The 207,895-nt window shown below is 46.4% G+C and overlaps 3 protein-coding genes and 1 long non-coding RNA gene across 9 annotated transcripts; 1 reads left to right on the top strand and 3 right to left on the bottom strand.

Annotated features, from left to right (window-relative positions):
• Positions 1–343: 343 nt before the first annotated feature.
• Positions 344–18,505, bottom strand: SLC38A11 (solute carrier family 38 member 11). 4 transcript variants are annotated; one of them, XM_061557125.1, is made up of 14 exons: positions 18,489–18,505; positions 17,259–17,569; positions 16,625–16,752; positions 13,369–13,510; positions 12,280–12,354; positions 11,651–11,785; positions 9,508–9,573; positions 8,789–8,895; positions 7,905–7,984; positions 7,033–7,103; positions 6,225–6,386; positions 3,153–3,265; positions 1,912–2,046; positions 344–1,293 (listed from the first exon to the last, which is right to left on the bottom strand). In XM_061557125.1, exons 2-14 carry the CDS (start codon positions 17,449–17,451, stop codon positions 1,015–1,017), a joined length of 1,686 nt encoding a protein of 561 aa, XP_061413109.1. In that variant the 5' UTR covers positions 17,452–17,569; positions 18,489–18,505; the 3' UTR covers positions 344–1,014. The 4 variants fall into 4 exon arrangements, with proteins under 4 accessions (XP_061413109.1, XP_061413108.1, XP_061413112.1 ...); XM_061557124.1 differs by lacking the exon at positions 18,489–18,505 and having other exon boundaries at positions 17,259–18,281; XM_061557128.1 differs by lacking the exon at positions 18,489–18,505 and having other exon boundaries at positions 17,203–17,399.
• A 22,755-nt stretch (positions 18,506–41,260) lies between these two features.
• LOC133345963 (sodium channel protein type 2 subunit alpha-like) lies at positions 41,261–136,084 on the bottom strand. Of its 3 annotated transcripts, none has more exons than XM_061557122.1 (29): positions 135,172–136,084; positions 134,010–134,497; positions 125,496–125,806; positions 118,035–118,152; positions 116,675–116,765; positions 116,079–116,207; positions 113,943–114,034; positions 110,418–110,645; positions 108,748–108,811; positions 106,278–106,419; positions 105,106–105,318; positions 103,003–103,239; positions 96,629–97,030; positions 95,572–95,707; positions 94,866–95,104; positions 90,830–91,003; positions 86,163–86,519; positions 81,288–81,551; positions 78,360–78,593; positions 69,735–69,855; positions 66,807–66,961; positions 63,756–63,929; positions 58,482–58,604; positions 54,739–55,020; positions 53,054–53,107; positions 51,725–51,862; positions 50,546–50,650; positions 49,139–49,409; positions 41,261–46,484 (listed from the first exon to the last, which is right to left on the bottom strand). In XM_061557122.1, the coding sequence occupies exons 3-29, from the start codon at positions 125,751–125,753 to the stop codon at positions 45,262–45,264; spliced, it is 6,024 nt and encodes a 2,007-aa protein (XP_061413106.1). In that variant the 5' UTR covers positions 125,754–125,806; positions 134,010–134,497; positions 135,172–136,084; the 3' UTR covers positions 41,261–45,261. The 3 variants fall into 3 exon arrangements, with proteins under 3 accessions (XP_061413106.1, XP_061413105.1, XP_061413107.1); XM_061557121.1 differs by lacking the exon at positions 58,482–58,604 and adding an exon at positions 58,067–58,189 and having other exon boundaries at positions 135,172–136,082; XM_061557123.1 differs by lacking the exons at positions 58,482–58,604; positions 116,079–116,207; positions 116,675–116,765; ... (2 more) ...; positions 134,010–134,497; positions 135,172–136,084 and adding exons at positions 58,067–58,189; positions 113,712–113,751 and having other exon boundaries at positions 113,943–114,030.
• A 9,921-nt stretch (positions 136,085–146,005) lies between these two features.
• Positions 146,006–149,235, top strand: LOC133345965 (uncharacterized). The gene is made up of 2 exons (XR_009755493.1): positions 146,006–146,537; positions 147,126–149,235. It is a non-coding gene; the product is annotated as an uncharacterized LOC133345965 (long non-coding RNA).
• Positions 149,236–150,444: 1,209 nt separating this feature from the next.
• LOC133345962 (uncharacterized) lies at positions 150,445–174,095 on the bottom strand. The gene is made up of 13 exons (XM_061557120.1): positions 173,007–174,095; positions 168,503–169,783; positions 167,189–167,326; positions 165,983–166,112; positions 164,296–164,427; positions 163,130–163,228; positions 160,275–160,444; positions 159,411–159,561; positions 158,285–159,274; positions 155,752–155,858; positions 155,008–155,062; positions 153,609–153,712; positions 150,445–151,450 (listed from the first exon to the last, which is right to left on the bottom strand). Exons 1-13 carry the CDS (start codon positions 173,136–173,138, stop codon positions 151,262–151,264), a joined length of 3,678 nt encoding a protein of 1,225 aa, XP_061413104.1. The 5' UTR covers positions 173,139–174,095; the 3' UTR covers positions 150,445–151,261.
• Between the last annotated feature and the right edge of the window lie 33,800 nt (positions 174,096–207,895).

Genomic DNA, 207,895 nt, shown 5'->3' with positions numbered 1-207,895 from the left:
CACGGCCTACCCGTACCCGGCCGCACCAGGGTCGCAAACGGCTACCCGTACCCGGCCGGGTACGGGTTGTCGGGTATCGGGTAGGGTACGGTTATCGGGTACCCGATTGCGACCTCTGGGCTACAGTGACCCCAAATCCAACTCGGCTCCGGCTCCAATGAGGCCAGCTCGATTGATTTTGGCTTCGGAGCACAACATAGACAACTGCCATGCTCTGCTCTGGGGCCTCAAAATCTTCCTGAGCTCTGGAGCCGGAGCCTCACCAACCATAATTCAGACTATGTACAGGTGCAGTGGTACAGCATAAAATAAAAAGGCAGATGTTTTTTTCCTGAATGCAGTGTTTATTGTAACAGTATAATCTATTAATGCACTTACAAGTAGGGCCTCTTGAACGTGTACTATAGTTACCATATTCCTCAACATTGAAATGACTACATGTGCAATAATTGTGATTTAAAATATACGATTGTATTTGAGATATTTGGTTTTGACCATGAATAGAATCGCAATGGAATACTGCATCACTGAAGCAACACAAAGTACTGTACATAACGTGCAAAATAAATACATTATTAAATTACTTGAGTGGAATCCAACATACTCATACACCCACTTAATTATATTAACTGTTTTATGTTTACTGTTTTAATCATATCTCTACAAATTAGACACTGTCAGATGCTAGGAACCTTTTAAAACAAATCGATAAATTACATCACACTCATTTGAAATTGAATAAGTCATGTAAAGTTGGTGTAAAGTATTTCAATACTTTTCAGTTTAATGTTTTTGAAAATCAAAGATTTGCCTGGAACTCGATATTAAATCATAGCGCAAACAGTCCTGGAAATATACCGTTAAATATTATAGGCAGTACGTCAAAGCATAGCATACATTGTAATGGTCAAAAATACACCACTAACTACAACATTAGGTAGGAAAGAAAAAAAAGCGAGTACTTTTCTATTGAGGACTATAGCACTGTACACTAATTTATTGACGAAGCAATCCTCATGTCCACAACCCAGCCACAGTGCTGCTGGGGAAGGTGACATTGTGGCCGTGCAGGGTGGTGACGTTTAGCGATGTGCAGTAGAACATCTCCTGGCCATGTGTGCAGGTCTGTTGGTGCAGCAGGGCCATGACCAGCCCCACTCCCATGATAGCCATCCCGCATAGCAGCAGGACGGCTGACAGCAAGCGGTTTGGGTTGTACCACGGCTCGGATGAAAGGCGCAGGTAGCACGCCGCGGGCAGAATGAAGACCAGTGGCGAGGCACACAGCACGCCCTGTCCACGTGGGCAAATGTCAGGCGCTTGGTCATGGCGATATGCCGTACAGCTCCATATGCAAATGCAGGGCGTCCCAAACCCATGTCCTCATGACCCATCATGGTCTGGCTCTCTCGTTTAATAAAATATCCACTCAGATGCAATTAACGTATTACGTCATACCTGTCTAATTGTTGGCAAGTATGCAAATCTGGACCTCAGTAGCTTATGAAGAGTGCAGTTAGGGAAACCTTTAGTTAATGTGTATCAGTAAGTCATAGTTATGAAACTGGATTTTATGGTCTGCCATTTTATTGAAAAGTGTGTGGCCGAGTCCAATGTTGCACCAATTAGCTAAACTTTTAAATGTGCTTCTCGCCATGAATGGTCCCATTTTACAGTACTGTAAAACCACTTGTATCTATGACCCTATTACCCAAAACTCCTGTAAGCAGAGCTGTGTGGTCTGCAAAAACTATCTGTGCCACCATTCTTCAAAATATCCAGGTTTATCTGTGATTTGCTCATGTATAAGTGGAGTAATTTGTAGAGAACAGCCCAGATAATATGATCCGCAATGTTCATCCCCAACATAACTGAGTTTGTTTTCTGCGTATTGTATTTGTTAAACCTCACATTGAGCTCCAGCACAATGCCCAAGCAGTCTGTCGAGATGGAGGCAGCCATGGCCGCTGCCACAATCACCACCGTGACGATCGTGTGTCGTACGCGGCTCCACGGGGCCGATGCAAAGAACACGTTCTCAAACACCTGGGGAAAGTCACACATTATCCATCCCTGCCTGGCACTGCAGCACGAACTGCGAGTTCCAAAGTAGTGCATGTATCTGAGGCACCACTGGTGGTTACATGGTTCTCTTTTGAATACAATGTGAAGTCAAACAGTGCAAGTAATCTCCCAGCTCAATTCCCATGGTGGAAATTTCGCAAAGAGTATGTGTGGGTTGGTCAATCCATAGGACACAACCACTGTTGACTTCCCACAATGTGATACTTATTTCATTGACCTAATATGCAAGAAAGATGGTTGGCAAAATTGACTTCCAACCAACATTTGGATTCGCCACCGCCTGGTCGTGAGTAAAGTACTCTGTCGCAGCAGTGCCTGGGTTATGTATAACGTCATCATCTATACCTGTCTTAATATTGAGTTTCTGCAGAGAATCACATCTACACATAAACAGCACATTTTGTCAATCCTCTGCTGGGCGAGGGTCTCCCCAAGCCTTCTGGACAGTGAGGGTTATTTGGCCATAATTCACCACGCTGGTCAATGTGGGTTTGTGATGGTGGAGGGAGCGCAGCGCAATGGACGTTGCTACTGTGTCCTCCTGCTGACAGCATCTATTTACACGTCTTTTGATCATGGTCGTGCTTCTGAGATCTGACAAGATCATGTACATTATGAGTGATTTGACATAGGCTTAAATGTGTAAGTGATTTTATTTATAGCTAAGTAAGCAGAAGTGGGTTTGCTCACTTTCTATCAGCTTGTGTGACACTACAGAAGGCAAATTACTGGGCTAATTGACTATGGGGATCATATATATAAATATTTAGCATGAGCTTAAAAAAATATAGAACTTGAGGCTGGCTGTGCCCTGTGAATGCAATCAATCAATCTCCAGGCCATAATTTTCGGGCTCTGCTTTAAATCATCTTGATTTTGGATTTTTCTAGCTAAATACATTGACTTGACAACTGTTTATTTGTGCTACAGTCCATCTTTCCATTAATGTGAGAACACAATTAGAATTCACAAGAGGAACTCACCAAATCACGAATGTCTATATGTTTCAGATGCTGTACAACAGCAAGTGTGTTATGTGTGCAAAGATATGGATGTGAAAAGCTCACCTCTCTGGTAACAAAACACTCAATGGGAAATGTGAGTAGTATGCTCAGCGCGTAGCAGAAGCGGCCTGCTGTAACCAGGTCATCGTTTTTGCAGTAATTCTCGAAAATATCTCCTGTGGATGAAATGGGAGGGCAAAAGCATACAATTTAGTAACGGTTTTCCTCTGGGAATAAAAATCTATTCAAAATGCTGCCTATTGAATTCTCATTTCTGGCACTTGACGTATAAAATGATTTAAACTGAATTAGTTCTGGCAGAGGGTAAAAGCCTTTGTAAGGTTTGCTGTCCATGATAACGTCTTGATCATGTTTCATTAGTTAAACAACTATAAATAAATACTCTCAATGGATTATACCATTTAATAGTAATCATAGTATGCGGTACTCCATGCCGAATTTAACATGTAAAATACGTTACCATGTTTCCTAGTTGCATTTTGTATATGTTAAGTTATAAGATGAAATTAAATATCAATAAAACAATGTGTCTGTTATCCTGCCTCAACACAGCAGTCGTCTGCTTCTTAATTGCACCTTCGTGACTAATTTAATAAACAAAAAATTGTGTTTCTGAGCCAGCGGCTGTTGTAAATACCCAGCAGGAACATGTATCAATGTTGAAAGCTTTTAAGCAAAGTGTCTCTTTTGTGAAGCTCTGCCACTGAGTGCTTGGAATATAATTCTCTGTGTGGCCTACTTGCCCGCACCCATATCTTGTATTTCAAAAGAATAATTGAATGTAAAGTACAGAGCCCGAGAGTGGCACTAACACAACTGGTAGGTGTTCTCCAGTTTTCCGCCGTGTGCTGGTGATGATTTGCTGCGATATCACGTTTGCGGCCGTTATGTTCACAATATCACCATTATCGTGATTAGTTTCCACAACTAAATAATTGTATTTCACAATTTTCGGATTGTTGTGCTTTGCCGTGCGTCCAGTCCTTCAACTGCAGTTCACACAACATAAGCCTGCCTGCCATACGAGCTGTAATCAGAGACTTTACTTTATATGCATTATGTCTAGAACGCACATGCTGTTATTTACACAGAATTGCGAAACAATTAATTTAACTATGACGTCATATAACGACCGTGCCGCCAATTGCACCCAAACATATTTAGCAAAACAATGGGTCATATTTATGTATTTATTTACTGTGCTTTTATTTTTGTAACAGGATTTCAAAAATACACCTGTAAGTTAATCAAATATGAAAACGGAAATAATTCAACGATAATAATCACGATGTCACGCTAATTTGTAAAGCGGACAATACGGTTTTGTGGACCTTATACGGTATATTGTAGAATCTCTAGAGCTCCCCTCCCTCCACTGGAGGCCCTTCCATCAGCAGTTTGCGTGAGTAAGGAATTGCAGTGCTGCACATTTACATGTCACCTTTTAAAATTCACATTTCCGATTTAGATTGACTATAATAACAATAAAAATGGTATAATAATGTTGTTTTGCTTGAGACCACGTAAATATAGTTCGATATACAGTATATGGATGATATTAACACGTAGGCATTCGCGACCAATATCCATAATACAGTTTTTTTGGGTTAGATCACGTAAATATATAAATGTGTCGTTAAACCCGCCACCACCCGACACAGCCAATTAGTAAGGTTTGCCACGTAAACAGAACACGCCAAATCGTTACCAGTACAGCACACCGGTGTGTTGGAGAGAAAAGTAATTACAACTATCTTCATCAGGCGACAGCCATATCTGGCTGTCACATGATTAAGCTAGTTGGATATTGGTCACTAAATCTGGCTGTCGCCTGATGAAGCTATTTGTAATTACTGGCGAAACGTCGTATTAAGATTGTAAATGTTGCGGCTTTGCTCTCCAACACACCGGTGTGCTATGGTATAAACATAAAAATAGACAAAATACTGTAAAAAGTTACTGGATTTACTGTGCCGTACTTACCACTCCAAATCTCAAAGACTATGCATAGGGTGATGTACGTACTACGCTCTTATTTAAACAACTTGATGTGTTTGACTGGTGCTTGGGCGAATGCAGAATTACACGAATTTTTAGCCGGATCTCACTTTATATTTTCTGTTTTTATTACTGTAGTTATTAGTCATGAAAAATGTATATAGTGCTGTATTTTCATGAAGTTGTATGTAGTGTATATTGTACTCTATATATTTAACACTGAATCAAGCATAGCTACTTTTATCACGCACATTGTGCCGATCACCAGACTGGTTACAGCCTTTGGAGCGGTTTTACCGGTTTCGCCAGATTGGTTTGGGACTGCCCGATAATATTGGAAGCAACCGGATGATCGCGCGCTGGATAATCGATGATCAACTGTAGCTCTTTTCAGAAGCGACCTGGCCACAAATGATAGCAACAGTGGCTTATCATGTGCAAATTTATAACACCCAAATACTCTAAAAGGCTTGTTTCTAAATGTGGAGGGAAAACCCGAAAAACCCGGAGAAAAATCCAGACGACCACGAGGACAACATGTAACTCCAATATACAGGCATCAGGGTCGGGGGTGCCAAAGTGGTGAGGTGCCGCCACAGTGGCGAGATATTAACGACCTCGCCTGGTATACAGGAGGCCGTGGGTTCGATCCCGACCCTGATTTGGAGTTTGCATGTTTTTCCTGTGGTCGTGTGGATTTTTCTTCGGGTCCTCCAGTTTTTCCCGCCACATTTAGAAACATGCGGTTAGAGTATTTGGCTGCTATACATTTCCACATGATCAGCCACTTTGTTCAGCTATCATTTGTGGTCAGGTTACTTTTGAAAAAGAGCTATACAGCTCAGTGGGCTTTAACTGATAACATGAAAATAGTTTCATTACATTTTTATCTAAAACGTAGTCCAATTATAGACAATGTGTGTTGAGTTTTGTGTTAAATGTGCTGCCAACGCAGCAGCATCACCAAATTATTTATTAGACCGAATCCTGAACTTGGAGGTATAAATGAATGAAGTTCACGCAGGAACCATGGTCGTAGCAACAGAAGAGTGATACACGATAGTATGGCTGTTTCGAGGCAACCCGAGCTGATGAGCGAGGTTAATTGCACAGTACCTTGTGTGAATCCCGTGAACGTGGCATAGCCACACGCCGCGAGGATAAGGCTGATGATGAGAGCGCTCAGCACCGACACGTGCGTCACGCGGGACCAGTTGCTGAGTGAGGGCTGCTCCAGCGAGCCGTAGATGATGAAAGTGTTGTGGTGGCAAATGAAAGCTAAGTAGGGAATACCATGGAGAATACCACACGGTCATTACTTTCGCCTCTCCCAAGCACATAGCACGGGCAGCAGGTGAAGCGTTGAATGGAATAATGTGCCGTAAAAAGCTATCTCAAAGGGACCAATTCAATAAAGTGCTACCCAAATACTGTAATGCTCTGTACAGGCAATTATTATACTCTCATATACATAGATGGAATTCTTGGGACAATTAAATTCATATGTGCATTATACAGCCCTTTTGTCATTCCACTGCTGGATGAGGGCCTCCCCATGCCGTGTGGGTCGTGGGGTTATTATACCATACTTCACCACGTTGGTCAGTGTAGGCAGGCAGTATAGACATGGAAGCACATAGTTGCAGTACAACATTGTATTCTACGGCACTAATATAGCATCGCAAACATCTATAACACCTGTTTAATGCAGTGGTTACCCATAAAATTACTAAACAAGCTCAAAGCCTGCTTAGCTTCCAAGATATCACGAGATTGGGTGTTTTGTGGGTGATTTGGTCATATGCTCAATGGAGTCCTGTGTAGTGCAATTGTAATTGATATTTTATTATGCTCACAAAATGGACCACGAAGATGATACATTGCATATGTTTTTCAGCTCATATCAAAGTTTACTTGTACTCACCAAAAGCCATGATGCCCACTGCCTGCACCACATTTGGCTGCGCAAAAGTCCAAGCATTCATGGAAGCAGGACTTTAAAAAAAGGCACAGAAACAGCTAGAACTTGCAACTGAGATTGGTAACAAGTCTCGTAATGCACATCACACAGCCAGTAGCAGGGCATGGCACTTGCATTTCTCTTTAGGTTAAATCCATTTCCAACCCACGCATAAATTAATCTGGCACTGCCGCTGTGCACAGCTGTGAACAAATATGCAGTACAGGAAAAGCATTTATGCTGTCAGCATGAATCATTGCATATTATTTTATTTAATGCCATGGCTTACAATTGGGGATGTGGTATTGTGTACAATCTCAACAAAGAGGCGTTTTTGTATAATTATGGTTTTGGAAAAAATCCAGCAATGGTTTTCCATTTACCTTAGCTCGGAGAGATGACAGAAATTGACAATGTACCTCCCAATTTACTTAATAAGCCTAATGGCTTTGTATGCTCTGTTTCGAAGCTATATTCTTTCACTCAACAATCTCGGGATGACGTCAATGTACTTTTTGAGAACACCTCATGTTGACCACAAAATTCACTTATAAAAGCATGGCAAACAATTGATATTTATTGAGCATTCGACTACAACAGGATCTCATAAATCTATATAAATAAAAATGTATGTTCTTTAAGACAGCATGTAATGTAAGTACATTTGCAATTTGCAACTTGAAAATACAGTAATCAAGACTGTCATTGAAGTTAAAACGTTGTCGTATTCGGTGAGTCGTATAGCTTTAAAAACAGAAACGCCTTTTTGAGTGCATTTGGCAATTATGTGTATGAAACAGTAACATGAAAATGTCAGTCACTGGTGCCAGACTTACATTTGTGGTCCCAGTGTGAATGCTCGCACAACCACCACAATTAGGATGAAAAGTGTGAAGAACACTGAAATCAGAGACACCTGTAGAAATATTACACCATTCATGCCCCGAAATATTTATCATCATGATATAAGACAAGTACAGTACTCCGTTATGGATGCATTATGGTGCATTTTATACATTCTGAGCAACAGTTCTGTTTTTATTGTCGTTTTATTGCGTTCTAATTTTTCATATTCAAAATGTGGGCCTATCAATTGATTTTTACGTTTGAGATTTTTGTACATGATTTAGATCACTGAAAATGCTAATACTATAGAAATGTCGTAAATCAAAGAGATTAAGTGTATAAAAACCGTAAATTAATATTTATCAGTTCCACACCATGAAGTAAACAAAGCTACTCCCAGCTCACAACAAACACTTGGATTCAGGGTAGTGTAGCAGAATTATTAATTCATATTTAGAAGACAGACAGGAGGGTGCATTTTTGCACCAGTATATTTATGCATAAATGGGATAAGTGTAAACGTTAACAAGAGAGACTTCAGAGGTGACATGAAAGTGCCTGGCAAGCATTGTGTGAAGGCTATGAGGATCTTGGTGCTGAGCCTGTGTAAGGGGGTAAGGTTGTTGTGAAGCAGTGTTGCAGAGTGCTGTGAGAATACTGGAAAGATGAGTTTGGACATACCCGCGTGAAAGCTCTGATGGCAAGAAATGTATAACATCGCCATGTTTTACAAAATTTTCATTGGATATAAATTAAAGTTAAAGTTTTCTCTTTCTTAAAGGACATTAGCCTGCTGAGAATTGGGCCACTAAAGTGCCATCCTGAGTTGCAAGTGTTGGCGAGTGTGATCAGCGTGGGTGAGTGTCGTTCATACCTTTCCCAACTTGGCCACATCGCGGAAAAGGGACAGTGGCAGGGTGCAAAACACCGAGGTGAGGAAGATTATGAAATATCTGTTTGCCAGGACATGCTCCGCACCCACTGATTCCACAAGAAAGAAAATCGTACATTGATTCAGCTGCATGCAAGAGCCTGCAAGGATTATTTTTCCAGCACACTCTGCAGACTGAAAGTCTGTAAATAACGTTAATTAATGTTATCATATGGAAAGCTACAGTCAAAACCTTGCTTGCATAGATCCGTTTGATTTTGGCAAGTAAACATGTGCTTCACGGTGCTCTGTAATAAATGGCAAAGATATTGATTCAAGCTGCTGTCAATCAAGCGGGCAGAATTGAGGGAATGTAAGCATTCTGCACGCAATAATGTAAGTGCTCTGCACTTAAAATACCACACATGCAGCTTTGGTAACCATAGTTTGCTCTTGTGAAAATTAATTGATCCTGAATGGACTATTGCTGTTAGAACTAAGGTCATTCAGTAATGGATTGACATAAGGACACTTATTTAGGAATACCAACAAGCACACACACACCATTGTTTTACAATGTTCTTAGTAGTAGCATGGCCCAGCTTGCTACACATGCCTATCAAGATGCTTCATGCAATAGATGAGTATGTATGGTCTAAGTGGCAATAATATAAAGCTGTGCTTGTGTATTTTGAAATAAATTAGTGAATCAGTGGCCTTACCTCCTGGAATCCGTTCAAACACCTTTGTTAGTGTATCACCAGTTATGACATTGTAGCTCACCATCGCTGAAAAACATCCATACCAGTTCCGCCTTGACCTCAATTGCATGCAATATCGGTAACAAAAATAAAGATGTACATTGGTAAGGAGTATATAGCCCTAAGGGAGCACAGAATGCTAAATAACACCATTACAACAATAACATTTAGCCAATTATGTTTTTTGCTTCACAGTTTTTATTTATTTTTAATGCATACATGTGGTGCGTGAAAATTATGTGAAAATTAAAAGAGGTACGTTAAATTGTTTCTTGCTGTGGTTGTCCCACCTGATGACGGACGCTTGTGTTGCGCCCGAAACGTCGTGATTTAATTTATTTTATTCCCACGTGACTTTACCGACAGAACCAAAGAGTATAGGTACATTAAATGTACATGAAGCGCGAGAGTATAACATTCTCCAGTAACCCTGTCGCCACTACTGGACTGTGAGCTAGGTTGAAATGTTGAGCAAGCATCTGCACAGGTATTTTGTAATGGAGACATGGGGACATTCTCTTTGGTTCTTTCGGTAAAGTCACGTCGGTAGAAGAAATAATAGATCACGACGTTTCGATCGCCACACAAGCAATCGTCTTCAGGTGGGAGAAAGAAACAGGCTGCTGAAACAAGTCCTTATATATTCTTAGGTTTTTTCGGTAAAGTCACGTAGGTAAAACATCAAAATTAATAAAAATAAAATAAAACAAAAATCACGACGTTTCGGAGGCAACACAAATCTCCGTCATCAGTTGGGACCGTCACAGCCGGATTAGCTGCATCAAGTGAGGCAATGATTCAAGATGTAATCCCTTAACAAGCAAGTTGAGGGGGAGGAGAGGGGGGAGCTAATCAGAATGTGGTAGCCAATGATGCGTTGTACGTTGGCACTCCGTGCCGTCTTTGAGCCCCGCCCCCCCTCCCTCCCGATACGTTCCATTCATTGGCTACCACATTCTGATTAGCTCCCCCCCCCCCTCTCCTCCCCCTCAACTTGCTTGTTAAGGGATTACATCTTGAATCATTGCCTCACTTGATGCAGTTAATCCGGCTGTGACGGTCCCACCTGATGACGGAGACTTGTGTTGCCTCCGAAACGTCGTGATTTTTGTTTTATTTTATTTTTTATTAATTTTGATGTTTTACCTACGTGACTTTACCGAAAAAACCTAAGAATATGAATCCTTGCAGTCACGAAAGCTTCAAATCTAGAAGTCCTTATATATAGAGCCGAGAGGGGGGTTGTCACTTCGGGCAAGAGGGTGGGGGCTAGAGATTGTGCCTCAGGGAGTGGGAAATCCAAAGATGGGAACCAAGATGGGGGGGGGGGGGGGGGGAAAGGGGGGGGGGGGAAAGGGGGGGGGGTTGTGGTTGATGTAAGAACTGAGGAGGTGGCCATTGTATTGTGAGAGATTCGCATGTCAATGTAAACGAGCCAACGCAACGGTGGCTGTGCTAGTGAGACATCCAGCTCGTTAGAAAACGAGGGAAACAAAACGAGGGAAAACACCACATCGAGGGAAGGAGAGAGAGACACACTCCAAGAGGCACACCCACACACGTTTCAGCAGCCTGTTTCTCTCTCCCACCTGAAGACGATTGCTTGTGTGGCGATCGAAACGTCGTGATCTATTATTTCTTCTACCTACGTGACTTTACCCCAAGAACCAAAGAATATGGATTCCTGCAGTCACGAAAGCTTCAAATCAACATGGGGACATGTTCACCAAAAATGTATAAAAACGGACACCCACCAACGTATCTTAGCTTGTGAGTTTTTTTCATCAAAATACAGAATCCCTATAATCCGTGGCAGCTGTAGGGTCTAGAAAAACTCCTATAATTTATGTTCTAGTCGCATTATCTGAAGCTTTTCCATCCAACTTCGTAAGATGGCTTTGTATCTTTGCGAATAAGAGAAGTCTGGCGGCAGATTCATCCTATTATCCATGTTTATCCGCAGAATAGGTGGAGTAAAATTGCAAGTAAAACTGTGGATAACAGGATCCGCAATATTGGTCCCTCGGATCTCCATGGATTAAAAGGAGTTCGGTGTAAGTTAAACAAGCAAGGAACCATACACGATGCAGAGGGGAGTCCTCACCAATGAACGGGTAGGTGAACTGCAGTAGGGACAGCACTATGTAGCCGAAGTAACCAAACGTGCTGTGAACGAGCGATTGGTACGTGGTGGTGCCAGAGAGAGAGCCGGACTTGATGAGCAAGATGATGGAGTAATCTGTACAGAACGGGGGGGGGGGGGGGGGGGGGGGGCACGCGCTTGAGCTGCACATTAAGACACTGACCGTTCCAACGTGCATCACATGATGCATTCTTTGAATTTCAACACAATGGCACGTTGTGTTGCTTTTAACCACTCAGTACAATACAGTTTACTGTTTATAAATATAAAGTGTGTATTATGACCAAGTAACCCACAATGCACCAAATCTTGACAGATCTCAGAAGCTAAGTAAGTTTCAGCCTAGGTCGATAGGGGGATCACCATGCACCAAACAGGGTGTTGCAACCTGTGGGGCCACACAGTCGGCAACATGTATGTTTGTATGTATAACTTATTTTTGTTTGTATGTAGAACCTATTTTGCATGGTATGTAGCCAACCGTGCTAATCAGAGGTATGGGAAAGAAAGGGAAGTCCCGTAGGTGCGGACAGCAGACAGCAGTACAACTTATATATGGCGGTATGTGTGTACATGACCACGCGTTGCACCTGTGACATAGGCCACCACCACGAGAAGCAATAGACCCAGAGGGAATCCCGCCTGCTTCAAGGCATAGGGCAATCCTGCGCACTCAGACGGAACGTGTTGTGTTAATCAATATTGTTATTATTACGATCAAACATGAAATTGGGCCGCAATTTACAGTTCTCTGTTCCGTGACATCTCAGTCTTAATTTAGGCACCAGAGAGTCGCATAGCTAAACAAGTGTTTATTTATATGTATGACGATATATTAAATTATGTTTCAGATAATTTTTTATAGTTTTTAAATTATGTCAATGTAAACTTGAAATCAAAAGTACAGCGTATGCAGCATAATATGTTTGTACTTTAAAGCTCTTTGTCAATGCAATTCTGGATGAAGCCTGCCCATGCTATGTCAGTCATGGGGATTTGTTTGACCTAACTTCACCATGTTGGTCAGAGTGGGTGGGTGAAGGAAGGCTATATTGCTCGCCACTAATGTTGGCGGTGGCCAATAATCCAATGCAGGTCACCAAATTTATAGAACAGTGCACCGACCTGAGTGCCAGTGTAATTAAATAAGTCATGTTCTACCCACTGCTGGATGAACATTTCTCCAGTTCGTTGCCATCCCTCACACATTTTTTTGAGATCTTGGTTTATTAGAGCCTGGGTGACTGCATCAATTTCCTAGTCGATCGCTTTCGATGATCTGCAAAAGCTAAGCATTGAAGTAATTGATATTCATTTCTGTTTTGAAGCATATGACAGTATGTATGTGGACGATGGTAGAACATTTTCCTAAATATAGCTTGCTCCTATGGTTTGTTGGCCTCTAAATAGTTCATTATTCTGTTCCCAACAATCTTTGTAAACAATGAATTTACTTGAGAATGAATGGTTTGCAATTATTCAAGTCAGTCTTCCTTATTTAACATAAAAATGATTGAAACATCTCCCAGGATTGAGGTATTATTTCATGTGAGCTTTTCGTAAAAGGTCCACCAATTTTCTTCCAACAACCAATTCCACTTTTTTGATGATGTTCACATTAGCTTTCTCTTTTTTTCTCGGTGTCATAAAGTGCACAGAGTGTTTGGAACACCACTCACCTATTATACCTGCCCCTATGATGGAGTTAAGGACATTCAGGCTGGCGGAGGGCAGATCACTTGTCCCCCCTCTCGAGTCCTCACCCTCGACCTCTCGAGGGAACAAGGCCTCCCTGTCACTGGCATTGACATCCTGTGGAGACTGAGATATGGCCGTGAGCCCCACACCAGCGTATCAAGGAAATGTAACCGAATGACACATTCTGCACAATTGTACCACAACACTAAATGAAAACTTGACTGATTTAGACATGTCAAGAAAACATATTTGAATGTAGTAGTTTTAACTTAAAATTTCGTAAAGATATAATCAACGTGATTGCCAGTAGAAATGCAGCGGATGTTTTATGTCACACTATGACAAACGGCTTATTTTGTACCCTAATAGCTAAATGATTAAAAAAGCTTTCAAATAATTTTTATACTCTTCATGGGTAATAAATCAACAGTGACAACACAATTGAAATATTGTATTTACTCATGCATTTAGACTTTAATGGTGGCTGTTCAGACCAAGTTAAAACGAAATATACAAATGTCATGATTTGAGTTATACTTTGGAGTCCAATGTCAACTGTATTTTCAGAACCACACCTTCTTGACGAATGGTTTATTTTGAACCATAATAATGATTTTATTTAAAAAAGCTTTCAGGTTTCTTTTTTAGACTTTCAGTGTGCACTAAAGGCACAGTGACAAAGCAATGAAAACAGCGACATTTACTTCTGCGTTTTGAATATTTTATAGCACCCTTTCAGAACAAATCTTTATAAAAATTGCAAAGGTCAGGATTTCAACAACTACAAATATATTGTCTATAAAATGCCACTGCATTTCAAGACTTTTGAAAAATGAAACAAAAAATAGACATTTTCTCTGGCTATTGCGTATCACAAGAAACTGCGTTGTGCATGTTTTTACGAACGAAACGCAGATTTTAAAACGCGTTGAAACTTTGCTTGCATTTTATTTCTTGCCAGTTAAAAGGCCAGTGATAATAACTAATGAGACAAATTACCAATGTTACGTCTGCCGTTTTACAGCACACGGCAGCCCTTCCCTTAAGTCTCTGGGCTCACTATAGCCATGGCAGTCAATGAATGAGCTAATGTAAACAGGCACACGCAGCTGGTCAAACATCCCCATGATTGCATGTCACGCGGCCAGTACTGGTAACCTTTTTGAACAATAACGCAACAAAAGCAGCCGTTCATTTGGCGCAGAGCCGCTAATGCAGGTTACGACAAAACAACTGCATCTGTTTTTGACGCTGGGGGTACTTGTGCCACATTGACAGACCAATTAGGGGGGTTCACAAAATGCATTCATGATCTTGATTTAAAATGGCTATGATGCAACAAAAAAATTGCACAAATGCAGTCAACTCTAAGCATACAAATTTAAATATACAACAACTGGAATTTTAAAATGTAGACCCTCAAATGATGTCCCAGAGTGATAGGTGTCATTCATTAGGCAGCAGCCTAAAGTTCTAAATTGCTTTAAGTCTCCTGTTAGCTCTTAAACGTTTTGTTCACCATAATCAATGTCCCCAATTAATGTCTCCCACAGAGTTTGACGCTGAAAAGGAACACATCCTACTAAGGGTTACCAGCAAATAGAGAGTTCAACATCATGGTATGCAAGGAGCTGTGGATGTGCATCGTGCAATCCTGCAGCTGACATATCAGAGAGTGCTCGACTACTTTAGTTTATCCCTAGATAAAAGTAATATTAAAAAAAAAACTTATTAAAAAACACGCTTTAATGAAATGTACCGTGCTCGTAATGGCAGAACTCCCCGACTCCAGGAAGTGGCCCCGAAGCTTGCCATAACGTAAGGGGACCGTGGTGATTTACAGCCAACGTCGGTTGAACGTGGACAATTAGACCCAAGCCGAAACATAACATATAAAAATGAATGTTTAAAAATACTTTTTTATTATAGAATATGGTATTGTCATCAGTATGACATAAGTATACCAAGTTTGCAGTCGATACCACGTTGGGAAGTGGGTTAAAATTGAGTTATAAAATTTGAGAATACGACAACAACAGAGTGAGTTCATAGAAAGCGTGTGAAAAGATTGTTTAAAAAAAATGTGTTTATTTTTTATGATAGAATATGGTATTGTCACCAGTATGACATAAGTATACCAAGTTTGCAGTCGATACCACATTCGGAAGTGGGTTAAAATTGATTTACAAGATTTGAGGATACAACAGACAGAATGAGTTAAATAAAAGCGTGTAAACAAATGGAACACGAACTGCAGTACGGCACTGCTGGCTTCAAGCATTTTCCGGCATTTCAGATATTAGGGCTATTCCTGAAGCCGTTCACTGACTTACTAATATAGACATGCACATTTAAATGTTACTGATAAACTTTCCACTGAAGAATAAGAATGCAAAATAATACTTAAAATTCTCCATCAAAATAATATGTAAGCTTAAGACATATATACTGTATACACACACTAACTACTGTATACAAAAATCATAGTTGAAAACTAGATTATCTGTACTTAGCTGCTAGCTGTACTTAATTGCCATGCATTTAAATCAGAGTTGTGTCTATAATCCATCCATGTTTTGTCTTATTCATTGCTTCCCGAAACCAAGGGTTCACGTGATTTCTGAATTGAGCTTGGAGCTTAGCTCTTGAGCCAAAATTCCAGGCAGGAAGTACGTGGCATATGGATACAATGCAGAAAATACAGCTGGAATTTAGGACTCTTCAGTTTACAACAGAATATTTAGAGTTTAAAACACTCCACGCTAATCAAAGAGAACCACAACGCAACAAATGTCCACCCCCCCCCCCCCCATCGCATGAGGCTACAACCAACATAAATTAACCCCAACATGCCCATCACTCGGATTCGCCGTTCATGATTAATGCTGGCATCAGGATTTACACATGCCACATTTACTCCACTGCATTTTGTTATTCCATGTAAAATTGTCCAAACGCAAAAATTATACCGTGAACCCACTCATGCATGCACGACTGGGAAATCGGAACCACGGTCAGTCGCAATGTCTCAGGGCAACATTTCTTTTGACACATGCCACATTTAAACAACGTCCATCTGGGAAGGAGTAGCAACACATTCTCTCGTTATTGCGATGTGCATATTTGCTCGAAGCTCGTGGCGGATGTGATCGTGGTAACATAGACAGCGAGACGTAATGCTCACTGACACGTGCGTGTGTGTGGTGATGGTGGTGGAGAGGAGAGCTGACGGGTTACCGATTTGGCTCCCTCCGAGGTGTCCCGGTCGCGTTCTTGGTTTTCATCCATGCTCACGGAACTCCTTGCTTGTTTGTAATAGTCAGCGAGACTATTACTAATACAGCCAACACCACCACCACTATGTCCTGTATCGCGCAGTCGAATGAGCATCCACGCGCGCAAATACTATATTATGTTTAAACAATGCAATTGTCAGCTTCTGCGCAGCAAATGCCAGACTCAAACTAAATAACACTTTTGTTTTCAGTTCACCCAATTGGCACTCTTCTATTTGCCTCGTTGTGCCATTGTTCCCGATTATCTTGCGATTTGGTTCGGTGAGGAGGTCGATGTGGTTTCGGTGCTGTTATTACAGAAACATATGCAGCTCACAGATTTCATCTGTAGCTCACAGATACATCTGTAGCTCACAGATACATCACAGATTTCATCTGTAGCTCACAGAAACATCTGTAGCACACAGAAACATCTGTAGCTCACGGAAAAATCTGCAGCTCACAGCTGCTGCCGGTTTAAAACCCAACGGTCAGGACTCAAAGCTCGCCCACCAGATGCCCTCTGATTTTATTTATTACCAATATTGCTTTTGCCAGAGGCGCCTATTATAGACGCCACAAGTAATCGGCATTACTCTCTTCGCGTTCTGGCAGCAGCAGCAGCAGACGACGACGACGATGATGATGATGTAGACCCCGTACACAGCAGGCTGGAGAAGAGCTGCAATACCGGCGTAGAGAAAGACAGAGACAGAGCAGCAAGCCAGCGATGTGTGCAGTCGAGCACTTAGTGGCAACAGAGGCTGTGGTGAGAGAGAGTGTGTGCATGTGTGTGTGTGTATAAATAGCTGCTTGTGTGAAATGTCCCCACTGTCACGGTGCTAATGGTTCAGTCCGAGCGGTGCTCGCCTTGTTCAGGAGGCTCTCGGTCAGAGATTTCGTGATGCTTTGTCGTTGATTTGCATACCAGGGAGAGAAAAAACATCAAGTTTAAATTTCTCAAGCTCAGCTGGGTTTGAGGCTTGATAGTCGTAGGATGGGAGGCTGCCTAGGAATATACCATGTGGTGTTGTTGTTGTAGGCTTGTCGAGATCTTGGACTGCGAGGTGGCCAGAGGGCGATACTAATATTGATTATTATTAAATCTATCCGTGCGGATATTTAAGTCCTCTTTAAATGTTCACCACATTGTATGTATGGGTTTGCTCGTGGTATACTGAGTTTTCCTTCCATATGAAGACAAACACTCATTAACAGAATTGGCCAAACAGCCTCACGCATTAGTGACCATTTTACTGGGGAATAAAGGGCGTTTTTACGTCTTTATTACTTTAGCAGCTTTATATAAATTACTTACTTGGAAGCTATTACCCTATACACTGCGTTTTCCACGTTTGCCAGAAATCGTGTTTACAATTACAATAAGTAATTTAGCTGCAAGACAAAAACCTAATTAGTCGAATAATAAAACTCAAATGAGTCAAGCAACGTATCACGTCTGAGTTGTTTGACCAATAATTGTTGGTATGGAGTAACACGCGGTATGAATAAAATAAAATACAGTATACAGTAGTTTAACCATTTGCATTAACAGAGGCTCAAACGTCTTTCTCAGGTGGCATTAAAAGTGCGTTATGTAACAGGTCCTTAAAAAAGATATCCATCCACACTATCACCGCCCTTCTGTAAGACATGGGGACCAATGGCTTCACGATATTCAATGCCACTGTGGGAAGAAAGTCAGAGATGCTCATTATAAATCAATGGGGGTGGCAGAGTTGCATAAATTCGCACCCTCATTCATAAGCGCTGCATATGAATGATCTCGCTTGCTCAATGGCTTCGTTTCATTTCGAGATGCTCACCGTGCACAGTGATTCCTCGCTTCCCTGACGATGTTCATCACCGACTGCCACCGACAGTCCCAAGGGGGCCCCGCGGTTGTTCATAAGGGGGCCCATACAGCTGGCATCTGCCTAAAATCCAAACAATTCCCCAGTGCCGTCCATCGCAGAATCACTTCATTAATATGTATCAACTGCGAGCTTGTATCATGTACAATGTGCGTGTGGTCACTCGGCTGTAGGACGTATGCACATTTATAAAGGAAACCACTGAAAAGGATTAAAGTTAATTTAGTTTACAACGTTAACAGCACTGAAGTAGACTTAATTTCACGAAACTGGGACGGCACGTACAACGCAGGCCGAATGTACAACGCTGAGAAATTTAATTACGCAATTAATCAAAGTAGATTTTTGGTTGGGTTAGATCGCGTAATTAAAATGTGTTGTCGTCAACCCTCCACCACCCGACCACCACCAGCATTGTGAGGACCTCCTGCGCTCCTGGGCCTTATATAGGGTTAGGGTGATGTCATCAACCTGCGTACACCAGGGAAGCACGGAGTGGCTGGAAGAGACACGGATACATGAATATATTTGCATAATTTACGCGTATTTGCATTGATTATGCTAATACGCATCGAATTAAATTATGTTACTGTTGCTTACGCTGAATTATGCTAAGCATGGTATTGGGTTGGTCCTCCCCCACCAAATCACGAACCCACGCTGACCAGCACGGTGAAATATGATCAAACTAAATTATTTTATTTCTATTATAATTTGTATCATTTTAGATTTTTTATTTATTTATTTTTATTTTTACCTACGTGACTTTACCGAAAAAACCTAAGAGTAAGATCAAACAGCACCCATTACTCATATTGAACGGGCAGACCTTCAGTCAGCAGCGTAGCGACAAAGGGTTGTAAGTCCCTAATGTTTCATGAGTGGAGTTCAAAATAACTCAAAAACACGTTGTGAAAAACCCAACGCAGAATATCCCTGGGTTTGATCTTCCACGAAACTTATGGGCCACCTTAAACCGCATCTGTACAAACCGTGGCAGATGCAGACATCTGATGTACACGTGGAAAATTTAAAATTCTCCAATATTCGACTGTAGTCACCCCCAACAGACCATAAAACATTACGATGCAATTCCGGATCCACAAATAGGAAGTAGATATTGCAGCGATACACTCCGCTGCTCCTAACGCAGTTATCTGGCTTGACCACCTCAATGTGAATTGTAGTTGTTGCTCTGTATACATTGTTTTTGCTCTGTATGCATTGTCGATGCTTCCGATGCATACGCATGGCAATCATTGCACTGAGCAATAGAAAGTGGAACAACACAGATCAAGTAGCAAACACAAACTAGAGACATTATTAAGGCATTTAGGTGGGAATTGGCAGGGTACAGTATACTCTTATTTCTTTCGGTAATTAAAATTAATAAATAAAATAATAAACTCACGACGTTTCGGAGGCAACACAAGTCTCCGTCATCAGGTGGGACTGTCACAGCCAGATTTGCTGCATCAAGTGAGTCAGGGATTCAAGATGCCTCCGAAACGTCGTGAGTTTATTATTATTTTTTTTATTAATTTTAATTTCATTTTTTTACCTACGTGACTTTACCGAAAGAACTAAGAGTATGAATCCTTGCAGTCACGAAAGCTTCAAATCTAGGGTACAGTATGTAACTATAAGGAGCATGCCCGAGAGGACGACCATCAATTAGATGGTTTAATTAGATCCTTAGATGTATTGTGGTATCACATGATCGTGAGGAATGGCAAACACATAGAGATGCATTCATGCAGCAGTGGATCATTCCTGATGAGGATGAATGTGTTCACTGCAGATATGTTTTTATTTCTCTCCCCATCTTGAGATCACGTTCACGCGTGGGACAGGAAATGGAGGGTTGGGGAGGGTGGTTCTGTCTCAGCTCACTGCTTTGTCCGACTCGGATGAATGGATAGGATTCATTTCCTATTCGTTTTCCACACAAAACGAATTAACGTGGATCTAATCTGCACGAGTGGGTGGGGAATGCGCGCACACATACACAGTAACCCCTTAACACGCGCACACAAAGCATGGATACGTGTGCAACGTGAATATAAATGTTTTATTTTACCATGCCACAAATGCTAGCTCAACGAAGTGGATTTTCAGGTGGACATTTACAGCAGCCGAATACCCCAAACGAATGTTGTCTGTAAATGTGGAGGGAAATACAGGAGGGCCCGGAGAAAAATCCACGCGACCACGAGGAGAGAGACATGCAAACTCCAAATACCGGGTGCTTAAAAAAATGTGTTAACGCTTTTGAGAATTTGCAACAATACCACAAGAAATGCACCTCCGGGCTCTGGAGACCACCTGGAGAAGATTCCAGGCATGTGTTGACAATGATGGCGAACAAGTGGTCACTTTTTGAAGATATTAACATATATTTATTATCATGTTACAGAGTATCATCCGTTCTTTTTTCCATTAAAAACAATAGTCTCATATAAGTTTTAACATTTTTTTTGCAGCACCCTGTATACAGCAGAAGGCATTAAGGGTCGGGATCGAACCCACGATCTCCTCTGCACAACAGGGAGGCAGTTCACATCTCGCCACCGTGGCACCCCAAGTTTTATGAACACTGGCTGACACATAGAGATGTCACATTTCGCCTGGGTCTATTTCCTCCCGAGAATATCATATATGAAGTATGTACTAAAATAATGTTTTTTAACTATAATGTATTTACTGTGTATCTACAAGTGTACTTGGAACTGTAGAGGCGATGTATCAATAAGAAAGCAATATCATTAGACCTCCTTTACCAGTACCAAAATATAATAACAGGGTTTTCCCCCTTTTTTCTGGTAACAAAACTGAAACCTTTTTACAAGGATTCATGTCTGCATTAACCACAATACTTGCAGTCAAAATGCAAAAAAACACACGATGATAATATATGCATTACCCAATCAGTTTCAAGGACAATGCATATATTATCATAGTGTGCTTTTTGTTTGCATTTTGACTGCAAGTATTGTGGTTAATGCAGACATGAATCCTTCGAAAAAGGTTTCAGTTTTGTTGCCAGAAAAGGGGGAAACCCTGTAATTATTATTAAGAAAGCAATACACTAAGCGTAATCACTTATAGGCCTACCCCACGTATACCCTTTCATATGAATGTATATTCATATTGGTCAAAACAATTGTCGCCTTAAAATGAAAACAATATATAATAGGAGACGTTTTGGGCAATGGCCTTTCTTCATAGCATATACTGTATTCAATTTTAAGACACTGTTATGGACGAATGTGGATGCTTTTATAATTCGTGCGTATGCACCACTCCCACCAACACAGAATCACCAAATGTTGTCCAAACCATATTGGGCGACTTCAGCTTTATACTACTGCGTCTTCATCATAATCTGATTCATATACTGTACAGTACAGAATACTTTATAATCGAAAACATTAGAACATCTGCAATGGTAAATTCTCCGTGTGTGGAGTATGGTAGCCTATCTATAAATAGTGATCCATTTTTAGAAACCAGGCTGCTTAAATAATATGGAGACATCACGCAATCACTTTCGTGATTGACAGCTGTTCTGCACGGAAATGTGTACACAAAACGCACCTTTTGGACTTGTTTTTTTTTACTGAGGTTTAACATTAAAAACAATTTTCAATAGCATAAATTCAAATTCACCCTCGAATCAACGATAAGTGTGCGCCTTTGTATGGGGAGCGATTTCGCAGTGGTTAGCGCTACGCTGCGCTACGAACGATTGTCTGAACCGGCCCTGGGCCAGCCCTAGGTCGACTCAGCCTCAAATGAGTACCTGGTGCGGTGTGTAAACATCGCCACGGGGGAGACAAAGGCGGCCGGGCGTGCCGGCCTTCATAGGTGCCACTCGCTAACAACAATTGCCCCAACAGTCTGCTACAGCATTGGAACCTCATTTGCTTTTTTATCTGGCAACAAAACTAACACCTACCCCGAGCTCTCATACTCTGATGGTGAATTGTCTTTGAGTTTTGCGCCTTTTGGCGTCATCTGGTCCAACACCATGTGAGACTAGGCTCTAAGGAAAGCTGTCTCGGGTGTGGACCAATCAACTTCAAGGACAGTGCATATATTATCAGAGTTGTGTTTGTTTTTTGCATTATGACTGCAGGTATTGTGGTCTATGCAAACATGACTCCTCGTAAAAATGGTGTCAGTTTTGTTGCCAGATAAAAGGGTAAAAAAACTATTATCAGTATGTTACACGCTACACGGGGGGATCTTTCATGTGTGCACGTAGCCCACATGCCCAGCCACCTATGCCCAAGCAGCTTCTGTTTGGCCGGCTAGAAGGGGCTCAATAGAGAAGAGATGGGCTGATTCTAGATTTGAAGTTTTCGTGACTGCAAGGATTCATACTCTTTGGTTTTTTCGGTAAAGTCACGTAGGTAATTTTTTTTTAAATAAATTAAATCACGACGTTTCGGGCGCAACACAAGCGTCCTTCTTCAGGTCGGGACAACTTAGCGAAAGTGTGTCGATACACTTAAGCGGTGTGCTTTCAATTTCGATTTAAAGCTTTCGTGACTGCAGGGATTTATCTTCTTGGTTCTTTCGGTAAAGTCACGTAGAAGGGAAATAATAAAATAATAAAAAGAAAACATTATCATTTTATTATGTTTTATTTTTATTATAATAAAATAATGAAAATAAAACAGAATAATAAAATAATAAAAATAAAACATTATAATTCTATTATTATTCTATTATAATTTTAGTAATAATAAAATAATAAAAATAAAACTGAATAATAAATCTATTATGTATTTTTATTTTTTTATTATTTCCCTTCTACGTGACTTTACCGAAAAAAACTAAGAGATGGGCTGATGTGGTTAATGAAGGATGTGGAGCTGATTGACCGATAACAGTGCCAGCAGTGTCAAGATCGGGGTCTGTGGAGGAGGTTCTTCGCGTGAATGACTCTGCTGGGAAGTTGGAGGCAGTGGCGCTCCAGAGGCAACGGAGGGCGAGATGACTGACGCTCAACAACAACAACGAGCGGAGCTCCGGACGACTAAAACGCCCAGTGGGGAGCAGATTTGGTGCATCTGGCAGTCAGTCATCTCAGCCAGCCAACCCACACGGCACCTGGAGTCTGTTGTTGTTATTAGACGCTTTCATTTAACTCACTCTGTCTATTGTTGTCGTTGTTGTTGTCGTTGTTGTTGTCGTTGTTGTTGTATCCTCAAATCTTGTAACTCAATTTTAACTCACTTCCCAATGTGGTATCGACTGCAAACTTGGTATACGTATGTCATACTGATGACAATACTATATTCTATCATAAAAATATATATTTTTAAACATTACTTTTTATATGTTATGTTTCGGCTTGGGTCTAATTGTCCACGGTCAACTGACGTTGGCTGTAATTGGCCACGGTTCCTTACGTTATGGCAAGCTTCGGGGCCACTTTCTGGAGTCGTGGAGTTCTTCCATTACTAGTACATTTTATAAAAGCGTGTTTTTTTTTACGTTTTTTTTTATATTACTTATTTGCCTCGGTTTGCTTTGCGCTGAGATTAAACACGCGCAGCGACCACTCTCCGGCGGGTTTTCGTAAAATCCCAAACAGTATTACCACTATTACTCGATCGGCCTCCTGTAATTGTCCAATAGTACAGACTCGTGCACTAGAATTCATTCATGTACTGCCATCACAATCTCACCACGTGGTCAATAGAGAAGCATACCGTTTTGGATCAGATGTATAGTATTTTCACATTGTTATAAAAAAAATACAGTATGCGAGTTATATGCCGCAGGCTTCACTCGCTCTCTTATCGGCTGTGGTGTCATTCTACAGGAGAGTGAATGACTTGATTCACTGATGATGGGGATCCTGTACATTTGTAGGTGTTTAGCCTTAAAGCAAAATATAACCTTGGGCTAAGCCTGTCCTATGAGTGGAACCAATCAATCACCAGGCCATAACCATGGTGGGTCCAATCTGGAAAATTTTACTTTTACATTTTTATATTGTCATTTACCTAATCTTCTTTGAGCAAAATTCGAGTTTTCTACCCATTCTAAGGATACCATTACAATGTACATCAGTCGCTCATTCACAATCGTCTATACGTATTAGATGTAGCCTATTGCTTCCTAAACGGGCTGGATATCTTAGAAGACATAGCTTTTGTTGGGCAGCCTCCTGTTAAAATATGAATGCCTGGATGAAGAGACAGTGCAAATATCCTTTACTGGTGGCCATGCATAGACGTTAGACACATATACAAATAAAACAATGGATTGATTCTCTCATGCACACCACCATCAATAAAAAAAACATCATCCACCACCAACATTAAACGTCACCACTAATTAAATACCTAAACTGTGGACGAAGAATAGCAAAACTACACAAACTCCATCCTGAAACCCTCTCATCGTGGCTAGCAGACCTCGACGTCGACATTAATCTCCTTAACATATTGCCACTTTCAAGAATAGAACCACTATCGTGTATCGTGAGCGTGGGCATTAATATTAATGAATCGATGCATGGTTTCACCTCTATTGCCCTGAATGCTAAGTCGGGACATTGAGAAGACTCGTAAATGTTGGTGAGTCAGAGACAACAACGGATAGCTCCACCTGCAGGCAGCGTCCCTTGTATGGGGGTGTGTGAATGTGTGACGCTGTCCTTAGAGCCAGTGCAGTGGAAGAGATCGAAAGAGCTGGAGAAGTTGCGACATTACGGTTGGAATTAAGAATAAAGGACCCCATTTATGAATCTTATTGCGATCTGTGATGCGAGAAGATAATTAATAGCAAAGAACATCATCATCCAATAACATAATCATCATCGAACCGCAACACTTTCATATTAATCATGAGCACTGTAAATATGATCATCAATCAGAAGCATCATCATGAGCAGCAGCAGCAAGCGCAATCATCATAACCATGATCATCAACAAGAAACATGATTGTCATTATCATCATGCACCACTGTCAGCTACAAACATCATCCACCATCAACCATACACATCATCACTATCATCAAAATCAATTACCACCACCGTCATCATCACCATCATTACCATCAAAGTCTTATATTAGCAATGTGAAAAAGAAATGCTAAAATGTACGAGGCTAGGTCTGCTATCTTCATTACAAAAACACATTCACGACACTCTCACCTGTCAGCTGAGATCAGGCTGAAATTAACACATGCTGCAGTGTAATGATATAAATAGACGAATGACACGGACAAATTTGACTATTTTAGTTAACAAACCCTGTCTTTTGTCGTTTCATTGGAAAAACACACTGAAACAAATATCCAAAATCACGAGCAATTACGCATATCGCTATTCATAGCGCTCCCGTTTTGATTGGAAAAAAATTTGCAGACTTATTTTACTAAGTCATATAACGATACCTCAATCATTATTTCATATTAGAAAGAGGTGTTTTAAGTTTAAACCAATTGAAGAATTGCAGATCCATTAGCCTCTTGTCGCACGTACATAAATAAACAATTCACTAAGATAATAGGGAACAGAATAATAACATTTAGAGGCAAACAAACCGAGCGAGTAAGGTGGGTGTAGGAAAGGTTTCTCTTCCATCGATCATATACATACTATTAATCAGACTCTGGAAAGGAGTAATGCCGACCAAATACCATCATGCCTTATCTTTATAGACTGTGAAAGGGCATTTGAGCCCAATGTAAATGTATGCAGTCATCCAAGCTGTCTTATTTTTATTATTATGAATAACAATGCATACTAATGATTAGGAATAATAATCACTGAGAAAAACCGAATAGGCACGCTGCTATTAAATGAAGAAAGTACCAAAAATAAAATAAATGTGGAGTCAAAGTTATTCCTTGCAACATTTGAATATACCGTACAGAATTTTGTGAAAATTGTATTGAAGAAACAAAGCCATATATTAATGCTGAAAACATTAACCATATCGGATGTTCTGACAACATAGTCATTATACCATCAAATGAGAATAACCTACATTAAATTATTCAACTTAATAAAGAAGATAAATTAAATAATATAATATGAAGTTTCGATTGCAACACAAGCAACCGTCATCAGGTAGAACTAAATTTGAGAGAGAGAGACAAAACACAGACACGGAGACACACAGACCCACAAGCAGAGAGAGACACAACATTCTTTTTTACTTTACCGAAAGAACCAAAGAGTAATTCCTGCAGTTACGAAAGCTTCAAATCAAGTTTTAATAAAAAAAAAAAATTAACTCATTTATTTTTTTACCGACGGGACTTTACCGAAAAAAACAAAGAGTATGAATCCTTGCAGTCACGAAAACTTGAAATCTAGAATGAAGTTTCAATAAAGGTTACAATATTGTACCCAAGATAAGAGCAAGACAGACGATTGGACACCTGTATTAGGGAACATAGGCACGTTAGATAATTAATATTGACTTCAGAAAGGTAAGTGGGCTTGGGCATGACATGTCACGAGAAGCGATGATTGCCTGGTTCAAGGATATTGACAGAGCAGAAGCCAAGGGAGTGGACGTGCAAGAGAGAGCGTCCACCGTGAAGATGGAGTGATGTAATCAGCTCGTGTACAGGTACAAGATGGATGGTCAGATCACAGGACAATAAGAGGTGGCAATTTCTTGCAGAGATATTCATCTAGCAGTGGATTGATCAGGGATGATCATGAGGATAACTATTGATTAGTGTGTAGAATCAACGTTAAACACTTTGAAAAAAATTTAAGATATCCAAGCTACACTAAGCCTCACTTCAAAAACGATGTCAGGTAGGGGGGGGGCAACCCCTCCAGCAATGAAAAATGATAGAGGAGTTGTTAGTAAGTAAGGACTTGTCCCTTGCTTTTTATTCGACGCGTGTGCGGCGATGGCGCAGCCATCGATCGAGGGTCGAATTCGAACCACGTTGTGTGATCGGCATCGCGCTCGCTGAAGGTGAATGCCTTCAGGGAAGTCGTGAACTATATACACAACTGCGCACAGTCACTTATAACCGCTTTGCCGTTACTTATTGCCAATTATGGACTCAGACTATTGTCCTATCATCTCATAGAGTCCCTGGCACGTAATAATATGCTACACAGTGGCAGTGGGGGTAGCAAAATGCCCATTAATTGCTAATAAACCCCAATGATCCGATCGAAATGGGGGACTTCGGGGCACGTGCCACCCCACCCCGCACTGGCTCCACCAGTGATGTCTGGGATCTCCCGTGCGCTGGGTGGGTCTTGTAGTTCACCACGTGTTCACCACGTGGTCACCCTCGAGCCGAGCGTTGGGCGTGCAATGCCGTTGCATTATAGCAGTGTCTCCTATGCTGTTTGACGTATTGTGATACAGCCGATTGTGATAAGGGCTATTGTCAAAAAAATGTGCCACTTGTTCTCATATCCTGTTGGTTATTACATTCTACCTCCAGGGCCATGTGTCGCCTCGGCTGACGTAGAGAGTGGAGGTATTGGGGTAAACAATCGCTAACATTTTACACGCGGAGATATCATTCCCCTCCACCCCCGCACTATACTATCTCATGCCAAGTATAAGCCACTCTATTGTGGACCCCCACCCTGTCCAGCATTAATATTGCATGGGGCTTTTAGGCGGAATGAATCATTGATCACAACGTCACGCACGGAAGGCACCAACACTTCATGCTTAAAGCGCATTCCAGCAACACAATTAGCGTTTACGATTACGATCACATTCTGTGGGTGGTGTATTTGCAGACATCGCCCAAGTACCCACAGACTTGCGGTCATCACCGAATCTGATAATCAAACGGTGAAAGGGTGAATGACCAGAGGTGAGGCTAGACCGGTGGAAGGGTGATAACTTTTGGTTGGTTACAGTTGGTTTTAGTTAACCATCGAACAAAGGCGGTTACTGCATCGCGCGCTTTCAGATGTGTTTTTGTGGCCGTCTGGAACGCCGTTCCGATATTGGGAAGCCACTGGAGCTATACACTTTTAAATCTATATTGAAAATGCATGTTTTAGAACTGCTTTTTGTGTTTAGTCCTTCACCTACGATTATCATGGTTGGCTACGTACGGTGCGAAAGAAGTTCAACATACATACGTACGTAGGGTCAGTGCGATTGTGGGCTTGTGACCATGCAACCAAAACTGATGACCATATCATAAACCACTGTGGTCTATGCGCATTTAGCAGTGAAATAGCAAAGCTACACGAAGTCTATCCTGCAGCCCTCTCGTGGCTAACCGACTCCGACATTAGAATTTCGCTCCTCAACATATTACCATACGCAAGAGAGAGTGTGGCCAATGTAGTACAAGTACTAGTAGCTGGTTGACTCCTGTAGCTGGTTTGGGGCATGGCTGACGCGTGGTTGGCTCGTGTCTTTTGCTGAAAGACTGTTTGCCCCTCCTTCCTATTTTAATGCGTGGCTTTTTCAGTTTTGGCAACTTTCCTGGTGTTCAAAGTGCCCTCTCTTCTCGGTTTGATTTTTATTGAATCACTTTCCAAATTATCCTTTGAGCTTGAGTGAAATGTAGTCACATAGTTGCCAAACCTGCACATGTAATTTTGAGGCTGTCGGTGTTTAAATAATTTTATTGCATACCGATTTTCAAAGCTTATCATGCGGCTTCATAAAAAAGATGTGAAAATTTAAATATACCCATTTTATTGCTGTGAAATTGAGATGCCACTTAAATCAGTTGGGTTGCCAAGTATGTAGTAGGCCTATAACTTGAGTGGCATGATTTCTGTAATCATGATCTACAGCCAATGAAAATTAATTTGTTTATCGCATCCAAAAATAGCTATGTTTGGCCGCTACTGACGAGTGAATGATTCTGTCTGCTGTGATCCCATGGGATATAATGACGGCAACACCTAATAATGGAACTGGACATTTGGTCCCACATTTCCTGAGATGAATGAGTCTCTACTTTCAGTCTAAACCTTTGCTCCAATAAGGCTCAATTTCCGTGCAGCTGGTAGACTGAAGTAGGCTCGTGACTCGTAGTTGTATACTGAATGTGGTGTGCTGGGTGTGGAAATATTGCAGGTCGCTGACCTGGACGAATCTGGATGAAAGTAAGCCGTGGCTATCGACTAAACGCTTCCACTTAAATTAAGACAAGACCCCAAAAAGGAGCTCTTACCTTGCCTCACACGATTCTGAATCTTTGTTCATGAAAAAAAAGACTTTAAGGTTAGAGTGAAGCATGCCATTATAGTGCTCTCATGATATCACTTTCACGTCACTCCCCATACATTTGAATGCTTTTTCAAAACAGTGACATTACTAGAGCACGATGGTGGCACAATTAATCATTGTAGTTGATTACATGAAGTATAAATGTGTGTGGCACAGTGGATCGGTGGCACAGTAGATGGCACACTTCACTATTAAGTGTGCCATATTAATTTCCATTCATGTTAGCCCACAGCTAACATGAATGGAAATTAATATGTGAACCAGTAATGAACCTCCTCCCATCCACTCCCCTCCACTTCACCATCCACACTGAATTTAAACAAGCGATGGCAATGGTCAGAGAAAGGAAGGAGTGGTAGAGGTTTTTATCGAGCCTCATCATCAGTTGCCATGGAAGAGAGAAGAGCGAATCGTTTAGAATCAAAATCAGCTTCGGAGGGGAGGCTTTTATGCGTAATTGGGATGCAGAGTTATTACATAAGAGTGGTCTGATAAATGGGAATCATTTATTTCCCAAAACTGGTATTAACTCTTGGAATATAGCATTGTAACGTTGTGGAAGGTCTTATTATTACTACATGTTTAGTTTACATTACCAGATGAGATTGCATTTTCCCTGAGTCAAGGATCTTAACACTGTATGCCCAGTGGCCCCGTGGGCATACAGTCAGATGGAACTGCGAGTGAAATGGAAATACATATTTTCACACATAACCTCATTAACATTTATGTTAATTTCTTAGTAATTTTAAATTAATTTTCTATTTACGTGACTTTACTGAAAGAAGCAAGAATATTTATCAACAGATGCACTTCTTCAATTGCTTGCAAAACATCAGAAAATTGGCACTGCAAACAACCGAGAAGAGAAAGACTCAAGACGGTCACAAGTTGCAATGGTGAGGAGTGGCAAATCAATCAACTGCTGGCACAAGTCCCCTCAATAACCCTAACTCAAACCATTCTATCCAACCAAACGTTAGGCAATTCGTGGCTACAAGTTGAGGAGGCAATAACGTCCATCTCGAGTTTTTCAGACTCAGGTAATGAGTGCAGTTGGATTCATCGAGTAACTAGAACAATGCGCTGACAGTGGCTGTTCAGATAGAGATCGTTGAGAAACTCAAATGGGCTGGTGTGGCTTTATCATCATCATCACCACCGATTTCTCAACCAGACGGGAACACGCAGCCCGTGCATCTTCTGATGAGAACTGTAAGATGGGAACCCAGGACAATGCACCGTCACACGTTGTGTTCCAGTTATAAATGAGTCCTCTCCACGTGTTATCACCTGAGAGTGAAACAACGGAGGTGGCCTTTGTTGCCACCTTAATCGGGAACCGTCACTGTTCAGTCCTTCTCCTAATTAGCCAGCCAGCCACTGGTGCTAGTCCTTTCGTTGACCCTAACTTGAACCCTGGCAGTGTTTTCCTCTGTGCTCATTTTCAGTTTTAGTGCTCAACAACAGCAAGCAAAAAAAAAGAGAGACGGCTCGGCATTGTCCAACGAAAAGACAATACCAAACAAAGATAGGCACCGCTTAATTCCTAGCGTGGCTAGACAGCCACGCGGTGAAGCATTTCCCTCCACAGAGGGGCTTTGCGCTGGCAGCCGGGAATTAGCAAAGGTGCAATGTGACGAGCCGTGCTGTTGGGAGTCGGAGCTGAGGGCCGATGGGGCATGAGGGCGTGTTGAGGTGACGGGGGGGGGGGGGGTTATCTCATGCGTCGGTGACCACGGGGATACGGAGCTGCACTCTAAAGTGTCAGCCAGAGGGAGCACTTGGGCAGGAGAAGGAGGTAGCCAGTGGGAAGCCACCTATCCAGCCATTTTAGGGCGCGCAAGCCGCTCTGTGCAGAGATACGCTGTTGTGTGTGGTTCTCTGTTGCCTTGCTGTTGTGGCATTGCTGCTGTGATGTTGTGCTCTGTGCCTTGCTGTGGTGTCATTGATGTTGTGTCATTGCTGGTGTGCTCCGTTGCTGTGCTGTTGTTTCATGGCTGCTGTGATGTTGTGCTCGTTGCTACGCTGTGGTGTCATTGATGTTGTGTCATTGCTGTTGTGTTGCTGAGTTGCTTTGTCATTTTTTGCACGCACAATTTTGAGGTGTGCGATTTGAATGTGTTTGTAACCAGGTATGTTACAGAGCAGCTAAATAATTTACAATGGACCTATTGTGGCCCTTTTGTGTAAAATAAGAACAAAAATCCCTATTGCTAAAGAGCGATGACAAAACCGCTACAACAATGTATGAAATGGATGTAACAGACCCAATCAAATTATTGTCATTTTCGTAAAAAATGGTAAATGTTACATTTAAGTGAATGCATATGATTTAAAGAAAAAAAAAACTTTGGAAATAAATTACGCTTTTGATATAAATATTCGAACTCATTTTGTTTTTGAAATGATCAAACTATACGCAATATCTTGCTCATTTGATGTGATGAGAACAGTAAATGTGCTGAATATATATAAAAAACGTACAGTAACCCTAATTAAGAACATAGTACAGGAAGCATAAATAGTAATACAATTTTTTTGCCATTGACAGCATTGTAATTGGTTATGTGACCCGTACTTGATGATCTCAATGATGTGCAGTAGGGGGGGGGGGATGGCTGTTGTAGGGGGTGAATGGGCTGGTGGTGTTGTGTAGGACTGCTTTGCAGATACCGTATATTGCTTTGTGTTTTAAGGTTGTACAGAACGGATGTTGTTTAAGGATATATAAGGTGTGTGTGTGTTTGTCGGCGTAATTCCAGCGGGCGCTGTATGTGTGTAGAAAAATGTGTATTGTTGGGATGTATTGGATGGATGGGTGGTGATGGAGCGTTGAATGGGTAGGATGCTGTGTCGCGTTAAACTGTTGGGACAAATGCTGTTAGCGACTACCTATTGAGGCTGGGACGGGCACAATGGGATGGTGTGGCCAGCACGACTACCCTTGTGTGCCCAGTACTGATATTGACACACCACACCAGGGTACTGCTCATTTAATACTGGGTCGACAGCGATGAGGACCAGGACTGAAATCACTCACCACTTGTGTCATCCGTGACCAGGCATCAAACTCAGGCCACCAGGTTCGTGGGACGGTGAACAAATCACTGCACCACCGTTCCCCACAAACAAACACAAAAGGGGCAAGTGCTGTTAGCGAGCACCTATTAAGGCCAAAACGGTACACGAGGGGGTGGGTGGCCAGGACCACGCCCGACCGCCTTTGTCTCCCCAGTGACGATGTTTACACATCGCACCGGGTACTCATTTGAGGCTGAGTCGACCTAGGGTAGGTCCTGGACCGGTTTAAATAATCGTCACTGGTGTTGGCCGTGAGAATCGAACCCGGGTCGCCGGGTTCATAGCGTAGCGCGCTAACCGCTGCACCACCGCTCCCCACAAACACACAAAGATAAAGATCCCCCGTATAGCCTTAACAGACTGTAGGGGCAAGTGCTGTTAGCGAGTAGCACCTATGAAGGCTAAAACGGTACACGAGGGGGTGGGTGGCCAGCACCACGCCCGACCGCCTTTGTCTCCCCAGTGGCGATGTTTACGCACCGCACCGGGTACTCATTTGAGACTGAGTCGACCTAGGGGAGGCCCTGGACCGGTTTAAATAATCGTCACTGGTGTTGGCCGTGAGCGGGAATCGAACCCGAGTCGCCGGGTTCATAGCGCAGCGCGCTAACCGCTGCACCACCGCTCCCCACAAACACACGCGCACACACAGAGAGACACACGCGCACGCAAATGCCAGTCGCGCTTCCGACAGCCGTCAAGCAAGAGAGCCTGAAATGCCTCCACGTGCATTTATAGCAACTTGACGCGGCAGCGCGTACCCTTATCGCGTTTACATGCGGCGCACGCGGCGGACCTGAGGCATTCGCCCCAGCACTGGGCTCTTGCAAGAGCGCGCACGCCAAGGTGGGGGGGGGGGGGGGGGACCCATCGGTCCGTGGCGACTCATTCTGAACGCCGGGCCACGCGCACCGACGAAGACTCGTGCGGTGATTCATCTTCTTGGTTCTTTCGGTAAAGTCACGTAGAATGGAAATAATAAAATAATGAAAAATTTACATAATAAAATAATTCTCACGACGTATTTATTATGTTTTATTTTAATTATTTTATTGTTTCCATTCTACGTGACTTTACCGAAAGAACCAAGAAGATGAATCCCTGCAGTCACGAAAGCTTTAAATCGAAACTCGTGCGGTGCTTGAGCACAACATTCGTTACGTCTTGGTGGACTGATCATCTTCGCCAACCATCATCGTGAGCAATTGCAGAGCCACTGCTGGATGAAGGCTTCCTTATGCCACTAGCTTCCCTCATATGGAAAGCGATGCCACAATCCTGCGAATTAAACTGATCCTTTCGCTCCATCTCCACAGTGGTTGTCCTCTCTTGGGTAGGTTATCTCCTTTAGTTTGGCTGCCATTCCAGCACCAGTCTTGTTCATTGGCCGTCATCCCTTCTGGTATTGTGTCCTGCTAAGACCCACTTACTTTAACATTCAATACGATGAGTTGCATCTTGACCAAGTCACCAGAATGTCACCAGAATGTGCTAATCATACACAGGTGATATGCTAATGTTATTGTTATGCTAACTGAGCGAACACATATCTACAAATGAGGCAGAATAATTGAGAAAATACAAGCGAAATGGAAAGATTTACACAAAAAATATATAATTCATTACTATCAAATCACTTGGAGATTAATCATTATATGCCTACTTATCTCAATTACAATGTTAACTCCACAAATGCATGTGTAGTGACATCGGGGATGTCTCTGTATGGTGCCGGTCTGGAAGGGCCGTGCCGTTCGATGTTCCTACATCGTGGACAGCGCCGTGTGGGAGGCTGTGTGTGACACCAGCCCTAGCAGGGCTTGGTGAGCACTGGGATAGTTTGGGCACCATGCACAGCGTGTGGTGGGGGCTCCCACGAGGAGGAGTGGGTGAGCGTCAGCCCAGGGGCAGGGTTGCCCCAGGCCATGGCACTCTGGTTGACCCCGTAGACACGTGATCTGGAGAGTCCACACAAGGGGCCCCAGGTGGGGGGGGGGCTAGTGGGTGATCACGTGTCCGGAGAGAGCTCTTGAGAAGGATCGAGAGGGAATGAGAATGCTGAGAAGGTGGGCGGGCCGAGGGCGGAGCGGCCCCGACCGTAGGGGGATATAAGGCGGGTCCCTGAGAGGGACCGTGGTCGCTGCATTCTACAAGCTGGAAGCTCAACATCTACAAGCTGGAAGCTCAACATCTGGAATCGGGAAGCTCTACGTCTCAAGCTGAAGCTTTTTGTCCTACGAGGCAAACACGTGGTCGGAGACCCGAGTGAGGGTCTGACCCTTCATAGCAGTAATTCTTCTGTATAGGGTAGTTAGCTGGGTGGCCACCACCCTAAGCTGTATCTGGTAAAGGGGCAGTTACCCCTTTGTGTTACCGTGTTACAATAATGTGTTCTCTAAAAGGAACGTCTGCGACTCATTTGGACTCATTACACATGTATAGACCACCAAAGGCTTGCCGAATTTTATCCCTCTTGGAAGAATAAAGATAGGCTAAATAAACTCTAACCAGGATTTGAACTTGCACCCTTTACACATTCCTGCGGAGGGAGCTGGTAGGAACGTTGGGTTGCTCGGTCAATGGCCAGGGTCAACGGCGGCGTGGTGTATTCCGCAAATATGGCCGACTGTGAGGACGGGAACAAGCCGGCGTGAGTAGGTTAAACGTTGAGTTTTATAAGGGCACCACGGGGTGACCAGCCCCTCCCCACCCGGCCCCACCCCTCCCACCCAGCCCACCCTCCCCACCCAGCCCTTCCCCACCCTCCCCACCCAGCCCCTCCCCACCCTCCCCACCCAGCCCCTCCCCACCCTCCCCACCCAGCCTCTCCCCACCCTCCCCTCCCCACCCAGCCCCACCCTCCCCACCCAGCCCCACCCACCCAGCCCCTCCCTCCCTACCCACCCAGCCACTCCCCACCCTCCCCTCTCCACCCAGCCCCACCCCTCCCATTTTTAGATGCACGACGGACGGACGGACACAATAATCCCCTGTGGGCTGGTGTAACCAGGAGGTTCCTACCAGTAAAAGTCATAAGCCTACTCCTCTGTGTTAACTGAGCTCTGCAGGTCATCATCCCACTGCATATAGCTTGCATTTTTTTTTCAATATTTAGTATCCAATTACAGCTATTTAACAGGAAACATACTATAGGTCAACTTATAATCAAAATATTTTTTTTGGCAGCATGATAGTGTGAATGTATCGTGAATGTATATATGTATAAGAAGACATGAAATCGGATCGCTCGATATAGAGAAATGAAACAGGTTATAAATGTGGCACATGGGACAGCTGACATCAGTGGGGGCAGCAGACACAGCGGCTGTGCCCGCAAAGTGAAGGCTTCTAAATTTACTGGGGCTCGGTCCTCTGGGAGCGGAAGGCATTGTTGGGGGAGCACCAATACACCTGTCACACAGCAGATCCACAACCGGTCTCAACGTGCACGACAGGTGGCTCGGACACCGCCCTGCCCACGTGTACCATTCAACCCTCGAATCAACCCATCATTCGTCAAGAGTTGATAAAAAATATGTACCTTTTTTTCTTAGGAAGTCAATAGGAATGATGAATTCCCACCACTGGGTTAAGACCACTGTGCTCGTTTGAGCAGAGCAACACTCTGACTCTGTATCGAAACTCAAGTTATAGATGTCTGGCTTTTCGTGGGAAACACGAGAATATGATTTGAAGCAGCTATGTTGAGCCAAATGGAGCTGTCATGGGTAGTTCCGTATCATGATCATGATGAGGGGCAGCCACTTGCTATCCACTGCTGGGTAAAGGCCTCCCCACGCTGTTGCTATCCCTCACGGTTCTGCGATGCCATGTTTCGTGTCCTGCATATGAGCTGATATCTCTTCACTCCATTTCCACGGTGGTTGTCCATTAAGGTGCATTCTCTCCTTTGGCTTCCATTTAGTCATTAGTCTTGTCCGTCGATCATCATCCATTCTAGAAATGTATCGTGCTCCTCTTTGTGTCTCTGTAATTGAAAGCAACTTGCAATTATTTTTTGTGCCCTATTCAGCTTTTGTTCCATTTTCTTGGTCACTGTCCTTCTTTATAATCGGCAACATGCAATGATTTAAATATATGCTATTAAAGAATATTGCTTTCCTGCTTGTCATTGTAAAATTCAGTTTAAACAACAACAAAAAACTCCATCCTGCTATTGTGCGTCTCATTTAAATAAAATAAAAAATCTAGATCTGACTTCAATCTATCTTGAATAATTGACGTTTATTGTTGTTTAATTTTTCTGCCCCTCCAATATATATTTTTCCTCTTGATTAGAATGCCCAGTAGCATGCACCAGGATCTATATGATCGGCTACCATTGATTATATTATATACTTGTGAAAACGTATTGATAACTTCAGCCGCTATGCATTCATTAGTAAAACAAAATATTAAAAGTGGGAAGAGTGTATGACTTGCATATGCATCAGAATCAGAATATGTATTTACACTGGAGGGATCCGATGAGCGATAAAGCTCTTTTTCACAAACGTTCAGTCGATGTCATGATATATATATAAAACTTATTTTGTGTTGCTGCTCTGGTCATTAAACAATAGTAATATATATATAAATATACTTTTAAATAGCAATACCTCTAATAGGGTTTTGTTGCTGAGAACAATAAATACATTTATTGTTTTGGAAAGTGATAATTAGATTTTCTAGTCTGTACAGCGACTCTCATTCGACTTGTACTTTAAAGAGCAGATGCTGTTCAGGTGAACACGCTTTTTAATTTTAAGCATTGACCAAAAGGCCCTTTGTAGCAACTATGGTGTTATTCGGACAAAGCAATGAATTATGTTTGAAATATTATCGTGTAAAACATCACCTTTTTTTCACATACACATGCATGATTATCGTAGCAGCAAGCACCTTTATATGTGAATATAGACACGGAGTACACACGTGACATACATATACAGTGTACTGTAATCCACATGAGCAATGGTATCAGTGGCAGAACCAAGAGAGCAGGGAGTGATGGGGGGGGGGGGATTCCACTCCCCACCAAGACTTGCGGCCCAAAACATTTTTTAAAATAGATTTTCGACCAGAGAAAATGTTTTGTCTATACTGTACTAATGGAGGGCCCGATTTAAAAACATTGAAAATTTGGAATTGCATCTGCACCACCTCCTCTTGGGAAGTTTAGAGATAACATTACTGTATCTTTAAAAGAACGTATTTGACAAACCATGTATTTCTTCTCTGCTTCCGTAAAAATAAAAAAACGTTGCATGTCTTTCTTCCCGTTGTACATATCTCACATATTTAATTGTCGCGTGTTTGTATAATAAAATCCGCTGTCAAATAAAGGACTTGAAATGCCCCGTGGTCACACAGTGAAACCTAAAACCGGGAGCCATGTGGCAGGACTTTATGGCTTGGATGAGCTTCAAAATGCAGTGATCATTCCAGATAACGCACGCTATTACATTATTTTAATGATTGCAGTGGAACTCATTTAATATCACCGTGATACCTATCATCCTTTGGTAACTGCCCGTATAATGCCTTCAGTGACAGATTCACTCACTGTCGTAAATTATTTGCCTTATCACCAGCGCCTTGGTTGTAGACGGACCGAACGAGAGGAGTTGATGTGGGCACCGAAGCAAAGTAACATTCATACAACTCGCGCTGACCTTGGCAAGGGGAAGCCGTCATCCAACGGTGGATTGACAGAGGGCTGTAAATGATCGTTCATAAAACTATTGGCGTGTCACCTCTGCGTCTCGTAGTAAGAGTTCTAGAGAAGGGCCACAGCTGCGTTCGGTGAGATGTGCAAGGGCGATGATATTCACCCCCCTTTGTGGCATCTTTATCCGAGGCACACGACGCGTACATGGGAGGAGATCCTGCTCACGCCAGCCGCACTGATTCGACTCAGCGCAAACTCATGACCCTTTGTGAGCAGTTCTTTCGTACGGCTACACATTCTTACATTCTAATCCCTTGTGCGTGTATGTGTATATGTAATTGTGTGCACATGCACACACTTCTGCGGCCAGCTTGCCAGACAAAACTAAAGCAATGTATAGTATCGTGCGCGTGGGAGTAAACAGGAGCACAGAGGAAGACCGTGCATATGAAGAGATAACACTTCGACTTGTTATCTGTTCGTATGTATGTTGAACTTCTGTCGCACCTTACGTAGCCAGCCGTGCTAATCAGAGGTGCGATAGCCAATACTTCCGTAGGCAGAATTATCATAGGCAATATCATAGCCAGGTTGGCTATGCGTGTCACAACACCCGGTGATTTTTGCACAATTCTCCTGCACCCACATCCAAAGCGCTGCTCTGCAGGTCCATGTCAGCATGCCGGGTATGGTGCTGTTTGTTGAGAGCTCCCTAATGGCCTGTTAGGCACAGTGGACACAGTATTCACATCAAAGCTTACACCACACGGGCTGGACATTAATTATACAAGAGGCACCTAATTGGGGTAGCACAGGTTCGTTTCAGCCTCACAGCTATCTGAATGCTTTTGCAATGCAGTCAGATATGACTTGAGGAAGAAAACAGATTAATTAAAATTAAATGTGCGCTTGCAATGATCACTTATTTTCCGATGGTGCCCCTTAAACAATCAAACGTGATAATTTTACGAACATAACAATGTATACATATATCTCTTACTCACCAATGTCCATTGCTCTTTTTCGAGTTCAATGGTGGAATTGTAAACATTGTTACAATTTTGACTTAAAGCTTTCGTGACTGAAGGAACTCATATTGTTTGGGTCTTTCGGTAAAGCCACGTAGATAGAAAAATAATAAAATGTAATAAAATAAAATAATATAAAATAATATAATACTATTTGATTAATTTAGATAAATATTAAATAGAAAAATAAGAACATAGTGCTATAATTTTATTTCATTTATCATTTTTCTATCTACGTGGCATTACCGAAAGACCCAAAGAACAATATTACATTTTCCTATTTTTCTCAGCCCACCCCCCACCCCCTGTCACGTCTGTGCCCATCGGATTCTTCCAGTATAAATAAATATTGCTTGTAAAGTCCCACCTCCGAGAATAAAATCGGTCGAACCCTCCGTGCCCTGTCTCTGCTCCAAAGAGGTGCCCGTTGTGTTTCACAAGGCAGCGTCAATGACGAACTTGGTGATTTTTGTTGTTGTTTGTGTTGTCGACTTCAACATGGCCTGTCGCTGCACCGTGTCCAATCAATGGGTGTTTCTCCGACACGTTCATTGTGCCGGCGGTATCCTCCATCCGTTGAGGGCTCTCTACCAGGGCTCTCATGTGGACCCTCCCGTAATGTCAAACACAGTGCCTTGAGCCTCGGGGTCCGGGGGAGCCTTGTTTTAAAATGGGAATACGACGCATTCAGATCGGATGCTGGGCACCGCAATCCACTGCCAGTGACCCAGACCCCGGTGCCACCCCGCGCAGCGTGATGAGCAACTCCTCCCGCACGCACTGCGGGATTCTCTGCGGGATCGCATAACAGGACGGGGACAGGACCGGCTGTGGTTTAATTGTGCATACCATGTGCATTAATATCTTGACGGGAGGGCGAGTGTTACAAATAGTGATGGAGAGCGCACAGAAGCCAGCTGCTGATTTAAATAGGAAGCTAATGGAAGACAGGGATGACAGTCAGAAGGCTGGCTGGAGGGCGGGGGGCATTGGCCGCAATTACGCACTGTACACCCAACAATGTCATGACCCCGCTTGGAAATGAGATATCATGAGCGCATGGTGGAGATACCATTTGCCACGTATCATCACACGTGTGCCACACGCGTGCGCCTGAGAAATGTGTCGGGATGTTTGCAAAGTTCGCTTCGAGAATGATTCAGGCAGCACGCGCTTGCTCCGTAAAAGGCGCCTAATTTTGGGTGCTCTTGTTCCGTCACACTGCGTCCATTTGAAAGGAGGTATCGAAATGAACTGAACACATGGAAAATCGAAATCCAGCAGCTGAGCTCCGGCCCTCTGTATTACCCGTGCTGGTGTCTCACAAGGCCGTGTGGTGGCCTGGAGCGAGGAAGAAGCAGCAGCAGCAGAACAGCGCCTTGAATGCAATTAGCATGGAAATGGGAGGCATTGCTGCAACCTCGATGCTAGACAGGGCACACAGGGGGAGTGGGGGGGTTGTCTTGTCCGTGTGTGTTTTGACCAAAGCCCCATTGAGATTAAACAGCATCCGCCAAACTCTCTCGTATATGTGTACGTGTGGTACATTACTGTGGATTTGTGGACGCTTATTTCAGTCAGAACATTCAACGGTATTTCGTGTACCGATGGAAATAGATATTTAATATACATTTGGGCAATTGACATAGCTTTTAAGGTTTTTTTGGGTTGATATATTAACAAAAATGTATAAATTTGTTAATGGAAATTATGTGTACAGTACCATAGACCTTACCACAATAAATTTTTATTTGTAATAAAAAACATACATGTGCAACATCTATAAATTCTGCATTTATCACGCCTATTTTAAATGTCTTTTAGTCATTAAAATACAGTAGAAGCTGTCGATAATGCAATTAAAATAACAAGTACTGTTATTAAGTAGCACGAGGTCAGAATTATACACTTGTGTGTGTGTGAGATTATGAATCAATTGGTATATAATGTATCTGTATTTAAGCTTTTCGTTAATACCGCATTTTGGCTGAGCCCAGTAAAGTGTCGTCAATGTGCTTCTACAAAACTTCGTGAGACATTCACCAGCAGTGCAAGCAAGGACCGTGAGCTGTTCACGTTGCTTTAAAACGTCTTAATTTATCCCCATAAACAACACCATCACAACCGAGTAGCTATAATGCTGTGTTGCGTCATTACTACTCTATGTCTGGAATGCGTGCTTAGGAGGGTAGCTTCAACCCTTGACTAACAACTCATGCGTGACTCGATCACTGTGCAGCCTTTAGCCGTGAGAGGCAGCCAAACACATACTCCTAATTCTATGTTTCTACAAGCCCGAGCCCAGCTACTTGTTTTTCTTTTCCTCCAGGATAAAGCGTCAACACACCCGTAAGCCTTCCCGCTGGACTGGCGGTCTTGTCGACTGACAGCACGCTCCTTGCTGCTGCTACTGCTGCTGCAGCTGCGCTTTCGTTTTCTGCAGCCTTATTAGCTCTGGATTTCAGTCTATAGCCAGCCACCTTGGAACCTCGTTAGAAGATGACAAAACCTGGCAAGGCGCAGTGTTTTGTATTTGTGCATGACATGACGATTCGATCAACGAGTGGGCTATACTGGAGCTTGGGTGGATGGAATTGCATTGACGTGGGCTGGTATTTTTTGATTAGTGACTATGCCAGGATGGTAATCCAAAAATGTTTCGAGAGTGTTTGACTACGTATCACGTTACCGCGTGGGTATCTTCCCAAAGGGCTGCTGTTTTCCAAAAATCAAGGTCACATTCACATCCCTTCATTGGCTCACGTACAAGGGTAATGGGGCCTAAATCTTGTGCACTTAGTAACATTACCACACCGTGCTTTTTGACTTCATGTAAGGAAGTGCCAGCCAGCATTAACATGTCCCAGGGGGTGCGAGAGGAGGTGGGAGGGCAGGGCAGGAGGGAGGACAGAGTGATAGCCTGGCAGGGAAGCTTTGCGTGCTGCGTTTGTGGCAAGCGCCGACATAGTAGATGTGAAATTGCCCTGAACGCCTCCCCTCGGTTCCTACACTGTGGCGTCCTGGCCACGGCGCCTGTGCAGCACGCATGGTGGTTCTCGTGACCAATGCGTTTGTGCCTTAATAACGTGTGGAGTTCTCATGTGACTGACGATGACACGTGCTTAGCCTTGCAGGGATTTATGGCACGTCTCGCTCTCTCCGGAATCATCAACGGGTGCACTTTAGTATCTGGGGTGTTCATCATTCCGATCCCACTGGACATGAAGCACAATGATTTACATATTGATCTTTTTTAGGGTTACCCTCACGTGAAAACAAAAATATTAAAATAGACTAACATCTGTGCATGATGTAATGCACTACAAAATGTAAAATCCATCCCTGCTGTCATTTAAAAAATAAATGTCAAAAAATGCATCCTCATCCTCAATTGAAGGCTGGATGGTGTTCATCTCCTTTGGTGCTCCTGGGCCGGAAGTAAAAATTCGATATTCCACTGACAGGGACCAAATGCAATCTAAAGTAAGCACATGCTTCAGGGTGCTCCTCCATAAACTCACAAGGGAGTGAACGGCAGCGTGCTGGCGTTTTGAACGTGGAATGTTGCTTAACGGTATCTCACTGCATGGAGCTGCTTACCAATACAAAAAGCAGCGTCCGTAGTGGCCCTCCAGGGGCCCATGCTGGCCGGGTGAGCAGTTCGCATGTGGTGGAGGCCTACAGTGATCATCTCTTTGGTGTCGTAAAATAAAATATATAAATTTTGCATCGGTGGGAGATGAACTGTAACTGCCATTGTAGAAAGGTATAGCTCTGCATGCAGCTCACAAACACATCAACAATTATCAGGTAAAATTTATGAAACATGTTTTTGTTTTATATCTCCACACTGAACACATCTGAGTTCCAAGCCGAACTTGGCAGACCAGCCCAAGCGCATGCTGGCCCTGCTTGCGTACGCACCCTGGGTTGACTGCACATCACAGGTTTAGCAGCAGCAGAGCTCAAACGAAAAGCGGCGAAAAATGTTCATCGCACGGCGGTGGAACACAATTGTCCTCAGAGAACCGCTTCTCACGAGCATAACTTTTGCATTATTTAAAAATCCAACGTTTTTTAAAGGCCATACACATTAGAACATCGAGACATATTGATGGAGCGTTCCAATAGCTTTAATAGATATGCTTCTGTATTTACAAATTAAATGCTGACACATTTAAAATTATATTTTACATTATTTATAATGTACTGGTAAAAAGACCTATGCATAAAATAAAACTGTAGATAAAAATGTACAATTTTACTAAACCAGTGTAAAATAATGACACGTGTTCTGTCAATATTCCGCAGAATTGGCGTGTGCACGTAAAATGCACATTGCTCGGCTGTCAATAACGTATGGCTTCAATGTGCAAAAAATAGATACATCAGCGAAAGCATGCATCAAAAGTAGGTCGCACCTATTGAAACATCGAAATGGAAATATACCATAACAAAATTCACCTTTTTTAATCTTTAATTTTTTTTAATAACCCACTGAGAACAGCTGTGACAGAGCACAAAAATCTCACTGCCTGATCGTGACATGCCGATGACTGATGGAGTATACGAACCATTGCATTTTTATACAAAATAATAAACCAAAATATTTGCACAATAGCGTCGCTTGATGGTTGACACTTTGCAAGGACGGGGGGGGGGGAAGCTTCCGATTTCCTGAAACTGAAAAAAAAGGTTCCTATTGAGACAGCGGCACAGGACGGGGTACGTGTGCAGAGAAACAGCACACCGACAAGCACTGAGCTGCACTTCACAGCCGTGCACATTCAAGCTTTTTTTGTTTTTCTCAATGCAGAACTGCTTAAGGTGAACTAACAGCTCAAGGCCTTTGCAACATGCAGAACTCACGGTACCTCTAAACACAACTACTGCATCTCACACGACGTGTGGGGCTGGGGAGTCAAAGGCAAAGCACTTTTCAGGAGCACTGCTGTGTGTGTGTGAATTCAGCTTTGTGGCTTCTCTCCCACGTTCCGTTCGTACGGCAGATAGTGAACCGGCAAGACTTCCGTAAATCGTCACAAACCGATGCAGTAAAGACACTCAAACCGCTTCGAGGAACCGAAATGGAATTCCCATCACCCAGCCCAATTGGTGACAATAAATAAAAAATATACACGGAACTAAGAAGCTGGATTTGAAAGTGCAACTTAAATACGTTTATAACGTAAACACCAACACTTGATAACATAAAGTCAAGTTTAACCTGAAAACATAAAACCAAACAGGAACATTGCAGTGTACACAACATTACTTTAGCATGCTTGCGTTTGTTCGTGCTAAAGTTCTGATGAATGAACTACAATGTTGGTGACAATAAACGCATCGTGTATTTCTTTCCGCAGAAATGCATTTGATGACGTATGCATTCACTTTCCTTCATCAGAATGAATACAGGCTGAGGGGCTCCCCTCCCTCCATCTCGTGGACGTGTGTTCTTCCAGGGAGCACCACGGCACTGCTGGGTTGGGCCTCCTCTCCCGGCGGCAGTCTTCTTGACGGGCTGTTTCACCACCACTAGTTCCTCCGTGTTGAGGCGGGATGTCTGTCATGGGGTCTGCTCGACCCGTGCCCCGACAGGTCTGTTTGGCATTTGTTCTGCGGTGTGTCTATGATGCACGAAGTACATGTTGAACCTTCAGTTCACGAGCGTAGGATCCCGACGGTGTAAACCTTCACTAGCTGCTTGGGTGACCGATTAAGTTCACTATACTATCGATTCACGAATGTCCTTCCCTTCGATGTCCCTCTCCTTGGGGTCCTCATCGTTGTATCCACCGTGCTTGTTTGTGTTATCCATTATTTCCAAGCTTTCAAATGAAGGCGGGGGAGTAATGGTGGAGGAGTCACCGTTCTCGCAGTCGGTGGAGAAGTTGGCGCGCATGTTCCTTGCGATGAGCCCGTCCTTCTCGGGCGCTTCCTCCTCCAGGATGTTTCCGTCGCTCTTCCGGTGCCGGTAGATGTAGGAGGCCTGCTTGAGGGACCGGTGCAAGATGTGGCGCCTGTACGCGCGCTGTATCACGCGCACAGCCACCTCCTCCTGCTTGCGCCGCAGTGTGGTGGTGATGGGCTCGTACGAAGTCTTGGAGGGGTTGGCCGCCATGAAGCGGTCCTCCATCTGGGTCTTGAGCGCATCCATGCCGGCGCCCTCACCCAGCACACGTTTCGTGAACGCGAACAAGATGTCCAGGCAGTGGATCCTGTCGTTAATCACCATGGGCAGATCCATCGCAATCAGCTTGATCTTGTTTGGTTTGGGAACTCTGAGCGGCTCCTCTAAGGCATCGGCAAAGTCTGGCAACCTCTCCCAGGCGATGAACTGGGTGGCATCAGGGTCGAACTTCTCCCAGATTTCATAGAACATCTCGAAGTCGTCTTCGCTCAATGGCTCTGAACTCTCCTCCGTGGCAACGCTGAAGTTCTCGAGGATGATGGCGATGTACATGTTGACCACAACCAGGAAAGAGATGATGATGTAGCTGACGAAAAATACAATCCCGACCATGGGGTTCCCACAGTCGCCCTTAACCAGGCTGCCTGGGTGCTCAATTTCAGGGTCACAGTCCGGGACACCGCTGTTCAGGATCGGGGCGAGGAGACCATCCCAGCCAGCTGAAGTGGTGATTTGAAATAGGCAGATCATGCTGTTGCCAAATGTCTCAAAGTTAAACATGTCGTCAATGCCGGACTCCTTTTTCACATAGGCGAAGTTGGACATGCCGAAGATAGAGTAGATGAACATGACGAGAAATAGCAAGAGGCCAATGTTGAAGAGGGCGGGGAGGGACATCATGAGGGCAAAGAGCAGCGTACGGATTCCCTTGGCACCTCGGATGAGACGTAGGATTCGTCCAATCCGGGCTAAGCGGATAACTCGGAAAAGTGTTGGCGACACAAAATATTTCTGGATCATGTCTGCCAGCATGATGCCTGCATTGCACGCACAACACAAAGATCACGTTTGTTCATAAAAGTCACCGGTTTAATATTAATGCTAGGCATTGCATTTCCATAATTACGAGGCAGATGGACAGCTGAGTGGTCAGCATTTAAAGTGGATACGAAAGCCCCCATGGTATAATTCGCAACAGTGGGCTATAATGTGTGCTGGTGAAATTTATCTGCAATTAAAATAAAGAAAATAATAAGTACAGTGAAATTATTCATTTTATGATCACCTAAATCGCAATATGAATGGGCTCTCTCAAATTCCTAAGTGAAAGCAGTGAGTTGAAACTGCATTACACGAATACAATTTGGATTTGAAATCGAATCTAATTTATATTTATAGAGCACCTTCACTCAAGGCGCTCGACATAGCTTGCAAAACGATGACAGACTGGGATGAATGGGATGATGTAGTTGACATGGGCGTACAAGGATTGAGGAATGAGTGACGGCGATTTCGGGTACTCAGGGATCGCAAAAAGGATGAGGAGGGACAGGAAGGAGTGGAGTAGCAAGGGGACAGATGAGGAAGAGAATGGGCGATAGAGGTGAGCTTTAAGTGAGGAATGGAAGGAGGTTAAAGAGGGGGACTGCTTACTGTTCAAAGGGAACTTTATTCCAGTGGAGGGGTGAAAGGAGGGAGAAAGACCGAAATGGGATTTGGCACGAGGAGGAGGGACAGAGAGAGAGATAGGGAGAAGATTGGAAACGGAGAGGATGAGAGGGGCACATGGAAGGAGATTAGAGAGGCACAATAAGGTGGGGTTAAGGCCGTGAAGAGATTTAAAGATGAGCGTCAGGTAAAGACAGCGGTAGTAAATGTGAAGCAAGTGAAGGTGAAGGACGAAAGGCGAAGCGTGATAATTAAAGGTGACATCGAAAGTAACTTCGTACAGAAGCATTTTTTATTTGTTGGAGGGGACTGAGAGCAGAGGTAGGGAGACCAAGAAGAGGAGAATTACAGTAGTCCAAGTGGGTAAAGATCAGGGAATGAACCAGGAGATTAGTGGCAGACATTGAACTGAGAGGGCAGATTTTCCTGATGTTGAGCAGATGGAAGCAGCAGATGCAAGTAGTAGGAGTGGAGATGTGGGTGGAAAACGTGAGGGAAGGGTCAAAGGTGACATCAAGGTTGAGGGGAGAGGCAACAGGAGTGGGGAGAGAGAGAGAGAGGAGGGAAAGAGATGGTTGGGATAAAATGATTGATGTTTCGGAGAGATTGAGAGAGAGAGGGAGTGAAGCGCCATCCAGGGTTTGATGGCCATCAGACAGGAGGGGAGGACAAGTCACAGGAGTAAGTTAAGGGAAGGAGAAGGATATCTGGGTATGGTCTGCAAAGAAATGACGAGGGAAGAAGAGAAAATTCACTGGTCAACACACTTTTTCTGGCATAAGGTTTTAAGGTAATTTTGGGGTGCTGATTCCAAATCTGGCATCAGGTTTTTTGAGATATCACATCAGGTTTTTGAGATATCAAATATTGCATTTTCAATAAAAACTGCAGAAGAAAAATATTAAATAAATGTGGATATCTACATAAAAGGATATTATAAACACACTATCCTAAAAATACAGCACCCATATTTTAACACTAAAGCAGTCACTGATTCGCAACAACTTGCAATCATAAGTGACAGAGTTAATTTCGGGTAAAATCAATGAAAATGGGGTATGCCGATAGCATAAAATGAGATGTGATAGAGCAAATCTGAGATCAGATTTGGAATCAGCACCCTGAAATTAGTCTAAAACAGTGCAGGCCAGAAATTATTTTGTTTTTTTTGTTGACCAGTGAAATAGATTCAAGGGGTGAAATATAAAGAGAGAATAGAAAGAAGGGTGATGCACACCAGGGAAAGGGGTGGTGGAAATGAGCAAGTTTTTCGCAGTGATAACGAAAGGCTGAGGAGGTCTTGAGGCCTACACATAAAGAAGGTGAGGGAATCCGCAGTGCAATCATAAATGAAAACAACACAAATGGTACAACCACTGATGATACATTCACACTGGCTCCTGCGATGCATGTTCTTTAATGCTCGTGAGCCATGTATGTAGTAGGTATGTAATGATTCCCCATCCCTAGCGATTTGGTGATTTGTCACAATTTGGGATCAAACTTTTAATAGAATATTCGTTCTTTGTGTAGTTTTTTTGGCCGTCTCGTTTGCATTGTTGCTGTTTTCTGCCTCGTACCATTTCAGTTGCTCTCTTGGCCTAAATGTAACGTTGTAATTTGCATTAATCATAAATGAGCAAACTTCACGCACGCTATTCAACAACTGCATTCTGTTATTACATGTAGGGCATTCAATTAATCGTTTCCGGGTAACTGGTAAGACTGGAGTAGGGCACTTGACTCGTAGCCACTTCTTTAGAACTGCTCTTTGTGCTTAGTTTGTTGTTCTTCCTCCGTTCCTCCGATTAGCCCAGTTGGCTACATAAGGTGCAAAAGAAGTTCAACATACATACACTGCCATGACAAGAGGCATATACTGGATGTGGTGTGCCAGGTGTGGAAATATTCGAGGGCCTTGCCCAAATGTAACGACAGCGGTCGCAGCAAAAGCGAGTGCAGCGTGGGATAATTTCGCTGCCTGAGCGCGCCCGTACGCACGCACACGCACACAACTACATACCGACTATGGAGAGGATGACAACCACAAAGTCGAAGATGTTCCATCCGATAGTGAAGTAGTACTGCCGAAGAGCGAGCATCTTGAGCACGCACTCCCCTGTGAAGACGACGATGAAGACGAGGTTGACACTGAAGAGGATATTCTCCATCTCGATGCTCTGGTTGTCGGTTTCCACCATCATGGTCACCATGTTCAGGCAGATGAGGATCATGATGAGGATGTCAAATACTTGCTTCGTCACAAAGTCGAAGACCATTCCCTGGAGTTTGTTCTGCACAATGAAACATAGGAGTGCTTATCACAAAAGAGAGTATGGATTGTCATCATCATCATCAGCCGTTGTCGATAACTGTTGAATGAAGGCCTCGTAATGTTGTCACCACTCCCCAGTCATACGATGCCACAGTCCACATGAGCTGATTCATGGTTCCGTTACCACCGAGCACGTCCTCTTGGAAACATTTTATACTTGAGCTGCCATGTCATCCTTGCATCTTTGGCCACTGGCCATCAGCCCTTCTAACGATGTGTCCTGCCCAAGGCCACGTATTTTCCCGAGCAGTCAATAGGGTGTCTAACTTACATATGTTTTCTGATCAATGTGTTCTTCGTTTTGTCGCTCAGTGTAATTGCAAGCATGCATCTCTCCATGCTTCTTGGTGGGCATTTTTAGCTGTTCCATTTTTTTGTGGCAATTTTCTATGTTTCTGTTCCATATGGTATAGCATGTAATATAGACCGATTTAAAATGTTTCTTCTGAAGGCATAGTGGTACAATAGATTTCATTTTTAAGTTCACTTTTCCAAAAGCACTCCAACCTGCTCTCACTTGTATCTCTTTATATCATAATTTTGATTGTTTCATTTCCAGCGTATCGTTTAAAGTGAGAAAAGTTGCCGTGTGATATATATTGATTTAATCCAATTATTTAAACATTATACGTGAAAAAAATGCAACAGTTTACATACTATGAAAAAACAAGAATAGATTTCACCCTTCCTGGCAATAGAACAGGTGTTAAGATGTTCAAACACCAAATATAAACATTTTGCAAGGAATCAAGTCTGTATTAACCACACATACTTGCGGTGAACATGCAAACAAAGATGCTCTGATAATTATCATGCTCTGGTAATTGATTCCTTGGCGTGAACATTCAAGCTTATTGTATTCATGTTTAACAGTGGCAGCCACAGTGGGGCATGGCCAATTAACTGGGTCCCACCTCAAAATCCAGAAAGCCCACCGGGTGAATATTTGCCATTGACATGGTGGCCATGAACACTGCTTGTGGTGTAATATACTGAGACTCGTCGAGAACAAATTCCACAAATTAGCTGCTTCTAAAGGCACACGGGGGGGGGGAAGGGAGACCATGGAGTGTTGCGATGTTGCGGTGTTCTCACCCCAGGTCTCGGAATGGGCTTCTGTGGTTTTTTCGAGCCTAGCTTCTTCATGGCATTGTGGAACTTCTTCTGCTCTTCTGTCATGAAGATGTCCTCCCCTCCAAAGTAAAGTGGCAAATACAAAACTGGTTACAACCTCGCTCTCTGCTTCTCATCCTGTTGTGCAGCCCAAAATACCACCAATGAATAATCTAAACAGTCATGTAAAAGAAAACGCAGTACAGCAATAAGGATAAATCAATGCATCTGTATAGATTTTTAAAAGTATTTTTCCTTTCACATGCATGGATTTCCTCTGGGTACTCCAGTTCCGTCACACTTTCCATCAGTCTTTAATATAATTATCTACACAGCCCAATAAGTCCGAGGGCCATGTTAGAATTGGGTACTACCTAAGATACCACAACTTTAGGAGTACCTTTTATTTATATGGCTTATACGTGAGTAATTTAATAACCCACCCATTTCAAATCATTATAAGATAATTCACTGTTACTTGCCACAGTTAGAAATGCGATCTCTTGTGGAATCCACAAGTGAAAAATCTGGTCTGGGCTCATGGACTAAATGCTGATTTTTGCTGCAAATGAGTCTTACGAATGAATCACGCAACTACTCAAGAATATACTGTGAAGATTAAAAACGTTTACCTTGATTTATAAAAATCACAGTAATGTGAAAGAAAAAATCGTAGACAGGAAGCATGATTTAAAATCTCAAATACTGCACAACAAAGTATGAGACAATTCATTTTATGTTGAACTCATCACATTCCAACAACCACATTTCAACATCCACTTTTTGTGTTTACAACGATGACATTGCATTTGCTAAATTAAAGGTTCATTATATGATGGGGCATATAATACTCACACATTTTCTCATACGATTTTGGCAACCATAAGTAGCCAACCGATTAACACGTTTAGCTATGTACGGTGCGAAAGAAGTTGAACAGATATTCATACAAATGCGTCACATTTAAACCAAGCAACTTATCCTGAGATTTATTTAAATTTCAGTCCATTTCCTAATTAGTGGAATGCACACATGACACTTCGGTTATATTTTTACTTAAACAAACGTATCGGTCTCTCTGTGATGGACACAGGCAACGTGTACCGATGATAAAGCAACGTGGTGAGCAACTCTCGCTACGCGGCACTGCGTGGCACTTATCTTTTTCTTTTGCTGGTTGAAGTTGTCGATGATGACACCGATGAAGAGATTGAGAGTGAAAAATGAGCCGAAGATAATAAAGATGACGAAGTAGAGGTACATGTAAAGGTTGATCTCGTAGGACGGCTGATCCTTTACCTGTTCATCATAGAGATACACAACGGCACATTACAAACAGTGGTGATGTTAACCACATTGCGCCAGGCACTCATTGTTTGACCGACACCTCAGGGTCGGTACTAAAACTGGGATCCTGGACCCAGGATCCCTGATTTTAGAACCCAAGGCCCCAGGACTCAAAAAGTGGTACCCCATGACCCCTAGACCTTTTGGGGCACTCATCAGAGAGATTTTCCATGGTGAATGCTCTGACGGATGCTCTGTTGCAGACACTCCAATTTACTACCCCATGTTTGGCACGAGTCCTCCACCACCTGTATTAGCATTGGAACTTCCTTGTTCATGTTTAAACATTTTTTGAAAAAGGTACCTGTATTGACTGTCTTTGCACCCTTTGAGATGTGCTTTGCTTGTTTAGCTGCAGTATGAAATGTGAAATGATTATGAATATGCTCAACTGTTTTTTTTTCTCCTCACAAATAAGGCTCATGTCAGGTTGAGATACCAAATGCCACTTGTGTTGTCTACCACCGGGTATTGAATGTGGGCCATCCACAATGTGATGCAGTGTGTGCGAGCCTTCAAGCCACGAATGGCAGTTGCACAATACAGTCATATCTTTAATCGCATGGTACCAATGTACTGACTCTATCAATTATAATTTACAGCCCTTTGTGGGTTCACTGCTTGATGAAGGCCTCTTCACACTGCTTTGGGGGTTATTTGACCATACTTCATCATGCCGAACAGTGCAGGTTTGGTGAAGGGGGGGGGGGGTGGCTTGGAGGCAAGGACTGGGTTCAGATGTCACTCGCCACCAAAGTTAGCCATGGCCAGGAACAATATTCAGGTTAGCGGGTTCATACGGTGGTGTGCGAACCACTGTGCCACCACTCCAAGGTGAATAATCATGCTTGTTCTTTACATTTGTTGCCTTTGATCGTTTGTATCCCTCTGCTTTTGCTAAACCCACACGTACTTATCATACTAAATGCATCTTTACGTTATCATGCCAGGATGACATTTTCTTATATAAGAGCAGCAGTTGAGTAATGAGGTACAACTATGACATTAACCCTTGTCTAGCAAAATATCGCTTTGTCTAAGTTACTGTCCGTGCTGCAATACGAGCAAGATGACTCGCTGAAGCTCATGTATTTCACAACAGATCTCCAGAGACGCAACAACGGACCGCACGCCATCACTCACATCACGTGAATCCACTGCTGCATACATGATATCCATCCAGCCCTTAAATGTGGCCTGCGGGGGGGGGGGGGGGGGGGGTGAAAACACAAATGTTGCATTAAACACGACGCACGTCGCATTTATAAAGTGGGAGTACCCCCCCCCCGCCACCCATTAGGCTCGTCCATGAGACGGCAGGAAATGGAACACGAGCTACGTTTTAAAAGTGAATTGTGCGGAGGTGAGCTTATTGTTCTGAGAGCATTGATCGGCGATCGGTAAGTCCCTCAACTGGCGCCAAGTCACGCGATTCTAAATCTGATTAATGTTGACTAGATGACAAATATCCTCTGTTTGGGTGCCGAGGCCCCCAGTGAGCATTCCCAATGGCTTATTCGAGGCTACAGGTTACCGAGGACAACATTTGAGGTCGTCAATAACATTCGCTGGACACATTGTGAGCATTCTCCATCAAGACGAACCTTCTACTTCGTGGTTCTTTAAGCCGGTTATGACGCGTACAGCCACGGTGATTTGTGATTGGCTTCTGCTGGTTCTTCTTATTTTGGATGATGCCATCTCAAAGTCAATTGGAGGAAATTTCATCGCGTGTCACTTCACCAAACGTGACCTCAACTGCACCATGATCTAAATGTGTTGTTTTTTTATTTCACTTGGCCGTGTCTCATGCGGTCAGTCAGGGATCCCATGTAAGCCCTGCCATGTGCGTCGTACAGTGAAGAGTTCGGGAGTGAGGGTGCTCACCACAGACTACTCTCATTTTGGTTTGACACGTGGCAGGCTTTCGCGACCAATATTACTCATAATCAACGTTTTTGGGTTTAGATCGCGTGATTTAAAAATGTGTCGTAACCCTCCACCACCCGACACGGCCAATCAGTAAAAAAGTGTCACGTTGACAAAAGACAAATAGTTCACTGCTTTAGCCCACCGGTGTGTTGAAGCGTGAAACCACAACATTTAAAATTTTTGAGTCGTACGACGTTTTGCTGATAATTGCATCCAGCATCATCGGGCAATTCGCCATTCGGGCAATTACAACGAAACGTCGTACTCAAAAATTGTAAATGTTGTGGTTTCACGCTTCAACACACCGGTGGGCTAAAGCAGTAAACTATTTGTCTTTTGTCAACGTGACACTTTTTTACTGATTGGCCGTGTCGGGTGGTGGAGGGTTGCGACACATTTATAAATAACGCGATCTAAACCCAAAAACGTTGATTATGAATACTCTCACTTTGCTCGCATATCACAGCTCTCAGCATGCCTTTACGTGCCGTACGTTGAATTTTATCCGGGTCCACGGGGTCACTGAAATAGTGACCGATTTATAATTTTTGCAAAATCTCGCGAGTTAAAATTCAGGCAAGTGGTTGACTAAAGTCATCATTCATTTAGTATCAATAAAATAACTATCAAGTTGTGTGATGTAAACTGTGCTCATCTTATAGAGAGACTGACCCCCACCATAGGAAAGTGGAATTTCTGCAACTGACTCTGGGCCACTGATCGAGATGAGTGCCTGCCCCACTGCTCATGTGAGCAGGGAGACGTTTTGACTTTGCCTGCTACGTGGCTTGGCACGGAACTCACGAAATCAGTTTTTCGAGGAAGAAGCGAAAACAATAAACAGCAGACAGAAAAACACTGCACAACCCATCGACAGACACGTCACGGGCACTTACGACTTGCAGCAGGGAGAGATAACCGATGCCAACGTTGTCGAAATTGACCTTAACGTTCTTCCACAGAGTCTCGTTGGTGGTGTCATTGAGCGCGATGCACATGCTGTAGTTGTCAACGATGGAGATGGGCAAGCGCTGGCCGTCCGTCTTGTTGAGGCAGTAGTAGTACTTCCCCGAGAACAGGTTGACGCCCATGATGCTGAAGATGAGCCAAAAGATGAGGCACACGAGCAGCACGTTCATGATGGAGGGGATGGCGCCCACGAGCGCGTTCACCACCACCTGCCGTGGGCAGGGGAGAGGTCGCGTTGGTGGAGGCCGTGCGGGTGGGACTCGCGCCGGCCACGCGCGCAAAGCCGCTAAAGCCCCTACGGCAGCCCGTAACCTTTTAGCGACCACCGCCACTTTAGTCCTACGAGCGAATGGGGTATGCGTCTACCAATCTAGGGTCTGACGAGCAACGGAAAAGAGCAAATAGTGAACCTATTACAGGCAGCGTAGGAAACGTCAATAAAATAGATGTAACGTAGAAATAGTACGCGGCAGCCCAAGCGATGGAAACATAAAGTATAAGTTGGAAATGTTTTAAACATTTATGGATATATGTGTTTGGGTGTATCTATCAAAAATAGGATTGAATATTATTGTTGTAACTTTCTGACCTGCCCCTACTGCATATCTGTGAAAAGCTTCATAACTCATTGGATTTCTCCAAGATAAATAACGATTCTGATATCTGTTGGTGTGAAGTAAAACAAAATGCTAATTTAAATATCTCCCACTTGGATGTAATTCCCCCCTCCCCCCCCCATAACCCACGAATGACTCTCTCAGCAAATGTATTTCCCAGTAAAGACTTGATGGTTTAAATATCTGGTTAACTTTTCCCAACGTACTGAGTAGACTTATTAATTATTATGCGTGTAGTCCTACGCTGATGGCAAAATACTCCGGCAGCTCGGTGACTACTTGGGAGTAAAATGTGAGTAAAATAAAACATTGCTGCGACTACGTCCTGCGTTTAAGAACGATTGTTTAACATTGTGCACCGTGCTCACGTGAAACAGCGCACACGCAGTTTCCGGAGAGAAAAGCCGTCGCGAAATGCAGGACGTGACATTTCAAGGCATGCAAGGAAAACAGATTTGGACAAACATTTTGCCAATGGACAAAACATTCCCACCGAAATGCAGTCGTACAAGTCAGTTGTTCCTTCGCGGACTTTCACTTAAATGGCTCAACCGCAGTGGGATGGACGAGTGCGGTGATAAACAAAAGTCCAAATAAAAGAAGGCACATCCCTCATCCAAGTACACATTCACTCGCGGTGTGGAGCTGGCAACAGATTCGTCGTTTTGTAGCATCACCAGCCACGGCACTCGCACGCACCGCACAAACGCTAACAACGCGCACGTAACCTACGAGTGATATGGCATGCTGTTTCCATTCTTTTTAAATATTCTATTTGGAACAGTTCATTGTCATGCCTTTAACCCTCTAGTGCATGAATTGTTACGTGCAAAACCAATTTATTTGGGGAGTTTCATGCAAGTATATTAGTTCGATGTCAACTTCACCGCCCCCCCCCCCCCCCCCCCATAAAAGTCGGTCATTATGCATGAGAGGGTTTAAAGGATTACAATTATAGAGCTGTGGATTATATAATGCATTTGATTCGTAATCGGATTTAGCATCTAATGAGCCATTTGCTTGTTAATTTGCCTGCAGCGCATTTACCAACTCGCCTTTAATCACAATTGTATCGGAACATATCGGGCAAAATGAATGTTCAAAGCGACCAGGTAAAACCCGATGGCCGAACCAACAACGTAGCTTTCCCTCCTCCTCCACTGTTATTGGGAAGAGCCAAATTGGCGCACCACGTGCGGAGCGCGTGCAGCGGACTGCGCTGCGGTCCGTCCGTGTGGGTGGTGGGACAGAGGCACGGCGATTACGACCGCCCTTGAGGGAGCTGCATACGAGAGAGTGCGACCATCATTCTATAAGCGTCACCCCCCCCAACACGCATGCCTTAAACGAATTGAATTCATTGATTTTTGACCTCCGTCCTTTTACTGTGTGTGGGGGGGGGGGGTGCCTGCACGTTGGCAACGGTGCTGAGGGTCGACGCCGCACGCGAGAGTTGTCTCTGATACCCCCTCCCCACGCCGCCACCACCGTCGCGTTTCCATGCAACGGGAAACCATTTTAGGTCATGTCCGCAACGGAGCCATTAAGCGAAGCTGCCGTTGAGATGTTAAGTCTGAAGGCACTGCGGTGGCACGGCATATTGACACGTGGTAACGAGTAGAGGATGATTAGCAGCAGGGAGCTAATTTCAAGGCAATTTCACCGCGCGCGGGCCAGCCCCTTGCCGGTGGTACACGTGTATCGATGCGTGAGGAATGTCACGTATCGATACGCGAATGTGTCACGCGATTGTGTTTGACTCAGCCAAAGTATCATGCAGCAGTAAATATTTCAAATGCCAGGGATATGGGGACCGAGGAAGGCATGCCAGCAACACCAAAACAACAGCATGCTTATGAAATTCCCTCCGACCTGAAACTGCAGCCATTCATATCAATTTCGAGTGGCATTTTTTTGGTTGGCATTAAACTTTGTATCAAAACATGAATTCTAAAATAATTTAAAAATAAAATGCGCCATTGTCCCATGCTGAGAAATGAGCATCCCAATTTGGGGAGAACACAAAAGATTGGAAGTTTTGGTTATCTTTACCTGAACCCAAATGCACACACTTCAAGTCCCATGCAAGGTCGAAGATACGTTTCATTTTAAAAAGCTCCCAGCCACCCCCCAACACACTGCACGCATCTAGGCACCCATGGTCTGTTCCACCCGAACCTCGCAACTAACTTCAGATATCAATCCCACCCTCCAGAACCAACCAATAAATAATGCGCTCACGCGGCGATGTTACGCCGCCAAAGGTGGTCTGTCATTTGGTTTCTGGAGAGTGAGATCAGAGCTAGTAGTCTTGAGTGTTGGGTTGGGGTGGAACAGCAGGGACGCTCAGGAGATTACCCATCCCCCTACCCCCACACATCCCTCTCGGGATGCCGGGAGGCAGAGAAGTCTAATTGAGGCTCAGCTCATTATGCAGTTTGGTTGGAGTTGGTGAAAATGTGATGGGGGAGTGGGGGCAGGATGGTCAGCAGAGCCAGCACTTCATTTATGATGCATCGAAAGAGAACGAGAGGTGGAGATGGAGGACTCGGCTTATATTTGGCGCTTGGAGACATCAATTTTTTCTGGCATGCCAAGTTGTGAGCATGCATGAAGGTTGTTTCCTATGCACTCTTACCCTCATCCCTTCAAATCGTGATAGGGCCCTCAAGGGCCTCAGTGCTCTTAGCGTCCTAAGGGACTTAATGGCGCCCAGTTCCGAGTAGCCCATGGCATTAGCTACGAGACTGACTAAAGAGACCTACATTGGGGAGGGGTGTGGGCGACAAAGCAAAAAGAGGCGCGCGCGCGTGTTAGGCCGCCCAAGTGCCACTGGCGCAACTGGGGGGGCCAGTGGGTCACCGCCGGCAGGATTTCAGGGGGGCAGCGGGGTTACGGACCCCCCCCCCCCAACCACCCACCCGCGTCGTGTGCCAGCCGGCCCTACGGGGAGAAGCGGACACGTCAAGACGCATTAGCAGGGCCTCGCGCACGCGGGGGGACGGGGGCAGCAGGAGGAGGAGGCGGTGGTCGTCGTCCGTGAACGCGCTTACCCTCATGCCTTCAAATCTGGAGAGCGCACGCAGAGGTCTCAGGGCACGCAGGGTCCTTAGGGACTTTATTGCGCTGAGCTGATCATAACCGAGGGCTGTTGCCATGAGGGAAACAATAGAGATCTGTCCAGAACGGATGGAACGACGGGGTTGGTTATTCACTCTTTAAAGTCGCAGGGTGTAAAATTGCCTTTTGTACAGGGCGAGGTCACATGTTGAATCAGCAAACAATCGATTATCGCGATTATACTTTTAATGCTACCGTTTAATGGTTGATAATTATACACATTTAAAAACAGCGAAAGGTATATTATAAAACGACAAGCAAGTGACAAGGACATTATATAGAGTGGCTAAAATAATACGGCAATCAAATAATTTGATCAAACTGGTCATTTAAAAAAAAACGTATGCAATGACATCAATGTATTATCCCAATTTTCACAAGCTTACATGTTCACCAAGATACCTGAATGTGTTTATGCTGCAATACTTTTTAGTCTCCCTAAACCATTTTCTAAATTCTATTACCTACACAGTGCAGTGATAATTCATTTATGGAAGTATCAATAATAAGGAGATAAAACGTCAGAGAATATTTCATGTTAAAACTATGGAAACATTGTCCTCGATCACTGTTGAAACTGACTTCTTGGTAATAATAAGAACAAAATAATTTGTAATGTAAGTACACAGCATATTTTTGCAGCTGCATGTGCTTTAACTATTTTCCAATGTAAACGTAGTTCTACATCATCGATAATGTATCCGTTTGCTTGAGAGTGTGGCACGAGGGTTACGAGCCGCTGAAGCACCCTGTATGTTTATCGCAATGCAACTACGCCATCAATCAACGTCAATCCTCTACGGTTATTCAGATGCCGTGGAAAACATAGCGAATTTGCAGATCAACTTGGTGCAAATGATTAAAACATGATATAATAACATAAACACAGCCGGCACATACTTACCTTTTACTACATTTAAATCATTCACTAGCCGACGTGCGGTATTATGGGAACGAGGCGCAAAATGTTCTCGTCAAAACCTGCTGGAGGAGCGTCAATGTCACCTGCGGCGTTTCCCGCAGCACCTGGCGGGGTGCCCCCTGCTCCTGGGGACACGCTGGAATATTCCATCACATCGCGGGGATGCTCGGCTCTTGAGGAGAACCTACTGTGTCGTGTGCAGCCCTTGGCTGATTCCACCTCCCACCGGTGCATTGTTCCCCGTCAGGAATTAGTTGGATCGAGCCGCTCTCTTCAATGACGTTCATTCGTTATCATCCCAATCGCAGCAGTGCGTTTTGGTGCAAACAGAAACAAAACTCGCCACCTTCGTCAGTAACACTGTCTTATAAACGAGTCAAATTGTAGGATTTAATGGCTCTGGAGATGCTCTGAAGGAACATAGTTTGCAAGAGATCCACCTTGTCCTAGTTTTCCCAGGATCGTCTCCTTGTTGAGGTAGCTGCTGTCCTGGGAAATGTGTAAGTCTCACCAGGACATTCAAATTCCCGGTTGTTTAGGTGCATGATAATGCACATTTCAAAACGATGCATTCACCAGTGTTTTGCACCTCAGAAGTTACAACCCTACCAGCAACGCTAGCCTGTTACATGTGTGCTTCTTATAAGGCAGATTTAAAGGTGACATTGGCAAAGGGGTTTCGATCTCTGATTATTATAATAATGATTCACCACTGCCAATAAAGCCCCCAATTGGGATTCTTATTTTAGTCTTGAAATGTAAATAATTGACTCAGGGTTTAAGGTTAGGTTTCCCAGAGGACATCCACTGCTGGCATCACGTAAAGTAGCACTAATTTTATTTACCCCGTAGGGGTGTATGTATGTTGAACTTTTTTCGCACCGTACATAGCCAACTGTGCTAATCGGGGGGTGATGGGACTTAAATCTATGTACAAAAAACCAAGACATATCATTGGAAGAAGAATGTCTCATAGTACCGGGAGAGTGGAGAACCACACATAAATGCATTATCGTGAGCGGCGTATTACTATGCAAGTGACAAAAACCGGGACTATTAATGTCCTCGAAAGACTTCCCGTGAGAGCTATATCAAAAAGCAAATGATCCTGGAAAACAAGGGCTGGTGACGTCACCTGGCCATACAAATAATTTGCGATGAAAATGTGCGCCGCTGCCATGAATGAGCACGCGAGCATCAAATATTCATGGACGGGGGTGCCGTGTGACAGGAGAGGTGCCGCTTGTGTAACGCAGACCGCAGATGCGCGGCCGTCACTAATGCTCAGCGTTCTCATTTAACCACATTTGCGTCACGCTTTGCAAGCACCGCATGACGGTGCCGTGCGAAGCCCACGCTGGCAGCCACCATCCCAGCGTCCATGGCGGCAATCGGCTCGCACATACTCCACCACGCCGCCCTCCTCCATCTACCCCACCCGCCAACTCACAGAGCAAGCCTCACTTGCGCTGGCTTGCAGGATGGGTATCACTTTTGCTGGCTTTCGGCGAAAGGCTCACTCGTGCTGACTTGCAAGATGGGAATCACTTGTACTGGCTCACACCACAATGCTCACTAGTTCTGGCTTGCAAGATGGGCATCACGTGCACTGGTTTTCAGCGCAAGGCTTGCTAGTGGTGGCTTACAGGATGGGATGCACTCGTGCTAGCAAACAGCACAGAGCTTAATCACTCTAGATGCCCAAGGTAATGTTTCAATTAAGTTAAACCACTACAGAACTCTCTTTGGGGCCATGGGTTTTTATTCGAGTTGAAGGGGAGGAGATCATTAAGAACCGTCATTACAATCTTTATGCTCATGCTAACATCAAAGAATAATTTATGGCAACATGCCAGCTACAAAAATTAATGATGTTGTCTTTTATTGGCAACACGAGTTCGGGTCTCTGGAAATGCTTTTGATTTAAATGGGTGTGGCGGCATGGACGCTAATTGGCCTCACTTTCATAATTATCTGCTTGATTTCGGGTCCAATTGTGAAAAAAATTAAATTATGTTTTTGTTAAATAGTTTACACATTATACTGACACCTGCATTTCCTTTATTATGAATCCTCACAAGGCGTGATCATTCCATTACTGTATGAATGCTTACCCATGCCAATGCATTTCTTGGTCTTGCAACGTCACAAGACTGTATATCTCGAGGCAGATTTAATCTATCCTCTTCAGGGGTTGTCGTACTCATGGGCGTGTATATGTCTTCGTCTTTCCATCTCTCAGCGCTCGTTCCAAATTGTAACAAAAGCTAAAAAGTGCACACTATAGTGCGCTCCTCTCCACGTTTCTCTGTGCACTTTCAGCGTTTATTTAATGTTCTTTGTCGATGTCCATGTTTCTGATCCATCTGTTATAGTTGGTAATATGCCTGTGATTTCAAATTGTATTCTTTGAGTACAAGGTGTGTTGATGAACCATGATCAAATGCAGCGGTCCAAAAACACTCCAACCTGTTCTCTCTTGATCTAATTTCGATCACAACATGACTTCAATCATCACCCTGGACATAAATATTATCTTGTATTTTCAATTAATGTTCATCCATCAGTCATTTTTATGTGTGAACTTGCACGTTCATATTTACATTAGCCCGACTTTACAGCCTACTTTGTTAAGTTCTTCGGTCATTTCCTGTGTTTCACTTTGATTGGTTGTAATGACTGCTGTCAACAAATCTAAGATGGTTAAAAATTACATTCTCCATTTATGTTTATGCTTTTTTTTCTCCCAATAATTTTTCTGAATATATCTCCTCATGCTGCTGTAAATAGCATTGGTGAGAATGTATCTCCTTGCCCAACCGCTTTTCTGATTTGTATTTTTTATTTTTCTTTATTCGTTTCAATGCAGCAGCTCCCTACCAATTCCAATAACCATCGCTGGTCAAAAAAAAATATATGTTAGATTGATTAAATACTACGACTCTTCAGTTTTCAAGTAAAACATTAATTACATTATGTTTATGAAAGCAAGGGACACGACGATGACCTACAATGCATTTTAAAGGTTGGGTTAAAACAACAATATCAATTAAGCCTTTAATATAAACATTGGCACGCAGATTACGCAAGACTCACGCAGGCTGCTGTGTGGCCATTTTGAGGGTTATTAATCACGTTCATTGCTATTCATCTCACGAGCATACAAAGGCCATGGTTTAGGGGAACAGGTCCATAATAAGCTCCGTCAGCATTTATGAACAAAGGCTAAATGATACGTTTCCAGCAGAGTGGTGTATTTAATTGCCTTTTGTTAGGGTGTTTTTGGGGGTGGAGACCCCACAGAATGAGAGAAAACCATGGTTTTCATATTTCAGAAACCAGGTGCAGCCAGCTCTCCTGAGCAAAGCAGCTGGCAAAGGAAATATGAAACCTCCACGGTGTTTTTTGTGTGTTCTTCTCTCATCTGCCAGATTTAGGTAATCCACTGCCGTCCTTATAAAACGTATGCTCCTGATTAAGGCTGATGATTTTTCGTGGCTTCTGAACTTACACGTGCGTGGTGGCCGATGTTTGTAAAACAGTAAAACAGCACCTTGGAAAAAGAGATTGTGGTGGACTGCAAAAGATTTCGTGCATCCACCTGTGTGGGGCAGCAAATCACCTATACGAGTTTGTGCAGCAAGTAGGTCCGTAGGTAATGTTGTGCAGTTTGAGTCGGTGTGGAATTTCTCTAGGAATCCTGGTATTTCTCGATCAGTCTAAAACATTCAAAATGGAATTAGCTGGACTTTGCTGGATACAAAAATATATTGTTTCATGCTTAAGCTTCTTGGTACTAAAATTCTAAACTAAAATTCAGGCGTCCTGACCTCTGAACAATGCACAGAGAAGACACTGATCAAATGCAGCGTTCCAGAGATGAAATGCAACACAGGAAATCAGTAATGGCTCATTGGACCAACATTTACTTGTAATCGTTTTTTTTTTTACCGAATTGTAAAGGTTGCCACCTGTACTGGTTTTCTCAGGATCATTTACCCTGAGGTATCTGTCCTGGAACATCTGAAAGTCTTCCCGGGACGTAAAAACATCTTGTTCTTGTCAGTTGCGTAATAATACACCGCTCAAGACAACACATTTGCATGAAGTGTTCCCTTCTGGTGGTTTTGCGAGATATTATTATATATATTTTTTTCCTGTGATACGTCCTGGTATTTTAAGCCCTGGAGGTTACAACCTGACATGTCATCTGAAGACATGGCCTGAGCAGGGAATGACGAGGGGACATGACGATGATGAGCAGTGGCGAGGGGAAGGTACTCACATCAACGATGAGAAAGTCAAGCCAGCACCACGCGTTGGTGAAGTACTTCTGGAAGCCATAGGCCACCCACTTGAGCAGCATCTCCAGGATGAAGACGTAGGTGAAGACCTTGTCAGCGTACTCCAGCACTGTCTTGATCGTCTTCCTCTGCTCGATGTAAATGTCCTCAAAGGCCTGCGTTAGCAACAGCAAGAAAGAGCAAATGTGGTGACTTATCGTGGGCATCAATTTGTTTTAATTAATTTCTAAATAATAAAAAATATGTCTTTCTAGCTATCTCCGAGGCGTTTTCGAGTTGCACCGCATGTCATTCAGAGTGATGTCCGACGTTTTGCTCCATGTGCTAGGATCTTCTTCAGGAACTGAGTTATTTAGGAACTCTGAGGAAGCTCCCATCATGTAGAGGGAAACGTTGGCTATCATTGCGAACAACTCGCAAGGACAATCCGAAGGAGAGCTAAAGAGCACAACGGTGAAAACCTCTGAAAGCAGGTTTATTCACAAATAATCAAGGAACCATATTTTGGCACGCGACGAATTGACTTTCATTGTGGATCACGATTGTCCGCACTATAGGTACTGCTTCTTCATACACAAAACAGTTCATACTGTCTGCCTGCTCAAACAAGCCTTGGGTGGTGCCTATCCCCACTGGCAATCACGAGCCAGTGATTTAAATTCTGAATTCCATATGCAGCACCGTTTTTATCTTAATTCATATACTTTACATATTCAGTTATATGTTACTGTTAAAAATGCTAAAGGTACGGACTGAAAATGCTAAACAAATTAAGGAGGAAAATACCGCTGTGATCGAGTGATTAAGTTGTTTAGGAGCAATTGTCCGTGCCTCTCTGTGCAAAATCCAGCCATGGATTGCTGCCCAGCATAGCTGCCTTCAATGCCGCAACACAGCTAACAAGCACAGAATCCTGCCGCTCCACTCACTTTCTGTTACAATTGTAACGTTCTATTTTTACTTGTGTATGTGTGGAGGTAATTTTCCATCGAGAGGACATCTCTAGAGCTCTCTCACGTGAAGGCCTTTCTGCCAGTGCTGGTGTGAGCCGGTCCTTGCAGGACTGTCATTTCAGATTTTTTGTTTAATGGATGATGAAAATGTAAACGTGTGACTCGCCGCACAGTGTTCGCTCGTTCTCGAACAGAGAGAAAGAGAACGACTCACGAGGTCCAAGGAACCACAGGATGAGTGGGAAAGGCAGCAGCCACATGGTGAGCCAGCAGGCATCAAATTCCTCCTCCCCAACCACAACCACCAAGCTATGTGGTCCCCTCTATATGAAAATGCTATCAGCCAATTAATGTGTGTTTACATTTTTTATGCGTTTATTCATTCGAAAACATATTCTCACAGTTGTAATCTGTTCAGAGATCATTGAAGCTGACACCCGACGCTTCGAGTAAGTTGTAAGAACAAAACCAATAATAATAATAATAGGGGTCATTCCGTTGGAAACCAAAACTGAACAACTTTGTAGGTATTCTTTGGGTCTTTCGGTAAAGTCACGTAGATAGGTTCAAAGAAAATAACAACCTATCGACGTGACGAAAGCTTTAAGTCAAAACTTTGTGGGTATTTGCTCAAACGAAAACCGTGCCCCGTGTTCTTCCACAAAGAGTGAGCGGACGCAGAGCGCGCCATCGAGACACTCTGCAGTACTGCACACACTCTCCTTCTAATCGCTCCGTGACCTTTGCGACGCGTTGCCGTGCTCTGAGATTATACGTTTTGTTTTCAGGCTATCCTATCCGTGGGATGCGGTATTTCAGCCGGGGCACGAATGCGAATACGTGGAGACGTTGTCCATTATCTGACCGTGATGGTTCTCTTGCGTGGCCGATGCAGCGCTCTCGAAGTAGGTTTAGTGGATCATGCAGACATCGTCGTGTGTGTCAAACACATCGCTGTAGGGCTAGCCCATCAACTTTGTGATGGCTGGTAAGATGAGTACTGCTCTGTAAGCGATGTTACACCGCTCACCGCGAGCGTTCACGATGACCATCCAGCGATCTCCCGGCATGGCAGTTAAAACAATGGGAGCTTCTTAAATCCCCCCACTTATTCTTTGGGTCTTTCGGTGAAGTCAAGTAGAAGACATTTTTTAACAAAAACTACGACGTTTCGATCGCAACACAAGCAATCGTCCTGATGATGATTGCAACACATCGATCTAAACGTCGTAGTTTTTTGTTAATTTTTTTGTTCTACGTGACTTTACCGAAAGAACCAAAGAATATGAATTCCTGCAGTCACGAAAGCTTTTAAGTCAACATGTATCCCCCCACTTATGTTCAGTCCAGCTGTGTAAATGAGTACACCACAGTTAAAATCCAGTGTCATTTTCAGGAATAGGCCATTGTGTGCTGGTATCATGGTCCAAATTCAAACAATAACCTACAAATAACTCAATTGAGGTTATGCCTAGCAATCATCGCCTCATTCTGCAAATGTTTTGTTTTGGCAGGACCCTCCTCATGAAGAGTCATGAGACTCAGTGAGGCTTCTGTGGGTAAACAAGGGCAGTAATAGTAATAATAAGAACAATAGTAAAAACTCTTAGGTTTTTTCGGTAAAGTCACGTAGGTAAAAAATACAATGAAAAATTAATAAAAGTAATAATAGAAATAAAATAAAATAATAAATCACGACGTTCGGAGGCAACGCAAGTCTCCGTCATCAGGTGGGACTGTCACAGCTTCACTTGATGCAGTAAATCTAGCTGTGACGGTCCCACCTGATGACGGAGACTTGTGTTACCTCCGAAACGTCGTGATTTATTATTTTATTTTATTTCTATTATTACTTTTATCAATTTTTCATTTTATTTTTTACCTACGTGACTATACCGAAAAAACCTAAGAGTATGAATCCTTGCAGTCACGAAAGCCTCAAATCTAGAAATAGTAAAAACCTTTACCACCTTTTGCAACTAATATTACTGTTACCATCGCGAGATACAAGAGAGGAGGGACAGGTAGTCGCGGGCACCGCACGGACGCGATCCCCTGTGACCGGTTTAAGAGGCTCACCAGGGCACCGCTGCTGAGCAGGATCATGAACACGATGACCGACTCGAACCAGTTGTGCTCCACGATGCGATAGCAGGCACGGCGCAGGTTCCACCAGGACCTCCCACGTTCCGTGCCCAGGTCCAGGCGGCAGTACGGGAAGCGGTGCAGGCAGCCTGGAGTGCGATGCGAGAGGGTGGTGGGGGGTAGGAGGTGTGGAGCGAGTGAGACATCAGCAGCAACACCCCCAGAACAGATGCTCGCTCTCCCCCAGGCAGACATTACGGATCGGGACACCCTCGTGCGGTACGAGTTTCAACAAGAAGGGGCGTGGAAGCTTTTAATTCACATTTTATTACGTATCTGTTTATCATTCCTATTGTTCGGCTGCGATAAAAGTTGTATTCATAAACTGGACGAATCAGCTTAGAGCTAAAGTTGTCTCTTTGTCTCGCTGCTGGATGTTAGTTGGTCACATTTTCTCCGTGAATTGATGATGAATTTAGATGACCACAATGCAGGTCTTCAGGAACTGGTGGTTTTCCATAATACGTAAGACTGAGCGCTTTTTTCTTACACACGGTGCCTGCACGAATGTTTGTCGTTGCGATTTTTCTCGTAAATTTACAGATTTGAATTAAAGCGAGCATAGCATCCCAAAGCAACATCTGACCAATTGCTCGTTACTTCAATTAAAGCAGCAAACGAAAAGCAGAATAACTCATCACCATATTTAATATCAGTTAAATATTTTATCCGCAATAAATAACTGTTATTGCTTTAAGAGTTATGGAGCTGTTTACATTATGGTCAAATGCACATACTTCATCGGACAGGCCAAACTGCTGCTCAGAGTCTGAATGACGCATTGAGTAGGTACATAATGATCCACCCCCGCCTTCCCAAGAGGTTCGATCATTCTCAGCATTTGGAATTGTGATTTAATTCAAGAATCGATCATTTGTTTTTATCAAAATGTTACTGTATTATATGTATTTTATTATTTGTTTCTGTCAGTTGTCTTTACTTCATTAGTGTAAGGACAATAATCATTAATCCTTTACATACATTGTAAATAAACAGATTCTTACATGAACGGTTTGATGCATGTGTCTTAAGCTAAATCAATTATTCTACTCGATGAATTCATGCCTATACATCTTAATAAACAAGCATATTAAATGCTTCCTTCCCATATCTAGCTTTCTACGTGAAAAAAGTAGTTTTTACACATCCCATCATAAATACAGGAACAAAACTCTGGGCTGCTTTTGACATTCAGCGTCTCATCAGTGGAGTCTGGCGAGCTGGAACAAATCCTAGCGAACTGCCAGACGTTGATAGGCTAAAGGACCTTCCTCTGTCAGACGCTAGTCCCAGTCTGACACAAAACCTCATAATACATAACACGAAATGACCATTATCAGCAATGTAGAGAGAATATAAGTAAACATGTAAATAAACTGACAATAGGCCTCCTAACGATTATTTTGTGTTGTGTTCTACAATCTGGGTCACAGCAAGAACCCGGTGTGTTAATTTGACTCGACACCACAGCCCCTGCAAATCCTGGCCATCGTGGATCCATGCGCACTACCCGCGCAATCCACCGTCAAAATGTCCATGCGTGCGGTGAACACAATCGAGCCTGTGAAGCTAAATCATCCTTGCAGCCACCCAGCTAGAATGTTGCAAGGTGGCATCTTTAACTCGCGGATTTATCCAGAGAAGAAAAATGTGGCTTTGGATAACTAAATTTCACGCTCATTTGCCACCCCATTCCAAACATCAAGACGTATTAGTTCTGCGTGGATGAATGGCAGTGTGAGAGGTTATGCAATCTGATGCCAGAATATGCAAAAAATATTAGCATTTCTGCTCCTATGAAATTAATGGGAGGGCACTTGGGTAGTGGAGGGTGGGCAGAGGTTGAGAGTCCTGGGACCAGCAGGCAAGGCAGTAAGCACATAATGATTCACCACCCCCTCCTAAGAGATTCAGTGAATTAATCGACGTCGTTATTTATATTCAGCGTTCGTACATTTGTGTCTATTTTTACCATTTCATGTGTATTGTTTCTCATTTGTTCCGTCTCAATTGTGCTATTTAGATTGCTCCGTTATCGTAGATGTAACATAATCATGTAATTTACATATCATTTGCACGAATCACAAGGAATCAATTATCATGCGTAGGATTCGATGCACATATTGTGAGAGGGCAGGTATCCATTTAATCGATGAATGGATGAATCACCTAAATTGAATATTGAATGCATCATTACATCATTAAATGCATAATCGTGAGGGTCTGTCCGTCCGCTTGGACGCGTGTGGGACCCCCTGGCACCACAGCAGAGCGATCTTTGGCTGCTAAGTGGGCAGATGGGCCTTGCAGATACCGAGTGCGAGCCGGGAGAGCCGCAACGCTGGGTACCTGCAGCTTTTGGCGAGCGGAGAGTCAAAGGCCGTCGGCAGTGGCGGTTAAATTGGCCAGCAGTAACGTGTAGGCTGCTTATGACAGCGGTTCACGGTGTGCACCCGGCAGGCTGCCCTGGTTATTACTGCGGCGTATTACTGTGGGTATATTTGGAGCACCTCCCACTAGCACCCTCTGCTTCACAGTGGACTTTATAGATCCCGTGAAGTTTTTGGAAAAGAGTAGGCCAAAGAGTATGAGCGTCGTGGTCCAAATTAGCCAATTTTTCTTAATTACCTGAAAATGATTCACTTGGCATCACACATAGCAACTGCACAAACCCTGCTGTGAAACTACTGCAGACTGTGCTTGCGACACATCGCGCCTTCCTGCGAGCCTTGGACTGTAAGGATGGCGCCAATACAAATCATAGGTAAGGCACGGTGGGAGTGATCGAGCACAGTGTGCGCATGTGTGGTCAGGACAGACGAGGTGAGCGGGGTGGTGCTGAGAGTTCTCAGGGAGCCATGCCTTCTGTGAAGCACTCCTCTGGCTCCATCATCTCCTCCACGAGCTCCACGGGGATCTCCACCTCTCCCTCCTTCTGGATGTCCACCGTGCTGCCCTCGGACGAGCTCACCGTGTCCAGCTTCTGCAGCGGCGCAGCAGGGGGCGTAAAGGTAGGGCACGCTTAAACACAGGTCAGACGGAGACGATGCCATCTGCAATAGGGTTTCGGCTCGCGAGGACGTACACGTGGACCGAAACGTCGGACATCGTGCTTAATGACGTGCGGTGCAGCCCAGCTGCGTAGCGCAATCGCAAACAACTACGCGGATGTGATCCCCTGCTAAATGATTCAGGCCAATCCACCGCATAATCAGCACGTGTGTTGGAGTTGACTTGACAGCCTCATCATTTGCACGCGGATTTTAAATGTTTTTCAGTAAAAAAGCAGTGAAATGGCCACTTCATCTTCTGCCTGTGGTACAACTCATTTTGAATGACCTGAGGTTATTTTGTTAGAGAGTCTAAAAGCCAAAGTATCGCTGTGATTACATGTGCACTCATAACCCTAAGCCAGTGGTGGCAATTCCACATTGCTTCGTGAGAACAACCTCTGAGGTGTTTCGGGGTTTTTACTGTGTGTGCAACCTGAAAACCTAACCCGGGGGCTCTCACAACACCTCGGATGAAGTGTTGCTCTCATACATTTAAGTATAACGCATATTTGGAATAACATTCAAAATTTGGAACCGCCCCAAAGTGGCGGAGTGCGTGTCAGCGTCAGTGTCACCAAACTCAACAAATCAGCGGAGCTCCAGCGCGGCGACGGGTGACCCACTGATGCTGGGAGGTGATAATAGTTCAGCTGTTTTCATCATCAGATTAAATTTGTTAAATGGCGCAATTCACAATTGGTTAGGAGAAGCTGGAAGGCAGAAATGTTGCTAATTAGGACTTCGACCAAAAGAACAGCTCAAGCACAATTAATTGGGGCCCGATGTAACGGACGAACGTGCTATTGCTCGCGATATGCAGACACACTTGTTTGTGGCCATGGCGACAGTTCGTGGTATTGTTGCGCACGGCTGAGCGGCACAAAGATAAAAATAACAAATGAGGGCACAGAGGTGATAATAAGGGCCAAAAATTTGAAGTCATCTTTAAAACATGCGAGCATTGCAAGTGGAAGACTTAAACCCCTGTCTCAACTCTCCGACAACACATTGTTTCAGCAATCGTATGATTCATCGGAAAATTGGATGGAAAAGGTCACGAGTCTTTGGGAGAACGATATAGCTCATTCTTTCAGGGCTTAATAACTCTGAAGTGCCTTGCAAATCCTTGCATACGATAAAACGTACATAGTGTGCATGGGCACACCTATATTTAGCCCACCGAGCCTTTATCCTTGCTCTGCCTTTTCCCTCGGGGGGTAACAAATACAAAAACACGTGAGCTGTGAACGGCGGGCGGGCAGGCAGGCGACACAACGTCCAAGTTCACTGCTCACTCTTGCCCACCCCGTGGTGCCCGACCACCATCGCGATGAATGAATAACCTCCGACTTCTCTCGTTTGCTTTTAATGAAGAGAAAATAAACAAGGTGGTGGAAATACTCTTAGGTTTTTTCGGTAAAGTCACCACGTAGGTAAAAAAATAAAATAAAAATTACTCAAAGTAATAATAGAAATAAAATCATAAATCACGACGTTTCGGAGGCAACACAAGTCTCCGTCATCAGGTGGGACCGTCACAGCTAGATTTGCTGTATCAAGTGAGGCAGAGATTCCAAGATACGAGTTCTTAAATACAAGTTAAGGGGGGAGGAGGGAGGGAGGGGCTTATCTGAATGTGGTGGTCAATGAAAGGAACGTATTGGGAGGGGGGGGGGGGCTAAAAGAGAGTGAATGTGGAACCGTTGGACCTGTTGGTGCACATGCTAGAAGAGAACGAAAATGCCCATGTTGTTTTACTCAGTGTTGGCTGACAATCAAATACAAGGTGGTGGAAGGAGACGTGTCACCGAGCGGGGCACTATTCTAAGCATTCCACACAACAGCAGCTGTTGTACATACGAAGAAAATGTTGCTTAAGGATTTCAGCGCTCACGTTTCTGTACACGGGATTCACAGAGGTGCGTGGAAAAGTCCCAGCGGCTTCGTACTTGAATTGACTCATTGGTGCCAGCAAATTTTGCGAACCTTTTTGCATAAATTCATTCCAATAATTTCATACCAATTGACAGCCCTATAAATCATCACGTGTGCGAACATTTTCTCTGATAAAACAAATCTTATCGAGCGATGGGACCCTCAGTCCGGTGATAAATCACGGGCTTCCTCGCCCGGCGGCGCAGCCCACGCCAGCATTACAGCTCGTCGCTCCGAGACCCTTTAACCCCCGAGAAGCCCGCTGCGGCAGTCTGCTGCGACAGCCTGCTGTGGCAGCGGAGAGAACCTCGCTGTGGCAGCCTGCTGCGACAGCCGACCACGGCAGCAGGCTCCTCTCCGCTTGGCTCTGCGTAAGCGCTGCGCTCCGTCCAGCAATGCTTCTTCGGCTGCCTGGAGAGTGCTGCTGGCTGTGGCGTTTGGACGGGCCGCTGTGTAGGTGGCTCGGGGTTAAAGCGCTGTGGCTCTCAGCAGGGCCACGGCTGTGGCACATTCCTGATACGGGGCAGGAGGGGAGGGCCCTTTCCCGACATGGCGGTGAGACGGAATTAACCTGTTAGGTTTTTTCGGTGAAGTCACGTAGGTAAAAAAATTAAATTAAAATTAATAAAAGTAATAATAGAAATAAAATAAAATAATAAATCACGACATTTCGGAGGCAACACAAGTCTCCGTCAACAGGTGGGATTGTCACAGCTAGATTTACTGTATCAAATGTTTTGCCTCACTTGAGACAGTAAATCTAGCTGTAACGGTCCCACCTGATGACGGAGACTTGTGTTGCCTCCGAAACGCCGTTATTTATTATTTAATTTTATTCCTATTATTACTTTTATTAATTTAAATTTTCTTTCTTTACCTACGTGACTTTACCGAAAAAACCTTCAGAGTATGAATCCTTGCAGTCACGAAAGCTTCAAATCTAGAAAGAATGAACCTGCATCGTAGCATCACCGCTCTCGCTCTGTACATACGAACATGACTTTACCGAAAAAACCTAAGAGTATGAATCCTTGCAGTCACGAAAGCTTCAAATCTAGAAAGAATGAACCTGCATCGTAGCATCACCGCTCTCGCTCTGTACATACGAACATGACTTTACCGAAAAAACCTAAGAGTATGAATCCTTGCAGTCACGAAAGCTTCAAATCTAGAAAGAATGAACCTGCATCGTAGCATCACCGCTCTCGCTGTGCGGCCGTTACCATTCTGCCGCTGTTGTCACAGACACAGCGTGCCGCCCTGCTCACGTGACGCGCACATTGTACAAGTCATAATAATTGTGATTGCGTTGGATTTTGTTCGTAATTGTTTCGATTGCAACGCATTTGTACTGCATAACGAAATACTGCTGCTTTACCTTGTTTTAAGTAACATGAAGAATTTGCTCCGCCGCTCATTAAAAATGTTTTTATCGATATTCTTTGGGTCTTTCGGTAAAGTCACGTAGATAGGTTCAAGTTAATAAAAATAAAATAAACCAAACAAAGCTACGACGTTTCGATCGCAACACAAGCGGTCGTCATCAGGCGGGGAGAGAGAGAGAGAAACGTCGTAGTTTTTTGTTCATTTAATTTTCATTAATTTGAACCTATCTATGTGACTTTACCGAAAGACCCAAAGAATATGAATTCCTGCAGTCACGAAAGCTTTAAGTCGAGGTGTTTTATCGAGTCGTAATTCAACATTTGCCAGAGTAATTTTATTGTATCACGCTCATTATGTTTCACTGCTCCATAATAAGTATGTACACGATCTTCTTGGTTCTTTCGGTAAAGTCACGTAGAATGGAAATAATAAAATAATAAAAAATAAAACATAATAAAATAATTCTCACGACGTCTCGGCCACAACGCAAGCAGCCGTCCTCAGGTGGAGAGCAGGTCTGCTTGCGTTGTGGCTGAAACGTCGTGAGAATTATTTTATTATGTTTTATTTTTTATTATTTTATTATTTCCATTCTACGTGACTTTACCGAAAGAACCAAGAAGATGAATCCCTGCAGTCACGAAAGCTTTAAATCGAAATATGTACACGATAATATTTGAGCACGATATATGATTATTAATATTATTGTGTGATAATTCTATTATTAGCACGTGAAAAAGACAATAATATTGAGTGTTTTCTAAAGATAACAGAGCATATTGTTAGCTTTAATTTAGTATGACGGCATAACAATACAGTAATTTGTTTTAAACTGTAAGGTATGAATTGTCAATGATTGAAACATCTGTCTTCAACTGAAACAACTTTCGTCAAATTAATAGTGAAACTGCACGAGTTACTTACGAGTGAATTAGAAGAAGAAAAAATATTCCAGGATAATTTCTGTACTCAAATTATGTTCTTAAACATTTATCAAGTGGAAATACTATAATTTCCAATTAGTCGCATACATAATGTATTCGAAATATGAATAATTCGTCAAGGACTAATGTGCGTTATAATGACATCCATTTGCATCCCAAGCCATCTCTGTGGAAGCAACTTATTATGGTGCGCAGTGATGATTTATTGAAAGTGCTTACACGGTCTGGTGTAAAAAGAGTTGGGCCAATCTAGTCAGAGATGGACTCCGCTGAGTTCTTAGTCACGTGCAGTTAAAACAAAATATAGTGCAATGGCCTTTCAGCACAAATCAAAAGTAACAAACAAGAACAGTCACGGGAAATTCTACGGAAGATCTTACGAAAACAAGTGGCGGAGAACAGAGAGACGATGTCTATCTTCTTGTTAGTACTTATTAGTTTGTGCCGCTTGTGTCAAAGGCAGTCATGGGTAATGCGCTGACATATCAGCACAACTCGCAAAGTGAAACGGGTCGTGCTGTTTCTTGCCATCAAGCGTCCAAAAACAACGGCAACCGATACAAATCAAGCATAATCAGAAGCAACTTCGAACAGGAGGTTACAATGCACCTCCAAAACAACAGAGGTCACAACAACATTACCACTCACCACCAAGAATCACCACTCACCACTAAGAAACACCGCTCACTACCAAGAAACACCGCTCACCAACAAGAAACACCACTCACCACTAAGAAACACCGCTCACTACCAAGAAACACCACTCAATAAACACCGTTCACTACCAAGAAACACCACTCACTACCCAGAAACACCACTCACTACCAAGAAATACCGCTCACATGTAGGATGAGAGGGTATCAATTCAGCTTTCTTCTCATGCAGAGCCAGTGGCACAACTTTCAAATGTTGCCTTCCGGCCTGGCATCTATAATTAGTGAGCCTAATGTTTAGCATCGGAATGAAAATGAGAGCACACATTGAGTTGACTGCGTGCAGGTTTTGTTTAGGCAACGTTGCGCGCTGTATATTGACGTCAGAAAGGCTTGGCGTGGTCGTGTTTGTCAATGTTCATTATGCCAACATTGGACATCTGCCAAAATATTACGCGTACTAAATAATTGAGCAATTACGTCGAGGAATTAGACATTGTATGTCGTGGCAGCGAGGTGTCGAAGGAGCAACAGCAAATATATTGTTGACCTATCTGCATGTTTTAGTATTATTTTGCAAACATGTAACCTTGTTTTTCGACACACTTTTCCGAATACATGAGACAACATTCTCGTTTAGATAATCCCAAGTGACACTCGGTGGAGGCCCTTCTGGCTAATGTAGAGATTGTTTATGCAATGTAAAAAAAACACATTTTCTCAGCTTTTCTCAGCACTTCACTCTTGCCAAAAATTAAGGCAGAGTTTAATTTTCTGCTGCATCATTCTATTGTACTGGACCATCAAAACATTTGCAGGGCAAAGTCACCCAGATATCCCACACAGATATTTCACATCAATACTCGATGTTATCAATTGCCGTCCGACATTGTACGGTCATCGATAGCTAGCAGAGGGTCGGATGGCCTTCCTCAGCAGGGTAAACATCTTTAAACAAGTCACCGTTTGTCCAAAAACAACCCTGTGATCTCATACAGAAATTTTTTTTTCTGGAGTTCTGCTATTGGTTTGGATCGCAACTGCATTTGCCTACACACACAATGTGGTGGTGTTGTTATGGACAGAAACAAAAAACAAACGGCCGATAACACCGGCACATGAGCACGTAAGCCCGAGACACACCCGCTATTCAATGCAATGTCACTTGCCCACAGGGCCACGCAACTTTTGTCAAACGTTTAAACATTTCTGCTGCAAGCTCCACTCATATGTACCACGAACGCAAAGCCATGATATTCTCATCTCTTTGAAATGGATCTCTGCCTGCCTGGATTGCAGCTAACCATGCTCACGCAATGCGTTATGTTCTTTGAAAATTGCTTTCAGAGCATCGTGATGAGTGTGGAATTGCTTACAGTCCAGCCTCAAGGGCACAGCGACTGAAACTGCTTCCATATAAAATTAATGGACTTGCTGCTCCGTTATTGTTATCGTGCACATTGCGGTGTTTCCACACTGTAGCTCATAGGCCTCGATATCCCACACCGCACGGCGTGCCGTAGAACGGGAGATCATTGCAGTGTTGAAACACTGCATATCATCCTTGCAGGGTGGGCACTATAAACCTGGAAACATAAGTTCGGTTCCTGGCTGAGGCTGTCAATGGTATATGAAGCATTCTTGGCTCTCTCCCCTTCCACCCATCACCAACCCACACTGACCAGTGTGGTGAAGTATGGTAAAACAAGCCCCCTCACTGACGTGCTGGCGCTCATTCAGCAGTGGCTCAACTAAGGTACGTAAAAGAATATCGTTATTCATTTTATATCACTCGGGAAAGGTTAATGGTTAGATTGACAACAGTCTGTTGACGTTACAGACTGTGGCAGTCGTGATCACACGTATAGGGCAGCACTAGTGTCTGTGTATTAGACTTGAATTATAGTATTTCCCCCACCTCTGATTAGTCCGCTTGGCTATTGTGCAGTGCAAGAAGGAAGTTCAACACACACACACACATACATCTAGAAAAACCTCAGACCAAACAGGGTAATACAAGTCAATAAATACTGTTCACTTTTGCCAATTTGCTTGTTACAGCTGCATCTCACCGTCTTCCTGTGGGTTGCGAGGTGGCCAGGAGATGGCAATACAGCAATGGATTCTTGAATCTATCTATGCGGAGCCGTTGAGTGTTTACAATGTGGGGTTTCTCTGACTATTCTGGTTCTGTCCCACATGGAAGCATTATGGAATTGGCCAAACGTACAAATTTCCATAAAACAAGTCTTAAGACATAGTAAGAATTTCCTGGATAAAATAAGGGGCATTATTATTTTATTGTGATAATTGTTAGGCGGAGCAGTGGTGCAATGGTTTGCACACTTGTGCTACAAACTCCACCTTCATCAAGCAGCACGCACTAGCGTGGTGAAGTATGATTAAACAAACCCCACAACCGATACGACATGCACAGGGCCATTATCCAGCAGTGGAATTGAAAACGGCTGCACGATAAATGATGATTATTATTGTTAATAGTCGGAGAAACCTCTCGCTTCTTGTCACCTCCTCACATTCCTCTTTCTGTACGTGAGAGCTTCTATCAGCTCCCCTATCCTTGAGGCCCTGGGCCTGTGCATCCTTTATTTGGGAAATTTCACTCAAGTATCTGAATTCCACCCAACTGGGGTGAAGGGGATCTATGTGACCAGGGCACATGGCTCGTAATCAGATGGTCGTGAGTTCAAATCCCGGTCGGGGATGCATCCTACAAAGTGGTCACTCATTCAAGGGAACGAGTGACCATATTCTTGGCTCTTTCGGTCAAGTCACGTAGATAGGTTCAAAGAAAATAACCAAAAATAACAAAAAAACTACGACGTTTCGATCGCAGCACAAGCGTTCGTCACCTTCCTGATGATGCTTGTGTTGCGATCGAAACGTCGTAGGTTTTTGTTATTTTCTTTGAACCTATCTACGTGACTTTACCGAAAGACCCAGGAATATGAATTCGTGCAGTCACGAAAGACTTTAAGTCGACGAGAGAGAGACCGCACCACGCCAGAGGTGAAGGTGCAGCCCTGTAACTGTTTTCTCAGGGCACTGCTGGATGAAGGCCCTCCACTCTCTCTACAGGATACATACAACGAGTACTTGGCTTACTCTTCCAAGCTGCCAGACATCCTGGAAGAGATGGGAGTGCCCACACTTTACCCCACCGCGCGTGGCCTGCCAATCAACTCTTTGTGGGGGACCCAATTATCCTGCTGCGTTTACAGAGGCGGGGGAGCATTCAAGAAACTTGCACCACTGTTGCAACTGTTGCGCCAGGGGTCCAGTTAAACCAGGGACCTTTGAATTGCAGGTCCAGCGCGCTAACAACAGCTACTCCAATGCAGCACTTCCATAGGAATGTGGAATTTCCACCAGAATCGTCTCAGATCCTTTAACGGACAGGTACACCGCCCCAAATGCTTTGACCGTATACCCGTCCATCTCGATCGAGTCTCCCCCACCCCCCCCTACACCCGCTCCCCCCCCCAGGGCACCCACCTCCTTGCTTCCATCCATGCCGGACTCCGTGGTCTGGTTGTCGTCGTCCTCGTCCTCCTCGTCACGGTTCTCGAAGTCGGACTCGCCCACGGCGATGGGAACGCGCACGCCCAGGTTGGGGTTGGTGAGGAAGCCGAGACGGTCGACGTCCAGCACGTGGTGGTTCTTCAAGCTGTTCCCCACGCTGGCGGCGCCGCTCGCCACGCCGTTCCCGTCCTTCACGATTGAATCTCCCTGGACGCACGCGCACACACAGAGATGCACCCCCCCACCTTGTAGTCGACAACAGGCTGTTGGGGCGAGTTAGCGAGTACCTTTGACGGTTGGCACTTCGCCCTACGGAAATGTGGTGTGGTCTACACCATGTTCGGCAAACCTTGCTTCCACAGCGCTAATTTTTAAGGCTGAGTAGACCTAGGACAGGCCCAGAACCGGTTCGGATATCACTCGCTCCTTGATGTCAGCCATGGCCGGGAATCACACTAAGCCGCCGGGCTCATAGAGCAGAATGTTAACCACTGCTAAAGACGTGCACAGCATGTACACAAGCAAATACACACAGCACATGCAACACACACACAGCACATGAAACATACATACTAACACACAGCATACATGCAACATGCGCACGCACACAGCAGAAACATAAGCACAGATGTAGGCACTCACAAACACACACCCACGACACATGCAGGACATATACATACAAGTGGGCACACGTGCACGCACTCACATATGTACACATGGACGCATAGTCGACTGCCAGTTGCAATCAGCATACTTACAGTTACATGGGTGGGCAGCTCTTGCCAGACTGATTCAATAAAGGATTTGCCAAAAGCACCGTAGCTCATTTTCCTTTCTGATTAGTGTTGTGTTACTTTTCTATTTGATTCAGCACTTTGATAGAATTCAGAAGAGAGAGTCAATGTGTGAACATGCCAAGTTTCTGGACTTACTTACCTAATAATCTGAATATGTCGTATTTATATAACAGAAGAGACACAAAATGCCCGCATTTCCAGTTGTTTACCAAGTGCGTTTGGAATTACGATGTTATTATTAGGTATTAAAGTGTGCATCGACGGTGTCAAATTCCTGTGGCATCTGTTTAGCTGCAATGCCTCTTTTGTAAAATCTACTTTGTCAAAACAAACTGTTGCCCGCTGATGCCATTTTTTTCTATGACAAAAAAATACCACGAAGCATTACCATGTCACAGTCCCTCTGTTTAGCATTGTACAAACTGGCTAAAACATACCTTAGTGGTAATGTAGTATCCAACAGAAGAATTTAACTTATTTTGGAAAATCTTGACTTAAAGCTTTCGTGACTGCAGGAATTCCTATTCTTTGGGTCTTTCGGTAAAGTCATGTAGATAGGTTCAAAGAAAATAACAAAAAACTACGACGTTTCCATCGCAACACAAGTGGTCGTCATCAGGAAAAGGGGGTTAGCTTCTAAAGGCAAACTGTTTATAAAGGTTTGAAATGGGCGTAGCCCAAATGTCAGCAGAATGGGCGGGGCAGCTAATGTTAATGTAAGTGGTGGGCAGCAACCACGACGGTGGTTGGTTTTTCCACCAATCACAGGGCTGCCAGGTGAAAATTAGCATGTTAATGCGCGCGCCTCCATGGCGCGCGCACTGAGGTGGCCATGTTAATGTGAGAGATTAGCATCTTAATGGGAGATCGCAGAACCGTAACCTCTAGGTCGGCACGCGAAGTGGCTGTGTGAGTGAGAACCTGTTAATGAACAACTAACATCGGAAGGTGGTAGAATGGGAACATCACAGCCAGTTATGACTTAAACTGGTTGATAACGTCCTTCCAATAATTGCTCAGTTTGTACCCATCTTCTCGGTTGAAATTGTGTCTGTATATATGGATGGCTTCATGAACGAATCTTTGTTGATAGCCAGTGGGATTGTAAAGTACCTTCGTCTAAGAAAAATACATTTCGTGTGAGCCAACCGCATTAAAACAATGATCAGCCACGGCCGAGGTATTGGTCCTACCGTGTTTCAGATCTGCCTTGTGTTCACGAACACGGTCCGAGACATGTCGCTTCGTTTCCCCAATGTAACTACTGCCGCAGACACAGCTTAGATTGTAGACGCCGGGGTATTGCATGTCAGGGATCACATCCTTCACAGATGGGATCAGATGACAAATTTTATGTACTGTGTTAAATCGAACCTGGATCTTTTGTTTGCTTATGATTTTGGAAATCTTTTTAGTGACCCCTGCTATGTATGGCAAGGTGATGGTTTTGATTGGGTCCTCAGATGGTTCTTTCCCAATGGTTGGGGTGATAGCTTTACGGATTGTGTAGTCTGAATATCCATTCATCCTGAGAGCTTGGTGTACGTGAATATCCATGAAATAAAAAAAAAATTGGTGATTATCTTACCCCATCACAACGATTCAGGGAGATGATACAAGTGATGTATCCGTACTTTATGGTTTAATTGAGATTTCATTATTTAGTTGATGTGTTATATTACACCGGTGTTACCTAGAATGGATGTGGTTCTCTTATCGCAGCACTAATCTCATCATTGGCCAATACGAATGAGGATGCTTGCAATCGAAGAGAAATGAATGCTCGCTGTGAAGTAGAATGTAGGTGTTTTGAAGGTTAACAAAGCTTAAATTCTTAAAACCAAGCGCCGAATGTCGATCCATCGACCTCATACCTCTTTTAAATGTCATAATTGAGCTGCGCCGTAGCCACGCTGCGTCGGCCCGGTACCGACATCACACGCAGGGAGCAACGCCATTAACCCTGCCCTTGGCCCACGTTTGGCCCCAAGCAAGATTCAGATGTTTCGTGAGCCCGGAACATCACAGTTTGACTCTGGCTCGGCTCCACGCTGCCTCGGCTCGCATGCGTCAGCGGAACCGGGGTGTCGGCGTCGCGTGGTACCTGCACGCCCGTGTGGTTCCCCACATAGATCTCCATCTTGTCGAGGCCTCCGAGGTCATCCAAGGCCTTCATCTCCTCGTTGTCACAGCTGCGTTTGAGCGCCTTGCGGAAGACGTCGCAGATGGAACGCTTGACGAAGGAGACGCCACGCTCGATGCGGCCGATGGCCACCTGCAGGTTGTTCATCTCCCCGTCGTCGTCCGTGGCTGACAAGTTGTCGCCGCTGAAGGAGCTCAGCAGCAGCGCCAGGAAGAGGTTGAGCACCTGCGTCGGTGGGGCAGATGGGCACAGCACTACGCTGGAACACCAAGGCGGCCAGCAGAGTGCGTGTCCCTCGCCGCATTGGCAACGCCACACGTGAACGGCGGCATTGCTAGATGGGCGCGCGTGTCAAGCATCTCTCATTACATTGGCATGGAGTACTTGAACACCACAACGTCACAATATGGGTGCAGAGCACACCAATGTCACTGCATAGACACACCACATGTGGACCACATTGTCCCAACTTTACAGGCACGCACAGTAAATGTCACTCCCTCAATGAGCACGCAACAGCACAAAGCCCTGGCTACACCAGCTTCAGATGTCACCGATGCTGGCCGTCACTGAAAATTACGCTCAGGTCGTGGGGTTCATAGTGAGGTGTCCGATCCATTAAAAAGTATAATACGATATTTCAATAAAGTCTGACTAGTACTGAGGTGTTGTTACAATGTATTTGTGCCACAAGACAATTTACAGCCACAAGCATACAAAATACACTACAATGACATTGTAGCAGAACACATCTGAGGAAATGTGAAATCGTGTTTTAGACATACTACAAAACAATAAGTTGCCCATCTGATACCGTTTCACGCTTGTACAACTATCTTTTTGTTAGTTTTGCTGGCTGGCTAGCTTGACCGCGCACATCTGCGCGATGACGTCACCCGCCCTCCATCCCGAGCGTGAATCCCATGCACGTGTGACAGAGAAGAGAGATAGGAGGAGGAGGGAGATAGCGTAGGGAGAAAAAGACGAAGAGGATAGGCGCGGGGAGAGAGTGAAGGGCGTGAAACGGAGAGCAAGAGAAAGCGACAAGCAGTGTGAGGGAGGATTAGAGAGAGAGAGGCAAGAGAGATTGAGACGGTTAAAGGGAGAGGTGGGAATGAGAGCGAGAGGTGAGATAAACCGGGAGAGAGATAGGGGGAGGGAAGTGGGTGAGATACAGTGGAGGGAAGAGAGGAAAATAGATGGAGCGGTAGAAGAGGGGACAGAGGAATAGAGAAACAGTTAAGCATTGAATTTAGACAAAGGGTTTTAGCCTTCACGATGAGGTTACAAATCAATATTGGCCTACAATACAACCTTGTTTTATTCTCTCATATTTTATAGGAAAAATAAATATATCGCTAATGCTCTGCTTTTGTTAAAATGTATGAAGGTTCCTTTCACGTAATTTGTGAACTCACTGAACACAAACCAATAGCACTGATTTGTACAGATTGGCTCAGTAAGTGGTTACATTATTGTGCCACAATCGGAATTCATATGAAATCAAGTAAAACCATAATGAAGCGACATTTTACATTTTCCACATATTAACTCGGCTCTCAATGAGCTGCATGAATGTAGTCACATGATTCTGATGATTTCTTAACCATCAATTACTGTTCAGTTAATGCGACTTGTTTAAAATGCCTACGAATGTGATTCTGGTCATAAACTTTTTTAAATTTCTTTTTTCCAAGAATTACTTTGTAATTCAATATGCTACCGTTAATTAACTTAAGATAATAAATGTTCGTGCTCACAGTAAGCAATTCATTATTGATAGCTTGTTATGAAACAATTTGTCGCAATAATTTCTGTCCCATTAACATGATAATTCTATTCGGATGCCTCTCTTTTAATTTGGGGGGGGGGGGGGATTTATATTTATTCAAGTGACCCCGTTTTCTTTGAGAAGTTTATCACGGCAGATCGCACCTCGATAATGATCTCTCGCACGAAGAACTGACCAGAGAATCACGCGGCAGAGCACCCACCCAGCCCCGAGAAATGTTATATTCCCACAGCGAGGTCCGCTTTAAATACGACCCCGTGTCGGCGTGTTGTGCGGAAGCCGAGTGCGCGAGCTGCAGCCGGGAATAAGAGCTGGAGATGGGAGCGATCGAGGCTACGATGCTGGCTGGGGGGGCACACACCAGCTTGCATCTTGTTTACAGAGACAGAGATGTCTGACTGCAACTGCGGTGCTAGCATCGTCCGACTGAGCAGAACAGAACGGACACGTTAAGAGTCAGGGAATGGCTTCACGTCTTTGATTAATCGCCCGAGACGCGTCGCCGCGACCATTTGCCCCATCTTTGGCGACGGAAACATCGCCGGACGTTTCCTTCAAAGCTCAGGCGTAGGGGGACGATCACCAACGATACGCGACTGGGACCCACAAGCATGGTTGGGCATGTTGTCGACCGCAATCACGGGAGCATCTCAGATGGTTGGCCACGTACAGGAGTCCAAGTCCAAACACCAAAATTTCACAAGGTGGACGATCACACCGAGGGAGGGAGGTGTGAACAGTGGGTGAGCGCTGGGAGCGAGGATGATGCTACGAAGAGATAGGAGAGAGGGGGACAGATGGACAGATGATGGATGGGAGGGCAGGAGGGAGAATCCCTCCATTCTGCCTTTCAGTCTTCGTTATTTATAAGCAAATCGAGGTGGATGTACCCATATATGTGAGGGAATTCTTCTTGTGAATGCATGCAGAAATGTGGCCTCAAAGTGCACCTGGTCTGGCACAGGCACCGTGGTGACATCACCGCCACTTAGTGTTCGAATGTCGGCTGTTGTTGCCCCTGAGTGTCTGAGGTATGAGTGTGTGGAGCACGGGCAGTGGTATGGTTGTTGTTTGTGCACGACGCTACAACTTTGACAATCTGGGTGACATTTTTTGCTCATGCAGATCAATGTGAAGTAGTAACCTTGCCTGGGTCTACCCTAGGTTCACTCAGCCTTCAATTCACACGTGGTACATTGAATATTATCGTGGGGAAAAGTAGTGGTCAGGAACGTGGACTGATGGCTGCATTACATGCTTGTTTACATGCATGCAGATCCGGCCCGAATAGGCGCTCGTTAGCAGCAATGGGTCCTCCATTATGCAGGAATACATTTCAGAGCTGTGTATTTGTCCTAGGCCATGCCCAGGGAGCAGAATATTTGTCAGGATAAATAAAGATTCTGATTCAGTTGTAAAATTCACAGTCGGTGCCTCTCTTCAGTGCGGGCTCAGCGGGAGTTGTTTAAGAGCCAAGCTGTGTACAGTTACAATAATGCCCATACATTTAAATGATAATTTGTTAGATTAACTAAATGTTAATTGATTGTTGATGAGTTGGATAGAGCTTAATAGGCTTATAATTAAATCTAACATTAAAGTTGATTTTGATAATTTAATCTAACAGCTGCGGCGACCTGTTTGCTCAATTCCATCTACAGGGGAATTGAACAGCGTGGCGTTGTCACTGTTGCTGGGACAAGATGTTTCTTTGAGTTTTTTTTTATGTTACGTAGTTTGCCATTATAGGTGCTACCGTGTTAAAACAGAATGACGTGGGATGCCTCGTTGTTGCATTTATTTAATATTCACGAGTTATCTTTGCTTTGGAAAATCGAAGAGTGATTAATACTATACGTTATTAATGGCAAGAGTAGAGGCCATTTCTTGGACAGTTCAATTCAATATTGAACTTATTCGGTGTTAATGGTTGAAACACAATGGTGGCCCCTACAGCTTCGCATCATTCAGGATTGAGTACTGTATAAGGTAATTTGGTATGAACAGATTTTGTTTGCTTATTGTGGTCGAGATTAATGTAATGGTTGATTCAGAGAGGAGACACTTATTTGTTTTGTGGTTGGTACAGTATTATTCGTCTCATATAATTCGATATTAAATGTTATTCATTTCTACAAGCAAATATTGTTTAATTTATGTACCACTAGCTTTACTACCCGGCTTCGCCCGAGACTTGGATTCTTGTCTTGGATTAATACACGGCCTACGCGGAGAGTTTTGGGGGGAATGCGTGACGTTAGCGTGACGCTGACGCATGCGGGTGACATCACAGATGTGACGTCACCGCTCACTTGCCATGCAAACTATATCCATTATTGCACCCCCCCCCCCAAAATACAAAAGTCTATTTTTATACTTTTGCATTGTGTACAGTCTGGAAGCTACCCACATGCCAAATTATTGCATGTTGGGAAGTATGCTAAACATTTTGAACAGACACATTTTCACAAATTTCCCGTTTATATATATATATTACAGTGGTTTTTAATAGGACACTTTGGCTGAAATATATTTTTTTAGGTCTTTTTGTTAAATATTCTTGTTGTGTTATATTGAGTGCCAGCTCAGTGGGCGAACGCGGGATTGAGTAGAGTGGTGTTTTTGTGGCGTGGGCTGATGTGTGTGTCTCTTAGTCACTTGCAGAGATACAAAAGCTACCCAGAAGAGCACTTCTGAATAAAGTGTTTCCCTTACAAAACCCACTCGCATTCCCTCTTTGTGAAGTTGTCCAGTCATCTCAACCATCCGCGTGATGCGACAGAGGACAAAAACACAACGCAGAATAACATCTGTAATCGTCCCAGAATGCGTTTTTTAGCTGGCCTGATCTCTCGTCACGATCGCAGTGGGAGACAAACAGTATGGGCTGGCTATACCAGCGTCGAAGAGTAGGCCAAATACCCTCCGGGAGGGACTCATTGGAGCACCTTCTATTGGAGGCTTTTCCGCCAGCAGTGGCATAAGCAAGCAATTGCAGGTCCGGGCCTGCACACGTACGTGACGGCGCGCGCACACTCGCTCACCACAAGGTTGCCGATGACCATGACCATCATGAAGACGATGAGGCACATGGCCTGGCCGGCCACCTCCATGCAGTCCCACATGGTCTCGATCCACTCGCCGCAGAGCACGCGGAACACGATGAGGAACGAGTGGAAGAAGTCGTGCATGTGCCAGCGAGGCAGGGTGCAATTCTCGCTGATCTTGCACACGCACTCCTTGTACATCTTGCCAAAGAGCTGCATCCCCACCACGGCAAAGATGAAGACGACGATGGCCAGCACCAGCGTTAGGTTGCCGAGGGCGCCCACCGAGTTGCCGATGATCTTGATGAGCATGTTGAGCGTGGGCCACGACTTGGCCAGCTTGAACACGCGGAGCTGAAAAGCAAACGCACCGCACAACCCGTGAACATCGCGGCAATCAACAACAGCGCCAGGCACTTGAACGACACAAAACAACCATTTGGGATGTATAAAGCGTCTAAATATACCAGCATTTGAAAACACTATGGATGTGCTCGGGGAAGAGAAAGGCCACAGTCTGACAGGAAGTCAACCACGAAATGTTGGAAGGGATGAATGCAATGGAAGTTGCAGTAACAGACACAAGTGGGCAGCCCACCGAAAGGGGATATTGGTGAAGGAAATGGTCATTTCCCAGTGGCTCAAAAAGCCATAGAACTAGAATAAGCTAAAGGAAATAGGACACGTGCATATATATGTTGATATTCGTTGGTTCTTTCGGCAAAGTCACGTAGATAGAAAAAAAACCACGACGTTTCGATCGCAACACGAGCGGTCTATTTTTTTTCCTTTCCTTCTCTCCGCCTGATGAAGACCGCTTGTGTTGCGATCGAAACGTCGTTGGTTTTTTCTTTTTAAATTGTATATCTACGTGACTTTACCGAAAGAACCAAAGAATATGAATTCCTGCAGTCACGAAAGTTTTAAGTAAAAATTTAAATATCTTGATGTTCAGGGAAGCTCATAACTTTCCACTATCTTTCCGCCGATGTTTCTGTGGATGTACGTGTGTAAGAATCCATTTCATGTAACGAATCAATGTTTCGTTACATGCCTGATATAAATATTTGGTGCGATAATTATCAGCGTTAATGTTCAAGAGTAAAAATGTACAGTCTTTTGTCAATCAACTGATGCATGAAGACCTTCCCATGCTGTGTTGGTCATGGGAATTGTCTGACCAAAATTGGCCACACTGGTCAGTGTGGATTGGCGAAAGCGATGGTATTACTCGTCACTTGATGTTAACCGTGGCGAAGGATTCAATTGCACCTCTCACCCCCCCTGCTCACCTGTCCAATCTATAGTCGAGTAATGGCTAATTTCTATGGCTCAGCTGGCCTCTGCTGATTTCCTTTCAACTCTCTCCTCGCACCGTTGTCGATTTCTTCCCCCCACTTGTTTAACCAAAATGAACTGGTGATGATGACAGCCCCCAGGTCATGAGTTACATTTCGAGAAATTTCCATGACCCGGGTCCCTGTCTGTTGGTGGGATCTCCGCATCTATACACACAAAGGCAGAAGGCTATTGTATACGTTTCAGAATTGATATTGCTCACATCGAGTTCGTCTCACTAATTAGCAATCTCCAATTATCACGGTAGGCTACGAACGGTGCGAAACAAGTTCAACATACATACAATTTTTTTTTATCTCACGACCCGCTTGAATTTCAGAGCCCCTATAATCTAGTAGATCGCGAGTCTCAACTGGACCCTGCTTTATAATTCGCGCTCACTCAGAGCCCTTCACTCGTGCCAAACACTGCCGCAAAGCCACTGAGGTTTCTTTTTTGTCTTGTAATGTTAGCGTCACGTGGAAGGTAATTGCTGTGGACATCTATGGAGTAGGAGGCTATAAATAAACACCGACCCTTACAATATTGAGCATTTCTATTGTGAGAAAAAAATATTGTTTCATAGCTAAAGAAAACATAAACAAGATTACGTCCCACAATTGACATGATATTTATATACAAAAACAATGTACAAAAAACGATTGTGATAGTGGATTGGTTGTGGTGCACAAGCACAAATAGCAAAAACAAACTCAACACGTTTCTCAATAACTGCCCTGAAAGGAAAATGTATGTACTGTACCAGTTTGTGTATACGCGAGGAATTGATGAACGTGTCGAGATTTCGAATTTACATCCTACAATTTAATTTTCCAATTGACCAACGCTGGCAACGTGGTTGGAACCGTTGCCCCAACGTTGGTTCTAACGGTTCCACGTCTGCGTCGGTGGGTCCAACCAGTTCAAACCACGTGTTGTTTTGGAAAATCGACTGGCCTGGCATATTAAGTAATGCTTTTGTTCGTTTATGAAAGAAAAGGGGGTGTGGAAAGCAGGCGGGGGAGGTTGCCGCACGATGAAACGTTCTGCCTATTACAGAGGCGCTCGGGGAATGGATGCCCGTTGGGCGAGCCTCGGTGGAAGCCCGGGCGCTTCGCCTCGGTTCGCAAGCCTCGTGCGTTCTCGTTAGACGAAGAGATGCAGCAGAGCAAACCGCACGCACAATGCACTGTGCACGCCGGGGCATCGCGGTGCCTTGGGGGAGATGGCTGCACAGTGCGCAATGCACATTAGAGCCGGCCGCATTCGAAAACGCTCCATTCCCACCTCTCGCAGTGTCAACAAGGCGGCAGCTTTGTGCTCGGGTAAAAACTGGGCAGATGTGCGTGGCAATAAAAGCACCAAAGCGTTGTGGGCGTGCGGGGTGGACGTGCCATGTGCGCGCATCCCTGTGCGTGTGCGTGCGGAGCGGTGGTGCAGTGGTGAGCGCACTGTGCTGCGTAACTGGCAACCCGAGTTCGATTCCCACACTCACGATAAAATAACAGCGGTGAATATGTTAACCTGATTTTTGGGTTTCCCCTAGGTCGACTCAACCTCAAATGATTAGCCGGTGCGATGTGTAAACATCGCCACTTGGGAGACAAAGGCGGCCGAGCGTGGTGCTGGCCACCCACTCCCTCGTGTGCCACAGTGCCGGCCTTCAGAGGCGCTCGCAAACAGCGCTTGCTGGAAAAAAAACGTGTGTTTAGGCTATCCGGGGATCTCTGTATGTGTACATATCCTTCCGAGTGTTTGTGCGAGAGTGTATATTGTACATTTTTCCGTGTTTGTCTTGGGGTTCGTTTCCATTAAAGCGGGGAGGGTCGCTGTGCTAACAGCGGCAGGCTCCACTGCTTCGCATCCTCCTCCTCCTCCACGCCGCGCGTTCAGCACAGTCATGCGAACCTCACTGCGGACGACCTCTATTAAATTAATTTCCACAAACGTGACAGGTCTGACAATTGCCCGGCCTCTCTTTGACAGCAGCTCTCTGTGTGTGTGTGTGTGCAGGGGCTGAGCGAGGCGGGGAGACGTGCGGGCTTGGAACAACAAACGGTACCGGCGGTGAAGAGCAGGTGATTCCTGTTTGTATTGTGCTGAAAGTGAAGAGCTTCATCAAACATTTTGTGACTGAAGTCACCGAGATTAAAGTGAGTTCAGCGGCAATAATAATTACAAAGAATTGCGGAAACAGCGTGACTCTTGTGTGGAATTGGCAATTAAAATATCTGTCCTTGTTTCTATTGTTTTGAATCTACGTGGGATGGAGCGGTGATGCAGTGGTTAGCGCACTGCACTATGAACTTGGCAACCTGAATTTTATTTGTGAGGAATGGATAACATCATTGGCGAGTGATTCGGAACCAGTCTGGACCCCCCCCCCCATCACTAACCCACACTAACCAGTGTGGTGAAATATGGTCAAACAACCCCCATGATCGACAGAGCAGTGGATTGACAGGCTTGTAAATTGTTCATTTGTACATTTTTTGCCACTTAAACATTTACCTCTAAAACATTTAAAAAATTGTTCGTGTCAGAATGAATATTATTGTATCTTGTCCCTGTACAATTGCAATGTTATGCTGAACATCGGTTTTTATAATATTTTTCCATGATATATTTAATAAATCCATAACCCACATTCTAAGTCTGGAGAGTGGGTCTGTAGGAGTGGGTGGGTGAGTCAAAACAAGAAAGAGAGCTGTGAGTGATTGGTTGAGTAATTGAGTGCATGAGTGTGCAAGTGTTTTGGTGTTTGAGGTTGCGTTTGTGTGCATACATATGTGAGCATGGATGCGTGTGGGTGTGTGTGTACGTTCTCAGTCCTGGGCTTTCCATAGGTCGACTCAGCCTCAAATGAATGCCTGGTGCGGTGTGTAAACATCGCCACTGGGGAGACAAAGGTGGCGGGCATGGTGCAGACCACGCACCCCCTCATGTGCCGTGCCGGCCTTCATAGGTGCTCGCTAACATCACTGCCCCTACAGTCTGTTAAGGCTATATGGGGGATCTTTGTTTTGGTTGTGTGAGCATGCAACCAGCACAGCGCACAAGGGGGTGGTGTGGCCAGCACCACGCCTGGTAGCTTTTGTCTCCCAGTGTTGATGTTCACACAACATCATCGTCACTGATGTTGATCGTGGCCGGGAATTGAACTCGCGGCATCTTTGTCTTGGCTACTATAAATTCCCCCACAATAAGCCACTTCGTTGGGCTGTTATTTGTGGCCAGGGCGCTTCTGAAAAAGAGCTACATAGCTCTGTGGCCCTTACCTTGTAGTAGTAAAATAGTAAATAGTTGAGGGTTGGGGGGGGACTTACGAGGCGGAAGGAGCGCAGCACAGATAGACCGTCCACGGAAGACAGGCCCAGCTCCATGAGCGAGAGGCTGACGATGATGCTGTCGAAGATGTTCCAGCCCTGCTGGAAGTAGTAGTAGGGATCTTGAGCCGCAATCTTCAGCACCATCTCCGCCGTGAATATGCCCGTGAACACCTGGGGTTGGGCAGCACGAACGGTTCATGTAACATGTGAGGATAGTGAAGTGTTACCCCCCCAACCCCCCCCCCCAACAGTGGTTGGATGAATTGTCACTATTTTGGGTTGCGATGCAACGTGCTAAATAGTTAAAGCTGCAACCTTCCCACTGCTGGTGGAAGGGCCTCCACGATAAGCAGATCTGCACGTGACTTTCCGAGCGAATGTGGTGTCCCCACTTGTATTGCTGGGTGGACATTGGCGAGGTATTTTAGAAACTTACCCAGTGTTTCAACTGGCGTGATTTAACGCATGTTATCGTGAGTAAAAAATTATTCGAAGCGATAAATTGACGCATCGTTACACACATACCGTATATGTACCACACGTATAGACCACGTGCCCAGCTTAGGTGGTTGAAACCTTTGACAACCATTTTCATCAGCCACAGTGAGTGGTTTAGTATGCAATCAGCCAATTGGCACACAAGTACATGGAACCATAATTCAGTGTGGAAGAGTAGGCCAAAGTCCCCATCGTTTAAATACACGAAACATTCCTCGAGCATTTTGTATTACAGACTACATGTGTCATGTGCATATCTATATCAATGGAATGCTCTAGTGGTGGAGTTTTGGCACAGCACCGACGATCACTGCTCTGTGAACCGGGGGACTTTGTTCGATTCACAGCCATGGCTCACATCAGAGAAGAGTGATATCTGAACCGGACCCGGGTCCCTTTTCCCTGTCATTGCCTCGCACTGATCAGCATGGTTAAGTACAGTCAAATAACCCCGATGTCGTTTTCAAGGTTTTCATCCAGCAGTGGAGTAAGAAAGGGCCATACATTATCGCTATATTTAAATTAACAGGAGAGACACCAATAACATATTGACAGTGAAATTTAGAGATGTGACTGCATGTATAAGTGCGATATTCATAAATATAGCGATAAAAAGTATGATAATGACGATGCATAATTTACGTAACATAGATCAATAAACCTTGCTGACAGCCCATCACGAATCAAATAAAAACAGAAATAAATCATGCAAGTTTCTACATTTTAAAATGTCTAGAGCTTTATTTAAGTTTTGCAAAGTGTACCATGAAATATGTATTGACCAGACCACAAACATGACTATGATGAGGCTTCTCAGTAGTCTGTCATACGTGATGATGACAAAGTAGCGGTAAGGTTAATATAATATCCTGAGCTCATAAATATTGTAATAAAATATGCAGGAGTCTATTCTTTCACAAAGACAAGTTCATAGTTACAAACGTTTCACCAATAAATTGAAACTCTTGACAGCCATGAAACTCTGATAATCTTAAATGATATTATTTAACACAAATACACCTTTCAGATGCAAAACCCGTTGTGTGCCCATATTAGTAAAGAAAATCATTTTAACTGCAGTGGGTTTACAAATGGATTTCAAGGCGATTTTACAAAATGAAGGATCTGTACATTAAATATATATTTTTTAGAGAATGGCATTTCATTTATTTGGTAAACACTGCATCATCATCGTCATCATCGCCATCATAACATTTCGAGTGGAATTATTTTCCCGACTTGGAATCTAGATTTGGAATAAAATATATACCGCAAATAATAAATAACTAAATAAATCGGCCTTTGTATTGACTCTGACTTTTTCTTGGCAGCGGCCTAGCCAACAGAGCAAGTTAGCCGACAGAGCAAGTAAGCCGAAGGACCTCACGCACACGGCCAAACACAATGACAGCGCCACAGAGCAGGAGGGAGCCCCGCTTTAAAGAGGCTCTGGAAAAAAACCGAGACCCAGAATTGAATGGGCATTCAATCTTCCATTTTACAGCCATTTACCTGCGGGCAGAACAGGTGTTTGAATAAGGCAGACACATCCTTTACAACAAACTATTTTTCCCTGCTAACAGACAATGCCTGTCGCTGAAAAGTTAATGAACAATTGGGGACACCCGTGAAGCTATTAATATGTATTCCCCATTTTGCTTTTGACATAAAGCTGTCAGCCATCGCTTGTTGTTCTACTTTTCCAAATCAAACAGTGTGAAGCAATTCATATCGGGTTCCATTTTCGCTGGAGCGTGGTGAATGTCTTGTTTTTAAGGGTGAGTCAGAGTGGCAGCAAAAGCAGCGGCAGCAACAGCAGCTGTGACAGCAGCAGTAGCAGTCGTGCAGCCTTCTTACTTCTCAGCTCAACATATACAAAACTTCGATTTAAAGCTTTCGTGACTGCAGGGATTCATCTTCTTGGTTCTTTCGGTAAAGTCACCTGAAGACGGCTGCTTGCGTTGTGGCCGAAACGTCGTGAGAATTATTTTATTATGTTTTATTTTTATTATTTTATTATTTTCCTTCTACGTGACTTTACCGAAAGAACCAAGAAGATATACGAAACTGTGAATAACGACTCACATCAGTGATACAGTGCTCAGAGCAGGGGAGTCAAAAAATATATGTGTGCAACTAAATAACTTTGATATAGATATGCTTTTGCTCACACAAGTTTGTGCGTGTATTTCGCTTTAAGGAGGAGTAGGAGCACAGTGGCGAGCTCACTGCACTCTTTACCTGGCGACCTGCATTTCATTCTCGACCTTGACTGATCTCAGTGGTGATGGATATCTGAACTGGTCCTGGGCCACCCCTTCGCGAACATGCATTGGATCAGTACGGTGAAGTATGGTCAAACAACCATCCAGCAGTGGATTGGTAAAGGACTGGAAATTCTGTATTCATTATTTTAATTTCACTTTCAGGAATTGCATTAAATACTGCTCTGAGAAGCAATACTTGTCAAGTGAATTAAAAAACTAAATTCTTACGTAAAAAATAACATAGTTCGAGGGGTGGCGCTTTACACATGTTATGTGTGTAGATTGACAAACCAAAACATTTCGATTTAAAGCTTTCGTGACTGCAGGGATTCATCTTCTTGTTTTAAACCAAAACATGATGTTATGACATTTTTTTATGTTTATAAATAGCAGTTTAAAAAAAAACAGGATAAAAAATATATGATTTATACTTCCCAATAATGATAGTCTTTCATAATATCTAAATGTAGCCACGTCTCAAGAAGAGCAACAAGCATGACGTGCCCATGACGCGCGGCCACCTAAAACATAGATTTATTTATTAAGTAGGAGTGGTGGCGCATTGCTTCAGTTCGATTCCCAACCATCGCTAAGGCACGTGCTTAGTGATCTAACCTGGGTCTCCACTTCACCAATCAGTGTGGACTAGCGCAGGGAAGTTTGGTTAAACGATCACCATGACCAAGACAGCAGGGGGAGGCCTTCGTCCAACAGCAACTTGACGAAGAGATATAATTACGACTATTATTATTTCGATTTAAAGCTTTCGTGACTGCAGGGATTCATCTTCTTGGTTCTTTCGGTAAAGTCACGTAGAAGGAAAATAATAAAGTAATAAAAATAAAACATAATAAAATAATTCTCACACGTAAAAGGAAAATAATAAAAGAATAAAAATAAAACATAATAAAATAATTCTCACTAATTATAATAAAAATAAAGCATAATAAAATAATTCTTACTACTTATTTTATTATGTTTTATTTTTATTATTTTATTATTTTCCTTCTACGTGACTTTACCGAAAGAACCAAGAAGACTATTATTATTATCATCATCATTATTGGAGAGGTCAGTTAAAGGCAGAAGAGGGAGTCTGCAGCACGGATGACTGGTGGGGATGTTCCAGGCTGCAGGGGGCAACAGCAGAAGAGTTCAAATACCCTTGCGATTTCCAAACATGTCAGTGTCACCTCCAGTTATGAGAAAGTGCACCTTGGAATTTGTGATGGGGGTTAAAATCCACGAACGGGTGTGAGTGAACTCACCAGATTTCCCACGGACAGGGCATTCTCAAACTCCGGGGTCATGGGGTAGTGCTCCAAGGCCATGAAGAGGGTGTTGAGGATGATGCATATGGTGATGGACAAGTCCACGAAGGGGTCCGTGACGATCATCTTGAGGATCTCCTTCACCTTCATCCAGAGTGAGCAGCACTCCCAGATGAGGTATTTGTTGGCAAACTTGTACCAGCACGGGGGGCAATTTTGCCTCGACTCCTCCAGCTCTGCAAATTAGCGGGCAAGCAAACCAGTGAGTGCATCTCAGGAGATGTCAGGACAAGGACAAAGATCCCCCAGGTTCGGCTTTAACAAATCCTTGGGACACATGCTGTCAGTGAGCACCTTTTTTAAGGGCTGGCACAGGACATGAAGGGGTGGTGTGGCTAGCACCATACCCGACCACCTTTGTCTTCCCAGTGCCGATATGTACACATCATGCTAAGTACTCATTTAAGTCTGAGTCTACACCACCGTAGACGATGTTGCCATGGCCCGGCTAGGCCAGATACACGTACGCGAGAATAATATTGCTGACGCACGCATACACGTGTGGGCAAGAGTGTGCTCAAACGACAAGGCACTGCACACCTGCTCGACAATGCTGCACAGGTGGCAGCCGCCTGTTGCCAGGTAGCGCAGGAGCATCTGAGACCCGTGGCAGGACAGGCGGGGTGGAGAGAGGGACGATTACCTTCCATGGTGTTGGTGAGCACGCTGATGGCGCTGTATGCCCTGTTCCTTATTATCACCGGCTCCTCCAGGAGGTCCATGGAGGTGTGCTGGGACCCACGCCTCCGCTTCTTTAGCAGCTCCGTTTCAGTTGTGACCTGGGTCAGAGTGCAACGGAAAATCACCCAATCTCAAATTCAGTTTTTCCCCCTCACGAAATGTATTCTGTTGTGTTGTTGGCATTGCGTGCCACGATTTAAAATGTTACGCATTTGGAACTCGCAGAGCAGTGCATCATTCCGCGTTGGAATTCCATGCATCATTCCAAGATTGGACTGCGGAATACGATATGACTGCTTCTGAGTTTCGCATACCTGGAAGTTTGTCAAATTAAGTGAAAACCTAATTTAACATGATGAATAATTTATGCAGTCATTGGTGACCGGGCTGACACCATCAATTCACTATGCTTAAAACCCGAGTTTAATTATGGGTCGCTGAGCCCAGTTGATGAAAAAAAGAATAGGCTTCACCCTTTCCGGTAATAATACAGGTGTTAAGATATTCAAACACCAGAGACCTATTGCAAAGGCATCAAGTCTGCACTAAGCACACATGCTCGTGGTAAAACATACAAACAAACATGCTAGGATAATCTATGCATTGTTTTTGAAACTGGCCTACACCAGAGACAACCTTCTGCGTGGCCTTCTCTCAACAGTGTGAGACCAGAGAACACCAAAAGGCGAACAGCACAAAGGCAATGCAAATATCAAAGCACTCAAAGCTTGGGTTGAATTTGTGTGGTTAATGCAGACTACATGCCTTGCAATAGGTGTCTATTTGGTGTTTGAATATCTAAACACCTCCTGTATTATTTCTGTAAAGGGTAAAGTCTATTTCTGTTCCATAACTTTTATACCGGCACAAAGGATCCCATAGATATTGAACACATTTGAATCATAAAGAATTTGGCCAAACAACGAAACCCATGACCGAACCGAGTGTTGAGTCTCAGCAAGGCTTTCCCGGAGCAAGTGAGGCACGCGATTATGATCAGACGTAAATACGAGCCTCACATTGTCATCCGTGACGGCCTTGTCGATGACCACCTCGGGCAGCAGCAGCCCCGGGGGCGAGTTGGGAACCGAAGTTCCGGCTGGCCGGTCGACGAGTGACACCACCCCGTTGCAGTCCACCGACACGTTCATCTTGCCGTTGAGCGGCGGCAGGATGGGCGGGTTCGGCCCGGCCCAAGATAGCTTGCTGCCCTGGCTGTTGCGCCTCTCGCCGTGGCCTCTCTGCGGCACGAACAGCGAGTTGCGACGGCTGCCGGCCTCCCCGGCCATGCTCTGCAGCTCCGACTGCTCGTCGTCGGCAAAGTCGTTGTCGGAGTTGTGCTCGCGCACCTTCTCCCGGAAGCTGAGCAGGCTCGTGCGGCTGCTCTTCCTCTTCGGCTTGTAGTACATGCTGATCAGGGACTGGCAGAGCAATGCAGGGGAGAGGGTGGGGAAGCAACGCGCGCATTCGTGTTATCGCTGCGGCAGCGAGATGTGAAATTGCTCACGCCACTACCGGCGGAAGTGACTCCACTAGAGGGACGTCTAGAGAGCCCCTTTCGAGGGTATTTTTGGCCTTACTCAAACAGAAACTGCACACGCATTCAACAAAGCTCCACACTTTATTATTTTTATTTTTTATTTTTACCTACGTGGCTTTACCGAAAAAACCTAAGAGTATAAAAGCTCCACACTCACAAGAAGTAGGCAATATATTGATAAATTATATTTCTTTCTCATGTAATTAGTGACAGGGCACTGAACTTAAGCACGTCTTAATCTCAGGAGGCTGCTTGGGCTTTTGATGGGAGAATCTCCGCAGCGATGGTTCACTGTGGTGGCATTGGCTGTGAAAGCCTCGGGCAATAAAACCCCGCTCGAAACAATGCACGCGACCTAACGCGCACACATTATGCTAGAGCATACGCGTCAAAGGAAGAAGCTCTTGACCGGCGCTGAACTCGTGTAACTGCCGATGCAAGGCAGCGACCTCACATATATGGGCATTAGGACAAGGGCATTCGCCGCACTGGTCTAGTAGGGGAAGTATTTGAAATAAAACAAATTGCTTGAGTGCAATGCAAAAAATTGACAGACAAACAAACAACTTGTTTACATTTTGATTTAAAGCTTTCGTGACTGCAGGGATTCATATTCTTGGTTCTTTCGGTAAAGTCACGTAGAAGGGAAATAATAAAATAATATAAATATAAAACAATAAAAATTCTCACGACGTTTCGACTGAGAATTTTTATTGTTTTATATTTATATGATTTTATTATTTCCCTTCTACATGACTTTACCGAAAGAACCAAGAAAATAACTTTTTTACATTTAAGATGAAGTTTATTTAGTTTAACCAGGTAATAACTCAAGAGACTAGGATAGTGTCATTTGCAAGCCTGACCTGGGGCATTCGTTTGCCAATAGGGGGCAATGATTGCTATGTATAATCCCAATTTTGTAATTTGTTGGTCATTTTCGAATTTGCCAAATTGGGATCCCGACGCCAGCACACGGCAGTGGTCTACACTTGTGAATGGCGTCAGGGGATCTCTGACGCCCATTGTGAAGCAGTTTTACTACATTGTGGTCATTACACCCCCAGTTATAATCAGGGTGGCTGCTGGATTTGAACTGTGAATCTCTGCAATAAGCAGTGAATGTACTCCTGTTAGGCCGTGTCACTGACCATAGTTCAAACTACATGGCGCTAAAGTAGGTATAACGCCGGGAAACACTTTTTACAACGTTTTTTTTAGGAATACATGAGCAAGATTTTGTTTATAGCAAGCTTTTGTTCGAATAAAAAAAGGAAAACTGTTTAAATATTTTAAAAATCCCAGATTTATAACTACATTAACGCCGTGCCGTTTCAACTAAACATGAAGTCTACGCCATGTCTAAGCCTTTTTGTTCAAACAAAAATGTGCTTCTCTTTTAGCAAAGTTTCCTCATTACTTTAATTTCACCAGCTTCACAAGGGCGCTGTGAATGCCCTACGCACAAGTGGACACTCCACGATGTGAATGTGGTGAACGACTTCAAATGAAAGAACATTGAAGGAATGGCCGTCCACTGTCACCCATTCCCTGGAAACTTGAATTTCACTCTCAAAGGTCTTGATTGGATAGCAAAATTAAACATCAAACTGTAAAATGTTGCTCTTCTGATGTGTGACATCATCATAATTTCACCAAATTTAGCATTGTGAACATTTTTATGAGCGTCTTCCTGGTGTTAAATGAACAAATAAGTCGCATTTTCATGACAGCATCGGCCATGGTCAATCCACCGCTGCGTAAAGGCCTCTGCCGAGCCGCTGCCATCTCTGGCGATTCTGCGTTGCAATTTCTCATTTCAAGTTACAGTTAATTTTCCATTCCGGCTCAGATGAGGTCTCCGTACGTCGTGCGCATCACACGGAGGAGCCCCCAGGCTCGTGTTGGGACAATACCTGTGCAGTGCTGTCCACACAAACACACTCCACGCTCACCCTGAATGGCACCTCGAAAAGCTTTTTTTTAATCGATTTTGACCGATCATAATCTAATGCTGGTAACTCCCAAATGCATGCCCAGGCAATATGAGGATTACATTGCTCTCTGAATAGAAACTTGAGAGCCAGGTTGCGTGGTTCACAATTCACGTAACGTCAACATGACTAATGTGATGCGTTTCAGTTTCTGAGACACTCAACCACATGATGTTCACGATAACTGCATTGCACCCACTCACTCTTAGAGCTCAGAAGCCGAGGCTTTTATTTTTAGCCTCACCTGCACCCATAGCCTCACTGTCCCTAAGTAACCTTTTGCCGTAATATAAAAATAAAATAGCACTAGGGGGTGCAGCAGTTCCAACACAATGCTCGCTGTTGGAAGATCACGTAGATCAAATTTTAGGCTTCACACCTACGAGGCCAATGGAATAACTGTACCACTCTGTGGAAGGTTAACGGCCATTGTCATTCGGCAAGTCTCTCTTCATCACAAACATTTCCAACGAGGGCGCAAGGCTGTAAGCAGAAAACCAAGGTCTAGGCATAATGCAATTTCGTATTTATTTGTCTTTTCTAGAATCTGATAAGAGTGCTGGAAGGGAGGCTCCGCCCAGTGGCCGAGCCTCAGATTCAGGAGGAACAATGTGGATCCTGTCATGGTCGTGGAACAATGGACCAGATCTTTTCGCTCTCACGGATATTTAAGGGGTCATGGGAGTATGGTTCTCCAGCCTTCCTCTGCTTTGTAGCATATGACCGTGTTCCCTGCAATGTCTTGTGGGAGATGCTGTGAGAGTATGATGTACCGTTTCCGCTTTTGTGCGCTGTCTCATTCCTCTATTCCCGGAGTGAGAGTTGTGTCTATATTTTTGGTGTTATATCAAAGTGGTTTACTTCTGTTCGTGATTTTCATGGACATGAAATGAAGGCGCAGCCGAGGTATGGACAGCATTCAGTACGGGGCATGGAGATGCCATCACTGCTTTTTGCGGACGATGTTGTCCTCTTTGCCTCATCAGTCTGTGACCTCCAGCGTGCACTTGAACGGTTTGATGCCGAGTGTGAAGCGGCGAGGATGAGGATCAGCACCTCCAAACCTTAGGTCATGGTCACTCCCGGGAGATGGTGGATTGTTCTCTCCAGGTGAGGGGGGAACAGCTGCCCTCAGGGTCTCTTTCGCGAGTGATGGTAAGTGGGAGCGGGAGATTGGCCGCAGATCGGTGTGGCATCCGCAGTGTTGCGGGCACGGGGGCTGAGTTCTCGAACAAAGCTCGCGGTTTACAAGTCAATCTACCCTCACGCATGGTCAAGAGCTTTGGGTGATGACCGATAGGATGAGATCGTTGGTACAAGGGGCCGAAATAAGGTTTCTCCACAGGGTTGCCGGGCTCACTCTCCGTCATTGGGTGAGGAGTTCGGTAATCCGGGGGAGCCTCAGAGTCGAGCCGATGCTCCTCCAGATCGAGAGGAACGAGTTGAGGTGGTTTGGGCACCTGGTAAGGATGCTCCCCAGTAGACTCCCCCTGGAACTCTACCGGGCACGTCCCACTGGGCGAAGACCCCGGGGCCGGCCCAGGACACGCTGGCGGGACTATGTTGCTCAGCTAGCCTGGGAACGCCTGGGAATTCCCCAGGAAGAGCTAGAGTCTGTGTATAGTAGTGTAATAGTGTATAGTTAGTGTATAATGTAGTAGTGTATAGTAGTATATAGTGTAGTGTATAGTAGTGTAGTGTATAGTCGTGTAGTAGTGCATAGTAATGTCGTGCTGGAGTCTGTCGCTAGGGAAAAGGGAGGTCTGGACCTCCCTACTCAACATGCTGCCACTGCAACCCTCACCAGGACAAGCGCAGACTGAGAAATTAACGAACAAAGAATCTGATACTCTTTGGTCATTTCGGTAAAGTCACGTAGAAAGAGAAAATAAGAAATTAAATAATATCATACGACGTTTCGATTGCAACACAAGCAATCATCATCAGGCACAAATGAAAGAGAAAACAAAACATAGTAAACTTAGAAATATAATGTAATACAACACAGGTAGTCGGCTAACATAACAGTCAACACCCAAAAGAATCTGATAAAGTCAAAGAATCTGATAGTATGTGCATGCTCAACAGTCGAACACCAGTGTTTGGCTTTCTCTCTCTGACGGACTAATTGGCAGTGTTCATCTCTTCAAGGTTGTTGTTATAATTAGATTTTCTGTTACATTTTCTTTTGTCAGAGCACAAGCTTCTGAGTCACGTGTCGTGGCCGATAATTTCCACCAAGTGAAAACTGTCGAGGCTCATTGTTATACGATGCTTTTCATAATCAGATTTAATTTCCCGAAAGCACTGCATCCTGCTATGACTCGCCTCTTAATTTTTATCCTGGTATGCCTTCAATAATCAACCTATATACTCTATGTATGTTTAACTTTTTTCACACCGTACGTAGCCAACCGTGGCGTCCAAGAGGGCACCTACCGTGGAAGAGCGATTGCATCAGCTCACATGCACGTGCTCAATGGGTTTCTGCATCGCAGCGCCATCAGAGATGGCGACGGCTTTATAATAATACATTATAACGGATGATTATATATTGTTTGGTTTAAAATTTTAAGTTATAAACTGAGCGAACAAAACTTTACAAACTAGACAGAGACGATACACGATTTAAACGAGTCGGGCCACGTAGGACAAACAATCCATTACAAGTCTATGTATCTATGTACTTGTACGTTGAACTTTTTTCACACCGTACGTAGCCGACCGCACTAATCGGAGGTGTTAGGGAAGGACAACAAGATAAAACGATGTCCATGATCCACTGTGTTTTCCAGTTGTATCCCTACAACTTCACACAAACTTGTTGTGTATTCTTTTTGTATGGCTCTGGGTTACCTTGAGCAGCTCAACTTTGCAGCCGTTTTTGTTAAGCTCTGAAATCATTTCCCATGGTTAATTTTCATTGGATGGTATAAAGACTGTGTCGTGAGTGAATCTGAGATGGTAAATACAGGACGATTAATTCTTAGTGTCATGCATAACACCTTGCATTTTTTTGTAATGTAACGTATTACGTTATCGTACATTAAATTTTATACTGTACTATTATGTTATGTATTGTTACAATATTATATGTTATACAGCGTATACATGTATTATACAATTGTTATGTTGTGTTATATTCTAATGTACTGTCATAATATAGTACATCATGTTAGCTGCGTGGATCTGTGTGGATCTGTGTGGAGCTGGGTGTAGCTGTTTGTAGCTGGGTAGAGCTGGGTGAATCTGTGTAGATCTGGGTGTAGCTGTGTGTAGCTGGGTGGATCTGTGTGGATCTGCGTGGAGTTTGGTGGAGCTGCGTGGAGCTGTGTGTAGCTGGGTGGAGCTGGGTGGATCTGTGTGGATCTGCGTGGATTTGTGTGGAGCTGGGTAGATCTGCGTGGAGTTGGGTGTAGCTGTGTGTAGCTGGGTGGATCTGTGTGGATCTGTGTGGAGTTTGGTGGAGCTGCGTGGAGCTGTGTGTAGCTGTGTGTAGCTGGGTGGATCTGTGTGGATCTGTGTGGAGCTGAGTAGATCTGCGTGGAGTTGGGTGTAGCTGTGTGTAGCTGGGTGAATCTGTGTGGATCTGCGTGGAGTTTGGTGGAACTGCGTGGAGCTGTGTGTAGCTGGGTGGAGCTGGGTGGATCTGTGTGGATCTGCGTGGAGCTGCGTGGATCTGCGTAGAGCTGGGTGGATCTGCGTGGAGTTTGGTGGAGCTGTGTGGAGCTGTTTGTAGCTGGGTGGAGCTGCGTGGATCTGTGTGGAGCTGCGTGGATCTGCGTAGAGCTGGGTGGATCTGCGTGGAGCTGGGTGGAGCTGTTTGTAGCTGGGTGGAGCTGTGTGGATCTTGCTTTACCTCTCGGTGCGTCGAGTACTTGCGGCTGCCGTGTAGACTGCCCGGCTTGCGGAGCATGCTTTCCTCCGACACCGACTTGGGGATCTTCTCGTCGTCTCTCTTTTCCTCCCCCTCGTCCGAGTCGCTCTTCTGCCTCTGCTTCTTTCTATGATTCCTGCTCTCATTGGCGCTCTTGGAGCTCAGGCGCGACGTCTCGGATGAGCTCCGGGACAGGGGCTCGCTGTCCCCTGTGCCCCCCTGGTGCGGCAAGCCACACCCAAGCGTGCACAACACAAGACACAACGCGGTGTGGATTTATATAGCGCCACACAATACACAACACAATGTGGATTTATATAGCGCTATGCAATACACAACACAGTGTGGATTTATATAGCGCTACACAATACACAACACAGTTTGGATTTACAAATCGTTACGCAATACACAACACAATTGCATTTTATGTAGCGCAATGCAATACACAACACAATTGGCTTTATATAGCGCAATGCAATACACAATAGAATGTGTATTTACATAGCATAACACAATACACAATACAATGTGGATTTATATAGTGTAACGCAATACACAGAACACAATGTGGATTTGTACAGCGTAACGCAATACACAGAACACAATGTGGATTTGTACAGTGTAACGCAATACACAGAACACAATGTGGATTTATATAGTGTAACGCAATACACAGAACACAATGTGGATTTGTACAGCGTAACGCAATACACAGAACACAATGTGGATTTGTACAGCGTAACGCAATACACAATACGAAGTGGATATATATTGCGCAATGCAATGCACGTAAAAAGGCAACCACATCTCAAAATATAATACAAGACAGTGAGACATGTGCATCACGGGGAAAAGAGACGACACTGATATTGTAGAGAACGCGTACAGGGTCCTCAAAGAATGTTGCACAATAAACAAATTAGGCATTTAACGGTCGTAAAAAAAACACGCAAATAAAAAACCGAGCAAACGTAACATCAGAGGAAGAGGCGTCGGAAACGGTTAGGTACGGGTGCAAGTAAGTTGTATATTTAGCCCAAAAAAAGACAAAGATACATGCAAATTGAAAAAAGAAATTTCAAATATGTAGCAAGAGGCGCCAGAAGAAGTTAGGTACATGTCCAAGTATTCTCTGTTTTTTTGTTTAATAGGGGAGTAAAGAGGTGGAGGGAAGGGAGGGGATGGAGCCATACATCTGTGGCAAGGGTTTTCCAGAAATGTGGAGCAGCAAGATGTTTACCAAACATGGTTTTAGCAAATGGATTTTTTTGTAGGAATAAGGAGGCACTTCTGAGGCTACGTTAGGGAGTTCGAGAAACGAAGTAGTGCTTGAGGTAATTGGTGAATTTGTTTAAGAGGAACTTTAGGATGCATACAACTCCATGATGATCCTTTCCGGATATCCAGGGGGAGAGATTTGAGTGAGTGTAGAGGTTGCAATAAGTTATATAGGGGAATTAAGGGGCAAAACGGAGAGCAGAGCAGTATCATGAAGTGAGATATTTTCGGGAAGATTAAGAAGCTAGGCGGTAGATGGTGTCACAATGATTAAATATGGGCAGGATGGTGGCACTAACTATATTCAGATGGAGTTGAAGCAGAATACAAAGTTTGTTTCTGTAGCATGAATCAACATTTGTTTTAGTTTGTTGCCTATATTGCCAATGTGGGTCTTGAAAGACAATTTCGAGCACAGGGGAATGCCTACATATTTAGAGTCCAGAGCCACAATAAAAGGAGAAGAAATATTGACCATGGCACGTTATTAAAGCAATGATGACAATCAAAATCAAGTTGATGTCACAGCCAAACCTCGCCAACTCTCCCTACCCTCCGCCAGATCCAGCAGCTGCTGCACAGTCAACACGCAACCCCCAAGATCTGCCCCGGCAGTATCCCTCCACCATCTCCTCTGAGGTATTCCTCCTTGGACTCCGGATCGGTGGGGAGCACACACTGAAACTGCACCCATTTCTCCCTGTAACCCCAATCATTGCCTCAGATGTTGGTCACAGGCATAACCCCCCGTAGGATATTTGAGGTCGATGGCCAACATGGACGCTCATCATCAGTCAAATCGCTCACCCCATTCCCCAGATCCTCCTGCTGCCTCTTGAGCTGCTCCATCATGGCCTGGAACTCACGGTCCTTCTTGTCGGCCTCCTGCATGGTGGCCTGGTTCTGCTCCTCGTAGGCCATGGCTACCACGGCCAGGATGAGGTTGATGAGGTAAAAGGAGCCCAGGAAGATGACCACCATGAAGAAGATCATGTACGGCTTGCCAGCTGCCCTCAGAGTCTGGGAGGGGACAGAATGCAAGGCGATATTCAGCTGTGCAAGGGGAAGAAGTGCCGAATGCTGAAGATACACCGTCACGTTGAGTAGCGTCGGTGAAACACGGCAACGTTTTACCCCTCAGTAGCAATTGTGCATCACCCCATTTGGCAAGCATCTCTGATCAATGTCATCGTCATCATCATCCCTATTGACGTCATCAATGTCATCAACATCACTGTCAGCACTACCATCATCACTGTTGTTGTTATTATCCTCACCACCACAATAATGATCCTTATAATCATCATCACCAGTCATCCTCAGAGAATATATTATTTTGATCATCACCACCATCATTATGTTCCAGGCATGGTGGTGGTGTTAGTGTACATCTGTCATCCAGTACAATAAGTCCTTGCTTAACGCGTGTTCACACAACGCGTTTTCACTATAACACGGTTCTTCCATGAGGGAACACTTTTCGCACAACACGGAATGCGCCCGTTATAAAGTGGTTTCTGAGTGTTCGATGACGAACTACTTTCCTGAGCTTCACAGCAGAGAATTTTATTTTGCTTAACGGGGCACTTTTCAGGAACGCACCTACCACGTTAAACGAGGAATTGATGTATTTATTTTTAGGTTCAGTGTCACACCAAATCTGCAATACTCTGAGGTGGCCAGCAGATGGAAGTACAGCAAGTAGGCTGCTGACCAACCTGTACGATTTTTTTCGTGTAATTTCCTCAAAATGCATGGGTTTTCTCCAAATATTCCCATTTCCTCTCCAATGCAGAATCTTAAATGCACAAAAATGGCAATCATTGTAACAGACAGCCTTGCTGATAACGAGTTCTACACTCGGCAAGGCAGTCCTGAACAGATAAATCCACAGCTGCCATAATTTGTTTACTATCTTCACCTCAAACCGTACCATAATTGGAACTACGTAAACAAAAAAAACGGGCAACTGCCTTTACCAGCTGGTAGAGGTTCTCCCAGTAGTCTTGCGTCATGAGGCGGAACAGCGACAGGAAGGCCCAGCTGAAGGTGTCGAAGCTCGTGTAGCCGTAGTTGGGGTTGCGGCCTCCCTTGATGCAGACGAACTTCTCTGGGCAGGAACTACACACGGGGGTGGGTCATGACGAGCGTTGGCGGGTGGGTCGAGGCCTCGACAAACTTTGCTAGACAGCTGCAACGGTGTTCTCAACAATGTTGTTGTGATAGAAAAATAATAAAATTATCAATTTTTTTTTTCTCTATCTACATGGCTCTACGGAAAGACCCAAAGAATATGAATTCTTGCAGTCACGGAAGCTTGAAGTCAATGTTGTAACATTTACTTGCACGGTCTATTTACATCGACAGTGCCGTACAATTTTGCGGATGGCGTTTATGCCCAGGCGTTAACCAACTCCATCTTTCCAGTGCTCTCACACCAGTCTACTCTATAGCTTCACAATGGCCACCTCTCCACATACCCTCTTACACCAAGATCTCTTGCTCCCTGGCACAACGGTCTCTTTAAGATATCTAAAATATTTCCCTCATGCATACGCATTCAAGACCTCCAAATGGATATGCATTCAAATCCCCCATTTTGCTTTCTGTCCATACTTTCCAACTTAGCCATTCATTCTTAATTAAGAAAGCTCTCTACATGAAATCTTATAGTCATGCCATAACAACCCACTTTAAGCATTTCTCCAGTAATATGACAGACTCCAACAACATTGCTTCTCTTAAAACTGCTTTCCTCCGCCTGATGAAGACCGCTTGAATTGCGATCGAAACGTCGTGGGTTTTTGCTTTTATTATTTAAAGCATTTTTTTATCGTATTTTCTATCTACGTGACTTACCGAAAGAACCAAGAATATGCTTTCCTCCAAATCGAGTTTCCCAATTGAAGGTAACGCATCCCTTGATTGGTGGGTCGGCAATCAGAGCTGAGAGCCACTGGCATCCGGCTGAGAAACTGGACACAGCTGCACAAATATGACTTCACCGAATGGATCCTACACTCATTGGAATCAGAAATATATGAAAAGCTACCCTAATTGAAGTACCCCAATGTATTTGCTATAAAAAGGAGTTTGAGACATTGGTAAGATGCATATGAGTTATTGATCAAAGATGGCTCTCAACGGTCCTCACCCCTCCTCACTCCAGCCTGGCTGAACGACTCTTCTCTCCAGAAGCACAGCCCTTACCTGTCCTGGGTTTTACTTCCAGGCAGCCACGAGTAGCTAGCAGGCTTCCAACCATAGGCATCTCCAACATTTGATCAAGATTTTCAAGATCAACAAGCTACCCAAACCATTTCTAGACTCCCTGAAAACTCGCTGGAGACAAGTTCACCGTGCAGCTTCTCAAGATCCAGTCTGGGAGAACCAGATATCAGAATCCCTTTGGACTTCAAATGAACCCTGAGAGATGCCCTATCAAGATGTTGTTTATGTCGAATGACTTAGGCTGTCTACAAGCACGTGGTCGATTTCCTTCACTGCCTTTCCAGCAGTGGACATCCAGGTCACGCATTAGAGGTCAGAACTCTTCAACCAGGAGTCAGTGATGCTCACATCGCAAGCTATCTAGAAGTGGTATTTCAGACGCCAGACCCATGGAGACCGATACTGATAGCCAACATTATCCGCACCATTAGAACCATTGAAGTCACTGGGTGTCGCATTGCCCACATATCAGTGGACATTCTAGACTCAGTGGCGCCCGTCTCCTCTCTGGGCTGCCGTACAGATGCCATTCTATGACTTGATCAAGTACCAGCCCTGTGTATTGCAGTATGACGCCATTTCTTGCCGTGCATGACTGTGGATCTGTGTGGCGATTCATCCGCCTGACTCGGCGCCATTCTCGCTCGCCAAGCGGGAACACTTGCAGGTGCTAATCCTCTGGTTCAGAGGGGACCTGAAGCTCACGAAAGGGAAGGTCCACTTCATAACCTGAGTAGGCCCACTATAACCACTACCTGGTCATGTTTAATGACGGTTAACCCATTTATATTGATCATGTTCTCATTTCTGCCCCCCCCCTTGTTTTACCAGACTTCTCAAGACAGCCGTGAGCCAGCGTTTGCTATGTCCACACAATTCCTATCTCGGGTTACACCAGCATTGTTAGTAGCTGCCCACTCCCCCCCACCCCAAAGGCTGACGACCGTTCCAATTAAACATATTCTTCTGTGCGTGTTGTAAAATGTGTAACTGCGTTTGTGTAAAAGTGCACGAGTGCACGATTGGACACATCAGGGTCAGCTTTCTGCATGGGCGTGGGCAACGTGCCACCGGGTGCCGATAAATTGCGTTAAATGCCTCGCCACTGCGCGGCTGTGCAGAGTTGGGATTTCAGTTATGAGAGGGTTCACTTGAGGCCAGAGTAAATAATTAGATTATTATCGATCGTTGAAGGATAGCATGTGCGTTTATACTCACCCAGCATCGGATCCATTTCCACACAGGAGAGCATCCTTACTCCCTTCCAGTTTGTACTGATTATCTGCAAGGGACAGTTTAACGGGAACAAGTCGGCACGATTAAGCTCATCCACGCCCACGAATGTCTCCGCCTGCCCTTCACATTCAAATATTTATCCTGTGGTGTCACATAGCTTAGATCCACGTCACAGCTTAATCCCGTATCCTGTGTCCGAGAAAACAAATGTTACGGATTCAAGGGGCAAACTCATTGGAAATGATATACGTAAATGAATACTGGCCCACATACTGCCATAGGGGGGGGGGGGGTGGCCAAACATCCCAATGCAGGGACCTTCCTGCAAACGTGTAGCTTGCCAAGGGTAAATATCTGGCAATATTTTATTATGAATATTATGTAACAGCACTGCACCAACGTCATTGCACTCAGTCGACCATTGTCTCTGGCTTGTGAGTCAAACATGAATGACACAATGCATGATTTAAGAGCACTTGCCAAAAGTACTGCAGCACCAATTAGCACAATACACAACAATTGAGTGGATATCAGAATTTCGTGCCAAGACGAGGGGGAGGGAGTGCTTTTCAAGCGACATGCGTGCGCCCGTGACTGAGGCTCCAGGCAGCGTCCTTGCCCAGAGGATTTCATGTGAAGATACAGCCACGGAAGCTTCTCTGTGCTAAGTCAGAGTGGGACCCAGCCTCTCTCTCTCTGGGTACAGTAGAGACATATACAAAGATCCCCCATGTCGACTTTAACAGACTGTTGGGGCAAGTGGTGTTAGCAAGCACCTATGAAGGCCGGCATGGCACACGAGGGGGTGGGTGGCCAACACCACCACGTGGAATACCCAGATTCTCAGTGAGCAATGCACGATAGAGCTGGGGAACAGAGGGGCAGCCACGTGTTTATGGTTCTGGTTGTACGAGCAGCTAATGGTTCCTGGTGGTTAATGGTTAGATTACAGATAGGATCCACAGAAGTGTTCTCTCCACTTCTTCCCAAACAAGAGAAGTGGTATGCTTGAATTACATTAAATCTACTCAACTACTGGCTACATGACTCGGTACTGGGCCTACTGTTCATGCGTTACTGTGTATTGGCATGATCAGCAATCATGTTACCTCGCTAAAATTACAAACATGCGGATTCAAATATGCAATGATTTCACTGTGTTACAAAAAAAATGTTCCTGGGTACTGTTATTTTCCAATTGCTTATGCCTCAAATGTACATAAAATTGCTAATAGTCCCCATAAACTTTGCTTTTGTGACCAGGAGAGAAAACGTGTGCATTTGTGTCATTCCTTCACGTAAAGTCCTGGTCACAAAAGCAAAATTTGTGGGGAAAAATAACCATTTTCTATACTTTTGAAGCATAAGCAATAAAAAAAAATAACACTTACTACCCAGGAACAAAAATCGTGTTACATAGTGAATTTTTCGTTGAGAATTTTGCTGAACACGACTAGCCACTCACAACGCCCACAGTCGCGGCGCCCCAGCAGGGTTGATGGACGATAGTGGGGGGGGGGGGGGGGGGGCAGCATCCGCTATCCTCCCTGGCCCCCTGGCACTTAGCGATATCAACGGTCTATGTTGTAATGGCCGCATCGACGATGTGGGATCGCGGAACCAAGAGCCCATCGCTCCGACAAGGGCCTTGCCTTCGTTGTTGACGTAGTTCTCCCAGTTGAAGGGCTCAACGGTCTCGTTGAACTCCGTGACGTTGGTCTGGTTGGCAATCGGCCAGAGGATGCACTTATGCCGCAGGTTCCCCATGAAGAGCTGCAGGCCGATGAGCGCGAACACGCTCAGGCAGAACACGGTGAGGATCATCACGTCCGACAGCTGCTTCACTGCCTGGATGAGGGCACCTACGATCGTCTTTAGACCTGAGGATGGTGGGGGGGGGGGGGGGGTGATGTGGGAGAGCGGGGAGATGATGGGAGCCGTCGAGGAAATGGGAGAGTTGGGACGTAGGGGATACATTAGGAGTGCCATGGCTGGCGTGCACCCTCATTGCCTCTGCACAGCCCCCGCTCGGCTTCCATGACCGGGCGTTGCCGGCGGTGGTCATGGCTGCTTGCATTGCAGTGAAAATGGGAGATGGGCGTTGGTGCTTTTGCGATCGAATCGTATATCGCGGTGCGTTCCCCCCAGGTTCAGCTACGTGGCGGAGACGGAGCCGCGTGATCGCGAGTGTGCAGTCCACAGCTCCCACATCCCAATTGGTGAAATCTGCTGCTGAAAATTTTCGTTGTTCAGGGGGTGCACGATTAACCCCGTGGAGGGCTGCACACAGCATGCCTCGCGTTGGTGACCCGCTGCATGATAACGGGCCGGCGGAGAGCGCAAGACGCGCACCGCACAGTTGCGCACCAGTGAAGGGCAGCATTTGCTTCGCCGGACCGCCAAACTGACGGTTTTACTTTGTAACCGGCGTCGCGCTCGGCGCCGTTGCGTCTGAACGCGGCGGCCATTTTCCCATTCGTGTGAGCACAATGGCATGATGCAGACAAGGCTCCGAACCTTAACGGGTCAGACTTGCAGCGTATTACCCACCGCGTTTACCAAAGGCAGATACAGCGTTGCATTTGCAGGGATTCGTCAAGCTCTCTGCGCTGCAGTTTAACGTGCTTCTCAGCCATGATGTCATGCGGCTCCGTACAAGTTTGAAGGTACATTGTACACACCTGTATAAGCATACGCGCTATACGAGGCTTAAGAGGCTTAGTGACTGAGTGGAGATGCTTCGCCGGGTGCCCGCGTTGCCACCCGGCGCAGGCACTGAACTGCGCATGGCGCGAGGGGGCTCGAACAAACAGAAGTGCTCGGTGATTTACGATAAACAAATAAAATCCTGCCGTCGCATGGGTAAAAAACGAGGCTCATCACATACAGTATTCGCAAGGTGTCAGACCACATTTGGGATCACAGTCCGAGGTTTAGATCGGCTATTGTCGGCTCTGCTTGAGAATAAACAATGGTGACCGGGGTAAGGGGAGCTACGGATCAATCAAGTGCGTGTGCCAAAATCACTAAAGATTTCTAAACCAATCGAAACCATGGAAATATCATCGCGTGCGTGCGCGTGTGTGTGTGTTAGGCATGAGCTGTGTCTGGGTTTTTTTAAGCGAAAGAGAAAATAAATATATTCAGCTTATTTGCATAAAAATGTATTCAAGTAACTTACCATGTTCCAAAATGTAATTGCTTCTCTTTAACGGCCTCTACTGACGTGTGCTGTGACTTAAGTGTCGTTTTAAAAGCAGTGTCCTCATGATAAATGATTGGATAGAATTGATCATACGTAGCTTTATTCACTTGAAAACTTATTTACTGCACCTTAAATGACAAAATCGTTATTCTGTCCTTAAAAAAACTTCTCGTCAAATACTCAACACTTATTTAAATAACAAAGTGAATTGCAGGCACGCTGTGTGTGGAAGTGCAATGATTGAGTGGTTTAGAATGCTCATGTGATTTAGGCACTCAATTCTGACCGGTCAAAAGACCTCCTAAGTTGATCAAGGTCAATAAGTCATCACTCGACGGCCATTGGTTACTTGCCAGGGTGATACGAACTGCCCCACCTGACACGCGCCCAGTTCTCCGTGTTAGCCGCCGACACCAACACAGCACGATAATGGGGGCATTCCCCTTTTTCAAAACATAATTTCTGCAGACCCGGCAAAGACACGAATCATCGATCGCATTGCCTCTCAGCCACTCGGTTTCACCGTGCCCACCCACAAAAGCGACACCTTTTGCAAATATGTAATCACGGCCGATGAAACAAAAAAAAGAAACGGGCAAGTGGCAGCGGGTGGGTGGGGGGGTTAAGGTTTAAGGAGGGTTGCGTTTGGCATCAGCTGCGCAGCGTACTCGTGTGAGTTCCATTTGCTTGCGAATGGGGATGGTGTGTGGGAAACATTCATCCCGGCCATGGGGAGGGGGTGGGGGGGCGGGAGGGGAGACCACCAAGCCTCCTCCACCACCACCACCACTCCACCGCCATCGCCCATTCCCAAGAGCTCCGTGTGCCGCATGAAGTTCATAAAAAAAAAATGGAAGCAGCCTATGAACGTCTGCATGCTCTGTCATGCCTGAGAATGGGCCCCTCCGTTTCAGGCAGAACCGTTACAGAAAAAAAAACAGTGCCTAATTTGATAAATGAACCAAATGAGGGCCGGTGCCTTCCAATTCAATCAAAGTGGGGTTTCTCTCCCCCTCCCCCCTTCAAATGTTAGTATTGTGGTTGAGCTCGAAATGGCCCGTTTTGTAAGTGGAGATCTCTGTTGTTCCAAATTCAGTTGTTACCCACGTAGTGGCGTGTGATACGCACTGATCACGTGACCGACGCGTTCATCCTATGTTCGTTCCGCGGAAAGTTACGTGCTCATTTTGACCACTGCATGCGCACGTATTGTGTGTCGCAGTAACCACGGTAGTGGTGACATGGGTATCTATATAGATTTGAATAACTCGTGTAAATTGAATCGTACGCTCGTGTGCACGTAATATAGTTGTTCGCTCACTCATTCGTTACGTTTACTTTACTTTTACCGGTTATGTTTCCAGGTTGAACCGTGTGCAATTCTGCACGACGTCCAATAACAACCGCCGGCGAAGAACACCGCAGTACGACCTGACAACTCATCGAAGAGCTACTTCTTTTGAAGCCTCCTCTTCTTGGGTGCGATTCATTGTTTGTGCGGTTATGTTCGCAACAGGTTATCATCTTGCACGTGCTCACACCAGTCCCGTGCTGCTTGGCTTGACGCCAGGGAGCATCACACGCCACTACCTCGCTTTTGTTGGCAGTCAGTACCAGCGATTTCCGATGCCCCTTAGTTTCTGCAAGGCCCCTGAGCATTCTCTCTCCACACGCGCACTGTCAATGTCCCATGCACAGTATACATACGTTAAACTCCAAGGCTGAATAAAAAGTACTAAACCTGTCCATTATTTGCCCTGACACACTTCCCATCCGGTCGCCTGACGCAGGGTGTAAACAAATAATGTCAGCTTTAGTAACAAGACGAGGACGACGAGGACAACAACAACAACAACGGCGACAATAGCTCCAGCGCAGCAGCAACAACGTCTGGGCCTTTTCTCAAGATAACTCTTCTTGGTCACATTTCCTTTCAGTCTGAGCAGCCGTGGGCATTTAACCCGACGCTCACCTGGAATAACGGAGATGGTTTTGAGGGCTCGGAGAACCCTGAACGTTCTCAAGGCCGAGACATTGCCCAAGTCGACAAATTCCGTGACGTATCTGCACCGGTCGGAAAGCGAACAACCACGCACGCGGTGTCAGCAGAACATTGCGATACGAATTTACAAAGTGTCCCAAACGCCACGGTAGCTCGAAACCTGCAACGTGGCAGGAGAGAGGCATGTTATGGGAAGGTGGACAGAAGAAAACTTAACTGCATCCCATGTATGTTGAACTCCTTTTGCACCGTACGTAGCGAACCGTGCTAATCGAAGGTGCGGGGGAAAGACAACAAACTAAACACAAAAAAGCAGTTCTAAAAAAATGAGTTTTCAAGCAATTATGGCAATGAATTACGGGAATTAGAGATGTTTCAGTCACAGCCGAAGCTGCAGACATCGTGCCGAAAAACAAGACACGGTACGACCCGAAAACATTGGAGAGCCACACAGCACAACGGATCAAACGTATGCAGTGGTATCACATCTTGTTGCCAGATACTTGTGCCCCACGGACGTTAGTTACTCTGCTTCGCACTTATGCTGCTGTTTGTGCATTACGCTTTAGACGGGGCTTGTGGAATGCCATGAGGAGTACCACACAACCATTATTAACACAGCGGCCCACAGGCAATGCTTCCAATGAATAGACATTGCCCTCATTTGCGATGATTCCTGTACAAAAATGTTACCCTCACTGATGTAGACATTTCTACATCAGCAGACTGGTCTGGCTTACGAATTCCACTTGTTTGTTGCGACTGAAGACTTTTGTTTATTTGTTGCGACATTTTTCTTGGATAGTTCACAAGTGAGCTATTTATTTGACCATCAACAATATTTACTCACCGTTTCATAATTAACGCAGAATTTGAAATCAGATTCAATCGTTCTCATAATTCATATGTCCATTGGCGGTACCACAAGCAACTGAACATTTCACATGAACGATTTCTAATATATTTTGGCATATCAATATTTAATCACAAGCAGAATTTGTTTCTGGGCAGCGTTGGACCAAGCATACGCGGTCACACGGTGGGGGGTGCGATTATGGGATTCCTGTTTGCAGAGCACCCAAACTAGACGACAGCATGAGCCGCCATTTCACATCGCACTACGCCACCAAGATAGATGGCGGCACAGTTAGTTTCTCGGTCCACCAAAATACAAAGTGATCGCTTAAGGCGGTAGCCACAGTCGCTCATTTCACTTCAAGAAAGTTGCAATCCAAAATAATTGGTTAATTCGGTGCACCTGTGCCATGAGTTTGGGAGACAGATCAAACTTATTCTTTCACAATCAAGGTTTGATCAATGTACACAACTTCATGTCAGCATATTTCTCATCAGTTACGCTGATAATAACACCTAAGCATTGGAGCAGTTAACAGCTTTCACATTAACCAATCATCTTACACGCACACACCCACCTGTATCAATTTTGCCAAGGTTGTGAAAGAATAAAAAAAATAAAAAGGTGTCAGTGGAAAAGTAAACGCCTCAATATAATTAATGCCAACCAATTAAATATCGCCACCTTACTCTCCCCGTCCGTACATAACACAGCAAAGGTAGGCTCCCTGGGCTAAACTGCAGTAAATACCTCACAGGCTGGCACCGTTGTAGGGCACCGATCTCAGGTTACGGGTTCAACTCATAGTCAAGCCATTTAATCATCCCTCTGCGGTCTCTTACCTCTTAGGAAGTAAAACATTGTTTTCTTTAATATTCAAGAATAGCCTCACTGAGTCTCAAGACAACATTTCAGGATACTGCAGTGGGATATTAGGCCAATTCCATTCAGGATCATTTGGCTGTATGTGGGAGGAAACCGGAATACCTGGAGAAAGTCCACAGATATGAATGGATAACAACCAAAGATCCATACGGATTGATTCAATCCGTCGCTGTATTTCCATTTCCAGGCCACCTTCGGAGGTCGATCTGTCGATAGACTGCTTCATGCCATGTGAATGTGGAATTTTTAGCACTCGCTCAAAACTGCGCATTTGGGCGAGAGGAGCAAGCGGTCGCAGCTGAGTCACGTGGTATTCCCCTTTGGCCTGGGAGTGTCCAACGGTGAGCGACGCGAGCCCAACTTACGCCATGACGATGACGCAGAAGTCGAGCCAGTTCCAAGGGTCACGCAGGAATGTAAAAGGGTGAAGGCAAAACCCACGAGCCAGGATTTTCACCATGGATTCGAAGGTATAGATTCCTGTGAACGTGTATCTGGAACATCGCACCACCGGTTAAAACAGCTTGTGCACACTCACTCGTAATCCACGGCGAAGTGAAACTGAGTTTGCGCAACGTAAAACTCGATGTTGTGTCACATTTTTAAACGAACAATAAACTTTTACTTCTTAAAGTAATACTAAAATGTCATGATTTCATACAGTGTCTAAAAATAAAACGTTTTTTTGTTATGAAATTCATTCTTGAGTGGTGGTTTTGGCCAATATGTTAAACGTTAAACTGCCAGGTGAATGTTGAAATCAATCCCTTATTCATTGCAATAATGTGCCATGTTTTGTACAGGTTTAACCAAACAAATGACAATTATCCACAAGGCTCAGCTTGCCTGTCAACATGTAACAGGCATGCACACACGGTCACTCGTGTCAATATAAAATACTTCATTGTATTAATAACGTGCAGGGAGCAGGTTACAGACCGAGTAGAATCCGATCACTTACTCCACATTCTTGGTCCAAGTGGGCGGCTCGCTCATGGTCATGAAGACACAGTTGGTTAGAATGGTGAACATTATGAATATACTGAAAAGCGTGCGTTGCCGTTAAAGAAAAACCCGTGCCTTCTGTCCAAATGCCAGCCGTCAGCCGGCAAATTACCAGTGGTGAGGAAAAATGACGCAGCTTAATTCCTGTTTAATGGTGATCTTTAGCAAAATTCATAACCAAATCTGACCTCAGCGGAGAGTTCTAGAATAAATCAAGGCCCGGGCTACATTAATGAGTCGCACTGCTGTCGTTACCGTCTGCAATACATCAGCCAGGTGCACAGACTTAACTCATTCCGTGTTCATTATTGATGGCGTTAGAGGAATTGCAGATTATGAATACTCTTGCCGGACCGGCATCGAGCATCGCTTCCTCAGAATGTCCAGATGAAATTTAGAAACAATAAAATGTTCTCTCAATGTCTTGATTTTCTCATGAGGTCACAACTACAAAGTGCACCGTGGTATTTTTGTTACAACTCTGAGGCTGAATGAGCAGCTGACCACATCCTCAAACAATGAGCCTCAGCTCCTCAAGATGTGAGAAGCATTACTTTTTCTCCCGAGTCTCCCTTGAAATAGATGGCCTCAGTGGGTTCTCACTTGTTTTTAAATATAAACACGAGCATGATCATCGTTTTAAATGTGTTTTTAAAGTGTCTATTAGTTCACCTCCTCAAAACTTTTGCCTTGAGGTTGAATATATTTTCATAATCACATCACCCATTGGCATTCATACATACATACCCAATTCTCACTTTGCAAATATGTGAAACGACGTATTAACTGGACTTGAATTTAATGTATTTCATAATTTATTAATATTAGCTATAGCGAAGTCCGTGACAGAAGACCTATCTTGCCTACTTGAGGGGTGGGGAACGTCCGGCCCGCGGGCCGTATAAGGCCCGCAAAATCATTTGATCTGACCTTGCCAAGGCAACTGCAGGTGGGACTCGAAATTCAATACATCTAGGAGCAAACCTGGAAAAGCAGTTGCGAGTAGCAACATCATCAATACCAGCCAACATCACACGCCTCGCCAAAGAGAAGCAATTCCAGCCATCACATTAGGGGCGAGTTAATAAAATGTTTGACCAAATATAACAGGCAAATCTTTAAGTTGATAATTTTGTACGGCGCGTGAATGATGTTATACATATCAAAATGGCCCTTGGCAAGAGAAAATGTTCCCCACCCCTGCTTTGAACTAATAGCAGGATTCAAAACAGCGCCTCTCTGTACACACTACATGAACTGTAAGTGCACCCCTCTCATTCTTAGGACGTACAATTTTTCCGCATGAAAAGGATATGAATGTGTTAAAATCTTGATAGCGTATCTTCTGACGGGGTTGAATGGAGTTAAAATATACAATGCAGGTGTGGCGCTGAATCGGAAGATGGCCTTCCCTGAATTCAGGACTATAAATGTCTGAAAAGGAAACAAACACACGAGCATTATCAAGACATGTATTTGACCAAAAGTTTGCCATTTCTGCAGTACTGCAGTATCTTAAACCACATTTAAACGGCATTGGCAGTAATTACACATCAAGGGGCAAAGCATCAGTTAAGCTGACTTGACACAAGCATTACCCAACTGTGCCAATTAAACAGCAAAAGTTGCGTGTAAGAAAACAAAGTTAAAACTTTGGGCACAATATTTTCTTTGAAGAGTGCCCAAGCCAAGTTAAAATAAGGTGTGAGATTTTAGGTTTTCTGATTCCGAGAAAGACTGCAAATAAAAAGAGCCAGAGTGAAATATTTGTACCGCAGAGGTGTTAAAAACCAGGCAGAGGCTGCCTGGTGTGCACGTTACCTGAGTGCATCAGTTTTGTAAATGCCACCACTTTTCGTCTGCCTGTCACAAATAGATATACAGTAATCCCTCGCCACTTCGCGGTTCAAGTTTCGCGGCCTCAGTGCATCGCGGATTTTTCGAACTGATTTAAAGGCCTCATTATACCTGTGCAGTAACACCATTATCATCATCATTCATCATCACATTCATCGAACTGCACAGGTCTGTCATCGTCGTCATTGTCATCGTCATTGTCATCGTCGTCGTCGTCATTACTGGAGTCAAGTCTCAAGATACTACTGTCATTGGTGAGTGTAGAACACCATAATTCGTATCATATGAGAGAGAGAAAGTGAATGTATAATATTAAGGTTTTATCATTAAATAGATTTAAGTAAAATATATATATAAAGTATAAATATACATATTTTAAACATTCTGGTACCCACACACACATATACGGAAATTCCTAGGGGGCCAATCCTACTTCGCGGATTTTCACCTATCGCGAGGGGTTCCGGTCCCCATTAACCGCGATAAACGAGGGATCACTATAAACAGATCATCCGCATCATCTTGCCATAGTCAATCCACTGTTGGATGAAGACGCCCTCACGCCATTGCCACCGCACACGGTCCCGCGATGCCACAATGGCCGCTCCATCTAGTGCATGAGCTGATCTTATCGCCCTCTCCCCATGGTGGTCGTCCTTTGGCTACCATTCCGTCACGGGTCTCATCCATCAGCCATCCTCCCCTCCTAGCCATGGTGTGTCATGTCCAAGCGCACTAATGTTTCTTAGCAGTGAAAAGGATGTCCATAACTTTCATATGTTCTCTACGCTGCGTGTTCCGCTTCTTGTCTCAAAGTGTTATTTCAAGTGGAAGCTTTTAATCTTTTTCTTTGTCAATGTCCATATTCTGAGTCACATGTAATAGCATGTAATATACAACGATTAAAAGGTTTCTGCCTTTTTGAACATGAAGGTTTTGTTCCATAGTCTTTGTCAAAAAATCGCGTTTTTTTAGGATGGTCCTATATTGGGACATCTGGTCAATTCCATTTAATGGGTGTAAGAGGAAACCAGAGAAAGTGCAGAAAACCAACCCTCCCATACTCCCTGGCCACTTTGCATCCTCATGCATCTAACACCTGGCAAGCCTTGCTGTTCACTCATTCAAGCACGATCCATGTTCAACCCAACTAAGCCTCCAAGTTGCGTTGAGATCGTATGCATTCAGGGTGACTTTCTCGTAACCTTGCAGTTTAAGCTGGAGTACGTGTCCACTGATTTTGTTTCCTACAGCATCGTCCAGCACTCAGGGCTGTGCCGCCAAATTTCCATGAAAGAAATGCACTTGGGTCCACATTACTGCTCATCCTTCCACTCAGGAATTGATGGACGTGCCTTTGCGTTTGTTGTACACATTGTACAGGTCACCACCAGGATGGGCTGGTGATCACTGAACAAAGAGTACTGCCTCGCGTTATGCAATAAAGGCCATTACAGTTTTGTGACAAAACATCCTTCACACGTGCATCTTTTCAGGGAGATTAGACGTGACCAGCCGCAGCACCCTTCCATAACCACCCCGTCAGCGAGGCATTTGACCGCGTGGAAAGCTCGTCGGTGAGTGTGACCCTGCTCGATGCCAACGAGAATGGAAGCTGCCAGAACGTCACGAGTCTCATGACTCGATCGACCGACGATATCGGAAACGCTGGCACTTGGCGAGCTCCACCAGCGATATGCTCTCACATTGAACGCACAAGCCACCGTTGAGGAACCACTATGAAGAGTAACTAGAAATTCCCCCTTAAAAAACTAGTAGCCTCCAAAGCCTGGTTCACATGCAGTGATTTTTAGGGAGCGACACCGAGCAAAGCAAAGTGATTTGCACGGAGTGTATATCTCAGTGTGTATCTATTTTCAACTGGGTAATTCAACACTGGCCATTTTGCGAAACATCTTGGCGAACCAAGAAGAGCGTCGAGTGAGAACAGAGCGATGTAATGTGACTTTCTGTGATGTCACTCTCTGATTAAATGGGTTTATGGAGGTGGCAGGGAAAGGACATCTTTCGGTCGCGTGTGGCACGACACAGAATGATGGCAGGGAGGCGGTCTCCACGGCAATCGCTCTCTTGTCACTCGGTCAAATATGAAACATGTCAGCATCGAGGGCCGAGAGCAGGGCGGAGTTGACGCGATATCATTCGCGAACATGTCCACTACACTCGCCTGACAGCAAGTAGCGCCATCCAACACTGGCGATCCGAAAGCAGACGTGCTAATGCAGACCCTTTGCCGTCGAGGCCATAACGATGACAAACAACTGGCGCAGTATACCTAAATTAGGCATGAAAGCCACTTCCATTGGTGGGAGCCCACTCGGCACCTTCAGATATAAGTGTCGCTGATAGGGACTCCAAAGGGAGGCGTGACTTTTGGATCTTGATTTGCGCCGCGGCCATCAGACTGCGAGGTTTGTGTTGGGAGAGGTGCACGCACACGGGGAGGCGATCGCAGGGTCTCGCTACAGGTCCGAGCGTCGTCAGCAAAACCCCAAGCTGCAAGCTGTCGCAGTGCCAGACGCTGCCACTGCTTCTTTTATTTACCGGAGAGTCATAACTCAGGTCGCATCCAGCCTCTATTCATCCCACATGCTGCCATCACACGCTCTCAAGGGCCTCCTTGCAGTGGCTCACCACCCACTACAAATTTCCCCAGCCAGCAGTGCCATTAGTCATGTCTTGTGCATTTCAGCTTGTGTATGCACGTGTATGAATGAGTGTGTTCATGTGTGTGTAGGTGGAGTGAAGGCGCATTGGCCAGTGCACTGCGCTACGAACCGGCTGACCCGAGTTCAATTACCGCTCACGACCGATAACAGCGGCAAATGTTGAACCTGTCACGGGCATCCCCGAGGTCGACTCAACCTCAAATAAGTACCTGGGGAGACGGCATCCCGGGTGTGGTGCTGGGGGACCCACCCCCTTCTGTGAGTTGCCAGCCTTCATAGGTGCTTGCTAACAGCACTTGCCCCAACAGTCTGTTGAAGGCTATACGGGGGATCTTTGTCTTTGTTGTAGGTGGAACCTGAGCCTCATGGCGACTGCAATGCGCGATGAACGATGTGGCCTGGGTTAAATTCCCAGCTACGGCAAACATCAGTGGCGAATTTCAGAACTGGCTTTGTACCTAAAATGAGAACCTCGTGTTGTAAGCATCAGCACTGGGGAGACAAAGGTGGCCAGGCGTGATGCTGGTCACATCACCACCCCTTTGTGTTTCGATTTAAAGCTTTCGTGACTGCAGGGATTCATCTTCTTGGTTCTTTCGGTAAAGTCACGTAGAAGGGAAAAAATAAAATAATAAAAATAAAACATAATAAAACAATTCTCACGACGTTTCGGCCACAACGCAAGCAGCCGTCCTCAGGTGGAGAGCAAGTCTGTCAGACGCTGTCTTTCCGACAGACCTGTTCTTCACCTGAGGACGGCTGCTTGCGTTGTGGCCGAAACGTCGTGAGAATGATTTATTATGTTTTATTTTTATTATTTTATTATTTCCCTTCTACGTGACTTTACCGAAAGAACCAAGTTGGCCTTCATAGGTACTGACTAATAGCACTTTAGCCTGTGTCTTTGTAGGTATGTACACATTTTATTTTGCGTATATATATATAGAGCCAAGTCTATGCTTATAAGTAGACAAAACAGAAAACCTAAATTATTGATATTGAACTCACAAAATTCCGGTGGGTGGTTAATTGGTTTCTCTCATAGCACAGGGTCGACCGAAAGTTCTAAATCGCTAAAAGTCTCCCATGTGACATTAACAAAATATATGACCCCCATCATCAGTAAACCAAGCAATTTGCCTGCCCCGTTGAGTTGAAGTCTTACAATGAAATCTGCAAAGTGTGTGATGGCTGTTACGGGTTCACTGGCATCGATTGCAGCGAGGAGGGAACACAGACGAACTGAAACCCCCCACCCACCGCCTACGCATTCCACAAGTAGCGACTAATCCCATATCTGCATTTCCCATAAATATGCTAAATTCCTATTGATATGCAAATTCCTTTGTCAAGGCGCTCTTCTCCCTCCAACCCAGCTTAAATATACGCTGCCAAGCGTGATGGTGTTCATTCAGACGCTGTCTTTCCGACAGACCTGTTCTTCACCTGGGGATGGCTGCTTGCATTGTGACCGAAACGTCGTGAGAATTATTTTATTATGTTTTATTTTTATTATTTTATTATTTCCCTTCTACGTGACTTTACCGAAAGAACCAAGAAGATGTTCCCACCAAGCTCCCCTTCATATTACACATTACGGGGAGGGGGGGGGGGGTGCCAGGGGAAGAATGCGTACACCGTAAGCATGACTTAACCTTGTGCACAGACGCGTGACGGTGAAGTTTTGCTTATTGAGGGGGTCAGCAACGTCCCTTCTGCAACCTCCCATCTTGGAACCCTCCTGCCCAGAAGCTCACCGTGCTGTGTATACGGACGTTGCCGGCGGCGTGTGTGACGGTTCGCGACCGCTAGACTTGCAATCTCCCAGCGCGGCAGTCGAAACGACGATTGCAATCCTCCCCCTCCACCACCACCGTCCACCAAGCGATGTAAATAGGTACACCGACAGTTAGTGGAACTGCCGGTCGTGTGTGGTGGGATCAAGTATGGCTCATCCCACCTCTTCCGAGAAGTCAGGCCAGTTTGTAAAAATAGACTAAATACCCTCTAGATTTGAAGCTTTCGTGACTGCAAGGATTCATACTCTTTGGTTTTTTCGGTAAAGTCACGTAGGTAAAACATTAAAATAAAATAAATGAAAGCACAGCCACTTAAGCGGTTGTGCTTTCGCTACGTTGTCCCCACCTGAAGAAGGACGCTTGTGTTGTGCCTGAAACGTCGTGATTGAATTGAGTTGTTTTCATTTATTTAATTTAATTTTTTTACCTACGTGACTTTACCGAAAAAAACAAATAGACTAAATACCCTCTAGAGGGGCTCTCTGAAGCTCCATCTCGTGGAAGGCCTTCCAACAGCAGTGTTCGTAAGCGACACATTGCAGGGCCGCACATTAACTGTACTCGGGGTACATACGGTCATGTTCACACTGTTATTTGCTTACTAAAGCAATCGTGATTTTAGAATTAAAATACAAAAAAGTGATTTACTTACTAATTCATCTTTGAATGTCCCTCCCCTGGCAAATCACAACAATGTGGGATGCCCCTTGCTATGAACAAGTGCCAGTCGCTGTCTAAACCTGGCCTGTGTCTGCTGTCGGATGGACTCAACCTTAAATCAATACCGGACATTGTGTGGGAACATCGGCGCTGTAGAGACAACAGCGATCGGACGTGATGCTGGCTCCAACTCGCTCTCGTGCGTCACAAGGGCCTTGAAAGGAATTCGCTCGCAGCACTTACCTCCACGATTAATGTTACAGCCGTTTGTCAATCCGCTGCTGCGTGAAGGCATCCCTAATGTCATCGCAGTCATGGGGGTTGTTTGGCTCGACTTCACCATGCTGGTCCAGTGCGGATTTGGTGAAGAACAGGCCAGGGTACCGGACCGGTTCACATATCCCTCGTCGCTGATGTTAGCCGTGGCCGGCAATAATGGAACTCGGGTTTCCAGATTCGAAACGCAGTGCGCTGACCCACTGAGCCACCGCTCCACCCGCTCTAGAGTTTATATGATTAATTGTTGAAATGTTTGTTGTTTGTGTGGTGTGCGTGCATGTTTGTTTGTGAACGCATGTGGGCAATGCGTACTGCAATACGAACCTGGTGACCCAAGTTCAATTCCCCACTCACGGCCAACACCGGCGACGAATATCTGAACTGGTCCTGGGCCTCACCCTAAAATGACTACCCGGTGCAGTGTGTCAACAGCAGCGCTGGTGAGACAAAGGCGGCTGCGAATGTTTCTAGCCTGTCCACCTCCTCGTGTGCTGTGGCGGCCTCAATCTGTGCTTGGTAACAGCACTTGCTACAAAAAGTCTGTTGAAGGCTACTCGGGGGGAGCTTTGTTTTGTGTGCATGTACTGATGCAACGTTATGAGAGCAGCACTGAGAGTAAGCCTCTGCAAAATTGGCTCGCCATCCTAACAGCACAATTTCCTGAAATAGCCCCTTCTGCAGGGACATTTATTCACATCGGTGTCCTCCGATGCACTCCACGAGGCACACATCATTACCAGCGACGCGTTGAGAACACTGGTGCGGAATGGGGATGGGTCGGTGAGGTGTGCGGCAGAAACGCTTCCTCTGAAAGTCAACGACATGGGCAAGCAAGCGGGCAATGGTAGTTCGACTCTCACTGTGCGCATCAGGTGATGCCTGGGTGACCCGATTCACTCTGTTGGTTGTACTACGTGCCCGAGTATCTCTCTCCAAGTACAATAGTTGAATTTACTTAACCAGGAAAGTCTCAACGAGTCTCAAATTGCTTTTGAGGAGGGCCATGCACTGGGATGTTTGGATAATTTTATTCAAAGGAAACGTCTTCCACGTGAACGGGAACCGGAGTAGCGGGAGAGTCCCGCACACGGCAGACCTGTTCACTGACCCACTCCGCTGTGCTGCCAACCACCTCTCAGTGGCAGTTTCACAAAGCGGCGTGAGCCACAAACCCATTTCCCCAAGTCGCAGGATACGCCATCATCGCCCTCACCTGTTTTTCACTATGCCATAGCGAGCACGAGCAGCTGGTGCTGTTGGTGGCGATGTAAGTGGTGGTGTTCGTAGTGGTGTCGTTGATGGTGCTCGTGGTAGTGACATTGGTGGTGCTGTTGGTGGTGCTGTTGGTGGTGGTGACGTTCGTAGAGGTGCAATAGGTGGTGCTAGTGGTGCTGTTAGTCGAGGTGCTGTTAGCGGTGCCGTTGGTGGTGGTGGTGGTGCTGTTCGCGGTGCTCGTGATGCTGTGGTCGGCATGAAGGTGGCGTCTTCTCACCTTCTGCGTGCTGTAGAAGGGATCCAGGTCTTCCAGCGGCTCGGCCACGCACTCGGACGGCATGTCGCCGTACATGAACGGCAGCGACTTGCCGACCTCCAGGTCGCTGCTGGGCTTGGGCTGGTCGTCCTCGCTCTCGAAGCCCTTGGCTTTCTTTGCCTGCTCGTGGGCCGCACGCTGCTCGATGGCGGCCAGGGACTCGGGTGTGAAGCGTCGCAGACTGTGCGGTCCAGGCGGTAACAGCACTGGGGCTGCCATCTTTTCATCCTGCGCGGATTCTCGGGCGCGCTCGCTTCCTCCGCCTGGAAATTCTGAGAACGGCGCAACGGCGAGGCGGCCACTTTAGCTTTAAGCGCCGCGTCCACTTTGCGACGCCGGCCCAGCTACGGTCATGCACGGAGTGTGACGCCTATCTATAGGCTCAGAACTGTCGGGGAGTTTCCACGCGCCTGCAAGTGTCGCGCTGGCGTGAACTTAGCGGCGGCGGCACCACGGCGATAGTAGCCGGTCACGTTTTTCGAGATAATGTTTTATTCCGCTTGCACAAAGCGTTTCTTTTTTTTTTTTATGGGTCGGAAAAAAAAGTACACGTGTTGCAGCGTTTCCACCATTTACCATTGGTTTGGTGGTATCAACTGCAACAGCCTGTGTGAAATTAGGCCAAGCATTGAAAAAGACATATAACTATGCCTCCAAAAGCACGTGCAGTTGATGTCAGATAAAAACAATATAGTAATAAAACTATTTATAATGCGTGTATATTTCGCAATGTTCGATCGAGAACTCACAGAGCCAGAGCTCGAAGTCCATCATAAGCCAACCTGAAGCAGGTGAGAGCCTGGATGGTTCAGGGTCTCAACGGGTGAGAGCCTAAACAGGTAAGAGACTTGACGGATGAGAGCCTGGAAGGGTGAGAGGCTGGACTAGTGACAGCCTGAACGAGCGAGAGGCTGAACGAGCGAGGGCCTGAACGAGTAACGCTGCTTGAATGTGCTTGGATGCGGATTCGGCGTGTGTGCAGTGGGAAAGAGTTCCAGACCGCTGGTAGCTATGCACCAGCCATTCGTGCACAATTACAGGGAATCAATAATAACAGTTACACCTTTGATTTAACCTCTTTTGTTTATATGTTAAAGTGTGTAATAGATCTGCAAGTGAACTAAAACAGAAATATGAAGACAGAGTAATATTGATACTGTTGAATATGGGGTTAATATAAACATCTAACTGCATTCAGCACCATATGAGTGAGATTTATGCCATTACCAATGGTCCCATACAAATCACTTCCCAAAGCTATATTTGGCTATATAATTAATCACATTTAGCTCAACATATGGGCACTGTATACATCACATTGCTCATTGATATTAATTCCTAACCAAACATCTAGAGATGTTTTTGATATTTGTAAAATATTCTAATTGTTCACGTCTGCTGCTTAACTCTGAAATCGATAATCATACAAAAACACTTATTACAATTTATATTAAATCGATAAATTAATTATAATTAGTATTACATCGATACTTTTATTACAATTAATATCACATAGATTATTTAATTACAATTAATATTACATCGATAATTTCAGTATCTAAAAATATCGTGCCACTTAAATGCCTAAAAAAGCTGTTTGCCATACCCTAAATGTTCTGAGCATTTCATGCCAAATGCATAGCCATCACTCAGCATCTGCTCTCAAACATCAGTTGCATGCAGGTGATGGGGCTCGTATCCCGTGCACCACTATTAATAAAAATCCATGTTTGACGCTGCCAATTTCTTCGTGCCCTCAAAGTAACAAATGGGTGTCACTTGGCCCTCCTGAGCCTGCATTTGCATCCTAGCGGTTATCAGAGTGCAATCTAAATTCTTATTGATCACTGACTGGGTAGCGGTGGCTGTTGGCGATGATGGAGCCGGTGATGGTAGTGGCGGAGGCGGTGATGGTAGTGGTGATGGTGGCTATGGTGGTGGCGGTGATGCTGGTGCTAATGGTGGTGGTGGCAGTGATGGTGATAGTGGCGGTTGTGGCGGTGATGGTGATAGTGGTGCAGTTGCAGGAACAATTCGAAGGTCAAACCATATTTATCAGTCTCCTAATTTACGTGTCCCAGGACATTTCAGGGACCCGAGGCCACACGGAGCTGGGAACAGCTGGGTGGCTGTTTGCAAATTATAGCATAGCCTGCATACACCCTAAGAGCCAGCTGTGTTTCACTTAACAGTATTCGTAGATATGGCACATGGTTTAACACAATACAATGGCAGGTGCCCGCTTTGCTACGCTATACAACTACAGTGGGCATATTTATTATATATATACAGAGGCAGTCAGTCATAGGCAGCACAGATTGGCTGGAGGAACGGAGTTCCAGACCATGGCAGCAGCAGCAGCCTCCAAGCCTCCTGCGTCTGCCCGTTGCCGTTGCGGTTGGTCGCCAGCCTCGCCGACCCGCCGTGCCAGCCTGGCGTGAGCTTTGCCTGCTCTGCCTGGGGCCTTGGCCGTCTCGTCGAGGCCAATCCTGACTGCGATGGCGCTCTGCGGTCTCCACCCGCTCGCGCCTGCCCACTGCAATGCCCCGCTGGTGGCGGTTTACGGCATTAGGCCTCCTGCTTCGGTTCTAACGGCCCTGTCGGTGCCTCTGTCGCCTCTGGCTGCCCGCTACTGCGCCTTTGATGTGTGCTTCTTCTTTACCCAATCTTTCCTTGCCATCATTGCTTCACTCAAACAAAAAAGTTGTCTGCTTTTGTCTGTTTCCCTCAGAAGTATAAACCTGGCTGCAGAGGTGGCAGGAGATGTCCAGCAACTCTTTCTCACTGCTTCCCCCACCACCGTTCCACAAAGCCACCATCTTTCTTCTTCACAAACGATTGCCACAACCCTGAACAACGGCATTTCTTTTGGCTGACGAAACACTCGCTCTGCCGTATGCAAGTGCAGCCCTCATTCACGACAGCGTCAAGGACCGTTCCCCTTGACCTCCTCTGCATCATCACAGAAACGTGGTTCACACCGAGCACCCTGCCGCCATGCCGAGGGACATTGGCCCACCTGACTTCAACGTCCTGCGACCTCTCCACGCGACTGCCTCCCGTGGTGGTGGGTTTGCCATGATCTCAAAACGTGCCTCTCGACAGTAAGAGTCGTCCACTGTCGACTTGACACACCTCCAATGAGCTCTGGTCTGCCAGCCTAGTCCCTTGCATCGACTCTCTTTCACGGTTCGTTATCTGCCGCCCTCCAGACGATGATGATAACCTTTTCCTCAACGAGTTCTCATTTATTCTTTCGCCTCACACTCTATACTCTCCTATCTCTCATCTATTACACCCCAACAGGTTCTTAATCTAATCCTACACTCTACAATTACAACGTCTTCCCTTGATCCCCTTCCAGCCAGTGCTTCAAGCATTATGCTCATAAATTTGCAACTATGGTTTCTGATGTTTTACCTCCATCACTTAAATTGGGCCAAGTAACCTCTACTTATGAAACCCAGCTCTGACCCTGATGACCCTTCCAACTACCACCCCATCACGAACGTATCAACTATCTCCAAACTTCTTGAGCATCTCGCACTTGTCAGATTCAAAGATCACATTAATTCATACCCCAATTTGTGTCTTCATGAGCCTGAGTACCTCCTAGCATACTCTACTGAGACCACACTCAAGATTATCAACAACATTTTAGCTTTCATTGATTCTGGTTCCATCGATGCTCTGGTCAGACTCAAAATACAGATGTCCTCCTGGACATCTGGGTGTTGAGGCTGGACATCTGTGGACATCCTTCTGAACATCTGTGAAAAAGAGCTTCATAGCTAATGGATTCATATTCTTGGTTCTTTCGGTAAAGTCACGTAGAAGGGAAACAATAAAATTATTGAAAAGGGAAACAATGAAACTATTAAAATTAATAAAAACAATTACTGTGGATTTCACACCTGATGATGATTGCTTGTATTGCAGTCGAAACGTCATGATAATTTTATTGTTTTATATTTTTATTATTTTATATTATTTTATTGTTTCCCTTCTACGTGATTTTACCGAAAGAACCAAGGAATATGAATCCCTGCAGTCACGAAAGCTTCAAATCAAAATTTAAAAGCTAATGGATTCTTGCAGTCTAACTAAATATTCTAATTGTGACATATCTGCCACCTTCGACACTTTAAATCACAAGGCTTTGATGAAATGCCTCGAGTGTTATTTCACCATCAGCGGCACAGCGCTTCAGTGGCTCGCATTGTATCTCTCCGACAAAAGGTCCCACATCAAGGTTGGCAAGTCGTCAACCAGTTGTCACATCCACTGCAGGTGTCTCCCAGGGATCCCTCCAGAAGTCCTAAACTTGTACCGGTCTATATCTGAAGAATTGCTCGCCTCATTAACAGTCACAGGATGAAGAATCACACTCTGACCTCTGACCATGGCCCACTCTATCTTGCACTGCTTTTGGTCTAATCACCTATTAAACCCTCATAAATCCGTAGCTCTTTTCCTCAGCACCAGGCAGCGTTGAGTCGCAGTGAGTCACTCCACTGAGTCACAATGAGTCACTCGACTCAAGTCACACTGAGTCACTCCCTCACCTCATCGCTGGCTCACATAATTGGTCTCTCAAATCATCTAAAAATCCTCGGTATTACCCGACAACCACACGCTCAACACTAAAAGGACACGTAATCACCACCGCAGGGCCTCATGGCACATCCACCCAATGTCGACTACAGCCACAGCAAACACACTGGCTTGTGGCATTGTCGGCTCTCACCTTGATTATTGCAACATCATCCTCACCTCGAACTTCAGGAAAACACCTCGACAAACTACAGTTGCTTCAACACAACATGTCTCGCGCTGTCCTCTTCGATAAACACCTTGCACTAGTTCCACTATCAAATCAAGGAAAGAGTGCAACATCGCTACACTGTTCCATAGAGATATTTTTCAAAGTCTCCCACCATGCCTCTCTAAACTTGCCACTCAGCTGACCTCAGCAAAACAATCACGTCCTATGGAGTTCATCTCACAAACAATCTCACCGTACTCAAGACCAGCACTGTCTTGCCTGTGCAGCGTTTCACCCCTTAGCTGCACCGGCCATCATCTGGAGCTCTCTCCCACTGCTCACAATGCACCATCCGAGCACCATCCACCCACCACCTTCAGGCTGCAGCTCAATGCTCACTGGTTTAGGTTGGCATATGGAGGATTTTGAGCTCGGGCGCCTCCGAGGATTTTGATTGAACATTGCGTCCGTGTGTATGAGACTCAGCGACCTCCCACTGAGCGAAGGTTGATTGGGGGCTCTCGGAAGACGTGTTGGTTCTTGCGCGCGTTATAGGAGTGGAAAGTGTATTGGAAATTGTCCTGTGCCTCCCCTTGGTCAACTCGGTGGTAAATGAGTACCTGGTGTGCAAGCATCAGATCAGCACGGAGAAGACAAAGGCGGCCACGCGTGGTGCAGATCACACCACCCACAGGGGATGTTTGTCTTTTTACGCACGATTTAAGAACATCTTTGTCCATGTGTGATGGGTGATTTTTAAACCTATTTGCTCTTACAATTCATGCGTGTGTGTGCGTAGGAGATAAGGGGATGTGCAATTACCCCCCCCCCCCCCGCTTCCCATGTTCGATTCCCGGTTAACGTGAGCAACACACGAGTGGTAATGTGAATACGAACCGACCCTCGGCACCCCCCACGCTTGGCTGATGGGCTGATGTAGACACGCGTGTGTGTGTGTGTGCGTGGGTGTGTGTGACTGTGTGGGGAGCGGTAGTGTAGCGGTTAGCGCGCTGCGTAACAAACCTGGCGACCCGGGTTCGATTCCCCCTGACGGCCAACACCAGTGAAGATGATCTGAACAGGTCCTGGGCCTCCCCTAGGTCGACTCGGCCTCAAATGAGTAACCTCGTGTGCCGTGCCGGCCTTCATAGGTGCTCGCTAACAGCACTTGCCCCTACAGTCTGTTAGGGCTACACGGGGGATATTTGTGTGACAGTGTGGTAAGTGTTAACAGAATTTGCCCTTAAGACTGAAACGTGCAGCTGCTGCGCCGGTGTGGTCACGAACATCAGAAGATCATCATTTTGGGAGACACAGCCAGTTGGTCGGGCTCGCGTGACAACCAGCGGGTCACACCACTCCTTTGTGATCAAGCGGCAGCCTTAGCAGGAGGCTCGCTAACGGAGGTCGTCGCACCCAACAATCCATACCGCTCGAGGGATGCACGGTGCTTTGTCTTTGTGTGAGATAAGGCACGCGCGCGCACGCACGCGCACGGCCGCACGCGCGTGCGCCCTGGGAGAGCGGACAGGCGAGTGCAAGGCAAACGCACGGGGGCTATAATTTATAGCCGAGTTGATGATGACTGTGAGTGGGTAGGCCCTGCGTAAGGTACAATAGCCTCGCGGCCAGAACGTTGGACTCTCCATCGGGTTTCAGGTTCCAATCCCCATTCGGTGCCTATTTTGGCTGTTATCCATACGGGGGGGGGGGGGGGGGAGGTTGATTTTGTATTTATTTTGTAATGAGTATCAATTCGTGTTACGTCTAACGGTGGCAGTTGCCATGATTGACGCTTTGTTTTTTGTTCATTTTGGTCTCGGATCGCGAGCTCGTGGCGCGCGAAATGCGCACAGAATGAAGATTGTCTGACGGGGGATTTCTTATTATCGTTAAAAAAAATCAACACCGCCATGAGCCCACGGGAAGCGTCTTCGTCTTAAACGCAACAACGGATCAATGTGCACATCAGGAAATTAATGAATCGACTGCGAAGTGACAATTAAGAGAGGATGAATATTTGATGAATGTGGTTGTGTGTGTGGATTTTTTTCCACGGTAGCCACGACAGCGCCGCTGTAAAACACAGCCGGGGCAGATTCATTGAGAGTAGCATTGAGAGCCGCTTGGAAATCATTTGAAAATCGGAAAATGGTTGAGGTGGGGGTGGTGGTGAGCCCTGTGCAAGGAAGGTGCTGTTATTAGCGTAGTCATTTCAATTTAATTTCGGGTGTTTTTCTCGTCCGAAATTGCGAATTGGCGCACGGCGTCCGTATGATGGCAACGGGCTCGCTGTACGTCCGCCTTATCCAGAACACACTCAACAAAATGTGCCGGTGCTCTATACGGATGGTGCCCATATTCCAACCTTCGACCCCAGAAGACGAGCGGAGGAAAAAACACGTTTTATATATATGTTTTTTTTTAAAGCTGTATATATTTTTTTTCTCGCAAGCAAACCACACGAGACGGCGCGCGATTCGCGTTGGCGTAGCCGGCGTGTCGGGCGGGCTTAGCAGAGGGCGTTTTGCATCGTAATGCGGGGATATAGGTACACGACCCAACCGCGTTTTATTGTGCTTCGAAAACACATCATTACAGAACTGCATAATAATTAATTGCGAGTTGGCAGCAACGGAGGTTGAGGCCCCGGAACCGCCCATTCACCCCCCCCCCCTCTCTCTCGCCATCTCCCCGCGCCCACCACGCCCTCTCGGAAACATGCTCCCTCTGCTGTCTGAAGCAGGTCCGTTACCCGAAACGTCGCGCACATCATCTTGCCCGTAAGAGCTCCGTGTTAATGATTAACGAGGCGGTGGCGGTGGTGGGTGGTACCTTTTCAAAAAACGAACAATGAGACAAATTTGCGCGCACTGCGTCCCGAGGTCAACCGGAGGGTTTTTGCTCCTGCATCCATTCATTCATGAATTCTCTCGCCAGAGGAACGTGGAGTGCGCGCTGGGTTCACGAGCGCAAACCCGCGCGTTTCGTGCGTTACGCACGAAGCTCGTCGTCAATGCGCGTTCCACAAAGCGTGGGGGCGTGGGGGGGGGAGCGCCTCGTTCCTCTCGCCTGCTACACCCGGTCTCACAGACGAACAACCAACACCACGCACGCACACGCACGCGCGCGCTCGCCCACACACCCTGCGCGCGTGTGTGCGTGGGCAGCGGTAGCGTAGCGGTTAACGCGCTACGGCATGAACCCGGCGACCCGAATTCAACTCCCGCCCTCATTGGCCAATATCAGTTGAATGTTCTAAATCGGTCCTGGGTCCCCCCCCCTAGGTCGACTCAGCCTCAAACGAGTACCTGGTTCCGTGTTGTAAACATCGCGACTGAGGACAGCAAAGGCGACCGGGCGTGGTGCTGGCTAACCCCCCCCCCCTTCGTGTGCCGTGCCGGCCTTCATAGGCGCTACTTGCCAACAGCACTTGCCCCAACAGTCCATTGAGGCTATACGGGGGCTCTTTGTCTTGAGCATCCTTGTGTATTCGCGTGCGCACGGAGAAATGCACGAAATAAAATCGCACCCGCGAATTGCGCGAATGAATACACTCACAGTGATCGCGTCGTTGTCAAAGCAGTGGCGATGAGTCGACGCCAAACGTGATGAATTATCACTCGAGCGGACGTACAGTACAACACTGTGGCTGTGATGGGAATGATTTTCGTGATGGTGGTGGTGGTGGTGTTGGGCGTTGTACTCACAATCTGCGCCTCGCTGGGTTATATGCAGCAGCAGCAGTCCTGTGCGCGCAATCTCCCGTTTGTAACAGAGGGGGACACCGCGGCGGTGGTGGTGGAGGGGATCTTCGAAGATAGACCCCTGGCACGTCCTCTCAGCTCCTCGCCTCTCCGGGGGGGTGGGGGTTGGTGGTGACACGGGAGGACGCGACGGCGCCTCTTACACAGCAGCTGAATATCTGGGAGGATTAGGTTGCTGGTTCGCCGAACGGATGCTCTTGGGCAATTGTTCGCGTCAGAGTCCACGTACCCAGATCTTCTTAAGCGGCCGCTGTCCTTGCCGCTGATTGCCCCCACGCTTAGCTGCTCGAAGCGAGTGCAGCTGAACGCAATGATGCTGCTGCTGCTGTTGATGCTGTGGTTGCTGTGGTTTCTGTTGTCGCCATGTTCTCTCGCCGACAGATCTCAGTGGAGCTCATTGCTGAGATGCTGCTGGCATCCTCGCGTCCCGTCTGCGCCGCGAGGTTGCGAGACGTGTTCCGTCGACGACGAAAAGAGAAAAGCAGAAGCAGAAGAACAATAACAATACCGCCCACGTTTCCCCTCCTTTCCGCGGGATCGTTTTCATGGTTTCCACCCATCACCACCCCCCTTCCCCACACGTAGTCCAGAGGACGCGCTCGAATGCCCCCACCGTGTTGTGATCCGCTCCCCGCCGCCGTTCGTTCGTGCTATTTTCCCCAGCGTATTCGTTTTTATTTTAATTTGCAAGGAATGCGAACAAATATCACGAACGCATCAAGCGCGCAAACAAAAAAACCGCACGGTGCACGGTGGAACATTGGCATTTGAAGCCGAAATCTAAATATCCCTTGACAGTCACGGACACATCGGCGAAATAAAAAAAAACGATAGCAAAAACCCAGTCCTTACCACACGGGGCGGCGGCGGGTGTAAAGCTGTCTAATTGAGGAGGGCTTAATGTAAACACCGACGTCGGTAACCCGCGCACCACTCCACGTCCACGCGGGCACCGCGCTGGGGATGCGCTTGGCGGTGTTCTCGAGAGGAGGAGCGGGGGGCAGCAGGAATAGCGGCGGCCGGGGGGGGGGGGGCTCCGTGCTGGCTCGCTCGCTCGGCGACAGCAAGGCAAAAGGGCGATAGATAAAAGAGCACACAGACCCACCTCTGGTAGCGGACGCACCGGGGCAGGTCTGGCGATTCGGCTTTTCCAGTGGCAATTGTCGCTGTTCCTGCCCTGCTCCTATACAGCTCCCAGCAGCAGGCGCGGGGCGCGTCACCGGGCCACCGCCGTGTCCATTTGTAGCCAAATTATTCGTTTTTCTCTCGCGTCTCCTCCTCCTCTTCCCCCCCACACACACAGCCGCCCCCCAAAAAAGAGACCCTCGGCACAAAGCAGCCCCACGGACAGCGCCACGTTCACAAATCCTTGACGAGCGGAGGAGGGGGGGGGGGAAGCTCCGAGCGTCAAGACACGATGCCTCTCCCGCGGGTATGAACGAAAGGTTCAAAAGAGAAATGTTGTACGAGAGAAAGCTTCGGCTGCGTGAACGGACGTTGCTTTCTTGAGAATCCCCCCCGACCTCCTTCGCCAAGCCGACACTGACTGCGCCTTGAGCCAAATGGACGTCGCGAAAGCTTCCCAGGCGGACGGGGGTGCTAACGCAGGCGGTTGGAAGAAGGGTGCGTCACGTTCCGCGATCCTTCTCGAAATTTCAAGGCGCCAAATCAGACGCTGCTCGAGCGTTTTTGCCGGAGCGAGAGACGACACCACCACCACCAACAACGCACCCACCCATCCACTCCCAACACGATTTCGGCGACGCAAAACCCTGCACCGCCGTGGCCGCGGCACCGCGAGACACCTGCAGCGAGACGACGCGAACCTGAGACCCTCCGGCGATAACGGGCGGCAGCATCAGCAGCAGCAGCGGCAGCAGCAGCAGCAGCGGCTAATCAGGTGCGAGCCGGGGAAGGGTTAAACGCAGGGGAAAAGGAGGAGGAGGAGGGGGGGGGGGTGCTGACACGTCCGGCCGCTTAAAATGGTCGCGCTCTATCGGAAGACCGTGTCTGCAGGTACGAGCACCGAATCGTCGACACACCGTTGAGCCGCTCTATCGCACGGAGTCGTCATCGGCAGTGTTGAGCGGGCAGCTTGGAGGGGTGGTGGGGGGGGGGGTCTGTCTGTCTGTCTGCAGTGGTGGTGACGGACTCACGGTTTGTGCTCGAGCCAGGCTTGGCGAGTCCCTTTCTCGGGTGGAATCACCTGTTGGTGGTGCCTCGCTTGGCAGAACGTGTCGCTTTGACGTGGCTGGCAACTAACTGCAAACCATCCCCACCGCCCCCTTTCCTCGCGTGCGCTACGGCGGCAGGGCAACGCGATATCGCGGGCTGAAACAGCAAGCCCCAACCAAGGTCACAGCGGATAAATGTGTATTCTTGTTTTTCCCTGTCAGTCGAGGGCATTTGTTGATTTTAATCGGGACACGCGAGCGACGATCGCGCCGCGACATCCGAGCCGCGGAGATCTCGGCGAGATCACCTTACAGGTGTGCGTGCGCTCTCGGCCACTCACTCGTCTGAGCGCTGGGCTAGCGTTGCACCGACTTGTTTGCCCGAGCGAGGATCACCGCTAATTTGATTTCCGTGCAGGTGATTAAAGATTTCGAATTAAACCAGTGCAAACGGGCCACCGGCTTTGCGCAGACAAACCTGACAGTGCATCTCCCCTCTTGTGAGCGCGACCGTGTATTTGCTAAATCATCAAGCCGTGCTCGTCAGAAATAACAGCATGACACAGTGACTCACCACGCACTTACTGTACGTCAGCTCCTGCAACTTCGCGCACGGCCACCTTACGCGTAGCAGCCTCGTTGAATCCCAGTTACTGGGATGTACCGCATCATTTAGGTGACAAATCGTGATCAAGAACATTTGGGAAACTCCAGAACTCGCCGGCCTGCGAGGTGGCCAAAAGATGGCATCACAGCAAGCGTATCGAGAAATCAATCTGTGCGGAGCTTCGAACGTTAACTTCTCGTGCGTGTTACGGGATATCTCAGGATTCCTCCCGGTTATTCCCGTATATAAAAAAACAACAACTGTCATGAATGGAATTGACAAAAATGTTCCAATTAATCACTGAGATTTTTGTGCGCAAAGGCCATCACTTGTCGAGTCTGTAACCGTGGGTCACTGAGACGCACAACGACGTGCAGTGTAGTCGGTACCAACCACTGAGTGCTCAGCCAGATAAGAAGTCCGCGAAGGCAAAGTAATTTTCTCTGGGTAGTAGAACAATAACAACAAAAACAACAACCACCCCGCCTGCACGAGTCTGTCTGTGGCTGAGATTATTATTGATGAAGGGCACCGAACGTGCCGAGTCGACACGCGCATGCCCCTAGCGCCCCCAAGCGGTGCCGAGATGAGACGACGAGGGACGATCCGCGAGGTACACGGTCATCAGAAACTGTATTCACGCAAACCAAGGCTACAAAATAAATAATCAATGTCTCCTTCATTTCCATGTCTCTTCACGTAAAAAAAATATCAAGGTATTATATTCACAATTTGTCGGCACCTCGGCCTTCTGGGAGTGTATAATTTTAGCAGCGTTCATTCAATACAAAGCAAAACAAATCTTGACCGGTTTCGACATATAGTGTCGCATCAGCAGTCAGGCTTGCTTGAAGCAATGGTGATGAACTGCCGGATGTAATAGTCAACGACCACCTCTTTAAGATATGCGTCCCTAGGTCTACGAAAATTGTATAATGCATAACACAACAATCACGAGCGTGGTTATGGAGAATACCAGACTACAGTTCGGTACAGTGCTACACACCTATTTTCATGTAACCATGCATCGTTACTGCTCGTAACCCAAGTGGAGCTGTCCGATCTCTATCATTTTGTCCAAATGTTGATTTGTTTAGGCCTTGGTTGATGAGATCTTGGAATGACTATCAATTTTAATTCAGTCAAATGTCTATTCGTAGTCTACAACGGCCGGGGGATCATGGTGGTTGTTCTTTTCCAAAACCCCGATTGTGTTTGTGTTTAAAATGGTTGAGACATATGTTCTAAATCAGGACTTCTCAGGTGGTTGTCAGAATAATGATTGTGTTCCCAATGTCCTTGGTGAGCACTTGCTATGGGTGTGATATGGAGCTAATGACTCTGTAAATATTCAACTAAATTATGTCTCCATTTTTTTAAAATTAAAATTTATATGAGGTATTTAATTTCTGATGTCCAGTAATACCATCAGGTCCAAGAGCTGCCCCTTGTCCTTATTTGGATAGATAAACAAGGATGCACACTCTTGCCAATGTTTCTTTTCACAGCTACATCCGAAGGTGTTTTCCAACAATTGGGTGAGAGAAATCATTACTGTACGTAAGCATAAATGGAGAAAATGTTAACCACATATTTCACGATGACGGTCATTATTTAAAAACCAATGAAAATGAAACAAATAAATTACTGGATAATTAGGGCTCACGATATGTGAGCAAAAATAAACTCCGAGAAAAATAATCTCGCTAAGCAATTGAAGATATATATTGGTGGTTCAGCAGTTTCACTGCTGGATTTTTTTTCCGCCTGAGGACGGCCGCTTGTGTTGAGATGGAAACGTCGTGGTGCTGTTTCATTCAGACGCTGTCGCCTCGACAGACCTGGTTTTCACCTGAGGACGGCTGCTTGCGTTGTGGCCGAAACGTCGTGAGAATTATTTTATTATGTTTTATTTTTATTATTTTATTACTTCCCTTCTCCGTGAAATTATTTTTTGTTTTATTTTATTTTTCTACCTACTGTGACTTTACCGAAATGGAGTTACACATCTGGAAAAAAAACTATTGTACGTATACGTGCAGCAGTTAAATTCAGGGCAGCCTGAGGTCAATATAATGAAGTAATGAGGCGGATGAACGCTGCTAGGTTGCAGTGCTTTTAGAAATCTACGAATAGTAGTGAATGGAAACATGGCAATTTGACGAAAGCAGAAAGTTGTATAACCATGGTAGTACCAGTACATATATATGACCTGCTGTGACGTAAACTAGAAACAAGGACACTGACAGAAAATAGAACAAAAGCTGAGAAAAGTGTGCAAAGAATTGCAGAGGTAAACGCATGGCATTAGACTGAAAAACAGAACGATGAACCCATGACTTGAAGAACAAGTTAGAGACACCATACATCCAGGGGACCCTGATCTGTGTCAATATTTGTATGAAAATGATGAAAAAAAATTGGCTTTAGCCTAACCGTCAATTATTATTTTTTTACAATAGAGACAACGGCGTTGAGAGTGTTAAGAAAGGCCGAGTGCACTTTGGCCGGACGCGTGCGCAAGAAGGAACGGGAAGGGGCAAAGTTCGGTGGTCAAAGACTAACGGAGGAGTGGCAACCAACGTGGTGAAGGCGTCCAAGAGGGCACCTGCCGTGGAAGAGCGATGGCATCAGCTCACATGCCCGTGCTCAATGGGCGTCTGCATCGCAGCGCCATCAAAGATGGCGACGGCTTTATAATCATCCATTCTAATGGATGATCATAAATATTTTTTGGTTTAACATTTTTAATTATAAACTGAGCGAACAAAACTTTACAAACGAGACAGAGACGATTTAAACGAGTCGGGCCACGTAGGACAAACAATCCATTACAAGTTTATGTATCTATGTACTGTACGTTGAACTTATACTGGTAGGAACCTCCTGGTTACACCAGCCCACAGGGGATTATTGTGTCCGTCCGTCCGTCGTGCAGGGAGGGGCTGGGTGGGGAGGGTGGGGAGGGGCTGGGTGGGGAGGGTGGAGCTGGGTGGGGGGTGGGAGGGGTGGGGCTGGGTGGGGAGGGTGAAGAGGGGCTGGGTGGGGAGGGGCTGGGTGGGGAGGGTGGGGAGGGGCTGGGTGGGGAGGTTGGGGCTGGGTGGGGAGGGGCTGGTCACCCCGTGGTGCCCTTATATAACCCAACGTTTAACCTACTCACGCCGGCTTGTGCCCGCCCTCACAGTCGGGCATATTTTCGGAATACACCACGCCGCCGTTGACCCTGGCCATTGACCGAGCAACCCAACGTTCCTACCAGCTCCCTCCGCAGCAGGAATGTGTTTTCCCACCGTACGAAGCCAACCGTGCTAATCGGAGGTTGCGGAATCACGGACGCAGGGTGCGTACGACTCTGATTAGTCAGTGCGCGCCAGCAAACGTAAGGCACCAGCGGCAGGCCTCATTCACCGGGTGGTTCATTTACCCTCGTTTCATCTTGTAGTTAAGGGAGGGTAATGTGGATCCCGGCATCGCTTGCTCACGCCACTTCTGCCCGAAGGGCCTCCACTAGCGGGAGCACGAGAGAGGCTGTTGCCGCATTGGGACAATTCTCGCTCGCTGAACGGACGTGTTTGGGGAAGAAGCGGGCTCTGTCCAGATGTCACTCTGCCATACGCAACCGGTCGATCGACAATTACTGTGCACTGTATAACATCAAAGCAGCAGTCTGCTGAATGCGAGAGTTCAATTAAATCAAGGGGGTGTGGGGGGAGCACGGCCAACTTTTTCGTGAAACCCAAGCGGAGGGTGATAAATTATACACTCGTGGCGAAGTGCACGGACAGGTGAGAAGCAAACCCAACGATTGTCATCCCCCATGACCCAAACGACACCACTCTCATGAAGATGATTACCATAATAATTATTATCATCATCATCATTATCATCACCCATGGTCATTAATCCATTGCGAGACGTAAGCCTCCCCAATACATATACGATCACACTGATCAACACGTGATGTAACCATGACGATGATGATTTATATAAACCAACAATAACCACGGGTCACCGTCAGCTATTCTTAATCGGGTAAATGGGCTTTCATACAAGGAATTTAAACAATTTTTATTTTATTTTACTTGGTAAGGCCCACTGAGCTATATAGCTATTTTTCAGAAGCGCTCTGGCCACAAATGATAGCTCAACGAAGTGGCTTATGATGTGAACATTTAGAGCAGCCAAATACTCTAAACGCACGTTTCTAAATGTGGAGGGAAAAGCCGCTCCAAATGTACAGCAGGATCGAACCCACGACCTCCTGTGTACCAAGCGAGGAAGTTAACATCTCCTAGCCACCGTGGCGCCCCTGCCGTGCATTTTAAATGAAGTCGCCACCCAGCTGTTCAATCCTCCACCTCCAGCCCACCCGGGACTGGAGGGGCTAATTACACCCCCCCCCCCCCGTACTCTCTGCAGTCACAGAAGAAGAGCAGAGAGCAGTGAACGAGCCGCATGCTGGCACGGTGGCGCCGGGGGGGGGGAGTGGAGGGGGTAGGAGGACGCGAATGATGGAGCGTTGACGAGGTTGTGAACTTCGTGTGAATGCACTGCGCGCACCGCGCTAAGCACATGACGTGACCGGACACATGCATCCGAATGTGCTCCCTCCGGTTTATCGCGTTCCGGATCTACAGGGGCTTTTTTTTGGTGATTTGGGGAAAATCGCCACGCAGCACGCGGCGACTGACAACGCGTGTCATGGCAGATCCCGCGATCTCACGACACATCAACAGGGACGTAGCTCTCCGATGTGGGATTTGACATTAAGTCCGACGTTTCGCTCCAGTTTCCTGGAAGCTTTCTTCTTCGGTTCCTGAAGCTCCCATCACGCGGAGCGAAACGTCGGACACCCCCCCCCTTCGCAGCACGTCGGACAATACCCAAAAACACGCGATAAAAAAGAGCTGCAACAGAATAGCTTATACAACACGACCGCGGATTGCTTCGCATGAGTAGTCCGGTATAATTGTGAGCTTCTCTGGAAACGCCTCCTGTAATCATAATTCATCGTCATCGTGAGCATCGTCATCAGCGAACGAAAATCAAAGTGCCCTCACTCGCAAATGAGCGTTTGTACAAAGTGAATCTGGCGTCAGCAAGTGGCAAGCCAGAGGTGTTGAACTTCGCGGTCGAGGCTCCAGTCTGTGCACAACAAGAGCGCACTGGGCGGGCGCGACTGCATTTCATTAATTTCGGAGAGATCACGGGTCTGAGTCGACGGTGGACGAGTGGGAAGCTTGTAACGTCAACGCGATTGAGAAGCTCTGTGCTGCTTGATCAGCGAAAGTATATCCAGGCGACGACCGTTAACCATGATCTTAATCGCATTAGCGCGGCTATGTTCGGGCGTATAGAAGTGTACGGTTACACGTGTACGCCTACACACACACACCTTCAACGTTTACGCACACACGCGCGCGTGCGTATAATAGCCTACACAATAACGTGTACACGAACAGCCCTTGTCTCGATCCTCTGCTGGATGAGTGCCTCCCAACGTCGTGAGAGACGGGAATGGGAGGCAGTTATGTGACTATACTTCACCACGCTGGTCAATGCGAATTGAAGTCACAAATAGCAAATGCATCGTCACCTTATGTTCAACATACCACAAAAGTGAGTATTGCATACACGCACAGGCCGAAAATAACCTTACCAGCAGCACCTCTTCATCATCAGCGCTGCACGCAATGCCTAAAACAAACGTAATCTGGGCCTTTTTAATCAAGCGGAATTTTCGGGAGTACAGAGGGAGGGAAGACGTAATGCGATTTAAAAGGACGCACTGTGACGACTCTGATATCGAGTGGCTGGAAACCCATTGTCTCGCCGGGCCACACGCATTGCTGATGAGACCAACACGACGACGGTGTTTCCTGCCTAAATTCTGCGAACAAAAACATAAAAGCACGCGGGTTCGCGAGGCTCGTGCTTAACCTAATTGACTAAAATGCTGCTTTATTGAAATTCCACGTGGCAAGACAGAATCTTGCTGATCGGGAGTTTATGAACTTCAGCTTACACTTAGGGCATTTGCAATGCGGCGCCTTGAGCACTTGCACGCATTGGGCTGAATTAATGTTTTTTTTTAAATAAACACCCCTAATTTGGCACGTATCAATATTGAAATGTCAGAACGTCCATTGACAGCTGGATCGACAGCCTGCGGGCGGAGCGCGTCTGGCACGGATCACTGAGCTCATACTCTGGGAAACTACGACTCAGACAGGGAACGATCAGTGGGACAATTCCTTTATCTGAAGGAAGATAAGAGTCCAACACAGAGAGTCAATGGGGCAAGGTACACAGAGGCGTGGAGTTTGGGGGTAGTCGCGTGACGCTGAGAACCTGAGTTCGAATCCAGATTTCAGCCGTCCATGTCTACACTGCAGAATTTGTTGAACAAGCCTGACTCTATATAATAATAGGTTTTACAATTTCTGGCATTAAAACAGGTGTTAATATGTTAAAACACCAAATAGAAACATTTTCAAGGAATCATGTCTGCATTAACCACACGTACTTGTGGTGAACGTGAAAATATAAACACGATCTGGTCATATATGCATTGTCTTTGAAACTGACTCTCGCAAGAATCAGCTCCCTTAAACAAATGCTGACGAATATTGGCCGGGAGAGCCAGTAGGCCGATGGACCAAAAACATTACGTGAATTTATATGTGGAGAGGCAGACCGGAGTTCAGCTTACAATTGATTTGTACCCACACAGCTTTGCAACAGCGAGTTCACGAGTACATTTTTTTTAAATGAAAGCGCGTTTCTCCGAGTGGAGCGAGTTGACTGTCTCAACCTGCTCACCAGTGACTGCGCATCACGTCTCAGTTTATTCGTTTTATTCTATTCAGGATCGTCTCCCAGTGCAGCTTCCCACGTGTGGGTTAACAATTGAAGATACGTCACACACGGTTCAGTGAGACCACCGACAAGTGCCGTTCTCTAACACAGGGTGATGCACTGCTTTCTGCAACAGCTCCAACTTGTAATTTACTCGTCTCACGACAACGTTATGCTGAGAGTGGGGAACTTCGCAGCCAGTGTCCCTGCACTTATCTCACAAGGTCAGGTTTACACCATTGGAACCTCATTTGCCAGTAAAAAATATGATAATTGTTTTTTTACCCTTTTATCTGGCAACAAAACCATGTGAGACTAGGCTCTAAGGAAAGCTGTCTCGGGTGTGGACCAATAAACTTCAAGGACAGTGCATACATTATCAGAGTTATGTTTTTTGTTTGCATTACGACTGCAGGTATTGTGGTCTATGCAAACATGACTCCTTGTTAAAAAGGTGTCAGTTTTGTTGCCAGATAAAAAGGGTAAAAATCCAATGATCAAGGTCAGGTTTGTTTAAATCCTTTTGGGCTCCGTCTTCATCGAGATGTATCTCCCGCTTGGTTCATGAGCGACGTCTTAGTGAGATTTGCAGAAACGTCAGGTCCACCCATCGGCGTTTTCCTGCTCCATTTGAGCTCTGAGCAGTGCCCGTAAGTGAGGAGGCAATTCTGCCTTACCCATGGCAGGGAGCAATTGCAATGTCGGGTCTTTGAGGAGGTCGACTTCACAGCAGATAGCGCACTTCGGTAATGACTTCAGGCTTATACCATCATCCAGCTAATCAATGTAAGGCGCGGTTGTGCATTCATTGGCCAACATACTTGAATTGAAAGCTCCTTACGATGCTCGTGTCAATGTCCGTTTTGCGTGTAGGTGAGTCACGGGTGGAACTCAACTCACTGAGAGAAAAAGTCACAATTCAGGTGCATCGACCAGTGGCGCAGTCGGGCGCACTGAGCACTACACCCGGCGACCTAGGTTCCACTCCGGGCCACGGCTACCATCCGTGGTCAGGGATATCTTGAACCGATCCTGGGCACCGCCTTAATCAAGCCACGCTACCCAGAGTGGTGAAGTATGGTCAAGCATCCCTCATGATTGACACAACGTGCGGAGGCCGTCATTGACAAAGTGCTGTGCGCCGTTATATGAGTACTGCACGGCATAGCATCAACGGCAGTTTACGTGACAATCAGCAGCGCAGACTTCTCGCAGCTTCGGAGGGAGAGAGGAGCGATGTTTACTGGAAGCCTCTCCGACGTAAAGGTCTAAGAGGCTTCCCCCAGCTCACACAGCCTCAATTAATGATGCGACCGCGTTTGGCTGCTTCAGTAATCAATTAATTAATCGCCCGTCACAGGGTGTGCACAGGTTCGGATTGATCAGCCCGGTATAGATATCGTCCCGGTGGTGCGTCACCCCTTTTTCCGATCCACTGCTGAACCGTGTTGGTCACCCGGATTGTTTGACCATACTTCACCGCCCTGGTTAGCGCGGGTTGACAGGGGGACGGGGCAGGACAGGTGCAAGACATCACTCGCCACGGATGTGAGCCGTGGCTGGGAATCGAACTCAAGGAATTCAGAGCGCAGCGTGCTAACCACTGCGCCACCGCTCGCCACAAGCGTGCGTACGAATTGTGATTCTATCATGCTCGCTGGTGGTTCGCGTGCTGTGCTGTGCACCAGCCACCTGCGTTGGATTCCTGGCAGCGCCGAGTTATATTTGAAGAGTTTCCAAGTCTCCCATTCACCCCCTCGCCACCATCCCTCCACCAACCTGCACTGATCAGAGTAGTGAAGTATGGTCAAGCAACCCCCCGAAAACTGAGAGCGTGGCGAGCCCTTCATCCAGCAGTGGATTGACAGAGAGCCGTATTTTATTCTCTTCCTGCATACGCTCACGCAGCGCGTGCTGATTATATTTAAACACACACACAAGTCGGCACGGTTGTGTTCTTTCATTCACAAGTAAACACAAACCCACCGGTCATTAAAGGTGTATCACCTGAGATGAATGTGAGTCACTCGTAAAATATGAGCTTAACACGCGTGTTTTTGCCGCTAATATTATTATTATTATCCATAGTTGATTAGGCCACGCAGCAATGATCTTGTGTCGTTAAGACCCCCCACCACCCGACACAGCGAAGTTGTCACCTTTACAAGGGTTTAACAGCGCGCCAGATGTTATTGTTTCAGGTCACTCATCGGTGAGTTTTATATTCTCACGACCCAATTTAGCGATTAGATATTCCGATTATCTTATTGATAATAATCGGTCCTGAGAATGAAGAAAATTGTTGTCCAACTCACCGGTGAGTGAGCTGAAACAATAACAATTGACGCGTTCTTAAACTCTTGCACAGATGACACTTTCATTTGTTTGGTTGTGTCGAGTGGTGCAGGGTATTGACGACACAACTTTAGCCAGATCGTTACTCGGCTTTACCATAAATCAAACCGTGAGTCGAATTGAATGTCCTGAGTTAAGCCGGTGTGCGCACGAAACACGCATTGAGCAATTTAAATGACAGCTGAGCCATGCATTGTTACTCGTTACACTAACCATCGTCGCCGCCGACAGCACGGTTATCGTTGATCTAAACTTTACACGTGCGACACAAAATCACGATGATCATTATGATGGTGACGATGCAGAGCGATGCAAAATACTAACCCTACCCCGTGTGTTCAGAAGACCTTGAGGGCAGATTCTCATCGTCCTATCACGGACTCGCCATGGGGCTGCCAGCCCGCTGGGCCGAGAGAAGCTGAGAGCCAGGGAAGGGCGAGCGGGCCGAGAGCGAGAGGAGGACTGGTGGGCGAAGTGGTGAGGAGGGGCAGGTTGGCTGAGCGCGCGCGGGGAGGGGACTGCTCTGCTCCGACACCAGCACTCACCATGCGCCTCGCTGTCACCCTAATACCGGTAGCTGACCACGTGTTGTCTCATTACAGCTCAAAACCCGAGCGGCGCTCGAACCCTAGCACGAACACAGACCCCACCACAGACCAGCGCATATATTTACAAACCTCAGTTTTGAATGCAGATTTCATCCCCCCCCCCCCTTGCATAAGTGGATGACATCATGGGACCTCCTTTGCCAGTACCAAAACATGAGAATAGGTTTTGCCTATTTGTTGCCAGAAAAAAAGGGGAAAATCTATTCTCATAAGTGGATTTTTTTTGTCGTAACTCCAAATGTAAACGTCAGCATTGGGCCAGCTGTGATGCGCCTCTCCCAATGCATAACTCCAGTTCTACAGCTCTAACGCCAGCCCCTTAACACCGCACGCAGTGTCGGTTCGATGTTGGTTGCAATGGTTGAGTGGCACACGTCAGATGTTGTGTTGGTTTCACCTGTCCTGTGACCCCACTAGCTATGAGGCTGAAGTCAAACGAATGCACTGCGGATTGCAGGGACGTGTCCCACCGACAGGCCGCGGTGTGGCGTTGACCTGCCGCGAGCACCGGGGCGACGACGAGGACACTCGGTGAACAACTCAGTGGACTGTTCATCGCGAACAGGCGACGATGAGGCCACGTTCACAAACGCGGGACACCGCGAGGAGCCGGGGACATTCCCTATGTGGGAACGTTGCTTGGTGCAGTGTCCGGATAAAAGCGGGGGCTTCATTTCTCATTGAATGTTTTCCACGTCACTGGTAGATTCCAGACGGCATGCGATGAGTAGTCACAGCGAGAGGTGTCGCGTGCCTTTTGGGATTTTCATTTTTGGACAGACCCAGCTGAAATGAAGCGTTGGGTAGAAATGTACTTCTGTAGGAGATTCACTCGGGTTGTCAGTTATCCTGGGTTTTCGAAGGATCGTACACCTTGAGAGGTAGCTGCCATCCTGGAAAATGTGTTCCAGTCTTCCAGAGTCAATGGTTACGTAATAATACGCTGCTCGCGATAACGATTGTTGACCCCTCTTACGGTATTGTGAGATGTTCTTCTTCTCGTGCGTTCCATGTTTTTGAATCCCAGGGAAGGGGGCGACCCCAACAGTCACGCACTGGTCACCCAGCCTCCATTACAGTAACAGGATATTCCTGGATAAGCGCGTTAATAATGCATGGAACCAAATGATCAGAATTAAACCTTTGTCGACCGTGCGCAGTCACTCACACCCTATGCCTATGAATTACAGGTGTGCGGGATGTTTTCCACCATCATATCCATTCCTCTAAGACGGGGGTGGGGAACCTTTTTCCTGGCTGAAGTTCAAATATGACTTTCAAACAATATTGGCAGGGTACACATTGACACGCACCACGGTCACTTGCGGCACGAGAAGAGGCCCTTTCCGTGGCACAAAGATTAGCAACACAGCATTGCCATGTCAAATAGATGCCCCTCTAGTACCCGATTAGTTAAACTCAGATGAATGAGTGACGGATGAATGTCGTTTGACGGCCGTTTCGAAGTGCTAGGCCTCATGTGGTCATGGGCCGTGTGAAATTAAGTCACAGGCCTTAGTTTCGCAACCCCTGATTGCTCTATGAGATACACATACACCTCTGTACTGTCCTTTTTTGAGAAGCAGGATAATACAATATCGTATTTGGCTTAAAAACCATGAAGCCCTTCCAGTTTATATGTTTTCCTGGTAAATTACTCCTGCTCTGGAGGAGGGGTTAACGGATCACTCAAGAGTGTCAAAAAAGTGATATTCACAATTAGCTGAGCCGCGCGGTGGCCACTATACGGTAGCACACAAAAGTGGTTTGCTGACCTGTTTTTTTACCTTTTACGCTCTGCACGTATGCTCCATATTATCTGGGTAGTGGAATCTGCCTCCCTCAAGCAAAACAACTCAAGAAATGTCGCCAAACATCCCAATGCAGGACCTGCCTGAAAATTGAGTCTCGAGACTCGGCGAGGCTTCCCTGGCTGAACGGACCGTACTGTCTGATAGCCCATGTAGAACAGCGCCACGCGCAGCGTTTCCCATGCTTTATTTTAGCACACTTAATAATTAATCGCAATGATCAACACAAATCGTGAAGCAAAGTGATTGCTCCAGATATGGTCCCCCGCAGCTGAGCTCATACGAATGAGGATGACATTGGAGAGCGGTGTAATTATTTCCAGGAACATGAGGAGTTAAGTGCCGGTCGTTGGTGTAACACAACGCCGCACGGGTAAAGGTGTCTCCATCAGAATTTAATTTCAATTTGATTATAAGCACCGCAACTGAAGGGACATTCCTCCTCCGTAGCTATGACACTGCAAAGGCGCCAGGTGATGCGGAGATGCTGGATCATTGCGGAAAGCTGAGGTGAATGCGCATGAGGCAGAGCCGCTATGAAGACGAAGACGCAAGGTGCATCTCTGAAATCGATTGCTCATGCCAATGCTGGTGAATATAAAAATGCGAGTCGTGAAAATGACACACAAATATTGTACATTTGTCAATCCACTCCCTGATGACGGCCTCCCCAGTCTTTATCAGTGAATCTGTGATTTTGTTTTAACCATTTCCAACTTTATTTTTCCAATAAAAATCTTCTGCCGTAGCTGCGAATACTGTTGCTACAAGTGGAGTCATTTTTCCGTACTCGTTCTTGGAAACCCGCTTTACGATCGCTTCAAAAGCCTCGGGAGGCTGCTGTGGACCGGCCTCGCTCTAAAACTGCGAGTTGTGCCGCGACCTGTTTAAACTTTCCCCGTGTCCACGTGGCCATTGGTGAGGCACGGCCTCGAGACTGATGGCTTCCTCTGTGGACGGCGCTGTGCACGGAGCGGCACTCACACTCACAGCTTTCCAGCCGGTGTTCATTTCAGCAGCACATCAGAGCTCAAGTGAAGATTTGTCTCTGCTCAAACGAGAAAGGCACTCATCTCCTTCGGTGAGTGCTGAGCCAGTGGTGGGAATTCCACGTTCCCAGAGGCTTATCCTTCCACGTGCCCAGAGGCTTATTCTTCCACAACCAATATTGACTTCTCACAGGGTGGTACATATTTTTGTCACACCAGAGCAACGCTAAACTGAGACGACCTCTGACCTAGAATCAACTTGTGCCACTCAACTTGGAAAAGTGCATGCACATGAAATGTTTTTTCATTTAATTTGGTTACATTCTAGCTCTAGTTCGACTGCTGTTACTACGAACGTATTTCTGGAGCAGGGTGTAAGTGAATGTGTGCCCCCAATGTGCAGATAGCAAAAGATCGCCTCATTTGATCTCATAAGTACCCCGATGGCTCTCTCCGCCAGCCATTCTCAAACGTGCACTGTGCCCTACGACAATTCCGAACGGACAGTTCGTCCCGTGACAGTACGACGATAGGGTGAATGTAATAAATTCCGGACAAGCAAAAATATGCCCACCGCAAAATATGAAGACACACAGCAAGCAGCCAGGCCACGCGGCTATGAATCTTCTCCCACAGCCGTCATAACGTCCGTCTGCACGTCATTTCAGGGGCCCCCACTTGACCACCCGCCCCCCCACCCCCCCAATATGCTTTCACGGATGACTGCCTCCCAGGTGTGTTCATTACAGGTAACCGAATACCACATGTAAACGTACTCCAGCAAAAACAAAGGCGTGCTCATCACTTGGTAGGCTTCGCCATGCATTTGGAAATTGTTAATGCAGAACAGGTCACTTGCTGTCTAGTGGGCGGTCTGGTAGTAACACTTGTGGCTCTGGTAAGAGTTGACATTATTGCAACTCCCGATTGCCTTAAATCTAATGAGCGATTCCCCAAAACACCATGCGACGCGCTGTTCCATTGATACCGTGATGGTCTTTATTAAGTGGCTGAAAAAGCATTGCGTGTGAAAGCGAGGATAGCAGTCATGGGCACAAAACAAGGATGAGTGTGATATACAAATTACAACTTCCAAACACACACCCAAAATATGTACAGCCCATTATAAAACGCACAACAGTAAAAAATGCAAACTAGCCCGATATTATGTTACGTATCGTAGCATTTTCAATTCAATGTTTTAGTGGCGTGCCAGTGAACTCTCAAATTGGCGACAGGATGTTTCACCACCACACATATTCACCCCACAGCAATTCTGCTATCATTCAGAGTCACAATGCAATTCAATTAACAATTGTCTGTCTCGTTTTGGCAATCTCATTTGTGTTTCTTTGCACAATCCGACTCATTTGCATATGAGGCTTAACGTCACATTAACACAATTCTAATCAGTGGTAAATAATTGATTATCATGCATATGATTGTGTGCATTTATCTTGAGCGTAAGAACTGATCTGACTTCAATCCGTGACTTAATGAACCACCGATTCTTCATATGCCGAGTCTTTACCAACATTACGTGGTTGGTCTTCACAGTAGATTGCCACTTTAGCCACCCCCTCCACAGACATTACCGGCGTCTACGTCAGAATCAAACCGTCGACTCCGTGGAAGCCGGCTCTGCGGCGGTGGCACGCGGCACGCGGCCTGGAGGCTACGCGTCTGCTCCCGCGGCCGTCCTCACGACCGTCCTCACGTCGATTCAGGGTCCGCTCCTGACCACGCCCCACGACAGGCAGACGCCCCCCCCCGCCCCCCGACCGCCAGCTGCATCACGATGTGGGCGAGATCCGAGGTGGTCGCTTCTCCAGGTGGCCTCCGTTCACCCTCCAGGTCCACGCCAGCCCCGGTGCGTCGCCCGCCGCCACGTAGCGCAGCGCGACGCTGGGCTCCCGCAGCTGGAACTGCTGCGCCATCTCGGTGCCGTCGGGCCACGTCAGCGTGAACGTGGGCAGGGCCACCTGCCAGGAAGCCACAGCGCAGGGGTCTTGATCGCACTGAGTCATGGGCAACGGGAATGACGACTGCTGTGAAATCAGGGGTGGGGGAATCTTCCCCTTACCAAGGGGCTAAAACAGGACTTTCAAATGCACGTCAGGTCAAACGTGAACACACAACTCGGTTACTTTTGTGACTGCAAAAGCCCCTTGCAGTGGGTGACAGAAACGATTGAGTGTGCTAAAATTAGACACACAGTGTTGCTATTTCAAAAATATTCCTCTCAGTTTGGTTGTGGGCTGGGGCAAAGCCGTAGGCCTCGTGTGGTGGCGGACCATGGTGCCCCAACCGTCGTGCTACATTGACCAAGCACACGCTTCGAATCAGAATTATAAAAAATAGCAAATTTCCTTATGAAATGCAATTACCTACGCCTAATTGATAAATCAGTCAAAAGATACAATTTGAATGTATAAAGCGTCTAAACATAATCTGCACAAGCCGGCTTATGCTACAGGGAATTGATTGTTTGGAAGTGATTTATGTTCCAATAGTTTAGATTTTTCATGTGAAAGTTGTTTTTGGTTTCTGTTTGCTTCATGGCTATACTTTACTTTATATATTTTTTTCTTTTGTAATTTCGTTGACCCAGGTCACTCTTGCAAATTCGACTATCCCGGTCTCTTGATTTCTCGCCTGGTTTAACAAAATAACCTCGAACATGTCTAAATATAACTATATAAAAACACTGGGTAAAAATTAAGACACGCTTGTTATGAGGCTGTGCGGGAAGATGAGGATTTTGTTTTTGGAAAGGTCAAGGAGGAAGCTGTGACAGCAGGGTGCTGGTACAGCGAGACACTTGGATTGATGGAAATAATTCCAGCCGAGCAATAATATAATTTTACTTATCCAGAAAATCTCACCAAGTCTCAAGACTCATTTTCATTAACATGTTCAGCCAATTCCATTGTAATGAGGGTTTTGTTTTAGTGTTGGATCGGGGTACTAGACAGCTTCTAATTTATGAAAATGTTAAACTTTTAAAAGAGTTTAAACGTTACTAAATCAACAATAATAAAATCACGGATGAGTACTGCATTTACGCAGTTACTGTTGGGGTGCTGTTGCCTTCCAAGAATTAAAACAACAGAGTTAAAGAAAGCAAAAGGGACAACACACGGAGAGAGACGGGGCTACACGGAGCCACACGCCAGCAGCAAACCACGCGGCCACCTCCTGTGCGCGTGCGTGCACTGCGAGACATGTGCTCTAGGCGTCGCTGCAGGCAGCACACTTTTGTACAGAGTTTGAAGCAAAATCTAAAAGTTTTAGCCCTTGTCAACATTCAAAAACAATTCACACCCATAGTGTGGGATGATACCGGAGCACCCAAAAAAAATCCCTACCAGATATGTGAGGGGATTTCACTCAACAGATCTACACAGATGGGTTCACAGACCCACTTGCAGGAATGCATTCTCCTGTCCATCTTGCAGCCCAACAGGTTTTAGCATTTTACGAAAATTGTATTTGATCCGAAAACCCTTTCCTTCAAAGCTCTGGATTACAGTAGCATAGCACCAGTCAGCCACATATACAATCAAATCAAATCAGCAGTGGCTACAATACACAAACTGAATGTATGTGGTATAATGACTTTAGTATCTAGGTTCATGCAGAATTGTATGTTTGTATGTTGAACTTGTATCGCGCCGTAATGACAATTATTCGTTAAATGTTTCCACTGGCACATGATGTGGTCCATTTCTTTATAACGTAAAGAAGAGTGCATGGATGTGTCGGTCGACCGTCACACAGCAGTGCTTATCCTTAAATTATTCTAACAAAGCACAGTTCAGATACTCTGCCCAGCTTAGAATGTTTTTTTTCATTTCTCGGACAGGATTGATAGCTGTGTCACTCGGCACGGATTCATTATACTTCCGATAAAAAAATATTCACACTCCGCTGGTCTTCGCACGTGCACTTACTCTCGCCACCAGAGCCACGAACGGAACATGACACTAATAGGGTTTTTCCAATTTTTTCTGGCAACAAAACTGACACCTTTTGCAAGGAATCATGTTTACATTAACCACAATACTTGCAGTCAAATGCAAAAAAAAACAATACTCTGATAATTTATGCATTGTCTTTGAAACTGATGCGAGCACTTACTCGCTCCTTGATGCCAATGGCCACTTCCTCCACCGTCACCCCGACCCGCTCCAACAGGGTGAACTCGTGTTCCCCTGCCAGACCGAGCACGTTCACTCGCACCGCTGCAACAAAGACAACGATACCCCGTATAGCCTTAATAGACTGTCGAGGCAAGTGCTGTTAGCGAGCACCTATGAAGGTCGACACGGCAGACGAGGGGGGTAGGTGACCAGCACCATGCCCGACCCCCCGCACCACACACACACACGTGCGGGCAAAGGTCTCGCTTACAGTCACACAGACTGCCGAGGTACATTGCTGTTAGCAGCTACGAAGGCTGGCATGGCGCGCGCAAGAGCATGGATAGTGTGGTCAACGCCTCGCCCAGTCATCTCTGTTCTCCTAGTGCTGATGTTTTATACACACCACACAAGGAACTCAATTAGGGCTGAGTCACCAAGGGCAGGCCCTGGACTGTTTCACATATTCGTCACCGATGTAAGCCATTACTGGGAATCAAACTCAAGTCACCGGGTTCAAAACAAGATGCGCTAACTACTCACATGCACAATGTTTACAAATGTTTACAGAAATACCTAATCAGGAAAACACAATAATCTAGGGATAGATTAACGTGTTAGCAGAAGCAGACCTGCTCTTGAGCAGAAACACTACAAAACTGGCGCCAAATGGGTGACATTTGTGAAAATGGCCAAAAATAGCCAAAGACGGTCGACACTGAGAGAGCAGCAAACAGCAACAGCAGAAATACGTAATGAACAACCGCAGCTCGTTCCCAGATCCCAGTCCCTTCGTTGACCAGCAGCTGTCCCACCTGGCGAGGGCATTGCGATCGCAGTGGGGAGAAGCTCCTGCTCGTGAGAGCGTGCGCAAGGCAAACTGCCGCACGTCTCTAACTTTCTACGAGAGTTGCCACTATTTTTATTTATTTTACCAGATGAGGCTCACGGAGCTGTATAGCTCTTTTTCAGAAGCGGCCTGGCCACAAACGATAGCTCAACGAAGTGGCTTATCACGTGGCCATTTGTAGCAGGCAAATACGTTAAACGCATTTTGATTCTAAATGTGGAGGAAAATACCCAAGGACCCGGATAAGAATCCACACGACAACAGGGAGAACATGCAAAGTCCAAATATACAGGCGTTAGGGTCGGGATCGAACCCACAACTTCCTGTAGGGAGTTAACATCTCGCCACCGTGTCGACTGATTCGCGGAGAACTAACGCACGGAGCCGAAGCCGTATGGCGGAGCGGGGGGCGGCGGGGCACAGGCTTACGCAAGAGAAATAGCAGGAACACAGAGCAAAGCGATTCTATTCGAAATTACAGAGCTTCAGCTTCAAGTGGAGAGCCAACTAATGAAACGCACAGGAAATATAATACGTAGTTGTTAACCTTGAAGGTGGACGGTGCTTGGGAGTTGAGGAGACTCAGGCAGGCTGTGGATGCTCTTAGTGGGACACAAAAAGAAAGCAAAGCATTAACGTCAATGGCCGCACCATACTAACATGCTATAATAATCTTGACTTACAGCTTATCATTTTTATAATTTTTCTATCTACGTGGCTTTACCGAAAGACCCCAAGGATATGAATTCCTACAGTCACGAAAGCTTTAAGTCAAGATTTGTTCGCCTCTACGGGGAGGATTTCCACACAACTTTTAGATATTTTCCTGCATCAGCAGCTCTCTCCTGATGACGATTGCTTGTGTTGCGATCGAAACGTCGTGATATTGTGATTATTTTTATTATTCTTCTATCTACGTGGCTTTACCGAAAGACCCAAAAAATATGCTATAATATTAATGCTAATGATCAACATGATCGGACATGGTTAGCAAACTGACCGATCAGCAGAAACGTTTGCCAAATGCCAAGTTTGGCGATCGTGCTTTCTGCGTCACTTGTCCCGAGGCAAGAAGCGGTCTACCCGCTCACAATTCATTAATTCACTGGCTCACATTAAAAACATATAATTGTTGCGGAAATCTAATTTGAAGACATAAAGCTCGACAGTGGTGGTTGTGGTGATAAACGTGTAGGAGCGGAACTTGGGGGCAGAGTATTGACTTCGCAAGAAGATCTGAGCAATCCTGCATTAAACAGTGAAATCTGGCCCCACGCCTGCCGGTGCTCACCTCCGCGTCGTCCTCGAATGGCATGAACTCGGGCTCGGCGATGAGCGAGTTAAGGAGGGCGTCGTGCAGCGCCGTCGGGTTCGGCACCGACAGCTGCTTCACGAGCTCTGCACGTCGGGGTTGGGACGGGCGGAGGGGGGTGGGCACATCCGCATGCATCGGCAACAACATGACGCGGCGAGTAGAATTTGCGTAGTGACGGGTTCTCGTAACCGCCCAACAGCCACTGAAGGTGCCGAATACGTCCTGTAAAAAAATGTATATATCCATTCCTGAATTGACCCGTGACCCCTGATCTCATGACAATCAGATCGCAGGACGAGGCGAATCATGGAAGGCCGAGTAGAATCAGCGGACTCGCCACATTGGTCAGACGTAGGGTGCTGGAATTGGTAGCACTGTTCCCAATTTCCTGGTTATTCATGCCCTAGCTGCAGAATTTTTGCTCAGGTAATGAACATTTTCAACGAATTCTTTCCTGCAACCAACTATTACTTAGGCCACTGTCAGACATGCGCTAAGGTGTGATTTATCAGCCTATTTCCACTTGGGTAATGCACATTCCCCGCATTTTAGAGTAATATACACTCGTAACCCTACATTACCGAGGTTATCACTAAAGGTGTAACGAAGCGAAGATTCCCGATTAAAATCAACTGCTACATTCTTGATATACACACTGTAATCACGTGCAGGAGTTCATCTTCTTGGTTCTTTCGGTAAAGTCACGTAGAAGGTAAATAATAAAATAATAAAAATAAAACATAATAAAATACAATTCTCATGACGTTTCGGCCACAACGCAAGACACTGTCTTTCCGACAGACCTGCTCTTCACCTGAGGACGGCTGCTTGCGTTGTGACCGAAACGTCGTGAGAATTGTATTTTATTATTTTTTATTTTTATTATTTTATTATTTCCCTTCTACGTGACTTTACCGAAAGAACCAAGAAGATGAATCCCTGCAGTCACGAAAGCTTTAAATCGAAATTTCACGTGCAGATTCCAAAGAACACAGGATGAGATGTTACTATCCTTTGTGCAAGCACTGTTGAGATTGGAACCTCATACACTGCTAGGGGCCACAACACCCGGGGTAGGAGACCAAACTGCAGACACCAGGCCTTTAACTTTCCAGGTAGCTGGGTGTTGTCGATGGACTGTAGGCTACTACTGATGTCTTTGCGCAGCTGTTGCACCTGGTCTTTGTCCTTCAGGAGATTAAATATACTTTCGATTCAAATTCCCCGTACGTAATGCGTATGCACGACCCCTCCTCCCTTCTAGAGGCCGCTACATTCACCAAAAGAAAACAAATGTGCTCGAATCGAATAGCGACCACCGAATCGGAGCAAGCAATCGTATCGCGAGCGGACAAATTGCCACGATTGCACGTGTCGCACGACGCGGAGGCCTCAGCGCCGTGTGCGCGCGCGCGAGGTGTAACACGTGGGAGCTGGATCGTCTCCCGAGTCCTCCTGTCGAGTTTCACGTTACGGCCGCGCTGGGGCTGGCCAGAGGCGTGCATGTCGACGCTCATGTCAACAATGTGCTGACCGGCTCTTCCCTTTGTACGCTCATTTTTGTTCCCCATTATGATTTTCTGATGTGTCAACGGAAATGTTAGAGGCACTCCGCTATACTTGCCATTAACACAAAGACACCGCGGGCGTGAATAAAAAAAACAACTCAGCGTGAGTACCGTAATTCAAAACGGAGATAACTTTCCATACAACTCTACGCTTCCGAGCTTACTCATTGGCATCAGCTCATGAGAAGAAGAAGAAATGCCCAGGTGGCAAGATATCACCCCGTGTACAACAACGGTCTCTGGAAGGTGATATCATAGAACTACTTCTGATATCCCTTCAGACAATCTCTTATCCACACAAGGAGTGCTGCGTTTCCCCACATGACCTGCTATAGAGAAATGCAAATTGCACGGCAGTCAAAACCAATGTTTAGTACTCAGAGCTGGAATATGGCAAATTAACTCAAAAGAGGAACCTTTCATATGATGGCAGTTTTTTTGTGCAGTCATCGGTGATCGGGCCAAGACCATCAACACTTGAGAATCCAGGGAGAAGCATGCTTTTAACGTCGCCTATAAACGTTACAGAGATCATCATCTGATGTGGTACTCCCAACCTCCTGGGTGACGTTATGTCTAGGAAAAGAGAGCACAGCACGGGGGTACACGACCCATCTCTGCCAGACACTCTGGGCAGCGTCATCCCCTCCAAGGGGTCAGTTTTTTTAGGTTTCCTTCCAAGTGAAGCCAAACTGCTCATGCATGGAAGTGGACAAATACCCCAATGCAGGACCCTCCTGAAAAGAGTCTTGAGACTCCGTGATTCTCTCCTGAACAAATAAAGGACAACAGAATTTGTGTCTAACACAGGTGGACGTGCTCATCAAGGGGCCCAGCGAAGTAGGGAATATGCAGCCGCGGCAGGGCATGGAAGCAAGAATACATCAGGCCTTTCAAAGAGACAATCTATGTTAACGTAAATAATATATATCATAAATTACCTCTCTGCATATCGTCCAAATCCGCCTGAGGGTCGGAGTGCCTACCCGGCATTCTCCTCAGCGGAAATCGGAGAGGCTCCTCCCTGAGCTCCGCTCCTCCCTCGAGCGTCTCTCCTGCCGCGGGCGTCACCGCCGCTGCCACGCACGAGCTCGTGGCACCGACCGCCACCGCCTTTCCCTGCCGCGCCGGTGCGGAGCGGCCCGAGAAGTGGCACGCGAGCTCGACGGGGGACTTCCTGCTCGGCAGCTTCTTGCTATTGTTGCCAGGCAAGGGACCCAGCGAAGTGGATCCAAGAATCGAGTTTTCCAACGCGTCGACGGAGATCAACGTTCGTGTTTGGTGCCTAGTGGCCCCTGCGCGGCTGGCTTTTTCTGCGGTCTCTTGACCGTCAACGGGGCCTCCTCCAGCCACACTGACGTCCGTCGCTGGCTGCGGGTGCATCACGCCCTCCGGCCTAGGTGAACCCCCATCGCCCTTGCCCTCCGCCTGCAACGACTGCGTCTCCTTTGCCGCCACCGCCGCCGCCAAACTATGATCGGACACTGTCTCTGGGCCCTGCGAGCTGCCCTGCTGGTCGCACTGTCGAGGCTGTAAAGACGGTAGAGTCACTTGCTCCTGCATTGCAAAGGTCTGCTTGACATCAGCCAGGGAACTCATTTGTGCCGATGCAGAGTTGTGCGTTGCTGGCGGCCCAGACTGTGGCGGTTGCAATAACGATGCAGGGTTTGCCTTTGGAACCTCAGGCTGCCACCGCGGCTGCGATTGTGGCAGTGGCTGCGGCGGTGGCGGCGCTTGTTCGTTTAACAGAGGCGCCGTGCTAGAAGAAGCGCGGAGCGAACGCTGACCAAGGCTGCCGAGCTGCGCGCTGCCCGCGTTAGCGGACGCTCGCCGGTTGATCAGGCTCACGAGGCGCCCCGTGAGGCTGCCGCTCACCAAGATGCTGCTGCTGGTACACTCCTGGAAGGAGAACGCCGTGTCCAAGCCTCCCACTGCACACGGACACAAGCGCACGCACGCACGAACACACACGCACGCACGAACACACACGCACGCATGTAGCAACGACAAGAGCAGCACAGGCTGGGCTTGGCACTGCACTTGGACGCGACGCGCGGAGGGGCTCACGTTCGTCGAGGGCGCTACGGGCCTGGCTCAGCAGCAGCGAGGCCGTGGGTCGGGCGGCCGCGTCCTTCTGCAGGCCGCTCCGCAGGACGTCGAGCACGCACGACGTGCACCACTCGGGGGCCTCGTTCACGGGAGCCTCCTGCTGCACAATCTGCATGCACCAGCCACAACAGCAGAGCTTGACGACCAACAGTCATTAACCAAGGAGGAGACAGAGGGTGACAAATCTCCCTCTTCTCTGTTGCGCGTGGCTGAGTGGTGAGAAACTTATTGGTAGATGTTCAGATTAATTATGTAAAATTTTTCAGAATTTCACAGCGGTTCTTCAATATGGTGGGTTCATTGGCTTTGCTCGGTGTTTCTGCACCCGTACGCCGGGGAATTCTTGAATCGCCGCTCGTGAAGGTCACAGGTGGAATCTTGCCACGAGACACGCGTAGTCACCCTTAACGTGCACCATTGTTTTCGAGGCAGATTAGATCATGGAGACTATTTCGTGACATTGGCATTCATGTGTTCGTGTTGGGATATTGATGACACATACACACAGGACAGAGAACAAAAGACTCCGTCCTGTGTGTATTTGTGAATGGTGGTGCGTGGACACCACGTACATACAATTCTCCCACATCGACATTTGATAAATCGTCACCTTTTGCGGTAACGAAAAAAAAATCGGTTACCGTTAATTTTCTCTTGTTTTTATGGCCTTGCTTTTTCTGACTCTTTTGCACAGCATTGATCCCCCTATCAATCTAAACGTTCCATCATGCACGCGAGAATCGACGCGTCGTTTGCATCAAGTCCATTGCCCGTGTGTTTCGTATGCGGCGACAGGTGACGGCACGTGCGTGCGCCACTCACCACGAAGTAGAGCACCTTCACGCCAGCGAAGCGCCCCATCCACGGGTGGCGCCCGTTCAGCATGTGCAGCAGCACGCAGCATGCGCTCCACACGTCCGCCTTGCAGTCGTGGCCGGCGCTCGCCGCCACCTCCGGGGCCATGTGCGTCTGCGTGCCGCGTGGCTGCTGGTCTGGGTGGTGCACAGCGACGTCGGTTTGGAATCACTACGTCAATTTCCTAAAATAACTGGAAACGCAGACGTGTTCGATAATTGTTTTTTTACCCTTCTATCTGGAAACAAAACTGACACCTTTTTTTTACAAGGAGTCATGCTTGCATAGGCCACAATACCTGCAGGTATTGTGGCCTATGAAGGTATTGTGGTCTATGCAAACATGACTCCTTGTAAAAAAAAGGTGTCAGTTTTGTTGCCAGATAGAAGGGTAAAAAACCAAATATCATATTTTTTACTGGCAAATGAGGTTCCAATGGTGTAAATGCTTACCCCGAGCTTTCATACTCTAATGGTGCATTGTCTTTGAGTTGTGCGCCTTTTGGCGTCATCTGGTCCAACCCATGTGAGACTAGGCTCTAAGGAAAGCTGTCTCGGGTGTGGACCAATCAACTTCAAGGACAGTGCATATATTATCAGAGTTATGTTTTTTGTTTGCATTATGACTGCAGGTATTGTGGTCTATGCAAACATGACTCCTTGTAAAAAAGGTGTCAGTTTTGTTGCCAGATAGAAGGGTAAAAAAACAATTATCATATTTTTTTACTGGCAAAAGAGGTTCCAATGGTGTAAATGCAGCCGTGTTCGTTCAACAAGCCTGACTTTGTTGATGAGACCGAGAAGGTTGGAACAGGTCCAGCGTTCGCTTGCTTAAACAAATGCCACTGGGTAATATTGGTCTGAATAACCAATCGGCCGACAGAATAAAAACATTAATTTATCCATAATAGACGTGTACGCGGGGACACAGAATGAAATTCTACTTAGATGTGCTTTTACCCACAATGCTCCACAGCAACGCATAATGAGTTTGTATCCTGCTCTCCGTCACACAGTGCCCACGGACCAATGGGGCAGCGAGGTGACATCGGTGGCCAGGGGCTCGGCGTCCGGAACGTTCCCTCCTGGGGCATCCGCCCAGCTGCCCGCACCCATCCTCTGCAAAATCTGCTGGGATGCTGACATGAGCTAAAGGGCAGTTTCACTGATCCCCATTGATTTCCCATGGCCTCATTATAGCGAGGCTGCTTGTGATGCAGAGACCTGCAATTCAAAGAGGAGCTTCTGAAGGTTTTCCAGATGGCGAGGAACGGGCTGTTACTGACGCAAGGTGGAAGCACGCCACTAATCACCTCTCAATGCCTGCCCAACGCTGCCTTTAATCTGAAGCCAAGAAGAATTTCCTTCGATGCTGGTTAATCAACGAATGCGGTCATGGAATGACCTTTAACAATTGTTTGTGGATTTTCTTTACCGGTGTAGATTCATGGTTTTACGAAAGTGTCATCACTGTGGGACTAAGAGACTTCATTCCCGAAATGTTGCGGCGAGCGGTGGAGCGTCAGACCGCGGTACAGTCGCTTCGTCCCCAAAAGTGGCGTGGCACTGCCCCAATGTAGTCCTTAATATTTAGTGAAGCGATTCGAGATGTGATTGCATTCCGATGCAATATAATTTGAAATCAATTCAAACCGTAAGTTGTCGAAGATAATTCTACAAGCGACATTTTTTTTTCTTTGGGTTAGGCCATGCCAAAAGCTAAATCGAAAGATGATGTCACTGAACTAATATTCGAAATAGCTTAACCTAACTAGAGGTTGCAAAGTCCGATGTCAATCCACTGCTGGATGAAGGCCTCACCCCTGGCTGTAGTTTAGGATGAATTTGCTTGTGCATTGATAGGGTTGAGACCATCGACTCTTTACATCAATAACCCTTGATTTGAAGCTTTCGTGACTGCATGAATCCATACTCTTTGGTCCTTTTGGTAAAGTGACGTAGGTAGAAAAATAAAATATCATATATATTATTTTTTGTTTTATTTTTATACCTACGTGACTTTACCGAAAAAAACAAAGAGTATCAATAACCCTTGATTTTAATCACCGATGGCCTGGACATTGTTGCGAACCCAGATACTCAGCAGTGCCAGTTTAATAAGTGTTATAAGCCTCGTGCATCACCAGCAACCTCGAAATGTATCACTCTCACCAAAATGATCTCAAGCAACAGCGCAATATCGTTACATGTGCAGGACACAGAGTGGTTATGGACTGACATGCGCATTCCTCCTGCTGAAAACACCACCCTTACCTCTGAGCATCACAGTTGCTACTGCTCACTCTGCTAATTGCTGCTGTTACTACGAGGCTAAAGTGAATGCTTAATAACACTGCTTCATCCCATGCAAAGCTCGCTAATGATGAGGAAATCTATGCGAATTAGCAAGGTGATATTGGTGGCTTATTTGCACATTTTATTTCACTGTGTGATCATTAGGTTGTCCCGCTTGGCACCCATTCACCCCCCTTGGGCACGAGACAGTCTGGATCTAACCCCTGTGAAAGGGCCGCAATTCTATTCCAGAATCAATTGTATTTTTAACATTGCGTGAATGAAGTGGCCTTCACTGGATTGTTTCCATTCCGTTCGTAGCGTCTCGTTTGTGTTGCCGCTTGTGCTTCTGCCTCGTTTGTAAAGTTACGTTCACTCTGTCGGCCCAAATATAGCAAAACGTAGAATTTGCATACACTTGACATAAATCAAAATTTAATTATTACACCGATGAATGGATGCATTGTCACAGCCCTAGTGGGCACGCTGTTGGGCAGTGGCTAGGGTTGACGGGGGGAGCTCCGTTACCTTTGGGGAGAACCTTGGAACCCGGAGGCAGCAGCTGAGAGAAGCCAAAGTCACAGAGCCAGACCTGGTTCCCATCGGCCGACATCAGGATGTTATCGGCTGCACACCCAGACGGACACTCGCAGGATTAACCAGGACAGGGAAACACCTCGCCACCAAGCGTTTGACACGGAAATCAACAGGGATTCACTTCAGCCGGGGCTGTCCGGGTCAGCGAACCAGATGATATTCTCGCGATAATTGTCGCGATTTGGGGGGTCGCAATTCAAATCACGGGATTATTTTGAGTAAAAACATTGTGGTGAATGTTGCGCCACTTGTTCCTGCAGGTATGACGTGAACCAATTATGACACACAAATGAAAAACAATCAATTCTTACACGTGTGATTCACTACGGTGTGTTGTGAGCGGAAAAATCCCGCTGGGGAAGAGGGTGACAGATGGGAACACTTGGGCAGTGGACTGCTCCCAGTTAGGTGACCAGACTCAAAAAATGCAGAGCACATAGACGAAGGAAAAATATACCCTTTCCACCGCATCAGCCAAGGCACTGTCTCTGACAGGCAGCCCACAGGCCTGGCTAAGCAATGTGCCTAAGAGGCCATGGGTTAAGCCCTGACATGACGGCGTAAATAAGCCCAATAGATGAACCAACTCAACACCGAGAACAGCACGCCATGTCTCAACTTTATAGTTGGTCCACAGGGACAGCAGTTGAGCACCTGGCCCTCAGGCCCCTGTCTCAAGCAGGAAGCCCATCATCCCTCAACCAATGGCCAGTCGATCATCCATACTGTGTTCAACCACCATACTTTATTATTCTTTCTTTTGCACTACTAAACACTGAAATTCCCTCCCATCATCTCTTTTCCCCAGTCCTTGTAACCTTTCACAATGAAAACAAAATGCATCGACACCTTCTCTACTACAACTTCAACGGTGCTGTTTTGCTGGGTGCTTGCCGTTTTGGGCCTTTGGGTCCATGCTCAGCTAACACTGATAAATAAAAAATCAATCACCTGAGTGCCCCGCTCAATTGTAAAGCTGCGTTTACCCCGGCAGCAATTAACCCAAGCCAGACGCTGAACCTGTGATGCGGTGGTGCCTGCTATACGCGTCGACAGCGCTGGGGGGACCGCTGCCACCACAAGAGCGGCGGCCGCACCTTTGACGTCGCCGTGCAGGACGTTGTTCTGGTGCAGATACTCCAGTGCCTCCAGCACCTGGCAGGTGTAGTGCATCGCCAGGTCCTGGGGCAGCTGCTTGTTGTCGGAGATCATGACGTCGAGCGTGCCCCCTGCGTGCGAAACGGTGCCCGTGACACGCGGCCACAGCTCAGCAGCAGCAGCAGCGTAGAGATATCACACAACGACTTCTGAGATCAACTTCAAGTGATGAACTGTGGGATATCACAGAGATACCTAGGCACACATGTATCTCTGTGATATCTGTCTCCACTTATATGTCTGTCTATATGTCTCTGGTTCTGTGTTTTATCTCTCAAATTTAGCATTCTCAGGAAGAACGTAATCAACCAGGTAGGGTGTTGACTGTTATGTTATCCGACTCTCTGTTGTATTACATTACATTTCTAAGTATACTAGATTTATGTTTCTATTTCATTTATACCTGATGATGATTGCTTGTGTTGCAATCGGAACGTCGTATGCTAGTATTTAATTTATTATTTTCTCTTTATACGTGACTTTACCGAAAGAACCAAAAAGTAATTCCTGCAGTCACGAAAGCTCCAAATTAAGTATGTAGGTATGCACTCTTCCATGTGCCCCACTACAGAAACAACTTCCACCGATGTCTATTTTGTCTTTTCTGTTGAGTTAAAATCAATTACACAAGCCAACACGGTACAGGAACAATGAGTCCGACCAAATAATAATTGCATTAAAATGACTTCAACAGGAAAGCCTCGCCTTGCCTCACCACTCTTTTTTTCAGGAGGACCCTGTTTCAGTTCCTCTTTGGGTATTTCTGAGTGTGACAGGAAACTGGTGGACCCGGAGGAAACCCACACGTACCACAGACAAGTCCACGCGGGAAGTTAAACAGCATTAAAATGCATATAAATTCTGCAAATAAAAAATGTACACCCTACGCTAATGTCTCGTTCTGGCAACTCTCGCACTGCGCGAGGGTGTTTGTGTGAGTGTGCATCCGTTAATGTGACCATGCATGTGCTTATGAGGGGTGGAGAGCGGTAGTGCAGCGGTTAGCGCATTGCGCTACAAACCAGGCGACCGAGGTTTGATTCCCGCTCACAGTCAACACCAGTGACGATGATCTTAACCGGTCCTGGGCCTCCTCTAGGTCTACTCAGCCTCAAATGAGCACCTGGTGCTGTGTGTAAACATCGCCACTCAAGAGACAAAGGGGGCCGGGTGTGGTGCTGGCCACCCACCCTCTCGTGTGCCGTGTTGGCCGTCATAGATGCTCGCTAACAGCATTCTCCCCAAAAAGTGTGTTCAGGCTATACGGGGGATCTTTGTATTTGTATATGAGGGTGTGGGGAATGGTAGTATAACGATTAGCGCACTGCTCTACAAACCTGGCTAACCGAGTTCGATTCCTGCTCACGACCAACACCAGTGACGAATATTTGAATCAGTCCTTGGCCTCATCTCGGTCAATTCAGCCTGTGCAAACATTAGACAAATTCGGCTGGCCGGGTGTGGTGTTGGCCACTCACACCTTCGTGTGCCAATGCCGGCCTTCATAGGTGCTCGCTAACAGGACTTGCCACGACAGTCTGTTAAAGACTGTACGTGTATGTATGGGTATGTGCCTATCTGTGTGTGTGAAGAGGAGGAGGAGAGTGAGGGTGGCGCTCCACTGACCCTCGGCGACCTGCATGAAGAGGGAGAGACGCGGGCCCTCGCGCACGGCACCGTAGAGCTGCACGAGGCGCAGCGAGTCGAGCCGGCTCCAGATGCTCAACTCGTTCTCCGAGAACTTGTCCACGCTCAGCTGCCACGCCGCGTGAACAAAGATAACGAATTGAACACACGCACACACGCCTCCCGCTCAGCTGTACACACTCCACCCGTGTGGAGCTCTTGTCGACCACGCTCCACAACATCGTCATCGACAACAACACACTGGGAGCAGTGGTGCACGCCTGTGATCGCACGTAGGAGGCAAAGGTCGGTGGTTCACGCAGAGATTTGGGGAAACTCCCAAACCCACTGTGCTGCCCTGTGGCCAGGAGGTGGCAGTACAGCAGCGTGTGAGTTTGTGAAGCAATCTGTCGAGACCACCGAGTGTTCGCTCCTTGTACGCACGGTGGGTTTTCTCTGGAAACTCCTTTCCTTCCACACTATGCTAAGTACTGATTAATGTAACTGGATATACATTCCAATGCAGGGCCATCTTAAACACAAGGCTCAGTGAGGCTTTCTTTGAAAATACAGCCCTTTGTCAATCCACTGCTGGATTGACAATCCACGCTATTCACATTGTTATTTAACCATACTTCACCATGCTGGTCAGTGCGAGTTGGTGAAGGGGGGACACAAATATATAGAAGCAAAGAAGTACACTACAACAGTGGATTTTACTGAACTTCTGCTACCCCACCCACAACATAGCTCCGCTACCTAAAACACCTGTTATGGATCGTGGTTACCCAAACAAACACTATTCAAGCTAAACTTTGCTTGGCTTCTGAGATGTGATGAGATTGGGCGCATTCCAGGTGATTTTGTCATTAGGGAAAATAAAGACCTTGCCAATTCATTTTTAAACTTTATTCGGGAATGAAATGTGCACGAGCGTGTGACTTCATCGCAGGTTGTTGTCCAAGCCTCCTTCCACCCAGTCTCTGTAGACCACAACAGCGAATGATGAGTCGGAGTGTAGATGACGGCGAATGCCTTTACGATCATTATTCACGTGCGCCACCCAGCACCACCCAGCGCCACCCCGCGCCACCCAGCGCCACCCAGCGCCACCCAGCCCACCCAGCACCACTCCGCGCCACCCAGCCCACCCTGCACCACCCAGCGCCACTCTGCGCCACCCAGCGCCACCCAGCACCACCCCACCTGTTTGACGGCAAAGTGGAAGCTCGTGCAGAGGTCTCGGCCGACGAACACATTTCCGAAGCGGCCACGTCCGAGTTGCCGGGGCGTCTTCTCCCACTGCTGCCCCTCCCGGTAGCTGCCCCCGATGGGGCTCAGCTCCTGTGCGATGACAAAACAAGAACACAATCGGTCGCCCTGCCATCGTGATATTTTTCACGAAAACGCGACACCGCCAAAATTGAGCAAACAATGTGACGAAAACAAGGGTTTCATCAAAATATGGATGATACCCTCGGTGTGAGTATTCAGTGCGGTTCACGCAGACATTTGATGAGGAAGTAAGAGTCATATTTACGACACAGGCAAACAACGCGGGACAAAACCCCTGTCGTGGTGAGTTGAAGTCAGATAAGAATGCAAAGCCAGTTTCTCTTAGCAACTCCCAAATGCAAATCATGTCTATTGCTTCTTTTCACAAGAACATTCAATAAAATGCCACTTGGTCGTCGAAAAACTCCTGAGGTTTGCAAAAAACATACAAAATAATACAGGTTACTTTCAATTATCTGGAGGCGGCTATCCGGTTGCGTATAAAATGAGCTTGTGGATAAAGAAATAAATGCATCCACGCTCACACTGCATTCATTATCAGCTGCTCTCTTCGCTTGTTGGGGGTCAGAGAACTTGGCGTCCACGTGACTGCAAACATGTCAGCAAGTAAACTGCCCACTTCAGGAAGCAATAAAAACAGACAACGCATTCTGTGCCTTCAGCCATTCTACGTGTGTAAACGAGCAACCTGATTTAAAGTTGCATTCTTGTGGGCTAGATCGTGTAGGTACAATGTCAATTAGGGTAATACATCCGATAAAGCGAAACATATCAGGTCATTAAGTCATGGAAAAATGTGCCAAATTATTTTGTTTGGTAATAATTCAGTTGGGTTGAAAAGTGAGAAAAGTGTTGACACTTTCCTACGACGTTTCACTAGAGATTAAACCCAGCATCATCAGGGGTCAGCAACAACTCAGACCTCGAGTGAATGCCCTTCTTGAGCTGAAAACAGAATTAATTGGTATATTTGGCCACGTCACAACCTGATCTGTTGGGTTTTTTAGGTGAATAATGTCGTAAAAGCCTGTGTGTGAAATTAAATTAGTTTCTATATCCTCATCTGTTTAGAATTATCCGTGTATTGTTTCATCCGGGGCACCCTTTGCCCCCATTACCCCGGATAATCAAGACTTGGGCCTCTGCCCCTCGTGAACAGCTGGCCAGCTCGTTGGTGAGCCACAAACATCATCGTGACATCCTTGTGAAGGGGCGGGAATTTACTTTGTTGAGTAGGATGCCCTCACAGACCGAGTCGCTGACCGGGCCCAGGCTTTCCCAGTGAACCGTCAGCTCCCTCAGCTCACGCGACTCTCCAACACAAACCCGGGCCCTCACGGACACGGGAACGGCAGACAGACACACGGAGCGAACTGCTCGTAGGCTGGTGTGAGAGCGAACGACAGCCTTCGTATAATTGGAAGTGCGTCGCTCCAGTGGTCTGCTCGGGGCCCGATTGGTCCTGCTTAGTGGCAGCGAGTCTGACTTGCGTAGTTTTAAACTGTCCGCCTTTGCAGTGCGGCCATCGCCGTTCGAGATCACGCGAGACGATGGTGACGACGGCCGTGCACCCTGTGGGGCACACGCAGCCTCCGTGTTGAGTTCCGTGTTTTCCGGCTGAATGACGTCGGGCAGTTGAACGCCCGAGTTGGAAAAGTCCTCGTTGATGTACATCAGCATGGCCTGGATGTTCTCTTGGTTCGCAAGGAGGCTGTCCTCAGAATTGGAGAACGTACTGCTGTTAAGTCCGAACATCAGCTGTTCCATGGGGCTTATCATCTCCACCGCCTCGCACAATGGTGGCAGAAAAATTGAGGCAATTCCCGACTGGGTTTGCGATGGTGCCGAGGACAGGGGACGCACATCGGAAGGGTGTGTGCGGCGCAACTCGGGGTCGGTGCTGTGCTGCGCACCGGCGATTTCTGGCTCCACACGACCCGACTCTTCCTTCAAAGTGCTTTGTGCCATTGCACCTCGGATCGAACCAAATTGTAACCGTTCTCCCGCTCCTTGCAGACCTGTGGCCACGGCAGCATTACTGTTCGCCCTCTGCTCGGGATCCGTCGCGTCGTTAATCTCCGCGTCAGCGACCAAATCGAACTCTATGCTGACTCGAGGCCTGAAAGCGCCGTCAGACAGGAGCGGCGCTACCTCCTCTCGCACGAACTCCAGGTCGCGGGAAACTTCCCAGCCGGGCACCTCCGCCAGGCCAAGGGCAGCGCGGCGCGCAAGGCGCTCGCTCAACCCCGGGCATGGCAGCACGGGGCACAGGGACCCGCGGGTGCAGCCCAGCGCGTGGCGCCGCATCAGCTGGCACAGCTCGTGGCATATGGTGCACTCGGTGGTCAGTCGGTGGCAGTTGTGGACGAGGTGCGAGAGAAGGCTGACGATGGTGGTGCAGGAGGCGCAGTCGCACGTGCGGCGTTCGGAGAGGTGAGAGAAGCTCTCGACGAGGATTTCCTCCAGCCGCGCCTCCGTGACGGGACCCCCGGCCGGCACCCAGCACTGCACGGCGATCAGAGATGGGGCATTGTGTTTAAATAAAAGACATTCAAAACAGAGATCGCCACATTTAGTTGTACCCTATTGATTAATCAAATTAATTCATAATGATACCACGTATTTTTTTTTGTTAAAAGGATGAAAAACTAGGTATTAAACGTTAAAAGCAAGAAAGGCGAAACCTGAATTTTACTTGGAAGGGAAACTGCTTCGAAACACCAGATGTTGGTGGTGGAATTTACACATTTACACGACAGGAGTTAGTATATCCATAACATGAACACTGTTGACTTCCCATAACATCAGTATGACCAACTCATCCAGAATGCACCGGATTTCCTCAGATTTCCAGAACTAAGCAAGAGATGAGCCTGTTTAACTTGAATGAGGGACTTAGCTGTGAGGTGACAGCAGTGGATGTATTCGTTCTGTGAACAGCTTAGAGTGCTATCCCCTGCTGCGAACAGGTTTTCTTTAGGTATTCCGGTTGCCTCCCACATGAAGCCGAATGCCAATTAATGGAATTGGTGAAACAAGGACTCTCCTGAAAAGGCCTGAGACTAAGTGAGAGGTTTAAAAAAAATCAAATTAAAGGCATTAAAAGTCCATAACTGTAAATGCAAAACAACCAAGCAGGAGGGCACTTTCTGTTTCTGTACAGACAGAACAATGCAGCTCACTCTACACGCACAGTACATATCCACGACAAAAAGACAATCTTCTCAGGCTGGGCATGCTGTATGCATATCTTACCGATGCGTTAGTAAACATCTTTGACGACCAGATAAATTGTTCCAACACACATGAAGACACGTGTTGTCACGCGAGTTCTTGCAAGTAAATGCTATTGAATTGCACACTGCGACAGCGTACGATGTGCAGACTTGTCGATGTCTCTAAGCTGTCAGCAAGAATCTGATAGGGCGAAGTTGATCTCGTCAAGGGCAGAACATGTCGAGACAACAACTCTTTGCAAGATTGCCGAACACCATCGTCAGGAGTTGAACTAAAATTCTAAACCAGCATGGCTTCTAAACACTGTGTGTGCATCAGCCATTGCAAACTCAGTGCAACAGCACAGTGAGATAGAACCCTAATGTGTACATTTCTCAAATAGACCTAATTTGCATGTTCGTTTGCATGGAAGCCCCGCGTCCCAAGGTTCTGTTTGCTCTTTATACTCGTATTCATTATTTCATTCGCTAGGCCCCTGTTCAAAACACAGAACTTTACACTTCCCCTATCTGCTTGAAACCACAGCAAAGCAACTTCCTTCTCCAACATCAACGACACTGGGAGGTCCTCCCCCTGTCAACTCGTGCACATTATACACCCGCCATCAGAGGTGCTCGCTAACAGCTCTGGCCCTGTCAATCTGTAATTCACACCAAGGCCGTAATTAGAATAGATATTGGGCGGGACACATCCCCCCCCCCAATATTAAAATATGCTCAAAATGTCACCCACAATATGTTGCTATAAAATAGATTTCTGTTTATATGATCGTGGTTATGGTTGTACTTGATTAATCCCGAATCTCTGCCATTACATACAATGAAATAATAAAAGGTAAAAAAGATAAATCAGAAATGTAATACAATATATTAGAAATTATTGTAAAAAAATAAATAAAAAGTTAATCCTATGTGTTAGTGAATTTTTTTAATATTTTAGGCAGGAAATTAGTTTTCTAATTTAGATTTTTTTCTGGGGGGGGACCCCAGACCCCCTGGAAGATTTGGTCCCCCCCAATGTTGACTCCATGGCTACGGCCTTGATTCACACCGAGCTCCAGTTTTGTACTGTTACACAAACGGCACATCGTATACAGAAAACAAATGCAGAAACAAAATTGCGCTACATTATATTTTATACTTGCCCAATAAAAGCCACATATACGAGTCGCAAGACTCACTTCCTAGGAGGGTCCTGCCTGGCGGGATGTTTGGCCAATGACTCACGGAGTGTGTTTGCCCGTGGGACGAAACCGGTGTTTCCGGAGAGTATCCTATACGCGGGAAGAGCTTCAATGTGCAATTGCCTTACGGTAAACCAACAAACTAGTTGATGTACCGCCTTCATTGAGGGCCAATTTGCAGCACGGTCCGTGGCAATGTCACGCACGTGCCGACTCCAATCCACGCGTGATCCGTCAACCCCCACATCCAAGACAAAAATCCACGCACTGACATCCTCATTCAGGGCGCGCTCCTGCAAAACGGGCATCGAGACTCGTCGATGTCTTCCTGGGTAAATGAAGCGACCTAATGCATAGCCGTCAACCCGTAAGGTTTACCCGTATTCCTGTACAGGGAAATTGAGTTTTCAGGTTCGTTTCAATAGGGGCAAAAAAACATGTTCTCTTGTGTCTATTTGTTTGTATTTATCCATTGTGATTCGACTTTGGAGGATGAACGTTGAGATTTATAAGGGCACGGGGTGACCAATAATGTCTGAATTGGTCTGCAATAAGGTCAGGGGTCACTGATAAGTGGGTTGTTGACAGGCGTGCGGATGGGTCACTTTGACCAAATCGTCTGGAATTCCTCGGGCTCCTTCAGCAGGCGTCGAGGTTGGACTGAGCCGCTGGGTAGGGGAGGGTGCAGACCACCCCCAATGTTGAATTTCGATAAAGCTTTCGTGACTGCAGGGATTCATCTTCTTGGTTCTTTCGGTAAAGTCACGTAGAAGGGAAATAATAAAATAATAAAACATAATAAAATACAATTCTCACGACGTTTCGGCCACAACGCAAGTATCCGTCCTCAGGTGAAGACCAGGTCTGTCGGAAAGACAGCGTCTGAATGAAAGACAGCTGTTCTTCACCTGAGGACGGCTGCTTGCGTTGTGGCCGAAACGTCGTGAGAATTGTATTTTATTATGTTTTTTTTTTCCTTTCTACGTGACTTTACCGAAAGAACCAAGATCATCCCCAATGTTGTAATGCACTTCTATGCTCCCGTGTCTACAGCCAAGCGAACTCGCACGGTCCAACAGAGAGGAACCCTCCCCCTGCGCATCCAGCAGTGGACTTGCGCACGATGCCCAACAATTCACCTGCGCAGCAGGAACACGGACGGCACAACAACAAAGATGAGCAAACAGTTCACGACGACCAAGCCGTCGTCGTCATCGTCAGCCACTGCTGGATGAAAGCCAACCACGCTCGAGTCGTATCCACGACCGGTGTAGAGGAGGAGGAGGAGGGTAAGAGAGGGGACCTCACCAGGCTGGGCAGCGTCTCCTCCTCCTCCTCCCAGCAGCAGCAGCAGGATGAGGAGGAGGAAGAGGAGGAGGCCGCAGGGATGTCCGGGTTCGTTGCGTCCCGGGCGGGGGCCGCACGTCTCGCCTGCATCATCCCCGCGACTCGCGACCTCGTGGGGGAGGTGGAGGGTGGATGTGGAGGGGTGTGTGGAGGTGGAGGGTGGAGGTGGATGTGGAGGGGTGTGTGGATGTGGAGGGTGGAGGTGGATGTGGAGGGGTGTGTGGAGGTGGAGGGTGAATGTGGAGGGTGGATGTGGAGGGGTGTGTGGAGGTGGAGGGTGGAGGTGGATGTGGAGGGGTGTGTGGAGGTGGAGGGTGGATGTGGAGGGGGGTGTGGAGGTGGAGGGTGGAGGTGGATGTGGAGGGGTGTGTGGAGGTGGAGGGTGGATGTGGAGGGGGTGTGGAGGTGGAGGTGGATGTGGAGGGGTCCTGGGACGGAGCCGTGGCCGGGGGCGCTCCTCGGGGTCTCCACGTCGTTAGCTCACCACCTCCTCCAACACCTCCTCCTCCTCCACATGCACCACCAACAACACCAACAACAACATCCTCCTACTCCTCCCTCGGGTCGAGCGGCTCACGTGTTTAACAAACTCCACATCGTCATCAGCGGTTTGTTGTTGTTTGTTGTTGCTGTTGACGATGCCCCCCCACCCCACCTTGGTGGACGTTGTCGACAACAACAACAACTATCGCTTCGCATCGACGCGGCCGAGTCCGACGAACGGGCAGACCGCTTCAGTTCATCGGTCTGACGACGCTCTTCGTGGTGGTGGAGTTGCCGCTGGTGACGACGCTGATTTCAATGTCGAATCGTCCTCCTCCTCCCCCACCACCACCGAACGAGAGACGCCTTCAAATCCACACCGCCACCACCACCACCACCACCAAACTCCGGGCCGCTGAAGTTACTCGTGCGGTGAGATCGCGAGTTGTTCGTGAAGAAGGGCTTGCGATGTGGAACGTCAGCTCCTCCACCACCACCATCACCCCCTAACCCTGAACCCCGCACACACAAACACACACGAACACCCGCCCGCCCGCTGCCGGCCTCCTCGTTTGCATCGCCGGGTTCGTCCCCCTGCTCGTCACGGCCACACGGAGCTGATTTCCCGTCACTTGCGTCAGCAGCGGCAGCAGTAGCAGCAGCAGCGTCTCGAGATCTGTCCCGCAGCCGCTAGGGGGCACGCGATGGGCCCTTGAGGCTGAAGGGCTCAAAATATTAAAGGCGAGCCCCAAGCGGTGCATGGACAATCTTGATTTGAAGCTTTCGTGACCGCAGGAATCCAGCCTATTTGGTTCTTTCGGTAAAGGCACGTGGGTAGAACAATTATAGATCACGACGTTCCGATTGCAACACGAGAAATCGTCATCAGGTGGGACAACCACAGCTTTTTCTGTGGTTGTCTCACCTGATGACGATTGCTTGTGTTGCAATCGAAACGTCGTGATCTATTTCATTTTCTACCTACGTGACTTTATCGAAAGAACCAAAGAGTATGGTTCTGGACAATTCAGACAAGATGTAACGCGTAGCAAGCTTTCGCGACCAATATCATCCATAATACAGGTTTTTTTGAAGGTTAGATCGCGTAAATATCTAAATGTTTCGTTGAAACCCGCCACCACCCGACACAGCCATTTAGTAAGGGTTGTCACGTAAACAGAAAGTGGACAATTCGTCACTAGTACAGCACCACACCGGTGTGTTGGAGAGCCAAGCCACAACATTTATAAACTGAGTATGACGTTTCGCCAGTAATTACAACTAGCTTCATCAGGCGCATGTTTTGTTTACGTGACAACCCTTACGAGTTGGCTGTGTGTCGGGTGGTGGCGGGTTTTAACGACACATTTATATATTTACGCAATCTAACCCAATAACCTCTTGTGAATTTAGACAAGAGTCAACACAACAACAAAAAAACCCAACACACACGCGCGTCTATGAACAAATTTTTTTCTTCCTGAATTCTATCCCCGACTCTGGCGACTTTCTGTGTGGAGTTGTGTATGTTCTCTCCCCGGTTCTACTTGGGGTTTCTTCTAAGTTCTCCGGTTTCCTCCCAATAGCAAAACATTCGCATTGCATAAATAGTACAGGATATGTAGAATGTAACCGGGACTGGCTAAACATCCCAATGTTGAAACATTACCTGCAAATGACTCAATTGGCATGACAAAAACATTGCCCAATAGTGCTAAAACTTGACAGGACCATCCTCAACAAGAGTCTTGAGGCTTTCCTGGGTAAACATGCTAAACAAACAAACAGACGCTGTGCGTTAATTTATCGCCATCAGCAGTCCTACGATGTCCGCGTACACAAAGGCTGACACAATGCACGCTGACCGAGTGCTTTTGCCACGTTTCAGCGTGTGCTGTTTGGAACGCATGCGTTACCAGCCCAGCACAATTATTCTGTGATGAGTGGGGTGATTTTACTCGTTTACATATTTGAGTTAAAATTTTACAAATAACGAGAAAAACCCATTATCGTAACAGAATAATAGTACGGGCTGGAAAATCATAGGTTTCAAACAACACACGCGTGTGTGCGTTATGGCACAGCGTGTGTGTGTGTGTGTATATGAGCATCATGGGACAGCTGATGGTGTTTGCATAACGCACACATGCTGAGTGTGGAGTTTGCCATCAAGGCATCCCAACGCGTGGCTTTCTGTATTGCAGCCAGTAATGCGCTGGCATTGCAATGCCATTTTCTTCTGGACGAGTTGAATAGCGCCCATAGCAACTGGCACCGTTTGAAGTTTAAACCGATGATGATGGGTCGTTCTTGACCAAAACTGCCTCCAGGCAATAATTGGTATAGAGACATGGGCCTCGTTTAAAAATAGAGAATGAATATTGACTTAAAGCTTTCGTGACTGCAGGAATTCATATTCTTTGGGTAAAGCCACGTAGATAGAACAAAAAAAATGCAAATATCACGACGTTTCGATCGCAACACAAGCAATCGTCATCAGGTGATCGAAACGTCGTGATATTGTTATTTTTTTTGGTAATATTACATGTTAAGAAAAGTGGGCTTATGCATGGTCGACACTTGCACATCACACCAATATCACGGGATGCATCTTTCAAGTCACCTCCATCATCATCGACCACCTGTGATTTTTTTCCAGCCCGTACTATTATTGTTATGATGAAGGGGTGTTTCTCGTTATGTGTAAAATTTGAACTCAAATATGTAAACGACGAATCAACTCACCCCAATCATCACACGACAGCCACCTGCACCTTCGTTCATTACACCATCAACACGGTAGCCCTCTGCCAGTAAACCCATGCATCGCTGTGCTCAAACATCGACACTCAATACACGCGAGACGGTAAAAACGAGAGTAAAATTGTATTAAACCGATTCGCCAGAGGTACGTATCATTTCAGGACAGTATGCGTAATGCACCTCCAACATATGAATCCAAAGTGGTCACCTTTGGCGATGCAATGTCAGAGTGTGGCCACGTGGGGCCGCGCGAACACCGTTCAACTCAGGTTTCTGACCTCCACGATTTCTCCACCAGGACTGTGGCCTTATAGGTGGAACGTTCAGCAGCAGATGTCTCCTCCAGCGTTTGAGAACAAATGTCTCGCGTTCATCAAAGACCGGGAAACACTCTCATCACCTAGAAGGCTGGCTGTGACATTATTATACGTGCGTAATGTTTTTGATTTTAAACGTGTTGCACCACCCTGCATTGTATCCGACACTCCCCGCGATTTCACGTCGCAAATGTGGCAGTCTCATAGATGTCAGCAGCTAATTAAGAATAGCCCGCAGTGCGACTGCAATTCACCGATCGCAAACAATGTCCCACACACACACACCCCGCAAACAATTCGGATATTCACTAGGCTACTCCTTAACAGCGTCCAACGGCTCACTCACCAATCTCGACATGAACACCAGCATACGGAGGAAGAAGAACAACACATGGGCAGCTCACGTCAGAAGGAAAACATCAGTGACAGTGCCGAGGCGTACTGAGCTATTGACTTACAAGCAAGGCAAATATTCGAGTCACATCTAAATTGCAGTGTGTCATAACTGCATGAGACGAGAGAGAGAGAGGGGCCGGCGAGCCGGTAAACATTCCCACACATTACTTTCTATATTTAAAACCTAATAAGATGCTTGTGATGGAAAATGTTTTTTGCACGACTTGATTGTGCGTCTTAGCCCGCGGGCACTCTCCAATGCGTGGCACTGTTGGCTCTTATTCTCGGTAAAACTGCGAACCGCGGTCCACGTGAAGTTATACATCTGTGTTATGCATCCGCGTAGGTCACAGCGTGTACACGCTCGCTTGCATCTCTCTTCATCAAAGGCATCGTTATCTTTGCCAAGATTTGTTGCGTGCACGTCTTTAGTTAAAATGTTTTAACCATTTCTCATGTGTATATATATTTATTTTCTTAAGGAAGCATTACGCTCCATGTACACTCATTGTATGGTGGGTTGTTAAAGTGTTTGTATATAACGATAACAATTTATAATTGCATAATTAATTAGCATTCAAATTGTCACGTGGCATGATCGTGAATGATGGTGGTGGTTTGGGGAGACCTGAATTCAGCCGTGGATTGACCGTGGCTGATGATGCTGAATGAGTCTATTTAATTTGTAAACAAAATATGCATCATATATGTATGTTGGGCTTCTTTCGCACCGTACGTAGCCAACCGTGCTAATCTACTATATATGTAAGCATACATTCTCTTGTATATGGACTATACAACATCTGGTGGGAAATTGCTATTGGTGCACACCTATTAAGACCAACACATAGCACGACGAGGCATGGTTTATAGCCACAGCCGTCATTATCTCTCCAGTGCTGAAGTTGGCTGCACTACCATGGTCTCACTGAGGGCTACTCCAGGCCAGACGAGGCCCTCCCTTTCTCTCTATGTTCTTTTATCACGATCGCAGTCGTTAAGTTGACGAAAACATTTTTTAGATCATTAACTGATCTCCATATTATCTAACTGAAGTCTCGCTATTTTTGACGATTTTGTCAAGAAATATCTTGTATTGGATAAAAGTAAAAGCCCTTTAATCTTGAATACATAACCAAACAAAATGAATGTACCCCGAGACAAAATGTCGAGTCCATTTATTTTCCTAATAATAAATAGCAGTCACCCGAATACATAAATATGGCAACACGGCTTTCTCTCTCTCTCTGTCATGTTTTGCTTTCTAGAAACATAAACTACAAAAGAAAACAAACGCTGACGAAAACTACAAGTGGTGTTTGTCTTAAGTGGGATCAACTCGACACTGTGGTTTTTGCTGAAGAGCCCGTAATTTTGGGTTTGATAATTCTGGGGGATTTTGATGAAGGGCAAGGCCATGTAATGGATCACAAAAAGCACTATTAGTGCGCTTGTAAAAGTGTGTGGTCTATGACATCTTCATCTTTTTGTGCAATGACTGATTACCTTTCTTAAACATAACACGAAGATCTCTAAAGGGATATTACAGCAGATGGGATGAAATGTCACGGAAGACTACGCAAACTGTCACTCTAGTACAGCCTCTCTCATGAATCACTGTAGTGCAAATACAAACGTCTGTGCCACTTTTCTGCACTGCCACCACATGAAAGCCATACCCAACTACGCTACATGTGTCATGCACTGACAGAGGAACACATTTAAATAAACACGCAGGCTAGGACATCCAGTCACGACATGTGGGTATATAAAGTATTGTGAAGCATGGGATTATTGTCCATACTTCACCACTCAATGCAGGTTGGTGAACGCGGGGCGCACAGAAGCGCAGTACAACAATGGATTTTCCCGCAGTGCCCTTTCCTGCTCACCACGTAGGCTCGAAGCAACCTATGATAACCTGACGTGCATGGGCGTACACCCCCCCCTACCACTATGCAGACTCAATCAAACCTGCTTAGTTTCAGAGATCTGACGAGATCTGGTGTGTTTTGGGCGATTTGGTCATAGACAGATGAGAGTTTGAGTGCGCGTTATTTGCTGTGTTTCTGTAATGGGGGGATCGGTGTTTGTAAAAGGAGACCTGGGAAGGTCAGACCATATATAATTTGGCTGAGCTGGACAATGCATCAATATTTACATATGAATGGAGAAACCTACTCCACTCTTGCTGCCCTCTCTGTAGGAGGGAATTCTTCACAAAATTTGTATTGCATCTGTTGAAAATACACTGCGGCTGGCTGAGAGTAGGTGGCACATAGTGCATCAATGGGGGCTTTTGTCTTATAGCTTCACGTGCCTCCTACGACGATATAAACACTGCTATTGCTCTCAACCATTATCATGAGCCACGGACAATCCACTGCTGGATGAAGGGCTCCCCAAGCCGCTACCATCTCATGATTTTGCAATGTATCAATCCATATAGCAAATTCTCACGGGCTGATTTCATCGCTCCATCTCCGCAGGGTACTTTGGTCTCGGATGTCTTTCCTCCTTTGACTGCCAGTCCGTCGTCAGTTTCGACCAGCGACGTATCCCGCCCAACCTAATTTTCTTCAGTCAATACGATGTCTCTGAATGGCGTATGCTCTCTACTTACAAGTTTTCATCTGTCAATGTAAATTACGCACGTGTTTTTACGTATGTATAACATTTGTATAATTATACAGACGATGAAATAAAGTCAATGAGTTTCTGTATAAAAAAAAACATAGTCTGCCATTGTTCATCTCCACTGGTGGCCCAATGCTTCTGTGGTGGAAATTACACATTTCTCTGACGGAACGCAGTCTACCCGTAAGAATGCCACTGTGGACTTTCCGCAATTCTAACTGCCCCCGAGGGACGATGGGCATGATAAAAACGAGTGAAATGTCTACATACACATCCATAGTCCTACAGTGTCATTAACTCATGTTTATGCGTCAATGTTTGTGGTAACGGTCATGCTTCCCCGTGTTAGGTAAAGACTCGGCGCCATCACCGAGGGCAGAACTGACATTCTAGATTTGAAGCTTTCGTGACTGCAAGGATTCATACTCTTAGTTCTTTCGGTAAAGTCACGTTGGTAAAAAATTAAATAAAAATTAATAAAAATAAAAACGTCGTGATTTTTATTGTTTTATTTTTTATTAATTTTAATTTCATTTTTTACCTACGTGACTTTACCGAAAGAACTAACAGAACTGACATGTTGACGACCTCCGTGGCATTCGTGTCCCCCCTTTTGGGAAATCCATTGCTGGGTTCTTGGGGGGGGGGGTAGGGCGGGAGAGGGGGGCTTTGTCAATATGTCACTGTGCTGGTAAACACAAGACGATATCTATTGATTGAATGAGTTCATTAAAATGTTCTAAGTAAATGTCTATACTACAACTAATGAAAACAACAATGATATCGACGTTACGGCCAACATACCTTCGCCAGGAATTATGGACGCTTATAACGAGATAGCCGAATATACATGGGTTGTAACAACAGCAATTGGGTGGGGTTGAGTTGATCCTGTTGATAACAGCGCCGCCTGTTCGCAAAGGGGTGGTGGTGGTGGGTGTTGCCAGATTGGCTGCAAATGATATCCGTCTCGCAGCTGAAGACGTAGCGAGATGACAGGTGAGTCTTACAGAGGTTTCGATAAAAAGGAGCCGTCGCAGGGGCGCTTGGGTGCGGCCACAATGGGGGCAAAGTGGGGCTGTAGGGGGTTTTAATTGCAAATTGGCACCGAGGGGGGAGGGCAGCCTGGCAAGGTGGTAGACGCGAGTGTGTATTGGTGTATTGTACGCGGGCAATTGCCAGAGGCACCCCTCCCGCTCGCCCCCCCCACTAACCCATCAAGCTCAGCTTGCATGTGGACCCTTTCATCGCTCGTAAATAAATATATAATGCGCCGTGTCTTGTCAATTCGCTGCTGGATGAAGGTCTCCCCCACACCGTGTTGGTCACGGATTTGCGCCTTCGATTAGCACGGTTAGCGACGTACGGTGCATAAGAAGTGCAATATACGTACTTACACGGGAACTTGCTTCACCACACTTCACCACGTTGCTCAATGCGCGTTGGCGGGGCCCGTTGAGATGTCATTAACCACTGAAGTGTAAGCTGCGACCGGGAATCGAATTCAGGAGGCCGAGTTCATAGCGCAGTGTCCTCACCATTGCGCCACCGCTCTATTTATACGCCAAATAGGGCATAAACAGCTCCAGTTTCATCATCGTGACCAACGACAATAAACGTGTTTTTTTTTGCGTAACTATATGGAACAAAAACATTTGATTTATATTAAAAAAATGATTTTTTTAAGTTTATATAAATAAATTGAGTACTCCGTTACGGCAGTGGACGGAAAGCAGGGACTTGGAAGCGAAAGGCAGAATTGGCATCAATAGGCAGCGTCGTAGCCAAATGCATCAGAGGACATTGAGATGAGAACTCCACGTCTGGCGTGTGCGGTAACGTGGCCCGAGACTGGCCCTCCGCTGACCCAAACAAAAAAAAACACGACAGCCATAGACGGACTCTTTGGTTCTTTCGGTAAAGTCGCGTAGAAAGAAAATAATAATTAATAATAGCATAGGACGTTTCGATTGCAACACATGCAACCATCATCAGGTACAAATGAAAGATAAAACAAACCTAGTAAACTTAGAAATATAATGCAATGCAACACAGAGAGTCGGCTAACATAACAGTCAACACCCCACCTGGTTCATTACGTTCTTCCAAAAATTGCTAAATTTGAGAGAGAGACAAAACACAGACACGGAGACACATCGACAGACACATAAGCGGAGAGGGACAAAAGAGACACAACGATCCCCCATATAGCCTTAACAGACTGTAGGGGAAAGTGCTGTTAGCGAGCACCTATGAAGGCCGTACACACAGAGACACACAGGGAGAGACACACACATAGGCACACAGAGTAACTTTGATTCTGACCCCCCCCCCCCTCTCCTCCAAGACGACCCGCGAGACCCTCTGTTTATTTACACAAGAAGTATTCAAACACCGACGCGCGTCATTACGCATACAGTGAACACAGAAGCGGCGTGCTTAAGTACAGAATTGCTTGATTACGCGGGGCAAATAAATAAACATAACCCCGTTGTGTATGTCCGTATCAAAATAACAGATTTGTTTTTTAGTTTGCAGGCCTATTGCAGCGCTTGTTTTTAAGCCAGCAAGCGCATAAAACTCCGAGCCGCGGTTTCGACACTATGGGTCTCCATAAGCAAATTTACTAAATAAACACGATTGCTTTATTATAGGCCAACAGAGTAAAACAGGTTTTTTTCCAAATTCCGCGGTGCAGCGCGTAATGAGTGTTTCATGAATTACAGGAGGGAGAGAGATACGTCGCGCAAATCATAAAGGAGAGAATGAAAAAAAGAATTCCATGCATGTGCACACGCGTGGACCAGGGGTGTGAATCTCATGTGCTGCGTGGGTAAATGCGTGGAGGTGGAATTTACAATGACGACTAAAAAAATCCAGAATTATCGGGCATCTCAACGGGAAACGTGCAGCGTGGAGTGCGCGTGGGAGGGCGTGGGAGGGCGGGGGCTAATGATTCGTCTGAAGGGAGCCAACTTATGACTTTGAACCCAAGTGCCCCCGACTCGAACGGGTGCAGGTCGCTGTTCCACCGCGCCTCGTACTTGTCTTCACCCAATGCAGGACCATGTGTGTCGGTGCCGCTGCAACCAGAGCACGATGGTGGGTGGCCGCAGGACAGTCAACGATCTTGAGGAGCATCACCATCGACATAATTACTCACGAATTATAATCTACTGCGAGACGAAGGCCTCCCCCAGCCGTCGCCATCCCTCACGGCTCACAAGGCTCACAAGGCTCACGTATGCCACAGGGGGGGGGAGGGGGTGGATTTAAAGTTGGAGGGCGCAGGCTGCGGAATGGATACTGTGCAGGAGAATTTTCTAAGGTGTTCATGGAATGTCAGCGCCACGTTGGAGCGACAAAACACAGATGCACAACACTCCAGCATTAGACATGTGTACGTGCCATGAGTGGGGCGAGTAGATGGGAGCGGGCGAGTAGCTGAGGGCGGGCAGAGGAGGAGGAGGGCGAGGACATGGGAAGAAGTGGTCTTGATATTCTTAGGTTTTTTTCGGTAAAGTCACGTAGGTAAAAAATTAAAATTAATAAAAGTAAAATAAAAATCACGACGTTTCGGAGGCTTCCGAAACGTCGTGATGATTTTACTTTTATTATATTTTTTATAAATTGTAATTGTTTACCTACGTGACTTTACCGAAAAAACCCAAGAATATGAATCCTTGCAGTCACGAAAGCTTCAAATCTAGAAGTGGTCTTGATTTGAGGGGCCGCCGTACCAGACAGGTTGAGAACCACTGCTGTACGCAATAGGCTGCATCCCTTAATCTATGCATTGAATATTAAAGACATATCGTCGCATATATTAACATATCTGAATTACAACTTATATCAGTTTCATATTAATGTATACGTATGTATGCATTTGTATTTTTTCTTTACGGCAAAAGAGGTTGGTGCCAGAAAGATGCGCACCACGTGTGCATATTGGCACAAGACAGATAGTAAAGTGGAAACAAATTATGAAATGCGCAGTGCACACCTACGGGCTATCTGCCCATGGATCGTGATGATGATGATGATGATGAAGATTTTCTCACGAATAGTTTTACGTATGTAAGTTATTTGGTGATGCTGCTATTTTGGCAGCGGTGCACAAGCACAATAATAAAAACCCAACTTCGACCCATTCGTAAATAACATTGAAGTTAAAAGGTAAAAACAAATATGTAGCACGCGACTTTTCGGGCAATGGCCCTCCATAGTGCATGCATAGCGCATACGGTACAGCAAAGTGACGACGTATTTGCGAAACGACATAAAAGTGGGAGACGTAACTCGTAGTGTTCCTGTATTATATATTATATATATATGTGTGTCCTTCACAAGCAGGTGAGAAAGCACCGAGAGACGAGCCATGTACTGCGAGCGAAACCCGGTGTGAAGACACACGGAGGTGGGGAGCGAAGAGAGGGGGGAGTTGGGGGTATTGTATGTGCACCAGAGTTCACGCGTGTCCCTCCCTCGCATTCCCCGAAGCTCTGGGAATTCGCGGAATCAAAGCGGCGGCAGCTCCCGTCTCCTCCTCTCTCTCTCTCTCTCTGCTGGACGTGTTCACTGCGCGGTCACCTCGTGGCTCCCGGGGGGCTGCCCCGCTCTCTGGTGAGAAATGCCGCCGCCTTCCTGCAAGTGCCGGAGGGATATCTTCACAGCCCCACACGGCCTCTTGCCGTTTTATCTTTTGTCTGCAGAGGGCTCGAGCCTCGTGTGTGCGTGTGAAGAGGCGAGAGAAAGGAATAGGCGGTCCCGCGAGCACCGCTCGATTCGCACGTGTGGCTCATGCGCGCGCTCCTTTGTAGAGGCGCGGTTCCCACTTGGTGCCATCAAACGTACACCTCATCATGCCACAGGCATCCATCACACAAGCTGACTAGCCAGCCCGCGCAGGGAGCTGCATTCGTTGAAGGATTCGTCTACCTATGAGAAAGCCAGAAGCAGGAGCAGACACCATTTGCATTCAATATAACCATGGCCGGGAATCGAACCCCACCAACCCCCGTGAGTCAAGTTAAGAGCGCATGGCGTTAACCAATACGCTACCATTCTGGATGTGAAGCTTTCGTGACTGCAAGGATTCATACTTTAGGTTTTTTAGAAATAATAATATTTATTTTATTCTTTATTATTTATTTTTATTTTTACCTACGTGACTTTACCGAAAAAAATCTAAGAGCAATACGCTACCACTGCGACCACATGCACACACACATATATATACACACACCAATACTCACCATATACTGTTGCCCTTCCCCCGCACCTACGATTAGCACGCTTGGCTACGTACGGTGTGAAAGCAGTACCCATGTTATTCTGCTGATGTTCACATACCGCACCACTTACTCATTTATGGTCGAGTCGACCTAGGTGAGGCCCAGGACTGGTTCAGATATTCGCCACTGATGTTAGTGGCGAATCAAACGCAGATCGCTAGGGTCGTATCGCAGGGCATACACACATACAAATACCCCCCCCCCGCCCCCCGTATAGCCTTTGGCAGACTTTTGTGGCAAATGCTGTTAGCGAGCACCTATTAAGGCCGACGCGACGCACAAGGGGATGGGTGGCAAACACCATGCCCGGTCGCCTTTGTCTCCCCAGTGCTGGTGTTTTATCCACCTCATCGGCTACTCATTAAAAGTCGAGTTGACCTAAGGGGAGGCCCAGGACCGATTATAATTCTCTAACATACACGGACGCACCCAAGTACGCAATCTCCCACAAATTCGTACAAAGACAAAGATCCCCCATATAGCCTTAACAGACTGTAGGGGCAAGTGCTGTTAGCGAGACCCTATGAAGGCCGGAACAGTACACGAGGGGGTGGGTGGCCAGCGCCACGCCCGACCGCCTTTGTCTCCCTAGTGGCGATGTTTACACACCGCACCAGGTACTCATTTGAGGCTGAGTCGACCTAGGGGAGGCCCAGGACCGGTTCAGATAATCGTCACTGGTGTTGGCCCGTGAGCGGGAATCGAACCCGTGTCGCCGGGTTCATAGCGCAGCGCAGCGCTAACCGCTGTGAGTGTACATGCGTACACACACACACGCGCAATACATGTGTGGGCGTGCGTGAGTGCGTGCTTGGCGCACGGATGCAGACGGGGACCCAGAGGCAACCGTGTCCGGATCGACGCGGAGCCATTTCCCACAGCTGCAGGAGGGGCCCATTGTGAGGCGCGGCGTGAGAACCCGGCTGAGTTCACGCTCTCGGCGTGAATCACGCGCATCCACTCATTACAATTCACGTGTCCCGGAGCGCACCTGTCTGCGGCGTGGCGCTAAAGGGGACTGCAGCCACGGACCGGCGGCTGCCGGATTGAAACCATAGCGAGCGATGGGTGCGAGTCCGTCGTAGCCATCAGCGCTCATGCGGATCCTTCTTCTGATTGAGGCCCGGGGCTGGCCGTACGGTCGGAGCGCTCGACTGACAAGTGTAAGGTCAAGAGGGGAAATATTTGTCGGTGGTCAATTCAGCCCGTCAACTCCTCCCTCTCTGGGGTTCATAGAATGAGTAACACAATAAAAGTATTAGTTTTTTAGAATTAATTCTGGGAAGTCATCACTGAGTCTCAAGATTCATTTTCAGGAGGGTCCTGCTACTTTGGGAATAATTGCGTAGACGCAATGTACGAATTAACCCCCCTCCACTTCTCCTTCTGAATTATTATGGTCAGGTCAAAAACACGTTGTTACAAAAAAGTGCGCGTTACACCAGTGGCGGTGTTTGTTCAGCTCGCCAATTTGACGAACACGTGCCATAGACCATAGACGCGTGCCCCTGCGTGTGTTTGCCTAAGTTCACTGAATCAACACCGATATAGAAATTGAAGTCGTTTCAGGGGTAGAGAGGTGGGAACACAATGACAAAATAAGAACAATTAAACGATGGGCGTCACAGCCTTTAGCTCATACATCCAGGGTGGGTGAGAGCAGAATGCACTCAAGACAAAGGCAGATCGTATCGTCGCTCATTCTGTTTAGAGATTACCTCTTGTTTAAATATTGTCTAACATTGGCTGTCTCGTGCCCCCCACCCCCTAAGTTTTTTGCATGCCCACCCACCCCCCCGCAACTTTAAGCAAGGTCATGCTATAGGGTTGCAGACATGTCACGTCTGATGATGCAGGAGCCGCTGGGCGGGCGCACGGGTGGGAGAGGCGAGGTGGCCCTGGGGCGAGGCGGTCTGGCCGGGCAAAAAAAGGGGTGTCCGGCCAGAGACCGTCGGCGCAATGTGGTAAGGAATGCAGAAAGGCCACACGGCGAGACTGGCAGACGCGACGCGACCGACCGCACGCACCAAGCCAGGTGAACTCCGCAAATGATGAATTCCACCGTGAGGGAGATACGACGCTGAAATGGCCAGCCAAACAGATTTGTGTGAATCGACATCCATTCGGTCTGTGTATCTCGACATAACAATAATACATTCTGGTATATCGTCCTATTGACTTTCTATGCAATTATTGTTAAGATTCCACGCAGGGACGGATTTAGATTGTGTAGCCCCCTGGGCTTACAGGTACTATGAGGCCCCCAGTAATATTTTCAAAAGGAAAATAAAGTTAAAGAAAAATAAAATAAAATTTTACAAGGCTACCAACAAATAAAATTCAGCATTCACGAATGAAATAACTTTTCACTTAATCTCTGGAGGCCCTCCAGCTGGCGGAGGCCCCTGGGCTGCAGCTCCTAAAGCCCCGTGCCTTAATCCGGCCCTGGTTCCACGTAACACATGCCTTGCGTCTCATAAACGTTGCTATGTAAAAAAAAAATTCACAATTTCCCATGCGATGAACGCAAGACGAGGAGGGCTGATTTGGGTTTCACACGGGCCCTTTCCGGGGCAGCTTTCCCAGAGAAAGCACCATCATCACCACCACCACCAACACCACCACCACCACCATAATCAGCCATGATCAATCCAATGATACATGAATGCTTTCCTAAGTCATCGCCATCCCTTCTGCAGAGTGTTTGCCACTCAGTAAACTATGTTGTAATTAAATTAAACAAATTATTTTGTAATCCTGCCTTGGTAGTGGTGCAAGAACACAAATAACACAGTCGCCATTAAAATATAGAACGGATAACATTTCGGACAATGACCTTCTTCAAAGCACATAGTGCATGTGCTATGAAGAAGGGATGATTTCCGAAACGTTTATAGGTTAGATTTTTGTTCCTTTTAAGGCCACAGACAGTGTTATTTTTAAACGTGTTGATCTTTATTCTTCAAAATATGCACGTTAACTGTGTTCCACGTTAATCGTTACGAGCCATCTTAAACATCCACGATAAACAGACAACGTATTACCCCGTGCCTCTGAATATCCTTCAGCTCATGGTGCGCGCGTTCTGAATGAATTCGGAACGGAAGGCGATGTATCTAAGAGTTTAACAGTCATGCATCGCTTTACCGCAGGCGGGATAAAATGACTACGCCAACACGTTGTCTCAGCGTCAAATGCCAACGTATAACCACATCCTCCCACCGAGACGAGATGATGGGTCTGGCCGCCTGTAGCTGGGTCTGCCTTGCTGATGAGTGCTTATGAGAGCGAAACGCCTCCGCGTCTACCGTTCTGCGGACTGCCCGATCAGAGTGTAACCATTCATTGCCCACGGCGATTCCAGGTCGCCACCTCACGGCACTCTACGTGAAAACCTATTGGTCTTTACGGGCATTGCCGCAATGCAAGTTGTTGAGACTCGCCAGCAATTTTGTTTAACGTAACTCATCTGCCCCACAGCCTCCTGGGAGTGCACCATTTCAGCAGCATCGATTCAGAAAAAGAATGCAAATTACACGTTTAGACATATTGCCTGGTGATCTATTGTGTTGTTTATATTCTCGACAACGACGCAAATGACTATGCTGTGTGTGAAATATAAATAATTGTACAAGTGAGGCGTAGCGAAGCATCAGTGTGACATTTCCCCGTCGTCACGACATCGCTCAGCACCCATTCAAGGGAGTGGTGGACATCGTGTTGCGCTGCTAAGTCGACGAGACGGCTCAATCTCCAACCTCAAACTGATGACGACCATCAATCGCCTCTGCCGAGCTTGAAACCTCTCGCCCTTGTTAAGTACATTATTCGGTGACGCTGTACCGCAACACACGTAGCAAAAATTAACCCGTAAAAACAAAGTTTTTCACTATAAATCCTTTATATGCGTGGCGGCTAGAGTCCTCTCGTCCTCTGGCTTGAGATGGCTGCCACCTATGGGTCAGATGATTGCCTGCCACCATTAAGCAATTGGTAATTAAATATAATTTATTTTTTCCTAAAAAGTGTAACATTTTGGAAATTTCTTTCACGAAAATAAATTGTCACGCACAACGAGTCTGTGTGCAAAATGTCAGCTCGATTGGATCACGGGAAGTGGGTTGAAAAACGACCGAAAGATTTGCACGGTCGTAAGCGCGCAAGCAAGCAAGCAAGTGAACTTAATATAAAGGATTTAATAATAAAAAGACTCAATAGATTTGTCAATAACGCTGCCTTAAAAGGAAACGTATATAATGTGCGACGTTTCCGGTAATGGGCCTTCTTCATAGCAGATAAACAGCGAGGCCAGAGGTGACCCTATCCCTGTGGCCCCTCCTGTGTATGTTGTTAGTCTCTTGTGAAGTGAAAGTGCCGATGTGTGGGCGTTTTTGCCCCGAATATGCGACGTGAGTTTTCATGATCAGCAGTCACGACTCTCATTATTTTGTTTAACGGAAAGCTCTGCTCGAGGTGTGTGGCTACTTCCTCACTGACCTGTACACAGTCAATGCCCACACCTGCTTATATACAATACCAGTCATCCGACAACAACCGCGATTCAATATCAAAACGCAAATTCATTCGAATCCCATTGCAGTCATCGCGAAGTTCTCAGTGGGCTTCACCAGGTGGCAGCAGAGGGAAAGATGGGGGGAGAGAGAGAGACGGTGCTCATGGACGCTGCGACATGCACGCCATCGCAGAAGCCTGGTGCCGATGAATATATCACTGGTGATATATTACCACTGCCCCTGCACGTTTGCGTGTGTGGTGGTGGTGGTGTCAGCGTTTGGTGGTAGCGGCGGTGCAGTGGTTAGCGCACAGCGCTACGAACCCGGCCACCCGAGTTCGATTCTCAAAAACAGGGGCAAATGTATAAACCGACCCTGGCCTCTCCTAGGTTGACTCAGCCTTTAATGAGTAGTATATCTGGTGACGGTGTGTAAATATGAGTACTGGGGAGACAAAGAAAGCCCGTCGTGGTGCTGGCCACCCACGCCCTCGTGTGCCGTGCCGGCCTTCATAGGTCCTTGCTAACAGCACTTGCCCCAACAGTCTGTTAAGGCTATACGGGGGATCTTTGTCTTTGCATGTATGTGGACTTGGTGATTAACACACTGCACTTGAAACTTGGTCACGACTGACATCAAATGCGGTTGCGATATATTAAATACCTCGCCTGGTACACATGAGGTCGTGGATTCGATCCCAACCCAACCGCCTGCATATTTGGAGTTTGCACGTCTGTATTTAAATAAACAAAAATAAACTGTAAAGAAAACCTGGAGATTCAAAGAAGTCCGTCGACCTCTCTACTCCCCTGCCTGCGCTGTAGAAGGATACTTGCCCGAAACGTTAATCGTGCTACACGCACAATGCATAAGCGAGTGTTGTTTACGACGAATGTGGAGCATTACATTTTCAAGAAGTAAGTACGTCTGAGCATGTCTTATCGCGCACTCTTATGAGTCCATGTGAGCTCTTTGGAACAACGCCGTTTTAAGTCTTTTGCAAAACTGGCTCAGGGACGGATGCCGAACACGATCTGGTAACGCGTTGCATGTCTTCGGGCTCTAGACCCCAAAACTGCGCTGGCCGTATCGCACAAGGTTCACAAGGACCACAATGCACTGGGTTTTTGTTTAGAACTACACATATGCACAGAGGCTGTCACAACGCCGTTGTTTAAAAACGTAACAACACAAGACAACTGCACCAAAACTGCAGAAGGTGCAACAGGGAGGGGTGGAGGGGGGTGGAGAGGCGGTGTCTGTCGTGAGCTCCAGGCGCTGCGGATGTTTTTGGAAGAAAACTGCCGTGGCAGATGAACCGGCACGCCGCTAATTTCGATGCAGCCCCGTCTGACAGTAATCCGGCACACGGTGATGAGCGTGGCGCTGATGACGGGAGCAGCGCGCCAGCTGTGTTTGCCAAAATCTCATGCAATTATATTTATATATTATCACGCTTGCTCAGAGCAGGGAACCTGCAAACGCTCACCGAGAAAGGGTCCTCGCGCGCACGGAGACACAAAGACAGGGACGCCACCCCCCACCCCCCACTCCGCCGGCCCATAGCCATAACAGACTTTTTAATAGAGAAGTGCTGTTAGCGAGCACCTATTAAGGGCGGGGCGGCACACGAGGGGTGGGTGGCCACGCCGCGTCAGGTACTCGTTTGCGACTGATTTGACCGAGGGGATGTTAGGTTCAAGACCGTTTCAGATAATAGTTGGTCGTTAGCGGGAATCGAACTCGCGTTGCCGGGTTCGTGGTGTAGCGAGCGAACCACTACAGTACCGCACAAAGACAAAGATCCCCCGTATAGCCTGTAACAGACTGCAGGGGCAAGTGCTGTTAGCGAGCACCTATAAAGGCCGGCACGGCACACGAGGGGGTGGGTGGCCAACACCACGCCCGGCCGCCTCTCCTTCGTGGCGATGTTTACACATCTCACCGGGTACTCATTTGAGGCTGAGTCGACCTAGGGGAGGCCCAGGACCGGTTCAGATAATCGTCACCGGTGTTGGCCGTGAGCGGGAATCGAACTCGGGTCGCCGGGTTCGCAGCGCAGCGCGCTAACCGCTACACCACCGCTCCCCACACAGTACCGCACGGACACACACACACGCGCACGCACCAGCCTGTGTAAACACAGATATATGCCTACACACGCGTGAGCTCCCCACAGGTAAACACCGCGCACCTGAGTTGCTGCACCAACGCTGGTGTCTGTGTAGCAGCGAGGTGTGCGCGTGGCCCCGCTGAGTTGCACCGAGGATGCGGGTAATAGGTGCGGCATTCGCAAAACGCACGTGTGATTTTGACACTGTGGGCGAGAGCGAATGTTTTGCTTGTGAAGGCTTTTGCCGAACAGGGTCAGTTGTTACAGGGTGATTGATATATTTAGAGATACCCCATAAAACAACAGGGGCGAAATTACAACATGTCATTTCAACATTTCTTTGGAACCAAACATTCGTTTCGTTCGTTGCTCAACATTTTCTTTGTTGGTATATTGTGTCCATCGTAGCCGTTCTGATTTGCTTTGCGCTATTCAATCACCTGTCGGGAATAAAGGAAGAGTGGGCATATTAATGGGTGTACGAATGGGTCACCCTGTATACTTGGTCAATCACGCACAACAAGCCTTAACATCGCATTTACCAAACACGCCAGTGCTGAAACCTTCCTGGAGCAGAGTCGCGAGACTCATTAGATGTCCAATCTTGTACAAACAATTCCCGATAGTACATTACCGATCGCAATAGGTAAATTAAACTCGCTCGAAGCGGCGTGCTTAAAAAATGTATATTTAATAAATCTCCGGCATTAACTCTGTCACCTGACAGATCGGCCATCTCCCGAGATCCACGACAAAGTTTTGTTTTTGTAATTCTCGGCAATGTTTACCGTTGGCTTGCGGGTTCTCGTGTGAGAATGGAAGACCTCCCGAGGAAATTCTCAAGGCTCGAGCCATGCAAGGCGGATCATGCGCGGGAGAGAAGACGAATTTCCAATGCGTACCCACGTGGAGGATAGAAGATTTCCACGCGCCTTGGCTCCCTGGCTCGAGCACGCATTCAATGTGAACCTTACAGCCCCTTTGGCCAATCCACTGCTGGATGAGAGCCTTACTCACTTTGTGTGGGTTGTAGTGGGTGGGGGAGGGAGGGGGGGGGGGTGTCACTTAACCATACTTCACCACGTTTGTCAGTGCGGGTTGATGAAGGTGTTCGGCAGAAAAATTGGGAGCATAGAAGTATAGTATTACGATGGATTGTGCTGCATTTCTGCAGCCTCATCGCATATCCATCCCCGCAGCAACCTATGGCAACCTGTTGTGCATGATGGTCATCCATCCAAGCATTATGCAGCCTCAAACCTGTTTATCTTCCGATATCTTATTTGAATGCAGCCAAAACAAGTTCAATAGGCTGACTAAAATTTAAGCGACGCCGACGAGATGATGATGAAGATTATCATGACGATGAAAATGACGGTAACGACGATGACGATCTTTACAATTATGATGATGATTACGACGATCTTGATTACGATGATCACGGTGTTTTCATAACAACAATAACGACGATGATCACAACGATGATCATAACGACGACGACGATGATGCTGCTGATGATGATTACGGCCGTGGGGCTATGCGAGTCGCGGCGCCTCGCTGCCCGACGCTGTCTCGACAAGCTGTCGGTGCGGCAAGGGCCAGCCCAGCCGGATTGCTGGCATTTTTTTGCCTTTGACAGCGCCGCCCGCCGGGTCCCTCTCTTGCTTGGGGCTAAACAATAATTAACTCGAGATTTAATAAATTATCTCGAGCCCACGAGCCTGCCAAGAGCGCCGGGGCAGCGGCGGGCTAACCCTGCCCGAGCTTGTCCCGCTCACGGATTCTGCTTGGCAAGAGTTTGGGTGCGTGCGTGCGTGCGTCGGTGTGAGTGTGTGTCTGAGCATGCGTCTGTATCGTTGTCTTGTACATGCGTCCGTGCGTGTGTCTGTGTGTATGCGTCTGTTGCGTGTGTCTGTGTGTATGCGTCTGTTGCGTGTGTCTGTGTGTATGCGTCTGTGCGTGTGTCTGTGTATGCGTCTGTGCGTGTATCTGTGTGTATGTATCCGTGCGTGTGTCTGTGTGTATGTATCCATGCGTGTGTCTGTGTGTATGTATCCGTGCGTGTGTCTGTGTGTATGCGTCCGTGCGTGTGTCTGTGTGTATGCGTCTGTGTGTGTGTCTGTGTGTATGCGTCCGTACGTGTGTCTGTGTGTATGCGTCCGTACATGTGTCTGTGTGTATGTATCCGTGCGTGTGTCTGTGTGTATGCGTCCGTGTGTCTGTGTGTATGTGTCTGTGCGTGTGTCTGTGTGTATGCGTCTGTGTGTGTGTATGTGTGTATGCGTCTGTTGCGTGTGTCTGTGTGTATGCGTCTGTTGCGTGTGTCTGTGTGTATGCGTCTGTGCGTGTGTCTGTGTATGCGTCTGTGCGTGTGTCTGTGTGTATGCATCCGTGCGTGTGTCTGTGTGTATGTGTCTGTGCGTGTGTCTGTGTGTATGCGTCCGTGCGTGTGTCTGTGTGTATGCTTCTGCTGCGCTACGAAATCGAGCGACCCGAGTTCGCGTCCCGCTCACGGCCAACACCAGTGACGATTATCCGAACCGGTCCTGGGTCTCCCCTAGGTCCACTCAGCCTCAAATGAGTGTCTGTATTTGCGTGTGTGCGTGCGTACGGCCACAACATCAGTCCCGAATGATCTGAACCTGTCCCAGGGCCTTCTCTTCGAGCCCGACTGAGTCGTCAGTGATGACTTGATGCGGTGTGCAGCAAACATTCACACCACGGGAAGCAAAGGCGGGTGCGCGTCGTTCCTTTCAGCACGTGCGCCGTGCCGACCTTCACGGGAATGGAATATTTATTCGATGCAACAACGTGCCTCGCATGGAAAGAGGATGAAGTTATGAGATCTCCGCAAACCATTATTAGGGGCTTTATAGTTAAGCAAAGTATTCGGTGCTACTGCATTGGCGGTGGTGCACTAGCTCAAAGAACACAACAACAAATTCAATACATTTGTCAGTATCTTTGTGGGCTTAACAGTAACAAAATAGATGTTTTACAGGCGGAAAAAGGGCCAATGTTTCAAACGATGTCTATTATGCATTTTTTGAAGGGCCATTTCAAAACGTCGCCTTATAAGGCCATTGCTCCAAATGTCGCCTATTATATTGTTTTACTTCTAACGTCACAGCGTTATTGACAAATATGTAGTTATTGCTGTTAGATGATTCGTAGGACAGAGATAGTCCACACCATTCCTGAACGTTGCGACTGACAACGCTGCTGCTAAGTTGACGTTACAGGCTCGTTGCCACTTCGACATTTTATGCGTTTAGAACAGCCACGGTGGCTTTGTGGCAGCGGCGGCAACGTTGTTAGCGCACTGCACTCTAAACTCTGTCGCCTGAGTTCGATTGCCGGCCACGGCACAACACGAGCGGCGAGTTCTTTCTGAACGGCTCCTGGACTCCCTCGTTCAACCAAACGGCACTGATGACCAGCGCGGTGAAGTATGGTTTAAAACAACTCCCCGTGGTCGTCACAATGTGGGGAAGCCTTCGCACGGCAGCGGATTGACAACGGGACTAGAATTGTTTTGTATGAAAATTATATTACGGATATAATCGAGGTGACTAGTGTAAAACAAAATTGTGATACAGTACTGAATGTAAGTGTGAGACTGTGCTAATAAAATACGATATATTCACGTGACGTAATACATGTCTGCGGTACGTTCCGAAGACAAAACTACACTGAATATTGTTATCATAATATACCGAATAATTATTACAAATCCTGCTATCTCAATGGGAAAAAACATCTTTGTTTGAAACTAAAAACCATTTCCCATGAAAGCCGTACTTGGGATGACATCTGTAGTCGATGACGAGAAACACCCATCAGCATCGTCACCATAACACAGTGCAGGCCGGACAAACCCGACAAGTTCATAAACAAAACAAAAAAACCCCATCGGCAGTTCCTTAAGACGTTCATTGTGGGCCCCTCTTGTCTTAGGCCACCGTCGAAGTATACTTGAGCAAACGTGACCGACTCACGTCTTGGGACGTCCGACCCATTTACCTTGCCGAGTATTTCGCCACGCGCCTGCAAAGGGCGTCGACTGCGATGACGCTGAACGGACGGCGCGACCACCGCCGGCTCGCGCCCCGCATCGCGACATCGCGTCCCTGTCGCGATCGGCGACGAACGCGATACGTGTGTGTCTGTGCGTGTGTGTCTGTGCGTGTGTGTCCGTGCGTGTGTGTCCGTGCGTGTTGTGTCCATTGGCAGCGATAGTGTAGCGGTTAGCGCGCTGCGCTATGAACCCGGCGACACGGGTTCGATTCCCGCTCACGGCCAACACCGGTGACGATTATCTGAACCTGTCCCGGGCCTCCCCTAGGTCGACTCAGCCTCAAATGAGTACCTGGTGCGGTGTGTAAAAATTGCCACTGGGGAGACAAAGGCGGTCGGGCGTGGTGTTGGCCACTCACCCTCTCGTGTGCTGTGCCGGCCTTCATAGGTGCTCGCTAACAGCACTTGCCCCTACAGTCTGTTAAGGCTACACGGGAGATCTTTGTCTTTGTCTTGTGTGTCCGTTGGCACAGTAGGGGCTTCTTTAACTTGGCTCTGTAGGAACTTCACAATTCCCCTTCGCGGCGAAACATTTCGACGAGCAGATGGGCGGTGGGTGGCGCGCAATGAACCCTGCGACCCGAGTTCGATTCCTGGCCATGGGTACCATGAGAGGCGAGGGATTCACTGAACCGGTCCCGGCTTGGACCATCTCCCCAACCTCCACTTCAAGAACTCGTGCTGATCAGCGTGGTGACGTGTGGTAAAAAGGGACGATCACCGCCCAGAGGCAGCAAAGACATCGGTTTATTTCCGGGAGCGAAATGGATGTGTGAGATCGTAAGATCGCGAGAAATGGCGACGGCGTGGGGAGGCCTTAAACCAGCAGTGGATAAGCCCTAGCTGATGATGATGATACGCATGCACCTCATGGTCTCCCGATGTACCATATTTAACAGACTCTCGGAGCCAGTGTTATTTACGAGCACCTACGGAGGCCGGACACAGCGCACTAGGCGGTGCTGTGGCAAATCGCCCAACAGACGACCGCCTTTGTCTCCCCACTGTTAACGTTCTGCACACCGCACCAGGGGCGATCGTATAAATACACGGTCGCTCTCGGAGGAGTCTCAGGACCAGTCAAGAATCAATCGCAACTGACGTTATCCATGGCAGGGAATCGAACTCTGGAGCGCCGTTCGTGGCGCAAATATCGCTAACCACAACTGCGCCACCGCTCCCCCTTATAACCACATAACATTACACACCCGCCCGCCCATCCACCCCCACGTGCACGCGTAAGGACGCGACGGGTGTTGCATTACAAAGCTCCGTTTCACTTTCCACAATCTTGCAAGGCGATAGGTAACAGCCGAGCCAAGAGAGGCGTGAATGACAACCGCGATGCGTGGAGCGGCGTCGCTTTTGCCAGCTCCATCGTGATCCCTACGCAGCAGCAAACCGGCACGCTTCACGGCTCAGCGGTTGCACCCACCCGGGTCGCACATCCACCTATAACCATCGTGGCCAGTTCGGGTCCTGTCTGGGGTGTCCCCCCCTCGTCCCCCCTCCCACCTCCCGACCCCAAGTCCCCGGGGTCTCGCGGCTGCAGTATAGGCAGCAAGCACTCACACGCCGAGCAATTGTGGGTCGCATGCGTGCCACTCCAAACGACTTTGCTTTGTAAGTGTTTAACCATGATGATATTCATTACATTATTCAGCCAGTTAATCACATCGGAGATTCAGGATTCATAGGGTTTTTTTTGACTCGCTTCGGAAAGAAGCTAAATAAAAGAATAATAATATCGTAAGAATAATACCATGAGCAGGCATCGTCAATCCACTGCTGGATGAAGGCCTCCCCAAACCGATGTCTCACGATTCTGCGATGTTATTATCCGCCTGGGACATGCACACGAGCTGATTTCAGCGCTCCATCTCCTCGGAGCGCGATCTCTCAGACGCGTAACTAACACGGTTATATTGATTACGACTGACACTTAACCAGGACATTCTTTCATCGTCTAATGACGACACACACCACGCATTGAAACATTTAAACGCACCACATCGGCGTGGCGCGAATAAAATATTTTAAGCCTTTATTTGAAGCTTTCGTGACTGCAGCAATCCATACTCTTTGGTTCTTTGATCTGATGACGGAAGCTTGTGCTGCACCCGAAACGTCGTGATTGATTTTATTTTATACCTACGTGACTTTACCGAAAGAACCAACGAGTATTTTAAGCCTTCCTCATCAATTAAACGCGAATGACCTAACAACCCAATCACCTATTCCTCTGCGCGTAGTGATTGCCCATGGTCGCTGCATTGACGATCGCAAGGCAGGGAGGAGCAGGACACAGAGAGAAGTCTTCCCGGAGCTGTCAGAGGAGCCGCGCGGGGGGTCCACGGACAGAACGTGGCCACCTGGGCCGCAGTGCGTCCAGTCACTACCCCCGCGCTCTGCACCCTCAACTACGTAACCTGCACTCTGCACCCTGCAATGCTACTAGCCTCTGCTCTCACGCTGGACAGAGTCTGTGCGCCTAGCGCTGTTTTCTCTTTTCCGACGATCAAAAAATCAGCGGCATCAGCATCGACAGCAGCCGCCGCCATAAAAGCGATATCCAATTTCAGACGCGATTGTTCGTACCTTGCCCCCGATCCCTCCCCGCAAGATGAATTGCTCCGCATACCTACCTACCGCCAAGGTATAGCAGCCCAGCGAGCGGGGCGCGCGCTCCCGGCACCTCTCAACCCGCGGCGCTAAATCACGGCGGCGGCGGCGGCAACTCAACTCCCTGCCTGCCTGCGTGACAGAAAGCAGAGCCCCGTGTCCCTCGCTCGCCACTCACCTTCACCTCCCCCTTTCCCCCCCCCCCCCCCACCACAAACCTTCATCTTTACCCCTTAATCCGCCTCCTCCTCCTCCTCCTCCTCATCGCCACCACCATCGTCATCCCCGTCCTCGTTGCGATCGGGATTCGTGGACGGGGACAGCAACGTGAGGTCGTCACTCATGGGAACTCCAACGAGGAATTTTGCACACAAAAAACACGGACGGTGGGGGTGCAGACAGACAAACAGATTGACGGACAGGACGGACAGACAGACGAACGGGCGGACTTGCAGACAGACAACAAAGCAACAGGCGGGTGGACCGACGAATGGACGGGGCAGACAGGCAAGCAGCCAGTGAATATCTCCTTTGCTCGCCGTGTTCTCCCTGTACGTGATAGCCCAAGTTGTTTTTTTTCCCTCAATCAGTTTTTGTTGGTCCGCCGATTATGCTCTTCAACCCACGGCTCCCTTGAAACACGACATCGGTTTTACAGGATCCGATTACATTTAAGTTGGCCTGTTTGCTGAATGCATACGTCTACTTATAATATACCATTTACATAAGGTTGTATTTGCTACACAACATAAAACTGCCTTCAGCAGTTAAGCTAAAAGACACGTTTAAATTAGTATAACGATGTTACACTGCTCGGGCTGTTATAAATTCCAAATATTCCTTGCACAATGGGCTAGGAATGCCAGTTACCTCTCATCTGGTTACATGAAGGACACTGACTGATGGATTTAGAAATTTGGGAGCTCCAGTGACCAGATCCAGTCTGGCTGGTCTTTCTGACAGCATATTTGTTAAACTGGCCAATTACCTCTGGCAAGATTACCATTTACAATGGCCCAGAGCGGCCAATTACATTGTCTTTTGTTTCAATAACCAACAAATAGCTCGTCTTCATCAAGGCGAGCCGCCTTGTCACTTGGAATTGTTAGCACACCTTTGTCACCGACAGTGCCCTTGCGGATGGGCTGAGTGCTCAATCATTTGTGGTGCAGCCGCAATTAGATCCTCCTCTTTGGTTCTTTTGGTAAAGTCACGTAGAAGGGAAGTAATAAAATGATAAAAATAAAACATAATAAAATAATTCTCACGACGTTTCGGCCACAACGCAAGCAGCCGTCCTCAGGTGAAGACCAGGTCTGTCGGGGAGACAGCGACCTGGTCTTCACCTAAGGACGGCTGCTTGCGTTGTGGCCGAAACGTCGTGAGAATTATTTTATTATGTTTTATTTTTATTATTTTATTACTTCCCTTCTACGTGACTTTACCGAAAGAACCAAGAAGATGAATCCCTGCAGTCACGAAAGCTTTAAATCGAAATTTAGATCCTCCTTGTTATTCACATTGTCGTTTATAGTGCAGTAGCAAACAAACAAAAATCATCGAGTCCTTTCCTGCTCAAACCAGCGTTGAGGCGGTGCTCGTCTACCGTTTACAGCCGTGATCCAGTGGTGGGAATTCCACGTTCCTATGCCGGGGGTGAGTCTATCCATATAACAACCGCTATTGACTAGCCCGCAAAGTGGCACTACACAAAGTGGCGCTCACTCACTTCGTCGGGCCCAGAGGAATGATGGGCTGGGTCAACTTCCAAACGAGGATTTGAACTTGGCAACCCTTCCGACTGCGAGCCGCTTTGCTCTCCCGCTGAGCCACCCACCTGGCTGGATTTGATACCGTGCACGATGCCCTGCCACGGCTAATATGCTTACACGGAGACGTATACACTTACACAGAGACCCATAGGCAGGCTTCAGTAATAACCCTCACAAACTTTCACAGAGGACCAAAGAGCTACCGAATGGCCAGATCAGAGCTCATTCGGACAGTCCCATTTTAAAAGGAGACCTGCGATCCAACAGGATCAGCTAAACAGTGGCAAAACAGACATTGGCTGATGATTCCTAAATGCAATAACTATTAATTTTAAATTGACGCAATTTTGGGGGAGCAGAGGAGTTCAGAGGATCTATTTTCCAGCATTACGAATTAAAAATACAGCGTGAGTGCAATTTGAGTCCTGTACAAAAATGTACAGGGCCACCGACTGTGAAATCCAGAGTCTCTGTTGGGCAGGATGATGTGTCCTTTCTTTTTATATATGAAGGTTACAGTATACAAATACAGGCCTGGTCACTTACATGTCTGGATGGTGACCCCCACGACAGTGTCAGTCATGGGGGGGGGGATGATTGACCATACTTCACTACGCTGGTTATCAACAGGGTTGGTAGGGGAGGGGGACAGAATAACAGGGACCTGTTCGTAAGAAATCACTCTCCACTCTTTACCTCTTCAAATATCACTCTGCAACCGTTACCAGGAATCAAACTCAGAACGCCGCGTTAGCCACCGTGAGACCGTAACTACATATAGGTTTACATAAGAGGCAGCCTACCGCTTTAATTGTCCGTAGCAGTAGGCAAGTGAGTGTCCACGTGTGGTAGAGGGACACGACCAGTGGCGCTGTGGTCATACAAAAGGTGGACTCCGCTGCTGATTAGAGGCCGTCCATAAATGACGTCACGCGATTTTGGACGATTTGTGACCCTCCCCCCCCCCCCTCGTCACACGGCGTCACAAAAAGTCAGACCCCCCTCAAATATGACGTCGCAAAGCTCTGCCCCCCCCCCCCCAAAAAAAAACATGCTTCAAATCGCTTTAAACTATTGTCATTGTAGTGTGTATTTAATGTGGCGCTGCACTCTGATGTTGTAGGAGAACACATTTCTTAAAAAGTCTATTTAATTAAGTAGAACGTGTTGTCTATATTTATTTAAGTTGCGCATTTTGATGTGACGTCACACATCGTCACAAATATCTGACCCCCCTCCCACCCCCCAGGTGCGTGACGTCATATATGGACGGCCGCTTACGGAATTCGCTTCTCGTTAACAGTCAAGAGCTGGGCACCGGTGCTGAGCGCTGTGACCCTCACATCGCGCAGGACTTGCAGGAAGTAAACACACGCAGTCACTAAGGTGGCCCATGACGGAATGAAGGGGCGTTGTTTTGTCTTCTTCTTCTTCCCGTGAGTTCCACATTGAGCCTTGCCTCATGGAACATCGTTGCCCGAATGTTGTGAAGATTACGGCAACGTGGAGCAAATATGTAAACAGAAAATGTAAGACGTGACCAAGATTGTTTCTGTTTGAGCTGTTCAACGATACTCGTTATTTCATTAACGACGCGTCACGGATTGAAATGATAAAAATCGCCAATCGGTTATTCTAAAATAATAATAATAAGAATGCCAATTATATAGGCAAGAAATCCTCACTGAGTTGCTAGACACTTATTAAAGAGGGTCATGCGTTGGGATGTTTGGCCATTACCATTAATGTGTTTGGGGTGGTAGGGTTGCCGCTGCGCCGTACAGCAGGAACGACCCTGAGTTCGACTACTGACTAGGGCGACGTTCTATGTGCACTTTATATGTTCTCCCCCTGTTCTCCGTGAGTTTTTTCTGGGTTTTCCAAATTCCCCCTCCCCAACTAAAATAAATAAATAAATACGACGTCAATCCCATTTCGAATTTGCACAAATGTGAAAAGTCACACAACAAATTCCTTACGCCCACCACTGCGCCAGGTGTTGAGTCGTCTTGTGCCGCACGTGGGCAGCCGCCAATCTGGGGGGGGGGGGGGGGGGGGGGCTCTGCGCTCCGAGTCGTTATGCGACTGATAGAGCACAATAAAAATATATACGGAGTGGTATCTCTTGTAATCTCTCATTTACTTGATACAGCTGTCGTGGCTGTGACGGTACCACCTGAAGACGTAAGCTTGTGTTGCCTCCGAAACGTCGTGATTTTTTATTTTATTTTTATTTTACTTTTATTAATTTAAATTTAAATTTTTTACCGACGTGACTTTACCGAAAAAACCTAAGAATATGAATCCTTGCAGTCACGAAAGCTTCAAATCTAGAATAAATACGAAAGCAAGTTCATTCATTCGTTCATTCATGCGGGGAGGAAATCTGGTACCCGATTTCCGCGACCGTCTGGAACGCCCTCCCTTCCGATATTAGGAAGCAAATGGATCGGTGCACTTTTAAATTCAAGATTGAAAACTAATTTCTTTAGAACTGCTATGTGTGCTCAGTTTGTTATCCTTCCCCTCGCATCTCCGATTGGCACGGTTGGCTACGTACGGTACAAAAGAAGTCCAACACACACACCTAATTGTAGGTTGATGCGCTGCTGGATGTGCCCGAGGGGTCAATTCGCGAGCGCTCACTCGCGCGCCAGGGATGTCGGTCGGGTTCCCACCAATGGGATGAGCGCACGAGCGCCACGCGGCGATTTGAAACGAACGCGCTTGCGTGCTGTGCGCCACGTCATGGCTCTCATCCGGCAGAACGGCGCGACTTTGTGCGGTATGGGTCCGCTGTTTATTCATTCGCCGAATACACGTTATTATTGTTTTTTAGCTCCAGCAGCAATCTCCCCCAGATGAATTATGCTGCCCTCAGGACAATGCTTTCCGCATTATTTAGGATGCACACCGAGTTGGCAGTTGACCACCATCGACGTGGACTTTCTCAGCATTTTTCGTCGCATTCCCACGGAAAACACGCGGGTGATGTCATTGATGAAAGCCCGGCTGCACGCGGTTTGCATTCGCGATGACCGTGAACATCTTATCTTGCCCGTCTGGGGGAAATGGACGTGTCGCGTTTGTGTTTGTGCAAAACACAACAGCTCTCACGGTGGATTCCCACAATGGCAAACGGCCCCCACGTAGCCTTAGACTGTGGGGCGCAAGTGCTGTTAGCGAGTAGCACCCATGAAGGTCAGCACGGTACACGAGGCGTTGGTGCGGCCAAGATCACGCCTGGCTTCCTTCGTCTCGTCGGTGGCGATGTTGACACACCGCACCAAGTATTCATTTGAGGCTGAGTCGACCTCGGGGAGGCCCAAGACCGGTTCAGATAATCGTCACCGGTGTTGGTGGGCGTAGGGTTCGAGCGCTAAGCGCTATACTACCGCTCCCCACTCTCACGCACACGCAGACAATTCACTCCTGACGCAATTATTTGGCTCAACCACCTGTGGAAAATTCGAGTTGTTGGTTTACATCAACATCATCAAGCCATGCGAAGAAGACTCACAGACACACGGCAGACGCTCGCACGCACACACGCTTAAGGAACGTCACGCGAGGAGATGACGCGGTCCACATCACGCCCGGCCACCTATGTCTCCCCAATGCTGCTGTTGACCACACCACAGCACCGTGCTGTCATTTTATTCTGAGCCGACACGGGGAAGGCCCAGTCCAGGTTCAGATGTCAACTGATGATCCGTTTGTTTCACGTGACAACTCAGTTGGGAGCTGTGCGCGCACACTTTCTCACGCGTGCAAACAAATACCCGATCAGTCTTGTGGCCAGAACCAGGCTCGACCGCCTTTCTCTTCTCAGCGGCTAATATTTAAAGAGCGCACGAGGTACTCATTTTAAGGCAGGGGATGCAACTCAGGCGATAACCGATTAACAACAACAAATTACATTTGTAATAACACATAACAAATAACATTATGTAACACAATGTTTGTTCCTGGGTGCTAAGTGTTTTTTTTTAATTGCTTATGCCTAAAAAGTATAGAAAATGGCGATTATTCACCACGAACTTTGCTTTTGTGACCAGGACTTTACGTGAACGAAAGACACAAATGCACAGGTTTTCTCACTGAAAACAGGTACATTTAATAATATCACTGTCCTGGTCACAAAAGCAAAGTTTGTGGGGAATAATAGTAATTTTCTATACTTTTGAGGCATAAGCAATTAAAAAAATAACACTTACTACCCAGGATAAAAAAAAAATTCTGTTACACAGTGTTATTAATTCAACGTAGCCTTACACAACCCCAACAACATCGTCGTCGTCATCCGCACGGCGTTCCGGGATTGGCATCGTCTCGGCAGCATTGACTCAAGCCGAGCAGAGCCCACGGGACCGGTCTCGACACGCAAAACGCCTTCGCCGGCAGTCTCTCAGCATCGAGTTGAATCGACGACTCGGGCGAACTGCCGATCTCACGGCCCAAAAAAATGGGGGGGGGGCCCAAAACAAGGGGGACCCCCCCCCCCTTTTCCTCTCTCCACGAAACGAACCCCGCCACGAAGGCCAGGACGACACCGCGCACACACGAGGGGTGGGTGATGTGACCCGGCAAACCTCCGCACGGGCGACACTCTTGCGGGTGCGTTCCCAACACCCCAGCCAACACCCCCCCTATACCCTTGACCGCACAGCGGCAGTGCGCGGCTGCTGCACCGATGGATGGCGTGGTGAGACGTCGCGTGGAACGGGCGCGGCCTTTCTAACTCCCACGCTCGCACCTCGCGTGCATCTTGGGGGGCTTGTGAGCGGCGAGGGACACTTCCACCCCCCCCCCCCCGTGTTTCGTTTCTCCCCGAGTCTCATTAATTATCGCTGCGCTGCTGCGTTGTAGCTCAGGGACAACTTCTCAAATCAGTAAAGTCGAACCAAGACAAGCCACCAAGCACGAATGCTCTCTCTCTCTTTTCTCACCGTCCTCAAGGCCGACATCAAAGTGCCGGGTAGGTAGGGCTGGATACCAGTCCCCCGCCAGGTGTCGTGAGTTGAGTGGCCTAGCGTGGTTGGCACGGACCCTGTGAGCAGTGAATTAAATTGCCCCCTCCACAACTTAGCGCCTGGGGGCCTCTCCAGCCCGAGCCCCTCCCCTCCTCCTCGGCGGTGCAGTTGCACCGCCTGTACACTCGTCAGCTAAGTCAGTGCACGCACAGGCTTTGTCCCTACGTGACGACGACAAAACAACACGAGCTCGGACCACGTTCATATCAACACGCCCCCCCCCCCCTGCTTGGGCGTGTGTCCACACAGCCCACGAGACCAGGGTCGTGGGCTGTGTCTAATTAGTGCCACGCATTCCTGAGCCCAGGGTTCCCCTGACTGATATCTTTCTTGATGGTGAGCTACCAGGAATGTACAATAGTAATCGGTTACCTTTACACTGTAAATAGATTTTTTGTTTTTACCATAATTGTGTGTTCATGACAAAACTAAGGCTAACTCAACCCTCACCCTGGGCGATAACTATAGATGACGACAATACGAATACATAGACTCAGAATATTTATACTGGAGGAATCTGATCAAGGCCGTAGACATGGAGTCAACATTGGGGGGGGGGACCAAATCTTCCAGGGGTCCCCCCCCCCAAGAAAAAAAAAATCTAAATTTGAAAACTAATTTCCTGCCATTTCCTGCCTAAAATATTTAAAACATTCACTAACAAATAGGATGGACTTTTATTAATGTTTTACAATAATGTCTAATGGTGTATTGTATTACATTGCTCTGTATTTTCTTTTTTATTATTTCTTGTTTCATTGTATGTAATGGCAGAGATTAGGGATTAATAAAGTACAACCATAACCCTAGGTTTTTTCGGTAAAGTCACGTAGGTAAAAATAAATAATAAAATTTATAATACAAATAATAGAAACAACAATAGAAACTAAACGATAAATCACAAATCTAGAATTACAACCATAACCACAATCATATAAACAGAAATCTATTTTATAGCGTTATATTGGACATTTTAAGCATATTTTAATATTGGGGGGGGGGGGGGGAATGTGTCCCTCCCCCCCCAATATATATAATAATTACGGCCGTGAATCGGATGAGCTATAAAGCTATTTTTCACAGATGTCCAGCAGTTCACATATGCCCCGCAAGCCATAGTGCCCACAATGCATCATGGTCCGCCTTACCACGTTCTCCAATCTTCTCCTTACCAATGTACATTTTAGCACTGAACACGCCTGATGATTGCAAAGCTTGTTTTGCACTGAACATGCAGAGTGCAATTGCAATAGCCATCGTGTGCACCTATGTATCCAAAGTTACGTAGGGTACGTTCGTAATTTAATTTAAGCTCCGATGACAAAGCAATCTGGTTGATTGACACGTGTAGAACAATCTTGAGAGGGCATTGAAAGGTGTGCCCCTCCTGGTGTGGATAGAGAGGCCTGTTTCTGTGAAATCATTATTTCTGTGATGTGTTCTTTCGGATCTGCCCCTGGCACAAGGCGATACACGTGTTTGCGGAATACATTCAAATTTCGTCTCCTGACATGAGGCTGATGGTACAATTGGAAAATACATTGGAGAGATAAAAACAATCTTCTGTCTTGTCCAGTGGGAAGTGGTGGCACAGTGGTTCGCTGTGGTATACAGTACCATCCGCCTGGGTTCAATTCCTGGTCATGATGCACAACGCCAGTGGCAACTGAATTCTGGACCCCTTCTCGGTAGATACTCTCATCTAAAATGAGATGGTCGCCTGATGCAACGACTGACAAAGGTGGTTGGGCACGTGTGGTGTTGGCCACACCACCTCGAATGCCGGTATTAAGAGGTGCTCTCTGACACCACTTATTTCGTGAGGTTGCCAATGAAAGGGGTGACAGTCGAGCATGAAGCTTGCCAGGGACGTGGATGGGAGGGAAATGGATGTGATGGGAACAAGACAGATGAGATGGAGGGAGATGGATGTCTGAGTCTCCCGTAGAGGCGGACAATTCTCAGCCTCTTTTTTATTAGAAAGTCTGTTCCATCGTCTGTAACAATGACTTGCTGAAACGGGTATTTCCATGATAATGGAATGGTGCGGTTTGGAGTGTCCCCTTCCTTGCTGTCATGACAGATTTAGATAGACATTAATATATATATATTTTTTATTATAAAACCAGGTGAGGGTTCAGAACCAGGGTGTGTTTAGCAGAGTCTTGGCAAAGATTGTGACCAGTTGCATGAAACACAACATAAGTGGAACTCTCCCTATGGTTGTCATGTAAACAATTGTAAATTAAGGTGTTTCATTCAACCAGACCATAGAACTCGAGTTCCTGGTATACCTGGAGGCAAACAGATCGCCCGATCCCGGTCAGTGTGTGTCAGCCCTAGCTAGCGTTATGCGTGCGTGTGTACATGTGCTGCTAAATCAGTGAATGGCTTTGGAATTCCATGATCTTTTGAGAACCTTGTGCTTGTTGCGTGGGTTTCGGGTTATGTCATTCACCCGACTTTGTGACGCTGTTTTCTCAGTCGTTGCACGGTGAAATATGGGACTTTTATTATGCGACTGTCGGAAGGGTAAACAGGATTGATAAAAAAAACGAACTCACCACTTGTAGTCGTTGACACTGCCTTGTAACATAAAACAATATATAAAGTAAGTTTTAAAAAATCCGTCCTTTATTTTAGTTCGTTACATAATGTGGTCATGTTTGTTTACGTTTTCCACCAGTTTACTATTCCTTTATCGTGTAAAGCACGTACTGATAATTATAATCACTGTTTGTATCGCGACATATGTAACCATGATTGGAAGTAAGCGATGTACTGTATAACATCGGTACCGTCGCAGGACGCACATAGAGCTTCACAGTT

Source organism: Lethenteron reissneri, chromosome 23 (assembly GCF_015708825.2).
Source record: "Lethenteron reissneri isolate LAM-NWPU_2019-01 chromosome 23, ASM1570882v1, whole genome shotgun sequence".
Classification (NCBI taxonomy): Eukaryota; Metazoa; Chordata; class Hyperoartia; order Petromyzontiformes; family Petromyzontidae; genus Lethenteron; species Lethenteron reissneri.
This window is presented reverse-complemented; position numbering and strand designations above follow the sequence as displayed.

Coding starts and splice junctions, on each gene's coding strand:
- LOC133345963 (XM_061557122.1), bottom strand. CDS start 125,753: ATGGCAGCCCCAGTGCTGTTACCGCCTGGACCGCACAGTCTGCGACGC. Junction 95,105..95,571: donor GCTCACCAACACCATGGAAG/GTAATCGTCCCT, acceptor GCTAATTTGCAG/AGCTGGAGGAGTCGAGGCAA. Junction 78,594..81,287: donor GGAACCACACGGGCGTGCAG/GTACCACGCGAC, acceptor GCGTGCGTCCAG/GGAGATTCAATCGTGAAGGA.
- SLC38A11 (XM_061557125.1), bottom strand. CDS start 17,451: ATGCACACACTCTCTCTCACCACAGCCTCTGTTGCCACTAAGTGCTCG. Junction 16,753..17,258: donor GCTGCCAGAACGCGAAGAGA/GTAATGCCGATT, acceptor TGCGCGATACAG/GACATAGTGGTGGTGGTGTT. Junction 7,985..8,788: donor ATGTGGCCAAGTTGGGAAAG/GTATGAACGACA, acceptor ATATTTCTACAG/GTGTCTCTGATTTCAGTGTT.
- LOC133345962 (XM_061557120.1), bottom strand. CDS start 173,138: ATGATGCAGGCGAGACGTGCGGCCCCCGCCCGGGACGCAACGAACCCG. Junction 159,562..160,274: donor TGAAGGTGCTCTACTTCGTG/GTGAGTGGCGCA, acceptor TGGTGCATGCAG/ATTGTGCAGCAGGAGGCTCC. Junction 155,859..158,284: donor TTTGGACGATATGCAGAGAG/GTAATTTATGAT, acceptor CCCGACGTGCAG/AGCTCGTGAAGCAGCTGTCG.